Raw genomic sequence first — 288,358 nt, 5'->3', positions numbered from 1 at the left:
GGCATATAGGAACTACCACAAGGTCATCCAGATTGATTTCCACTCCACCCAGAGATGTTGTGTGAGTTCTCTCATCTAATTTGTTTAATGCTTGAATGAGGAAAATAAAATTATTTATTTATTTCTTTAGCAAATCAATCTGGTTTGCTCGCAGTTGCATCACAGGTCTCCACATGCCGAGATTAAGATAAGACAAAATAAATGTGTAATCAAACAAAATGATGATCAATGAGAGCGGGGGGGGTGGGTGGGGGGGCACGGAGAGATGAGACTGCTTATCAATACTCACGATTACCAACTGAATGACTGTCAATAAGGGAGAAATGTCAGAGCTCCTGCTCGACAACCGTGTGCAATTCACTTGACATCACTTTGTAATAATTGGATCCCAGCAAAGCTGCATTAACTGATTTACACGTATATAATGGCGTCATAATTGAAACGCTCTCATTTGCATAAGGAAACGGCCGCTTTTTATGAGGGCTTTCATCCACAAAATATTATAATAAGCCGCACATTTACAATTCTGTGTAGTGTTGTGTTGCACTGTTCATTTCCAGAGGACGGAATGATGAAGTCCTGTTTATACGCCTCTGCTCGCCTAAACTGTGGTGCCACTGAAACATTTATGGATCCCTGTTTTTAAACCTAATCTTGCCGACAAAAAGAAAACGGAAAATAAATGACTCACCTAAGTTCTCTGTCCTACTTCTGCTACCTTTTAATTTAACTTCAAAATGAACAATATTGTCCAAATATTACCACAATTATTATCTTAAATAAACAAAAACCCTCTTAAAAGCAACACATCTACTTACTAATCTTCACTCACTATGACTAATAACTACTTTCAACGATTTTTCAATGACACATCTTTCCATCTCTTCTTCCACCACTCATCATCACATCATTAGCTGCATTTATGATGTTTACATATTGTTGAACTGCAGTGTCCCATGAAGGACGGTAATAACCTCCCTCCCTTAGAATGTTATGAAGATGATTGAGACGATGATCAATGTGGTGAAATAATCTTTTTTGTCCTCACTGTGACTCTCCTGTTTGTGTTCAGTGGTGAACATTTATGAGCGAGGCCAACACGTGTAAACAAACAAACAAACACTTGTTTACTCTCCGCTGCCTTCAAGTGTCTTCCTTTCATTGACGATGAATGTGCAAAGTTTATTTAATCTAAAGCTAACTGATCATTATGGACATGATTTACGCCGTGAGCTTCTGTGCAACAACACTTAGATTAAAGAGAGGCAGGGACTTGAAGTTTGTTTGTCCGTTTGTTTCTTTGCATGCGTCTGCTTTAATTAATTCAACGTCCAGTGTGTAAGAATTAGCGGCATCTAATGATGAGACAAACAGGACTCCTTCACTCACCACTGTCTTTAAAGAATGCCATTCCCATCGTTTGGTATCGTCCCATCGTTTAATACAAATATCCAGTAGTTATGGTTTGCAGAGACAGTTTAATTCCAAAGCATTTATGTTTTAATTTGCTCATCACCTCATTATTCATACTCATTTATTTTTTAGTTTAAGTATTCATATACTGCCTCATATTAATTCATATCTGCCACTGAATTGCTGTCAACTCGTCATCTGTACTTGACCTAAGAAATGTTTCTTTCTTTGCGGACGGACACACTCCGTATCGTCCCCTTCATCTCAGTCTGAGTTGTTTTTGTTTTAATTTCCTTGTGTTTCCTCTCCCACAGGAACATGTAGCCAACGGCGTCCGAACTCCTGCTTCTACGACCTCGTCGTCCGCCCTGTTAGTCGGCTCTTACAGTCTAGACAGAGAAGTAGTGAAGAAGGTGGGAATCGGGCTCACACTGTTCGCAGCCGTCTTGGCCTTTATCGTGGAGAAACTCTTCTGAGGGAGCAGTTTTAGTTTGAAGAGGACAGACTGTGAACCCAGGGAAGGAGAGTGAAACCTTCCTTAGATCCTGTTTAACACGGGATTTCAGTCAGTTTTGAAATTATCCCAAAGAGAAAACCCGAGGGAGTGAATGACACGTATGAAGTCATGAATATTATACTTTTTTTCTTTCTCTCTCTGATATTTTGTCTCTTGTTTTTAATGCTGTTACTTTTTAATTAAAGGATACACAGTCGTTCACCACTTTGCAGTCATTTTATGGTTGTCTTTCTTTTCCTTGCACATTTACACTGCTCTGCTCTGCGGTGATGTCATTTCAGTCAAACACTTTTAAAATGACTGCATAATTTCACTGGAGTTTAATTGGAATCTTTTAATTAGAAGTACAGATTCTGTTTCATATGTTGAACATTTTTTTAAAGTGCAGTAATCAAGTGTCCACTGTGTGTCTCGTCCTCACTGTTAACTGCAGCCTGGTGTCGTCCACCTGCAGGCTGTTAAATGACTGCTCTGAAGCTCAACTCTTGGTACCAGAGTGTGAGGATGATTCAACTGTCTTTTATTAGTTTGTTCAACTTTTTTTTTTTTAAGTTCCATAAATATACTGTAGGTTTTTCCCAGTGTTTCAGAGAGGTGAATGGATTGGTTACACTCTGTGAACACGAGCAATAATCTGTACAGGACTGTGATTAATGAAGTACTACTGTCAGTATTTATTTTGAATATTCAAAGTATAGTTTCAGAGATGCATAATAGTGTATGTCCTTAAAGTTGGTTCAAATGTTGGACGTGGTTTGTTGAGGTCATTTTATTTTGGCCACAACTCAAATGTTGCTTTAAACACAGATGAATCGCAGCAATAAAAGTGTTTCAGATGTTACGACAGAGGATTGCATATCTGTCTCAGAAGGAGTTACATTTTGTTTTATTTATTTTGAAATTTCAATACTGTGACGTCAGGTCCGGACAAAGTCAGAGACACACTGGTCGGCCGCAACATGAAACCAGTCACCTGTTTCATGGCTGTGATGTCCTACTGGAAAGAGAAAAAAGGTTAAAAGTATGTGTAACTATTCTGATGATATATGTGGACTTACTATATTTGACACGTATAGTTTTATTTGTCACAATTCCTTGCAGCTTCTTTCTCCCCTCTGTCTTTCCTTTCCACTCATCTGTGCTTCATTTCAGTGATTGTGTCCCCGCGCTGTGAGTGGAGAGGGAGACGGCGTCATCGTGGGGAGGGAAGTTTAAAAGGACGAGGAAAGAGAGAGCGGACGGAGAATGGGAGGGCTCTTTGTTTGTTTTTCTCCCCCCTCTGGTAGTTTTTGTTCATTTAGAAATGGCGTTGATTTTTCTCCTCAGTTTACATCATTTCACTCTTCAGTTGGTTGGAGGTTACTTTTTTTTTTTTCTATTTTTCTTTTTGGGGACGCGCTGGGTCTTATCTTTTGCCGGGATCCCCAACCCTTTTCTTTTGTTCATTTTTGTTTTTGAAGTGATGAGTTTGCTAATAAAAAACAAATTAGTAATCGGCTAAACTTGTAGCGTCCTCCTATGTTCGGAGCCCGGAACGACAACCATCCAAAAACAGTAAATTAAACAGCAAAATCAGTTTGTGTTTGAACTAATGGGCCATTGTACCGGATTTACTGCCAAGATCCTTTCGGAGAATTACAGTATGATGGTGAAAGTGTTTCTCTCCAGCGTTCCCTTGTTGTCATGCATAGATTCTATCTGACTTTCTTTGGATGTACAACAGTCGCAGCGTGTTCTCTGAAATCCCAGACAGTAAATAATGCATGCCCCAATTTATGTGTCACATTGCTCTGGCACATGTGTCTGTGTCACCGAGTCGGCATTTGCATCTGGTGTGTGTGTGTGTGTGTGTGTATGTATATGAATCCAGGATGCATCCCAAGTCACAAGTGTCTCTTTAAGCTTGTCTGTGAGCTTGTTCCTGTGTCTGAAGGTGTGCATTGTATTGCAGGTTCATCTGATGCTTAATTTAGCAGAAAACCAGCGTGTGTGTGTGTGTGTGGCTCAGGAGTAACAGGACTCATCACTCTCCCATTCAGCAAGACCTCTTGTTAGAGATACCACTGTTTGTAGCCTACACACTCGCACACTGGCTTTGTATCATCTAAGTAAATGATGCATGTCACCCATTGTGTTGACACACAGATGCACATGGGTATACCCTGACTTTCTTACCTAGCCGATGCACACACACACACACACACTCTCTCCCTCTCTCCCTCGCAGCATCCTGCAACTTTGTAGTAGACGGGCAAATGATGCACGTCAAGCAAACTTGCACACAAACACCGGCGCCAAAGCTTTATATTACCAGATCAATTGATGCGTGTCTTACACATAGACACTCACACCAGCTTTGTGTTATGTGATCAAATGATGCGTGTCGCTATGAAGCTTGTTACATCCATCCAGCGGTGCCCTATATTATTCTGCAGCCATCCATACTGTGTGACAGTTCTTTTGATGCTTTGTAAGCACATTTCCTCCCCGTGTACGTCGGTTACACTGCAATGTTCTCCGATGAAATATGGATGCAACGACACCCTTTATGTTTGGGAGATCATCACTTATTATGAAATATTGAGGTGGGAGCCATAGGAACGAGATCATTATTCACTTCACATCATTCACTTCAGTTGTTTCCAATAAAAGCCAGAGTTTTCTGAAATTCTTGCCTCACTTGCAGCTGTTGTCAATTTGTCATCTGCATAGCGATGTCCTATTGATGTGAGACGGAGCGACTTTGGACGTAAGAGAAATGCACGGGAGGCTGAGCATTAACACGCCTGCCTGTGTCTCGTCCATGTGCCGTTACATGTCAGCGATTTAAGTATTTTAAACTTCGGCTCGCAGGAGAACATACACACGCCGCTGGTGTGTTTTATGTTGTGAGACAGTGAATATTTCAGGAGGCCGTATTCCTTAAGAGAGCAGCATCATAAAGTAGCTTCGGGATAAAAGGGTTGATCTCGCCTGAAGTTGGTAACAAGAAATCATTCCGACCGTAAATCGTTTCTAAACCTCCGTTCAAACCCAGAAATACAATCAAATCTCTTTGCAGCGGTACAGTCGAATAATAACACAATAGTAAACTGACGCGTCGGGTTCCTCACCACTGTTTAATGTCATCGCTGACACGCGTCATGGCAACTAACCTGAAAAGTAGACGGGTCGATGCCGGTTCACTGTCGTGAAAAAGGCCAAACTTGGTGTAGTTATAGCAGGAACATGCAGCTCAAGTGGATGCGTTACGAAGACATGCACGTGGATAAGGTTAACACTCTACAGCTGATGAAACAGGAGGACGATGTTGTTTCTCCCCGTACTGAAGGACACAACAGGAAACGATTTCTCTTTATTTTATTTTTATTGACACAACAAACAGCTAAAACATGTTTGGCTTTGACTTGGATATTTGTGACTCATGATCTTTGTGCGCAATCTATTTATCACTTTATTTAAGCGTGTTGTTTTGGCTGAAGCCGCATCATCATTATTTCCCGTCAGAACAGAGATTAGCGTGACGTGTGATTATTTATTTAGTGCGGTTTTGCTGCGCGTGATATAAAAACTGAAATGTTCAGACCGTAATCAGCTGCAATAAATATCTCTGCCATTTCAAAAGTAGAAGTGCTAACGTCAGGTGTGAGTTGTTTTCCTCCCGCAGTGAATTATTTATGAAAAACGGAAGCATCAGACTGGCCTCTGACCTCCATTAATGATATATTTACTCATAGTCACAGTTATTAATAATGCTGAAGCAGAAACAATAAACCAACCTATTTATTCAATACATAGCTGCATGAATCAAGTGATTCATTGAAAGTGCGTTGCCTTATTATGGATATTAATGTAATGCATTTGCTAATGACGGCCACGTAGTGAAAACCATGGTTCTCCACCTGTCTCCTCTGAGGTTGTGACAGTCAGGAGCTCCTATTCTCCAGCATGGACCACTCTCTCCTGTTCATATTCTCTGTTTCAGCTTCTTTCCTGACCAAACACATCTGCAGCTGCCTCTGTAAGCTTCTAACCTTCGTTCCTCCAACATCTCTTCCAGTTTTCGGGGAGAAACTTGGTCGCGGCACCATCTGTACCAAACGTGCGACAAAGCAATTTTGCAGCCTGTCAAGATGTGCTGTAGGCTGAAGTTTTCAACATCACATCCGCCGCACCAGAGATGTACAGTTATGTTCTGGGGACTTGGAAGGATGTCGTATGTGGACCTTATTAGGAAGCTCAGTCTTGCCTGGGGGATCCTTCCACATGTGGACCCAGGTCATGGTGTTATTCACAACTGCCTCCCAGTTTTTCCATCTTCCTTGTTGCCGTTGGCTCACAGCTCTGATCTTCAGGGATTCGTCCTCTCCATTCTGCCGACTTCTGAGACCCCCAGCTCTTTCCTCTCTTTCTTTGAAGCTTTTGATCACATCCTGGGAGTCGGACTCCGCTGCAGACACCCAACTACTTCCTGTTGCGATGTGTGCGTCGATTGCTGATGTACTGCTCAGTCCTGTTTGGACTCAAACCCTGGCTTGTTGGGTGATTGGGTCAGTTGATTCTCTCAGCTTCAAAGAGTCCATCCATCCATCCATCTTCTACCACTTTATCCTCCACAAGTGGAGAAGCTGTGCCAATCCCAGCTGACAAGGGCGATAGGCAGGGTACACCTGGACAGAGGGTCACTCACACACCTACGGTCAATTTAGAGTGTCCAATTTACCTAATCCCCAAATCTGCATGTTTTTGGACTGTGGGATGAACACCGGAGAACCCACAGAAAACCCACGCACACACGAGGAGAACATGCAAACTCCGTGTCTTCAGTGGTAATTGGAGTGCTTTTCTCGCGACGAGGAAGACCTAACCTTTTATGGTTGCAGTTGTTTGCCTTCAAATCCATCCTCTGTGCTGTTGTTGCATCAGGTCTGTAGTTTCCCAGGAAGGTGGCTTTGGTCTATCTTCACCAGGCCTCCTGACAGCTGCGTCGTCGCAGATTGAGCTACAGTATGAGAGCTCAGCGGTGTATTTTCTCCCAAGGTTTCACACGGGCTGCTCTGCCAACAACTGGATATTCTCTCCATCACCAGAGAAAGTAATGTTGTCATTCCTGGACTCTTTCCTTATTGACAGGCTTCGAAGCTTTGGTTGGTTTGAATTTCATCCTCTCCCAGCTGAGGAGCTCCTGCTGTGTCGTGTAAGCAGAACTGTTCAGAACTATAGCCTCACGTTTTTGTTATTAATGCTGAGTTTATCGAAGGAAAATCAGTAAACTTTGGAACAAGTTTTAGTCTTTTGAGGACGAGTCCTGGTCAGAATAAACTGAACGGGTGAAATGAATTCAAGCCACAGAACTTGATGCCAACCACTGGCAGAAGATGTTGACATTAGCCGCTGCTGACAGAGCTTCTCATTAGCCGCCATCTCAGATGGTGACCTTTTCCTTTCTGCCTAACGAAGTAAAGTTCCTCGCCGTGTTCTTCATGAAGCTCCCGCTTGTGTGTTTGCCTGGAAATCTTCATGGAGCAGAGAGTGAGTCGTGTTGAGTGTAAACAAAACATCTAAAAAAAAATTGTAAAATACAAAGATTTGTCTCATTGATCGACGTATACAGTATTGTCTCATCTATTGCATAAAATACTTCGTTTTATGTGTAACCCCAAGAAAAAGGAAGAGAAGTGCAGGCGTTTTACCCTCATGCTTTAGTTAAAACGTACCTTGTTTAGTTTTGTTGTTGGTTTTTCTGGCAAAAAAAAATCCAAAAAATCTGTAAATTATAGAGAGAAATCTGACATTCTGCTGTCAGTTATGTCAGTCAAAGCTGCAGCAGCTTCTCCTGAGTTTACAGATACAAAAATGTTGGAGATGCAACTGAAATATTTACAGGATCAGAGCGCCTTGTATCACCTTTGTTTTAACACCGAAGCATGCAGTAAGGCTGGCTGGTCCTTGCATCTTTAAATGCTTTTTGGTGGTTAAGACCTGGTTTAAGGGTTAAGAGAACGCCTTAGAGAACAAATTAGAGAATGCCTTAAGTCTAAGAGTGTGTGTTACTGCCCGATTTAGTAGCCACTACCTTTTTACTTAAATGAATACTGAGAAACAAGGACTGAAAATGTGTCTTTTCTTCCTCCTTCAGTCATGAACAGTCACTGTTTGCACACGAGTTGACTATAATTGACATTTATTTACAGTATTCCATGAATATATGTGCACAGCCTGTTTGGAGTGGACACAATATCATTTGCATACGTAGCTCTTCACACGCTGCCTCACTCTGAGATGGTAAACACGCCCGTTGTTCACTGTGCTCATTATTTATCAGGAGCAGAGGTTTGTGTTCTTCTCATCTTTAAAACATTTCATATCCCGAGGAATCTCAGGTAACTGTGTGTCGTGTAGCCACACATAATTCTCTGACTGTTCACAAACCTCCACTATTTTTTTTGTTGACTCTCTTCCAAGTCTCTTGTTAGAAAAAATAAATAAATCCTAATTTAGTGGTGTGCACCTCACGTGTCCTGTGACCCTCATGTGGACGATAAAGTGGTCTCTTGTGTCTTTTTTTTGGGGGGGGGGGGGGGGCGTAATGACAGTGGAAATTAGTGGCAATTTAATTACATTTGTGACATGCAAGTAACTGAGGTGGCTGGAAAAAAAAACATTGTGATTAAAAAAAATGTCACATTTGCATAAAAGTATTAACCTCAAATTTGTGAAAACAACGAGTTCTTCTTTCATGTCTTGTTTCCTGCAACTATAGACCCACGTGGATGCAAATGAAAGTCCACGCGGCTGTGACCAATTCATGTTTTTGTAATTCTGGTGACCAACACACTCTGTGTCCACTTCCCACCCACCCACCTATCTGTCTGTGTGTCTGTCTGTGTGTCTGTCTGTCATCGTCCATAGGCTGAGCTCTGTCTCTCTGGAACCGAGGTGAACATGACTTGGCAAGCAGATCCATTCCTAATCATACACGTGCACATGAGTCTCCGTGCATCCTTCCTCCACACATTTACTTTGGTGGCCCTTGAGCCTGCATTTACTGATTACTGAGTTTTCATCCATATACACAGAAACGCACACACACACACACACACTTAGACACACACATCCCGTTGTTGCTGCAAAGCAAATTGGGAATTCACAGCCTGCTGTGTGAGGGAGAGATTGGCTCTATTGAGTGTTTTGGTGACTTGCCAGTTCTGTTTTAGTGTGTGCGCCTTTGTGTCTGACTGTGTGTGCGTTTGATAGGCTTACACTTCTTTGACTTTGAGTGGGTAAGGGTGTTTGTATTCACCAGTGGGACGAAGGACCAAAGTCAACATTTTAACTCCGTGCTGCATTGTTCTTGAAAGCTCTTTAATAAACACACAGGGACATGGCAGCGCTGCTGTTTTCCTTGGTGTTAAAAAGCTGTTCACAGTTTGAAGAGTGTTTTAAAGGCAAGGCTTTTCCGGCTTTGAAGAAATACTTTTTTAGCACCTCATGACATGTCATTTGTCTTTTTTTTTGCGCATAACAGATAGATTAAGAATGTGTTCAGGATGTGTGTCTTGGAAAAAAGAAAATCCCGATGCTTTTGTTTGATAATCCTAAAAACGGCACACTTTTCTCCAAAAATGTAAACGCAAAAATAGATTTCACAACTGCTCGAAGTCATAGGAACTTTGGGGCGAAAAAACTTCAGCGACTCCACGACTTTATTTGCACCCGGTTTCTAAATGTGTCTCGTATCCAGATCTACATCTCATTTAAACCTGATCACATTTACACCTGGTGCAAATATGGCTCCAAAGCACACACTGAAATCCAATTAAGATGTGATTATTTTCTGCGGCTCATGTCACATCTTCCTTGTTTGCACGAGTCCAAATAAAGCAAAAAAAAAAAAAAAGAAAGAAAGAAAGAAGATAAACAAAGTTTGCAGCCATATGTGATGCTGTGTTCTCATAATTGAGTTCTCTCTCTCTCTTTTTTTTCTGTTCTTTTTTAGTTCATCGTCAAGTGTCTGAAATAATTGGGTGCACGTTCACGTCGCGCTGCCATACACTCCACAAAAAATGTATTTTAAAGCCAGAAATACTCGAGGTAAGAGTTCATTTTTTCCACATATGGAGAGAGACTTTTTATCATCAAAAATATCTTTACTATTGAAGCATAAAACGTGAAGTAAGGTTGCACGTTAATGGACAGTATGTGCTCGTCCAACGTTTTCTCTCATCAGACAGAAAGAATGGCCATTGTACCTATTTAACAAGATTATAAATAAAAAAAATAAAACAAAAAGTCACCTAAAGGTCACATGGCTGCTATTATTATTTATTTATTTTTTATAAATTCAGATGACAGCCGTGAAATATTTTAATGGTGTTGTCATGGAAATAACTGTACATTCTCCCGGAGACTCCATTGGGCTATAGTTTGTTGCCATGGTGAAGTGTTCCCATGGCGCTGTCCAGAAATGAAACAATTCTCATTTACATAGCTTACACTGTTAATGTTTAATGACTAATTTCTCACAGGGAGATTATGTTTACAGCTAAACCTGGTTCTGATTTTCCTAGATTCTGTGATTTAAAAAGCCAAAACTTTTCAAACAGAAATATTGAACTTAGCTCTATAGACTCGCTAATAATAATAATAATAATAATAATATGAATGATAATACAAGGATTGCAGCTCAAAGTGCTTCACAATAAAAGGAAAATAACATGACATCATGAGCAAATACAACAATAAAACACAACACAGGGTGGAATAAAACAGGAGATTTGGTTTAAGCTCAATTAATGAATGAAATTTCAAAATATCCTGACACAATTTCCTCCACATTTCCCAGAGTTCATGTCAGAAACTGCTTTTACTGAATCGACCGACAACAAACATCCATTCTTTTATAGTTGGGTATCTTATATATACCTTTGTGTGTTTTTTTTTACTTTTTAATGTCGTGCCTGCTAAATCTTATTATTATAAGCATTTTAGCTGATTATGCTGGTCATGATGCGTGGTTTTAACGCGTTGATACACTTCATAAAACACTTAGAGCACCCTAACACGATCGGCCTGTAAGGATTTGTTCTGTTGCCTCGTCGTCAGTTTGAACCTCCTGCGTGATCGTTTGATGACCTTGTCATAAAATCTTTAGAGTGAAGAAAGGAATCGATGGAGAGTCATGTTTGGATTTCAGAAGGAGGCTGTCAAATAAGGGGTGATGGAATTATGAAGACACGTGCACTCACTCACACTCTTCTCTCTTCACACACACACACACACATTCTCAGATTATGCAGATCCTGTAAGTGATGGCGTCAGTAATTTATTGGATGCTAATTAGAAAGAAATGTTATGGAGGGAAGAGCAGTATATGTGTATGTGTGTGAGGAGATAATTATGATGTGATAAAGGGCAATAAAATGACATTTAAGAGACAGAACAAGAGTCAAAGACTGAGACCACTGACGCTTTCCTGCCAGGAGTGAGGAATGGCAACCAGCACTAATTAAAGACATGTCACAATGTTTGAACCACATCACACTTAGACATTATGGACTTTTTTATTATTAAACAAAAGCAGCCAGTATATACATTAAGCACCTCATTCTCAATTATTCTAGTTCTAATTATTCTCAGTGGCTTCAAGTCAGACACAGAATAAACTACTGGCATGACTCAAAACGCAGGAGTGGAGTAATTAGTCATTTGCACTCATAGACTATTTATAAAAATGGATGTAATCTGAAAAGTGAAGCCCATTAAGTGGTTAGCCACCAGGGGGCGACTCCACTGGTGACAAAAAGAACTTCTTTGGAATAACACCGTGTAACGTCTGCTAAACATCAGTCAACATTTTCCTGAGGAGTAAATGGTCTCACTTGCAAGTTTCATGATGTCAGTTTTGTAAATTATTTTCCCATTCAGGAAAAAATCTCTGACCTCCGAGAGATTGTTGGGACGGAAGGTTTCACTTTGAGGAGCTGAGCGACGGAACCATCGATAAAACAGAAGTTACCTGGGTGTCACGGCACATTTTATTGACAATGAAGTTTGCGTTGACTGTCAGAAAAACAGATGCACGACTAATTGCTGCGACCTGCGCAGAGGAATTCCTTGACATCGCCAACGTGTGGAGAGTAAGTGGCAAACTAACCACTCTAGGCACCGATAGTGCCCGTAATATGCCTGACAGCTGCCCGGAGACTTCCATTTGGACACCTGTCATGTCTGAGTTTCTAAGGACGTTCTCAGGTGGATTTGTTGTTGTTGTGATGTCAACAGATGTTCTTGTTGCACACAGGATGGCAGTCATCCATGTTGGCCTTTGTTTTAAGATGACCTGGTTGGCACTTGAGTGGCCTGAGTCTCTTTGAAACCGCACAGTATTTAAAACCCTCGTTCAACTAAAAGCCTGTTTAAAAAGCCAGGGTTTTCAGCAAGTAAAGCGCTCCAAAGTCTAGGTGCTGCGGTCTCCACTGGTTTTAATACTTTGTTTGGGGAACCACTCGCAGCCTCTGATCAGCAGATCAGCAATGACCATTTAAAGCTCTAAAAGTAGTAACAACGACTTTAAAAAGTGTTCTAAAATGAACTGGTAAACCAGTGAAGCGATCCGTTCCGGCCCCCCACACCCTGCTGCGGAAACACAAGCCAGATCAGGGTTTTCTCAAAGTGTGGAACAAGCATTCAACTGATCAATGTGACTCCTCTCCTGATGTTGTGTTGCATGTACTGTCTGCTGAGTGTGACTTTTTCTTTTCTTGTTTCTCCAACAGCAGTGACATCATGACAGAAAAAAGCGTCTGTGACTGATGTGTCAGGACATCTGGAGCTTAATGAGAGTAACGTGTTGCACAACAGCGGTGCAGCAGCAGCAGCAGCAGCTCGTCACTCTTTCTTTTCCTCCCTCGTCCCTCTCTGCCTCTCATTTGTCACTTTGTCGCTCTCGTGTCTTCATTCTTAATTTATTGTCGGTCTATTCTATGCCACACACACACACACACACACACACACATGGAGAGACCTTATACCTTAAGTACTTCTACTGTAAAGCCCTGATATGAAGGAGCTGTTACTTAATGGATGACCTCATACTGTGCATGTACATCAGAGTGAGAGAGTGGACACTTTGACAGGTTAAAAGTGTCTTTATGTCAAAAGTAATTACACATACAGTAAAGGGAAACTTTTCATGGGCTTGGGAAGATTTTCTTTTTTGAATGAAGCCTTTTCTGAGAGGCAGGCAGGTGCTCTCGCTGCACGTTAATCATGTACATGGTTGAGAAGTCGCCTTCACAGCGAGAACAGTACCAACAATGTAGAAAGAGGAAGAAAAATATAATGAAGACATTCTCAACACTTTTTGTGTTTTTTTCATTTCACCTTCGCTTTTATTTGCTCTTATTCCCTATTTTCTTCCCTTTGCTCTTCGTCGCTCTGCCTCATCGCTGCGAGACAAACGGATCGGGAGAGTGTGAGAGAGGAAAAGGACACACACACACACACACAGGTATGAATATAAACCAAGTGAAAAGAAAAGATCGCAATGTAAAATGATGGTAAAGACAAAGAAAGAATGAAATACTTAGACTGGCAGAAATGATACAGGAGTGTTTGCACCCGGCCTTTGCCTCTTAGAGGAGAGGCAATTACAGTTTCACAGGTTGAAATTAAAATCCCCCATGGTGTGTGTGTGTGTGCATGTGTGTGTGTGTGTGTCATGAGATAGAGCAAGCTGTCAAAGTGATTTCAAGCTGTTTGTAGCCTCAGCTCACAAAATGGATCCCAGTAAAAGGGGGGAAGAGAATCTAAATCCCCTCCTCTGTATTTTTTCATTTTTTTAAAAAAGAGAAACTAATTCCTTGAATATTAATTACTTGGCTCGCTCTTCGCGATCGGCTTATTTGTTTGTGATGAGGCTACAAAAGAAAAGAAGCAAAGTACCCATAATCCCCGTCTCTCTGGCGTGTGCTCTCCTGCTCTCTCGTACCTTCTACTGTCTGCATTAATATCTCTTCCTGCCTCTTTTCTTTGCTCTTTAAGTCCTTTTCTTCTTTATCGTCCTCTTTCTCACAGGATGCTCCTTATTTAAAAAAACCAAAAAACAAACAAACAATGACATACGTCTTTAAGTTGTTGTAGCTCTGTCATCTAATACCAAAGTTGTAGTATCTAATTTCTGGTCCTGCTTTATTTACATCCCTGAAGATTTACGACCCACGTCAGGTTTCATTTTCAAGCCCCAGTGTGCGGCTTGATTTATTCCCATTATAATAGTATCTCCACTTTCCAGTTCCTCTCTCAGATTCCTTACGGCATACTGTGAAGGCTACAAGTGCTATATAATCTCTGTGAGTGTTCCTATCAGCCATCAGTGTTTACAGGGTATCAACCTTTATTCATCCAGGGGAAAGTCAACGGAGCACTTGCTTTTATTACAGCGACACAAGAAAGAAAGAAAGAAGGAAAGTGTGACTCCGTTCTCCTCTATCGTCCTCTCACATGTTCTCACCGCGGCTGCCGGCGGCTGATCACTTTGCTCAAGGGCATTTGGTCCGTGGCAACATGAAGGAGGAGAGATGTTTGTGACCGTTTGATTTACAGTATGTGATTCATTGACTTTGACGGACTCGTGCACCTGTGGACGTGCGTCGATGCCGCAGAGGGTTTTAGCATCTTCTCAATATGAGAAATAAATGCTTATTTGACACAATATAGACTATTAAGAAGTGAAATGATCTGCCAGGGCAGTGAGATTATAACACTTGGTAAGATTTCTTGAAATAAGACAAGTGAGAAATTCGTTAAATAAGTAGTGAAACGCTAACTGAGTCAAATAAACTCCAAATTAGCGTGCCATTCTACTTTCACTGTTAGTTTCTTTGCTCATTATTTTGCGTGGACAAAATAAGACATTTCAAAAACCTAATTTTAAAGTTTGGGAAACAATGATCGACATTTTTCAAACGAATCAACGGATGAACTGATTATGAAACTATAATCATTAGTTGCAGCCCTAATTAACAGAACTGGAAAACAGGACTGTGTCGATACTGCGATGATTCATTCTTGCACTCTGTTGTTCATACAAGTTTTGTTGTTGATATGATTCCAGTGTTTCTCTCTGAGTAAGTCCTCATGGCTAAAAAAAAACAGCTCATTGTGCGTGTACAATAACTAACTTTATAGATTTAATAACCAAGTAAGAAACAAAAGGGTTAACATCCTTAAAACGATATAAATAATCTCACACAATCTGCTCTTGCTAAGTATATTACTCCCAACACAAGATCACATGTCTTGTTTAGACTTCACATGCACTCCATGTGAATTCCTTACATCATATCACTAAACTTCAGTTCTGCTACACTTCACTTTTGGTCATGCTTGCCTCTGCGTTGAATTTCAAGATAATTCTCTCCAGGTTCCACGCTCAACGTTTTGTTCTGCCTTAGCTTGGATTGCAGCACTCATGCTTTGAATTGATTGTCATTAATGCCGTGAGTTGGAGTTCAGTTTCTCAGGAACGCCGTGCGTCCGTCTGCAGTTCAGAGCTGCTGAGGAGATAGTGGAGCAACAGGATTTTGCCCGGAGGCGTGGAAGCTGAAGCACATGTAGTTCTGTCTTGCTTTATTTTCTGTAAATTAGACGCTTGGTGTTTTTGCTGTGGGGTTGACTGTCTTTCGACGCATCTGCAGACATAAACAGCCCATGGATATGCCCATCACTGACAGTGCCGACATCTTCCATAACAACATGTTGGGCTTCATGTGTGTTAAGAGGCGTCTGTGTCTATTTGGAAGATCAGAGACACAGGGAGCTCAAGCTGATTCCCTGATTTTCCTGCTGGCCTCTTCCTTTTTTTTGCTCCTGTCCCTGCACATTACGGCACAAGAGCTGTGCAAACTGTGGCTAACAACACTTTGTGTGTGTGTGTGTGTGTGTGTGTGTAGTTGACACATTTCTCCAGCTCTGGCATGTGTGCCTCTGCTGCCTCAGGTAAATCTGCATTTCTCCTTGACTTTGTAAAACATTTATGCCACCTCTACATTTCACTTCACATTGCATCTAAACGCAGTAGAGCACATTGCAGCAGCCCATAGTGCAACTGTGGGCTGATAAGACAAGCTGAGGCTGCTCCAGAGTGAGCAGGTTTTTATTTCTCTGCATGGGCAGTGGGGGAACAGCCGATAGAAATCCCACAGCAGCTGCGAGCGGACTGATTACAGACCGCTTCGAGCAGAGAGTGGAAATTGTCGCCACTCCTCCCCACTCACATATGCTCTTCTCTGTACTCTGACGTGGGACTTGAACAAGGTTGACAAGGTCAGACCTTGGGCAGATCCCCACTCGCTCACTCACTCACTTACCTCTAACATTTTTTAAGAGATGTCCTCAGCACGTGAAACAGGTTAAGGTCTCTTCTATAACCTGTAGGGCTCTTTCCACCAAGTGGACGTCTGGAGTCAGGTTTGTCCTACTAAAGGACATCCTGTCTCTCTGTCGTGTTCCAATAACCTACAAAGAGAGGGATGTTGTTGTTTTTTTAAGGCCAGTTTTGCATTCGACTCCTCTGGCAGCCACGGAATGTTTTGGGGAATGTTAGGAGTTTGGCGATGACAACTCGTGTCAAGCTGTTTTGCTGGTGTTTTAGTGGATAAACTGGCACCTCCTGTCGAGCGCCTGTGGCCGTGTGCTTTTCCCGCTCTCACCGTAGGGTTTTTAACTCCACATCCTGATGTACATAAGTGAGCAGTGCTGCGGGAAATCATGCTCTCCTGTCTGATCATTTATTTTGAGTTTCACCATCTGCTCCTCTACACCCATTTCACCCATGGGACCTGTAATGTTGTAGTTGTTTCTAAAAGTACTACTAAGCAAATATGGGTTTTTTTTTCCGCACTTCTTAGTACAAAATCTCAGTTGCGGCGACAATTTTACAGTGATCCCTGCAGGAGAATCATTTAAACATGCCCTGGAGACTTAGTGGCTTCTGCAGCGAGCCCAAACCGTATCAAGTAAAATAATATCTGGGAAATACTGTTTTGTGTTAAGTGCTTATGTGGTAAATGAGTTTTTGCAGGGTGTTAATGTTTAAACCCTGCTGAGCTGAGTGCACACTTTATAGAAGGCAAGCTTATGGAAAACACATTTTTACGCAGCGTGCGATGGTGGTGATGTCTTCCATAGCCATAGTTGAATAATATTGTTAAATATTAATCTAATATTAGATGTTTTGCTATTAATAACGGTGCGTTTTTGCTGACCTGTGCTTTCCGCTTTTATGCTCCCTGCAGTGTGTGTGTGTGTGTGTGTGTGTGTAATCAGAAGTGTTAGGGGCATTAAATTGTGAAAGTGTTTCTAAATTGCTCTTAAATCGCTCTAGGGAGGGGTTAGGTGCATATATGCCCTGCAGGGCTAATACAGGGAGAATCTGGTACTAATGTTGGAACCTGCAGACACAACTAAGCACACAATATGTATATATATATATATATATATATACATATATACATACACAAAAGCATGAATCATTGCAGCTAGACTGATCATAATCCCCCCTCCTCCTCCTCTTGCTCACCTCTTTTTGTTGTCCATAACTTCATTCTTCTTCTTTTCTCATTCTCTCACTGCCATGAAAGAAGAGAACTTGATTTCTCCAACTTACTCTCTCTTTGAGCCGTCACCCCCCCCGCCCCCCACTTCTTTTTTTTTTATCTGCCTCCCTACCCACTCAGGTTTAATCCTGTTAGTCACAGTAGATATATGGGGTCCTGCTCACTCTGTTTAACTCTCTTCCACAGAGATGTTCCCCAGAGAGACCCTATGGATTCAGTTGCACACACACACGCGCACACACACACACACAGAGAGCAAGAGCACATAATATATGCACACACGTCTGCACAGAAACATGCATTTGCACAAACACTCGTATGGATACACGGATAAATCCACGGTCACCAGAGTGAATGTCTGGATCAAAATAAGTTTACGATGAGGATTTTATTAACTACAAAAAAAACCCCCATTAAAAATACATTATACAGGATATTATTATGCAGTATGCAGTGCATATACTTTCTTGAAACAACACATTTATACATGTGTACTTTGGCTGTTGACTGTGTCTTTGGTGTATGAAATGAAGCAGCCACAAACCATCAGTGGGCGCACACTTGTGTGGTTCCTATTTCTTTTTCTTTCCAGAGATATTATCTACAGTCTATAGTCTGTGAGGATTATTAATGATGCCTCTGAACACAGTTGAGGACGTTGGATTCGGGTACTTCATGGAAGTGCTGGACTAGAGCTGCAGCTAACGATTATGTTCATAATCGTTTCATCTGTCAGGTATTTTCTCGATTAATCGAGTAACTGTTTGGTCCATAAAATGTAAAACCTCGAAGTGATGATGTTCTCAAATGTCTTGTTTTTTCCACAATGACTGCAAATGACTCAGTTTTAATGATTTCTTTGTTATATGGAGCAAATAAACCAGATAATATTCACTTGATTTCATTTGAGAAGCCTAAACGATCAGAAATCTTGTTTTAATAATGAAAAAACCCTTAAACTGATAAATCGATTATCAGAATAGCTGACGATTCATTTAGTAATCGATTATTCGAGTGCTTGTTTAGCCCTATGCTGGACCCACTGTGCTGAATGTTGTTATTGTGATTTATATCTTACTATACTACAATGTTTACATTTCACTGCCTCTAAAAAGTGAAGTTTGTGAATTAGTGTGTTCTTACATTTGTCTGCATTCGTCTTGTTAATGCATCTTATTTGCTTCAGTTTCCAGTACAGATGCTCTAAAATGGACAGTATTAAGATGAGAACATTTATCATGACACAAAAATTCAAAAAATAAAGAAGATTGACGTGATTGTGACACCAACAAAAATATGAACTTGTTATTATCTGAAAATAGACCCAGAATGTCTGTATCTCCGTATTTCTCCTTTAATTTAGCCCTGTATTCACCTGTTTGTTATATTTCTGTATTTCCTTTCTCTAGTTTTGCAGTAGGAGTCAGTTCATGTTTCACTGACCACCAACAGAAATCTGTGTCAGTGTGTGTGTGTGTGTGTGCGTGCGTGTGCACACAGGCTCCATTCTGTTCCAGTCCTTGTCCGTGGGCCCCCCTCTCATTTTAATTAAAGAGCAGATGCTCTCCCCCTGCCCCGTCTGCCGTCCCCCTTTTGTGTGTTTGTGTGCGTGTGTGTGTGTGTGTGTGTGTGTGTGTGTGTGTGTGTTCACTCGTCTTGTCTGGACTCAGTGTGCCCCCGCCATGTGCCAGTTTTAAGCTGCATTGTATCCAGAACCGTTAGTGACATTTGTGTGGAAGACCAATTAGTCAGCAGGAGGGAGAGAAGAGAGAAGAGCCTCGACACAGCCAGTGGAACACAAACAGGTTAAAAAGTGGACAAACAGTGTTTGAAAGAGTCAAATCACTCCACACTGTAAGACAGTTCAAAGTGTTTGAACTCTGAAATGTAAAATATTGAATTCAAACATTGACCTGTAAAGACAACTTGACTCACTGTATATGATTTCAAAGCATAAGCTCAAGTCATTTAATTAATAATGTTTTCGCTGTTTAAACCTGCTCTGTCTTCTTGTCAAGGAAGCAAACATTTACAGATCTCTTTCACGTTAACAGATCCGTGCACCCTTGGTAAATTTGCCGTGGGAATAATACACAACTCCTTATATGGACATCCTGGGAGGGGGTGTGTTTATAGGTCACATAAATTCCGTCTGCTTATGTGTCATTGAGACAAAGTTATGACTTATGATAACTTATTTGTTCATAAATATAAAATGTTACACTTTGTTTTCTCTATTTCTCAGTCTTCTGTCGATTACTTGGCGCCACATCTTAGTACATTACTGTTTCATTGCAATGCTACTGGTTTCTGTTCCCACTAATTAACGTATTAAGATGAGTTAATAATTAGATTAACTTTAAAAAAAACCTAATAACTTGTGCTTAACGTTCCAAATAAATGTCACGATAAGTGGAACTAAAGATTAAAAAACTACAACACTGGGTATTGCTCTCTCTCCTACACAGAGACAAACGTATGTTTGTGCATTTAAATGTTGATGCAAACACATCAGTTTATTTTATTTTCTCAAAATAAAAGAAAAGGAAATAACATAAAATTATAAAAATGTTGTAAAACAAATGAAAAAGGTGAAAGAATTACGGATGATTGCAGTCAACTGCTGCTTTCAGGAAAGATTACAGGTCTACACTAAGCGCAAACACTAATCCCTGTGGTTATCACTATGCTCCGTGCGCGTGTGTGTGTGTGTGTGTGTGTGCTTGCAGTGAGAAATGTAAATTAAACATTGACAAAACTACAGATTTTTTCCAGTGCAACAGTTTTTCTAAATTTCTATTTAACATCTACATTATTGAGCTGGTAGTATTTAGTGCTAAGGGTCAGGCCATAGGTTTCTGGCCTGACCCTGAACAGAAGTAACGCTTGGTCAATAATGTGGATGTTAAACAGAAATTGTTAGTTAAATTCTGACCAAAATGTTGCTATCACCCACACAACAAAGACCTCCAGGTGTAAATCTCTCACAACTTGGCCTTACTAATCAATTCTCACAGATCTGAAATGGTCAATGATGTATTGCATCACCTTACCTATTTGATCTGTTTGTTTTCTCATGTTATTATTGAGTTGTTTGTCTTTGGCAGTCTGGCAATGTTATCATGCTTGGATGCCTGAACGCTGCAGTGAGAGGCCGACAGCTCAGGCTTTGTATAAATATAGACAAGGGAGCTGATTCTCAGCAGTTGCCTCCTGTTGCGTCAGTTGAAAATCAAGTGAAGTCCAGTTAATAACTGTGGTGTTGAACGTGGTGGAGACTGGACACAAACACACTAAACAAACTCATTACCGAGAGATAAAGAAAGGTTTTTTTAAGGAGATTTTGTATTACATTGTATTATCCTGGATATGTCAATTCCCTTAATTGCTTGTCCAGCCATAAAGGGAAGTGTTTGATCCTTTAGGTCAAGAGGGAGGGTCAAAAAAAAAAAAAAAAAGTAGTATTAATCAGCTTCTACAGATCAGGAACATCTGAGATTCCTGCTGTGGAATAAATGCACACGAGGTAGAGACGAACAGCAATTAAACATCTTCCTTCTATTTAAATAAACAAATGAGAGCACAAATTAAAAAGAATGACTGTTGCCTTGAAAGAGACTTTGCCATTTAGAGCACAAGGCAAACTGTGTGACCATGATCACCCCCCATGTTGGAGTAATTGAAAAGTCTTCTCGTCTTTTGTTGCTGCATTTTTGCTCCGGGCTTTTATTGTCCCTTAATAAATAAGGGACATTTGCAGTGCGAGCACACTGAGTTAAGGTTATTTCTATTCATCTATTCATCCTGTCTTTCAATGTGTCATTTATCTCTTGCCATGATCATAATGGTGAACATTTACTTGTGTGCTTTGCTCAAACAGAAATGTGTGTGTGTGTATATGTATATATAGGTGTGTGTGTGTGTGTGTCCATATGTACTGGTTGATGTACCACAACAGTAATTGATTGAAATTTTGTTTTTGTTACATTAAGCTCTTTTTCAAATGTGTTGGATTATGTTTGTAGTCTCTCTCTCTCTCGCTCTCTGACACACACACACACACAGACTTTTAGGCACAGTGCCAGTGTTGCTACCCAAGATCTCCCTCTCCCTCACTCTCTCTCTCTCTCTCTCCCACACACACACACACACACACACACACACTCTGAAAGTTGCCAGGGCATTACAACATCCCTAAATCCCTCATCCAACCCAATCGCAGTATTTTAGATGTTGCTCTAGTTTGTTTGTTTTGTTTTTCTTCCACAAAAGCTCACTGAGGATTTCCCTGAATAGTGACAAATGGTGACTTTTTGTAAACAATATATGTATATAAATATTTTTTTATATATAAGATAATAGAATCCTTGAAGCTGCGGGGAAGTATTTACTTCAAGTCTTGTATATTGCACACAGTTGTGCGCGCCTTTCCATATCTAATGTGAAAAATTCAAAAATTTGACTTAATTATAAATGTATGAAAGCTGTGATCTCTCCTCCTCGCACACACACACGCACACACACACACACACACACACACACACACACACAGTCAAATGTACATACCCTTAGCCTTCTCTGCTCCTCTCTGTTCTTTCGCCTATAGATCTTTTGATGTCTACCGTGCTGTGGATCAATGGACTGACTTTCTTCCCTGTTGAATTGTACACTGATCTGTTGTCGAAACAGGGCCGGTGGCAGGTCTGCTGGGAACGTGCACGCTCACACACACACACACACACACAGGACAGACACACACAGCAGATGCTGACTGGAAACTGCACTGTGATGTATTGACAGCCTCGGATTCTGCTGAATGAACCCTGACCCCCTGAAAACCAATATGGCTGGCAGATTGACCTGGGGGAAGTGATCTGATTGGCAGATTCAATTTGAATTTTGATTTATTGACATTTTGTCTTTGGGATCTTTGCATGTGTGCAATGTTGACAGAGAAGTATATGTCAAGTGTGTGTGTGTGTGTGTGTGTGTGTGTGTGTGTGTGCGCGTGCTCAGTCAAATCTGCTTTTGCACAGATTTATGTTATTATTGTCAGCTTTTGCTAAAATAAATGGGGGAAATTATTTCTATATATATATATATATATATATATATATATATATATATATATATATACATATATATATATAGTATATACAGTTTGTCAGTTTATGTTTATTAGCCTTGTATAAGCTTTTATTTATTCTGTTATTCTTTATTATTCTCAAAAGCACCTTTTTTCACTGTGGTCCAATCCAATCAAATCCAATCAAAACTTTATTTATAAAGCACTTTAAAAACAACAACAGCTGAAACAAAGTGCTGTACATCAGCGATAAATAAAACAAATACAACACATAAGACTAGGTTGATGCCCTAATACCAGGTTATATCCTATGTATGTATAATAAAAAAATAGCTTTAGCAAAACATTTTTGGATCTATGGTAGGCACATTTTTTGATGGAATTGATAGAAATATTTCCCAGAACACAGTGTTTTAATTTAAGTTTATTGCAGGGAATGTTTTTATCCTTGTAAATCTGCCGACTCACCCTTGAGCTCTTTTTTTTTATAAAATGGTTGTTGTGTTTGTTTCTGCTTTGGTGAACATGATGGATATGAAACTCCAGAGGCAGTGAATGATGCAGCCAAGAATTAAAGCATTAGTGCATTACTTTTAAATATATATATGAAAGTCTGCTACATTCAAACCATGAGATGTCGAATGAGTCACTGCGTGTCTCTCCTCTCAGTAGCTGTGTTTTGTTTCCTTGTCATACTTCGTAACTGTAATTGTATCTGTACTTTACTTTTGTTATTTATATTTCTAGCAAATTTTACTTTTACTCCACTACTTTACTCCTCTAACTATCTTTGTTACTCGTTACAACCAAATAAAACATCTAGTCTTGATGATCTCTCATACCCGTTCACATGAGGTTGAGTGTCTTGCTCAAGAACACGTACAGACTAGCAGGGCCAGGAATTGAACACATCCCACAAACCTACCACTGAGCTACCATGGTTCAATCCTAATGTCTCACCTTTTTTAATACTTTTACTTAAGTACATTTTATATCAGAAAAGGACTTTTGATACTTAAGTACAGTAAATGTCATAGACTTTAAGACTTTTACTTAAGTAATATTATAAAAAGTGACTTCAACTTATACCAAAGTCATTTTCTGGTAAGATACTTACTCAAGTATTACTTTAAGGTACAAGACTGCTAAAAGTAAACCTGTATTGTCAGTAGGGCACCTTTTATTCACAATGAGGATTTTGGCTTCTTGAAAATGTAACTGTCCTCACCAACAGAACGCAAACCAAATCAAGCGCTCCCTAAACCACTGCCTGTATGTGATAGTAGTGAAGCTACTGAAGCTTTAACAAACTCTGCACTCTATAATTCTTCTGAGGAAGCAGTTTAATTAAGTTTGAATCTACTGAAAACCAAAGAACGTTTTTTTTTTTCTTGTTTGTCCGGGATTGTGTGCATTAGATGAATCAATGGCAAATGAATCATGTTTGGTTCTGTAGATGCTCTGGTGTACAGTCGAGTGTTTACTCACTTATATCCCAAATCCACAACGATGCAACCATTTAAATTAGAAAGGTCTACGGGAATGTAAGTATCAGATAAGCCTCTTCATATTTGAGGATGCAGTTGTTTATCAGACAGCGCCTGCACAGTAGATTGCAGACACTCAGAGTTTGTGTGCTTGACAATCATTTGGCAAACGACATAACCACCTGCGTCCGGCACTTCTTTACACATTTCAGGAAGGTTTAAGTTTTTATATTCCCAACATCGTGAGGTCAATATTTCTAAGATATTATCATGTTTTCTTGTTATTTCCACATTTTCCAATACTTTTTTTTCCCCACGTGTTTTTAATGTAAACCCCTTAAACAGATAAGAAGACTATATCTTCCTCTTCCTCTTCAATGCAGTCAAAGATATTTATCGTGTTCACATATTTTAAAAAATGTCAAATCCTATCTGTCAGGTGCATCAAATATGGCACCTTTACCTTAAGCATAACAGCATTTCTGCCAATGTATTAAACCTTGATGTGAACTTAAATGTCAAGAGCTGAAATTATTCCGCTCCCAGCGATCAATATGTGATGTTTGTTCAAATGCATATTTCTGAAGGACAAGAGCAGCTCCACTTTATCCCTCTACTACTGTATAGAGCCGCCTTGGTGGACGTGGTGGAGATTTAATCCAGAAAATGTCTTATTTTCATCCTTTAATAATCCAATTTACCTCATCTAATAGTATATATATTTTTTTTTTTGCAATGCCATTTAACTGTTTCTGTAACAATATGACTTTTACCCACATATGAGATGTTTTCTTCCATCTTTTACACTATCCGTAGTTATTTTCCAAATGCAGTTTTAGTGAACCTCAAAAACATTGTTGCACTTGATCCAAGCAATAATAACCCAAGAGACAGAGCCGAGCAATTAGAAAAGGGGACCAGAGGCACAGGGCTCCATTTTACTAGTAAGATAAAAAAGGAGGAATCTGGGAGTCTTGTTTGGCTGCACAACTAATCTATGCTCTCTGACCAATTCTTGTCAAAGCCTCAAAAGGCATTTTGCTTGATTAAAGCAAGTTAACGAGAGAAATAAAATCACTTCAAAGTGTCTCGATGTCAGATTTGTTGCAGACTTAAAAGTCTCCGCATATGAAAGGCATTGTGTCCTGCTAATGCCAAGTAAGCTCGCATATTTACACAGGGGTAGGTGATCAAATTTGATCTCCCCCCCCATCCGCCTGAGAAACCTCAAAGCAGTTGTTTTGGCAAAATGATATTCATGAAAAGCAGTGAAAAACAGAGTTGCACTTGATCAGAGTAATAATGACCCTGCAGGCAGAGCAGAGCAATTAAAGGAGAGTCCAGGGGAGAGATGAGAACTATTAACAGCCACAGAGGACCTTCTCTTTCCTCGTTTCACTCTTTCTCTCCCTCTCAGCTGAGGCTCGGGAAGCTCTGCACTAATGAAAACATTGCTGGAAAAACTGGGGGGGAACACTAATTACAGAGCGAGGGGGGGTTATGGGGTAGAGAGAGAGAGAGAGAGAGATAGAGATGATGATCCCTTGTGCTTCAGAGACATTTCCTGTCCAATTTAATATGTTGCATCAGGTTTTTTTTTTGATCTGCTGTGTCTTGCATAAAATTGTAAATTTTTACATCAAGCCACGATTACGCAGAGTCTGAGATTGAATCCCGTCCAAATCATGTGAACTAAACAGGAAACTTGGCAGAGAACAACCCACTGTGTCGAATGTTCCCAGAATCCCTCATTGTCACTGAGATAATGACCTTTGTGTGCCGTGTCTATGAGAGCTAATGCCTCATTATTATTATTAATCATTCGTTTTCCTGCTGAATTATAATTGATAATTGATAGTTTTCTATGTTTCCTGTTTTTATGAGAACGGGGACACTGAGCCGAGTACTGTAAGAAATATGATGGTTATTATATTATCGCTGAGCTTGTTTTTGTGCAGTTAAAGCAGCCACTGGTGTGATGTAACATTTTACGTATAACTTTAAATCTAACTCCCGCAATGTTGTCATTTTCAAGATTCACATCTTGACATCTTCACATTCAAGCACTGGCTTTTCTTTTTCTCCTGAGGATAATGTAAGATAAGTGTTTATACATGCTCACGTTTTCCTGGTGTATAGTTGTACTGTCGTGAAGGTCGTTCGGTGGAGACACAAGTTTATAACCGAAACAAATGTATGTCATGTAGATGCATCACTCAATAATACAAAAAAAATTCTACTTTTTTGACTAATAATGGCTCCTTTAATAATGTGAGTTTGTCATGTTTCACTCCTGTAGGACTTGTAATATGACTATGGCTACACTAAAAGAAAGATTATACTAATTTTATTGGGGAGGTCCAGGAATACTGTCCTGGTTGTTGTTAATTTAGCAAAAAATAAAGAGTTCTGCTCATTGCTTAATATGAGTCCTGGAAACAGCTTTGAACTTCCAGAGTAATAAGTTTGTGGTTTAGTTTTGACGTTGCTCAGTCCAATAATATTCACTGCACTATATCTGACACTGTATGTTTTTAGTGGTCTGTGAAGTTAATGGACGCGGACAGGGCTGCATTTACTCAGCTGAACTCATAACTTGTGATTCCCTCGTATGTTAATTAACATAGAATTAATACTGACAAAGTGTGGGATCTGTGTCCTGAATTTTGACACGTTTACATAATGAGTAGTTACATAAATTGTTTTATTAATAAGAGATGAGAGAGAAACTCTACGGCATTAATTGGATTATGGATTTAATGGGAGGGACGACTTTTCAAATATGATTTTGTAAAAAAAGTAAAGTAGTAGTTTACGATATTTCATCAGCTGAGATGTTGTTTGATTTAGAAGCATTGACCAGGACAGGATTATCTCGTGGTGAGTGACTCTAACCTCTAACATACAAAGGTCCAACTTTGGTTCCACGGGTCAGAATGGTTAGTTCAGAGAGCTACAGAGACTAATTCTAAATTGCCTGTGTGAGAAAGGTTACCTCAACAGGGTCAAGTATCAGCGCTATTTAAAATGTCACGGATACAATAATGACACATTCCCTGTCTGTGTGTGTGTGTTGGAGTGGAAGACAGGAGCTATCATGACCTGGCCTTAAAGTCACATTTAATCGGTGTATTCCCCCAAGTAAATAAAAAAGGTGACATTTTCTCTTTGGTGCCTGGACTGGAATGTTAAAACCGGTGGGCCGAGGTCCCTGAAATGTCAAGGAGGAATAATTTTCTCCACATACTCTGCCAGCTTTTGTGCCTTGCTCCTGCTCTGCTCTGGGAGACTCACAAAGGTCATCTGTGTGTTTGACTTATTTTATGTCAACATTTGGCTGAGAATCAATGGCAGCTTCCCGTGATCAAAGATAAGTAGGCCACAGCTAAATTTTGGTCCCGGTGCTTGGTGCACGGCACTGCTGATACGGCGATACATTAAAGCCCACATGTCGCACTGCTGCCTTCTTTTTGCATCATCCACGGTTAGCTGCTTCACTCACAAACACTAGAACAGTGAAAGCCCCCTGGCACGGTAAACAACTTTAAGCACCCTGGAAAACAAACAGATAAAAGCGTGCCTTTACATGAAAAAAAAAAAAAAAAAAACACAATTTCCCTCTGAGAGGCTCTCAGAAAAAATAAAATCCTGAGAGAGAGAAAAGGCTTTACTGATGTGAACAGACATCATTGACAAAAATCTGTGCTATTCATTATCTGGCATAGCTCTGTGGCCGGCTTTAGGGCCATGAATTACCTGCTGCAACATCAAAACACTCTCATGTAACCGTCGAGCCATTGTAGACTTTAAAGCATCTCAACATATAATGCAATGATGATGAAGAATACTCCCTCATCCTCTCTCTATGTCTTTCCTTCTCTCTCTCTCTGTGTGTGTGTGTGTTTAATGGCATATCAGACAATGCTAATCAAATCCAGGCTGATCATGTTTGATGCATTTGTTGACAAGGATTTGTCAGCACTGCTTTCTCTCTGAATGCGACTTAAAAAAGCATAATAGACTAGAAACACCTCTCCTCTTAAACCCCTTCTTGTTTCAGGATTTATGATTTAACAGTTACGTAGGCTGAAGGCTTTCTAAACCTTTGATGTCAGCGTTGTGGAGGTTGATAATCTACAGAGGTTTCTGTGGTAATAGTGTACATGCGGTGCACTCTCCATCCTCAAATCCTCACCAAATACAAGAGGTTCTCCTTTCAAAGTCAAAGCTGAATGGCTGGTGAATGCCATTAAGTGATAGACTCATCAACTCAATTTTGACTCCACGTTTAATCCCCACCACACAATAAAACACAGCAAGTCGGATTAGAACGTACCTGTCGCTGGAAATAAACGCGAATGTGAGCCCGAAGAGCCGAAGGAAGCTGTTATACGATTTAATAGTGGAGCTGTCTCACTGTGAACACCTGCAGCAGGTTCAAATGTTCATTTTTCATCCTGAGCACCGAGCATTGCAAAAATCACAGAGAGCATTTATAGAGGACTTTAAGGAGACAGGCAAAACAAACACAGTAACAAAAAAACAGATCCTGACTGAACCAGACTCCATCTGTGCTACAGGGCACCGCAAACAAACCAATTAGAGACGCCTTTGCCACAGAGCCTGAAATTTTAAAGCAATAAAAAAAAGAAAAAAAATCAGGCGGATAGACTGCCTGCAAAATTAGACATCCACACTAGAGGTCTATTATCTCATCTCCCAGTTAACAAGCAAGTGCTTGATTAACAAACAAGGGGCTTAATAAGCTCTGATTGTTTAACGATGGTTTGCATTAGGGGGATGATTTTTAGACTGATGATTTATTCCAAACTGGAGGGGATGATCTGGATGCCATCAACAGATCACCATTACATTTGCAGTAATGACACTTCTAACAGGTGCATTTGATGTCGTTACCCTGATTTGAATAATTTCTGATCCTCAGTGCAGGTCTAAAGCCCAACACCCTGTTTTGGCCTGTCATCAATGTGAATTACAAACCCAAATGGGATCTTAAAGCTACAGTGTGTAACAAAAGTGATACAACAAAAAGTGATTAAGTAACATTATTTGAAAGCTCTGTCAAAGAATACTATCAGACCTGTCAGAGGGAGCATTTGTGTGTATGCAGCAGAGTCGCAGGGGCGGGTGGGAACTGTTTATCCTGTCAAACTGCTGAACGACCAGATGTTTTGAGCTGTAGAATTCACTTTTTCAGTCGTGTTTTCAGTCGCGCGCCAACCTGTTTGCAGTTGTTTTGCTTTACTAGGGCAATGTTGCTGTTGCCTTGACATAAATGAAATCACTTCCTGAGAGCAGCATGGGAATGTGGCCGGGCGACATGAGCTTTAAACACTGCTATACTGAGAAACACAGAGAGTCGTGTGGAGCTGATGGGCTGAAGTGTCATTGTGTGAAATCATGACATTTGTGTGTCAAAACTTTTTTAAGGAGGGCCAGACTTGATTATATGTAGATTCCATGGTCCCTTCAGACCTTTTTTAACGTCATGTGTTCCAAGTATTCTCTGTGATTTCTAACCCCCAACCACTACCATGGCTAATGTGAACCCAGTGAACTTCTATTCTCTAATGTTCACAAAAGGCAGTGGCTAATGATAGAGACATTTGCATATTATTTTTGTTCAGTAAGTTTGTCTATTTTTTGTTGGTTGCATACAAATGCACAGCTTTATAATCATTTTTAAATGGCAATGTAACCAAATCTGAGCCACGCAGGAGTGAACAAATGAAGAAACTTCTGCCTTTCTTTCACATCTGGAGTCAGATAACATAATAGGAGATAAATGCATGAATCTTTCTGTCAAAGCTGGGTTTTTGAAACCAGGACTCTGAATTCAAAGCACATCTCCTTACCAGCGGAGCTAATGGAGATGACACGTGATGAGGGCCATAAATAATACATTATAAAACTGAAGCTGCAGGCCGTACAAAATCTGACCGAGGGCCGTGATTGGCCCGTGGGCTAGACTTTGGTCATTCCTGCTCTAAATTCAAATCCACCATGTATGATCCAAATGCTAATATGTAATAGTAGAATTCAAAAAGCAGTATCCCATTTAGGGTATACTTTGAGTTGTCTTGTGTTTTGTGGTGTATACAGGGAAAGTAACATGGTGCACATTCACATGCACATTTGCCTTCTCTGATCATTACAGTCTGTTCTATTCACAAAGCAAAACATCCTGACTGACACAAACTGAGAGTAAAGGCACCCATCACTGCTGAGTGATGATGAAGTGCAGCTTCTGAAGCTCCTCTCTGTTTTCTTCTTTTGTTCTGCTGTTGACCGCCAAGCAGGCCGGTGTCCAGTGAGGAGATCACTGCAGTGAGGTAGACAGAGAAAGAGATGCCCTCAGGCATTTTGAGTCACTCTCATCTCCTCCATCAGTGTCAGCCATTTTGATATGTTTGTGATGAGTTAAGGAGTGCTAAGAACCTGGATTTGATCAGAAACATTGAAGCTAAATGGTGTTTTGTGAGGTTTTTCTATTAAAAAAAGAGATAAAAAACACAGCAACATTTACTTTAGGGTTAGTTTGTTGAAATGGGTCTTTGCTGGGAAGTGTAAATAATTGCGTTGACTTTTTTTGTGCCACTCACCATTTACATGAAAAGTCAAGTCAATATCTTTATGTCTTCATGTCATATCCTTCTGAATGTGCACATTTCCGCATGTAGCAGTTTTACACGTTTACACAGCTGCATCAACCCCAAATATTTGGAAAAAAATCTCTTAATTTCCTATCTTTATACCATAGAAAACATGTTAAACAACTTCTATGATGATATAATCTAAGCATCCACTTAGTGTTGTACCAGTTTGTTCTATCAGAGTTTCGTCCCCCGCTCTGTCAAGAAATCAACAAAAAACTGGGTGTAGAAACAGAAAAAACCCCACTAATTTCTGTGATGTTATCATGTCAAAGCAAAGCATCAGAAGAGCAGAGAGGGTAAAAAGTGACATATTGTGACATGACGGAGTTCTGCCTTACTGCTCTGGTGGTACAAATTCATCATGTTTGTGACAACTGGAGGATGATGTTTTTAATTGCTACAACCTTCAGTGGCATCGAAGCCCGGCCTTGAGGGACCAAGGCTGGGTGTGTGCGTGTGTGAGAACATGTACAGTATGTGTATCCAAAATGTGCGCACACACACACACACACGTACACACACACACACACGTACGTGTTTGAATGTGCCACGGCAATCAGCATCATTTCGAAAGAAGTGTTTTGTGCGTAATGTGAGTCCCCGTGCTTGTTCGCGTAGCAGGGTGAAGGAATATTACAGCGTTTTAATTAGTTGCAATCGATGAGAATCGTGTCGCGGGTCTGACATAGAGACTGCAACCGCGTCTTGCCTCAACCTCTTAACCCCGAAGTGATCCGTGGCCTCGCGTTACAAAGTGCATTACTGACTGATCTATTTCAAACCGGACCTTTTAATTTGTCTCACTGACATAACTGAAATAAATGTACAGAGAGAATGAACGAACACCTGCCAGTTACAGTATGTCTGTCATTTACTGCACAGCTTTCCTCTCCACACATATTAGGGCCTGGAGCTAATGACACTCTCCCCTCTCTGTCTCTCACACACACACACACACACACACACGTGCGCGTGCACAGGTGCCTCCTTTCCTAATGAACCCAACCTCAAACACATTTGCATCTTTCTAAATTAGCTTGATTATTTCTGGGCAATTAGCATAAGCGTATGGAAATTAAATTGGCTATAGTGGTGTGGTGACTTCAAGGTGTTTTTCCATGTGAGGTGTGGATAATGGGCTGCATTTGATGATTAGTTATAACATATATTCATCTTGTGCAGGCACTGAGGTGTTTTCAGATCCCTGAAGCTTAAAAGGGGCCTGGAAATCTGATAGAGACTTTATTGAATTACATTGAGATTCAATTAAAATACAAGCTATGGTCATGACAAAGTGATTAATAAGTAGCACACACACACACACACACACAATAAAAAATAAAATAAAAAGGAAAGGAAAAAGTTTGAGCATACTCAGCAGCAGCAGCAGTGTAGGACGCAGTGAGCAATTTTGCCTAATTCTTACCCATGATGCCCTCTGGTTCTACTCATCTTCAATAATACCCCCTTAAATCCCACACACACTAATAACCCAGCCATGGATTATTAATTCATGTGATCCAAGTATTCTCTCTGATTTCTAACCCCCGACCACCACCATGGCTAATGTGAACCCTGTGAACTTCTATTCTCTAATGTTCACAAAAGGCAGTGCATTTGTATATTCTTTTTTTAAGTCTGTCTATTTTCAAGTTTTTTGTTGAATAAGGAGTTTAGGGGGCGGTCACTGGCTATGTCAAATGGCCACATACCTGGACCCATTTCTGTGATATTATATTTTTGAGTGAGGACATTTAATTGCTTTATTGGTGCCAGCAGTCGGGCATTCGGAGTCTTACTGAGGGACACAAAAGAAAAGATCAGGGTTGAGGTTTCCGTAAGCAGTTCCTCTCCAAAGTCATGCCGAAGAGGTCCGGAACCTCTTCTGTGATTATTTGAACTACAAAATAATTGATAAAAAAACCTCAAAAAAAAATCACACTCTTTCCATAAGCTTAACCAAAGTCCTCACCACAAATCTAAATTGGTTGCACAGATCATTCGCTTGCCATCCCCTATCATTGCAGGGCATATGTAGTACTTTTTTACTTTTATGACATTTTTAAAAATAGTACTTTTTCATGTAGAAAATCAACATATTCTTTTACACTGGAAGTCACCCAAACCTCCAGCAGAAAATGCCTGGATAACTGATGTAATGTCGTTCATGAAACTGGAAAAGATTAAATTTTCACTTAGAGGGTGGACTAAGAAGTTTTATAGTACATGGCTGCCGTTCCTCTCTTATTTTGATAAAATATCAGAAGGAGGAAAGATGTAGGTTTATGATATGCTTTGTTCTTGGAGCACTATAGCGCTTTTACTTATGAGAGGTTTTTTTTCTGTCTTTTACCCTTTGATGTTAGTCTTTACTTGTTGTCTGTTGGTTTTTGCAGAAATGTAAAAACTGGACATGTTTATTTTTGAACTAAGAAAATACGTGTATTGAAATTATGTCCTAAGAAAATAAGAAAAAACAAGAAAATCAACATCAATGAAGTTACCACATATGCCTTTGCCCACCATTAACATAAAAACATTAAAAAGGTGTAAATATAAATTTAAAAGAATATAAGAAAAACACATGTATTTGTATGGTTGACCCTAATTTTCTATCCACTTTGTAATCTCAAACACATATACATACAACATACAACATAAAATCCATAAAAAATTCTGGCGTTCGCAAAAATCCAAACATCACATTTTAAACAGGAATATAAACCAAACCAAATATTTAAGTTGGAATAAACCTGTGGACATCATGAAACTTCCCAGTCATTAAGAAATCTACACATTCCCCAGATTCACCCGAGGTATTGTATATACTTACAACAAAGGTACAGATAAGAATCATTTGATTCATGGCTCATTGACACACACACACACACAAACAGATATCACTGATGTATGTTACCATCTAATGCTATACATTGGGGGTAATGATAACATTTATGAGCATGATGTATTTTCACAGTGCAGTGCTGTGGGTTATTGATGAGCCTCACTGTGTACCATTACTTATGAATGAAAGAAGGTGAAAGAAAAGAGAGAGAGAGAGAGATAGAGATGAGACGGAGGTATGGATGTTATGGCCTCTTCTCTTGAACCATATTTCATCAAAGCTCCCGACTGGAGACTCTGGTTGTCATACACAAGGCTTAAAGCTCTTCTTTAACTCAATGTATACTTCTTTTCTTTTTAAACTATACGTCATGGGCTTTTTGATTGATTTGATAGTGGGGAAAAAAGGCACATGGAAGAACTATGCCGAGCTGGCTTGACACAAACATATTTGTTTATGGAATATAGTGAAAATATGTAAAGCATTTATGATGCTGCAACCTAAACAGTTGATCTTACCTCTTAGGATTCCCAAGGGGGTGATACTCACATTTAAAATATGAATAAAACCATATATTAGCAAGAAAAAAAAAATACTTAACAGTCGTGCTGTTTCATCTCAAGGCTTCGTAAATCACAGCTGGATAGATAAGTGGAATATATATATCTGTGCTCTGAAGTCCTGTAGCTTCTATGTAGCTTTTGAACCAAGAGAAATGTAATTAACCACAGCAAAGTCCTGGCTAATTGGAAAAATAGTGGGAATTATTTTTATGTATTTCATGTCAGTGTGGCTGCATATTACATGTGAAGTTATTCAGACTGTCTACTGTTTAATTCACTTTGATGAAAGGAGGAGGGGGGGGGAGATAGATGAGGGATATACAGTAGAGTATATGGACAAGATAACCCAAGACCATGTGTGGAGAAGATGAGGAAGAAAATAAGGAAGAAAATAAGGAAAAAAGAAACGGGAAGACAAGAAAGAAGTATGAAATCAAATCAAATAATGTTGAATCAATTCCAAACAAAATACATATATGTGAACAATATGGACAAAAGAGATTAGTTCTTTCAAACATATTTCAACCTTTCGTTCACTTTATGTGGATCAGCTTTAACCCTTTAACACCGAGTGTATCACAGACAACACTCTTGTGCACTCTGCATTACTGTAATTATGCAACAGTTTGTGCTATTGGATATAGAAACAACGGTTTCTGAAAGCTGAGACGTTGCAAGTCAAAGCCACCATGTGGTTATTATGATAATGTCACTCACGCTGTTGCAGAAAGCTGGTGAATCAGCATCATTGTCACCAGAGACAGAGTTGGAAAAAAAAAACACCAGTTCATTGTCTTCATTTTTTGGCCTGTTTTTGGACATTGAGACAAAGACTCACACAAATGCCCTCCTAAATATGTTTTACACTGTTCAATTTCAAATTGAACAAGCAAAATCTAGTGTTCATGTACAACTGCAGTGTATTTTTCTAAATAAAACTGTCAAGCACTTACTCACAGGACATTTTCTGGCCTTTTTTATGTTTAAAATAAGGACATTTTGAGGCTTAGCTGTTAAAGAGTTAACATGCAAATGGCCTATGAATGTAAAACTGGGATGTTTTTTGGTCAAATTAATGTTGTTGTTTTTTTTTATTATTAAAATAAGATTGAAACTATAAATTGTGGGTCCATATAATAACTAATGCAAACATTCCAAAATAACCTGGAAAAGCATAAAACAAAAATGAGTTGTGCAGCGTTTAAGTGGAAACATAGAGCCTTAATTTCTCTCTGTGTGTAACAGACATAACAGGGTTGTGCTGAACAAGCAAAACAACTTCAAGGTGAATTAAATAAAATGTTTTTTTGTTTTTTTTTATGTGAAACACAAAGTAGTGTGCATGGAACAAAATTAGACTGGCATGCAGTAACTTACCGTATATTCTTAACAGCAGTTTAACATAAAAGAGAAGACAAAAAATACTTACATAATACAAACTTACATAACTTGCAAAATTAAGTACAAAGGTGTGTGTGTGTGTGTGTGGTGACTTGATAAGGTTGTATCGTAGTTGTTTGTTGTATTTCGAAGCATTAAGGAAACAAGTCATTCTTGCTTTCCTTTCATTTCATTTAAACACAGGGCGGTTATTCCTTCTGACACTCGAGCCATGTTGTTGTCTTGTGTTGTTTATGCGTCCGCGCTCACCGCCGAGTCTTCTCACTCAAAGTCTTTGCCAATCTCACTCATGCTGTTGCATCTAATGAAGACGGTTAAGAAATGCTCTGCTTTGAAAAGCCTCGGTATTTCATCACTTTTTTTTTCTCCTTCCATATTGATACGGACACATCTCAGCAATTCTTTGAGCCAGAGGCATGAAATGAATGAATGAAGCCTTTCACTTCTAACATCTGTTCATTTTTACATTCACATTTTTTTCCCTACCACTGTTTGATGAGAGAAAAGGAGCAACAATAAACAACAGAACAAATCACCTCTTCATGAACACTGAACATCTTCCATACTTGTCCCATTCCTAAATCTTTCATTGGTAAATCTATTTTCTGGTCCACCCATTGACTTCAAACTATGTGCCTGGTTTCAAAAGTTCACAAATATGAAAGGAGAAGAAACACAAGCCCTCTTAACCTAATTGCTCTCAGTGGGAAGTGAGCAGTTATTAACGTATGGCAAGCAGCAAGCAGGGATTTCAAACAGGGAGGGAGATGGGAGGAGAAAGTTGGAGAGAAAAAAAGAAGAACCTGTCAAGAGAGAATAAAAGACATAAAGGGCATTTTTTTATTTTTAAAAGAAAGGATGAATAGTATCGGGAGAAAAACACAGAGGTGGAATGCAGGAGAAAAGCAAGCATCACTCCTGAGTGACAAAGCCACTTGCATTTCAGGCTAAAACAATTCTTTCATGTTCTCCCTCTTCCCCTTATTATTCCTCCTCCTATTTATCTGTCTCTCCTGTCCAACGCACCTCCTCCCCTCACGGGCGTCGCTCATCCTCATTTCAAATCTCTCTCTTTTTTCTCTTTCCTTTAATTTTTTTTTTTCTCTTCTTTGAATAATTTACTGCAGCAGGGGAGAGTGGAAGTGCGTTTATTTTGAGTGTGTTTGCGCTTTAAACAGAATGCTTAATGATTGCCGATGGGAGAGAGACTGCATTAATCCCATTTATGTAGAGACCTTTTACATGTACTGACACCCTTGGCAGACATGCAGAGCCCAGGCACTGTGTGTGTGTGTGTGTGTGTGTGTTTTGGGGGGGATGTGGGCTCATTCACCACATGCACACACATCACATCTGTGGGAAGAAACCCCATATCAGTCCATTTGAATGTGTGTGTGTGTGTGTGTGTGTGTGTGTGCGTGCAGGGGATCAAAATGGTAGCTCTGTGCATATACCTCCGCCCTCGATCAAGGCGAGGCCTTTGGGGCATCCCCCCTCTACTCACTGCAGTTGATTTGAAAAAACCTCCTTATGAAATTCACATTTTTTTTAAGTATATGTATTTCATGTTATTTCTGCATTTCCTCAAATGTGGAAACTGCTTTGAAAGGTGTTGCATTTGTATTTTTGTCCGAAGGAGTCACATATCATTGACTATAACAGTGTATTTTTCTTTATTTATGTTTTTTTCTCTGTGAAGTGTTTTTGCTGTGGGCTCAGGGAAAAGAGAGAAGTCAAAGATGACTAAAAGGCATTGGCAGTTGGAAATAGCTGCCTTCAAAAGTACCTCATAAGTTTTCGGTTATGACGTGGAGGTCTTGTATTCGGCGCCTGGCATTCAGGTGTTTTAGTTGTCAGGCAACAGTAATATAAATGCTAATATAAATGTTATTGCCGGGGACCCAAAAGGTTACCTGTTTTTATACTGGCGGGCAGACAATGTCATTGGCAGAAAATGTAAAGACATAGGCATCTTGACAATTCATTGTTAATATGAAATTTATCAGTAATACAATGTTAACTCAATCAACTCAGGTAAATGGTTGTGCCCTCTGGGGCTGGCTACTCTAGTGCAGTGTTTCTCAAACCTGGTCCTGGGGGCACTGTCCTCCATGTTTTAGATGTTTCACCTGCTCCAACACAACTGATCCAAACTCAGCTCATCAACAAGCTCTGCAGAAGCCTGATGACAATTTATTTGAATCAGGTGTTTTGGTACGAGTATTATGGCCAAACAACAAAGAAAAAAACATATAATATTATAATATTATGAGAAAAAAGTCAATCATAAGGATCCATATGCCATAAAGCGTTGGGCTCTCTGTTATTGGCCGCAGTTCCACTCCTTCTTCAAAAAGCTAATAATAAATCTAATCATTTCTTGAGAAACGGCAAAACCTCTCTAAACAGCATGCAGATGAAACCAGCTATAGCCTTGCAGTCAACCACTACCAGCCATTTCCTCCTCAACAAAAGAGAGGATTTCCTCCAAGTGTGTGTGATTCTTTTTAAAAGTCCCGATGCTAAAGATAATTTGGTGCTGATGTGACAAAAGATTTCATTATTTGTGAAGCCCAAACAAAATATAACTTGGTGTTTCTCATCCAAACTGCAAAACACTACCTTTAACTTATTTGCATGCTATATAATCCACACAATACACACTGATTGACTAAAAAGTCATACTTTAGTATGTCGTCCAAAATTTGACAAAAAAAACATAGGTTAGTATGTCGTCCAAATTTTGACAAAAAAGTCATACTATAGCATGTCGTCCAAAATTTTACAATAAAGTCATACTATAGCATGTCGTCCAAAATTTTACAAAAAAATCATAGGTTAGCATGTCGTCCAAATTTTGACAAAAAAGTCATACTAGAGCATGTCGTCTTTATTTTGACAAAAAAGTCATACTATAGCATGTCGTCCACAATTTTACAAAAAAGTCATAGGTTAGTATGTCGTCCAAAATTTGACAAAAAAGTCATACTATAGCAAGTTGTCCAAAATTTGACAAAAAAGTCATACTATAGCATGTCGTCAACAATTTTACAAAAAAGTCATAGGTTAGTATGTCGTCCAAAATTTGACAAAAAAGTCATACTATAGCAAGTTGTCCAAAATTTGACAAAAAAGTCATAGGTTAGCATGTCGTCCAAAATTTGATAAAAAAGTCATACTTTAGTATGTCGTCCAAATTCTGACAACAAAGTCATACTATAGCATGTCGTCAACAATTTTACAAAAAAGTCATAGGTTAGTATGTCGTCCAAAATTTGACAAAAAAGTCATACTATAGCATGTTGTCCAAAATTTGACAAAAAAGTCATAGGTTAGCATGTCGTCCAAAATTTCACAAAAAAGTCATACTTTAGTATGTCGTCCAAATTTTGACAAAAAAGTCATACTATAGCATGTCGTCCATATTTTGACAAAAAAGTCATACTATAGCATGTCGTCCAAAATTTGACAAGAAAGTCGTCCAAATTTTGACAAAAAAGTCATACTATAGCATGTCGTCCAAAATTTGACAAAAAGTCATACTATAGCATGTCGTCCAAAATTTTACAAAAGGGTCATAGGTGAGTATGTCGTCCATATTTTGACAAAAAAGTCATACTATAGCATGTCGTCCATATTTTGATAAAAAATTCATACTTTAGTATGTCGTCCAAAATTTGAAAAAAAAGTCATACTATAGCATGTCGTCCAAAATTTGACAAAAAAGTCATACTATAGCATGTCGTCCATATTTTGACATAAAAGTCATACTATAGCATGTCGTCCAAAATTTTACAAAAGAGTCATAGTATTTCTTCCGAAATGAACCAAAGTGTTCATATTTTCTGATGTGAGTGGGTTTTGAACCTGATCTCCCTGAGGGTAGCTGGTTCAAAAACAAACACTTAGACAACCCTGCCAAACTGCATAAACCCTGCTTTAACATGATGTGAATTCTATATAATCCACACAATACACACTGATGTTAAACATCGTATCATTTGTTGTACAAAATGTGTCAAAACAGTCATAGGTTAGTATGTCGTCCAAAATTCAACAAAAAAGTCATTCTTTAGTATGTCGTCCAAATTTTGACAAAAAAGTCATACTATAGCATGTCGTCAACAATTTTACAAAAGGGTCATAGGTGAGTATGTCGTCCATATTTTGACAAAAAAGTCATACTATAGCATGTCGTCCATATTTTGATAAAAAAGTCATACTTTTGTATGTCGTCCAAAATTTGACAAAAAAGTCATACTATAGCATGTCGTCCAAAATTTTACAAAAGAGTCATAGTATTTCTTCCGAAATGAACCAAAGTGTTCATATTTTCTGATGTGAGTGGGTTTTGAACCTGATCTCCCTGAGGGTAGCTGGTTCAAAAACGAACACTTAGACAACCCTGCCAAACTGCATAAACCCTGCTTTAACATGATGTGAATGCTATATAATCCACACAATACACACTGATGTTAAACATCATATCATTTGTTGTACAAAATGTGTCAAAACAGTCATAGGTTAGTATGTCGTCCAAAATTCGACAAAAAAGTCATATTTAGTATGTTGTCCAAATTTTGACAAAAAAGTCATACTATAGCATGTCGTCAACAATTTTACAAAAAAGTCATAGGTTAGTATGTCGTCCATATTTTGACAAAAAAGTCATACTATAGCATGTCGTCCATATTTTGACAAAAAAGTCATACTATAGCATGTCGTCCATATTTTGACAAAAAAGTCATACATTAGTATGTCGTCCAAAATGTGACCAAAAAGTCATACTATAGCATGTCGTCCAAAATTTGACAAAAAAGTCATACTATAGCATGTCGTCCATATTTTGACATAAAAGTCATACTATAGCATGTCGTCCAAAATTTTACAAAAGAGTCATAGTATTTCTTCCGAAATGAACCAAAGTGTTCATATTTTCTGATGTGAGTGGGTTTTGAACCTGATCTCCCTGAGGGTAGCTGGTTCAAAAACAAACACGTAGACAACTCTGCCAAACTGCATAAACCCTGCTTTAACATGATGTGAATGCTATATAATTCACACAATACACACTGATGTTAAACATCGTATCATTTGTTGTACAAAATGTGTCAAAACAGTCATAGGTAAGTATGTTGTCCAAAATTTGACAAAAAAGTCATACTATAGCATGTTGTCCAAAATTTGACAAAAAAGTCATAGGTTAGCATGTCGTCCAAAATTTGACAAAAAAGTCATACTTTAGTATGTCGTCCAAATTTTGACAAAAAAGTCATACTATAGCATGTCGTCAACAATTTTACAAAAAAGTCATAGGTTAGTATGTCGTCCATATTTTGACAAAAAAGTCATACTATAGCATGTCGTCCATATTTTGACAAAAAAGTCATACAATAGCATGTCGTCAACAATTTTACAAAAAAGTCATAGGTTAGTATGTCGTCCATATTTTAACAAAAAAGTCATACTATAGCATGTCGTCCATATTTTGACAAAAAAGTCATACTATAGCATGTCGTCCAAAATTTGACAAGAAAGTCGTCCAAATTTTGACAAAAAAGTCATACTATAGCATGTCGTCCAAAATTTGACAAAAAGTCATACTATAGCATGTCGTCCAAAATTTTACAAAAGGGTCATACTATAGCATGTCGTCAAAAATTTGACAAAAAAGTCATACTATAGCATGTCGTCCAAAATTTGACAAAAAGTCATACTATAGCATGTCGTCCAAAATTTGACAAAAAAGTCATACTATAGCATGTCGTCCAAAATTTGACAAAAAGTCATACTATAGCATGTCGTCCAAAATTTTACAAAAGGGTCATAGGTGAGTATGTCGTCCATATTTTGACAAAAAAGTCATACTATAGCATGTCGTCCAAAATGTGACAAAAAAGTCATACTATAGCATGTCGTCCAAAATTTGACAAAAAAGTCATACTATAGCATGTCGTCCAAAATTTGACGGAAAAGTCATACTATAGCATGGCGTCCAAAATTTTGACAAAAGGTCATACTAAAGCATGTCGTCCAAATTTCGACAAAAAAGTCATACTATAGCATGTAATCCAAAATTTGACGGAAAAGTCATACTATAGCATGTCGTCCAAAATTTTACAAAAGGGTCATAGGTGAGTATGTCGTCCATATTTTGACAAAAAAGTCATACTATAGCATGTCGTCCAAATTTTAACAAAAAAGTCATACTATAGCATGTCGTCCAACATGTGACAAAAAAGTCATACTATAGCATGTCGTCCAAATTTTAACAAAAAAGTCATACTATAGCATGTCGTCCAAAATTTTGACAAAAAGTCATACTATAGCATGTCTTCCAAATTTCGACAAAAAAGTCATAGGTTAGCATGGCGTCCAAAATTTGATAAAAAAGTCATAGGTTAGCATGGCTTCCAAAATTTGACAAAAAAGTCATACTATAGCATGTCGCCCAAAATTTTACAAAAGTCATACTATAGCATGTCGTCCAAAATTTGACAAAAAAGTCATACTATAGCATGTCTTCCAAAATTTGACGGAAAAGTCATATTATAGCATGGTGTCCATATTTTGACAAAAAAGTCATACTATAGTATGTAGTCCATATTTTGACAAAAAAGTCATACTATAGCATGTCGTCCAAATTTTAACAAAAAAGTCATACTATAGCATGTTGTCCAAAATTTGACGGAAAAGTCATACTATAGCATGTCGTCCAAAATTTGACAAAAAAGTCATACTATAGCATGGTGTCATATTTTGACAAAAAAGTCATACTATAGCACATTGTCCATATTTTGACAAAAAAGTCATACTATAGCATGTCGTCCAAAATTTGAAAAAAAAGTCATACTATAGCATGTCGTGCATATTTTGACATAAAAGTCTTACTATAGCATGTTGTCCAAAATTTGACATAAAAGTCTTACTATAGCATGTTGTCCAAAATTTGACAAACAATTCATACTATAGCATGTCGTCCAAAATTTGACCAGAAAGTCATACTATAGCATGTCGTCCAAATTTTAACAAAAAAGTCATACTATAGCATGTCGTCTAAAATTTTACAAAAGTCATACTATAGCATGTCGTCCAAAATTTGACAAAAAAGTCATACTATAGCATGTCTTCCAAAATTTGACGGAAAAGTCATATTATAGCATGGTGTCCATATTTTGACAAAAAAGTCATACTATAGCACGTTGTCCATATTTTGACAAAAAAGTCATACTATAGCATGTCGTCCATATTTTGACAAAAAAGTCATACTATAGCATGTCGTCCAAAATTTGAAAAAAAAGTCATACTATAGCATGTCGTCCATATTTTGAAATAAAAGTCATGCTATAGCATGTCGTGCATATTTTGACATAAAAGTCTTACTATAGCATGTCGTCCACAATTTTACAAAAAAGTCATAGGTTAGTCTGTGTCCAAAATTTGACAAAAAAGTCATACTATAGCATGTCGTACAAAATGTGACCAAAAAGTCATACTTTAGCATGTCGTCCAAATTTCGACAAAAAAGTCATAGGTTAGCATGTCGTCCAAAATTTGACAAAAAAGTCATACTATAGCATGTCATCCAAAAGTTGACGGAAAAGTCATACTATAGCATGTCGTCCAAAATTTGACAAAAAAGTCATACTATAGCATGTCGTCCAAAATTTGACAAAAAAGTCATACTATAGCATGTCGTCCAAAATTTGACAGAAAAGTCATAGGTTAGTATACCGTCCAAAGTTTGACAAAAAAGTCATACTATAGCATGTTGTCCATATTTTTACTAAAAAGTCATACTATAGCATGTCGTCCAAAATTTGACAAAAAAGTCATACTATAGCATCTCGTCCAAAATTTGACAAAAAAGTCATACTATAGCATGTCGTCCAAAATTTGACAGAAAAGTCATAGGTTAGTATGCCGTCCAAAGTTTGACAAAAAAGTCATACTATAGCATGTCGTCCAAAATTTGACAAAAAAGTCATACTATAGCATGTTGTCCATATTTTTACAAAAAAGTCATACTATAGCATGTCGTCCAACATTTGACAAAAAAGTCATACTATAGCATGTCTTCCACAATTTTACAAAAAAGTCATAGGTTAGTATGTTGTCCAAAATGTGACAAAAAAGTCATACTATAGCATGTCGTCCACAATTTTACAAAAAAGTCATAGGTTAGTATGTCGTCCAAAATGTGACAAAAAAGTCATACTATAGCATGTCGTCCAAAATGTGACAAAAAAGTCATACTATAGCATGTCGTCCAAAATTTGACAAAAAAGTCATACTATAGCATGTCCAAATTTTACAAAAAGGTCATACTATAGCATGTCGTCCGAAATTTGACATAAAAGTCATACTATAGCATGTCATCCAAAATTTTACAACAGAGTCATAGAATGTCTTCCGAAATGAACCAAAGTGTTCATATTTTCTGATGTGAGTGGGATTTGAACCTGATCTCCCTGAGGGTAGCTGGTTCTAAAACAAACACTTAGACAACCCTGCCAAACTGCATAAACCCTGCTTTAAAATGATGTGAATGCTATATAATCCACACAATACACACTGATGTTAAACATCGTATCATTTGTTGTACAAAATGTGTCAAAACAGTCATAGGTTAGTATGTTGTCCAAAATTTGACAAAAAAGTCATACTATAGCATGTTGTCCATATTTTTACTAAAAAGTCATACTATAGCATCTCGTCCAAAATTTGACAAAAAAGTCATACTATAGCATCTCGTCCAAAATTTGACAAAAAAGTCATACTATAGCATGTCGTCCAAAATTTGACAGAAAAGTCATACTTTAGCATGTTGTCCATATTTTTACAAAAAGGTCATACTTTAGCATGTCGTCCAAAATTTGACGGAACAGTCATACTATAGCATGTCGTCCAAAATTTGACGGAACAGTCATACTATAGCATGTCGTACATACTTTGACATAAAAGTCATACTATAGCATGTTGTCCAAAATTGGACAAAAAAGTCATAGGTTAGTATGCCGTCCAACATTTGACAAAAAAGTCATACTATAGCATGTCTTCCGCAATTTTACAAAAAAGTCATACTATAGCATGTCTTCCGCAATTTTACAAAAAAGTCATAGGTTAGTATGTCGTCCAAAATGTGACAAAAAAGTCATACTATAGCATGTCGTCCACAATTTTACAAAAAAGTCATAGGTTAGTATGTCGTCCAAAATGTGACAAAAAAGTCATACTATAGCATGTCGTCCAAAATGTGACAAAAAAGTCATACTATAGCATGTCGTCCAAATTTTCGACAAAAAAGTCATAGGTTAGCATGTCGTCCACAATTTTACAAAAAAGTCATACTATAGCATGTCGTCCAAAATGTGACAGAAAAGTCAAAGGTTAGTATGCCGTCCAAAGTTTGACAAAAAAGTCATACTATAGCATGTCGTCCAAAATTTGACAGAAAAGTCATAGGTTAGTATGCCGTCCAAAGTTTGACAAAAAAGTCATACTATAGCATGTTGTCCATATTTTTACAAAAAAGTCATACTATAGCATGTCGTCCAACATTTGACAAAAAAGTCATACTATAGCATGTCTTCCACAATTTTACAAAAAAGTCATAGGTTAGTATGTCGTCCAAAATGTGACAAAAAAGTCATACTAAAGCATGTCGTCCACAATTTTACAAAAAAGTCATAGGTTAGTATGTCGTCCAAAATGTGACAAAAAAGTCATACTATAGCATGTCGTCCAAAATGTGACAAAAAAGTCATACTATAGCATGTCTTCCAAAATTTTACAAAAAAGTCATACTATAGCATGTCCTCCAAATTTCGACAAAAAAGTCATAGGTTAGCATGTCGTCCAAATTTTGACAAAAAGTCATAGGTTAGCATGTCGTCCAAAATTTGACAGAAAAGTCATAGGTTAGTATGCCGTCCAAAGTTTGACAAAAAAGTCATACTATAGCATGTCATCCAAAATTTGACGGAAAAGTCATACTATAGCATCTCGTCCAAAATTTGACAAAAAAGTCATACTATAGCATGGCGTCCAAAATTTGGCAAAAAAGTCATACTATAGCATGTCGTCCAAAATTTTACAACAGAGTATGTCTTCCGAAATGAACCAAAGTGTTCATATTTTCTGATGTGAGTGGGATTTGAACCTGATCTCCCTGAGGGTAGCTGGTTCTAAAACAAACACTTAGACAACCCTGCCAAACTGCATAAACCCTGCTTTAACATGATGTGAATGCTATATAATCCACACAATACACACTGATGTTAAACATCGTATCATTTGTTGTACAAAATGTGTCAAAACAGTCATAGGTTAGTATGTTGTCCAAAATTTGAAAAAAAAGTCATAGGTTAGTATGTTGACCAAAATTTGACAAAAAAATCGTACTTTAGTATGTCATCCAAAATTTGACGGAAAAGTCATACTATAGCATGTCGTCCAACATTTGACAAAAAAGTCATACTATAGCATGTCTTCCAAATTTTGACATAAAATTCATAGTATAGCATGTCGTCCAAAATGTGACAAAAAAGTCATACTATAGCATGTCGTCCAAATTTGAACAAAAAAGTCATACTATAGCATGTCGTCCAAATTTTGACAAAAAAGTCATAGGTTAGCATGTTGTCCAAAATTTGACAAAAAAGTCATACTATAGCATGTCGTTCAAAATTTGACGGAAAAGTCATACTATATCATGGCGTCCAATTTTACAAAAAAGTCATACTATAGCATGTCGTCCAAAATGTGACAGAAAAGTCAAAGGTTAGTATGCCGTCCAAAGTTTGACAAAAAAGTCATAGGTTAGTATGTTGACCAAAATTTGACAAAAAAATCGTACTTTAGTATGTCATCCAAAATTTGACAGAAAAGTCATACTATAGCATGTCGTCCAACATTTGACAAAAAAGTCATACTATAGCATGTCGTCCAAAATTTGACAGAAAAGTCATAGGTTAGTATGCCGTCCAAAGTTTGACAAAAAAGTCATACTATAGCATGTCGTCCAGATTTTGAAAAAAAGTCATACTATAGCATGTTGTCCAAAATTTGACAAAAAAGTCATACTATAGCATGTCATCCAAAATTTGACAAAAAACTCATACTATAGCATGTTGTCCATATTTTTACAAAAAAGTCATACTATAGCATGTCGTCCACAATTTTACAAAAAAGTCATAGGTTATTATGTCGTCCAAAATGTGACAAAAAAGTCATACTATAGCATGTCGTCCACAATTTTACAAAAAAGTCATAGGTTAGTATGTCGTCCAAAATGTGACAAAAAAGTCATACTATAGCATGTCGTCCAACATTTGACAAAAAAGTCGTACTATAGCATGTCGTCCAAAATTTGACAGAAAAGTCATAGGTTAGTATGCCGTCCAAAGTTTGACAAAAAAGTCATACTATAGCATGTCGTCCAGATTTTGAAAAAAAGTCATACTATAGCATGTTGTCCAAAATTTGACAAAAAAGTCATACTATAGCATGTCGTCCAAAATTTGACAAAAAACTCATACTATAGCATGTTGTCCATATTTTTACAAAAAAGTCATACTATAGCATGTCGTCCACAATTTTACAAAAAAGTCATAGGTTATTATGTCGTCCAAAATGTGACAAAAAATTCATACTATAGCATGTCGTCCACAATTTTACAAAAAAGTCATAGGTTAGTATGTCGTCCAAAATGTGACAAAAAAGTCATACTATAGCATGTCGTCCAAAATTTGACAAAAAAGTCATACTATAGCATGTCGTCCAAAATTTGACGGAAAAGTCATAGGTGAGTATGCCGTCCAAAGTTTGACAAAAAAATCATACTATAGCATGTCGTCCAGATTTTGAAAAAAAGTCATACTATAGCATGTTGTCCAAAATTTGACAAAAAAGTCATACTATAGCATGTTGTCCATATTTTTACAAAAAAGTCATACTATAGCATGTCGTCCAACATTTGACAAAAAAGTCATACTATAGCATGTTGTCCATATTTTTACAAAAAAGTCATACTATTTCATGTCGTCCAACATTTGACAAAAAAGTCATACTATAGCATGTCTTCCACAATTTTACAAAAAAGTCATAGGTTAGTATGTCGTCCAAAATGTGACCAAAAAGTCATACTATAGCATGTCGTCCAAATTTTGAAAAAAAGTCATACTATAGCATGTTGTCCAAAATTTGACCAAAAAGTCATACTATAGCATGTCGTCCACAATTTTACAAAAAAGTCATAGGTTAGTATGTCGTCCAAAATGTGACAAAAAAGTCATACTATAGCATGTCGTCCAAAATTTGACAAAAAAGTCATACTATAGCATGTCGTCCAAAATTTGACGGAAAAGTCATAGGTGAGTATGCCGTCCAAAGTTTGACAAAAAAATCATACTATAGCATGTCGTCCAGATTTTGAAAAAAAGTCATACTATAGCATGTTGTCCAAAATTTGACAAAAAAGTCATACTATAGCATGTTGTCCATATTTTTACAAAAAAGTCATACTATAGCATGTCGTCCAACATTTGACAAAAAAGTCATACTATAGCATGTTGTCCATATTTTTACAAAAAAGTCATACTATTTCATGTCGTCCAACATTTGACAAAAAAGTCATACTATAGCATGTCTTCCACAATTTTACAAAAAAGTCATAGGTTAGTATGTCGTCCAAAATGTGACCAAAAAGTCATACTATAGCATGTCGTCCAAATTTTGAAAAAAAGTCATACTATAGCATGTTGTCCAAAATTTGACCAAAAAGTCATACTATAGCATGTCGTCCAAAATTTGACAAAAAAGTCATACTATAGCATGTTGTCCATATTTTTACAAAAAAGTCATACTATAGCATGTCGTACATACTTTGACATAAAAGTCATACTATAGCATGTTGTCCAAAATTTGACAAAAAAGTCATAGGTTAGTATACTGTCCAAAGTTTGACAAAAAAGTCATACTATAGCATGTCGTCCAAAATTTGACAAAAAAGTCATACTATAGCATGTCGTCCAAAATTTGACAAAAAAGTCATACTATAGCACGTTGTCCATATTTTGACGGAAGTCATAACATGTTTTCCAAATTTTGACATAAAAGTCGTACTATAGCATGTCGTCCAAAATTTGACAAAAAAGTCATACTATAGCACGTTGTACATATTTTGACAAAAAAGTCATACTATAGCATGTCGTCCAAAATTTAAAAAAAAGAGTCATACTATAGCATGTCGTCCAAAATTTGACAAAAAAGTCATACTTTAGCATGTCGTCCAAAATGTGACAAAAAAGTCATACTATAGCATGTCGTCCAAAATTTGACAAAAAAGTCATACTATAGCATGTCGTCCAAATTTTATCAAAAAAGTCATACTATAGCATGTCATCCAAAATTTGACGGAAAAGTCATAGCATGTTTTCCAAATTTTGACATAAAAGTCATACTATAGCATGTCGTCCAAAATTTTAAAAAAAGAGTCATACTATAGCATGTCGTCCAAAATTTAAAAAAAAGAGTCATACTACAGCATGTCGTCCAACATTTGACAAAAAAGTCATACTATAGCATGTCGTCCAAAATTTGACAAAAAAGTCATACTATAGCATGTTGTCCAAAATTTGACAAAAAAGTCATACTATAGCATGTCGTCCAAAATTTGACAAAAAAATCATACTATAGCATGTCGTCCAAAATTTGACAAAAAAGTCATACTAAAGCACGTTGTCCATATTTTGACCAAAAAGTCATACTATAGCATGTCGTCCAAAATTTTAAAAAAAGAGTCATACTATAGCATGTCGTCCAAAATTTAAAAAAAAGAGTCATACTACAGCATGTCGTCCAACATTTGACAAAAAAGTCATACTATAGCATGTCGTCCAAAATTTGACAAAAAAGTCATACTATAGCATGTCGTCCAAAATTTGACAAAAAAGTCATACTATAGCACGTTGTCCATATTTTGACGGAAGTCATAGCATGTTTTCCAAATTTTGACATAAAAGTCGTACTATAGCATGTCGTCCAAAATTTGACAAAAAAGTCATACTATAGCACGTTGTACATATTTTGACAAAAAAGTCATACTATAGCATGTCGTCCAAAATTTAAAAAAAAGAGTCATACTATAGCATGTCGTCCAAAATTTGACAAAAAAGTCATACTATAGCATGTCGTCCAAAATTTGACAAAAAAGTCATACTATAGCATGTCGTCCAAAATTTGACAAAAAAATCATACTATAGCATGTCGTCCAAAATTTGACAAAAAAGTCATACTAAAGCACGTTGTCCATATTTTGACCAAAAAGTCATACTATAGCATGTCGTCCAAAATTTTAAAAAAAGAGTCATACTATAGCATGTCGTCCAAAATTTAAAAAAAAGAGTCATACTACAGCATGTTGTCCATATTTTTACAAAAAATCATAGGTTAGTATGTCGTCCAAAATTTGACCAAAAAGTCATACTATAGCATGTCGTCCAAAATTTGACAAAAAAGTCATACTATAGCATGTTGTCCATATTTTTACAAAAAAGTCATACTATGAAATGTCGTCCAAAATTTGACGGAACAGTCATACTATAGCATGTCGTACATACTTTGACATAAAAGTCATACTATAGCATGTTGTCCAAAATTTGACAAAAAAGTCATAGGTTAGTATACTGTCCAAAGTTTGACAAAAAAGTCATACTATAGCATGTCGTCCAAAATTTGACAAAAAAGTCATACTATAGCATGTCGTCCAAAATTTGACAAAAAAGTCATACTATAGCACGTTGTCCATATTTTGACGGAAGTCATAACATGTTTTCCAAATTTTGACATAAAAGTCGTACTATAGCATGTCGTCCAAAATTTGACAAAAAAGTCATACTATAGCACGTTGTACATATTTTGACAAAAAAGTCATACTATAGCATGTCGTCCAAAATTTAAAAAAAAGAGTCATACTATAGCATGTCGTCCAAAATTTGACAAAAAAGTCATACTTTAGCATGTCGTCCAAAATGTGACAAAAAAGTCATACTATAGCATGTCGTCCAAAATTTGACAAAAAAGTCATACTATAGCATGTCGTCCAAATTTTATCAAAAAAGTCATACTATAGCATGTCATCCAAAATTTGACGGAAAAGTCATAGCATGTTTTCCAAATTTTGACATAAAAGTCATACTATAGCATGTCGTCCAAAATTTTAAAAAAAGAGTCATACTATAGCATGTCGTCCAAAATTTAAAAAAAAGAGTCATACTACAGCATGTCGTCCAACATTTGACAAAAAAGTCATACTATAGCATGTCGTCCAAAATTTGACAAAAAAGTCATACTATAGCATGTTGTCCAAAATTTGACAAAAAAGTCATACTATAGCATGTCGTCCAAAATTTGACAAAAAAATCATACTATAGCATGTCGTCCAAAATTTGACAAAAAAGTCATACTAAAGCACGTTGTCCATATTTTGACCAAAAAGTCATACTATAGCATGTCGTCCAAAATTTTAAAAAAAGAGTCATACTATAGCATGTCGTCCAAAATTTAAAAAAAAGAGTCATACTACAGCATGTCGTCCAACATTTGACAAAAAAGTCATACTATAGCATGTCGTCCAAAATTTGACAAAAAAGTCATACTATAGCATGTCGTCCAAAATTTGACAAAAAAGTCATACTATAGCACGTTGTCCATATTTTGACGGAAGTCATAGCATGTTTTCCAAATTTTGACATAAAAGTCGTACTATAGCATGTCGTCCAAAATTTGACAAAAAAGTCATACTATAGCACGTTGTACATATTTTGACAAAAAAGTCATACTATAGCATGTCGTCCAAAATTTAAAAAAAAGAGTCATACTATAGCATGTCGTCCAAAATTTGACAAAAAAGTCATACTATAGCATGTCGTCCAAAATGTGACAAAAAAGTCATACTATAGCATGTCGTCCAAAATGTGACAAAAAAGTCATACTATAGCATGTCGTCCAAAATTTGACAAAAAAGTCATACTATAGCATGTCGTCCAAATTTTATCAAAAAAGTCATACTATAGCATGTCATCCAAAATTTGACGGAAAAGTCATAGCATGTTTTCCAAATTTTGACATAAAAGTCATACTATAGCATGTCGTCCAAAATTTTAAAAAAAGAGTCATACTATAGCATGTCGTCCAAAATTTAAAAAAAAGAGTCATACTATAGCATGTCGTCCAAAATGTGACAAAAAAGTCATACTATAGCATTTCGTCCAAAATGTGACAAAAAAGTCATACTATAGCATGTCGTCCAAAATTTGACAAAAAAGTCATACTATAGCATGTCGTCCAAATTTTATCAAAAAAGTCATACTATAGCATGTCATCCAAAATTTGACGGAAAAGTCATAGCATGTTTTCCAAATTTTGACATAAAAGTCATACTATAGCATGTCGTCCAAAATTTGACAAAAAAGTCATACTATAGCATGTCGTCCAAAATTTGACAAAAAAATCATACTATAGCATGTCGTCCAAAATTTGACAAAAAAGTCATACTAAAGCACGTTGTCCATATTTTGACCAAAAAGTCATACTATAGCATGTCGTCCAAAATTTTAAAAAAAGAGTCATACTATAGCATGTCGTCCAAAATTTAAAAAAAAGAGTCATACTACAGCATGTTGTCCATATTTTTACAAAAAATCATAGGTTAGTATGTCGTCCAAAATGTGACAAAAAAGTCATACTATAGCATGTCGTCCAAAATGTGACAAAAAAGTCATACTATAGCATGTCGTCCAAAATTTGACAAAAAAGTCATACTATAGCATGTCGTCCAAAATTTGACAAAAAAGTCATACTATAGCACGTTGTCCATATTTTGACAAAAAAATCATACTATAGCATGTCGTCCAAAATTTGACAAAAAAGTCATACTATAGCACGTTGTCCATATTTTGACAAAAAAATCATACTATAGCATGTCGTCCAAAATTTAAAAAAAAGAGTCATACTATAGCATGTCGTCCAAAATTTGACGGAAAAGTCATACTATAGCATGTCGTCCAAAATTTGACAAAAAAGTCATACTATAGCATGTCGTCCAAAATTTGACGGAAAAGTCATACTATAGCATGTCGTCCAAATTTTGAGAAAAAGTCATAGGTTAGCATGTCGTCCAAAATATTACAAAAAAGTCATACTATAGTATGTCGTCCAAAATTTGACAAAAAAGTCATACTATAGCATGTCGTCCAAAATGTGACAAAAAAGTCTTACTATAGCATGTCGTCCAAATTTTAACAAAAAAGTCATACTATAGCATGTTGTCCAAAATTTGACGGAAAAGTCATACTATAGCATGTCGTCCAAATTTTGAGAAAAAGTCATAGGTTAGCATGTCGTCCAAAATATTACAAAAAAGTCATACTATAGCATGTCGTCCAAATTTCGACAAAAAAGTCATAGGTTAGCATGTCGTCCAAAATTTTACAAAAAATTCATACTATAGTATGTCGTCCAAAATTTGACAAAAAAGTCATAGGTTAGCATGTCGTCCAAAATTTGACAAAAAAGTCTTACTATAGCATGTCGTCCAAATTTTAACAAAAAAGTCATACTATAGCATGTTGTCCAAAATTTGACGGAAAAGTCATACTATAGCATGTTGTACATATATTGAGAAAAAGTCATAGGTTAGCATGTCGTCCAAAATATTACAAAAAAGTCATACTATAGCATGTCATCCAAATTTCGACAAAAAAGTCATAGGTTAGCATGTCGTCCAAAATTTTACAAAAGAGTCATACTATAGCATGCCGTCCAAATTTCGACAAAAAAGTCATAGGTTAGCATGTCGTCCAAAATTTGATAAAAAAGTCATATTCATAGCATGTCAACCAAAATTTGACAAAAAAGTCATACTATAGCATGGCCTCCAAAATTTGACAAAAAAGTCATACTATAGCATGGCCTCCAAAATTTGACAAAAAAGTCATACTATAGCATGGCGTCCATATTTTGACAAAAAAGTCATACTATAGCATGTCGTCCATATTTTACAAAAAAGTCATACTCTAGCATGTCGTCCAAAATTTGACAAAAAAGTCATACTATAGCATGTTGTACATATTTTGACATAAAAGTCATATTATAGCATGTTGTCCAAAATTTGACAAAAAAGTCATAGGTTAGCATGTCGTCCAAAATTTGACAAAAAAGTCATACTATAGCACGTTGTCCATATTTTGAGAAAAAAGTCATACTATAGCATGTCGTCCAAAATTTTACAAAAAATTCATACTATAGCATGTCGTCCACAATTTTACAAAAAAGTCATCGGTTAGTATGTCGTCCAAAATTTGACAAAAATGTCATACTATAGCATGCCGTCCAAAGTTTGACAAAAAAGTCATACTCTAGCATGTCGTCCAAAATTTGACAAAAAAAGTCATACTATAGCACCTTGTCCATATTTTTACATAAAAGTCATACTATAGCATGTTGTCCAAAATTTGACAAAAAAGTCATAGGTTAGTATGCCGTCCAAAGTTTGACAAAAGAGTCATACTATAGCATGTCGTCCAAAATGTGACCAAAAAGTCATACTATAGCATGTCGTCCAAAATTTGTAAAAAAAGTCATACTATAGCATGTCGTCCAAAATTTGACAAAAAAGTCATACTATAGCATGCCATCCAAAATTTGACTAAAAAGTCCTACTATAGTATGTCATCCAATATTTTACAAAAAAGTTATAGGTTAGTATGTTGTCCAAAATGTGACAAAAAAGTCATAGGTTAGCATGTCGTCCAAAATTTGACAAAAAAGTCATAGGTTAGTATGTCGTCCAAAATGTGAAAAAAAAGTCATAGGTTAGTATGTCGTCTATAATGTGACAAAAAAAGTCATAGGTTAGTATGTTGTCCAAAATTTGACAAAAAAGTCATAATTTTAGTATGTCGTCCAAACTTGGACGAAAAAGTCATAGTTTAGTGTGTCGTCCAAAATTTTATAAAAATGTCACAGTCAGATGACTCCTTTTAATTAAGCAGTGGATTTGTATGTAAAAGTTACTTTTAAAAAGAAGGTGTGAAGTGACCATTGGCCCCCGAACATCTTCACATTAGCAAATCTGACCCTCATTAAAAAAAAAGTTTGGAATCTGCAAAAGTCGAAGCACTAAACACTAAATTATGAAAATCTTCTGTGAATAAAAGATCTCAAATCATGTTAGTGATGCTCACAACATCTATTTACTTAAATATTTAGTCTGTTAAAAGATAAGACTAGATTATCCTGGACATTTCCAACAATGATTTAAACTTCAAGCACACAGTCCATTTTATTTGGTGTCCTGTTATTATACTGTCCTCAAAACACAAAGAAGTCAGTGAATCTAACTTAACCAGGGGTGTTCCTGAAGCATTAACACCTTAAGGTGTTAAAAAAAAAAATGACATGTAAACACCTTATTCTCTCTTTAGTGGTCTCCACAGTGTATCATCTGCCTGATAGATATTGTTATTGATTAACAGTATAAATAAAAACTCTAGACACTAGAAAGAAATACTAGACTCTTGTGAGATTGGGTGAATGGGTCACATGACAAATGATTATTTTGGGACATAATAATGAATTGGACAGACAACCTAAACAGAGTATTCAAAAAATAAGAAGTGACTGTACTGCAGACAGTACCGGCCCACTTCAAGCACTGGTTTTACTCTTTTTAAAGTGACATCTGCAATATAGATTCCTGATATCTAAAAAAAATAGACAATGGATAAGTGGTGGACAGATGCTGCGCTTATTGCTAATTGCACTCGTTTTTCTCAAGAAATTTCAGGTTGCTCACAATACGTCATTCATTAAATGTAAAACAAAGGGAACAATTGGAGATCTTTATAACGTATGGTCCGGCCCACTTGAGATTGTTTCGTTGTATTTGACCCCTGAACCTAAATGAGTTTGTGTTCAGATATTTTCAGTAAAGTTGAAAAAAATCTAAATTGTATTAATATTTATGATGTAATTTCCATGACATCTAAATAACACTGCTTTCACTTGACTTCTTCAGTCTTTAACATCCATCCCAAAATTCACAAGAAAGACTGCGCGTCTCCAGTGACCACTTATGAGCAGACCCCATATCCAACTCTCTATGAAAATAAACATGTACATATTTTCCTCTCAAAAAGACAAAATTATATATTTTTTTTATCTATCAAGTCTGACCATGACAGATGGTGTGTGTGTGTGTGTGTGTGTGAGAGAGAGAGAGAGAAGGACTGAGAGAATCAGTGCAGTGTTTGAAGCTCATCAATGAAATATGATTTCAATAATTTGAAATAATAAAGTAGAACATAAAAACGTAAGGCCATGACTGTCAGTGTTGACGTTGTGGTTATGTGCACAGGAGACTGTTTTTTTGCGAGTGAGTTTGAGGTTAGCAAGCCATCAGTGATAGGATCTCAGATGTGTCCTCAGGGTGTCCTGGTGTGTGTACCTGCTGGTAAAAATACTACCTGGAATTTCACCTGATTGTGAATAATCTGGCGGCCTTGCTCTCACCTTGGCAGTTACAGTATATACTGTACAAGGCCATAGACCCAATAATTCTCTTCCATTTTACAGCTGTGCTCACCAGTCACTGCAGGTGCAGCACATACACAAGTCTCTTTGAATTGACCTCGTATGGAATCTCATTCAGTGTTTGCCTCTAGTCTTGTTTGGGGTGAATTCACAAATGCATATTGTGCATTCCTATGCAGGTCAGCATATGCACAGCACAGAATTTAGATTTAGTTTATTAAATTAAAAAAAAAAACACACAGAGACAGATATCTGAGGAAAGAAAATCCCCCCCCCCCACACACACACACAGACTCTCCCTTCCTCTCCATCCATCTGTCATTTCCCATAGATGCTCTGAATGTGAAAACAGAAGGAGAGAGAAAAAAAAAAAATAAGTGAAACATCTGATGAATCCCACGATGGTGTGTTGGAGCTGATAGCCCCTCAGTGTGGCCACTTTGTGTGTGTGTGAGTCTGCAATCATGCACACATGATTCTTTGTGTTTGTAAATAATGGCCTCCATTTCTTTTAGCGTTTAGTTGTCAACCCTTGTGTTGAGGCATTACTGATAATAATGAAGTGTACTAATATTAACAGCTCAATAATGTAATAAAATCCTTGATTATTTCTGGATGTAATTAGCTGTTTACTTCCATGTGCTGTTTTTTTCCACTGCACATTTTGTGAATGATTTCAGTAAACAATGTAATTATGCAACATATACGCCTCATGTCAAGGAAAAGAAAATATAGGAAGGAAGATGTTCATGTTATCATATCATATACAGTATGTGTGTGTATTAATATATGGTATAAGTAGTAATTAGTTTAGGTCGTGGTTTTCATCGAGTCCAATAAACACCTTAATTGAGACTGAAAGGACTGTTTGTGGAGTAAATAAGCATAATGTTTAAACTATGTATTGTAATAAGTATTTAATTAATCAAAGGGCCAGCAGTCATTGACAGGAAGCTGCGTAGAGCACGATGAATAAAGTTTACGTTCTTTTTATATATTAAACTCAAACACATTTCAGATGTTAATGTGAAATATGTTTGACTTAGACGAGCGTATATTTTACGATCACCACACTGCATTATTGGCTTGTTAGATATTTTTTATCGTCTATTTAGATGCTCCTAACATTCGACTAAATATGATTTTTCTGTCAGCTGAGGCTTGGCCTCAGATCTCTATTTTGAGGAGAATTCCAAATGACTGGAAAAGTGGCAGCTGTGCAGATCAGGTTAGGCTCAAAACGGAATGATTGCAGACAGAGCTTCCACATACGCACCACATGCTGTATGTTCTTTCTTTTACGCCCTAACACCCTACTCTTATTACTCATACAGTCTCAATAGTGATTATTTAAATAGTCCAGATGCGTGTGTGCGCGCGAGTGTGTATGCTTTGAAATCAACTTTATGCTAATCCTGTTCTACGCCTTGACAGTCTTAGTGAGGAGAGACATTTGCATAACTAGCTAGTGCCATGAACAACAGGGGGTCTGTGCGCTTCATATACAGTAGGTAGGTGTGTGTGTGTGTGTGTGTGAGTGGGTTGTTCTGTTTAGTGTGTATGTGAGAGAAAAGAGTTTTAAAGAGACAGACTGTCAGTCCTCTCCCTCGTTTGCTCTTTCGCTCTGTCGTAGTTAGGTGAAGTGTTCTGTCTGTGCTGCCTGTGTCTCATTTACACCTTCAGAGGTGATCTGGGACACACACACACACGCACGCACCCACACACACACACAAAGCATATGGCTTGAAAAAGGTGCTTGACTTGAGACTTTATCTGACATGAATTCAGCAAAAACGATCCTCCTTGATTATTTCACATCCTGTTATTTTGCTTATGGAGAGAGAGAGAGAGAGAGAGAGAGAGAGAGAGAGAGAGAGAGAGCGCTATTTCATACGTTCATACAGTCATTTTTAGTTATTTATTTCTCACTTTCTTTTTTCTCTCTGTCTCTTTGCTTTTGCATGTTTGTTTATAACATGGAGCCTAACTCCCAGCAGGACACTTGAGGGGGGCCAGTGACACACACGCACACGCACACACACACACACACACACACACACAAACACAAACAGACCTCGGAGCTGCTGCTGGCACCATGCCATCCTGTCTGAGCCTGTCTGTGTAGGGGGTGAGCTGTCTGCCCTCATCAGTGCCAACATGTCGCCTATATGTACACTGCTCCAGGGGGACCTGTGTGTGTATACATGTGTGTGTGCGTGCGTGCGTGTGTGTGTTCCTGTCTGTTCAACCCTCTACTGATAGGATACCCAGTGACCATGTGGGGACAACAACAAACCTCATTAAACCGGTGACCCCATACTATTTGATATGTGTAGCCACATTTTATGGGCGTCCATAGACACGTGCACACAAACGCACACAAACACAGCTGCAGGTGAATGGAGATGCATGGGCACAGTCGGAGATACACCACCATGAGTGCACGTGTAATACTGTATGAGCAAAATGCACATAATACTGTATATCACTCATAACGTCGCATAGCGCTGCATGAAAGTGCGTTACAAGAAACAGCAGACGATGCAAATGTTTTGTTATTCATGTTAAGAAAAAAAAAAGAAGCATTAATGAACAATAAACGGCACACCATAGAAAGCCTAAAAGCAAGTCATATGTTATTAATCTGCCGCATTTCAAACAGCATGATATATATTCCTGTTACGAGCCCAGAAGGAGCGCACAAGTTCATGAATTAGCTATACAAACAGAGCAGTTGAAAGGTAAACAAAAGGTCTAAACTTTGCAAAGAAGCTGCCATACATACATACATACATACATACATACAGACTTCCTGCATATACGGCACGGTCCCTCCTGGACGACACTTGTACATCAAAGAGCTAGTGCACTGCAAGTTTTATCCGTTTTATCACATTCCTGAGCCCTTCTAAGCTTAAACAGCATTCATGAACAAAAGCATCAACAGAATGTTTAGCTTTTTAAGATCAAACCCTTACATAAACCTGCCTCTGGAGACACAGTTGCATTGGATGAACTTAACCCTTTAAGACAGAGTGTATCGCAGACAACATGTTCGCAAGTGCACTTTGCATTACCATAATTACGTGACGGTTTGTGCTATCGGAAAATTTCCAGTGGTTTCTGAAAGCTGAGAAGTTGTGGTTATTACGGTAATTTCAGTCACGGCGAATCAGTGTTTTTGTCACCAGAGAGGAGAGAGTTGGAAAAACTCCTGCACATAGTTTCCGTTTTGTGGCCTATTTTTGGACATTGAGACAAATGTTTTTTTTTTAAATATAAATGGTCTATATTTATATAGCACATTTCTAGTCTTGATGGCCACTCAAAGCAGCTTTACACTACAGATTTGCCATTCACCCATTCACTCACACTTTCCTACAGCACATCTATGTGCAATGCATTTTCTATCACTCATCTTTCATACCCATTCAGATGCTGCCGGCACAGCCGTCAGGAGCAACGCGGGGTTAAGTGTCTTGCCCAAGGACACATCGGCATGTAGACTAGCGAAGCCGGGAATGTAACCCACAACCTTTGCGTTAAACGACGACTTGCTCTACCACTGAGCTACCGTCACCCCAAATATATGTTTTATGCCATTCAAATTTCAAATTTAACACCCAAAATCTGGTGTTCCTGTACAACTACAGTGTTTTTTTCTCAATAAAACGTTTATTCCCCTTCATAATCAATTGTTAATACAATATTTTAACAGGCAGTAAATTGTAAATAACTGCCAGATTTTCGTAAAATGGGCAAAGACATTTTCTGGCCCTTTTATAGTTAAAATAAGCAAAAAAAGTCCAGATGGACATTTTGAGTCGTAGGTGTTAAAGGGTTAAAGGTCCACTCACATTTTACACTGGGACATTACGATCTTAAATATTAGTTTGAGTAAATGTTTTATTCACACTGACACTCATATTTAAAGTCTGTCTCTAAAACGGTGTGGGACTAAAAAAAAAGTATCATCTTTTTACTGGGATTAAGAAAAACTTTTTTTTCCTTTTAATGTATTTTCCAAATCATTTTAAAAGCCACTGAGCTGTCTAGCTCCACAGCCCTTTAGTGCTAATTGCACTCCTCCCTTATCTTGACTGGCATTTGCACATAGAACTGACACACTGGTCCTCGGTGGCATTTGCTGATGAGGCAGAAGGGCAGTGTCATCCACACTCACCCATCCGAGCATAGACGAACTCACACGTGTGAGCTATAGTGAGAAGGTGTGCTTACACACACACACACACACACACACACACACAGACACACACAGGTGCATACAAAGTGGACTGTAGCACACATACTTGCAGAGAGAAATTGACTTTTTTTGTCATGCTCTTTGTGGTTTCTATGGCTGTGTGTGTGTGTGTGTGAGAGAGTAGGAGAGACAAGGTCTTTTTGTCCCTGAGGCAGTAGCATCGGGAAGTATCGGAGTCGACAGTGAGCGCACTCAGTAGGCCACACGGGCCATGAAACACTGATCTTTATGTCAACTCAAAGAAATGGAATCACCCTTTTCTCTGTCAGCCATTGTGTGTGTGCATGCGCGTGTGTGTGTGTGTGTGTGCGTGACAAAAGCAATGAAAAGACAAGAAGCCCCGGCCTTGCTTTGAACTCTGTCACTTTGTTATAAGTCACTGCTTTGCGCCGCCTGTACGCTCTCTCTGTTTGAGCTCATGCTCCTAATAACTATCATTTTTCCCCTTTATCCATCTCTCTGCTTTTCATCACGCCAGCCGTCATAATTCTCCACAGATACATTCCTGCTGAATACAATAGTACACCAAAAGGCACATACAATATTCTGTCATTAGAACAACAGGCAGCAGGTGCTTCTTCCAGGCATACATCTCTCCCTTAAGAACGACACATGTGGTCTTGTTATAACCTGACACTCTAATCACCATTAAAAGGCGTTTGATCTGGAAACACGTGGGAAGGATTCAAGTATCACTGCAGCTCACTTCACTTGTAAGGCATCAGCTCCTTTTGATTGTGACTCTGGGGGAATTTACCAAAACCATCCATCTATCCGTCCGTCCATCTGTCCGTCCATCCATCCATCCAATCTACTTACTCTCCACATAATGGGACTATTTTCCATGGCACACCCCATTACCCTTTGGGCATCTGGTGAGAAGAGTTTAGTTCTCCTCCAGTGATCATGGTGACAGTTCTCTTTCATTATTCAGCAAAGCGTGGGCTCCTGTCACTAAGGTGTGAACTCTGACTCAGTGGACCTGACCTTAAACCCACCGACTGCAACATGTGGCCGAATTATGGGATGTCAATATCCTGCCTTCACAGAGACGGGTCAATAATCAACGTAGCAACCATTAACAGAACAATTTAAAAGCAGAGAGGAAGGACTGCTGTGACGTTTAAATGTGCTGCCTGTGTGAAGATTAAAGTCGACATAATATCCGTAAACTTACTGTAATAACTTCCATTTTCATCATCGGCCAAAGAGTAAGTATCTGTAAAGACATTATGGGCTATATATTGTCACTATTTTACAGCTTTCTTTCTCTATTTATTGTCATTCTCTATGTTATATTCAGTTCCATTTTCTGCATGGTGAGGGGTCTGATTGGCTCACAGTGATCATAAGTGTTCCTCTTAGCTCAGGTTGCATTTTTAAGTGTTAAAGAAGTGTTAATAAGGACACACGTTGGCTTAGCATAAGGTGCAGTATGCCTGTGTTGCCCTGAAAGTTAAGATGAAATGTTTTAGACGCATTGGTGCGCTCTTGAAATGTGGAAAATGTGCTTTGCATATACATGACAATGTTTATAATTCAATACAATCAGGTGATTTATGACGACACACGGTCTGCATATGATGCATACGATAGAATCCTCTTTATCTTTAGTTTTTACTCTGAACCAGAACCTCTATCACAGCCAACATTGTTAACCATCCATAAAAAAATGGCTCGCAAACACATACGGAAATGTCAATTAACAGCACTGTCCTTCATTTGAATATTTCCGATTATTATGCAGCTCCTGCTCTTACATATCAAAAACGACGTTCTCAGTCCAATTAAACGGGCAATGTGCTGTAAAGGCGTGAGCAAACATGATCGAAGGCAGAGCTTAGGATGACAAACAAGAGCAATCTGAGGGAGATGGAAAACCACTTGCTGGGAAGTTAATGGAAGGCTGTGAGATGATCGCTATGGAGCAATGGGTGGAGGTTTGTTTGTGTGTGTGTGTGTGTGCTCATGTCTTTGTGTGTGAGAGAAATAAAGAGACTAAAAGGGAAGTGTGAGTAGGGAAAAGCAATATAGAATTCTGGCCTGAAGTTAAGCAGAGAAAATATGTCTGAGATCATGTTTATGAAAGTATTTGCTTGCAGAGACACGTTCATGTGCTTCTCTGTGTGTGTGTCAATCTGCCCTTTGCCCGTTAGAGCTTTCAATGCAACTGCTCGGTGAAAAAGACTCACACGGACCGCTTTCCAATTTGAAATTCAGACGCACACGCGATACAGAGAGGCAGGCATTAATTAAAGCGCAACACTTTATTTACGACACACTTCACAAACAATTTAAAGTTCGGGACAAAGAAGCAATTATGGTAACAGCAGAGGTACGCCATGTTGTGTTATCCAGAACAAAAGTTATTTGGAGAGGACGTTTAATTGGCTTGGTATTAAGAAAACCAAGAGTCAGAGGTGCCCTTTACTCTTGCACTCACTGTGTGACAAACAATGGCAAGATATACATATCCTAAAGACAAAAATAAAAGTAGGTGCAATAATGATCTTTTTTGTGTTAACAATGTTGCCCTTCACCTGACCTTAGAGCAAAACCAAATCAGCTTCTTTTAAGTCTGTGCTCAGGAGAGGCCTGATGCTTTTCTGACAGACTATCCATCTGATGCACGCCCTGGCGTCCCACCGCCTCGCTAAATATGCGCAGTGAAATGAGCTGAAACACGGGGCCTTAATTAAAAAGTGGAGACTCACGAAGATGTGATTAAAGCGACGATCAGCGGATTATAGTGACTAAAGCATCTCCAAAGGCACACAGCAAGAGAGAGCGAGGGGGGAAATGAGAAGTAATTGAAGTGTTTTTTTCCTCCTTTCATATTTTTCTGTATTTGTACACCATTGTGCCTCACTGACTTTCCCCATTATGGCTTTAGGGCTCATGTAAAGCATCTTTCTGTAATTTTATATATGTGACGCTGAACCGCTGTTGCTACGTATGTTTTTTTGGAACAATAGCCAATAAATATATCTCAGTGTTTACTTTCATAGATTTCTAGGGACAATAACATGGGGATTCTGTTCCATGGTGGACATACAGTTGCACACAAGCTGCCTGAGGAAGTAAATGCATCCCTGTGATACTATAAGCTGCACCGTGGGGTAATTAACAATGTACTGTGTTCTTTTCATAGGAGCCCGTGCTCAGACAGTCATGACTCAGACCCTTTTATGGACACTGCATTGTTAGGCAGCCATAATGATGCTGTTACTAATAATGTAAGGGTTATTATGGACACATTTCTCTTCTGTTCTGTTCTGTTCTGTTCTGATCTGTTCTCTTCGACAATCAAACACTAATGTCTGAAAGTATTAGTTATTTTTAAAAAAAAAGGTTCAAACTAAAAGGTTGCCGGTGTTCATCCCAGTTCTGGCCTTTCTGTGTGGAGTTTGCATGTCCTCCCTGTGTGTGTGTGGGTTTTCTCCGGGTTTTCCGGTTTCCTCCCGCTGTCCAAAAACATGCAGAGGTTAATTGGACGCTCTAACTGACCATAGGTGTGAATGCAAGAGTGAATGGTTGTTTGTCTCCATGTGTTTGCCCTGTGATGGACTGGCAACATGTACAGGGTGTGTGACCCTGCCTTACGCCCGGTGTTACGTGGGATTGGCTCTGGCACGGTGAAGGTGAAGGGGTGCAAAGAAGAGAATCTGTGCTAAGAATCAAGGAAGAAAGGAATGAGTGGGAAAAGGGGGAAATACATGAGAAGGAAAGAGTGGACAATGCCAGTAAGAAGGAATGACGAAAGGGTACATGAAAGTAAGAAGATGGTAGAGTGTGTGAATAAACAAGAGATAACAACAGGAAAAGGAACCTGGCAACCACAAAGGGCATTCAGATAAATGGGTGTCTGGATTAAAAGTTGGCTGAAAAGTTCATCTCATAATCCTCTTTAAGTAAAAGCCATTTAAAACATTCTGCACTTAGAAAAAAAAGAAAAAAAAAACATAATTGTGAAGGCTATATAAATGTAAGTCAATTTTGGTCAGGGGTTAAAGAAGACAGCGATGACACTCCCCCATCACATATAAGCACACGCAGTTCACTTATGTGCTGTCTCTTTTCATCAGCCTTTCTCCTCATCCACGCTCGCGACATTAATGCTATCTCACAAATGCGCTCATTACCTACCTCCCAACCCCCATATCTCCCGCTGACATTGAGTGATTAACAATCTCTGCAGGCCTCCCTCACCCCCTCTCAACACCTTCACCAGTCCCACACTTTGTTACTACATCCTCTTGATTCCATTTTTTACATATTTACACATGTAGTCTGTTGCTCACCTATGGATGTATCTGACTTAAAGGAACTCAATGATGACAGGTATAAGAAACAGGACGACATGTGACAAACTGACTACGTATTGTTTGCATGGCACGATGCCTTAATACCGGGGATGAACTGAAGTTGAGAGCAGGTTTGAACTGAGTGGCATTCACAGATTATCTTGGACTATGTGAAAGGGAAGGACTTAAATCTCTCAGCAGTGTAGAGGTTATGAAAAACAGCTCTTGACACCAAAGCCGAGAAAAGATCGGCAGGGAACAAAGTGCGAGCAACCTGGAAACAATATGAACATTTTTATCATTTACATAAGCACCATGTATGGTATATTAATGATTGTAATATTCTTAGCCATGTTTGTCTGTAAAAAACAAGGTGAACATATTGAACACAACCCCGTTCACATTTACAGTACATTGTTCCCTTTTAGTCTTGCTTTCACTACGACTGCTCGATTTCCTGCCCAAATGAACCGCATTACTCTACATGGAAATCAAAGATTAGTATGGCATTTACTGGGTTTTTACTGTATTTTTCACGCAGGGGTGCTTCTTATGACACAACAACAATAACATCAGCTCTGAGGGAAAAGCACCTGTGTTCTTACCAGCATTTACCACAGTGCTGCTGCAGGGTCTTTTCAACAGTGACCAAACAATAATACGAAACTGAAACTGCCATGGACACGGAAGCCAATTTATTAAATAATAATAGGCCTATGACTATGACTGCAAATGGGGAAAAATTGGCCCAGTTAATCAGCCTTACCAATTAGCTACTTGAATAACATGCAACATGGCACATGCAATTACTACTACTATATATATAATCTATATATGATATAATAATAATATAATAATGGGAGTACTGCACATCATAAATTGTATGTTTTTGGATATAATATGATTTTTTTTATTATAAGAAAAAAAGGAGTTCTCATACATCGTGATTTGTGATCTCTGTATGTCTCTTACATCATTAGTGTTTTCTTGAGTCTCTTCTTAGAGACTTTGACACACATTGGCACACAAACAGGGCAGCATCATTAATCCACCCTTCATGCAACAGTATGAAGTGCAACTGCGCGCATCTATTAACAGTGCACTGTAGTTGACCATCAAAGTGGAGAATTAATTAGAACTATCATTACTTTTTCTCAGCATGTGCCCGTTGTCCGTCTTTCCGCTCAGTGTCAGGACTGTAATGCCGTAGCTCGCCCCGATAAAGCATTAATTAATTCCTTCATTAGATCACTGCTGCTTGCCCGACTTGTCACCCGTCTTGCGCTGTCACCTGCGTAGCTGTGAGAACATCCAGCGCTGAAAAGGTCAAGGTGCCATCGCCTAAGTGAGAGTTTGCAGCTGTAATGCGCAGACATATCTGTCACGGCCTTTCATGGTCGCTGTCATCGTGACACACACACCTACTCTCGCCTCGTTTTCCGTGTGACTCTGCAGCTGGAAGTGGTGGCTTCACTGCAGAGCTGGTGTGGATAAATGATCACGCATCTCAGCACAACTGCAGTGTCTGCTGTAAACCCTGGCTGTAGGCCCAACATGTGCACGTCAGTGATCTTTCTCTGCCTTTTTATTCTTGTACGTGTGTATTTTGGTTAAGGGATAGCAACATCTATTCCTACGCAACAGATCTTAATAATAATAATAATAATAATAATAATGTTTTTCATGTCAGATGTTGCTTCTCTGTTCTTGATGCTGCTCTCAGACTCCTGATGTTTATCAGGTGTTCTCTCGCAGTCGGACATTCTTTCCTGGGGCATCACAACAATAATTTGTCACATTTTGTGTAAATCACATGTTGATTCCATAACAAATGCAATTACCGCCTTGACATGAAAGCTGGACATCTTAAAAACAGACTTGTCTGCTTTTCAGAAGTCCATAAAAAAAAAAAGGAAAACATCTGTATTTCATAAACCTGGTCCCACAGTCCCAGTTTAATAAATCTCTCTCTGAACTTAAAGAGGCATTATGAAATTTAAAACACAACTCACTGAGCTGGACAAGACGTGCGGTATAACTCACTCAAGGCATGCCATGCTGTCTTAAAATCAGCCTGAAGGGGAAAGAATAAGGATTATTTTCAAAAAAGAGAGGCAATTTTGGAAGAAGAGAAACAGCATTAGCACTGATGTACATGTAATGTTTAGTACACAAGTCTGTCACGTGTCTGTGCATGACTGAGACAGAGAAGAAATAAAATACCTCAGAGGCAGGAAGTTAACAGGGGCGTTGTAAGTGCATAGTGTGGTGAGAACAACACAGCTACATGAAACCACCTGATGAGGTGTCTCACTCCTACACACACACACACACACACACAGCTGTGTGACATGTAGTCAGTGACTTCTGTCATAATTGAAGCCCGTTTCCTCTCTCGCTGACACTGTGACCTTGTTAAAACAGGAGGGAGTAGAGAAGATGAGATGCTTGTTCTTCAGCTGTAAAAATCTAAATGTATGAGGAGAAATATGCACTGATAATAGGCCTATGACTATGACCGCAAATGGGGAAAAATGTAAAGATGTTGCTTATTTTATGCACATATGACTGAATAAAAACAATTCTGCAAGGACGAGTGGGCCAAAATTCCTCCACAGGGATGTGAAAGACAGTTTATAGCAAACACTTGATTGCAGTTGTTGCCTCTAAGGGCGGCACAACCAGTTATTAGGTTTAGGGGGCAATTACTTTTTCATATAGGATCAGGTTGGTTTGGATAGATTTTCTCCCTTAATAAAATAAAATCATCATTTTAAAACTGCATTTTGTTTTGATATTAAAATGAGGTTGATGATGTGAAACATGTAAGTGCGACAAAAAAAATAAGAGAACAGACAGAACAGAATAAATGTGTTCATACTTTTTCACAGCACTGTATATGATCATATACGGAAGAGATCTAGGATTTAAAAGTGTTTTTCTGCTGTCTGTTTCACTTCATTAATTATTAGTAGTTTGGTTGTTTGTTTGGTTAATGCTGAGCACTTATAAACAAGACATGATGTTTGTAATACTTCTCCAAAATGCTTCCCCTTTTTTAAAAAAAAAACAAAACAAAAAAACAGAAAAAACAATTGTGCAGTGAAGCCAGATGAGTTGAGAGGAATGAACATCTGCAAGACTCATGGCTCTTCATTAGTTTACACGGAGAGCAGGAAGAAAAAATAAAAATCAACTGCGCTACATGGTACATAACAATGAGGGAAAGTGTAGGTGTCAATGCTGCATATGCAAACCAAAATGAAAGAATAAATAAATAAAAACATTAACATGAAACCTTTTTTCTCTTCTGGTGTCTGCACACATGTTCAGAGGGTGGAGGTGTGAAATGAGGGGTTAAGGTCAAGGTTAAGCTATAGGACTGGAGGAGAGCTGAGAACTTTCATGACTCAAGCCACTCCTCCATTCTTACATCTCACTCTCCATCTCTCGCTCACTTATTTCACTCCAGCCGTCCCTCCTGCACTCCTTCATCCGCGCTCATTGCCCGACTGACTGGCTGGAGGTCCTATAAATAAATTGAGCTGGATGCATGGTCTGAGATGATTTTATCTGCCTGGCGCATTCTCTGTGACAATTTGCAGGGCAATATGTAACTGAAGGCCGAGGTGGTGTGAGGTGGTTTGTGGCGAGCGCAATCTTATCAAACCAGAGAGAACTGGCTGGAGAATCTTAGCAGGCCTCCGCCGTCTACTGGATATTACTCACTCTCATGGCTTCAAGATCTTCATCAGCATCCCAGAAATACGGAGTAACTGAGCTGCTCCTGTCTCTGCATGTGTACAGAAACGTTCTTTCACAGAAATACACACGGGCACACTAAGTGTATATTCTTTTGTATTCACTTGTCCATTAAGTCTTCTATCAGGCATGAGTAGAAGGAATTGAACCTGGACACACAATTATAGACACAGTGCCTGTCAACCTTGTGCAGCCACAGCTACACACACACACACACACACACACACACACTGGAGTGGTCCCAGCGTCTGCCATCTGCGTGTGTTTGTATGTTGGCCTATTGTACCAGAGAATGTGTTATATTAATGTGTGAAAGAGAATGAATGGGTGTTGAAACGAGTCTTTTGATATTTGGAAAGTACAGAAGGTCAGGCTGTTAGATGCTGTCAGGGCCAACGTTGTTACTTTGAAGAAAGTTCACACTGAAGTTTTTATTCCAAGTGCAACTTGGACTCAAATCACAGAAAGTTTTGAATGCCAAAAACGTTTTTATAAGTTTATTTTGATGTTGTGCATGGCTTGAATCAAACAGAAAAGACAGAGAATGCCCTTACGTGTACAATAAGACCCTTTTTGTTGGCTTGATGTTGTTGTTACTTCCTTGGAAATACTTGGATCAAAAGAATTGGCAAACTGAGGCTGACATTTTCCTGTTGCATTTTGAGGCTTTCGGTAGCACAGTAGCTGGCAGAAGTTAATTTTGAGAGCAGGAAAGTTTTGTTAAGACATTGATTTCTTTCATAGAAGTTGCTCATTGATTTACACCAACTGATGTCTACAATACAACGATACGCCAATTTAATCAACTTTAGAGTTTTTACCGAGAGCAAACAAACACACTTTTAAAAGCACTCACTTAAATGTAGGTTTACTTGCACTGACGTAAAAGCCTCTAGATGTTTTAGTGAAAGTGAAAGTAAGATGTTGTGGTCTGGTGATGACATTTAAAGAGCTAGTTTGCATCTTGAATATTCAGCACGTATATGTGAAACATCCTGTTTTGTATTTAACCACAGTACAGTTCATTTCCTGTGATTGGAAACATATTGGTGAGGTCAGTTGGAAATGAATCTCTTTAGCATGATGTTTTTTTGGGGGTTTTTTCACATCAGGACAGCTACGTGTGTTCCAAATCCAGACATTACATTTCCGAGTGTGTATGTAACGTGTTAAGTGTTCTGCTTTTGCAGAGTTGCATTTTGTGTCTTTACAGCAAATCTCTTTCAGCTGGGAGACTTTGTGCAGCAACCACAACAGGAAGTTGTCTGTACCTTAAATTAGATTTGATACCCTCCTCTGTGAAATGTTTGACATTCTGCACATGAGGTGTGTTCCTCCTGCCAGTAAACAGGAGGTAGGAGTATTTTCTGATCAAACGTCTTGAATATTACAAGACATTTTCAAACATTTAGAGTTGTAATTGTATCTGTTTGTGCTCAGATAAAGTCATTAATGGGGGTTTTACATCAGTTGAAATGTGAGCACAATGCAATGATCAATTTAACATGAATGTAACATTTAAATGTATTTACAAGAATGTAGGTGATGGGGAAAATGGATGACAGGCCGTGCAGCAAGCGTTTTCATTAACAGATAAATTGATGTCTCCTCACCTGATAAGACTTTTGAAAAACTTTGCCAGTGGAAGTGTTTTGAGGCAGCATTGGTGTTGCAAGAAATGAGTGAGGAAGACGTCTTATTTAAACGGACCGCCGCGGTGTGAGATTGGCTGTGGCTGGTGCATCAATTGATTACAGCTGGGGGGGCATGAGACTACTGTATCCTGCATGAGCTAACATACATAATTTATTCTAAGCACTAATATGACCAACAGGACCATCCCCTTTAAAGGTGACATAGACCGGAAGCTCCAATTAACGCTGCGTTTTTGTGTGTATCTGCGTCATTACCTCGTTTATGAAACCCTAAAGTTTCAGAACAAACAGTTCAGCCACTGCTGAGAAAATAGTGTTGTATTGTTTTCCTGGGCTCTGCGAAGCGGATCGACACTTCCTTAATTTGATGTCGTCATCAGAAATCCTCACCACCGTAGCGCCTCCCGGTGCGGGCACTAGTCCGGGCACATCCGGTTGCGTACATTCAACCGCAGAAGAAGAAGAAGAACTAGTCTCGTTGTAGCTGCTGAGATGCAGAGCATCCACCGTGCCAGAGGGGGAGCTGTGTATCTGAGCGCTGGCCTATCTATTACGTCACTTCCAGGTACCGGGCCAATCACAGGACAGTAGGAAAGCTCTCGTTGGCTGGCCAATCACAGCAACTGTTTGGTCTGAAACAGCGCGGCTGACGAGAGCGTCAGCGAGGAGATATTTTGATCGGCTCGTTTGCAGCGATTAGGAGGTTTTTAATCATGAAAACAAGTTAATATATGTAAGTAGACCTCCATAACTAACATATATGTGTGATACAAGCATTCTATGTCGCCTTTAAAGCTTTGTTACAGACTAAACACATCATTAACCTCCAGCCTCCTATCACAGACTAAATCACAGTACACTACATCACCTAAATTACTCCTTTGCATTTGCAATGATTACCACAACTGCTACAGGCTGCCTCACAAAAATATTAGCATGGGTCACGATACGCTGCTTTGCTGGCTCTTTATTAAATAAGTTTCCATACAGAATGTGAAAAGAATCTTATTTTACTCTTAAGGCCACTTGTTATTCAAAAAAAGGAAGAATAACTTGGCTGCAACCAACAAGGTTAAAAGATCGTTTTGTATCATTTCTTTCCAGCTGTGTCTTATTTTTTTTTTCTGTTCTCTTTATGTGACTGTGACCTTTCTTTGTAAAGTAATTTCCCATATTCACATCACATTGCAGACCTAAAAGGCATCTTTTAAAGATACTCTGTGCAACATGTGTGCACAAATATGCACTATACACTGTTGAGCTGTGATTTCATACATAAGAATCCACACATGTGGTCCACGCAGGACACTGTGTGTAAAGGAAATGCACACATTATGTTGCAGTGAAATGAACCGGATAGCTTACTGCTTTTTCCGGAGTACATTCAACTTTGAACTCCGGATGGTTGAAAGGTGAGGATGTTTCATTTCCTTTTTTCGGAGCCCTAATATCTCAGGTTCATCTCGCCACATGGACAAACCACAGCGCCAGCAATCATCCTGCAAATGGCACACATGCAACAACTTGTCACCTCACTCCACACTTTGATAAATCTCATTGAGGACACAGGGCTGCAGGCACCAATGGCCCACCCACACACTGCTGTGTCAAAGGGTTATTGTTGTCACTGACTGGTGTAGTTATCCCTGTCTTCACTCTTTTCCTCGCCACCACTGCAGAGGACATTACATCGACTTACATTTCATTTCCTGGAGACTTACTCTAACCTTATCCATAACTACGACTGGTGTAAACCTAACCACCGCCTTAACCTATCCCTAACCTCATCCTAACCATACAGCAGGTCTTCACCTTAAAATGTAGTCATTTACGTTCTGGGGACTTGATTTTTCTCTCCATAAAGAAGACAAGTCCCCATAATGTATAAACAGATTTAGGTCCCCACAACATGAGTAATACTGGAAAACACACTCACACACCCACACATAGAGGGCTTATTTAAGGTTATTATGGGATATTAGTTTGGCTTGGGAAATAGCAGGGCTTTGCACAGATGCTGCTGTTGCATGGCAACCGAGGCAATTTTCAGCTGGCTACCGATGCTTCATTTTAGGTGATAGAAATGTAAAAAAAAAAAAAAATAAAAAAGTGTAGATATTTTTGTCCACCAACTGTGAGGAAAAATAATGGGGGGAAGGAAAAGAAAGAATGTTAAGTAGGGTTTATTTGTTTTGTTGGAATATGCTATGGTTTGGCTTAAACCTATACAAATGATTTACTTGCATATCGCAATGATGCGTTCAAAACTAAAATACAATGCACTATAACTGCTGTCGTACATTATACTCACATCATGTATAATAGCATACATGACAAAACCACACTGAAAACAATTCAACTCATTTATTTTTCGTCCTTTAAGTATCTTTGAAAACTGACATAATTTACCTCATCTCACAACCATATGATTTACTATAAAATCATATTGGTTTAAAGGTAGATTTTAGGCCAATCTTAAAATACTGGTGAAATATATATATATATATATACATATACATATATAGTATATAATGTAACTAAGCACATAATGCAATTTATTATATATTTTGGTGACAAGAGGGTGACTTATATGATCAATACTGGGTACAATAATAGAGAGAAAGATAAATGAGAGAGAGAGAGAAAGGTAAGAGAGAGAGAGAGAGAGAGAGAGAGGACAACATGGTGCTGCAGTGGCAGATAAGTGTTTTTCTGGTGGGGCAGATTAAAAGACTACAATTTCCCGATGAATATATTAACATTTTATGAGGCGAATCGGGGACTGGCAATCTCTCCCCTTGCATAAATAATGAGCTGGTTTAATATGACTGCCTGGTCGGGAGTCTCCCTTGACATGTGTGAAATTGAATGGGACGTTATGTGCATGTGTGTGCCTTTGCATGATGTGTGTAAATTGCAGTAACAATGTGTGTATTCAGCAGAAGGGGCATGGTGTGTGTGTGTTGGGGTGTTGGCTGGTGGCGCATCTGTGTGTGTGTGACTGCATTTGTATGTGTGTTTGTTATCGGCTGTTTGTCTGTGTGTGTAGGCAGGACGCTAATGACTGAGTCACTGGCGATACACTAGGACATTACACACTCGTGCACCGGGGGACACACGAGCACCTTGCTGATATGCACAATTAAAAGCTTTGCAGCTTCAAATTAGACTGTGGAAAGCTTTCCAGGTTGAATTTGCATGAATGTTTAAAAGAGTGGATCAGAATTACACTGACATTCAGCATGTTTTCATATCCACTGGTGCAGTCTTACATACTTACTGTACACCAACTCCTTGAAAATGTCAACCAAGGATTTATGACGTGGTGTAATCTTATCTTTATGGTCTGTACTTTTAGTCTGTATAGAATACTGTGTGTATATATATATATGCACATTATTATTAGTTATATCTTCTTTATTTTTTTCAAACCCAAATCCTATCCTCATTGAGGTCTCCTTTTATTTGAAAATTCAAAATTGTTTGACGGATTAAAGGCGACATAGAATGCTTGTATCACACATATATGTTAGTTATGGAGGTCTACTTACATATATTAACTTGTTTTCATGGTTAAAAAAACCCTAATTGCTGCAAACGAGCCGATCAAAATATCTCCTCACTGACGCTCTCGTCAGCGCTGTTTTAGACCAAAACCACACCCCCAGAACGTGGTCTGTGTTGTGATTGGCCAGCCAACGTGAGCTTTTCTACTGTCCTGTGATTGGCCAAGTACCTGGAAGTGACGTAATAGATAGGCCAGCTCTCAGATACACAGCTCCCCCTCTGGCACGGTGGATGCTCTGCATCTCAGCAGCTACAACAAGAGTAGTTCTTCTTCTTCTGCGGTTGAATGTACGCAACCGGATGTGCCCGGACTAGTGCCCGCACCGGGAGGCGCTACGGTGGTGAGAGGAGTGGTGAGGATTTCTGATGACGACATCAAATTAAGGAAGTGCCGATCCGCTTCGCAGAGCCCAGGAAAACAATACAACACTATTTTCTCAGCAGTGGCTGAACTGTTGTTCTGAAACGTTAGGGTTTCATAAACGAGGTAATGACGCAGATACACACACACAAACGCAGCGTTAATTGGAGCTTCCGGTCTATGTGGGCTTTAAAATAATGCAATTGACAGCGGCTTAAAGTGAACAATCCTGTCTTTCAGCCAAATAAATCACGACCCCTTTTTTTATATTCATACCAAATTGTGACTAGAATTGTGAGTGTATCATTGAGAATCAGCGCTCACACATGTTATGCTATACTGCCATGATATGGAGCACATCATAAAAGTAATAACCTTGAACATATAGTGTCTAACTGTGCTTAATGCGAGTTTACTCTATTTCACTGTTCCTGCTGCAAGTTGTTACATTTTGCACAATACACGCACAAGACGTGATGAAAATGAACTTTAAGTGAAAAGTGAAAAGATGGCAACAAAAAAAGAGATACTGAAAAACTGAAAAATTATGTTTTTATCTGCCATTCATGAAAGATTGTCAGTTCAAGGATAGCAACATTGTGAGGGCGCTACATACTAGCTGCGCAAAACAACAACACGTTAAAGTGGATGAAAATGGAAAGAAATAGAATGAAAAGCTTAGCATCTTTCTTCAAAGACTGAAAAGAAGAAAGAGTTTCATGAGGGTTTTCACACATTTCACATGTGTACACCTCTCAAAGAGACATGAGTCTGTTTTCCTCAGTTCAATTTGCTGTAGATCAAAAGGTGAAACTAAACTAAATCAGATACAAACATTTTTCTCCGCAGTAAAAAAAAAGGAATGTTTTTTTTTTAACAGGCCATGAAGCAGAGACCTTTATAATTTGTTCCACTTCTTTTCTATTGACTATTTTTAAATACAATTTGAACTCAATAGAAGGCAGCTTCCCAGTCCTTGTGAAATTTAAACCTCCAGTTTAAGTTCCAGTGTTTATAATGAATTTGTTTCCACGATGAATATGTTGGCTGAAATATCCAAGGTATGCCAAAAGATGAGGTTAAAAGATACCCCTGAAATAAAATGACTTTTGCCAAATGTACCATCAGCTATTTATCACTCAAATGCAAAAAGTAGAGAGTTGAAATTGAGTTTTCACTGCATTTATGAAATTGTTTAACAGAAAAACTGGAAGCAGCAATACATTTATTTTATGTCCCTGCGAAGACCTTTGTTGGCCTCTGTCACTCCTATCTTGTCTCCTCTCTTTCAAGTCCATCTCAGTCATTCCTCCCTCTCACTCTCACTCTCTGGGGGTCAAATTCTAGAGAGAAGTGATGAAGATAAGGAAGCATAAGATGTTTATCTTCATGTAATTTGCCCTCTGAGGTGGGCAGATATCTTCAGTTAAGTTTGATTGGAACCCTGCTGATTATTTAAAACAGCGACTCCAAAAACCTGTAAAATGCGCTGGGCAAGCCATGTGTGAAATCACTGGGTTTAAACTGATTTTGATGCGTGAAAACACTGTACAAACATGTGAATTGCATTGCTTCCAGTCTTCTGGCTCTGTTTAGGAGGGACTTTACTGGCACACGTGTGACTGAGAATCCAATGACAAGCTGACCAACAATTCTCAGTAGAGTATGAACAATTTGCCATGGGAAATGTTACTTTTTAAAACGTTTTTTTTTTTTTCTCAGAAAATTTCTGAAAAAAACCCCAACATTATATATATTATTAAATAAAAATAATATTATATATAACCTATTAATACATATATTAAAACTATTTAATATCCTCACAAAACTGACTTAATTAAAGAGATGTGAGGAGGGGGAGAGACATGAGAAGAAAGAAAGGAGTCCTAGCTAAGGTCTGTAACAAATCAAAGTAATGGGTGGCGCTGACTTTAAACATTATAGCGCGCACACAGCTTTAACACAAAATAATGTAGGAGCAAAATCGATTAGTGCTGTGTGCTCTGTGCTTGTGGTAAAAATGATGTGGTCTCCTTGAGACAAGTTGATGAAAGGTGGCAGAGCTCTTCCGGAGCATTTCACGGAGCCTGGCATTAGCCATGCCATGAGCAACCATCTCTTATTCCCTTTACGCTCTGTGTTACTTTAGCCCTTAGCTCCCAGACTCTATTAAAGCTGTGCAATTTGACGCTGGCTTCTCCAGAGAATGAAAGATTAGCGGGATGGGGTCAAGCAAAGTTCACAGATAAAGGCCAGTTTGGGGGGGTAGGGGGTGGAGGGGAGAGAGGACGCGGATGCAGGGAGACAGAGAGAGAGCAAACGAGGGGAAGAAGTCAGAAACAAGAGAACGAGATCTTTCACCTCGCTTCAACATGATGAAATATCCCAAGACATCAGTAACTGATCCAGCATAAAGGTTAGGCTATTATTAGGTTGTGTGTGTGTGTGTGTGTGTGTGTGTGGGTGGGTGGGTGGGGGGTGAACACATAACAGTATGCCTACATGAATGGTTAAAGTTTTTACCTTGACAGGCTAAGGCAGCCATAGCAATACAGAGGGGAGCAGTGTGGCTGTGACCTACTGCAAATGAAGTATGAAGTCCTCCAGAGAAGTACGAAGACAAAGACAAGGAGCTCAAAGTGGAGCACGACCTTGACAAGTCATTAACAACGTGTAACTATGAGATCCCGCTGTGAGCAACTTTGTTGAAGGGTCACTCTCCTCTGCATGGACAAGTGTGTAGCATGGAATTAGATTTGTGTCAATATTTTTTAAACAACACTTTTTAAGGAGCAAATAAAATGTTGATTAAATCATTCAAAAATGTTGTATTTTATTGTTTGAAAATACACTTGTTCTTTGCTCTTGTTTGTTTTTTTTTGTTTGCGATTCTGACCATGGGTCGGTCTTAGGAAGCTGCCTGCTGATTGGCTACTGAGTTTTGGAGTGACAGCTCAATGTTCCGGAAGTAGTCATAGGCTTGGAGTAGCTTGGAGTAGCTTGGAGTAGCTGTCTGGAACTCGTTCGCTTAAGTTAATTTCGTTTAACTGTTGTAACTGTTATATCATTAATTGTATCACACTCAACATTAAATAACATGTACTATAGCGTTTTTTTGTTACTTTTACAGTTACTTTAGATTTATTTCTCTATTTTTGATATTCATTTGGCATGATAAATACATTTTTATTGTGAATTAAACATCCCTCCATATCAAAACAAGCACTTTTTTTTGCCACTGGACGGTCAGCAGGAGATATGATAGAGCTACACAGAACCAACCCCAACAGAAAAATCTCCCTGAGATGTGAGCGGCACAAAATGCACAAGCCACAATTTGCCTTGTCAATGATGGTAATAAACTACACGTGAGGGAGCTGGGGCGATGCGGGCTGAAATCAATCGACACAGCAGGCACGGCAGTGTGTCACAGGCAGGCGCAAAGCAGCAGTGACAATATGAGGGATAGTGAAAGAGGATGAACATGTTGCTGTCTACAAGTGAACATGTGTACTTGTCTTCTCTGCTTTAGAACAGTAACTATTCCTGAAAACAGTTCTGTACACTGTATGAGACACTGTATTGTTTTCCTCGTAAGCAGTAAAGTGCGTTGATACGAGTTGTCTCAGTATTTTGAGGTCAAGCTCCAGAGGTGGGTAACATCTGCTTCACAGACACAATCTATATATCTGTTAAAGTCTCTGTCTTTGGTTTGCTGACTGATGTTAACACACATCTGCACCAGTGGTTTGAAACATTTATTCCCACTGAAGACATACATCTGCCATGAGAAGATAAATACCCTTTCCACAGCAGCCGTTCTGATGTGAAACGTTAACAGCAGTTGCTAATCACGTTAAATAAGGCCCTGTAGCGACTTAGAACAGGATCTTTAATAAGTTTGCTCCATCATCTTAAGCGCAATGACTGACACACCCCAGTGTTTAAAGTCAAAAACATGTATGTGCAAGGATGATCACATTTCTAAATGACTGCCACTGACAAAAATAAATATTAACAAACTTCCAGATCCAAATTCAACACGGGCAATTTCCAGAGGGTCTGTTTGTCTGTCTGTCCTTTTGTTTAACGTAACTATCCGAGATCAACTGTCAGTTTCAACTCACACTATAACCTACATCTAATATACATGTGTGGCAAGTAATGTGCACCTAATCACCCCTGAAAATATATTTTAAAGCTGTGAGAACTGGATAAAAGGTCCTCGTAGTGATGGTGTTATGCAAATATTGGTCCTTAAAACCACAGAAAGACACACACAAGCTTGCAGGGACACACACACACACACACACACACATGCAGTTTCTGTTTGCACCGGCTCTTAAATTCGTTACCCATCTTGCTGCACATCATTCTCTATCACCTCTCTTTGCTGTCGCTCCGTTCTTTACCTTTTGTCGTCCCATTATCTGTCACCTCTCTTATGTTCTTTTGTCCTAACTTAAATGATATGACACAGTAACAGACAGAGATAGACAGGATTTTAATTATATGTACTTTTGTCTAAGGTCCAATTCGAAATTGGCATTCGCAGAAGGCTGTACAAAATAATTAAAAATGACATCAATAGAGTACATCAGTGATTAACGCTACCTAGACATTTACCTGATAAAATATAAAATTGTATGGTATTCATAATACTCGACGTCCGTCCATACAGCTACTGTTTTAGCAGCACCACGCGTCCTTTGAGCTTTCCAGCTGACACTGGGTGAGAGTGCGGATTAAACTCTGGACAGATCAACAGTTAATAACAGGGCTGACATTTGGGAACAAACAAAAATCCACTTTCTAAGACTTTGCTGTCTTAACAATATCATTACATCATTGCAAAGCGCCAGTGCATACAGTGTCCCTGCCTGCTTCCAACTGTGTGGGTGTGTGTATCTGTCCTGGAGTTGTGTACACACGCTTGTGTGTCCATGTGTGTGCATGACAACTTGTGCCTGTGAGTGAGTGTGTGTGTGTGTGTGTGTGTGTGTGTATTCCCTGCTCAGCTCCTGTCCATTGTCAATGTCAGAGCTGGTCCATTGGGTCTTTCAGTGCACAGGTGGCGATAGACTGGCCCCTAATGAGTCCATATGGGACTGTCTGGAGAGATGTGTACTTGTGTGTGTGTGTCTGTGTGTGTGTGTGGAGCCATGTGTACCATATATTGATGTGCTAATTGCGTGCATGTGTGTTTAGGAGGTAAATTTGTGCTGTATGTGAGAAAGAACAACCCAGCTTCTTTTGATTGTTGGGGGGAAATGTGCCGCAGAGGATGGACTCACTGAACCTGGCAGACACTTGTGTAAGTGATCCTGTTGTTCCAAGCTGTTTGTGTCGTATATTTATTTTTTTATTTTTTTTATTTTGTCCACCCTCTCTCTGTGCACAAGTGCAAGAACTGCAAATGCAGACATTGTTTGAAAATAGTGACAAAAGAATTGTAGAGCAAAGAATGTAAACAGTTTGTCGCCAGTATTTTGTTCAGGATTGTCTTAAAATATGATGCAATGACTCACTGTAGCCATAGTTAGCATTACTCCAGCTCATATAACATTAGGATATCTTTGTCCAGCAAATGTGTCTTCCCTAAATGCAACAAACACAGAAATGCTCTGCCAGTGAATTAAGAATTCAGTACAGAAGAAGAACAGTAAGGAAAGCAGACTCCTGCCGTGAGGCTACACGTGCCACTGATAAGGAAAGCGACAGAGGGAGAGAGAGAGAGAGAGGGGGAGAAAATGCTGCTCCTCTTCATGTTTGTTAGACAGGTGGTTTGACACCAGAGCATTTACTTTTAAATGATGTACAAACACTGGGACACTCCTTTGACTTTCATTCATTTGGGCTCCTTAAACAAAGCCATATTGCTATTCTTAACCATAACCAGTTAATGTGCAACTGTGTAATAATGTGTTAATGTTTAGCCCTAAACTTAGTTCTCAAGAAATGTAAGTCTACCTCATTAAGACCAGGTTCTGCATTCATTGTCATTGTCATTCTCCGGCGAGTGCAGCAGTAAGTATAAATACAGTCAATTATTAAATAAAACTAAAAACTAAAATAGCCAGTGTTTATGCCAGAACAGGTCCTATGGTGCGTGTTACTTTCAAAGCTATCCACAAACCTGCATTTCCATACCAATCAGATCTCCTGCACATTTCCACTGCCTGCCAGCACCCTCAGATCCTCCTCCTCCATGCACCTCACTGTCCCTCCTGCCCGTCTTGTCACCATGGGGAGCAGAGCATTCAGCTGCTCTGCCGCTCTGCCCCCAATGACGACACTGCACCACTGTCTTTTATTTTAAAACTTATTCTGTGTTTGTGTTGTAAGTAAGGTGACACACACACACACACACACACATACTCACTCACAGATTATATTTCAAGTTTAAAAGGTTCTGTACACACATATGCAGCAGTTACATCAGTTAAACTGAACTTCAGTCAACAAATGTTATGCTCTCAACACAGTTGACGCTGTGGAGACTCCATCACAACTAGTGTGTGTGTGCATGCGTGCGTGTGTGTGTGTGTGTGTGTGTGTGTGTGTGTGTGCCCTTTGAGTTCACCGGGGTTATCTCTTTATCTGTTGACACAACATAATATGTGTGAGTCACTGAGTTGAGTCAGTGTTTTAAAGCTGGTCTGACTTGTCTGTTACACGAAACCTGCTTCTCACCTCCTGCTGACAACAACAACAGAGGAATGTTTGAATCTTGCTTTTGCACCTTTGTGTGTGTGTGTGTGTGTGTGTGTGTGTGTGTGTAACAAAAGGCCACACTGACACAATTGGCATATTGTCAAATAATTCTTCAACTGATCACATTTTTAATAAATCTGGAGACACATAGTTGGTACGAGTCCGTACATAATTAGCAAAAAGAACAAAAACTTTACAACATAATTGGATAGGAACATTGTAAGTGAATATGCTTGAATGTCCGTAAAATAGAGCAAAGAACCACTTACCTGGTACAATATGATTCAGTGCTTTCACTTTTTTAAGTGTAGTAAACATTAACCAACCTGGGAATTTTATTTCATTTTTTTCCAATCTGAAGACATTGAACAACGATGAAGGAGCAAGAGAGCAATAACAAACATTGTTTTTCTTCTTATTAATCTTGTCTGCATGTCACTTTACTGCTAAATACCTCAAATTTAGCACAGTAGTAATACTCTATTACAACAATATAACAGGGCAGTGCTGCATTTAACACAGCAGATGCAGGTCTTTCACAAATGGAACCGAGATGAATGAAAAGACAGCAGAAGGAGATCTGTGAAAAAAAGTGACACAGATATTTTCCTCCCTCTTTTTCCTCTCTTTGGGTCTAAAATGTTCAAATACTTAAGTTCAATGCTTCCTCTTAGAGTGTGAAGAGCCTTACAGCTGTCTAACATAATGAAACAATCTCCTGTCACACGTCTGAGTAGGAAGAGTGAATTAAGAGGAACATTTGGTATATTACAAGTAGATGAGTGAGATGGAGAAAAATATAATGGGGATATGGCGCAGCACTTGACCACCTACTGAGAATAGAGCCATATCAACATGGGGGAAAATGCAGCTTAATGTGAAAGACGTGACTTATGGGAGGGAAGAAAATTGTTGCTTTATTAGTATAATGCTCAACAATCAGTTCAAAATAGATGTGATTCATGGACATCGCCGTGCCAAAGACATTTCCTGGGGAAGCAGTAATTCCAATAAATATGAGCCAGTGTGACATTATGAAAAACACATCAGAACGACAAGGCTCATGTCACCGACGGCAGAATTGAAATCAATTTAGCAACTTTTCAGCGTTTTTCTTTGACCTTTTGCATCTGAGAAGGGAAACGCTTCAAATCCGCAATGACACTATGTGAAACACACTTTGATCACGTTTAAATTTGGTCAGTATATTAAATGACACAACACAGATGTCTGTTTAATCAGCGCATCGTGAGAAAATGTCATAATCACAAACAGCCTGGAACAATAGGGTCACTTATACAAGTGTCTTCTACAACATGCTGCAGGGAAACTCAAACTTTGTATCACTGTTTGGACTTTGTAATCGATCACCCCGGGCCATGTGAATTAAACATCATCACAAAGTTCTTCTTTAGGTTTGCCAGGGACCTTCACGGGCTCAACGGGACACAAGATAACGCAAGTATTAAATATAAATACATACAATTGCAGGAAAGTTTGACACTCAAACACAAGGAAAGCATCACACACAAATGCATGTTATTCTCCGTAACTGCCATAAAGCATAGGAGCCACTGGGTAGTTGCCATTTACAAATAATAGACCTGCCATATGATGTGGGAAGATGGCACTGTGGAAAGCTACTGGTTCATTGGATGCATGTTTATGTAAAGGTCAACCTTATTATGTTGAAATAGAAAGAGCACAGTGTCCTAAACAAGCTTGTCAACCGAGGCAAGCAAGTATCTGTCAGTGTTACAGCAAGTGGGGGCAGAGTCAATGATGATTTCAGCTGCCTCCGTGCTATAAGACGGGGGGAAAGCACTCTATTTATGAATTCACCTCATTTCTTGTACAAAGATGGGAGATCAGAGATGTGGAGACGGGGCAAAGTGTGCGCTGCGTTGCCCACAGAGAGCCACAATGAATGCTGGTGGAACAGTAAAAGCGGTGCAGATGAATATACAACTACCCCTTAGAAATCAATCACAACAATGGGAAATCACTCAATTTCAGCCGGAGCTAATAACTATTACTATACTAATAATTTCATATCGGCCTCATGTGGAAAAGATAACAGTGTGTTTAATGTAGTCTCGGTTAAATACTTCCGTGTGCGCGTTGGTTTCACATGAATAGCAAAACCGTAATATGTGTTGTGCATAGATAAAACATAAATTCAGGGTATGTTGTGCCGTTTGACAAACTGTGAGATTCTGATCAAGCTTATTCAAGATGGTGAAAGCAATGTAATTCTGCCTCATGAATAATTCATTTCCTCCCCCTCTCCACCCTTGATTTTCCCTGACAGGTGCCTGTGTGTCCTTTTCCATTACCCATGTCATCTCCTCTCCTTCAACTGCAATCGCCTCTTGTGCCCTCAACACTGATCCCTGAGGACTGACATGCAAGTGTAGGGAAGGGATGGGAGTGGGAGGAGGCAGGGAGAGAGACGAGCAAATTGTGAGAAAGTGTGGTGAAATCTATAAAGAAAAAGACAAGGTAAGAGGGGGTAGGCATGGTTACAGTGGGCACTGGGCAATAATATTGTCACTACCTCAAGATAATAATATCCTCAAAATTGGCGTCTATGGACGAGGCTGGCAGGTAGATAAATGAGCCGTGCCTTAAACCTTGAGCTGGGACAATATGAAACAATACAGCCATGCAGGTAAATGCACTTAAACTGAGCACTTTACCAGCTCTAACTTCCGCTACAAAAAAAAACTGTGAGCGACAGCTTCCTGACAGCTTTTTGTCCATGAGGAATCTGCTCAATCTGAGGCATAAGTCACCATTCGCAGTCCCAGACAGACAGAGCCGCTGCCACTGTGGCACTGTTCTTCCCCTCCAGTGACGCTTGATAACGGCACACGGCTAGACAAACGATAGCACCGTAAAAAATACTGTTTAGAGCAACCCAGAGATACATAGATGCTGACAGAGGAGGAGAGAGGGCGACAAGGGAGTGAGGTAAGTGTGGGTAGGGAGGGGTTAGGGGGCTGGCTGGATGTGGAGGAAAGAGGGTTAAAGAGTGGGATGTGGAGAGAGAGAGAAAGGGAGGACAAGCGAAAAGAGAGAGGGAATAGTCAGAGATGAAGAGACAAAGAGCACAAGCAAAATCCTAGAAATGTGAGAAGCGATGATCCTGAATGATTCTGTTGTGTGCCACGAGCATGGGCAGCTGAATTCCACAAGATGATGGCTGAAATGGTAGGCGGTGGGAAAGAGAACAGCAGAACAGCAGGTAAAAAGATGAAGGGAATATGCATAATGAGAAACGCAACAAAAGGAGTGGAGCAAAAAAGAAGCAATTTGATTTCTTGTTCTGCCTGTATTCTTCTCTTTTTATTTTTATATCACCTTATCATCTTTCCTTCGTGCTCTCCCATCCACTTGCTTTCTGCTTCTGCGCTCTCTCTCTCTCTCTCTCTCTCTCTCTCTCCCCGCCCCCTCTCACTCTGACTCCAGACAGTGCTGAATGTAGGTCAGCCTGTCTGGAAGCTCCTCTCTCCCTCTCTTTCTTGCTATTCATCCATTCATTGCCCAGTTTTCTGCCTCTCCTTCTCCGCCACTTGGGCTGCGATTTCTCCGGGCTCGGTGCCGGCTCTCAGACATCTCACAGGGCTGAAAACCTTGAAACTGGATATGATCTATATTGCATATGGAGAATGCCGATTTGCACAATCATAAGGCCTGGCGGTATCTATGTCCTGGATTGAGAGTGGGAGATTTCCATCGCTTTATCAGCATTAGCTCACAGGTGGAGTCTGAGCATAGCTAGAAAAGCAGGGGCTCAACTGCTGCAAAATGGTTTCGAAGCACATCAAGGAGAACACTATGGCATCGCTCTACACACACACACACACAAAAGTGGAACAGTGCATGTTCGCTCGCTTCCAAAATTCGTCTCATACGTCCAGATTTCCTTTCCTTCTCTTCCCACTTTTTCACATTATGTTTGTCTCTTTTTTTTTTTTTGCCTGGACGGTCGACTCCATATTCCTTCTGTAATGATGATACTCCAAATCTCTTAGGAAAACTTTGAGCACAAGGCAAGAAAAAAACCCAACAATCCCTGAAACATTCTCCTCTTTTTACAGCAGCTCTCCGTTAAAAAATACGAAAAATGCCAAGCTGTCCAGCTTTTGCTTGCTCCTCGTCTCTTCCCTTCCCAAAAAAATGGGAGCGGAGCAGAGGAGGGAGCGTGTGAGTGTGTGTCTGCTTCCCCTGCCTGCCGCAGTGCAAAGCGACTGGCTTGGAGAAGTGAGGGAGGCGAAACGCAGACTGTTGCTAACTCTGTGGTGGCAGACTGGCAGAAAGTGTTTGTGTGTGTGTGTGTGTGTGTATGTGCATAGCTGGCTGGCTGCAGTGTGGTAGTGCAGCAATCAGCTGAGGCCATCAATCAACTGTCAATCAGTCGACCACAGTCTTTTGTCAGAGCAAATAGCAGTGTCTATCTGTGGGAGGGTGAGTGGGTGTTTAAATGGGTGTACACATGGATGACATGACCTCACAGCACACACACACACACACACACACACACACATAGTCGTGTACATGACCAAACTGTATCATAACTGAAGCCTAGCCTTGCCCTAACATGTCTTTGACTTCAAATTGAATGGTTTATGCACAGATGTGCACGCACCTGTGTGTTTACTCTAGGGTGTATATAGTACCTTAGCCATGCTTAAGAATATCTTACAAGCAGATGCTATGTTAGTCATTATGTATGTTATTTTAACACATGGTTCTTTATTTCTTTTCACTGGTATGCCAATTATTTATTCAACGGATGAACAAGTGACCAGATTTCTCCGGGTTCTCCATTTTCTCCATTTTCCTCCCACAGTTCAAAAACATGAACTGTGTCCAGGTACCTGGACACTCTAAAATGACCGAAGGTGTGAAGCTGAGAGTGAATGGTTGTTTCGTCTCCATGGTTTAGCCCTGCGATGGACTGGTGACCTGTCCAGGGTGGACCCCTCCTTTCGCCCTATGTCAGCTCGGATAGGCTCCAGCAGCCCCGCAACCTTCATGTGGAGGATAAAGCAGTTGACAATGAATGAATGAATGAATGTTGGGACAATTGTCTAGCATCTGCAATATTGTCCTTGGATCTGTTCTAAGATTCTATTTTTCAATTTAATTTTAATTTTGTTTTTTTTAAGTCTGTACATTTTTAACTTAAATTTTATCCACTGTTAAGTTATATATATACTTTTATTTCATTTTTTCTCTCTTTTTTTTGTGACCAGGGAGATGTGCAAAGTAAGAATTTCATTGTGCAGTGTGACGTCTGTCTTAACTGAACATATGACAATAAACCTCTTGAATCTTGAATCTTGAATTGTTGCCTCACAACAAGATCACCAGTTCCGATGCCGGATCAACCGAGGACATTTCTGGATGGAGTTTGCATGTCCTTTCACCCAATGTCAGCTGGCGATTGACTCTTGCCCCCCGGTGACCCTCAGGTGAGGATAAAGGATAAAGCAGCAGCACATTGTAGCTTTATTTTCTCAGGTGGACCATAGATGACAAGTTTGAATCACTAATGATCACTAATAGGAACATTTTTATGTTATGAATCCACCTGGTATCAGTTATCAGTGTGTGATTTTGGTATATCAAAAGGCCTGAAGAACTCTCTCTGAGGCACAGTTTCTCTGCTGCCTGCTTTTCGATGTGTGAAATTACAGGAAAGTGTTGGGCCCTTGATTCTAAAGTGTCCGGACAGCAAAGATGGACAGAAACAAAGGGGTCACACATCTGCCATAGAGTGCAGTCTCTTTATTTATCCTTCTATCACTCTGTACCTCAGGCTCCGAGCAATGACAGGATTCTGTTTCAACTTAGCTTTGCAGATGCTTGGTGCCATTTTGCTGGGCTGTGTTTGGACCATCCAGAGTACATCTGTATCTGTAATTTAATTCATTCAAATAAATAAATGAAATACATTTTATTCATAAATGTATAACATTTAATTATTGACAGAATAGTTTTTTTCATTTTTGAAGTGCAAAGAGTTCCAATTTGTTTGTATTTCACTTACTGCAAAAAACTAGCTACAGCAACACAACCTAAAGCTGATTTTACTGCATGGAGTTGGAGCTCATTCTCATCTTTGCTCAACCCCTGTATCCATTCCCTCTGTTTCTTGAGCCTTCATCTTCTTTTTCTTCCTCTTCCAGGCTGACTTCACTATACTCTCTCCTCAAACCATCACATGTGTTTTCCCCTTTGCTCTTGCTCTGATGCACCTCCTTTATACGCAGTAGTCCGAAGGTCCAAAAAAAAAACCTTTGTCCAAGCTTCCCGCTTTGAAGTGACCCTGGATGATCTCTATCTACCTTGCTTTCACTATCTCACCTTACTTCACTACCTGTTTTACACTTCCTGCAGCTTGGTGGCTGCCTCCACTTTGACCTGTTGGAGGTCTTTTTCAAAGGTTGCGCACATACTATCACTGTCCTTTTCTTCCAGGCAACACTGATCTTGTCATTTTTCCTCCATCAAACTATCCTCAGAAGACACGGTACGAGAGTAACAGCAGTGGGATATCACAAAATTGAAGATGTGTCATTCATTGAATGAAGACGAAAGACATGAAGACGAAAGACATGTAAACACAAGCGATGGCCATCTTTACAACTTCTCTACTTGACTCTATCTAACTGCCTCGCTGTCATTTCCCTATTTTCTTCCTTACCCTCTCTCTCTCTCTCTCTCTCTCGCTGTCACACTTACATGTCACTAGCCACATCTACTGCCTGCTAGGTGTAAAGAAGGAGATGACAGTCGGTAATTGGTGAGAAAGCACTTTGCCACATTGCTAGGTGAAGGAGAGACTACATCCAATATGTTTCTGATATGGAAACAACAGAAAATAGAAATTTTCTGTATTTATCTCCGTTAGAGAAATCCTATGGAACATCCAAAACTGAGGGATAAAATGTCTGACTGGCATTTTATAAAATATTATGCTCTAATGTCACAAATCCTTTTTTTTTTTTTTTTTTTTGAAAGATATTAATTTATAATTTGGCAAAATGATCTGGGATATACACGACTGATGGTGTTGTTCATACTTTGTATTATTTGTACGATAAACACAAGTACAGGTAGTGTAAATGAGTCAAAACACAGCAAAAGGAAAGATTGTCACACCCTGACAGCTTGCACACCCTGTAGATCTAAGCTCATCGTGTGTTATTGCACCGTCGGGAGTCTTAAATGGAACCAGAGGTTTCTTAGCAAAGGTTCCTGTTAAGACATTTTTCACAAAGCTACTGAGCGCAACATTAATTTACGCATTCACAGAACTCTTAAATGAACTATGAGACAATGAATGGATTTACTCACTGTGTCTGCAGAGACATGAATGGCTGACCAGACTTTCTTTCTTTCTTTCTTTCTTTGACCCTGACCCTGATATTGACTGAGTGCAATATTGAAGCAGAGCTCACCTTCCGTTAATGCTAAACTGTGTGCGTGTGTCATCCATGCTCTGCTGGAGGTACTGAATCTCAAGAGATGTGAACCACATACACACGCTGCCGCCTCATAACCTGAGGTTCACTCTTGGGACCCTTCCATGTGTGTCATCTATGCAGGCAGGGTTAGGAGGGGTCTCGTGAGGGAGACACACCCGCACCACCACAGCCAGACACACACACACACTTGGCCTCCCACGAGTAAAGGCTGGAAGTGACAAGGTGACACCATGTCTCTCTGATACCTGGTTTCAGTTAGAGCTCAATGACAACTGTCCACCTCTGACTGGATGGACACACACGCAAAGAGAGAGATAGTAAAACACATGCAAAAAAAAAAACCCAATGCAGATCCATTCAAATGATCCAATCGACAAATTATTTCATGCCCAGCCTGACTAGCTGCAATAAAAGAGAACATAATGTCTGCACTGGGTGAATGTCAGATGACAAATGGCTTGAGTTCTCTCCTGCTACAGCCTGCTCATTACCCAGTGCCCGTTTTTTACGGTAAGACCAAATGTGTTACCAAATGACTGAACATTGAATCAAAGTTGGACAGCAAAAATGAGCATTCAATTACAAACATGCAAGGGAAGCATAACGTTAAATATTGTGCACACTGTACGTATCTGCCTCTTCATTGCTTTGCCACTGGTTTAGTCATTTAGTTATGCACATTTCTGAAGTTAACTCTGGGATGATACACAACAAATAACTTTTCGGGGGAGGAAGGATGCTCTTAGACACTCTTGTGCATACATTATCTCATGGCACAACATTTTTTTAAAGCTGTTAGAATAATGTGGACATTAAATATTCTGCAGTGCCTTTGAGTGTACATTATACACACTATGGGCTGAAATTAAATAATGAGTCTGGAGAACACAGTTTTCCAATATAGTAATATCAGACATATTGATGTGTGTGTGTGTGTGTGTGTGTGTGTGTGTGTTCACTTAATCACTACCATGGTAGTTTAGCTGTGGCTGTGTTTGCTCTCCCCCACAGAAACAACCTTGAAATGCGACAGATGTTCAAATTCACCTTGCTGAACTTCACAAATCAAAGCTAGACCACTAATAATGAGCTCCTGTCAGTTGAGAAAGAGGAGGAATTGCACATTCATGTGCATACACACACACACATATGCACACACACACACACTTACTCCAAAACACATACCACAAATCATTAACAGCTATAAGGTAGGGTCATACTTTGCAGCTGCTCATTCTGGATAAGATAAGACTTTGACTGCTGAGATTATGTGTGTTTGTGTGTGTGTGCGCGCATCTTTGTCTGTATCTGTACCTGAAAACACCTGTTCAAACAAAGCTTTAGAAATAAGACTGAATAAATACATTTCATATATACAGTAACTGGCCATCTGCCTGTTGTAGGGTTGTAAAAGACTGACTATGGTGAACACAGACTTCGATGACAATAAAGATATAATAACTTAGTTTGCACTGAAGTATCACCTGTTGTGGGCCCTTTTGTCATATGTTTCAATCCCTTGCGTGTCTGCTTATTGTGAGCAAAGGGCAGCAGTGGGGGTAATCCAATGGTTTTGCACAGTTTGCTATCACAGAGCCCCTGATGAGTTTTTGATTTCATTCTTTTTGTCCACAACCCTTCAAAAATCACCTTTTGTTTTGCTGTCTTCAAACTCCATTTTGCATAGAAGCCGTTCTACGATTAAAGACATTTGATTCTCGCTAGGATATTATGTAGGATACCACAGTTCCTTCTCAGCCTGCCGATCAGATCCCTCTGATATATATATGTATATGTATATGTATATGTGTATATATATATATATATATATATATATATATATATGTATTATGACTAACTAACTGACTGACTAACAACACCACTCTGTATCTGGAATGCCAAATTGAGTTGATGTTTCTTAAGGCTGTCAATTATACTGCTGCACAGTTTCTCATCTTATTATCATAAACAGCGGAGTATCTTTTATTCGTAATATTATTTCTTTGTTTTTCATTTAGGTCCAGATAGGCATCTGTCTCTGGCGTCATCTTTTAAACGTTGACTTTTTTTTAGTTCAAGATCTTTTGTAACGCTCAATTATCATCCAAACTTTTAGCTGGCTAAACTCTAAGCAGGTTTTGTGACAGCCGGTCAATATACAGCTCCATAAATATTTAATATGGGAAGATTTTAAGTTTTCATGAACCTGACTAGATGCACTCTGAGTGGGTGGCTGACCATATGGTGTCAGTGTTCTGAATAACAGATGACCTCAGATCAGATTTATCTTGAGAGGGAGATGGGGAGAGAAAAGAAGAAAAAAAAGATGGGGGGGGGGTGCTTTGGCAACACTGTTCATCTCGCATTCATGCCAATAAAAGAAACTGAGCTAAACTGAACAGAGAGTGAGCGAGAGCTTCATGCGAGACAGATAGGGAGAGGCAGAGAGCAGAGATGGGGGGGGGGGGGATTAGAGATAAATGTGAGAAGTAACAAGACTTCCTTGTAACACTGCAGCCTACTAAATATAAATATAAAAAAGTTTTTACCAAAAATAAAACTCACATACTAACTCTGTCACAACGTGTGACAGCACATGTTGCAAAACAACACGTCAAATATGCATCATTTCTTTTAGATTGAAGGTTTGACAGTTTGTTGTCAAACTTCCTCGTTAAATTGCTAATTTGTTTGGAGCTAACTTTGTTTGTATATAATTTGGTAAGGTGGTCAACTTTTCTGATCGTAATTAAGCCCGAGGAGAAAAAGTAGTTTGTGAACTTAAGCACATGGGGGGAGGAGAAATGGTGGAGGGAGAGAGACAGAGAGAGAGGGAGGGCGTGAAAGAAAGAGAGTGTGGACATACAAAGAAAGGGAGGGGGAGGGGTGTGAACCCAAAAGAACACCTGTTGAGATTAGGGTTGGCACGCGACCCACTCCAACTCGCGTGGCAGCTGCACCTCACTGGAACAATGGCAGTAAAAGAGGGAGACAGAGAAAGCGAGAGGAAAGTTTGAATGCACTACTTATCCTTTCAGGTCATGTGTGAGAGAGTGTGTGTGCCTGTGTGTGTGTGTGTGTGTGTGTGTGTGGCATACTAATATGAGAGAGGGACAGGGAGGGGGAGACCAAGAGAGACAAGTGTGGGCAGCCATGAAAAAAGATGTGTGTTCAAGTGAACTCTGAAGTTTAAACTGGGTGAAAGGTCTTATTTATCTTCTATAGTTCTATAGAATAGAATAGAATAGCCCTGCTCATGGTACTGAAGACGGTGTTATCTTAAAAAGTTTGCCAGCTGTCACTCCAGGTGCACAAAGATTCTCGGAAGACGTAACCTACAACACCTGCTAATTTGCTAAAAGTGACACAGCAGGGATTTGATGTGTGTTTGCGGCCATTATGCCAATCTTAATTCATGTTGATGTTGCCAACTTTTGCTTTACATCTGCAACTGAACCATTTTCCTACATTAGTGTGATTTAACATAACTCTTTCCTGAAGTATATATGTCCTCCTTCAAGCCATATAGCAGAACCCGCATGCTTTGACACTTTCCTTATTAAAAAGGCATTGAGGAGCTGTGTGAGTTTATGAGTTAACATTCTTATTTCCGTTGCGGTTCTGCTCCATGAACACACAAATTGGAGCCCAATTACCCCGTGCTTTACTTGGATGCACTGCAGATATGAGGCCATATTGAATATAATTGCACCCAGTGAATTGCATCCAGTAATGTTGGTGACTGTACTTTCATACTAATTTCCCAGTGGTGATCCAAGTCACCTCTGACTCTCCCTTCAGTTAGATACAGAGCATCTGACCATCTCTCTCCCTCTTTTCTCTCACATTTCCATTTCAGTTCATATTTTAATGGCATTTTCATGTGCAAAACCGTGTTCTGTTGGAGGCTGAAATCATTACAGAGGTGAGTGATTTCAGACTGAGCTGAATCTTCAGTTCTGAAGTGATTTATTCTTCCTCCGTTTCACTGCCTTCTCTACCTTACCCCAGCTGCGGCATTCATATTTACTCTAACACACACACACAGATGTGTGCGCTTCATTCATAGTGAGGACCCTCATAGACATAATACAATCCCTAGCCCCTTACCATAACCTTAACCATCACAACTAAGTGCCTAACCCTAACCTTTACCTAAATCTAATTCTAACCTCAACCCTAGAACCAGGTCTTAACCCCCAAAAAGCCACGTAATGATGAGGACCAGTGGAAATGTCCTCTCTTTTCCAAAATGTCCACACTCCGTATGGTGCATATGGTTTTTGGTCCTCACAAAGCCACACATACAAGAACACACACACACACACAAAGGGGTATCTTTTTAAGGACATGCATTGGCGTCCATTCATTTGGACAGCCTTTAACTTTAACCATAACCAGTTAATACATAAAATATTGGCCCTAAACTTAACATTTCCTGGATCAATCAGGTTCTACCCCATTAACACCGGGTTTTGGGTCTCCATGGGGACTATTGGTCCTGACAAGGTCGGGGTTTATGTGAGAAAATGTCCTAAATAGATTACAAAAACAAGTACACACACACACACATATCTTTTTCAGGACATACATAGAAGTCCATTCATTTGGACAGCCTTTAACTTTTACCATAACCAGTTAATACCTAACCCTAACTTAAACAATTAAAAGCTTGGCCCTATCCTTAACCTCGGGAATCAGGTTCTACCTCATTAGGACCAGGTTTTGGGTTTTATATGAGAAAAGGTCCTAAATAGGTAATGAAAACAAGTACATACATACATATGGGAACTTGATTTAAGGAAGACATAAGGAAGACAAGTCCCCATAATGTGACTGCGTAAACAAATTTAGGTCCCCACAACATAAGAAATACCAGGTACACACACACACACACACACACATCCGCATCCCTTGCATGGCTCCCTGTCTTACAGAGACATTATGTAATTCACCCCTGGTAACTACTCTGGATGCTCGCTCTGATCTGTGTTACCCTTCCTAAATTCTCTGTATCACAGCCGAGCTGAGTCCTATCCGGCTCAGCGACGCCATCTAGCGACACTCCAATCACTGCAGGCTTCACATGCTGTTTCCACTTCTGTCACATCCCCCCCTCAGTTTTTCTTTTTTTTGTAACTCGTAAAAACGAAGTGTCAGATGTTATTTTTACAAAGGCCAGTTTTGTTTTGTTTTGCTCCAAAAAAGTAATAGTAACAAATTAGAAACCTGTATTTGGTTAAATTGAGGGGGGTGCAACTTTAAAAAAAAAAAAGATTATATTAGTGTTTTAAAAATTATCATAAAACTAGACAAAAAAAATATATCTAATTATATGGTCAATTGGGTGCACTCTGTTGTTGTTACCTTGTCGGAGGTGAGAGGACACGCTTCCCTCTTTCCTCAGTCTGGTGTGAGGGAGAAGGGTGCGCTCGATGTGTGTATGTGACAAAGACCGCCCAACCCCGCCTGTGTCTGTGTGTGTGTGTGTGTGAGAGAGAGAGAGATGAGGTGAGTTTATGCAGCCTTTTCTCACACCATCATCCCAACGATCATGATGTGTTCAAGGGACGTCTCTCTGTTCGTGACTCGCTCAACTATTGAACATGCTCTGAAATATAAACGTACGTGTATATGTGTATATATATAGATATATACACACACATATATATTCGTATATACATGTATATGTATATATGTACATATATATTTATATACATAGATATTGTAGTAAAAGGCAGACAAGAAATCACAGTGTAACATTGTTTATACATTTAGTATTAACAAGGTAAGGCAGTGCTACAAACTCTGTTAAAGTTTCTATATGGTAAAGTATACTTGGGTTCCCATATAGCTACTATATGTTAATAGTGTACACATGGGCTGGTGGTGCCAGAGGAAAAAAAAAGGGGGGGGGGGGGGTCCCATAACATAAGCCAGTGTCTCTTTAAAAAAAATTGAAGTTTCTTGTTGTATTCTGGAATGAGGTCAGACACGAGGCTCCTCATTGCACGCGCTGATTATTATTAGATTCCATTTTGGGCCAATCAGAACTACAGGGGGCGTGTGTTTGGCGCAGAGGCAGGGTAGCGACAGCGTCCCATTGGTTGATTTTTATCGCCGTTGTATCTCGGGAAGGGATAAATGCTAGCGAGGGGGGCCGAGTCTGGAGGGCTGCTTAAAACTCGACTGCAGGTTTTCAGATGGAGGGCAGACAGTAGAACTCGCTCTAGTTTTTCCCTTTTTTTGCTCGTCCTCCCCAGCATGCATGGCTTTTCTTTCTAGCAGAGGGGACAGAGTTGAAGCAGAGAAAAGCACTTACTTTACACACTGTACTTGGAGCCATTTGTAAGAGTGAGCGCACAGCGTGCCGCTCAGTCTGCACTCTGCAGCCAACACAGACTGTGTTCAGTCACCACACGGCTGAAGTGATTTTATAACCCAGACGGGAAGAGACTGATAACGGGGTTACACAGAGAAGAGTGGCCCGCACCTACAGAACCTGGAAATAAACTTTTTTTTATTACACATCCAGCCTTTTAAAGGCTACTCTGGACTGTTCGAGTGTACAGCACATCTCAGGAGTGAATTATTTCTGCGCCTTTTTTCATTCTCTCAGCTCAAACTGTGAAGAGAGAGAGCGAGAGAGAGGGACAAAATAGCTGAGTTTGCTTTAAAGTGAACCCGACGACCACGGGGAGAGAGAGGGAGAGAAGGAACAAGTTCACCCGCTCTCCCTCTGTGTAACTGGGCTGCGATGGTGCAGAAAATGAGCCACACAGAGAGCACCGCTGAGGCGCTGCACTTTTTCGCCGGGGACTCGAGCTCCGACTCCGGGGCGTGCATGGATCTGGACGCCGCCGCGTCTCCCCTCTCACCGGGCTCCACAGCCTCGTCCACCGGCGGGGACAAGCTGGGAGAAAACCCGGCGTGGTGTAAAACTCCGAGCGGCCACATCAAGAGACCCATGAACGCGTTTATGGTGTGGTCTCAAATCGAGAGGAGAAAGATCATGGAGCAGTCTCCAGACATGCACAACGCCGAGATCTCCAAGCGGCTGGGGAAGCGGTGGAAGCTGCTCAGAGACAGCGACAAGATCCCCTTCATCAGAGAGGCGGAGCGGCTCAGGCTCAAGCACATGGCGGACTATCCCGACTACAAGTACCGGCCAAGGAAGAAGGTGAAATCGAGCGCCTCTAAGCCGGGAAGCAACGGAGACAAGGGGGAGAAACTCAGCAGTAGCTCTAGCAACACCAGCACTAAAACATCCTCATCTTCAAGAAAGAATGGATCAAAATCACCCAGCAGCAGCAGCAGCAGCAAAACCCACAAATCACTTTTCGGGAGCAGCAGCAGCAGCAGTAGCACCAAAGCATCACCGTTTGCCTCTGAACAGCAGTCAGAGCACCACCACAACTCACTCTACAAGTCCAAATCTGTCTCCTCAGCCAAGCACATACCGGATGCCAAGAAGCCTAAGCGGGTGTATGTGTTCGGCAGCAGCGCGGCCAGCCTGAGCGTCAGCCCCCCGTCCTCCGTGGTGGTCCCCGCCAGTCCCACGCTCAGCAGCTCGGCGGAGTCCAGCGACCCGCTCAGCCTGTATGAGGACGCGGGCAGCGGCAGGGAGGAGGCGACAGACTCCCATGGCAGCAGCAGCAGCAGCAGCGGCCTGGGCGGTTCTTCGGAGCGCCGCGGCGGGCACACATACAACAGTCGGCGGGCTTCCTCACCGACTCCCTCCGGTTCTCACTCTTCCTGCGCCTCGTCCCACTCCTCCTCTTCTTCTTCCTCGGAGGATGAAGAGTTTGAAGACGACTTGCTCGACATCAACCCGAGCCCCAGCTTCGACAGCATGTCGCTGGGGAGCTTCGGCTCCTCGGTGCTGGACAGGGACTTGGATTTAAACTTTGAGTCTGGCTCCGGGGGCTCCCACTTCGAGTTCCCCGACTACTGCACGCCCGAAGTCAGCGAGATGATCTCCGGTGACTGGCTGGAGTCTACCATCTCTAACCTGGTGTTCACTTATTGAGTCAGACCTCATCGTGTCCTGTAAGCAAAAAATAAATACAAAAGATATGACCACAAACAGAAACACGGAGCCAGGTAACGTGGGTGTAATAGTTAAGTGTGTTAACTACACCAGACTAGTAAAAACCCCACTCAAACCAGCCACCGTCCCTTGTCAAGGCGCTACAAGTCCTGGGAAAGTTTAACTTTAATGTGAACAACGTGCTTTTGCGTGGACCGTGGGACTTCTGAGTACACGCGTCAAAGTGGAGGGACAGCAAAACAAGACTCACTCACTCACACACAACACACACACATAGAGCGAGAGAGAGAGGCTTTCCCCCCCGTCTGTGAGACGCTCTGTTCCGGACTGTTTATGACGAACTGAACTTTAACTGTGATTGATTTGCACGTAACGCGGTCCGCCGTTCACTTAATAATCAATGTTGTTTTAAAGGGACATTTCAAAAAAAAGTTTCTAACCAATCGCCAAGTGAACTTCACCACTAAAAAGGTACCGAAACAGGACTTTCGTGCAACAATTTCTTTTGTGATGTGTCAACAAAAGGACATTTTTTTTAGATGAAACCGAGGTGGGTTGATGTTTTCCTTCAAAGTCTGATATTTTCTCAAAAGCAAAAAACGTGTAAAGCATGATAGCCTACTTTGTTCCTATCTTGTGCTGAGATTTTCCGTAAGACTGTCGAGCTTTTTTTTATTCTAAAAAAAACAAACTAGTATTAGGGTTATTTAAGTGGATAGGTGGCGCTCGCTTCAGATCTTCTCTTTTTTTGGGGGAAGAGGACATTGAAATAATCACCAGCTGTTGTAATTTTTCAAACTTCAGGACTCAAACGCAACTTCAAATCTGTGCTGAACTTTATAAACGAGTTCTTTATGATTCAGGACCAAATTTCTTTGATGTTGATTTCAGATGATTTTACAGAGAAATCCTCACTGATTTTTTTTGTCATCCTCTGAGCTTTGTTTTGTACATGTATTCAGATGCCATTTTATATGGGATGTTGTATTTATATAATGGGCCAAGTGTTTTTGACTTGATCATTTTTTTATTTCTTGTATACATGATCTAATCTTGTTTTGTTTTGTTTTTTTCTTACACAGTTGTCTGTATGTCTGTCACATTTCCTTCTCAGGCGAAGGGCTAGAGTTTTAAAAACACAAGTTTTGATTTCTTTTTTATATTTAAATGTACACACTTTTGGACACTTAAAAAAAGAGAGGAAACAGTTTGATTATTTTCTCAGTGTATTTTTGTACAAATCTATATAGAAAAATGGGGGAGTCAACAATCGGTGTGTGTAGCCTATTAATACAGCTGTATTGGATTTCCTCATTTTTTATACCCCGGCAGGCTGGTTTTCATGCTGCCTTCAAGTTCTCATAACAAGCTTGTACATGTGAATTTCGTTGCCTGTCGTGATGCTTTTGCGAGCACAGCCAGCAAAAAAAAAAAACTTACATCACATTGTTGCCTTTTGTTTGACTTAAAAAAAAAAAAAAGTAAAGGCACCAACCAACTCAAGTGACCTATCACAGCAGATCATTAGAGATCAGGTATGCAATTGGTGTTTTAGGTCAGCAATTTGGCACTCAGTGAGATTGACTTTAACCAGCAAAAGCTGATGGGATGTCCATCCCTGAACGTCCCTGATTAGAATGCGCATGAAACGCAGCTATACAAAACGCTTTTCTGATTTCCAATAGCACTTGAAGGCAGCACCAGTCTTTGTCTCAGCCTACTTTCTACGTTTACAGTGCTGTTCTGCAGGATCCTTAAAGACACAGGAACACGTTATTTCTGGAGGCTATTCCTGTGGACCCTGTGGGTTTAACAGGTCACTTATCTTGAGCAGCCACTTGTTCATTCTTTTCTTTTCTTTTCATTTCCTGCGAGATATCTTGCCTATGACAACAGATGAGGAGATTGTAGCTTTACATTTGACTTATTTCTTGATGTTTTCATTAACTGATGTCAAATTTTGCCAATCAACCACTGGATTGAACAGGCTATCAATATAGCAAGCAAACAAGGATGATAACATCAAGCATATTCAAATTTCTGACTTGAGTTCCGCAAACACCTACTTGTACTGCGTTTCTCATTGTATTTGAATATATATAATCTTTTCTACTTGTCAGCTAACATTAGCTAATAATTGTTTTAGTATCTTTATGGCATGGTGAATAGCATTTGTATTTCAGATTCAGGTTATTAGCTGTTGTGTTTTTCAGAAAAAAAAATGAAAAATAGGGAAAAAAGTATGAAACGTGAACTCGATCTTTGTATATTTGACTGTATCATAAAGCAAAAAGATTGTGTGTTTATGTATGTTGTTGCTCTTGAGGACAGGCACTGTCTAGAACTGCTATCTTTTACACATCCTTACTTACATTTAAGGTGGTCAGTTCAGGACTCTTTTTTTATATATATATAAAAGCATTTTTAAATATATTAACTTTATTTTTCATCCATCCTGTGCAATATGCTGTGTAGAATTATCATTTATTGTCTCTAATCATGCCATAAACAAAGGACCCGCCCTTTTTTTGAGACTCAGAGAAAGGGGGGGTGACTCATGCCAGCTAAATTGTGTCCATTCACTGCCTGTCAGATTGTTGATATAAACTTGTGTACAGAACTTTTTCAAGGAAGGATAATAAATATCAGCTGGAACTGAAACTCTATGTTTTCAATCACTCTTTGACTCTCAGCAACAAAAAGGGATGTTTGTGTTGATGATAATCATGCAAGTTATCAATTGAAATTATTTGGATAAATCTACACAATTAGAGCAAAATAAAAAGGGAATCCATACAAATAATCACTTTCTGTGGAGGGAATTAAAATGTGGTCTGAAAGTATCGTCTTCTATAGTTACAAACAAATAATTAAAAAACATTTTCCAGACATTTCCATACTTCACACACACACAATGTTATGTTAATCAACAAAGAGTAAGAAGACCCACCAGGCTTTTAAAAAGCAAAGCTATGTCTCCAAAAAGCACAATTTGACCCAGTTGTAGTACAAAGGGCAGAGCTGACTATGTAAGAGGGAATCTTACATCACCACTGTGGTGCTAATAAATTGATGCATTTATGCACAGTATACACTCTATAAGATTTGAGAGATTCAATAAGATGGTTTCAACACAAAATGTACCGTACCCTGATGATTAAATTGCCTTATGACGTAACCTATAGCTCAGAAACATCCTAGACCTCAGAGCCAGAGCAGTCTGATTATTTAGTCTGAGTTGCTCCATGTATCTCATCAGGAGTGACACTGGTTGCAGTCCCACCAACATCCAAGCACACTAACGTCAGGTAGTGTGCTCAAAAATACCAACACATGATACATTCTCAGCATTTGAATCTGTAAAAGTATGAACCATAATACCAATTAACAATAAGGCTCTCAGTTATATCCACTTTTATGAAAGATGTGTACTGCATCTACTGTACATCCCATGTAATCACCCGGATAATCCATACTCATTAAACCCATGGACTATTATTCAAACACATTTAATCCCAGGTGTATATAGTCATACCGATGATTCCTACTTGTGATCAGATCACTCAGGATGGATGCTAATACCAGGTCTGAACCACCGTCATCAGGTCAGCAGTTACATAACTGTTACATCAGATGAGGATGATTTTTTTTTTCTTACATGTTCATACATTAATAACCTCTTCACTCACCCTATGAAGTCATGATGGTGAACAGTTTTACCACCAAACCATAATTTAGGCATGTTTTTACATTTTTGATACATGTTTTTTTTTATTCTCACTGCATTATTTAATTGTTCATTTTGGGACAAATAATAAACTTGACTTGACATACAACATACCAGGACCGTTGCACTACTATTGTGTTTTTTTATGTACTAATTATGTTGTCTACATAGGTTTAGGGAGTTGCCTTAAATTAATTCCTGCTGCAGAATCTAATGTTACCTCCCTTAACATCACTAATACAAGATGTGCATATGAGTGTAGTGCGAGTGATGCTATATTTAAACCAATGCTCTATTCTATTCAATTCTATTCTATCTAAAATATGATGCCATATGCGACTGTCTGGTGTTCAGACAGTCACCGTTTCCCCTCCCCCTCTCCCAGACAGACCCTTATTGTGGGGGAAGGGCTGGTTTAGCAGCAGTCAGCCAAGGGCTCTCCAGAATAGCTGTCAAGCATGTCTTTCTGTCTATATGTGCATGTCTCTATGTGTGTATTTGTCTTTTTTTTTTTTTTTTTTTTTTTTTACCTCTTCAGAACCCCTTTTCCCTATGGAGACCAAAACCTGGTCCTGATGAGGCAGAACGTAATTACTGAGGAACTGGTTAAGTTTAGGGCTAAGGTTTTAATTGTGGTTAGGGATAGACATTAACTGTTATGGCTATGGTTAGGCTGGTTAACAAATGGAAGACAATGGAGAATCCTTTAAGGGAAAGCTCACACAAACCAGTGTGTGTGTGTAGGAGTATCAAGACACCTGATATTTAAATAAAATAAAGTCAGGTGTGTGTTACATACAATGGTCTCTGCAGGAATAAGTCTTGGTGTAATGGATTTCAATGTGGAGATAAAACCAATTGAATGGCACCAAACCAACAACAAACATAATGTGTGTGTGTGTTATAGTTTATGGCCGCCAATTTGTTCTTTGTTATGTTTGCATGTCTAAAGGAAATCATATTCACTTGTGTTCTTTGAACGTGCGGCAGTGCATTAACCTATAAACTGTTTTATGAAGCCGTTTTATGGTAACTAAGCCCTCGCAGCATCACACATAAAATGCATATATACATTTTATCACAGCATCATTGACTGCGTGTGATATGAACACAGTCGGGTGGCTTGTGTGCATATCATAGCACCTATTTCCCAAGATTCATTTTAAACTTCACAGTGATTAATATATGCCACACAAGGAGGTAATATCACATGGTATCATTTTATATATAAGAATTTCCTAACAGCACCTGTACTTTATCTCTCTGTGTGATTGTGTTAAGCTCCTCTGAGCTGTATGTAGCCTGTTCAGTGTGCAGCCTCATGCATTGCTCAGCTGACTCCTCAGCTGGAGACACACAGGCAGTGGCCAGCAGTGGAGAGTGGAGCAGAACAGACTGACTGCTGGAGTCAGTGGCCCAGTAAAACCACAGCAGGGGTGTATGAGAGCTCTGCTGGAGGGGGGCGAGAGAGGTAAGACTCTCATCTGTGTGTGTGTGTGTGTGCAAGGGGGGATGCAGGGACAATTTCTCCCCTCTTATATATATGTATATAATCCAATTCAATATATCCCTTTGTCCTTACGTCAAATGTTTATCTTGTTTTCCTTTTCCCATGATTTATCTCTATCTGTCCAGACCATGAAAGGACGATGCATTGTCTGTTATCCGCAGGTTTCTAGTTTGTTAGATGCCTACTGTAGCTCTGATTATGTGCCAGGGACTGGGTGAGGTTGGCACTTCCTGTGTGTTTGTGTCTCGTCAACTACCTGGTGGAAGCGCACAACCAATATTTATCTAAATCTCCCAGTATGAAGGTGTGTGTGTCTAATAACTGTCATTGTGTGTTTGTCTATATTTGATATCTGTCTGTTTTACTTAGTCTGGATATAAAGGTACACTTAGATAATGGGGGAAGCATTTTTGTTTTGTTTGTGACAGGTAATATGTGGTGCTTTGTTAAAAAAACAAAACAACCCTAAAACAGCACAGTTTGACCAAAGTTTAAGGATTTTGTCGGGTTTAGGTTTGACTGATGATGAAAACAATCATAATGTACATGTAGATGTAATATAATTAAACTGATATAGATTTAAAGATGTGTTTTGTTTGCAAAAATCAGAACTTCAGGCTTTGTTCAACTTCAAACAATGATTTTCACTTCACAATAGATCACCTTTGAGAAGCAATGCTCCACAATGCCATTGTATATATTTATGATGATATTCTGTGCATTAAAAAAAATAAAAAAATAAATGAGACTCTTAATCTTTTGTCTCCTTTGTTCTTCTACTCCTGCTGCTGTCCAGACATAATGGTCGTCTGCAGACAGTGCATCCAGGAAAGTTTATATCAGCCAATTCATATTATGTGGGGGGGGGGGAGGATAAGAAATGATGTGTTGAGTTTGACAAGTGTCAACTAGTTGTAAAATAGATAGATGGACATCGAGATGTGTATTCGGACAACATCAACTCGGCCCGTCTATATTGTTGTACGCATACTTGTTTGACTTTGAGAGGGCGGGACTCTTTGGAGAGCGAAATGAACTAGGCGCGGCCAAAAGGAGCCCCATCCATCTATCACACGTGTAGACAAAGGGGGACTCCACAACACAAAGCTAGATGTGCCCTCTCAAACTTTTTCCACGACCCGCGGCGACGCGCACATAGCCAACCACCCCCAGGTGAGTTGTCTCCGAACGGGATACTACCTTTGCCTGCGCCCTTGGAGCGAATTTGGAGTGTATTTCCAGTTTGAAGTTGCTGCTGTAGTTGGTGCGTCAGCGCTCAAACTTGAGCACAAAGCAGGAGAGAAAGGGTGAGAGACTTAGAGAAACAGTCAGCGAGGGGAGAGAGAGAGAAAGAGAGAGAGAGAGAGAGAGGAGCGGTCCCCCTTTCCTTTGTCTGACGCGGGGCGCTTTGAGGAGAGAACTTGAGGGGATGCTCAAACACGCATCTTCATAACGCGCATTAATACGCAACATATGAGACTTACAGAACTGATTGAGAGTGAGCTGCAATGGAGGTGAGATGGAGTTTGTTGTACTGCTGCCGTGTTTTTGTCTCTTGGGGATGTTGCGACGCACCAGACAAAGCAAGCTGCCTGTCAGAAGTTTGCGGAGAAAACGACCTTTTTACGCACGCCGGATTAAAAAAAATCAACAACAGGCAATTATTAGTTCATACATAGTTTTAAAGTACTTTCTTTTCATTGTAGTGCAGTTTATTCACAGGGACGTCCGTTGTCCTGCGAAGTTACCAGTGCACTGTGGGTGTTCAGAACAATGCAATCAGGTGTAAAGTCTGTGAGAAAGAAAACACTCACAAAGAATTACAGTTGTTGCACGAATAAGCAGCAATGTCTGGAAACTAAAAGATGCCATGAGAGGAATAGGAATTGTTGTTTTGTTGTGAAAATCATAAAGAGACATCTCGTTAGTTTATTGGAAACAGAGCAACAGGTATAAGTCGCTGCAGCTTCTTTGTTACAGTAAAGGCTCCTTTGTTCTCAGTCCATACAAAGAAAAGTAGAAGGAGCGCAAATCCACAAGGAAATAACTTTTTGTGAACGCTTACAATTATTTGTACATGTTAAAAAAATGTTTTGGTCACATTTGTTTCCTCTTCAAAGTGGTGGTTTTACATTTGAATTCATTTTTAAAATTCAACAAAACCCCGCCGTTATATCCCCCCAGACAGTTATGCGGTTTGTTAGACAGTTTTTTGATTTTTAAACAAACTTAAAACAAAAGCATTTTGGTAAAAAAAAAAAAAAAAACACTTTCTTATCATATGAAGGTGTGTCCTAACAACTTGTTTGAATTTGCTGCATTCCATTGAACAGTGGCCCTGCCCTAAACTTTATTTTTTTTATATTTGTTTAATATAAAAAAACAAAAAAAAACTAAAATAGGTTGTCTTCTTTTAACATTTTAACGAATTTTACATTCACACTGTTGATGTTTCAACTTTTATGCAAATATTTCAATTTAGAGTTTTGTACTTTTTTTTTTTTTTTACCAGTTTTGTTCATTCAAAAAAGTTTTAACTGCACATATTTTTCTTGTTTTCTTTTGGATTTGTCCATAGGTGGATTTGACTTCAGATTTACCAGCAAAGCGGTTTCTCCTGTGGGAGTTTATGGAAGTAAAAAAAGAAAATGTGGAAATCAAATGAAGGATGCATGGAGTTTTCAAGACTGTGAGCAGGATTAAGAGACTGTGCTGTTTTCTTTTGGAGAAGGTGACAAGTCATCCCATGAGGAATTAAACTCCAGCAGCATCAGTGCCAGGAGGGATTCATTTTAGGCACACTTGGAAATCCAAATCTCATGGAGACATTTTGAGGATTATAATGAGAACGTGCGGCTTGTCCCTCTCCTAGACATGTCCCAGGCCAAAGTCACAGCAGAAGCAGAAGCAGGATACTTCATTTCTGATCCTCCTTGACTCAACTTGGGTAGGTTATATCACGTTTTTCTTGGGATGTGGCACTTGTTCAGCCACTTGTTTGTACACACATACTGTACACGCACCACATACGTTCAAGCTGAAGTCAAGAGAAACTTTACAAAAGTTTGTTTGAATGAAATAAAGAGCATCCATTTTGTTAAATTCTCTAAACCTTCAATTTAAGTCAACACAAGCAGACCGGAGAGTAACCTGGATTTCTTTATTCTCATAAACTCTATGCAATGTTGTCTTCTCACACTTGCTGTGTACTTCTGTGTAGTCTGTGCACTTGACCAGCAAATGTGCCAAAAGCGCCTCATAAGCATGCATTGTTAACGTTTGTGGCACTTCCCACTATTCACTGAACATAATGAGTTAATATTGACAATGAAAAGATCACATATTTCTTAATAAGCCAAACTGGTATGTAGACACAGTTATTTTAACTTTCTTTTCAATTAAAGACAACGTTGGATGCATTTTCCTGACTCATCAGAAATCCAACTTTTCATGTTGTAAATATAGTATTTCTGTTCCAGAATTTTCACAAATGCATCATGCGGGCCGAAATTGGACCCTCTGGCGGGCCGATTCTGGCCCTCGGGCCGTATGTTTGACACCCCCGTTGTATGCAAAGATGCAAAGAGAAATTAAGAACATATATTCAAATTCAAAGCATAATTATTAAGCTGAACCATATGATAAAGCAAATTTATCAAGAAGTCAGCGGCCTTCAGTTGCTCAGTTAAAAACAGGAATCCTTACCCTCACCCTCTAAGTTGGCAGATTTTTTTCAGAAGTTTTGTGAATTATGTGATTTAGGGGAAATTAAGAACAAGTCACATTTTCTACTGTATTGCCCTCATGATAATGAATTAAACACACATTTATTTATTTATTTAAAATCCAGAAATGGACACTGGTGCTGACTGGAATGGAGTGGATGTTTGAGTCAACTGTATATAAGTTGGCTACTTATGTGTGTAAAGCCCGGACAACAGTACGGTTTATTTGTTTAATGTTATTTGTAAATAATGGTGCCTTGTAAGCCCATTTTGGCAGGGAATATTCTCTATGCTTGGCACAATATCAACAAGTAATCGATCAATCATATTTACTTTGAGATGCTCTGTGATGTCAGTGCTTAATGGATAGATGGACTACAGTTGTGTGAATTGCCTTCTGAGCTGTGAAACCATTTCTAACTGCTTTGTGACCTTTGTGACTTTAATTCCTCAAACCTCTGTGTGCCCTGAGGAGAGAGGGCAGGTGGGAGTGGGACTTAGAATTAAGATGACTTTAGTATTTTGCCTATTATCATGCTGCCGCTAATTTAGACAAGCCTGCAAAACTTTGCAAGAAAATGTCATCGGAAATGTCAGTGGCCTCTTTCACTTGTGCTCTTTATTCTGTCTGTGAATGTGTGAGAGCGATCGAACGGTAGACTCACTCCTTTCACTCTCCTTGCAGTGATGTCATTGAGAGCCAATGAGCGCATGCAGTAGTAGACTTGTCAGCATCCGAGCTCCGCCTCCAGCCTCTTTGTGCATGGCATCGCACATGGTCCTGCAGCATCACATTTTCGCCATGCGGTACTCTGCTGCAGAGGAAGAGGCAGGAAGACAGAGATGTTGGTCTCGGCTGTGTGATGTGATGTTGATCCACCACGTCTAATCATTGTGTGCAGTGAAGATATACGTGTATATATACAGTATATATTGTCATAAATTATAGAATATAAATGATAAATATCACATGGTCAGTCACCATAACACACATCACACAGTAAGAAAGACAAATAAAGAAAAGTGTGATAGTATCCATGTTAATAAAAAAACATTTAAAAAAAACCTGCACTTCCTGTGGCCCAGTTCACAGCCTGGAAATCACTGGATTTCCAGAGTGGGAGTGGGCAGTGTGACATACAGGTGGAACAGATGTAGGTCAGTGGTAAAAGTGTGGATGCCAAATGAGTCATGTGAGTCATAAGCATGAGTCATAAGCATGCACAGAGGATGCAAGGATGAGAGGAAAAAGAGGAGCTGTTCTTGAAACATAGCCGGAGAGTGTCTTAAGTGTAGCGAATAGCATCCTGACCCACCGCGTGCACACAGAGGGACTGTAACCTTCATTTCGGCTGGAGCAACTGTTGATGTGTAAGAATTGGTGACATCTAATGGCGAGAGTGCAGAGTGTAACAAATATAGGACTCCTCTGCTCACCCCTCCCTTTTCCAAGCACGTCAGGGAACTAAGAATGTTGTTCTTCTCTATTTACATCGAAAGCTTCTGCTTCTAAACACCGAAAGCATGTGATGGCTGGTTTGTCCTTTGGCCTCCATGAAATGAGGAACTTGCATAATGTATACTGTTTTTATTTTAAAGCAATTATACACTTGACATACTTATATCATCCTAAATCTTACACAAAAAAACAGTTTACCTTACACTTTAGTTTACTTCAACAAGTTGTTTTCTTTACCTGTGGGACATGTGTTTAATCTGCATTCACTCCCAGGTAAAATGGCTCTGTACTGCACGTGGGCTTCTTCTTAATTTGCTCTAATTTTCTTTTATTTGTCGCGATACTTACTTTTGAAACTTGGGACAGTACTCAGTGTGATCTACTTCGTCAGTGGGATCATCTAAACATGAAAATGGTAACCGCTGTAATGTAATATCACCGAGCAGTTGTTTTCTGGCACGTCAGTGACATCACGTGGGGGTGAAAAAAACACCACAGGGCCAAACAGCCACTGAGAATGGTGTTAATCACCTTATTTTTAGCAGATTATAAATCACAGCTATTTGTGAAAGAGACTTTAGTGAGTTGTCACTGTTCCACAAGCAATCATATATACATGATACCTCGACATGAAGAAATCTGTAGACACCGTGTGGAGACGCCAGTGGAAGCAAATGTAACCAAACAACACCATCCAAGTTAATAGTTAACCTGATGAATTGATTGGATCATTGTGTGACTTTTGGGACATTGAACATGTCAGGCAACAAGTTTTTGTCAAAATGTCATAAGAAAAAGAAAAATTGTGTATTGTACGATGAATATATGTATTCTGTGGGTAATGGGGGCGGGACTAGATAAGCTTTTGCTTCTCCCGCTTTCCCTTTCGGTTATGTGTATTGTGTGCACTACACTAAGATGGTGTGTGATGATGAGTGATCTAACTGACATGACCGAAATAAACATATAAATAAAATAAATAAATAAATATAAATATAACATGTAATATGGAATTGAATGTCTAAAAAAAAGGTTTATAACACGTGGAGTGCTTTACCTGTTCTGCTCTATCCATCAATGATACTGTGGATTACAAGTGTGTAGATTCAACCCCCACACCCCGTTATTGAACTTATGAGTAAAACTGAAACATCAGGTTTAGCATAGCGAATCACTGTGACATTCGCAGCGCACGCCTGCTACGACACAGTATGCCTCGCTGTGTGCGGCCTTATTACAGCGGTTGTCTGTATTACCATTATCAAGTAGAGCAGTTTTCATAGCATTTGCCAATCGGTGGACGCTCTGTGAGGTACGTTTTGTCTAAATGCTCCAGTGGGAGTGGAGCTTTTAAAGTTAATCCACTGAGTTACAGGAGGACAACATTACCACAGCAATCCGTAGTATCTTCCAGCTCAGAAGTCTCAGTTTCCCTCAAAGCTGGAATACTCATTAAAATGGGCAACAGTCTCATGCCACGTCTTTCTCTGCAGCATATGTGCAACTAAATCTGTGTCGCCACAATCTTTCATTGATGTGAATCTGCTATTACACTAATACAACGGTACTTTATTCCGTTTCTGATGAAGACAGATGGGGCTCACAAAGCACGTTGGAGCAAAGTAATTTACCTTAGGCTCAATGAAACCAATTCTACAGACGTAACCGTATTTTATTACTGTTATGTACATGTCCGTGAGCTGGGCTGATGTTATGCAAACTGCTTTAGAGTAGAACACTGAACACTGAATAACTAATCACTCGCATGAGCTTAAATCTTTCTGACGTACCATGGTCAGCCTCAGGGAGTCTATCAGGTTTAGTTTTACTACTCATTTAATGTAGTTTGAGGGCAATGCAGCCTCCAGTTCATTGTTATACATTTAAATGTAGGCCTATACCAGTTATGGTCCAAATTGGTGTTGTAGTTTATATGTGGAAGTCTGTTGACCCATTATTAATGATGGCATATACAATATTATTGGGATTAAAAGCGCTTACAATAAGTTAATCGTGGTGAATTTCTGTGATCGTGTTAATCGTGAATGAAGAAAACCGATCAATATTTCACAGGAGTGACTCACCAGCATACAATGCTTGTGATCTGTTTCTTAATGTGCCTTAAAACAGGAACGACGGCATAGTTCCTGTTTTTCTGACCACTGTAAGTGCAGAAGGCTGTACCTGTTAAATAATCTAAAATAATATGGTACATTGCAATTATTTTGGTCAGGAGAATCGTAACACAAACTTTTACCCTCGTCCCGTGCTTGCCCACGACCATGCATGTTTATGCTTTGCCTTATTCTGAAATGCAATGTTTGTTGCACTGATAGAAACATTATTATTAGACAAATACATATTGAGTTGGTTCATCGTGGGCAAAAAGGTCACTCAAATGCTTTTGGGAAAACGGAAAAAAGGGAAAACTGCTGTAGATGAAAACAGTATTATAATAATGTTCCGTTTTCCCAGGCACAGCGAGTCGCACACAATACTGTATTGTGTGTACAGTATAGTAAATAAAATACAGTGCAGTAAAACATTAGGCCCACCATTACTAATCATGAAGACAGTCCTATTTCTCCAAGCTACAGGCATGGTGTGGTCATCCTGTTGCACACTTTCAGAGCTTAGTTTTAGCACTCAGCGCCTGCAGCCGTGAGATAAGTTAACATGTCCTACTGGCATGCTAATACATACCAGAAAAACCGGGGGAAAGGAATAAATTATTATCTTTATGACTGCGCATCAGGAAAAGTGTTCGGAAAGAGGGGAGGGATAGATAGAGAGGGAACGCAGGGAGATGAAGCAAGGAGAAGAGACAAATGATGGGCAGGAAAAAAAAGAAGGAAAAAAGAGAGAAACAGACTGAGAAAGATATGAAGAGCCAGAAACGTACAGGAATAATAATAGCATGACAAATCAATCAGAAAACACAGAACTATAAGCGTTGAATCAAAATTCATTGGATGAGAGCCTGCATGGGGTGCGCAGCAGGTCTAATTGTCCTTCGTCCTGGCTCTGGCATAGATATAGGGACACAATTTCCAATAACAGCTTTAGCCAGTTGTCCGTCTGTCTATTATAGGCCAACGTATTACCTCCATAAATGCACAGCTTGTTGTTGTCTGGGGACAGACTGATAATCCGTCTAAAGACTGAGGTTTTGTCAAAGCTAAATCTGCTCCTCACACAAACGCACACAGGCCCGCATCAGCAATACCCACATGGGAACACACATTCACACAGACCAACCACACATGGACAACAGGGACACACACGTATTAAGACACTTCCCCAGACAGACACATGTGTGAAGACTCGGACTTTATCACAGACAAATCTGTTATTGTCTGGTAGTTAGGAGATTATAAAGCTGTGAGATGTGTGATTTTACACACACACCCACACACACACACACACACACACACACACTCTCACAGATGCGTCATTAAAGGATCTACAATGGCTTCAGTATTGAAAGGAGAGTGCAGTTAAATGATATCAGGGCTGGCGAGCTTAAGCACTGTGACTGACGGTGGTTTAAAGACTCAGTCATTCATTTCAATGACAGCGTTCATTGTATGCACTGCTGTTTGTACGCTCAGACATAATTCTATCATGCATCTTTAATGTTAATGAGGTGTAAGCAGACATAGTGAACCTGGAGGCAGACTCACACATATGCACCAGAGGCGTCAAATGAAACACCTCTCATTCATTTTGAATGAGGCAACGTCAAGCATTGCTGAAGTGTATTGTGGCAGTGTAAATGCCCTGGTATACTAATTTCCGCCCCACCAGTAGGTGGAGAATTAAGCCCCGTTCACCAAGCAGAAAAAACATTTTGCCAACAGAAGAACTATAGTCGCCAAGGATAGTCACCCGTGCCTCGACCTGGCGACCCTCGAACCTCGAGGGGCCGACACCCTGACTCCCCTGCCCGACGTGTCCGAGGGAGCTGTAGCATTGTTCTCTCCTTCTTTGGTACGAACGCTTCCTATTCCCTGCGTCCAGACTTGTACCGCCACCCGATGGTGAAGTCAGATACTACAGGACCCTGATGAGCGAGGGTCTGCGATATATGTGCACGGAAGTATAGCAGCGCCTTTAGCCAATCATATCAGGTGTATGCATTTCACCAGAACAGTACACAGTCCAAACTAACACTTTTTTTGGTGCGACAGTGTGCACCCAACTACGGCGGATATCATGTCGCAATCAATTTAGCGTCATTCGTAACTCTCGGTACGAAGACGGCCGTGACAAACACTGCTCTTCCAATACCTGAAGCACTGTCAAGCATGACAGCGACTGTACGTTTAAGAGTATACCTTCATTTAGCTACTCTTATTCTAGAAAGTGCCTCAACGGTAATTTCCTTTACAGCAGTGTTTCCCAAACCTTCTATATGGGGATCTACTTTTAGTAGTAGACAATGAGTGAGTGAGTGAGTGAGAGAGTGCGTGAGTGAGTGAGTATTCAACCATCTATTTTCATGAATGATTCTGGCAAAATAACAGTTTGGTTAATGTGGGTAAATGTTTCATAACAGCAGTTAAGAAAATGATCATACTTACTGTATGTCTTTTGCTGACCCTGCAGATCCATGCAGTTTTCATGAGATTTACCACAAGTCTAAACGTATCCATTTGAGAATTGATTCAGCCAGTTCAGTATGTGCAAGGCCTGTTTTTCAGTGTGCAGTGAACAGTCTTGCAGCTTCTCCTGACTGGCCATATTCATATTTACCACTTTGACGGTTAAAAAGCAAACGGACAGTGACCCAGATAATGGAGCACTGATCCAGTTGTGTTTGAAAGGTTCACGTTGTGCCCGAGTGAAGGAGGGAACTCTGTCACAGGCTAATTGAGCTCGAGCAGTGTCAGACCAAAGTGAGCGAAGAGAAGCAAGTCATGTGCACTATTATTAACGACAATGTTGCCAGTAATGGAAGAGAGTCAAGGTTTTTACGTTGTCTTCACAAAACAGGAAAAACAGATTTGTAATTTTCAAACGATGGCGGCGTCACTGCTTCGTCAACTTCCGCGTGCCCTTTATACGTTGGCATGGTTTTTTTTGGCTTCTGTACATATGTATCTATCACAGAGCATACATGAACCTGATGATGCCCTCTTTTAGACCAGGAACAAACAGGGCTGAGCACACAATGCATCCCAAACCTGGAGGAAGTTTAGACTTCATAGATGATGCAATGTCCTCTGTCTCTCACCCAGCTACATATTGACACGTAGAGGGAATATCCCCACACATATGGAATATGTAGCTCCACTTCAGAGAACATCAGTTACAACATAGTTTTGTTTTAGAACTTCTCATTTTCAGAGAAACTGTGATGTTGTTGACAGTAATTGTTTTAAAATGTTTACTTTCCGAATATGAACATGTTATGACGTTCTAAAAGCACATGAGAATATCTAATGTCTCGCCCCAAACCCCAAAATGGGAATATAACTAATGAGCACAAGATACAAATCTTGCTGCCCTGGAAGTGTTTTCTTTTCATTTTTGACTTTACTTATTATTTGCCTTCATGGCTGAGTCAGGTAATTTCAGGTCTTGAGTGTTATTGAATATTAAAATATAACTGTCATTTGAAATGTAATGCCATTCATTCCAGCGTAACTGCTCACTAAATTCAGACTTTACAGATTCAGTTTTTTTTCTACAATATTATCTAACTGAGAAGGAAAGTCTTTTGTGTGTGCGAGACTGCAACTTTGAATTTGACGCGCACGTATTTGACTACAAACAGACAATTTTGTGGTGCAGTTTTGAATGAAGCGTTGGTTCTTTTGAAAGGGTCTGCTGCTTGAGCTTTCCATCTTTATTCAACACCATTCCTCTCTCCCCCCCCAGCACCACAGAGAAACCCTGTGTATCAGACACACAACTTTCAACAGTCATAACATTTCATTGTTTATCAATTCAACAGTTTCACAATACAGCTTCTGTTGTTCTTGGAGCCTTAAAATGTCAAATCTAAAATCTTGCCATAAAAGCTGTCATATCGTACAGAGCTGTAATCTTGCTTAGATTAACAGTAGCTGTCAGATTAGAGGTGGGTGGTACATTCAACAGTGAGGAACAACTGAAAAACAAGGACTACCTCAAATAATTTCAGGTGTTTAAATGATGTTGTGTGCTTTATGTGTTCGACACTTGTGGCTGTTATAGTCAGTATGACGTATCCAAAAAAACATATTTTGTATTGTATCTTTTCTTTGCTCTGAGACATGTTGTCTTGACTGGAACCAGATCTGTTGTGATGGAGATATCTCTGAGCTCAGCTCGATGTGTTCTGATAATATCCTCTAACGCTAGCTGAGATACAGTAACAAACTTTAAATTGCCCTCAGTCTGCCTTTGTGAATGGAGCGCACCTCTTTCTTTCTTCTTTTTTTTTTTTTTTTATCAAGATGACAATGTGAGATGAAGATTTCTGCACTAATCCCTTGGAGTGATAACAGATCGCTTGTTAACAAGTATAGCAGCAAAGCCTTACCCAGCAATATGGCAGCGGGACCAGACTTTATTTTGCAAATATTCATGTGTGTTGTTTAAAAACCGAAGTCATCAATATACTTTTTATGTGTCTGTTATTATTCTAGTAACAAAATAAGTACAAACTGTGGCATAGCTAATACGATAGGTTAGACCATTAGTTTTGTTGAAAATTAAGTCCGAGGAACCTTTAAGACATTGCTATAGAACTATTTTCTGGACGAGAACTCTGGACAATGTCCATACAAGTGGCTTTTGGACATATTCAGAACACTGGTAAGGACATTTCTTTGAAAAGGTACAGGAACATATCATATTTGCATTGTCATATTTTAGGAAAATGCCTGTCAGTGCATTCATAAAGCAGTTTTAGAAGCTAACTAAATGGCAGTTGCATTAAGAATTGCAAGACTTTTGTAAGAATATGCCCACATAGATCTACTCAATCTGTTCTATTTGTGTAATCTACTGTATCGCTCCAAATTCAAATTACTGATGCCCACATTGCTGACACAGTGCTGGAAGATGGTGTCATATAACATAATGCGAGATGACTCAAACCTTATCTGCGATTGAGCTCATCTTTATGATTCAAATCACAGATAATTTGTGTCCGGGAAACTGCCTGCATGGGAGTGGAGTGATGGTGACCGTAAAAAGTTGGGTTTCCTGGAGGCAGATTATGCCTTAGAGCATGATAGCCTTCCTGTAAGAGTATCTGCACTGACACCATTTTCCAGTCCAGTGCGAAGCATAATCTGAGTGCCAGGAAATGGGATGAATAAGCCCAACTAAATGCCCTGCTCTAAATTATGCAGTAGTGCCATGTAAAATGCAGCCTTTGCTGGATACATTTGGAGACGGACCCAGTTTCTTTTCTTTCTTTTTTTACTGCATGCAAGAGTTAAGCAGGAATTTACATTTAATATGAAGCCTCTTAAAATATTGGGCACACTTAAACATGTATACTATAGCCAACTGAATTTATTTCCACCTGCTGTAATTCTTGTAATGTGCTTTTTTTTATATATACAGATTGTAACTTAAATCTTGGGCTTTTATAGACAATATAAAAGCTGCAGTGAAGAATAAAGGCTGACATATTTCTTTTCAGGTGCTTTCACATGAGGTCAATGTGTAATCTCTGGAGGAAATGTGGCTGAATAAGGCCAAGTCATGCCCTACTCTTATTATTATGCATCTAATTACCATGCGTCAGCCGTTAGCTATTCTGTGCTGTGCTGTGTAGCCAGCACCAGTTCACAAGGTCAAATTCATGGTACTTGTTAATGTCCTCGCTGAATAAAATTAAAATGCGACTCAAACTGTGCGTCTACTGTATGTGTGTGTAAATTGCTGACAGAAATGATCACACACATGCATGTTCCCTCCCAAACACACACACACACACGTTTGGTGTGCAGCCTGTAGCGGTGTTCAAAAACACTTCATCGTTAAGCCACTGACTAACAATTCCGCACTGAATGAGAGTGGACGCACATTTATTTTCAGTCAAGGTCAAGGCTCCATCGGTGGTTGAGAAATGAGCTGAGTAAGAATGAGTCATGCTTTCAATTATGCATCAGCCTTTTAGCATGCACACGGACTGTTAGCTTTCAGATAGCTTGTCAGAGGCTAGGCTTAACGGTGACCCTGTAATCTGTTGCTCGGAAGCCAAACAGAGGATGAATCAGCTATTTCAAAATTGAACAGTCCCTTATGAATAAACAATAATAATGACGATAAATCATCTAAATGAATTATATCTAATCAAAAAACCCAGTATTTGTACATTTAATCGACTTTGTCTGTCTGTCTGCTGTGACTGCTGCACCAGTATAGGCTGCTTTCAGGCTAATATCTTGCTAACACGACTAATTAGCTCTCTTTCCAAATTAAAGTGGTCCCATGTAAACACCTTAATTGGCCTAAAGGGAATTAAGAATGTTCGCATGCAACTTAATTGTTCATTAATATGACTCATCCTCACTTTATATTCCAAATTACCTTACCTTCATATCACCACCTCAGGCAGCCTAGAGGAACCTGACTGGCCTCGTTTCTGCCTAAAATTAAATTCGGAGGAATTTGAATATGTTTGCACACATTAAGTTAATCCCTGTGCACCAATCAGGCTGCGTTTCAGTCGGGCTGGGGATAATCCACTTCCATCCTCGACAGTATGTGTGAGTGTTAAATGTGATTCTCGGTTGAGTTTTTAGACCCCTTTTCCCCCCACGGTTTGTGTTTGCATGTGCTGCTGGTGTTGTATACAGATAGACCGTGGATGCTTTAGCCCGAACCAGCGACTCACTAAGCTCTTTGGTGTTCTCTGCTGTGTGTGGTAATGAGAGCTACTGACACAGTGAACTGTGGCCACCCAGACATGCAAATATCCAGTATGCATTTGCCCTCTCCCTTTATTATTCTCATTCTATTTTTGCTCTTCCTTTCTAATTTATTCCATCTTTCTTTACCCTCCCCGTCTTCCCTTCCTCTATGTCGCTTTATCTCGTTCTCTGACTTAAAATTTCTCCCTCACATAGAGACGCTGCTGGGCCTCTATAGACCGCGAAAGCACCACGCCAGCCGCTGCTCCAGTTCACCACGAGTTCACTCAACACTGACATAAATCACGCTGGACAGAAATGCAAATTCGACAGTGACAGTGCGATGGCACCAGCCACAAATGTTACCTTTACTACTCAAAACTTCAGGTACCAATTTGCATTCACTTGAAAAAGGTATCTCCAGACTTTTAAACAAAGTCGTGTCACAGAGGCAGTCAGCATGTTCAGACTGATAATATGCTGTCATTCCGTGCCAATTCATGTACCCCAGGAGCTTCCAGGTGATCTAAAAATAATCTGTCATACCTTGTAAATGTATAAAACTCTGTATTTGATTCGACGTCAACACCAAACTAAAGTAGTTTTTTTTTCCAAAAACAAAAGTGCATCCGGGGACATCCTTTCTCAGCAGGTGCGAGAGCAATAATTATAATATTCTTGTATTGTAAGGTGTTCTGCAGTAATCTTGCACAAGGTGCATAACTGACAGACTGGTTTACAGCCCGATGCACAGTCTGAGAGGCCAAGCTAAAAAGAGGGTGGAAAGACAAGTTGTCCTTGTCATGTGGAGTATCTTTTTTTTTTTTTGGACTGTGCCCTTAGACAGAGATGTAAGATTCCCTGCTGAGCACTGTACTCTGTCTCTGTGTATGTCTGTCTCCTCATCTCAAGCTCCCACTCACACATATACCTTCTCTGCCACCTTTTCTTTGCCCTCTAGTTACACTTTGACGCTCCCCCCTTTTCCTTTGTATTCCTCCCTCTGTTTCATGTTTGTATGCATTTCTGTCTCTCAGTATTTACACTTGAAGTTTCCTTTCCCCAATGTGGTCTGCTGTCACAGTTGGGATTTCTGTCTGTCTTTTTCTCTCTTCCTCACTATTTCTCTTGATCCTTGGCGGCCTTTCTGGCTGCCCGCCTGTCCGATTCTATTTCTCTCCCTCTGTATGTGTCTGCCAGTATCTCTTTGTCTGCCTCTTCCTCCTACTCTCCACCTCTCTCTGACTACATTACTGCATTAATGTATCTTACCATTGATGGATTTTCTTTTTACTTTAACTTCACTAAATGATCCACTTTAGTTTTCCATAGTTGATCAGCTTGTTTTGCTTCTGTGTCATCCTCACTAAGTCACTGTCTTACACATAGTGGTTTGTTCATCTGATCTCTGTGAGAGCTTGCTACTTCAGAAGGTTTCACTCCTCAGATTACCTCTCACTTGCACAGGGAGGATGATAAATTATGACTTTTTGAGGAGGTTTTGGATTGCGTGGCTCATTCCTTGGGTCGCCACACTTGTTTAACTGCACCAGTAACGCCACAGGGTGATAAAACCAGGATTCCAGAGGTGGGATTGGTATGTAAATTGTAATGTAGTCCTAAGCGCATTGTAATTTTGAACACATCATTTGCACATACTCAGTTTGCAGGCCTTGCTCTGAGCAAAAGAAATGGTCCTGCCCCCTATTTCAACAATTTTTGAAACTAGATATGCTTACTAGTCATCGTGTAAATATATTTTCTAGCGTTGTCTAAACATCTTTTTTTTTTTATATGGTCAGCGTTTCAGACTGACTGCAAGTGATCAGTCACTATTATGGAAACAAACGGTGGACCTAATATTTTGGTTCTGGTAAATCACAGAAGAAGAAAAGACAGCTAGAAGTATGAGGTCATCACATAGTGTGTACACGTTCACTCATATGGTCTACTGTACTTCCTCGTGTGTCCGTGTTTGTATTTGTCAACCCCCTTAAAGGACATGTCCAGGCGCTCAAACTGCATTCATCCAACCGTCCTGACCACTGGCAGTGTTATTTTGAGCTGGGGAGCCATAAAACTCAATTTCCCATGGAGGGTGGCTGAGGGTGGGAGGACATTTTGAAGTCTAAATGTTCTTATCTCATGCACTATTAAGTGAGGCAGTGAGTTGTGTGGGTAACATAGTTTAGAATGCGTCTGTCACAGCCTCAGGGTAAGTTGCTTCCAGTGCGCACACACACACACGTACGTACAGATGTGCATGTGTATTTAAGTATGCCGACACATATAAAAAACACAAGCATGTCAACACACACACACACACACACACCTCTGTCTGTCATTCACACATTAACACACACACGCACACCCACAGTGCCTCAGGGCTCCATATCTCTACTCCTATATGGCCTTGGTGCAGGTCAGGGGGGGTCGGCCGAGACTCTCGCTTCATTAATCACAGCTGGGAATTGAGCAGCCTTTTATGTATATTTTCCATATGTGTTTACCCTTTATTCAACTTTGACTAGCTGTTATTTAATTAATTCATCTGATCACGTTGTAATCCAGTTGAGAGAGTGGTGCATTTGTCTGAAAATGCGACTTTCCCAGTAAGACATAGTGTTATATTTACATGATATTTCTCTCAGAATCAAGCATATTTGTAGATATATTGTTTATTTTATTTTTTTCCTTGCAAGCAATCAACCAACAAGCTTTCCTTAACCCTTAGTTAACCCCCACAGATCTGTGCCACAGGTGCACCCATGGTAATAATACACCACTCCTTATATGGACATCGTGGGGGGCTTGTGTGTTTATAGGTCACATTATTCAGGCTTTAAAAAATGTGTTTTTGCTTTTGTTTTCTTATGTGTTGTTGAGTCTAATTTATGATTCATTTTTATATCACATTTACTACTGACTACTTTGCTCAGGTGTGTTTATACAGTTGGTGAAAAGGAATCCTCAGATTGTCTCGGTTGTGCTGAAAAAAGCATATAAGACACTCTATTTTGCACATTCTTATGCCCTCTGTATATAGTGTACGTTTAAACATAGTAATGGAAAAAAAAAGCAGCCAAAATGCTCTGAGTTCTAAGGGTGAAGCCGCCCTTACAATTACTGATTCGTCACTGTCAATGTATGGGCGTTATCAAGAGTAATCATATGCAGCAGTAGCATAAACAGAGGCATGCCCTCTGAGAGTAAGCACACACAGAGTGTTTAAGCTTAAACTTGAACTCATAAACACACGTTCATCCCCAGAGCAGTTAAAAGCGATAGATGGCAAACGCTGCAGTCAATTGTAGATGTGACACTTATGATGAGAAGCGTTGGGTTCTTTTTGTCACAGTGTGTGTGAGACAGAGCTGGAGGCAGAAAGTGTCAGCAATCAGTCCATCTGTGTGTGTGTGTGTGTGTGTGTGATGCTCGTCGGTCGCTGAGTGAAAAAAAATAAAAACAGGACAGCAGATAGAGCTCGAGAGATACTCAAAAAAGCGATTCTTTTTGGTGGAATATTTTGACTTTTCAGCACGCACTTTTCCATGAAAGCTCATAAGTACTTAATCTCCACTCTAAGCTGCCCTCGCGAGGATTTGTGTTTCCAGTCACTTTTCACTGTTTGCTGAAAATTATATAGTGCTGTGAAAAAGTATCACGGCGCCACCTGCTTTGTTGTTGTTGTTTTTTTTGTTTTTACGCGTGTCAAATGCTGTGATCGTTGGCATTTCGATTGGAATGATGCGACTGAAAGTTGGTCTCTGTCAATGAGTTTGACTCATCATCACATACGGTACATGCATGTGTGAAGAGCTCAGGATAAGCAAGATAATAAAAAAAACTTTGAAAATATCGCATTACAGTGTTCCCATTTGAGGGAGGTGCAAAAGTTTGCAGGCCGATAGCAATGAAATGCAAATAAGTTCAGTGGAAACAGATTCAGCGTTCAGAAATCACGTGACCGACATTCCCCTGTCCCGCCTTTGCATTTCTCTGTGCTGGAAAAGAGGACGAGATGAGGGATGCAATGAACACGACCCTGCGTCAACAGCTACTGCCGCTTATCGAGTTGCGCCTTCTTATTAACGAACTCCTGATGTACATGCTTTTCCCAAATGTTTGGAAAATCCGGCCAAAGTTTAATACAACCCTAGATAGCGAGAGCGAGGAAGAAGTTCCTTTTGCGTTTCCCTCAAATATTTGCACACTCTCGCTCATACTTTTTCTGACTCTCATGCTCACTTGGGCGCATGATGTCAGTTGTACTGCAAGTGCCAAAGTAACATCTCTCGTGAGTCGACTCTAATTAGCTAACATCAGGTGTTTCTCCTATGGAAAGTTCTGTGTGTGTGTGTGTTTGGGGAAGGGAGGATGCAGGTGACTTGGAAGGAAGGAGTATTTGTGTCTTGTTGTGTGCTTGCCAGAAGAGGTGATGTTTGACGTGTGTGTGTGCATACGCGAGGGTGACGGTGGGTGAGGGGTGTGTTCGTGTCAGCACAATCTACACGGAGGCAGAGCAGAGAGGAAGTGAGCGATGCCTGAGCATATGTGAGCGTGTCTGCTGTCTTTTCCACATGGGCAATTAGGGAATAAAAACAAAAAAGCTAACCGCGTGGCAACAGTGCAGGTGATAAAAAGGTGCTCACATTGCACCAGTGGCCCCCCTTTGTGGTTTCACTTTTATCAGGTCGTAAATGTCACGTCAATGCGCGGGTCATTTGTAAGTGTTAAGCTATTTCTCTCTGGGTTCAGCTTGTGCTCGTTAAAAACTCTCAGCTCTCAACAAACAAATCCTCAAAACTTGTCTTCTGTTGATTTTCTGTTATAGTTCCCCCCCCCCCCCCCCCCGTTTCCCCAGGACTGATTTTGTTGGTGCATCTCAGAAAACACACGGCACTCGTTTAATGCTTTTGCTGAGTGTGTAACACAGTGCGACAGACTGTGTGTGAAGTGCTAAGTGAGCAGGAGACTCTGCGACAGTCTCTCTCTCTCTCTCTGTCCCACTGCAGCGCTCGCCAACAGCACGCTGCCTTGGCAGAGAAACTGTCCATTTTGCACAGCTAGTGGTACCACTGATCAAATGTGGTTTTTTTTGTGTCTCCGTCTGAGATCTGGTAGCAGCGTGCCGTCTAAACTCATCTGGCATTCTGCATACACGCACGACGTGAAACGCACCACGGCATGTATCGCTCAAATAGGGTGAAGAGGTTCAGCGAAAACTTCTGACGGACACCTTAAAGTGGGTTTATCAACAAAGCTCTTATGTGCCGGACAGGGAAAGAGCAGGAAGACAAAGTGATGAAAGTGGCAATGAGGGCCCTTTCTTGTTTCAAATTTACCTGAGAGAAAGACTGGAGTGTGAGAGAGAGAGAGACAGAGAAGGAAGTTGGGAGGAAATGTGAGTGAGCTGATGAGTTAAAAGAGACTTTTATCTCTTGAGCAGTGGTCATATTCTGTCAAACGTTTCCTTCATGAAAACCCGAAAGAACAACAAGACCTGGCTTGCGTTCACGGTTTGACCTCCTTGTCAGAAAGTGACACAAGGAACCGAGATCAGTGCCTGTAACGTGCGCTATGTGAGTTGCGCTCAGCGCTCACCGTGACTTTAATTAACCACCTTTTAGCCTCCTTGCAATTTTGTCCTGTGCTATTTTTGATAGGACCCAACAAGCCTGTCTGTTCAATTAATTATGCCCAAAAGTATAGGGACATCCCGAGGCTGCTTATATCATGGAAATTTTCTTTTACCACAGCCTTCTAAATTTGGATGGGCAGGGTTAATTAGAAGCTTGCATTTGGTTGCAGAGCTTTGGCAGCACCACTGAGTTTTTATCCAACCTTAAAGCACACCAGAGGGCTGTTTCGGTGTCTCAGCAGAATTAAGCACATTGCATCGCAAAGTGTTGATGCCGCTCACAGCCCTCAATGATTTTTTATTTTGTCCTGCTACTCTTCATCGCGCGCTTTGAACATTTGATCATGCACCTGCCTCCTGTAATTTCCGAGGCAAGATAGAAAATGAGAAGTTCCACCTGTGTGTAGTTTTATCAAAATGTGCTGTAGTCTTTATTTAACCGCAAGTACAGAGACAAGTCCTCAGTAATTAAACCCTAAGTGATGTCTACGTGCCTTTTTAACCTCCATTGCGTGAAACAACGGTCTCGTGCGACGTGACTTTGCGCATATGATATATCTGCATTGCCAAAAAGCGGAGTGCAAAGTGAAGTTCAGCCCATTAAATGGATCTAAGTTATCCTCGGGCCTCTTTTCAGGGTTTTATGAGGGTATATTTCACTGACTCACTGGTACAACTGAGCAGGGAAATCCTTCTCTTCACGGTCTAGTTGGGATGACTGATGCAAATATGCTGCTGCTGAGTCCAGACACTGACACCATCATCACACTGACCTAGTTAGAGAGAGAGAGGGAGAGAGGGAGAGAAAGAGAGAGAGAGCAACATAAGTCATTTCCGACATAAATTTATTTTTGTGACTCCACACATTTTAAATAGCGTCCGAGGCCATAAAGCTTTGATCCGTGCGAAGAAACACTGTGATGTGGGAAGGAAAGATATATTCCAGGTCATTAAGGACATATGTTCCGTGTGACTGGGACATTTTCTGGATATAAAAGAAAGAGAAGGAAAAAAAAAAAACCCAGCTTCAGATGATTTGTGATGTACATTCGTTATAAATCTACTTTCCCCTGTGCTTCACTTTCCCAGATGACACATACTGTAGTTGTCAGATCTGCAGGCAGATTTCTGTGCCCGCTGTCTTTTTTGACATCAAAGCAACTGTTGGCTTTTGGAAATGTGTGTGATTTCCATTATCTTATCAGATTGTTCCTATTATCAGGAGAAGAATGTCATTGTTTTCCAAAACAACCCTCTTAGAGAAAACATGCACGTCACGCACGTTTTGTTTTTTTTGTTGATTGTGGGGAAAGAAAACTACGGAATGAACTCTGCACAGTCTTTTGTGCCAAAGTGTGACGGCCTAGGTTTGCTCGGTTCTTGCGGCGTTTCAAAGAGAGTAACGTAACACCTCCTCAAAGTCTTGTCTTTGCTGACCTCCAGGAACCCGTGACATCACTGTAGGGTGTGGTCACCGAACCGACAAAGCACACACGCGGCCACATCCAGCCACAGCCATCAGTGACGCTGGGTGTGGTGAGTGAAGACACTGGCTCGAAACCTTAGACCTGAGAGTGGTGAGACGCATCGATTAAGAGTAAAAATCCCACGATAAGCTTTGCTCTGTAATGACATCACACTCTGTTTTGGATTCGCCACAAGAGGGAACATGTCATGAAAATGTGTAAACAAGTTTTTTCTATTTTATTTTATTTTATAGTCGACAGTTTTGAAAGAGACAGGGAATCAGAGCGCAGACATCCGTCAACCCATGTCACACAAAAACTCCGGTTCTGTGTGTGTATTGTGTGATGACTGTATTTACACGATATGATATGAAATGAATATAGCTTTCTGAGAGTCACATGACCACCTCTCTCACCTGTGACGGCGCGGGCTTCCACTGTTCTTGTTTGCATTCAGCGTGAGCAATGGTGGCCCTCCTGCTCGTTAACCTTTCCTAATACGACCTGCATGTATTAATAATGCTCCACGGGAAAGGTCAATCGATGTATGCGAGCATGAGTGTGTGTGTGTGTGTGTTTGTGTAATTGTTTGTCACAGGGAATACTTATACAACCTATAAGTGGTCCAGTATAGAGGGTATATGAGCGTGTCAGGGAACTAAATTGAATTTGCTCTTAATAATTAACCACGACTAATGGTTTGATGTTACAGTGCATTTGTTTGTCTCGGGCTGGCAGCACAGTTTATGACTTCATTTTATTTATTTATTTTATTTTTACCCTACAATTCATTTATGATTACAAGATTACAGCACCTTCATTTGCACAGAATCACCATGGTCATGGATATAATTGCTGTACAGAGATAAATTATGTAATTGAATTCAGCTTGACCTTAAGGGTTATTATAATGATTGTAAATGTATATACCTGACCTGAGTGACCAGGTTAGGGGGTCTGAATTGATTGTCTCATTGAGATGTTGACTGCTGAGTCCACACTGACCTTTTTAGTGGGCTCGTGCTCAGAGATGCAGCTGTTTAAAAAAACAAACACATTTTCGACGCGGCAAAAAAAAAAGAGCACAGCGAGATGATGGACACAACGTGTCAATTATGGTCTTTCCAGAGGCTTCGTGCTTCATAACGTTTAAGGATGATCGGATATACTTTTTACAAGTCCAAGTCTCAAGTCTCTGCTGGGCTCCGTCCCTCACACTGCATTGTTGTTGAATCGTATGAATTCAAAGCATGTACTGCAGTGGTATGATCCATACAGGACAGGATTGAAATGGATCATTTGTACGTTTACTTTGAAAGGTCTACCGCAGTGCAATTTGAAGAAACGCGCAATACAACCTTCAACTTCATAAATGTATTTTTTGCAAAAACATCTATTGAAAACAAACCAAAACGTGACACAACTACAAACAAGTGAGGATCAATATTTCTTGTTATTTAGCAAGAAAAACTCGACTCAGACTTGAGTGCCCATCTCTGCCTGATACTGTTGGTATTGGTATTGGTATCGGGGTCTGGCTAAAATCACAGGAACAAATATTGGAAAATGAGATACAATAAATTGTAAAAAAAAAAAAAAAAAAAAAGACAAAAATGTGTCTCTAATCAAAGGCAGCATGCAGGACATGTTCATTTTTGGTCCATGTTCCGTTCTCTTACGGACAAAACAAACGTGACAAAGACAAGCTGTGGCACATGTGGAGTGACATGCGTCATGTGTGTCGTGATGAACATTGGCTGAGTGCAGTGACCTACTCTGGGGCTAATACACATTCAGAGAGGTCGCCAGGATTAAACACACACAAAAAAAATAGCACATGCTCCTAAACCACAGAACGACCCCTTTCACATTTCTTTTTGTGCGAAGAAAAGTCACAACAGTGAGCTCACAAAGTATTTCTTTAAAACAGCACTCAATGGAATGTCAGAGCGATGTATATATGAGCATGTGTTGACCCTATCTTCACTGTTAAAGTTCTTTAACTTTAAGATGTAGAGCTTTAAGATGTAGAGCTGGGCGAGTAATCATGACGTAAACTCACATGTGGGTTGTTTTTGGTAACCTGTCCTCTCCGGGTGAGAGATTGGCAGCGCGAGGAGACGAAACACACCTGATGCCAGTCCTTGTAAAACCAGTGAAGCATGACTGTCTGCTGCGAAAAAACCCCCAGAGGGCATACAACAAAGAGCACAGTTAGTTGCGTGATAACAAATAGCATCATGCGTAAGTGTCAGTGAGAAATACAGCTCGCAGTATGAAATATTCACACCGCAATGAGTAAACCATGGAAAGGTCAAATGCAGTGCGAACACCTTTTGTGTTTTTGGGGGAACTGACGAAATGTAAGATCCCCGTGTGTGAGATGAAAAGAGTAAACAGAGGTTGTGTTAAAGAGACAAACGGTGTATTTGTGTCAGCCTGTCTGTGTTCGCTCGCCTGCCAGGTGAATGTGAATGATTCACTCAACCACTACCTCACCCTCAAGGCAACAGTTCCACCCTGAAACTGCCCAAAATATACTGTTTAACCAGGCGGCAGTTCGGCTCAGTGTCTTCTTGGCGTGTCCGAGCTTAGCAACACACTTGCAAATTTCAGCTTTCATTTAATTGCAAGCCGCCAGAGACACACTTTTTAGGTCCCAACCAGGAAAACAGCCGACACAACCCATTGCAGACGAACATTTCATGTTTTCTCGGTGTGTGATTTCCAATCTGACTCGGGCCCGATAAAGCCGACATTGCTGTTACTCATTCCCTCAGATCCCCTGCCTCCGTCTTTCCTAATCAGATTTCTCTGCTTGGGTTATTTATCATCGCCGGCTCTGACTGTGAGTGATACTTGACTAATGGGTTTAGCATTCAAATCTGCGGGCTTCATGCGACAGAATCCCAATAAGGGCTGTCATTCCTGCGGTGGTGGCGGCAGCTTCAGAGTGGTGTAAATAAGAGAAGAATGACATTGTTGAAATATGCATTCATGGCACGGCTGATTTTACATTTGGTTAGATTTGTATTGATTTTAAGGTGCACAAATGAAAAGGAGACAGGGAGGGAGAGAGTGAGCAGGAGCGGGAATGCTACAGGAGGAAGTAAAAAAAACAACTACTTTTACTCTTCGGTGTTTTTGTGTATTCATTTATTCCATTTAGAAACCGTTTGTTTTGTTTTTTTGCCTCCTCATTTCTTTTCCAGGGTGACAGGAGGAGGAGCGTGACTCACCAAATGTGCAGAGGAAATAAACAAATAAATTCAACAAAACAAAAGTACAAAACAGAGGAGTTCTCTGATGGTGTGGTGAGCCCATGCACACCAAGGAGACTATGTGGTGCTGACTGACAGTTATGGTTATGACAATAATTATAAGCCATAAACCAACAGCTGCTCCAAACCATGTCTTCCGTCTTTTTTCATGACTGCATCTGCACTGTGTGGTAACATCATGCGGTATCTGGCCGTCGCAGTTTCTTGTGTCTTTTTTGTTTTGTATAATCTGCAGTGATGACAGAACTGTAAATTACAAGACAGCTGTTAGTCAGTCCTCATCCATTTCGTTCTTTAGTTCTATGATATGTGGCGTGAGTGCAGGCTATATCATTGTGAAGTGTTTGATCTGCGACCATGAATTAACTGAAGCAGAGATAATGAGACAGCGTGCATATGTGTGTGTGTGTGTTTGTCAGACTCTACAGTCTTCACTGACCTGCCACCTGTGCCATGTAAATAGCTCCACGTGTGTGTGGGTGAAAAGCTTCATGAGGCTCAAGGGTGACATTGGGAACAACCTTATCCTCTCATAAGTCATCAGTATAACAAATGACATCACTTCTAGAAACAAAGGAGTTTTTTTTAAAAAAAAAGGTTCAGAGTGGAACCTCTATCACCCCCTGTTGATTTCTGAGTAATTACCAAAACATTCTGCAGCAAGACCTTGTGTATGACCTAGTTTTCACACACACATATACACATACGGAGAGAGGGAGAGAGAGAGAGAGAGAGAGAGAGAGAGAGAGAGAGAGAGAGAGAGAGTTCTGGTTTAAACTTCACTTCACTTTGGTATAGTGTTACTTGTCCAGACTGCATCCAGGAAATGTAATTGGAGCTGCATGTTGAAGGAAACAGCAGCATTTGTGATGTAGTCAGGCAGCTGTTCACTTGATTGCTTTTTGCAGAGCAAACATTTCAATATCGCACAATCGTGTTTGCAAGCAGACAAAATTGTGATTGTGACTACTTGTGCTTTTCCACTACACAGTTTCAGAATGACTCGGCACGGCATAACTCTTTTTTTTTTTTGCTTTTCCATTAGGGATAGTACCTGGTACCAGGCGAGCAGAGCCAATACTAAATGTGACGACAACATACCGCTGGCCACTGAAGTCATGAGCATGACAATCCTACACAGGAATCAAACTGAACAATGCCGAACTGTAGGTCAGTTAAAAAGACTTAAAATTTCCCGAAAACAAGCTTTAATCTCCTACATTTGACAAGGACAGTTCTAAAATGCCAATATTTAACAGAGGAGTCTGGACAAGTCACTAGTTTGTGTGTGGCAGTTTCACGCAGCCGTGCAGTGACGACTCGATATCAAATTGAGTAGAGTCGACTCATGCCGTGCTGGAACTGTATATTGGAAAAGTGCCACTAAATACAATTGTGAAATTCTACTGTCTAGTGTCAAGGTTTATTTTTTAGTAGTGGAATCAACTTCTGAAACTTCTCATTGCCTCTTCTTTCAGCCACAGTCTAACTGCATGAAGCCGTCCAGCTTTACTCGGGCTTTACTTCTTCTGCCTTGCATGCTCAGTCCTTGTGCAGGGTGGAAACGTTGCCACAGACAAGAAAACTAAACCCTGCTATTCTGAAAGACACGGACAGTGTCATGTGGAGCTGATTTTGCTGGCTGCTTTATGAGCATTGTGTGAACTCCATTTGGTTTGAATGCAACAGACATTCATTTGCATGTAAAAGTTACAAACCACAGCTGATCCAATGAGTTAGTCAGGACATGCACCCTGTATGCTTCGTCAGCGTTGTGCTCATGCGTGCAAACGTGCGTAACCGCGCACACATGTGACGCCAGTTGACACAGATTGTGCATCTTTAATAACGGATAAAACAGTGGTGTAACATTCTGTCGGTGCTCATCTGTGCGAGCTGACGCGACGGTGAAACTTGTGCAACCTGTTAATCAGGTGGATTTTGACAAGGTGTGAAACACTTTCACAACCGTGATAGTATCAATGGACAGTGTGTCTGTGTGTGTGTGTGTGTTGTTGCTGGTCTTGGCATGTGTCAGCTGATGTTTTGATGATATGTGTTGACAAACTAACAGGATGTGCGTGCCTAGTCCTGGTTAGGAAGTAAAAATCACTTGACTGCATTTCACAATTCATTACACCTTTCATTAGCCGTTTTACTCCCCTCACTTTACCTCCACAATCTCCACGAGCGATCCGATAAATAAGAAGTTTACTTTTTTAATCATCAAGATTATAAGCAGTCATGCTCCTTATATGACTCCGTTCACTGACTACCAAACAATATTTATAGAATTTGCAAGATTCAGGAGATGAAATGACTTTTAATTGTCACAGTGGGTCTTTAATTTGACCCCTCATATGGTTTGATGAATGACAGAGGCCTCGGTGTTCTTGTATCATTTTGAGTTAGTGTGTGTGTGTGTGTGTGTGTGTGCTACTTGCCTCAGCATGAGTTTAAGTCTCCCACTTAGCTTTGTAATTACCTTTTTCCAGCTATGATTAACTGAGTTAGTGGGGGGAAAAAAAAAGAAAATCACTGCAGCACACAAATGCATGCCTATATGTCACGTTCACTAATTTGGGATTATCATTTGGAGAATAACAGAGGAGGATTAAAAGAAAAAGAACAAGTCAAGATGGAAATGTTGCCATCTGCATAATTGTATTTAAAAGCTGTGAATGTGAATGCTAATGAGATACAACTTAAAATGTATTGTAGTGTAGATGTAGAGGACACGATGCAAAAACAAAGGGATTTAGTACAGAGAGAGAAAGAGAACCTACTGTGAATCTAAATCTTGTTTTTCCTCACTTTTCTCTTTGTGTTTACTTTCCTCTCTCGTCGTCATGTCCATGCACGTTCACAGAAGTTTATAATTTTAAATAAAAACCAAACACTCACAGAATTGAATGTACACACACACACACTCACAAACTCACGGAGGGGACGTACCAGCAATCCATCAGCGGCACAGCGACGTCTGCATGAGATTTATTTATCTCAAAAGTGTCACGAGCACTCACTTTCATATAAAACTTGACACTTAATGAACGTTCATCTGCTCGTGTCACATTGCAGACTGTGACAGAAGGACAGGAGAGTGTGTGAAGGCAGAAGGAGGAAAATCTACAGACAAAAGTCATCAAACTCAATTTGATTTCAATAAATGTCAGAAGATTTGATTTTACCACTTCTTTTTTTTTTTTTGACGGAACAAAACTCCCCTGAGCAGAGAGGAGAAAATAGAAACGCACAGACTATTAAAACAGACTTTTATTTATAGGAAGTTCCACAGATAATTGCTTGGAGCATGTGTTCTGGGTCGGTCAACCAGTTCCTATGGTGAACCCAACTGTTCTTTAATTTACATCTGTCGCTCTTTGCCACTCTGTCTACTTCTGTCTCCTTTGCCAGCGTCTAGTGTGTGTGTGTGTGTGTGTGTGTGTGTGTGTGTGAGCAGGGCTTAACAAATGTGCAATTGTAGCTATGGTTGAGTCTCATTTCTCATCTCTGTGTGTGTGTGTGTGTGTGTGTGTTTTGGTGACAAGAAAGCCACAGATTATTGCTCATGAAATGTTATTCATACAAAGCAGCTGTAGCGTGACTATCCCCCTGCCACAGCACTCAACAGCCTATTGGAGAAACACAACAGAACAAATCTCAGCGAAAAATAACAGTCTGCAAATCTCACATGGGATGTTTTCTCTCTCACCTCTCTTCATTTCTGCTTTTTACTGCTTTGTACCCAGAGGGAGGTGCTCGCTGTAGGTGACAGTGGAAGTGTTTTTATTTTAATTAACAGAAAAAAATTGCCACATGTCTGTGTGTGTGGGCATGAGTTACATGCAGTGCCGGCATGACGTGTTGCTCGAAAACCCTTAAATGGAGAGGAGAGGTGTGAAGAGAGGAGTGCAAAAGGTAGTTCTCGTCATCCCAGCCGCCTGGATAATATGTCGCCATTATGCTTCCTGCAAAGCACAGAAACACAATATGTTGCCGTTATGTTTCTGCAAACCACGGATAGGCTTGAGCTTCTGTTTCCAAAGCAATACGACATTACTTGTTTTCCAAGTAGACATGTGCAGTACGTGAGCGTGATCGTGTTTCAAACGCTTGTGGCGCTTTGGGTGGAAACGGTGGTGACGATAAACGTTTCCTTATGTTTCAGCACAGTTAGTAACCTGCCATAAAGTTTCCGCACAGATGGCACCTGATTGTGCAGAATATAAAAAATGCAATGTTTAGAGATTAAGAATTTATGATTTTTGCACACACACCAATTAGGTAGGCCGGTCCAGTCAAATAATAGCATAATAACCTATAAACAACAAGATCTCCAAATGTGTTCCCTTTGTTTTACATTTAATGAAGTATCTTTTGACAAAACTGGAATTTCAATATTACTTTACAATATTATGAAAAAGTTGACCATTTACACGTCTGCATAACAACTGTGGATCTACAAAGGAACTAAACATTTAGCCACAGGTATGTGAAACTGACAAATATAGTTGTTCACAGACTGTAATCATAATGTGAAATTTTAACAAATTCATCCTGCGGGCCGGATTGGACTCTTGGGTGGGCCGGTTCTGGCCCACGAGCCGTGCCTTTGACACCCCTGATTTACCTCATCCTTATTGCACACCATCGATTGAACCAGCAACCACCCAGTTACAAGCCCAATTCCTGTCCTCATGGCCATAGGTTTCCCAGACTTAACTGAAAGGTTATTCTCACAAATATGACTTAATACATAGATAATCTGCATATTAACCTGGCAATAATCTGCGTTAAATCTCACTGATTTAGCACTGATGTCCACATATTTTCTATACATCCATACAGCCCTTTAAAGATGTATGTCTTCAACCTGACTCGTGGGGTTCAACCATTCAGTTAACATATGCAAGTCACAATTGGCCGCCGCTGCTGCTGCTACCAGTAAGCATTCATCTGATATTGTTCGAGCCTCTGCTGCACAGGCGATTCTGTGCTCCACATGATGTCTTTTGATGTGCCACACAAACCTTCCCCATGCAACATTTGGAGCGGACACAGGTCGTTGCACGCCGCACAGTAGTCATAACACACTCATTTAATTTTAATCTTAACTGATTTAGTTTTTGTCTGTTTGTGTATCTCCACCTGTGTTCCCCCCCGAGCCTGTGATCACATCTTAATGACCACAGCGAGTGAAAATGACGCAGGTCCACAGGTCCACGAGCAGCTTCAACAACATACTTTGGTTCACTATGATGAAGATTTCTTGCCCTGCGTGGCAACGGGGGCTCATGGACTTGCAAACTAATTGTGTACAAGCATATTTTTGTTTGATTGACACTGGAAAAAAAGGGTTGTCTTGGCCGTACAGGACAGATCAGGGAGAGAAACAACTGTAATTTCACAGCAGCGAGGATGTGCACATGAAGAAGCAGTCCTCGTTCTCAGTTTGTCACACTTCATTTCCCTTGCTCTCCCCCTCACATGCGTTGTTTCTCTCATTTCTTTTCGACTCTCCATGTGTTGTTTGCGTCTTCCCTCCTTGTCACTTATCCTGACGCGTGTTTTTTTTTGCCTCCGCCCTCTTTGTCTGTTTTTAAACTGGATCTTGTTATTTTCCCCTTTACTTTGTTTTTCTCTGCATCTCCTCTTTTTTTTTTTTTTTCCATAGTTGGTTTCTGTGATTCCGTCCCTCAGCTGTTCTGGTGTTGTCTGTGAAATCTCTGTGATCTCATATGTGACTTGTTTATAACTATAAAAGTGCCACTTCTCTATCGTGACTCATTTTTCCAGAGTAACAGCACAAGGACAACTGTACTAATGTTCATGACATCGCCGAAAACTATTGTATTATTTTATTGGCAATTCATCTATTTTCTTACTTTGATTTGCAAGAAGATATTTCATATTCAAAGAAAAGAAAAATACTTTTTCGACTAAGTAAATTTAATTGGTATATGATCTTAGTTTAAGTAACCTATGCAAGCTCCCTGTGATAGCGCTTACCGTAAAAAAACAAAACATAAATCACCTTGCACAGCTCATTCCTTCAATTAAATTCTCATATTATATTTTATAAATAAGATTAAGATGTTATTTTCCTCTCTCCGCAAAGTCCTTGAATAGTAGCTAAATAAGCCTTAGTTGCTAAGCAACATGTGATTGGAGATGTTTGGGCGGGCATGTTCATTGTAAAACCACATTAATGTGGTTATATCTGTGCATGTGTACATTACAAACCTGCACATGTCAGGTGATAAGCTGATTCATAACCGTAATTATTTCCATAGTGGTGTCTATAGGAATAGGGGTAATATGGGGCAAGCGTAACAGCACAGGAACATGCATTGGAAGCCCCATTATTGCATGGATGAATATTAAAAGGATTTTTCACATTTGGATTTTTCACTTTGAAGAGACAAGACACGTTCCAGTTCAACCACGACAGGCCTGCATTTGTAGGAATAAACAGCTGAAGGGACGGCGGAAAGAATGGCCTCTATTGTTCCTGCCTTTGACACTTATGATGCCTTCGACTTTTTAACCCCAGCGGTCATTGGACGTCGGAGTCCTCCTTCTCTGTCCGTCTGCTTTTCTGATTTGTTCCCTTCTGTATCAGTCACACAGCAAAACCCTCCTCACCTCTCTTTCTCTGTCTCATTACCTTTCCTTCCCACCAGCCCCTCACACACACACACACACACACACACACACACACACACACACACACAGACACACACAATCTAGTGCCTGCGGTCATTCAGTTTGTGATTGAACTGGCTTTGTTGTGTGCACGGCTGTGTGCATGTGTGCGTTTGATGGGAACAACAGCGAGATCCAGTGGTGGGGACAAGGCCATAGAGAGTAACAGGATGAGAGAGTTGAATGAGAGACTCACAAAGAGTGAGAAAGATGTGATGGAGGCAAGAGAGGGAGGACTGTGGATACGGCAGATACAGCCTTGATCTCGATACAGCCCCACTGACCTTCCATCCACCTGGTATTTCTCTTCTTTTTTTTCTTTTTTTTTTACCCCCCATGTTCTCTCTTTTCTGTCTCACTCACTTCCTCTGTGAATGCTGTGAAATAACAAGGACCAATTAGTCTTTTACTGTGCTGTGCTTCATTTAATACCGTCGCTTAACGGCCCCTCGGGATGTCACAGAAGGCCACACATTTCGCAGCGAAACAGTGCACATTAAGTTCCGTAAATATGTAACTTTTTAAATCATCATTCCGTTGTAGTCTGTCAGTCTCTTTCTCTCGCAATAGATCAGCCTGACACGTTGAGCCCCTTCCGCTCCGTATAGCCCTCTCTTCTACCACGTAATTCGAGAGGGAACAAAAAAAAAAATAAAAAAAATCCCCCAGTAGTCTGACCCACAGTTGAACTTTTGCTTGCTTGACAGATCGCTGCAACACAAGGTTTTCATTTTATCTGCAAAAAGAAGGGTCCCCCCCCCCCATCCAACCCCTTTCTTTTTAATGCGTTGTGTCTTTCACCACAAATGGACGGCCGTAAAAAGATCAAATCCAATGCCATTAATGTGTGTGATATGGGTGCTTTGTGCGCACGTGTGTGTGTGTTTGTCCACCTTGGTGCCATTGATGTATATGATGATTGTGTGTCTGCATGAGACCAATTTTATGAGATAGGAACAGCTAGAGCGGAGATAAGGGCAGCACAGAAAGAGGCTTTGATATTGCCAGATGCCGTAAGAAGTGCCACAGACAGTTATAATGATTCATTAGGTCACACTTTATACACCTCTTATTGTGAGAGTACACCCTGAAACACACACTGAACTGAGACCAATTATCCACAGCACAAACAGGAAATGCCGTGGAGAATGTGATCACATCGCATTCGTAAAAATAATAATAAGAGGTTTTCTCACATTTGATGTGATGAATTACAGTTGTGCTTGTGTATTTATCCAGTGACACTTTGAGACGCTTCACTGCTCATGGATCTGGGCGTCCCTGCAAATCCCAAACCTTTTCATCTTGGATTGAGGAAGTACAGTGAAAGTTACATTTTAGTGAGCTGTTGTTTATAAGGTGGATTTGTAGTGTGCTAAATGAAAGCAAAAGTACACCCATCCTGAAATCCAAAATGAAATCTACCCTTTGTCTATCGCAAGTTATTTCGTTTAACAAAACAGTGAATAACCCGGCGTCATCAGAGATGTTTTTAATCATAATTATTATCACTTGGAGTAAAGTGCATTATAGGGACATGGTGGGGCAATTCTATTATTTGTAATGATAAGTCCCATTATAAATCCTTGTCAGGCCACTATGAACATAACAGTCCAAAATGAAAGGTTATGGCGGTGGCGAGAGAAAATAAAGGTTATAAATGAAATTGAGTATTTCCTGTATGAGGACATTTAGGAGATTGAGATTGTAATCATTAAGGTTGTGGCTGACAAAGAGTAAAATGGGCCATGGGGGGGGGGGGTCTATTGTTGGGCCTAAATGAAAAAGTAAGGACTTGACATTGCAAAGGTGAGAGTTATGGCATTAGTGAGGCAAGGAAAAAAAAAAGGGGGCTGTAGATAGAGATAGATGGATGGGGTACATGAAGGTGGAAAGGGATGAGATGTTGGGGAGCTGGAAAGGGAAATAGAGGGGAGGATGGGAAATAAGCTAGTGCTGGAGGTTTAGAGAGTAGACTCTCAAAATAAAGCTCTGCTAAGATGCCCTGCTCCATGGTCTTCTTCTAAAACCCTTCCTCAAGCATGTTCCCTTAACCTTTCTCCCGTTCTCTCCTCCCATCCTAGTCTCTCACCAAATCCTTCCCTTTGTTGGTCTCTTACATTGACTATATAGAAAAAGTGGACGTCGTCCCCCCGCCTCTCGTCTGTCCCCCATTTATCTGTCACCTCGACCAGCTGAGGCAGATGGCTGCACATCTTTGAGTCTGGTTCTGCCAGAGATTTCTTGCCATTCAAAGGGAGTTTTTTTCTCTCTCCACTGATGCCAAGTGCTTGCTCATGGTGCAAACTGTCGGGTTTCTCTTCTCTGCTCTCGTCCGTACTATGCAAAGTGCCTTGTGATAATACATGTTGTGACTTGGCGCTATGCAGATACAATTTGATTTGATTCTAGTTGCAACACACACTACTGATTTTAAGCCTTGAGGTTTGCAATTTGGCCAGCGCCACGTCGCTTTTGCAAACAGACTTCACCTTTAAACCAGGCGCCTATTGGACGATACAAGCCGTCAGTCACACCAGTGTCTGCTCATATATGCTGTATTTTATGGATCATAATCTTCCATTCAAACTGATACCTTTTTGCTATCTGGTATCGCCCCCTGGTGACTAGTCACAAAATTGCGGCCTCCTACTTTAAAGGCCCTGGTATACTTCTGCGCACATGTCGCATATCGCGGACCGCGGTGTACTCGCATGTCAGGGTCCCACTTCACCATCGGGTGGCGGTAAAAGTCTGGACGCAGGCGATAGGACATATTCCTACCAAAGAAGAAGAGAACAATACTACAGCTCCCTTGGACATGTGTGGCTCAAACAGCTCACAGCTGAAAGGGCTGGGGAGTCGGGGGGCGTCAGCCGGTTCAAGGGTCACCAAATTGAGGCTCGGGTGACTATCCTTGGCGACTACTTCTTGTTTTTTCTGCTTGGTGAGCGGGGCTTAATACTACACCTACCGGTGGGGCGGAGATTCAGCACGGTGCACATTGGGTCTGTGGAGGGCCTTTAGAGTCAATATGCAAACTGGAAGTTTACATTCAGTTTTTATATGCGGCATATGGTCTCTTCCACTGTTGCAGTGAGCAAACTACAACCAGTGAAGAAGAACTTGTCTATTGGAGAAAAGGCTCTTACATATGGACTCAAAAAAAACCAAGAAAAAGTGAGGGAAATAGCACATGGATATTGGTATATTACACGATAGTTCAATGAAATACTGAAAGGTCAGTGTCACATGGTGGATAGTAGAATAATCTGACATTTACAAACAGTGTTTTTAAATGTGCTTGATGGAAATAAGGACAAATGTCAGAGCGAACAAGTTTACAACATGTAAGGCTTTTATTTGTTACTTATTTAGGACCTTTTTTTTGGCATAAACCTTGTCAGGACCAGTAGTCATCATGGAGACCAAAACCTGCACCATAATGAGCAAAACCTCCTTTCAGAGGAACTGGTTAGGTTTAGGGCTGAGATGTGAATTGTGGTTAGGTTAAGGTTAGGGTGAGGCATTAACTGGTTATGGTTAAGGTTAGGGATAATGCTTTGTTTTGTCTGTCCAAATGAATGGAAATCAATAAAATGTCCTAGGAAGAATCACTATACTTACGTGTGTGTGCGCGTGTGTGTGCGCGTGCATAAATGTATCAGATCTAACACACACTGAACCCTTAACCCCTCGCCGTGCAAATCCTTGGCTCTGGATCTGCGTTTGCTTGGCAGGCTACTCAGGAAAAATCAAGTGTGTGTCTCTCTGTGTGTAATTGCTAGGCGTGTGGGAGAGGTGTGTGTGTGTGTGTGTGTTTGGTCTGAGTTGAATTTTTGCCTTTTTTTTTTAAATTTAAAAATCCTGCAGCCCAAGTCGAGCAAGGCCCTGCACATTGAAATATTAATATCAAATCATGAAAAGATCACCACTTAATCTATTCAGTATCTTATTCTGAATGTTTTTACAGCGAGGAAAGAGACGGTGTCATTGATTGAATGCTCTATTGTTTTTGAGCATCTAATAAAAAGAAAAAAACTGATGCAATCACTGCACCGCGTGCACATCACTTCTGTTTCCCCCGCTCTGCCCTTAGGCTCATTTAAACATGTCAGTATCTTTCATGTGGAGAATCATTCAAGCCAATGAGTGGGTTCATTTCTTCTTCTTTTTTTTGGTCCACTCGCAGTTTAAAAACTCTCAGTTTATCATCTCAGAGGTGCTTTTAAAGAAATCCCTACTCGTGAGGCTTTTCAGCAGGTAATCTGTTACCTGTAATAAATTCAATCTCAAAAGTAATGTCCAAATCTCGTTCACACTGTAAATGCATTTATGGGCCCCAGACATTGTTCAGTATAAGTCTTTCATCTATAAGGCTTTAAGCTGTGTTAGCGCTGCCAGTGAGACACGCTGTTTAAGACTTGGCAGCTAGTCTGCAACCTCCACAGTAAATAGTTTGCAGCTGACTTTTATGCACAGTGGCTTTCAAATCTTTCAAAAATGATTTTTTTTGTTGCAGCCAAAAGTCATTTTGTGGCGAAAGGTCAGCGACCTGTAATCCCACAGTGGGTGAGTCAGCCTGCCCTGTGTCTGTCATTTGGAGGTCAGGCAAGGTTTACTAGTGACACTGCATGTAACTTTGGAAGGATGAAGGTTTTCTAAAACGAATATTGTATCCATGTTTAAACCTGGAGCAGGGGTCTATGGAGTAGTAGTGGCTTCTGAAAGTTGTCATGGGAATACACCTTTACTTTCAAATGACTGTGTTTACTGTAAAAACTGTACTGTTTGTATGTGCGTGTGTTTACCAGTAGTGGTGGAACCTGCTGTGGGAGAAAAATCCTCTCTACTTGACAGTTTACTAACCGCACACACACACACACACACACACACACCTAGTGTTTTTAACAAGATAGACCTGCTGCGCTAGTTCTCTGTAAAATCAACTAATAATATATATCAGGAAGGAAGTTACAATGAAGATAATAGAGGTCACTGTGTGTGTGTGTGTGTGTTCAGAGAGAGACAGAGAAGGGGAGGGCTCAAGTTTAATTATTTACAGCTGAGCAACCCCCACTCTCTCAGTCTACCCTATAATCCAGAGTTAGGTTATAAACACAGTTAAAGTTTCCATCTCTCTCTCTCTCTCTCTCTCACCCGTCTTGGGTGGCCAAACTGTGTGCATATGTGCGTGTCTGTCTGCATGTGTGTGTGTTTGCCTGTGTGATGGTTCTTGTTTGTCTATTTGCGTCTCTGTGGATGACGGTGCAGTTTTGCGGCTTCGCTGTGACCCATCCCGACCAAGACTGTGCTCGTTTTTTTTAGCTCATGGGAGTTCGGGATTTGAGCATGTTTGTCGGAAGAGAAATAAATGACATCACTGCTCGGTATATATTTGCCGTAATGTCGCTGGCCGGTCCCTCAGCGCTGCCAAGTGGTTTCGGTGTCTTTGGCAGACGTAGTGTATACAGCGCTGACGCAGCAGGTTTTCGTCAACATTGTTCCCGTGAGAGTAAAGTAACATGAGAGGAACCTACACCGACAACTCTAATGCAGGAAGGAAAACGACGCAGAATAAAACATGAGCGGCGAATGTGTCTGTGTGATCCAAAAAACAGTAACAGTCAACATGTTTCGAGGACATCCTCAAAGAGGAGGACACAATATAACCTGTCATTGCCTTTCTGCTGTTGAACATTATCTGTGCACGGCTAATAAAGAATTAGGATTGAGTTTTGATTTCGCTGACCACAAGTATGGTGTTATTTATTCAAGCCTGGGATTAAATCCAACACGCGATAATTGAGATTCTGCATCCCGGCCCCATTTCCAGGAGTCAGGCAAAGTTGTTTAGTTCTAAGTATTTTTATTTCTGTGTCCTGCCCTGTGGTCATCCAAGGTACTGCAGCTCTGTCGGTTGTGAAACACACACTTTGTTTTTGCTATTGAATGACAGTTACTCTACTTAGCCGTCTCCCGTGCAGCTACTGCATGCAAAGATGTTCAGTTGTTGAGTAAGAAGCTTTGATAATTGTGCAAATCGGAGCTCAGTAAACCGGTGGGACTGTGGAGTCGTAACAGTGTCTCCGGGGTTGTCAATTCGGCTCAGTTTGAATATAAACAGTTCACCGAGTTTGGGTGTTTGTGTGTGCATGCGGTTTTGTGCACGCAAATAGCGGGAGTGCCCAGTCCCCTCACTTCTCTCATTTTGTTTTATGCCATGCCCACAATTCAAGGTCGAAATTGGTCTCTTTGTAAAATGAAGTCAGGACGCAAAGGACAACTTCAATAGAAATATTTGTAAACAGCTGGTTTCCACTGTCTTCAATAATAAATGTACTATATACTCTATTTTATAATTTCCTTAACGGGGCACACAGACAAGTATATCATTTAGTGTTTAATCCGAGGCCCATACATGCACGAGTGAGTTCATGTGAAGAGAAAGACAGGAGCAGGATGGTACGAGTATGAGAAGCCGCTGACACCACTCTTTAGCTGCAGAGAATATAGAGAGCCTCTATATGATCTGTGGGTGGCCTACAACACTTTTTGAAAGAGACGGGAGGGTAGTTTGCGGTTGATCTGTGGAAAGTTAAATCAGCCAATCCTCTCAAGTCTTAAATCAATGTCAGAATGTTATTGATGTGCTCTATTTTTAAGGTGAGATGCAGACTCTTAATGTATCTACTTCTACTCTTACACTCTCTCTGTATGCTTTGAGCATTCCTCTCTCTGCACAACTGTGTGAAAAAATAAGCTGGCTTGGCGAACTCTCCCAAAAGTTAATGATTTAGAGGAGGTGTTGGCAGACTAAATTGTCACCCTCTGAAAGGACCCATTGAGATTGCGCATGTGAAACCGCACATATCTGCAACAACGCTGAACAGCCAAGAATGACTGAGCCTCCTCCACCCAGATCGAAACCAAAGTCTATTCAAAACGGTAATGAACCCCCGGTTATTTAGCTCTTTGTCAGTTCAAAGGCACAAATTGGAATAAAATAAAAACCCTGAATAAAATATGGGTCATGGCCCTTTTCAAGCTGTCGAACCCTGCAATCAGCAGTGTTTTGCCAAGACTAACAGATTATATTAGATCAAATATGAATGAATGATAAAAGCTGGGGTAATAAAAAAAAAAAAGAAAGACATATTTATATCGCTGGAAGACTCTCTTTCAAGATGTTACTTCCTGAAGCTCTTTATTTCTGTCTGCAAGGATGGATGCAGGTGTTTGCAGGTTCAACATGGAAACCTTAAATCACTTAACTGATAAATCAGATGGATTGACTGCTGGGGTTTTTCCCCATGTGGTGTGCAACTCTTTGCTAATTCTCCTGCAGAAAAATGAAGAGATGAAAAAAAAATCCCTCAGATGAAGGAGCAGAAACTGAGCCGGTGTAATATGACAACTAAATTGACGGCATTGGGCAGACTAAGCCGACTCCCCCGAAGGCCTTATGAAAGGTTTCTTTGAGAGGCTGTGTCAGCAGGTGAATGGAGGTGAAATATGTCGGCTCCCTCCTCCTCTCTCTCTCCCCTCTCCACCTGTCTTATGTTTTCCTGTCTCCTGCTTTGATAACTAGTTGTTCCAGGCTCCAATGGTGATATGAAGCCTGGCCTGCCCACAGATGAATCCATCCATCCATCCATCCATCCATCACAAGGTTCAATTTAAAATATTGCAAATTTTAACCAAACTTTCAAAAACTCTGTGAAAGAAGGATAAGAGAGCATAACTTTGATGAAGCCTCACTTTAGTTCATGCAGTCATGGACACAGTGGTCATAAGAGGTCAAAAGTTTGAAATGCTCTTGCTTGGGCTCACGACGACGGGGGGGTTTCGTGCGTTGCGCTCAATGGTTGGCTTAGCACGTTGCTTGCCCAATCCTGGGAGCATCTAAAGAGCGGAGCCAGCAGCTTATAGTCTAATTGCATTTCCATTTGTTGCAATAAATGGTTTAATTATGATGAGAGTGTTCCTGGCTGAAATGATGTAAATAACGAGCCCCAGCTGCTGATAAATGGTGGCATTATGTAGCTGTTTGCGTCTATTATTGTAGTAAAATTTGCTTCTTGCACTAAGTGGAGGAATGTTATGGTTTCCTTATCAGGCCACACATTCCTCCTCTCTCCCGTTGTATCAGCTGTTTTACCAGTTCAGTTAAACAGTTCTGGATCTTTTTGTATTCGCAGAATCCATTTCCCTTGCACGTTTATGCATTTACCATTTATCGATACGACGACTCTTCCACCTCAAGTTTAGAAATGTGAAAGTGATATGTCAAGTCTTTTTCGAATTGTCTCTTTCCATTCAGGGTATGTTTATGCGCAAATCAAAAATATGAAATGTGCATCAAGACAGACAATCAATCAATCAATCAATCATCTATCTATCTATCTATCTATGTATCTATGTATCTATGTATCTATCTATCTATCTATCTATCTATCTATCTATCTATCTATCTATCTATCTATCTATCTATCTATCCATCCATCCATCCATCCATCCATCCATCCATCCATCCTGCCTTTTATGTGTGTGTGTGGTAACAGAGGGAGTTATTCCACCGCAGCTAACAGCTACCTTTGATGGTCCTTCTTGATTTATGGCAACATTAAAAGGCTGTTGCCGGCGTTTGCATTTTTATTTTATGTTTCCTCTTCCATGCATGAAGAGACTCTGTGACTTATTAGTGCGACAGATTCTGCAGAGGACAGTGTTTTGATGTGCGTGGAGGGGCAGGTGGGTGTGTAGGGGCGGATCAGTGAGACTGCAATCTGTGCGACATGCATTTTAATGATTCCACTTAAATCTTACTTTTCCTGGAAAGTTCTCTGCTCTTTGGAGTGTGAAGGCACTTTGTTTATTCAGTGTTTCCTCAAAAGAACATCTGCAGTGCATCACCAACCTGCATGACAATTCTATTTGCCATCTTGTAAAAACAAACAGCACATCATGGACACATGTTTTTGTTTTTTTTACACTCTATATGCCTTCTTTTATTTTTATTTCATTATGCCTGAATCAACAGTCGTCTTGACAAAAATGGATCCTGACACCACCCTGCATCAGGCCCTGAGCTAGTGAGAGACAATATGTTGTTCTAATATGCTAATTCCGTATTAAAGATTCAGTGAAAATGAGTGTGTGAGATGATCACACCATTAAAAGTTAGCATTAGCAATGTAGTATGCTAATCAGGCCAGATGGGACCATTCTGTTTGTGTAAATCAACTCCCTCTCTTTCTTTGCAGTGAGACCTGCAAAGATAATCCTTGACGGGATGCGAATATGCTTGCATTAGAATTGCACCAGATTAAAACGCTTACATTGAAGTACGTCACTTTGACAAAAAAAACACCCCCCTTTAGATTATGCTTGTGCTTTGAGCAGTGGTCTGTGATGTGCAGCACATTGCAGGGGTTATTACATGATTAAGTGCCGTAATTAATTTTTCAGTGGATTCACTTCCCTGAACCTTGCTTGCTTGTGCGTGGCCTCAAGAATGCACTGTTTACTGCCAGTCCCCATAGTGGCCATTACTGTAATGAAATCTTATAACCCTAATGCCCAAAAGCTCGCCTGATATTTCCTGCCATCCCCTGTTAAACATATTACCTTAAGCAAAACTGTGTGTAAAAGTTATACCTTTATAATTATAAAGACTGCCTCGTTATGGGGGTTAAATATTTAAACAATAGCAATAAAATGGGTATAAAAAAAACGAAAACAGCTGTTTGCACCATAAAATAAGTAGCAGTCCTTCCTCTGAAAATCCATTATTTGTATCCCCTGACTGCTGTCATTATCCTAACACCAAATAATCGGTCTCTCAAAAAAAAAAAAAACAGTATCCCTCTTTAGCCAAAATCAGTATTAGTTTTCCACCACTGTCCCCGGGCATGTTCTGGCTCCCTGGTTCTATAATCCGGGGCATATTCAAAGATCCTTAACCCAGCAACAAGCTTTGTTTTTGGGCTTTAGTCCAGCTCTGCTCTTGGGAGGTCCAACAGCTCCTCCAATCCCCCTCTAGTCATTTTTTTGCTATAGAGGGTTTTTATTTTCAATCATGCTGTCCCAATCCCCAGGACAATTAGAGGTCATCACAGAACAGTTTATAGAAAGTGCACAGCAACAGAATGCTGTTTTGGAAAGTTGTAATGGTCCCTTGTGTGGGTAAATACGGGTAGAGAGACGATTTGTACAATGCAGAAACAGAAGTGGGCAGCTTATCTTTTAATAATTTTACTTAGTAGAAAAAACGTGTTTATTCAAAACCCCCGGGAGTTGAGATGGAACAAAAAAAAGGAATGGTTTGCATAGGCATTCATTGCAAGTCCTCACCAGATTTAATTGTCAAACTTTGAAATGTGAATAGAAACTATGCTCTATCCATATTTCCATTGCTCACGTTCATTATGACAAGTCAATCCGCAAGTAAGATTAGAGATCTTAGGGTCTGACACATTGAAGATGGTGTAAAACTTTATCAAAAACTGATTTATGCCTGCAGTGTAGACACTGTTTTTTTCTTGTGTTATAAAACAGATTCTAACAAGGAAACCACAGTAAAGACACTGGTGCAGAATATTCTCACATTCTTCCTGTGTGACCGACATTATTGCATTGAATATTTGCCCATAAATTAAGAGCATTAGGACCATTACTGCAACACACACACACACACAAAACTCTGTCAATATTGCTCAGCAGCCATTTACGAAATCTATTAAGCCTTGGACTTTGAAGTTTAAAATAACCACAGCGTAATTGTTCACCTTTTATCTTCACCTCCTGACTCCAGCAGCAGAAGCCGAACAGTGCTCTCCCTGTTTCCCTCTCTCTTTCTCACTCTGCCATTATCTTGTCAGCATGAGCTCATTGTCTGATCCAAGGCCAGTGATGTCATTTCCTTCATAAACAAGTCAGACTTCCTCTCCGGGGTCTATATCAGCTGAGCTTATCCAGGGAGTATTCCAGAGGGAATTCAGTTCATTTGCCCCACCTCAAACTATTATTTTTAACTCACTTCTCATACCTGAATAAGACTATATTCACTATCTACTTTGCTTTTGATCATGATTCGTTTAAACATTAATAGGAACAGGTTAATGGCGAACAACACGGACACGTGTGGCGCTTGTCATCCCAAAAACATCCCTGCATTGTCTACTTGACTCTGACTCACAGCACAGGTCAACAAAGTCTTTGACTTCTCATCTGGATTTTTAGCGAAGTGTTCAGAAGTGGATCGGGTTTAGGTTATGAAAAAAAAAAAAAGGAAAGAAAATCTCAGTCGCCGCAGCATGTGGAATTTAACTGCTTCTCTGTCTGACCATTCAAAGGACCCTGCACATGTATTCAAGTGGAGCTTGTAGTCCTGCTAAATCAGTGCGGTGAAGGGAATATGGACATTTATGGAGGGAATTTTACAGAGTGAAGCACAAGTGTATCAGCCTCTACATCAACACAGGCTGGGTCACTATATCCAGCCAAGGTAATCACAATCTAAATGAGCTTTAAAGCTGCTGGTTGCTGCATGCTGGGGGGAAAGAGGGCCCTATTTTCTTTGCCAAGCCCCCTTCTCACTCAGTTTCTCAGTGATGGCTGATATGGGTTAGGGGTTGAAACTCCTACACACCCATGTGTTTTAACAGTTCACCACATGTGTTATCAGCTGAGCCATGAATGTGGGAAAGCCCCACAGGCGGAATGACATCATGCCCAGTGTAAAAGTAGATGCAGTTCTCAGCCAGAGGGGTGTAACTGGGAAAACTGTAGGAAATGGGAGAGATTGATGAAAAACAACTGACTGAAACCAGTGGAAACAAACACACGATAAAGGAAGGCCTCGCATGAACTGTTAAAGTGTGAGCAAAAGCTGTGGCCTTTCAGAAAAGGGTCAAACATGTATGACATTTGAGCTGTTCTATACCAAAGGTGGGGTGATAACTCTAAGATCGGAACCAGAGTGAGGGTGTAGATGTGAAGTCTTGTACTCTTTGAACTTCTCACACTGGCAACAGTAGCAGCCTTTGCCGTATGAAAGCAATGTTGACATTCTGGCCTTTATTGATGTGTTTTACTGCAGCATGGCTAAAGATATTGATTTTTTCGCTTCAAATTGATTTTTACATGTACTAGCCCTTTAAAATCTCTGGTATAGTCAGCAGTTTATTGCTGATATGTTTTAACAGCTAAAGCTCCTCTGCATGTGTTATCAGTTTAGTCATAATGAGCAAGGAGCCCAGTGGCAGAGTGACATAATTTATGGTTAACAGCGAGAACATACTGTAGGGGCGGGACTGGAAAAATAAACGGGAATCTGTAGAAATGAGGGTGAATTGAGAAAGATTGAAAACAATGGACATAATGATGGACGATGATATACTCTAATCGGCTCACATTAGGAATTTAAGCACGTTGAAGTGATTGCCTCTGACAAGAACACAAACAGCATTGCTGAGTAGGGCAAGAGAGGATCTTCAGAAGTGAAGCCCGTACACTTGAGACTGTGCATGAAGATGGTCTCTAATCAGAAAAAAAAAAAAAAAAAAACTCCTAATAATGATCTTAACACCCTGTAGTGAGAGGCGTGTTTCAGCTAATGGCGTACAAACTGCCATGAAAAAAACAACAACTTTCCAAAATGTAGTTTGACGTCCATCTTAAACTGGGTTTTCGAATGTTTAAGTTAATACTTAAATATGGTTGACTTTCTGGTGAACTTTGCAAAAACCATGACATTATGTTATAAAACAAAGTTAACTACATTTGCAAATTAATTTTTTGCACATTAGTGGTTTTAATATTAATGGCTTCATTAATGATGAGCATTAGGCCAAGCCCGAAGATGCCGAGATTGTTTGCTGTCAGGATTAGAAATGAGCGTATTCGAGGGATTGAAGGACAACACGGGTGGTGTAGTGGTTAGCACTCTGGCCTTGAACCCATGCCGGTTGGAACAAGGGTCTTTCTGCATGGAGTTTGCAAGTTCTCCCCATGTGTGTGTGTGTGTGTGTGTGTTTCCTTTGGGTTCTCTAGTTTCCTATCACAGTCCAAAAACATGCAGATTTGGGGATCGGGCAAATTGGACACTCTAAATTGACCGCAAGTGTGAGAATGGATATTTATCTCTATAAGTGGCCCTGTGATGGACTGGCGATCTGTACCCTGCCTTTCACCCTGTGTCAGCTGAGATTGGCACCAGTGACCCCCACGGCACTCATGTGGAGGATAAGTGAGTGAGTGAGTGAGTGAGCTTGGAGATGAAGCAAGGTTGAGATGTTTTGGTCAGTGGGAGGGACAGTTATTTCATCGGATGGTGAAGACAGAACTGGAAGACCACAGAGAAGGATCAGGAATGTTGTGAAGGAGGACATTTGGTGTCGCAGAAGAGGACACAAGAGGACAGGGCAAGATGGAGGCAGATGATCCGCTCAAGGGTCGACACAAGAAGAAGAGTTAAGGGCTGTAGTGCCTTTGCCAGGTCGTTTAATTTTTGGATTAAAAGAGGAAAATCAGCCAAAGTCATCGCTGTCAGTCAGCACTGGTTTCCCCTCAGCCACTAACAAGAGAGAAGCGGTAAACCATCCCTGTTGTTAAGCTTAAAGGGAAACTGCTTAAGGGGAGATAACACCATTAATACCATCATCACTATGACCAAAGCGCTGACCAGCACTATCATCATCATCATCTCCCACAGCTCAGTGCAGTGCCATAAAAATCTTTTAAGCCCAGTAGTAAACATGACATCATCTTTTTTTCCCCCCTTTCTATAACTCTCCAGTGTACGACTGACAGAGCTGAAGAGCAGAGAAGTAGTTTTTGCAAATGATGTGATGTGTTGGCATCTTTACTGGAATTGTCAGCTGCTTTGCTTTCTACATCTAAGAGAAAATGCCCTGTAGGAAAGTTGACATCACTCCCATCCTGCAGAACAATAATTGGCATTCCTAATCCAATGACATAAAATTGACATATGTGTGGAAGGGGGAGAATATATATATATATACGGCAGCGATGGAAATCACTGGCCGTTCTGCAGGAATTGTCAGCTGTTTGGCATTCTGGAAAATGAGGGGTGGGGGGTGGGGGGGGGGCCTGACTGAAGTGTTTCAGCAGAGCAGCACACTTGCCAGAGACAGGGTCCATGAACTGTGAATATAAGGGTTCAAAACTCCTCACAGGATGCTGTCACATGTCTGTGCAATGTTCCAAGTCTATCTACACTGTAACGTCTAAAATTGTTTAATAACCCTCTGTGTGTGTGTGTGTGTGTGTGTGTAAGAGAGATAGACCAGTCTGCTCTCTGGCTAAATGACATAATTCCAAGATGCTGGCAGCACAGTGTAGAACTTAAAAACTGATATAAAAGTGAGGAAACGAGACAGTGGAAACATTTTGGAAATCATGACCACATTGGAGAGAGCTCATGTTTAAACCTATACCGTGTCACATTTGGATCTAACCTCAGTGAAGCTGGGGACTGTGGGTTCATCTGCTGTAGCTATGGGCCTGAAAGGAGTGACTAAAACCAAACACGCGCTACTAAATAAACCAAATCCTAAAGCAGCATCCTGAAAAGTGACAGCGAGGTGGCAAGTGATGACCTCACTGTTTGCTGTCGTCTGTTTTCTCAGGAGAAAAGGGAGAACGTGCGTGCGAGTGTGTATTTGTGCTCGATGATTCACCACAGGGAAAATGCCAAACACCATAAATACCAGAGACACACTTTTACACGCTCTTACCCATAAGCACAGCAGCATCGGCGTGTGTGTGTGTGTGTGTGTGTGTGTGTGTGTTCACAGAGAGCTGACAGCTAGGTAATGTCATCGTGTCCAAATTGAGCTTTTGCAATATGCATTAATGTGTCAGTGTGCAGGCTGTGTGTGATGACACATGCATACCGAGACTTCAGTAGTCGTAGAAAAACACCAATGCACCAGTGTAGCTGTGTGAGTGGACTAAATAGCTCAACACATGATTGGATTTTCTTCAAACATAGTGGGAAAATGACATGGGATTGTACCTCCACTTGGTTATTTATTTACAATTTATTTCAAGAGATAATATTAATTCCCCATTTATTATTAGAAGTTATAAAGATGTTTTAACAGATGGTTTTGATTTCTGCAACCTGTAGGACAAGAGAAAGGACCTTAAGTCCATACAGAATGGAAAATAATTCATGACCAAATGACCAAATAATGATGTCATCACTAGCTTTGTTTATATGGACACAAGTAGTTGAAAAAAAATAATATGGCACTTAAACAAGAAAACTGCGATCTGATAAAGCCCATTCGGAAACAAATTGATCAGTGTTCCTATCAACGGTCGATCCATGTTCTGTTTTGTTACTGCTGTATTTCCACTCCAAAAAAAGAGTCACAAACCAAACTTTTCAGAATGAAGACATTTTGCACATGTGAACATAATGAACGTGACACTATGAAGTCAGAAATAGCTATATAGTCTAATAATGTATGAACGTCTGCCACTGGTAACATAAGAGGCACAATCTTCAGTTGATGTAGATGACACACAAAAAAACCAACTCATCATATGGTATCCAGTAAATGATGTCATGATGATGTCATTGGCAATAAAGCCAATGATCAAGCCATATGTCGCCCATCTGATGCTTATCTTTATAATCTGCAAATGTAAAACTATATACTGTGCAGTATACAGCACATCATAGTGTCAGCGTGTGAACGACTTTTCTTTTTTTTTTTTCACACATCCCTGTTTGAGACGTTTTTACTCACCCACACAGTATCAGGCTAATTGGTCATTTCACTCTTCTGCAGTTTCTCTAATGACCATAAGACACTGAAGATTCACATGGTGAGCCTTAAAGAGAGAAAAAGAGAGATACTTATAGTTAGAAGCTTGATTTACAAGACGTTTCAGCATGTGTGTTGTTCATAATTTGGGATTACCACAGTTCAAACACATTTTTTTTCCTGGCAAGTATTAGATAAAAAACTCAGTTTGAGTGTGTCTAAGTCACACACACACACACACACACACACACACAGAGAGTCAGGGCTGGCCACATTTACAGTCTTAATCATTCTAAACAACATGCCATAAACATACAGTATGTGTCAGTGTGGAGGCCATGTGGGGCTCTCACACCGTCAGGAAGAGGGGTGACTAACTTATTGTCAAGATGTCAGGATTTAGGTAACTCCATATAAGGGCCCGAGACAAAGCCCCATATAAGGGCCTGTGGGCATTACCAGCCTGAATCACTGATATAAAATTAATTACTGAGCTTTGAACCTGAGCAATGACAGCAGAGAATGGCATTCATGCACCAATAGGATAAAGCAGACTCAGTGGTTGAGTCAGTCCTCTGAGGGGTGATGGCATCATTGTCTGACAAATGAAAATCTGAAGCCTCAAGTGCTTTGTATACCATGCACAGCCTTTAGATGTGTCCCACAGGCACAATGCAGCCTGGTCTGACTCACATGAGTCACGCTGATGTCTTACATTGTGTATTGTGCTCACATCAGTGAGGAAAGCAGTTTTGCCATATGAATCATGACGTTTATACTCATCACGTGACTCAAATCCCATAAAGAAATGTCTGTCTGTCTGTCTGTTTGATCCTTTCATTTTAAAAGTTTACAAGCGAGTCTTGGCTTAGTTATAATAGGCTGTATTAGGAAATGTAGATGTAGATGTGAAGGGGTGAGAGTGGCAGGGGGCGACTCCACTGGTTGCAAAAAGAACTGCATTTGAACAGAAGTTTTTGGGAAAATGAGCTGACTCAGCTGAGGAGTTGATTTACAATATCCCGAAACATTTCAAAAGGAAAATAGATGATAAACCAGAGCTCATATGAGTGGACAACAATATGTCAATATTCATTTTCAAAAACTGACAGCACTGGTCACAAATCTTGAGGCTTCATAGTGGGAGAAAAGCTGAAAGCAGATTTTTTTTTTTTTTTTACACACAGTTAATGAATAGTCTGTGAATAATAAGTAAAGGATCTATCTGAGTGCAGGCAGTATACAGTATGTTGTAGTAGGCCTGGCTCTCTGAGCCCCTCCTCTGTCATAGGTATGACATTACATACAGTACATACATACTACTACTGTAATATTACACATTACGTTACAAAATATTAGTGGACTGCTGCTAAGATGTTGTTGAGTGTTGACAACATTCATCCAAGGAGCGACATGGTTGCAAATCAAACATTTTAGCCTGCATGTATTTGGATACCTGAGTATTTCTATGTTGTTGCACACACACACACAGACACACACAAACACACACACACTCCTTTCACCTGTCAGTCTTCGTCTTTCTTCCTGTAGTGTGATAGTGCATCTTTGTTTATCTCGTTACCATAAAAAAACACAATCAGCCACCAGTCAACGCTGAGTGACTCCAAACAAGCGGGATTATTGCTCTAATTAAGCTTTAATAAGCCCTTATTAAACGGCTGCAGGCCTCGTTAGGCGGTTCATTAAGTCATTTCATCCTTTTATTCCTTCATTAAGTCTCTGTTCTTCTCTCCTTTCTTCTCAGGGAGTGTGGGAGCGATGAGGTCTGGGAGATCATGACCTTAATTCTCTCCAAGACAGACAGTTTAATTAACACTGGAGGAATCCTCACTGGCTCCAGACTGCTACAATGGAATGTTCAGGGGAATTGGATTGCCAAGGTAAGACACTAAGCTAAGGTGTTTTTTTTACTGGCAATATACACTAATAACCTGTTAAATTACACCCTCAGAGCCCCCCCCTGTATTTATGATGTAATCAGACTGTAATATTGGATGCATAAAAACATACAGAAAGTATGAATACATGTGTAATTTAGCAGTGTTATGGAAAAAAACTGGTTTGATTAAATGTTAGTGTATTCGATATCTTTATTTTTCTTGTCTTTATATACCAGACCTGAGCAGGAGTGAAGGAAAACACATGTATTTCAAGTTGGAGGAATAAATGTAAATAAAAAAATATGCATCCAACTATGTGTCGTTTGCAGTTCACGCCCACATTTTAGACGCAAGACAGTTTGTTTGACATGGTTTTTGTTGAAACAGTTTAAAATGGAAATCTTGATGTATTGAGTTCACAAACCTACAAAAGTTTCAATGAAAGTAAAGAGGAGTACATATTTGAGATCACTCTCATGCGGCTAGCGAGCAAAAACTAGTATCTAGCATAGGTTTTTGACATTTTGACTGTTGAAGCGCCGCGCTGATTTCGTGTCACTTCATTAGATCACACCAACCTTCACTTATTCAAAGAGAGTATGTCAGCATGAAGATGTGACGTGGTTTAAAAATATATCTCAGGGGTTTGGGGAACGTGTCACACATGTTATTTTTCAAATTATGCAAACACACGCACACACGCACAAACACACAAATTAAAAACAGGAAAAGCCTCCATCCTTCCGCAGAGCATATTTACCCCAAAGCTCAAAAGCCAAAGCGCTCTCTCTTTCTTTCTTTGTGTGTGTGTGTGTGTGTTTTTTCGCCAACTGTGCATGAATAATGGAAAGGTGAACCCTGCTCTCTCACACCTGAACTGAGCAACACGTTATTCCCAGAGAAGGATAAGTGTGACTTAAGTGTACTTGAGTCATTTGAACACAAATGTGTAGAAAAGCAAATGAATACAAGAACCATGGGAAGGTGTTTAGGCAGAGATGCTGTTTGCCTGCGAGTTCAGGTATTTGAAGACAGACGGGGACGAGCTACTGAAACAGTAACATGCGGAAACAAAGCCAAATTTAGCCGTCTACTTTGAGTGAAGGGTTTGTGTGTGTGTGTGTGTGTGTGTGTGTGTGTGTGTTTATCAGCAGCTTGGAACCTGCTGAGGTGACAGATGTTCACGGCAGAAATAGGCACAATGTCCAAATTAATCCACTGGTGCGTGTGTGTGTGTGTGTGTGTTTGAATGCTGACATGATTTACTGCAGGCAGCTAAGACTCCACCACCATCATCCTTGAAGTGATGTGACTTTGACTAGACGTCCAAACCCCAGGATTCACCCATCGTCTTGCCTTTCCCGTCGCTGTTGTGCTGCATGTGAAGGAGCTGCTAGTTCACTGTTCTATTCTCCCCCGTTCCTCTTGTCTCACGTATTTCTCACCGCTGACGTGGTTCATTAATATCATCTAGCTTTGTGCCAATGTGCCAATTTCCTGCCACTTGAGTCATGGGGGGAGCTGAAGCCCATCCTAACTGACATTGGGTAGGAGGCAGTGTTCACCATGGACATGTTGTCAGCCTATCGCAGGGCCAACAGGCAATTTACTGTCTCTAATTAACCTATCCCCAATCAGCATGTAGTTCCCTTTTTCTTGTTCTTGTTCTTTTTTTCCAACTTTTCCAAGGAAAAAGTCGTTAAAATTGAAATTAAGAGTGTCTTTTTCAAGACACCTGGAGTTAAGGTTAGAGACCTGGCCAAGACAGACAGTAGCACAAAGAAAACAACACATCACAAACATAAAATAACTATTGTCACTAAGAACAGCTACATAGAGAGAATCCTCCCCCCCACCACCCAAAAATAACCTTCTCACAAGAGAAAATAACAATAATGAAAATAATAATACATACTATATTCGTAGAGCAATGTTTGGTGTCTAAATTGTGTATAGGAAGCTACGCCACACACACATACATTGATGAAAGGCATGCACACGCACGCCGCATATTATTTTTACGAGGCGTTACATGTCAAGGGATTAATTACACAATTATAAATAACCATTAAAAAGCAGAAGCTCCAACTGTGTGTAGCTTTGTTTAGGGAGAAGCGAAACTTCCACAGTTGAAGCCACATGGTCGCTGGATATGTTTTTCGGTGTGTTTACAAAGCAGAGCTGCTGTAAATGAGTCGACGTCGTCCAGTTGGAGTCTAAATCTAGATCTGAAATGCTGAACCCACTGGACCATGGCATGCGCGGAGCAAGTCAAGCCCGGGCTCCGTGTTTTAATTAGCTGTAATTGTGTCTGTGGTCGGCTCAATAAAAGCAATCAAAAGGCAAGCAATTATAAGATCTTGGTCACCAGCCCAGGGGGGGGCGATGTATTGAGACTGGGAAGCGCGCGCTCATGTGCGCAGACACATGTACACGCTGAAGCACACGGTCACGTTTACATACAGGCAGTCACCCACACATTTCCTGTGTGTTTCATGTAGACAGCCTCTTCTTCTGTGGAGAGGAAGTGTGGGTCTAATGATTTTTTTTTTTTTTTTTCCTATGCGTCACCCTAACAGCAGCACTGCACGTGTGTACATGTGAGAACCTTTATGCATACATGCATGAGCTTGTGAAGGACTTGACACACGCGGGTTTTTGAGAAACCCCTCGTCGCATTTGTTTTTTTTTGGTGTTTTAGCGTCCTCACAGGAAATGTTTCTACTCACAAATGCACTGTTGCGCATTTCCACTTTGTCTCGGGGACAAAAAAAAAAAGAAAAATAAGTTTGTCTCCGAGGAGCTTCACACATATGCTTGTTGTTTGCATTTGATGTGACCATCTGTGCTCGTGAGACACTTCTGTATGTTTGTGCAGTTTGTTTTTCGGGAGTGCTTCGTGCCCGCTTCTTGTAAACACCACTACCACCGAGAGCTTACGCACTTTGTAAACTCACTTTTTTTTTTTCAATGTGTGTTTGTACCACACTCTTCCATGTTGATTGTGATCAATATTTTATTTCGTAGGAGAATTTGTGTGCAGCGAGCCAAAATTTCAGTTATAATATGTTTTAGTAATGTATCATGAATTCGTGATACTGGGCTTCAGTTATGTCCTGTTTATCATCCTTATCCTTAAAGCTGAGTATGTTGTTTTCTTCTGTAAAATAAAGTTTTATGAACAGGGTAAGAATACGTCTCACGAGGAAACAAGTGATAGGAAGGAAGAAACGTGCTGTTTCCACCCCTCCATAATACATAACTCTGGAGAACACTAATGGCACATGTTGTGTATCTATTTCACTCACACACGCACTCATTCACAATGTATTACATGATTTGAAAGGTCATCTTAAATGTATGGCATAAGAATACTGGCACTACAATCTATTAAATGATTAGAATTGATCCATCATCAATGTATAGCGTGATTATTTCATACATTGAACCAGAACTGGGGTTAAATCAGGTAACTCATCAGGTTTTCTGCTCTAAGCTACATCTGGAAAAGACTGAATAATTCTTCACGGCTTGCAAGAGTGAAACAAGGTTATAACTAATCCCAGAGTACTTGGTTCCCAAAACTACAGCTGTGAGTTTTAGCGGTTCGTCTGAGGACACGTAGAAGGGTTTCACTCAAGGAAGAGGACACATTCAAAGACCAAGGTTGGAGCATATATGAGGATAACCCACTAACCCTCTAACCTCGAACCCAACCCTCTAACCCCAACCCTTTAACAGCATTTCTTTTTTAAATTTTGGGAGAATTTTGGGAAGAAAAACAGTCTTTTGATTGGATTCAAGGCCTTTGCTGAACTCTTCCTCCAAACCCATCACTCCTGTTTTCTACCTTTGCTCCCTGGTGCCAGCTCCATCACTTTCCTCTCTACATCTTTGACTTGTGAACACCCACTCTCCTTTCTTATCATTTCACCTCACGTCTTTCCTCCTGTTCCACAATCACTCTCTCCACACTCTCCATCACTCTGTCTTTCCCCCTTTCATTTCCTACTCCATCACTGCCACGGCAGATCTTTGTCTCTTTCAAATTAAGACTTTTACTTCTTAGAACAAATTATGTTTTCCTATTTTTGTCATCAAGCTTTTTTTTTTCTGTAACTAAGATAACATGACATTTAACCGGTGGCCAAAGTGCTATACATTAACATTATAATCCATATACAGTAAGACAATGAAGACAAATAAAAAGCATGAAAAGCAATGACACAAATGAGATAAGCAAGCAAAAACTCAGATTGTGTTCAAATACAAAGAAAATAGTTACATTAAAAGAAGTGATTTAAACACAGGCAGGTAAGAGGTAACTCATTCCATATTTTGGGAGCCACAACTGCACAGGCCCGATCCCCTGTGAGCTGCAACCAACCTTGTTTCAACCTTGGACAACTTGGAACATCATATTAGCAGAAGTGAGGGATGACCTACAGTATATCAACATGCAGCATAGCAAATGGAATCATCTAAAGCGAATGGAATATCCCCGCTGTATATTTTCATTCCCGATCACTCAAATCATCAGTGCTGGAGTAGAAAAAAGACATGACGACAGAAGAACGTCTGCTGCTGAGCTGCTTAAGTCTCATCAGGAGAGAAGCCATGCAGGAGCATAATCAGTGGGGGGGGGAAAGCCACAAACCATGCACCACATGGACATAACGCAACATTAAAATGCTATGTTATATATATATATATGCCATGTTACACGTCACAATGACACGGCGTTATTACATTGCTTGCCCCCGAGCTCGATCAGCTATGTTTTTTATGAACATTTTTGTTCAGAGCATAGGCTTTAGTCGGGTTTGTCTAATTTGTGCTACTGCTGTACTTTAGAAATTGACTTGAATATTTGAATCCTTTTTAAGCAGCGTAGTTACATTTTGAGCGGTGTTGATATTCTCATCTAACTCTCAACAGGAAGGCAAATAATCAGATTCCCATAATGTCAATTACTCCCATTACGACGAACATTTTTCCTTTTATTGCATTCCAGTGAGCAGGTGATTGCTGTGTTACAGTTTAAGAGTTACCAAAAACAATAATGTGTTTGCTTCATGTGGTGTCTGGTAATGTAACAATAACATGCTTTTTTTATTTAAGAGAGCAGCAGTTTAATGGAGGGGATTTGTTGTTTTGCTTCTTAGAAAAATGTAAAGACAGTTCCCTCTCTCTCTCTCTGGTCCCTTTCTCCTCCTTCTGCTCTCTTCAGCTTTCCCAAAGCCCTATGTTTCTCCCAGCTCCACATCAGCAGCAGTGAGACTACTGTTGCAACAGCTGAGTTGAGTTCAGTTGAGGTCAGACAGAGAGTGTGTGCTGCCCAGGGGAGATACACGCCGACTCTCAACCAGATAAGCTGGAAGAAGATGTTCTGTCTCCCTCTCATTTTTCAAGGATTGCTGCTCCCACTGAGTGTCAAGAGGAACGCGCTTCAGAAACTAAATCTGGTCATTACAGCAAATGACAGTAATAATACATGAAATATTCCCTCGCTTTCATTTCACTATCACTCCTTCTTGGCGTGCCTCGCCTCCTGCCTCTCATCCCCCATGTGGACACATGCACACACACACACACAGGTTTGAATGATTATTTATGCGAGCAATAATCTGTGCTGAGAATAACACACACACATTCGTTTGGTGATGTTGATGGATGCGTGTCTGTGCGTGTGTGTGTGTGTGGTTTTAAATTCGCGTCGCTTTCCCCGACAAGCTTGATCTGGGTAAACAAGGATCCAGGCAAATAACTGTGAAGTCAGAGATGGGAGAGGTGAGGGGTGTCAAGTGTATGAAGCAGCAGTGAGAGAGGCAGAAGCAAACACTTTGCAAAACCCTGAAGTCATCGACAGGAAGCTGATATTTTCCCAGACTTACTTCACTTTTTTTTTTTTTTTTAAGGGGGAGGGGTCTGATCCTACAATCTAAGCTTCCTCTGAGGGCCTAATAATACAACACGGCCATTGTGCAATATGGCGTTTCCCGTCGCTTGATTTAGCAGACGTTGCATGCAATCTTTCCACTCCCAGTGTGGTTGGGTGAAGTTTTTACTGCCATCAGATTAGACTGTAACGCCACTTTGTAATAAAGAACTATTGTTGTCTGTCTCAGAGGAACATGAATTCACAGATAACACAACAGTAGCCAATCTACTGTTCTCCATGGCCTGAATCTGTTGGTGGTGTAGTTGTTTTCTTTCATTCTTTACTTTTTAAGGTGGAGCAGCGTTAAATATGAGAAATGCGGGGAAAAACATTTCATCAGGGCAACGTCTGTTGGATTACAACTAACTCCAGTTAAGATGCAGAATAAGAGACCTTGAGGGTTGATAAACAACAAGTACTCTGACAGCTAATGTCCGCATTTAGTGCAAATACAAACTAGTAAACATGTACAAAGCATTTTATTTTTGTTGCATTTACAGATGCAGAGCCATAAATAAACAAGGTGATGGATTAAGACACTTATTCAAGAGCAGCTAAAGTGAAGTGTTTTGAATAGATAATTTGTACATACGTAGTTATACAGAATAATGTAAAAAAAATAGCAGTTGTTGTTGGAGCTTGTTTTTTTCCCCACACACAAAGCAAACTGGAATTTGTGTCCACTGTCTACAAAGACATTAGCTGCTGACTGTAAGTATTGATCTTACAAGGTGTGTGTTACATGCAGCATGACTGTCATTTATTTAAAGGTCATTTTCCTATGCGACTACAATTGTATAGGTGGTGAAATTGTGGTAACATTACAACAACTATGCTCTGAAATCTCATATTCTAACATCTGGTTTGATTTCATTGCCAGTGCAAAAACACACAATATTGGATTGATAAGGAAATTATGTATCATCCAAATGGCTCCAGCTATAGTATTTCTTTAACTTTTAAAGGCACATGATAGTGGCTCCAAACATTGGTAAGTAAACAGCTGAGAAACTTGTAATTGCATTTTTTTTTTTTTAGATTAAAAAGATCCATAAGGGCAATATGTGTCTTATTTGTCCTTTGGGATGCTGCTGAATTTTATTAGATACTGACTTGCAGGCAGGCAGGCTCAGCAGTGGAAAGAGTCCCACACAGACCTCTCACAAACGCAGAATGTGAGATGAAATTACTTGTTAAGATGGATGGTTTTTGCAGTGTATTTGACACAGCCTTATAAAAAATATAAATGATCTCGCAAATGAAATATTAACCCAACCATTGCCTCCGCGTTCACATTATACCTATGCTTGCCCTATATTACATCAAACACCTAGACTTTTATACAGTGTGTGTTTTCCTGAATGTTAAAACCCACAAACCTTCACTTATTATTCATCCTTCCCAGACACACGAAAGATCAATGGGCGGCGAGGAGATAATATAAAATTGCAAGGAAACCATTATTCTTACATGAGTTGTGGAAAAAACACAGTTGGTTCTATGAGCCAGACAGCACAACATTAATGAGACAGATCACTGTGTATCTCAGCTTATCCTTGGTCATCCCTACAGGCCAAGCTAACTCAGCTTGTCTTGCCAGGTTTACTAGTTTGTGTGTATGCGCGCGCCTGTGTGTGTGTGTGTGTGTGTGAATCCGTGTATATATCCCTTATCTGTTCATCTGGCTTCTGGACTGTCTCAGTGTTTGTTTCCATGTTTGGCTAACCATGCATCTATCCCTTTATCAGTAAATTTATCAGTTGGTGTGTGTGTCCATGGGTGAAATGACCAGTGGGCTTCCCACTGTGTTGACCGCATGCTCTGCTTCATTCTCTTTTCCTCGGGTCCTCCTTTTAACCCCACCTGGCTGCTCTACCTTGACCACCCATGTTGTTATGTCTGGCCTGGCCTTTTGTATCTGAATGCTCACATTATTTATGCTCCTCCATGGGCTTTGGAGCGCCATAAGGGGTCCTTGCAGGTGAGAGCAGTACTTTATGAGATGTAATCCTACTTGTAAAACAAAACAAATGTAAAGTGGCTTTCGGGGTAGCTTATCTTCCGCACCAGTGATTCGTTCAATGTTCAAGACATAGATGTTTTCGAATTATATCTTAGGCAATAACTGTAAACTAAATACTATCACTGAGTTGTGCTGTGTACTAGTAAACGTGAACGTTTGACAACAAGCATGACAATTAAATCCAACGTGTTCGCAGACATTTGGACCACTTGCATCCCCATTCCTAGCAGAAAGTACTACAGAGCTCCTCCTCCCCCTCCTCCTGTTTTCAACTTTGTTTTCCCTCGTTTCATGGTCACGTTCTCCAGTAGTCAAAGACAATAAACATCTGATTTGTTTTGGCTGCAGCTTGTGAGTGCAAATACCTGACCTGTTGGCCATATGCCTGCTGAGAGTCTGGGGGAAGTGTCTGTCTCTGTGTATAACCTTACCTGTCTGACAATATGACATTGTTTGTGTTTGTGAACATGTGCGGTTTGTGTGATTGAGTGTGCACTTATATCCATTTGTCTTGGAGCATGTGTGTGTATTTCTCTCCAGGTCCTTTTGCCAAAAGGTCTTCTCATCCAAAGGCGCACTAATTACCTGTGTGTGGACTTAAAAGGATGGGAGTTTTTGAGTCCAGAGACAGGAGGTGAACTGACGTGTCCAGGTCTAGACTGATGTGGATGATTAGAAGGTGTGCCAGAGTGACATGGAGTGAAAAAACAGACTATTTGGGACTGAGTTTTTTTTTAAACTCGCTTCCTTCCTGTTGTAACAGATTACAATGGGTGCCAGAAAAAGAAGGCTACACTTGTGGCAAAATGTCTAAGTAACTAAGACTGTCATTTATTATCTGAGAATTTGGATATCCGTTTGAACCCTAAGAAATAAATCAATTGAGTTCAAAATATACAGCCTCGAAGTGCATCAGGCCATCAGATCTGAAGTAATTGCCATGTGGTGCAGCAGAGAGGGTGCTGTGATCACAGCTTGGCTTCAAATCCACTTTGATTCATCAGGAAAATAAGATTGTTATATTTAGTTGTTTTGCTGTGCAAATGTGTGGACACGAGCAAGACAAACCTTCCTGCTGAGCTAATTATGACATCAGAGAACGTGAAAAGTGGTGTATGGAAGCATTTCATGTTCAACACCATAGGTGGCAGTGTAACAAACAAATCTTCAGACTCAGCTCAGCTGTTAGCTCCACCTGAGAGAGGTGGCGGAGGCATCCGCATAGAGGAATCACAAGGAAAGTTCAAGCTCAAGTGACTCATACAGATATTAAATAGTGTCATCCCATTGTGTGTGTGTTTGCTGGCAGGGGAAATATCCGAATAGCGTGGCAATGTATTATTCCTCAGAAATGTCTTTTTTGGATAAAGTGACAGTGCTGCCAGTTAAAATAATGACATCTTAATAACAGCTTCCTTCGCATGACTGAATTCTTTTTATTCCCCTGAAAGTGCGCCAGTGGATTCTTGGGAGCATGATGCGGATTATGCTCATTAGGAACCATATACTGATGAGGTTCATTTCTAGAACAATTGAAATAAGTGCTTGCACCTCTTTGCCCTGTAGTAAACAGTCACTTGTGCCCTCAGTAAACTTTCTTCCAGTCTCTATTTAAAGGGCAGACACTAGTAAAACTACCCAGCTGTCTGCTCTCCCTCTTTCTCTCTGTAAACTTAGCCAGCTGTCTGCCCTCTACTTTTGACCTTGTTTTGATGAATACCGTTGTATGTGTGTGTGTGTGTGTGCGTGCATACATGTCGGGGGGGCTTTCAGTGTGACCCTTGACCCTTTGTGACTGACAAGCTAAATCTAGCCACCCTCTCTCTCTCTCTCTCTCTCCCTCTCTCACTCGTCTCCTTTTCTCCCCTCTGTTTCCTGACTGATAGCCTGTCATTGGGACACATTTTCAGGCAGGCAATGTGTGTGTGCATGCGTGTGTGTGTGTGTGAGAGAGAGAGAGAGAAGTGTGTACAACTGAGACAGGCAGGGAATGGGAGTGTGTCTAAGTGTGTATTTGTAAAGGTGTGTGCACAAGCTTAAGGGGGTCACAGAGGAAGACAGAGTCCAGACATCTCAAAAATAACAACCCATATAGTCGCGAAGCAGTGTGTTCGTTTTTCTGTGTGTGTGTGTGTCATCTGAAAGGGTATCTGGTAATTATTTAGTCAGGCTTTGACCTCTGACCCCCTCCCCTGACCTCCCACATCCTGTCCAACCTGGGAGAAGATGAACCCACATTCATACATATGCACACACACACCCACCCACTCTCTTGCATAGACACATTCACCGGGTTTGGGGATTTTGCATTTGTGTGGTCTGGTAATAAATATGGAGGTTTAGTGATTTTCACTCACAAGAGGAGTTTAGGGCAGCACTACATGAGTGGACTATAAAAATATAGTCCTATACACCTCCCATATTCCTGCTTGTGTCTAATGTATACATTTTTACCTATAACAAATGATTTACCCTAAAGGTGATACAGACAAAGTAGGAAAAACATACATATTTTACAGGGAAGAAAGTGGTGATTAGAATAAAACAAGCAATATTAGTATTTATCAATTTCTCCATCTTAACTCCATGAAATGACTCCAAACCCTGGAACCCACTGTTTCTTTCCTGCCAGTAAAATAAAGCAACAGAAAAGCAGCACAAGAAGTAGCCATGGGCTTTTTTCCTGCTGGATAACATTACTTTGTTCTTGTGATAAAATCTCCTAAAAACCTTGCATTAGCCTTCATTATGTCTGTCTAGCCTTTGTGCATTCATGTGTGCGTTTGTTTGTTTTTGTGTAGTCATTAATATGAGGTGTATACAGTTTGCCGTGTACTGCCATGTCCGCAAATACATTTTAGAGTAAAAGGAGAGCTACTGTCAGTTTACGTTTTTTTATAGCACATTAATGACTGTGTATTACCTCTAATCTCATCTCTTAGTTACATTCTTTCCAAAGTGATTACCCACTCCATGACCCTCAGCTGTGCAGCTAAAGCCACTGATGATGGTTTAGTTTGTGGAACACAATGTATGGCACCTTATCATCTTTAAAGCTCTGAACAAATATAAACAGTTCAGGTTTATGCCGCGGTTTTGTCATTGCATTGCCGTATAGTGCCAGCAGGGATAGTAGCAAATGTCATCAAAAGAAGCTTCAAATTATGAAAGTATTGGCACATGGTGACATTTATTTCCCTCGATTTTCAGAAGTTATCGAATATTAAAACACACACAATAGGACGAGAATGCAGCAGCACAGAAAACAAAATAAAAAACAATGCAGCAGTGAAGTGGAATTCAATAAAATCACTTGAAAGAGCAGACTCAATTATGGGCAGGCCTGAGTTTAGCTGCAGGGGAAAACTTTGTTTTTTACTGCTGGGGCTGGGTGAATGGGTTGACTTGAAGCTTTGGTTCGACGTTTGTTTGGGTGTAGTGTGTATGCAAGTGTGGGTAAGTGTGAAGCTGTGTTCGTATGTGGATGTTAAACGGATGTCTGTGTTCACAAACTCCTATCCTTTATCCCAGGAGGAACTTAGACTTCCTCCTTTTTCAAGTATTTTTTTACTGCCCCGACTGATACAAGCTAGTTAAATTAGTCACCTCTTACGCAGTTCCCTCCAGCTGAGATGTTTATTGGTCTTAAAACATGTGTCTATATTAAGCAGCTTAGTTGGAGAATACAGCGATGTTTGATAAAAGCATCTTTCCAACTGTTCTGATGGAAATAGAAACAAAATAAATCATGAATTTAATCTGTAGCTTTTATATTACTCTCTTTTACTGAGTAAGCACTCCCTCGAAACAGTTTACCATGTCAGTTTACTCTGTTTAAAAGCTTTGTAATGAATACACTGCCCACACGAGATGTTTTCCAAGTTCCCAAAGGTGTTAGTTGTCCAGGTTTGTGCTCTTGTTCAATGTCACCTCACAGCAAACCTGACCCGGCTGACTTTTCACCTTTGGGAGAATGAACTTTGACCCTTGGAGTAATGACCCTTGATCTTAACAGGTCTTAATGGTGCAGGGAGCACTGGTGGTGACAGGTGACAGATGAAAACGCACATACATGTAAAGGCTGACACACATGCGTGTGCTGGTGCACAGACATCGAGACACACTAATAGAGTGGAAAGTGTTGTTCTGCAGGCCTGAGGAGTGACAGGAGGTCCATGGAAACTTACACACACACACACACACACACACACACAGAGACAGAGAGAGAAGGGGCTCAGCTTACACAGGAAACTGCTGAGACATGCAGGTCATGTCTGTTTCCGTGTTTTATGGACCCAGCAGACTTACAAAGGCAAAGAAGCAGACACACTCGCGATGTGTAACCAATTTTCTCTTTGTATACTCTGTTTGGACAAAGTTTTGGCTATGACAACATCTTCTGTTTGACAAAGTGGTGGCTGGTTTCATCGGCCCAGAAATACAGGTCAACGTGACTTTGTTTTATTACTCCAGTTTGAAAACACGTATGCAAGTCGGCACAAATGTCCTGATGAGCATGCATGAGTACTGCATATTGCATACACCCTGCATGCCGTAATTGAGATTTCTGAAGGTTAAACTGGACACAAACTAATTGGTTTTGGCCTCTTATGGCTTACTTCTCTTAAAATAATGAGGCTCGTAGTTTACCCTTTCCTAAACCGCCCCAGTAGACCACAGATGGCCTTTCAATTACCAAGCTAAAACATGCCGAATGGCAATGCATGGCATTATCAATGAACATGCAAGTGGGACCACCGCATTCTCAGCTCTTCAGCATGCAGGCAAGTAAAACACACACAAACACACGGCTTTGTGCAGCTATTCCTCCGGTCCATCGGGACCAGGTTTTGGTCTCCATGAGGACTACCAACGAGGTCCTAAAGAGGTAACAAAGTACACACATACACATTTGCAGACATGCCCACAAACACACAGACATGCGGCATGAGTGCACACTCTTGCACACAGGTATGGGTACACATATGTGTGCACATACACACGGAGGCTGATTACTTTGCTTATTTGCTTAGCAAGCAATCTTTGTTGGGGTCACCACTGCTCACCCCTGCACTGCACCAATCTATAAAGCCAGTCCTCTGGGACTGAGTCAAGCCAAGGTATTTGTAGAGCAATCTGAAGTTTGTTTCTCTGCGGCTGCTGAGTCGCTCACACTCGACTGGACATTTCAGATTTGAGATGGATACAGTGTCAGGTTTTAGATTCTGAAAGTCATACATGGGGCCGTTTCTTTGATGATTCGGTCGTAACACCTTAAACACAGGGAGGGGAAAAGCAAACAAGCTAATGTAAGAAGACTTTAATATTTATTCATTTTTAAATAAATGGAAAAAAGGAAAAGGATTTCCGTTATATGCTAAATGTTTTTTTTTTATTATATAATGCAAACGAACATCACTTTGTCACTGCAACCATCAAAATAAATAAATAAACCACCACAGTTACAACATCAACTGATCAACAGCGTATCCAGAATCCTAAACTATCAGTTTCACGCAAAGTGGTTTCATTTCCACTTTGTGTGTGTCACTTTGTAAACACAACAAGCTACTTTGGGTGCTGGAGAGGCAATCAGCTCAGTGTGTGCATTGTTTAGCACACTTTAGGACACTGAGACTCATGAACAAAAATCAAACCAGTGGTGTAGTCTGCTTGATACATAAGTATATACCCAGAACAAAAGGGCCGGGATTTCCATTTAACCACTTAAAAATGTACGTTGATACATGTCAACACAGTTCTTTAACAGGAATTGCACTTAAGCCATTTGTTTTTGTAAATAAAAAGTGGGGACGTTGGTCATTTTCATTAGAAAACGAGTTCAATATGATAAAATTAGTGTGTGATGTGTTTTTTGTGATATTTGACACACTTGAAAGTAGTACTTTACTAGCACTGGGATTACAGCGCACTCACGACACCACTGAAACAAACTGACTTTGGCAAACTTGTAGTGTTAATCTAGAATATATGATGACATTTTGAGACACCGTGAATGAATGATGGGAACCATTTATAATAATTATATCAGTGTGACTGACAAATGTTGTTTTTGGAGGCTTTTAGTGTGCAATGTTCGCCTAAACTTGTCTCCTTTCAAGCAGGGTCGTCCTGTAACATGATGAGACGGGGAAGTTGTGAAAAGCTGTATGCAAGTCCTACTGTTTAGGAATATATAATTCTCTATTGATATGCTAAGAAGACATTTGGGATTGAGGTTTTAAAGGCAGATATCCACCAGGGAGTTGTGGGCTCGCTGAGGGTAGCTGCATAATCAGCTCCACCATCAGCTAACTGATGTTCTGCATAATAGAGATGGGATTTCTGGGTCATTGTATGTGTGTGTGCGTGCATGTGTGTGTGTGTGTGTGTGTGCGCGCATGGAGGTGGGTGGTTGGCTGTAGAAGTGGGGGTTGATCCTTTTATCTGCATGCATGTGTGGAGTCTATGTCTGTATGTATATATCCATGTGCGAGTGTGTGTTTGTGTGTGTGCATGAGCTTCAGGGGTACTGACCTCTTTCCCCACCGGGAGGACAGTCCCTGTCTCATTAGGTAAGAGAGATTGAGAGTAAGACAGACAGACAGGAAGGGAGAGAAAGAACACACACACACACACACACACACACAAACAGAAGATAGGGAGAAAGAAAGGCAGAGAGCAGCTGAGGAAGGGAGGCATAGAATGAATTAAGGGGTCAAAGTTCACTCATCCATTACCACAATGAGCAGGAAGGGCCATGCCAAAGGAGGTCATGAAGTTTCTGATTCACACCCACAAATGACAGATGCTCTCTCTCTCTCTTCCTCTCTCTCTCTCTCTCTTCCCTCCATTCCCTTCCATGTGGTCTATGTCACAATCCAGACTTGACTGTGGATTAATTGAATCAAGACGCAGTGTGTGGGTGTTTGAGCTTTAGGAACCCAGGGAAGAAGACGCATGGGTGGATGGGGAGGCGTGTTTTTTTTGAGTGAATGTGTGTGTGTGTGAGCATGTGTGTAGCATGCATGTGTGGGTGTAATACACTTTTGAGTTTGAGATTACTAAGACCTCTATATCTTCATCCAGACTGTGACTGCTAAAACAGATGGCCAATTCTACCTTATTCCAAAAGAAACGCGAGATATAACTCCTTTGATATACCCCCCCCCCCCCAGACAAAGTAAGGCTGATATAAGACCAGGAAAATAATCTACAAAAGCAAAAAAAAAGTAAGTGAGGAGAAAAATCAAAGGATAAAAAGCAGCGCCAGTTAATGTACATATTGTATTATGGTCATGAAAGGATATTGATTTTACACTCCGTAGGAAAAAAAAGGGTTTGGGGTGAGAGAGAGAGACATGGGAGACTGATGGAGAAATGCTGAGTGAATGTCATGATAATCCTGGTGGAAAAAAGGCGAGCACTGAAGTACAAAGCAACCACAACAGAAACTCTAAACCTCAACAAAGCCCACCACCGTATGATCACAGAACGGTGCGGTTTATCTGACAGAAGGCTCCTATGCTTATTACAATCATAATCTAAACTCCTCCTGTCTTCATGTTACAGCACTTAGGTCTGCACATGCCTCAAAGATCAGGTCCTGCAACCACTTGTGGGAACGAACTGAATGTTTTCCCGAACACACCTCGTCTCCCTGTGGCTCGGTTTGCAAACTGACACGGTGCTTTCCATCACCCTCTCATATTACCTGCTTCCTTGTCTGAAGTTATAGAGACATTTGCACTGCCTGTTTGAATAGTTCCATGCAGATGTGTGGTTGTTTCCCCCCTGCAAATGTTATTCATGGCTGTGTATTGCCTGTTGTGAAAAGTGAGAAGATGACGGGTTAAGCAGGAGAGCGAGATCGATGGACTCTATGGAGTAGAGGGAAGAGAATGCAGAGAAACAGCTGAAGGGAACCACAGCATTGGACTGAGGAACAGACAGACCTACAGACAGCGGGGAAAGAGATAGAGTTCGAGTCATACAGGGAAGGAAAAGAGAGGGAGAGAATTAAAGAAAACCACAACAGAAGCCCAAAGCCCACTAAGTCCCATTCTCCATGATGGTGGGGTGCAGTGTGGTGGGGATTTGGCACAACTTTGTACAGAACAGCCTCTCTCTAAACATCCCTTCTATACACCCAGTCAGGGACAAAGCCACAGCTAACCACATCACAGTTTATGTGCATATGTGTGTGTGTTTGTGTGTGTCTTGCTCTCAGGCTCACATAAGGCATATGCTGCCTGAGCGTGTCGGGGCTATCTCTTGATCTCATCACTCTTTTCATTGCCTAATCCCTGTCTCTCCTCTCACTCGTCCCTTCCATCTTACGAACCGGTGTTTCCTTCATCTTCTACCTTTTCGCTATAGATATAACTCACCATGTGGGTCATTCATGCACCACCCTGATGAACGTTTCATTCAGGTTTACATAACAGAAGCGCGGCTCTTTGGTAGCACACACTGAACGTGTGACTCCAAAATGCTGTCTGTTCCACTCCACCCCTTTCTCGCTGTGTCTGTGTTAGTCTTTCTTAGTCTCTCTTACATCTTCTGTCCCTTCAAATTTGCCTCAACTTCATGTCTTCTGTCTCATTTCATGAAAATAACATCGCGCAGTCCACACGTATCTGAGTCGATCTGAAGCGTCTGCATTTTCCCCAATCTCAATTTCATAGCTAGATAAAAGACTAGACAGTATAGGCAAATTAAAATGATTATAATTATTACGGGTCCATAATTCGTTTTTTGAGTCATCTAACTTGATGAAATCCCCTTAATCCTGATTGCCATCGATAAATTGTGCTCTCACAGCACATGACCAAAGTCTTCCCAAGTCAGAGAGGCTAAACCGTTATGTTTCATGGGAAGAAAAATGGCAGAGGAAGAAATAAATTCCCATTTCCGCTACAGAAAAGGACTTCTAGTGTTTTGAGGCTGTGGCTTTGACAGTAGAGCTGATAGGAGAGGGGTAAGATCTATCGGTCACATTTTTCAAAAGTAAAAGTGTAGCCTGCTGGCTGCGATTTCCGGACTTATGTTGTACAACTTTAACTGCACACATGCAGTAAAACAAAAATACAGAGCTCTACTCATTTCACCACTCTGAAAGGGAAGCACTATCTTATGGTATCCTAACAATGGAACAGCATCAGTACAAACATATACTGAACGACTGCTTAAATCACTACAAAAGAAATACCGTCTAAATCACCGTAGTATCAATCTATAACACATACAGCAGTGAGACAGCTAAGTGCAAGTGCACAGATATTTTGTCTTCTACCTGTCTTGCCCGAAGGCAGTGGGAGACAAACTGCCGTGTCATACTTCTGTGTTCCCTGAAAACAAACAAAAAAAGGGAACATTTCTATTTTCTGGCAAGGTCGTGGGGCCAGGAGTAACTTTTTCAGAACTTTTTGTCATATTTTATTTCTATTGTTTTGGTATGCAGACACTGTAGGAGATAGAGTGTACACTTGTTATAGACAGAGTTTGCAGACTTATGTCAACAGTTGTAATCCTGCTGTTGCACTGTAGGGTTACAGTAGACACAGTGAGATTTTATCAGTTTATCATCAGTCCTTCATGTTTTTCTCTACAATTACCAAACCAGAAATTCATTTTGTTCTCCCCCGGGGGGCAGCTGCAGTAGCTCTCTGGTGTCAGCTTGTCTGACATTTAATTAACATCTCGATCCAAGTCTCAACTCTCTCGTCTCTAACAAGTCATTGCGTTACAGATGTAACATCTATGTTTTAAGATATCTAAAACAACAAGACTGTGATACATTTCTTTTGTGTAATGCACTTACATTAGCCCAAAAAAAATATTTAAATCCATAGATATACCCATTTCTATTTAAAGTAACCGACCACTTCACATTAATTGCATTTTAATGACATCATCCGTTTTACCCGTGTCTCCAACTTCCTGGGCAAACTTCACCAGTGTGCTGTCTTTTGTTTTTTTTCCCTGTACTGTGTGTATTTCTTACTAATTCATCATAACTACTCACTGCCTCTCCATATAAAGCACAAAATATGCACGGGAGAACCAAATGAGACAACAAGACAACTATTCGCATGATGCCACGCTGCTTCCTGCTGTCATCAAACAATCTCTTATGCTTTTGTTTTGATCGAGAGACGCCTAGCAGGAGAAGAAAATGACATGCTTTGCATATAATGAAATAAACTACCGTTGTCTTTTGACTTTTCACCAGATTTACATAAAAATACACAGCCCAAATTCCAGTCAATTTGCTCACACAATATTCCGGTAATTAGGGTCTGATTTACTGGAGCAACAGATAACTAGACAATCAGTGACGGGAACTGGTGCATTTCCTCAGTGAAGGAGTATCTGGTCATCTCCAACTAAAGAACAAATAAAGACACAACCTGTCACAAAGCTGCTCTCAGTGATGTCATCTTTTGGTTGACTTCCTGTCTGTGCCATGACTGCTCCCCTCCCCTGAGGAGAGAGGCCCACTTTTTTCTGGACATCTTGCTCCTGATTGGATAAAGTGTTGTGCAATGGTTGAATGGTTCATTGAAGATTTACTGACAAATCGTTGCAACTGATATATATGTGTATATATATATATATATATATATACATATATATATACATATATATGTATATGTATATATATATATATATATATATATACATATACATATATAGCCTTACTTAATGTAAGTATATCACTGATAGCAGCTGTAATGGCTGTATCTGCATGTATGCCAATACATTGTAGCCGCAATGCTAGCTAAAGGCACCACTCTGAATAATACAAGTCCTTCTCCTCAGTGATGATGTGAAAATAGTTCATGTGTTTCCACAAAGTGCCTATTTCTGCAGCACTTGTGGTCCTAACCTCAGCCCCATGGTCTTCACAGTGTATGAGTCAGGTTCTTTAATAATCATGGTGCCGAGCAGACAGTCACCCACAAATGTCTGCTCATGTCTCCACGCATTGGCAAATATCTTACAGCGGGGGTTCCAAACCTCTCTTTGACCCGCACTGCTCATTACACCATGCCATTAAAAGTTATTAGGAGCTATATGAGAATTGTAATGATAACCCTTTCCCTTGTATTACCTCTTGATAATGCCATTCCACATCTGACTCTTTGTCTCCTCATTGCTCTTATTTGGTAAGTGCGTCTGATTTACTGTCTGTTGCATTTTAAACGGTAAAACCATGCATGAGTCAGGCCTCCTTGTATGTTAAGTTGAGATTTTTTTTCTCTCTCTCTCTCTCTCTCCCTCCCTCTCTTACTCTCTGTCAGGGCCTCTCGGCCATTTAGTAGACTGTGAAGTTGACAGACGGTGCCCATGAATGTTGGATGATGACTGGAGGTCTGTCTGGTGCCAAGAGAATGCATAATACAGCATGGATACAGTGATTCCACTTCTGCCCATCAGAAACACAGCACGGTTGCTGCATCATCGGCAGATCTGCTGTCAGAAGAAAAGTGCTCCTACTTAAAGTGGAAATCCATGGAACACTGCTTTCAGGTATGTTGTTCCAGCCTAGAATCCTAAACCATGCATCACTCCAGGTATCACAGCATGTGTCAAGTCTTCCAGCGAGGCAGCTTTAGAAAGACTGGGCTGGTGGGGCTTTGATTACACTGTAAAGGGAAGAATCAGGTCAAAGTAACTCCCCCAAAAAACAGGAACTAATGTTATGGTGGGGAGCAGACTTAAGATTTTCTTGTCATTAATATTCTATTAAGAATAGCAAAAGTGAATGTCATATCTAAATGGATATATTACGGCTTACCTGTAAAGTTTTAAACAAGTTTAAATGAGTGTCCATGTTGTTGGTTTTCACCATAAAACCAATCAACATAAACCTATCTTCGGCCTCTGACCACAATTTTTTAAATATTATAGGTTCCTTTTTCTGTAAGTAGTATTAAGTTAGTTTGTGTTATGTTTCTGGAGTGGGTGGAAACAGACTTGCATACAGCATTTACTGTACTGTAGAAATGATGTGTACACGCCTGCAATGGTGGCGTCACTCCTGGGATTCTGCTCCTGATTGTGTGGGCAGAGTTACAACCAGGTGGTGTACAGGCATGTTTTTTTGTGTCTGTGTCTGTGTGGTACAGACGTGTATTGCTGATGCCTGTGAGCAGTATAGATGTGTGTGCCCGTGCCAAAGCATGTGTACTTGTGCTGGTGTGCATGTGGGTGTGTTCCTAGTATGTAGGTCACCAATATATTCCTGATGAGGACGAGTCCTCTGGAGAACTCTACAGATATGAGGGTCTAAATTAGACACTATTATCTCTCTCTCCCTCCCTCTCTCTCTCTGTGTGTGTGTGTAGTCGGCGAGAGACAGAAAATAGGCATGCACACTCAATATCTGTGCTCAAGCATTCTTTCATATGTAAAGCGCAGTATCATGAGTGTTTGGTCTCGCTGTGTGTGCATAGGTGTAAAATTGCATGCTATTTCCAGCACAATGTGTATTGTGTACGTGCGTGTATAAAAAAAAAAGTGACACACCAGCATCACCTGACAGGTTTGCTGCCTGTTACCACTGACCTCGGCCCGTAAACCTCAAAACCTCCGTTTTAACGACTGCTGGCTCAGAAAGCCTGTCCATATTGCTGTTCCCAAGCCAAACTGCTAATAAGCCTCAAGCACCACTCCAAGAAAACTAAGTGGCCAATTGCGCTGCAGTAGCCGCGTGTTAAGGTGTTGCAATATGTACAAAACACATGTAATCGCCATAAGAGGTGTTTATAGAATGTAGGAATGGGGGATATTGTGTGTAGAAGTTTTGTCTTAAATGTTTTTCCTGCTCAAAATTGAGTTAAGATGGACTCGGCATGGGCAGGCAAAAGTTTAACAGCGATGTTTTTGGATGAGTCAATAAAACACAAACAACTGATTTCATAGCTATTATGATATCCAGCACTTTTATAGCTACCAATAAAGAGATGAGGGCAAAGATAAGAGGGATCATTTTAGGCAAAGGTTGCTCTCTTGATAAAAAAAAGTGTCTCTCTACGTAGCTGCTTATCCAGGACATTTACTTAAAAAAAAAAAAAAAAAAAAAAGTGCATGTAATCCCCCTTCATTTCAGGTTGTCTACATTTCCAGCCTTCCCACTGTCTGTAAGTCACAGGGACAGTACCACATGCAGCCGATCTGTCAAAGCAATCCAGAATTTTGCTAGAGCTCAGCCCAAAAGTTATACTCAACCCGGGAGAGATGAATGGGAGTGAGAATGTCTACCTTTGAAACGCTTCATGCTTTGACCAAATCATATGCTGTCACTTCTAAGCTTTAGAAGGCCTGCACTTTTCATCAAAGCTCTTGATGGCTACCTTTCACAGTATGTCGAATACACCCTCAAAAGCTTCCCTCCCTCCTTTCCTCCCTTCCCCACCCAAATCTCTTTCTTCTCCCCTCCGATGTCTTCCCCTGCGCCTTTCCTTCCCCCTCCCTCAATCCTTCCATTCCCCTTGTCCTTAATCCCTCTCTCTCGCTCTCCTTTTCCTCCTCAATCAAACCCTCAAATCCCTTCGCATTTTTTTTTCTTTCTTTCTCTGTGCATGTGTGACTTCAGTACTGTCAAGATGAAACAAGAGGAATTCAGATTCATCACAGTCATAACCTGCCATGATAATAATCCACTTCTTCCCATGTGGCAGTAGGCCAATGTTACTGGCCTTTCTGAGGTTTATTTGCATATTTGTTTCCCCTTTGTTTCTTTTGATGCATTATTTACTACAAGTGAAATGACAGCGGAGATCACTGATGATTGCTGTGGCAGGTGGATGGTTGCCATTCTTGTCTTAGTAATTATTCCCAGTTTTCATGATTTTCAATCAAGTTTTTTTTTTTTTTTACTCATGTTCTCCAGTGACAAGCGATGAGAAAAGAAAAAGAAAAAAAAAACACACACACACGCACACACACTCATTTTAGCTCATTGCTTGTGGAACCTTTGCACTGTCTGGCGGGAATGCAGCTTCCTTTGTTGTTGATGATTTGAGATTGGAAAACGCAGGGAAAGTGAGCAGAGACAAGGGAGAGGAGAGACCAAATGGAAAACGTGTGTAAAAACAAATGTGCTGGGAGGGCACACCTCCTGCACACACACAACACAGGAGAGTGACAACACTCACACGTCCCGCTTTTCATCATTAGACCAATCACAAGACTTGATAAGCTAATAACAGTAATCGACCGGTGCCATTCTTGTTCCCTTTATGCTCGCTTTGAACAGAGACTCGGAATGAAGTTCCAGGTGCTTTCAGTTTGGACCACAGCTGTATCTGCACACAAAACAATGAATTAGGAGTTGTCATCACACTGAGCTGTGGCCACATGAGGGCCTTGATTGCAGCCTCCAAAGCTGTATCCAGTGTGTATCAGGGATCTAGTGCGCATACACACACTCGTGCACACACGCACACACGCAACACACTGCCACTCTGTCCCTGCGTTGCCCTATCCAGGAATAACAATGCATAATTCATGTTCTGAAGTCTCGTCTACAGACAAAAGTCAGCGTTTGCATTTATTATTTACTGAAAACAGTTCACATGATGAATCCTTTAACAAACAGAGCTTCCAGTAAGCACTGCACCTATTCCCTTTTTCTCTTGCTGCTTGTGTTTTGGCATAGATGTAAGTGGGCTCATTAGTAGAGATGAGATATAAGAAGAGGAGAGGAATGACAGGGGGGAGAGAGAGAGGAAGACAGACACAAGGGAACGAGAGGGAGAGCGAGAAGGAGGAAATGAGGCCAAAGGATAAAGGAAGCATTTTTGTGTAAAGGTATGAATTAAGGAGGGGCTTGTACGTCACCAGCTAATTAATTTAACAATGATTGAATGCTTCAGGAACAAGTTGTAACTTTTAGGACTTCTTCACAATGATACAGTAAAAGTTTACTATCACAGCCCAATGGGTATTTAAAATTGCTTAATTGCATTTCAAATCCTGGAGGTAATGGGTTTATGTCAATGTATATTATTCAATTATTTTTTTTATGTGTGTTACTGCTACAGTGCTTCATGTCTCTCTCCAACACACACACACACACACACACAGTTGTCACAGTTGCACTTGTTGTGTGGACAGCTTGCTGTGCGAATGGGAGGCAATTTATTGTCAAGGGAAGGGAGCATTTTCTTTTTTGTCCTATGCTAATGCAGTTATCATTTATTCTGGAGTAGATGCTTTTTCTCCCCCTTCCCCATCTACACCACCCCTTTCAACATTCATCACTCATCTAAAGGCTTGAGGTACAGTATTAGCTTTGTGGAACATTTCATATTCAGCCTCCCCCTTTAAATGGGTGGACACACACATGCACATACTTATTTTTGTTAAATTAAAAAATCAAATTTAGTCTAGCAGAGGTTGAATAATTGATGATTTATGTTAAAAAGAGGAATGAAATAATCATATTCTTGTGGATGTTGGAGGAACATCAAAAAACCAGAGCTGGAGCTTGGCAGACTGGGCTGCGCGGGGTTAGGCCCTGTATTTGGGACAGCTGCCCTGTGAAATAATAATGAGTATAGCAAAGAGTTAGGGGATTAGGAGATTTTTGTTCTACACTGTACTTGACACGTTGGGTGTGCTTGCCCACATGTCTTTTTTTTTTTTTACATAACACCCAAAGCAGTCTATCCTGCATTAATACAACAGTACTGACAATACAAGAAAATCACTGGTATGTGGTCTGGAGAAATGGCTGCAGTAGAAAATGACACCAGTACAACATGGGTGCTGATATAACATAATATAATATAATATAATAACCAGAGGTGGAAAGTAATGATTTACATTTACTTGTGTTACTGTAATTGAGTAGAGTTGAGTACAATTTGTGTAGTTGTACTTTTTAAAGTCATTTCTTAAATTTGTAATTTTAGTTTTTTAGAAGAACTGTACTTTGCTATGTTTTAAATCACATCCGTTACCAAGTAAAAAAAATATTGGTCTCCATATAAAAAACCTTTGACCCGTTTTGATACATTATGTGTTGACATATTTAATTTGGCAAAGGTTTGCATTTAATTCAAAACAATGAGAGATTTGTGTCCCTTGTCCTTTTTGCACGACACAAGAAAGAACCCTAACCCTTGTCAAGAAAGCAACTGAGTAACTTTTACTCTCAGTGCTCTTTCCACTGCTGATAATAATATAAGATGAAGTAGGAGCCATTCCACAAGCAATGCATCTTAGACATGCAGAGACAACTTCATAAGCAAATGACACTTTAATAACAGTATATTGTTAAACATAATTTAATGTCGCCCTTCTTAAATCAAGTGTAGGACTTCATTTGTTTCTCAGAGCACTTCACAGACAGACAGTAGCTTTGCTCATTTATGACGTATCAACACAAAACACCCCCTCATCAGAATGCTTCTACGAATTAAGATGTAAAAAAAACAGTAAAACACACACTTGAGTTGGCACATTATTTAGCATTTTACTATACTGTATGTTCATGGTGATGCTAAAATGTAATAAAATCTGCTTGGGTGCCACTGTAGACCAGTGGGCCTTGTTTTCATGGCTATAAAAGTCAGGCATGAATATATACATGCTGTATATCTCTTTATAGATGCATGCCTACACACAATGCCTCTCTCCCTCTGCATCTTTCTCTCTCTCTCTCTCTCTCTCTCCCTCCCTCACACACACACACAAACAATCCAACCACCATGCATCATTGCTTCAAATGAAGATAAACTGTTTTTATGTTTAGGACCACCTTTTAAGATTGTCCCCATTTGAGATGCAACAACAGTGCGTGATGAATACATTCATTCCGAGCTCCAGTGAGAGCTGTGCAGCCGTGCATCTCTCTGACCAATATCGTTTCATGATTGTAGACTATACAGTATAGATTTTCCCATACAGTTGCAGAGGGATAAAAAAAAACAACAAAAAAAACCCATATATATTTATTATAGCTGTTTCAATTTCCCATTTACCATCTGCATTTCTGCCCACAAGTTCCAATTTTGCATTGAGCAAATGAGATACAGTCGGGTCAAGACGGTGCATTTCATTCTCTTTCACAACAAGGTTAGGAATTAGGATTTTGTAAGTGCTTAGAAATAATGCACATTCAAATAAGGGACGCAGTATGAGCAACACTGCGTTGCTGAGGAGATGGTAAGGAGGGATGGGCATTTACGACAAATATCCTGAAACTGAATTCCTTTCAAAGCAAAAGGGTGATGAGAATTGGATTTGAATGGGGGGGGCGGGGGACAGCATGTTGTGAAGAAGTTTATTTAGGTTACCGAATCCAAATCTTGGACAAGAGATCATTGGACTCAGGAGACTGATTTTTTTTAATTCACTGTTTCCTGTTACTGGCCCCCTTCTTTGTAGTCTACATTGCAAGAGGACCACCTCACAGGGATTTTCCCCTTCACCAGGTAACCACAAAGGGAGAAAAGAAGCACATTATCCACATGTACAGCATATCCCCGAACACACACACACACACGCATGCACACACACGTGCGTATACAATGCTGACCACCAGCACAGCAGGAAACACACACACACACACACACACAGCATATTATCTTTATGAGGTGTTATACACCAGTGACCACCAACACAGGGTCTCACTGTTCTCTAATCCACACTCAAGCTGAAAGGACTGCTCCATGCAATGAAGGGATTACACTGTTGGATTAATAGGAGTTTTAATTTGAGTCATTGTATGAGTTGTGATAATAAGAATAGGTGCAGGAAAGAATACCACAGCTTCTATACGATAGTGTTAAACGGGATTCGACTGCATTGTGACGTATAGGTACCATTTTTGCGTGACTGAAGATGAATGTACGTTACAAGTAAATTACTGCAGTGCATTATCACGACGCAGTATTCCTTTCAAAAGGGTCAGTTCGACATTTGTAAAGTTCGGTTGTATGGGTTATTGGCTCATTGTCAAAACTGACTTTGCAGAGTGAAATAATAGTGCACAGCTATGTCCTTGAACCAACTTTAGACATTCACACTCATGACTGCCAGCAGAGACAGAAGGAAAATCAGATTTAACACCAAAATGTCTCGCTAAATAAAATCTATGATATCTTAAGACTATGCCTGCCTCCTTATTTCACTGTTAGACAGCTTCTTTTTTTTGTTTTTTTGGGGGGGGGAGACTGAAATTTGTTCCACACCAAAGTCCCAAGAGATAATCAGCGTTTTTATTTCACGGGGACAACTGGGCTGCATGTCTATTGCTGCCTTGTTTGGTAAGTTTGTCACTTGTCACGCAAGTGAATCCAAACAAAGGATTTCAAACGCCAAAGTCATAAAATAACTCATTTGAATTCACTGACTGAGACAGCAGTGGATTAACAACTCCTTTGTGTCATGATGTAAAAAAAAAATCATTGATTATTTTATATACGTGGTCAGCATATTCTCCACATATCACAGATTTAAACAGGAGTAGGTTTATTAGGGCTTTTGATTATTGGTTAAAATCGGTTTATGTCCCTGCTGGCAGTGTAAAAGGTGGCATGCTTGTCAAAGTCACTGCTGATAAAGTGTTAATATCTTAACGGTTCGTTTGGGGAGGTGTGAATGTGCAACCGAACTCTGATGCGCATCAAAGAGGCAAACTCTGCTAGGTCTCGGTTCGCTTCAAGTGAACCAAAGGCAGGAATCGGACTACAACGCAGGGCATTGTGGGTAAACACAACCAAAACATGCACGCGTGTAGAACGATGGAGAAATGGGTTAGGGTTATTGTTGCAGCATTATTGGGACAGCCCGTGGCCAAGTGGAAAGGGAACTTGGCTTGTAACCGGAGGGTCGCCGGTTCAAATCCCCCCCCGGCCAAAAAGGGCTGGGTTACCCCTGAGCAAGGTACCCAACCCCCAAAGCCCCGGGCGCTACTCTGTGTGGCAGCCCTCTGCTCCTAATTCTAGGATGGGTCAAATGCAGAGGAATACTTTCCCTAAGGGGATTAATAAAATTAAATTCTACATGTGTAGTATGTTTGCATAACACGAAATAAAAAAAAAAACAAGACCGCTCATATGTGGAGGAAACAGAAGTTGCCCTGCATTAACCAACGGATGGAGAAGGGTCTAGCTGCAGACCCGCAGACCACTCAACGAAACGCCCCTTTACTCAACGAAACACCCCTTTACTCAACGAAACACCCCTTTACTCAACGAAACACCCCCTCACACTCAACGAAACACCCCCTCACACTACACGACACTCTGATTGGGTCTCAAGAGACTGCGTCTGGAACGTGATGAAGTTTACGTTGACCGAGTATGAAGAGAGAACCCGAAAAAGTAACACGGTTAAAACACGGGAAAATAACGGAGGAAAAGGTAAGAATGGATAAAAAACACATTTAGATATTGAACACTGGATGAATAGTCATTATTTGTATCCATTATATCAATTAAGTGCGGTTTATTAACCAGTTATGTCTGCATGCTGTAACGATAGCGAGCAAGACGCAGCGATTTTCTCCCTTTTATTCTTTTTTTTCCTTTTTTTCTTTTATTTATATGTACAGGTTATAACATTGACAATATAACATTGTCTCATTTTCAACCAAGAAACGTATAAGATAAACTATATGATCTCTATATATTAGTATTTATCTGTTTTTTAATCTTTAAATGACTCTGAGAAGTTGCACACAGCTTTGCTCATTTGAAAACGTGTGACCTCAGTTCTACAATTGTTAAGATAAAAGATTTGATGATGAATAATATTTTTCATGTTTAGAAATTAGAAGTTCTGTTGAATCACAGTCAACAGTGTCATTTGATTTGATTTATTTCAGTTAGCCTGCATATATTTTAGGACAGGGAAAGTCTTAAAGGCAAATGCAGTCCAGTTCATTACTACTTGATTCTGGATTAAAAATGTTTCCATGTTAAAAATACAAAATACAATATTAATTTACATTTTCTCTTATAGAGCAACACTACGTTCAGTGAAGGAGCAGACCCTGAGCTGAGGAGATGCGACTTGGACACTGATCTGCACAAAAAAGGGGAGCTATGCAAAGCTTGTGTCCCATCTGCAGGGACACCAAAGGTCAATGGTGGAGTACGGTGGTAAGTCCTAAATTATCAAATATTTTTTCATTTCAACGCTGAAAGGCTTTAATTTCCCCATGAGCCTTATGTATTATTAAATGTGATGTTATTTCTGTTTGTCCTGACCATGGATAACTGTGACCATCAAACTATTCAACTCATCCATTTGAGTATCAGAAACTCAAAATAAGTAAAGTAAAGTAAACTAATGCTGGAGCCATTTCATCTATGTGTACTGTACTTCATGTGTGTAGAATCTTAAGTCAATGTGTATTTTATTTTCACTCTTGTTGAGAATTTAGATATTGAGAAAAAGTTTCAAGATTCCTGCATTTTTATAGATGCCCCTGATAATAATGATTGTTCTCAGAAGTAATGTAACAATTTGCCTCTCAGACAGGCTTATCTGTATATCCATTTAGGGCAGTGATGTTACTGTGGCCAAACAAGTTGCCAGCCAGGATGACACCTCTTATCAGAGGAAGTGCAAATAATCAGGGAAAGAAAATGTCTTATTCAAAGTTCTTAATCACATGTATTCAGTGTTGCATATTATGTGTAATTTAATTTTAGGAAAGGGCCCAACAAGCCCAACAGAAGCGACGCGAGGCATGTTGTCTGTTAACCAGTGTAATCACAGAGGATCAGGGCATGCTGCAACACCTTAAAGTGAGTGACAATGGCATTTAGTGTGGTGTTTGTGTATTTGTATATGAATACCCAAAATAAAATCCTATACAATTTTTATAGAACATCATCACAGGCAACACGGTGTCTCCTTGGGCCAAGAAACAGGACAGGGTCATCCTTCTTTTTGAAGATGATTAACAAGTGGACAAAGTCATGCACTACTCGAACGTACTGAGACAGACAAGAAGTCTGCAGATCCAGTGGCATTCGTAATGGATGTACTTTTGCCAGAGGTGAGATCTCAGACACTGACACTGATTTGTAGACTACATGTTTTATGTGACTGCATATGTCTGTCTCCTTTTAACACATGGTCACTGTCTAACACAATCTTAAATCTTAATCTTCATGCCACAGGCAACAGTATACGCCCTCGGAGCTGTTCACTCCATCTCCCTGGACAAAGCCAAGGAGATGTACATGCGTGGCACAGAGTTTGACTCAAGGTAAGCAGGATAGTTTAGGAAACTGTTAATCCAATTTTCAGTTTATATCTTATTATGTATTTGAGTGTCTTTAACGACTTAATTATTTTGCTATATCATTTTGTCTTGTCAGCGAGATAACCCAGCTTGGGGAACAGCTTCAGAGCCACATTTCCTCAAAAGCGAGACAGAACCTGGATAGCTTCCTGAGCAATTACAAGAAAGCCTTGGAGTGTGAGGAATTCCTCAGGCGCCTGTAATCCCTGGGTAGTGAATGTGTCTGCTGGATAGTCTGTTGTGTATAAAATAAAGAAAATATATCATTCATCACTTGTATTCATTACATGGATTTGAAAGTTATACAACTTTCTGTGCAGAATCAAGGGTTTCAGTGCATTTGTTTTACTTTCATCAAAAGACCTACTGATGTCCAACTGGCTGGGTTTGATTCAGATACCAATGTTTCACATATCTTCCTGGAAATAGGTAACATCTCCTTAATGACATACTCAGCAGATCTTGTCTACTTAACTTCTGTCTACCACCACCTGGACCACACCAGCACAGGATTTTAGGAGGGTTTCTTTCAGGTTAAAAACCTGATCAAGTAGACTTTTATTAGTTCTAATCGTTGTTCTGTCCAGTTGAACAACATGTCAAACTACAGACTAATAAGACATTCAATAAATGTAGGCCTATATTAAACACACCTTTTTGTAACATACAGGTTGCCATGATGTTGGAAGTTTGCAAAAACAAATGAAATTATTCAAAGTGTGTGTTCAAAGTGGAATTTGTGATATTATATTGTATAAACGTGATATTATATTGTATAAACGTGATATTATATTGTATAAACATTGTATAAACGTGATATTATATTGTATAAACGTGATAATTATATTGTATAAACGTGATATTATATTGTATAAACGTGATAATTATATTGTATAAACGTGATAATTATATCACATAAACGTGATATTATATTGTATAAACGTGATAATTATATCACATAAACGTGATACTATATTGTATAAACGTGATAATTATATCACAAAAACGTGATACTATATTGTGTAAACGTGATGTTCAAAGAACTTTTCCAATCGGCATTTATATATTTTAGCAGTTTGGCTATAACATTTCATACTTTACAAAGTGACATTAATTATTCACAAATTTCACAGAAAGTACATTTCTGTGTTCATAAAAGTCAACACGAGTATTTATTCTTCTCTTTTCCTGTCGCACACCGGGATAAAAGTCTCTTGTCAACAAGTGTCTATGAGATACGCGTGTGTAAATAAAGTTTCAATAAAAGAAGACGTTATCACGTTAGTAAACGTCATCACGTTAGTAAACGTCATCACGTTTCAGACGCAGTCTCTTGAGAGCCAATCAGAGTGTCGTGTAGTTTGAAGGGGCGTTTCGTTGAGTAAAGGGGCGTTTCGTTGAGTGAAGGGGCGTTTCGTTGAGTAAAGGGGCGTTTCGTTGAGTGGTCTGCGGGTCTGCAGCTGGACCTACTTGAACGGATGAGTGAGTTTTCTTGTTCATTCTTTTGTTTGTCTCGTCTTCTCCTTCAGTAATTCTTGATGCAGCACCACCCTCAGGCGAGGAGGGGAATGCGTTATTTAAAAGGTTTGGTTTGTTTCACTAAAGTTCAGTGTGAAGGCAAAGTCGGACCGGCTGAATGTTGCAACCTGAGTCTAGCTGAGTCTAGCAGACTATTAGGTGTGAAAACGAGCCGATGAACCCGGAGAAAACCCACACACATATGTGGAGGACATGCAAGCTCCACGCAGAAAGGCCCCTGTTCACCTATTTAGAGAACCATATTTGAACTATCCCTTTAAAGTAATATTGTACTGTGATAATGCTATTACATGGTGCACTGTAGTAGGTTAACGGTAATTGAGCTTCAGTGTCACAAAGTCACTGATCAGCCTATCGCTGGTTGCCAGTTAACTGTTTTGTACTTTACAGGAAACACATGTCAGTTATTACCAAGCCTCAGATGTAATATATTACAGAGGATCAATCAACATTCTGTTTTCAAGTAAACAAATATGGCAGATGAGCCCCCAAACACCAATCATCAAGTACGTCACCATGTTCATTCCCACACCCTGTTCGGAAAATATTACTGCTGCTACTGCTATAATTCTTTCCACCATAATCACCCCATTTATTTTCTAAGTTGTCATCAAAACGAGGACTTAAGTTAAACCCATCACACATGGAACCAAAATGGCAAACAATGTCGTTTGACTGTAAACAGGGCAAAAAGAGAAGATTGAAATGGGAAGAGGCCAAAAGACAAGCACAGTTAACCATCCACAAGTGCATAGGGCAAGCTTACGTTATTTGTCTTTGAGTCGTCTCTTATTCTTCTCATGGTACCATCGATCCAGAATACCGTCAGCTGATTTCTTTGCATGTGCTTCTTTGTGTTAGAGAGTAAAGCCGGAGCTGTGAAAAATAAAGAAGAACATAAAAGAAAAATGTTAATTAAATCAAGTTGGGATAATCACATTTTGCCAGACTCTTGTGTTATGATTTCATCTCACTGGGAAAGAGAAGACAACAAAGGAACTGTAAAATCTAAGCGGTTGTTGATCTACTTTACCCAATAAAATCTTATTAAATCTTCCCCTTCAAATCTGGAATGGCATTCTGAAACTGCTGGTTGGAATGTTAATCAATCCCTTGCAACAAAAATACAATACAGAAAACCAATGAAGCATGTAAATGGCATGTAAAGCTTCTATTCATTCTCTGGATCCTAATCAAACACAGCCAGATTATGAAAAGGCGTAGTCGATTTGTCCCGACTTATACCACACATTACTTCAGATCAGATCAGATTAGAGTTATAGAGAAAGCAAGAAAGAAATAAAGACGGGAACATCTGATTCCAGATAGCAGTTCAGCACCTCAAACAAACAAAGAAACAACAAAGTTTGCTTATTAACAAGTCACTAAGTTGCAAAGGTCCAGACGTCAGTAACACCTTCTGTAATTCTGCAAATGCAATTACTGGGCAACACAATCACAATCACAGGGAACAAAAGGTAAATCTAACTTTGAGAGATTTTAATGGTAATTTAACATTTTCTTTTAATGACATCTTGCCGACTTGGATGGCCTCGATTATTTATTTTGCCATTGTGTTTTTATAATATGCTTGCAGTTGTTCTCGCTGACAGCTACCATCACCTTCACAGAAAGCAATTAGCACCACCAGTGAAAGAACTGTTACCGAGTTTTTGTTTATATTTAAGCCAAACTTTCTGTGCTACGATGATGTTGTGCAAAGTCTTACAGCATGACTGAGGCAGGGAGGATAACAGAAATGACCCGGCAAGAGAGAAAAGTCTCGTTATATGATAGGGAATGGGTTTCAATAACTAGTCATTAGTCAAATCAAGTGACAGAAAATTCTTCCTGGCCATTTTCTTGCAAACAGTATATATTGTTATACATGCAAAAAAAATAAAAAGCACCGGAAAAGAAAAAGCGGCCATAAACCACATGGAGATGTTCATTTGAATAAAGCTCTTTAAGCACTAAATTGGGATGTGCGGTGTCAAGATTGGCAAATTGGGACATCCTTGTTGTTATGGAGATGGTTTTGGCAAGGAAAATGGCATGGCTCATGTATTATGCTAAAAAAAAAAAAAAAAAAGTGAAAGTGAAGTCTGATGCTATAAGCAGGAAATTGGAGTAAATTGGCACATTCTCCCAGCTTTACATGAATTGTGCTCGCGCTATTGTCAGGGCGTAGCAGGGTGACAGACAGATGGGAGAGGGCTGACACATGTTTTTGGATGAGTTTAAAATTCAAATGTTCCTCATGTGTGAATACAGACACCTGGGGTAATCAACTGGCTGTGTGTGTGTGTGTACGAGGTGTGAGTGGCATCCAAGGCTGTGTTTACCCATAAGCCTCTCTGTCCCTGCTTGTCTGGTTGTCAGGGTGTCTCCCTTGCTATCCAGTGTCAGGTACACTGTCATGTTTGCTGACTTATTAGGAAGCATGCTGGTAGAAAAAAAAAAATAAATAAACCACAGAGGTTTAAATTATGGAGGCGATGCATTTATTTCTTTTTGTGCTCCTGGTCTGCCTGATCTCAGAGCTATTAAAAATGCATTCATTGGTAATACCCTCCCACTCGTCCTTCTCCATCTTTCTTACCCTTTCTCCCTTAGTAGCACACTCATTTTCTCAATGGTATCTGTGTCTCTTTGTGTCAGTTCACTTCATTTCATTGGCATGGGGTGTGATTCACTGTCTCTCTCTCTCTTTGTTCAGTTTGTCTCTCCTTTCATTGTGTGCCTCCTTCCCTCTCTCCCTCTCTCTCTCTGTCTCTCTTCAAAAAAAAAAAAGTCTGGCATGAAATCGAGACAGGAGAGCGCCTGCTGTTTTTATTCTGACACACTCTTCCTTTCTTAAATCCAAACCAACTGAGGCGAAATCAGGTTATTACCTTAGCTGGGTTTCTTTTTTGTGTGTGTGTGCCTCTCACCCATTCTTTCATTCAAGGTCTATGAAATTCAACTCTTTGAAAAGAAACAGAGGGCAGCTGGTCAGTCGGAAGAACAGGTGTGTGTTTGTTGTGAAAGCGGAAAACGAGGAAAAAAATAAATTCTGCAATGTGTGAGATCGACATCTGACAGGGTTTGTGTGCATATGCTTTGTCTCTCATACGATGGGTGGTGTGTAGTTTGGTTTATTTTGCCGTTTGTATTTATTTTTTTTAAAACCACCTTCCATCTGAGGAGAGAAATAAGCACTGACCACAACATTTGTCTGCATGTGATCTTGGAAACATATCTGCAAAAGAAAAACAACTTCTGTACCATGGGGGCAAAGAGGGGAGATCTGAAATGTTTCATAATCAAACCTCAAACAACTTCAAATAACTTCTAAAAGTGAGAGACAGGGAGAGCGGAGGGGGATGAAAGAGGTACAAAATAAAGAGCCAACTTGTGTTGAAGGTGACAGGGGTGGACGGAGGGATGGAAAGAAAAGAGAAACTGGTGATTTTAGAGCAAGCTTCAAAACGTCCGTTCTGAAGTGATCGATGATGGACGGCTGAAAAAAAAAAAAAAAGATGAATGAAATCATAATACATAGGAAGGGCTAAAGAGTTGAAGGAGAATTGTCCCAAAAAAACAAAGGGCGGTCAGGAAATAGCACGCCACCGAAGTCAAGCGCAGATAAACAACCGCTGCTCAAGATGGATGATGGAGATGGACGAATGGCTGTATAAGTGATGGATGATGAACACTGATGACGGATGAGTGAGTGATTGGAGGAGAAGAGAGGGAGGGAGAGAGTTGTAAACACGTCGGAATAACCTCAGAAGAGTGGTCGAAAGCTGCGGGCGGTGAGGATGGATGATTGTTATGCAAACGATAAAAAAGAAAGTCAGAAACACTAACCTACTTTAGTAACCTTCACAAGGGACAGAGGGGGAGTCCAAATCTGAATGACTGAGGGAGGAATGAGTTAACGATCCTCCTTAAGATAAGATAATGAAAATCCAGACAATGGGAAGAGCGATGGAGGTCACAGACGCGAAATAAAATCAGTGATAATGAAGAAATCTTGTACAGTGATGGTTCAGAAGGAATGACAGTATGTTTGCTGATTTGTGTGTTTGTCACTACAGCGATCATGTGATGGGGTCACATGAGCCTTGTATTGACACTTTTGTGTGTTTGTGTGTGTGTGTGTGTGTCCGCCAGTGACAGCTCCATCACATTATCACAAGACTTGCTCACAACAGACCTATGAACACAGTTGACCACTTGTCCAGAGAGGAAAGCCGAGTGCAGATGTAAGCGGCCTCACTTAGATTGCTTCATTTAAAACCATAGCCCAACAGAAAAAGAAAAAAAAAAGAAAGAAAGAAAAGAAAATATTTGCAAAAGCAGCGTGTTTTTCACTCAAACCGGACTGATTTATTCGCTTGAATATATCTGGAGTCCATCACTGCCTGCTATGTGGAAGTTCCTTTCTGGTGTAATTCACCTGATATGTTTTCAAACTAGAGGGACAAGGCCCCGGTATAGAGCTACACAAACATAAGGAAAAGGCATGGCAATGAAAATATATATACGGTGTAAAAAAAAAATGTCATGACGGTGCGAACCTCAAACATTTCCCTCACAGAAGAAGGCGATGTTAAGTTTGCTACAGGTGTGGCTCAAGCTTGTTATCGTTAAGTCATTTTTAGCTGCTCACATCCCCACAGCATGTTATGTTAAATTCTGTTTTTTCATACAACACGTGTTCAGTAATTCAGGTTTCACACTCTTCCGTTGCTGTGAAATTTTAACCCTTTTCTCCTAATGTCGCAGTAATACACCCACTTTGGAAATTACAGTATTTAACAGTTTCTAGAACGATTTGAAAATATTTGCCTGACACGTGTGATTTAATGCCTCGGCAAATCTTACTCCGGGGATTGATGAATGAAACGAATTCATGGCTTTTTCCAAATGACCTTCAGTCCCTCGCGGTGAGAGCGAAACAGGGATGTGCTGTGTTCATCCCGGCGGCCCATCCTCTCACCTGTGCAAATGACGGTGTGTGTGTAAACAGCCCGGGTCACTCATTTCATGTGGTAAGCCACTTCCCTGCCCGGGACAGGGTCTACTCAGGAGAAATAAGCCGTTTCCTGTTCACTGAAGGAACGATATGCTCCACTGTAACCTCCTGTAATACATTCCAGGTGGTGGGTGGATAGGAACGGCATATTTATGAAGTTAGAGTTAAACACTTGAGTTTGTTGGCTTAATGAATTTAAAACACAAACTCTTTAATAGATGTTTCCAAATGGCTCAGGATGAAATAGGGGATTACATGTAAAACCTTCATGAACATAATTCCCACTAAGGGGTCGAGGTGATTACAGACAGGTGACACTCGGCTTGACTCGATCCTTTTCATTTTCTTTCTTTCTTTACGTTCCCGTCCCGACGATCTGCGCCTGCAAAAACGTGACAGCTGAATACAGACACGCTGATCATATAGATACAATCCTCGCTATAGCTGCACTCATCCAGTGACGTCTTCAGATCATCAAGACCAGAAAGCAGGCTGAATCGTTCCTCAACGGTTAGATGTAAGTGAATACTTGCTCATCAGACAGATCATCTTGGAGATCGTGCGAGAAAAGACACTATTCCTAATTGGTTTATATCATATCTCTGAGAAACATATAGTCTCCTGTCACTTTGTCACATGATTTGATGTATATTTAATGAACCGTATTTCCAAACTCAGGCAAAGTTGGATGCGATCTAATCTCGGTGACGGCTTCTTCTTTGCCGGCTGTCTCCTCCTTATCTTCCGCAGTGATGTGCATGTTACACAGCACAAATGTTCCGTCGAGTTAAAAATACACAGCGCTGTAAACTATATCAAATATGAACGCTGACATTTTATTTGACAAGTACGCACTACATATTGCTTTAATTATAAACAAATAATGAATCATTTATCGTAGGTTTAAATATTAAAACAAGTTTTAAAGTGTATTTAAAGTGTACGAGTGAGCAAAATCATAAATATGCAATGTGTTATAGGTTATGTGATATGTGTTAGCGCTTTAGATGGATCATTATACATAATACTATCAATGTTTTAACTGTTTTGTCAATTCAAACAAAATTTGCACTGCTCTTCTTCCCAAGCTTGACCTTATGTGTGCATGTATGTGTGATATGTGTGTGTGTGTGTTCACTGACTCAGTGTGTGTTTGTGTGATAAAGACACATTCCTGCCAGAGTGAAGGCATGTCCGAGCTAATCCTCAGGCCAAAGCAGACACGCGGTTAAGTTTCCATGACCTAAACTCCATGCTGTTTAAACACACACACACACACACGTATGCACACGCACAATCATTTCTCCTCCCGCTCTCTCAGCTGCAGCATTTTGTCAATTACCATGTGCTTCATTGTCAACCCACAGAGGAAAAGCCTACCGTGTTTCTGTAATGCCACAGGAGTTCTGTAGTCTTCCGAGCAATTACATCAATTAGCTCACATTTAAATGGTTTCCAGAGAGAACCACCTTGGCTAATAACAGTCCAACGAAGGGACAACCAACCAATTAATCTCACTCTTAATTGCTCAGCAGGTACAGTCAATCACTCATAACCTCATTCTGTGTGGTTTTTTTTTTTCCTCTTCTTTTCTTGCTCTCCGCTCACATTCAGCATTCAGCGGGCCTGACTCACCACCTGTCAATCAAATATGAACTCACCATTCCACCCCTGGAGAGGTGCAGGTGCATACCAGTGTGTTGACATCATGTCCACGCTGCGAGTCAGCACATTTGGCTCCTAACATATCACTGAGAAAAAGAAAAAAAACCCTTGTTGAGACGAAACGGACAGAGCAAGAGAGATAGACAGAGAAGCACAGAGGGAGTGGTGAAGTAAATGAAACCCACAAGTTAGTGAGAATCTTTTCCCCTTTTCTCGTCTTTTCAATAAAAAAAAAGTATGTACAGTATGGATTGTTGGATCCATGTGCTACACATTATCATTATGTGTAATGTTATTATAATATGGAGATTACTTTATGTGCAACTTTCTGCTCCTTGTTCGTATGTAGTGAAAACACACGTAGGAGTGAGGTAGTAAAATAAATATTTTTTTCAGATTATATCAATCTAGTGTTAATCCCAAAAAAATAAAAAATAAAATCATGTTGTATGATCTGATAAAGCAGTGATGGAATCTGTTTCCCTTACTTAAAAGTTCTTCATAGATGACATGTGCTGCATTTCCTGTGCCCAGTGTCATGAGCTCCCGAGTGTCCTTTGTCATACAGATGCAGCCTACAATTTACTGTACGGAGACTTTCAACAAGCACCATAGATCAGAATAACCGGCAAAGAAATATGTGAGGCCTGGGTTGTGTCTGAAAGTAGCAGAAGCTTCTCAGCACTCGGAGAAAGCAGGGTATTATAGATGGAACACAGACAAAATGTCACAAGGGTTTCCCAAATTATAGTCTTTGAGGTTGGGAAGTCCAGACTATTAAGTGCAGCCAGCAGAATGTGTTCCTTATTTTTTGGCTTTCATTTTTCAAGATGTTTTGTTGCAGGTGGTTTAGGTCACACCAGTCCACAAAAATGTCCACCACCCTCTGGTGCTCTGTCTGCCTTGCCTCTGTAGTCAACACATTGCAGTGTTGTACCTCCGGGGCAGATTTTGCAGGATAAAACTGAAAGGCCCATCTTTCAAAAGCTTGTGTGCTAAACTTAAAAGTGCGGTGGAGTGACTTCCTTTGGTACAGGAAGAAAACAGGATGCATCTATTCTCCTTAATGTTGTCATTTATAAGTCTGACTGCTGGGCTCATAACCATTTTCACGATGCCTCTTAGCAAAAGTCTGACACAGAATGACACCATATTATTATTTCATTCTCATTCTCTGCGGCAGCCCGTGGCCAAGCGGAAAGGGAACTGTGCTCGTAATCAGAGGGTTGCCGGTTCGAGTTCCTGCCAGATCAAGGGCTGGGGTACCCTTGAGCAAGGTACCCAACCCCCACGGCTCACTGTTAATTGGATAATTTAAATTGACCCCAGCAATGGGGGTGGGGTGGGGCACAGCCGGTGCCGGTCCCGAGCCCGGATAAATGGGAGGGTTGCTTCTGGAAGAGCATCTGCTGTAAAAATCTCTGCCAAATCAAATATGCGGATCATCCGCTGTGGTGACCCCGAGAGAGGGAGAAGCCGAAAAGGAAAAAAAAAAAAAAAATGTTTTTAGCACATTGACTTTAAGATTTCTTACATAGCAATGCTCACCACATACATGTGTTAGCAATCTATCCCCAGTTGTTACAGTAATTCAGATAAATATCTTTATTTACTCATTAAACAATGTGTTTTGAACGGTCCACTCTGTATAAAGTGGTCCACCGCAGTCAGTTCCTCTGACAAAGCAATGCAATAAAAAAAAAAGAAAGAAAAAAATCCAGTTCCTAATGAAAATGAGCCCATAGTTTACAAATCCCCACACATTTGTTTGTCTTCCAAAGCAACTGTATGTTACATTTACTCTGGCAAACCCCACCAATGAGATTACCTTTAAACAGGTAATCTCATTGAGACCAAGGGTCTCATTCACATGAGATTTGTTTAGAACATAAATAACAACATTTACTTACAGACGTTCTTAACAATACAATTCATTCGAGTTAAAGTGGCAAGTAATTACTACTCTTGCATTGCTCTTGAAGTCGCTGGGCCTGATTGTAGCAGTTTGAGTCAGTGACTACGAGTAAAAGACCTATAGGCAATACGTGAGTGCCACTCGTCATTGCAGTTGAGCAAGCATGTCAGACCAAAACCAAGGCGATTGTGATATAATGTCAGTAAGCTATCAGGCCTATTATAGCCGCTCAGTGATGCATGCATGAAATAATGCATTATGTCCAAGAGGAGAAAGACTTTCTCCAAGTTAGTTGTTCTTAACTCTCTTATTTCTAAAAAGAAAAAGCTTTGAAAGTACATACGGAGAGAGTCACCTTGCTGTGCCTATTGCTGCAATCCAGGCAGACGTCATAATTGTCTCGGCATGAGAGTTGCCTCTAAAATGACCGTAGGTGTGAGTGTGAGAGACGATGGTTGTTTGTCTCTATGTGGCCCTGTGGGCGTACCCCGCCTTTCGCCCTTTGCCAGCTGAGATTGACACAGCGCCCCCCCGTGACCCTCATGTGGAGGATGGATGTTCAAATGCATTTGTTCAGATGAACAGGCAAAGGACATACATTGTCTTCTCAAAAGAAACTGTTGGACCAGCTTCCAAAACAGGCCTGGGAAGCCTATGACTAAGTAGAAGGGAACTGGGCTTGCAACCGGAGGGTGGCCGGTTCAAATCCCAGGCCAGAGTGTCCCTGAGCGAGGTACCCAACCTCCAATTGCTCCACCAGTAGACAGGACTGTCAGTGAATATAGTGTTTTCACTTCTGGTGTGTAAAAAAGGATGGGTTGAATTTAAATTTACTATTACTAATTGGTGTGTGTGTGTGTGTGTGTGTGTGTGTGTGCGTGCGTGTGTGTGTGTGTGCAAATAAAAGTAAGTCTAATAACAACACACATCGGCCTCTCTGAAGAGTATTAGACATTAGTACTTAACTATACAGTATATTTACTGCACACAGAACATATTCCTGTGGCAGAACATTGCATATTGGTCCTTTAAGCTACACACTTCTCACATTTCGGGCCAATTATCAGGTGTGGAGTGGGACTACAAAAAAAGTACTAAAATGTATTATTTACTGAATCTGTTATTTAAAGTTTTAAAAAAAAGGTTGTGCAGTGTTGCTTTAAATCCTCCTTCAAAGACATCCATTTAGCTTCTTCAAAGTGTGTCAGAATGTTGTTGAGTCAGTCACCGCGCACACAGCTGTTCCTCTGTCAGCCATATGTATGTGTGTGAGACATATTGTCAGTCATTAGTTGAGATCCACAGCATCATGATTACACGTTATATGCCTTATGTGGCATCCGAAAACACCCCCGTGATGCGAAATATTGTTTGAAAATATTGTTTTCCCTTAGTGATGTTTAATTGTTCCCCAACCAATCTGTTTGTTCCACTTTTCATTCTGGTTCCCACCACTAATTAGGAATGGGGATTTAACTGCAGATGACTTAAGTGCGGGACCCGAACACACCCAGCCATTATAAAAAACCCAGGGACACATAATGTGGTGTGGGTTTGGCCACCAGAGCCATGGGGCGGAGAGACGGGAGGGGCGGAGTGGGGGGGGGGGGACTGTGAACTGTTCCTCTCAGTTGCTCTTTGAATTGTTGTTTGTGGCCTTTCTCCCCTTCAGCCTGTCATGAGATGTTTCTCTCTCTCCCTGTTTTGAAATAGTTTATTCTTTGTTTTTCTTCGGCTCTTTGGCTCTTTTCCACTTGTCCCCTAGTCTCACGTTGTTCTTTACCCTCTACCCACATCCCATCTCGTTCTCGCTCACCCTCCCATACTCTTAGTGAGACCTAATATGAACTTTTGACAGGAGCTGGGATCTTTGTTTTATTGCCACTGTTACTGCGAATGTCCTCATAAATCTAATGCTGTAATGCCTTTGAATCCCCTTCTAGGCCTTGCAACCCAAAATACACACAGGCACACACACACACACACATGGTTGCGCAGCAATTTTTAAAAAATCCTCATAACCAGTTAATCCCTAAACCTAAATTTAAACACCATTGTAAGAAATTAGGTTCTGCTTCATTAGGACCAGGTTTTGGTCTACTACTGGTCCAGACGAGGCCAGTGTTTGTGCCAGAAAAGGTAACACATACTGACACACTTTCTCTCACGTACACCAAACACATGCACTGTTGCTCACGCAGATGTGATATGTGAGAACGAGGGCTTTGAGGTTGTTTGTGCTCGCATCAGACACAGCAGCTCCAGTGTTTGTTTGCAATTTCCACTGGCTCCAGTCCACTCCACCAAACCCATGGGAATTTGTGGATCAGCATCTTCTCAAAAAGCTCTTGGGCGTCAAAGTGTATGACTGAGCACAGAGAGAGAGTGAGAGCGAGTGCAGAGGGTGCAGTTATAGGTCATTATTTCTTCTTGGCATTTCTGATGTGTTCCGTATTATCCAGTTCATTGTGCATGGTGACATCATCGGAGAGGCAGTCTGAATAACCAGATGAGATTGTCCTCAGCTTTCCTCTGTGGAATCTATCCTGTGTCAATTTACGAATCTCTATGTTGTGATTTTGACCATATGTTCATAATTTACCTTCCTACCATACTCGTAACATTATAGAATGGGTCGATACTGGAGCTACTTTTACAAAACTCTTCACACAGTCTGCAGTCTCAGACTGCATCTCACATCTCTACAGTTAGTCTCACCTCCAACACACATCATACACATGGCTTAAAATAAGCGACAACACTGGCAACCCGTCTCACTCAGGAAGTAAACACTGTCACTTTGAGCACACTGAACTATGAAATACTAGCAGCGGAGAGCATTATATAAAAAAAGTTTGAATACTGTTTTCATGATGAATCTGTATTTTACTATAATATATACTGTATACACACACACACACACATATATATGTATATATACATATATATATTCAGTGGCTGTACTTGATTATTGCAACAAGAATGAATCAGCAATGCAGCAATTCAGTTACATTTGTAGTGAATTTCCAGTACTTAGACAAAATAAACAGTTTACTGTAAACAAAAAATGCTGAGTCACAAAAAAAATGTAGGGCTAGAATACAAATTAAAAGAAGACACAATTTCATATTCACTCCACCTCCTCTGAAAATGATTATTATTATTTACTTTTATTGTCAACAGACAGAAGAAGAAGGAGGCGATTTTTTAAAAAGATTTTCTATAGATTTCAATGTGGCTGCAGCACAAACGCACACGGTTGGTTTCCCATCGTTCTTTTGGGAACAAAGTGAGTAAGCGTTCGTGTAATGTGCCACACAAAAGTGCATTGTTTTGCAGGTGGTGGACTCTGTGACTGAGAGAGGAGTTCATGAATTTCGGTAACTGTGGTCACTGAATACATTTTGTGTGAAAGCAATGGAAAAAAAAATGATTCACAGTTTGCTCCACATGCACTTCTGTTTTGCTGACTGAGTTTTGAACAATGCTTGTTAGCAATTGAAAACAAAAAAAAAAAAAAACAGTAAAAAAAATAAATAAAACACAAGTACTTCATAGGGATGAGCTCCCCTCATATGTGATTGCTTGCTGTTGAGTTTTGCATTGTGTTTGAATGCAGGTCTTGGTGTTAATATTCAGAATATTGCCTGCAGGGGTGTTTGTAATCATCATATAAAGCTACAGTATATACAGTCAATTATTTAATGCATTTCCCTTTACTTCCTCTTCACACTGTGCACTGCAGCGGGATTTATAGCAGAAGTCATTAAGTTCAGTTATCATTCATAAGCTGGAAGCGGCTGAAACGGTGCATGTAAGGAAAGATTAAAGCACACAATCTCAACACAGTTACTCTATCTTCCAGGTGTGGCAGAGGGAAAGATCTAGTCTCGTCTAGACAGGACTGTCAGGGTAAGTGTTACATTTTCTCTTTGTACTCTAATACAGTACACAATACCTGTCTGTATTTGCACTTCTCTCTCTTTCCATCTCTCTTACTTCTGTAGCCCAGTTTTCTCTCTCTCTCTCTCTTGTTGTCTGTGTCTCCATCTCTCTTGTCTCTTTGGTCCTACAGCTGATTACATGAATAATTTACAGGATGTAAATCCTCAGCAGCTGCTCTCTGTTTGCTGGGTTGCTCTCGGTGCTGCTCACTTTTTTTCCCTCTATCAGGTTAACATGAGATGATTTTCTCCACCTTGTCCCCCCCCCCCCCCCCTTGCCTCTTGTTTCGGTGCCTGAGGTCAAGCGCTCCCATGCTCTCTTTCTCTCTAATTACACGGGTCTCACTTGCAACCACATAGGTTTGTCTTTCTTTACGCAAGAACTGGCCGAATCACATTTTTTTTTTCTGTCATGACGGGGGAATTTAACTCAAGTCCACAGACATGTGTTTGTCTCGGCGTACAAAGTGGCAATACAGTTACAAGACGCTTTCACATTCTCACAATAAAGTCACTTACGTTAACTGGGATTTCATGTATTGTATACTCAACTGGGAATGTTTCATTTTACTGTCAGTCCAAGGCTCACTGATTTAAAAAGCATCTCAAACTGTGCTGTCAAATTCGTTTTTTCCCCCCTTCTCTCTTTTCTTCTTTCAATCAAGTCCCTAGGTCAGACTCCAAGCATATTTTTTCATGTACACGTCAAGTAATTTCATGTTCAAAAGAAAGAAAAAAAAAATGTGAAGAACATCTATCAAGAAATAGCACAAGGCTAATTCAAAAGAGAGAGAGAGAGAAATACATTACCTTTGGCGCTGTTAAATCATTTCTTTTTTCCCCATTCAGGGATTTTTTTTGTTCGAAGCCAGAGTTGATCTCTCCAATATTAGTACTAATCTAACTTCAAGGGGTTGCAGTCATGTTAAAGCTCTTTTTAATTGTGATAAGGGATATGCTTCCATGCTTAAACCTGGCTCCTCTGTTCATCTGGACAGAATCCATAAATATGGAGGCCCCTTTTTCATTGGCAATTAAAATTAGAATTGGTCACATTTTTCACTGTCAGCCATTTCCTTTGCACACAAAGACACGTGTGGCCACACCGATACAAACACACACACACACATACACGTAGAGTCAGGCACTGCCTTGAACACATACACTACCCAGATATCATAAATACAGTATAGATATGCACGGCGGTGTTTTTGCCAGTTAGTTACACTTAACACAATTGCTCTGCGTGATGCCCTTCAGACAACACAACCCCTGCACAACTAAAACAGTTAAAAGGCTTTTCCAGCTCTGCTCGTCTGGCAGGGCTGATGATTCACCACAGGCTTCCCCTGTTGTTCCAGTGACACACAAGATGCAGGCAGTGATGTATTGTCCTCCGATAACACAATAAGATGAGTCGAGAGTGAATCACTCGTACCCTTGCTTGCTTTCGACATGGAGCATCTCTGGGACTTTGATAAGCACACGCAGTATTTTGTAGGCAGTGAAGCAGAAATGTGTAATTTTGCCGCGACAAAAATCAATTTGGTTATCGGTAACGTAACGAGAGTGGCATGGAAATGCACTATTATTTGCAATTGTTGTGTATGTTGGCCCACCTTATTTGCCTGAGTGATTCTCTTAAACCTACGACTCTCAGGCACCTCAAGAGTTAGTGTATTTCAAATTAAATAAAGAATACATATATATATATAAAGAGATTTATGAGAGACTCTGTTGTGCACTGTTACAACGTACTGGTGGTATCCGTTTTATCTTTTATCTGCGTCCAGTGCATTTGTTAAATTGGTAAAGGTCCTCTTGCCTTGATGACCGCACAAACTACTATTAACAGTCTTCATGCCCATAGATACAAATTCATGCACTGTTCTATATGCAGTGCTTCTTTTTTTTTTTTTTTGCTACCACACACCATTCAGACCCATTTCCATGCTGCTGGCACAGCTGCCAGCAGCAATTTGCAATTTGCAAGTATTTTGCCCAGGGACACACAGAAGCTGGAGAATGAAACCCTGACCTTCTGCTGTACCTACAGTTTGCACCAGCTCGTTCAGAAGTAGTCACATATCATTTCGAATATTTTCTTACCTGCATATTTAAAAAAAAAAAATAAAAAAAATAATAATAATGATGTTTCAACAACCTTGAGCCAATGCCTTCATGGTTGCCAAGTCTGAAAACTTTACTTCCAAACAGCTCAGAACAAATGTCTGAATATTGTGTAAAATGTGTTTGACGAGATCATTACACCCATGACTCACAGATTATTTCATGTCATGGGAAACGTGCATGATGTTCAGAAACGGGCGTTTCAATGACCTGAGACGCCCGTGTAATGGGTCATCAGTTTGCCTGAGAAAAACCTCTTGGAGTGACATGTAGTGTATAAGTACCACCGCAGCCAGAGTTACAACTCTACACTCGACAGCGTGCAGCAGCTCTCACACTACACACCATAGCACAACTTTGCAGTGCAGTCAGTCGGGATCTTTAGAAACAAGCGGCAAATCGCTCAAACCTTGGGGTATGGGACTTGTTTCTAAGTTTGAGAGAATAAACTATTAGTGACGGTGAAGGAACAGAAGACGCTCCACTTCAGTTCGTTCCCCCCCTCACCTCAACCCATTACAGCGTGCCTTTAACACTGCAGTCAGTCTGGGTATTGAGTCTTGGCTGACACACTGTAGCTGGGTTGGTTCACCACTTGTTTGGGACTCTGAGCCAAGCACACACTTCTCATGTGTGGCTGTGTGTGTTTATGTGCAGGCATGTCTGTACATGTCTTTCCCCAGGCTTGTGTGCATGTGTATGGAAGACACGACTGCATGTGCCTCTATGTGATGGCATGACCTGGTTGTGAGTCAATAGTAGACACCTGCATGTGCAGAGAGTGAGGCTGTGAACCTTGGAGGGAAGTTTTCTTTCTTTCTTTTTTTTTTTTTTTTTTTTTTGGTGGTTGTTGTGCACTGTGGCCTCATTACCCAGGTGTTTACCCCCAACCACAGGAAGCACTTGTCAGTGACGACTGTCTGCCGACAAAAGTCGCCTGAGGGGAAGAGAGACAGGAGCGAGGACGAGAGAGAGGAGTGAGACAGAGGAAGGGAAAGTCACAGATATACATATGTGAATCAGTGAATCAATCAATCAATCAATCATTCATTCATTAATGAACTGTATGTCTGTCTATCTGTGTCCATCTGCTTTCACGGTGTGTTTATGTCTGTAACTGTGTGGCTATGCCAATCAAACACTCACTGGTAGGTCAATGGGTTCCTCCACTCTTTCACCACTGGAGGGAGGGAGTGAGGGATACAGACGAGAGGAGAGGAGAGGAGAGGAAAGGAGAGGAGACATACAAGCTGTTGACACGGATTTATGAGCTGATAGTGTCAAACTGCAAGCACAACAACAGCCTCCCTGTCTCTGCCTGTCTGCTTATGGGGAGGGAGAGACAGACAGGGACTGACAGAAAGGGTGGTGGTGGGGTGTTGAAGCAGCAAAACGAGTTGAAAAGAATGAGCAGAACCATAGAGTGGAAAAATAGGAGGAGGTAGAGGAAGACAGGAGTGTGGGGAGAGGCAGGAAAGGGATGTGATTTAATTTGTTTAGGGTTTCTTTTCTTTTTTTTTTTTCCTTTCTTTTCTCCTGTTACAATATATTCTTTTCCATTCACACCCCTACTTCTTTTCTTCTCTCCTTCAACACCATATTTGTATGAGCTGAACTTGATGTTGTCTTGACTGGGTGCTTTTGTTTTTGCTTATATGAATTATGTGGGTACGGAAGCCACATGTTCACATATGCAACATAAAGAAAAGGCTATTTCTGGTCTCGTGTGACCAGGGAGTTGGTGTCGAGGACTTTACAGGGACGATCGCGCACGCATACACTGGACAATAGAATTTCCTCCACCATATTGTTGTGTCACATTAACATCTCGCTGTGTTTTATAAGATGAGGCTATTACAAAGAACTGTGGACTATTGTATTCACTTCTAACTGTAGGGAGAATAAACAGAGTATTGATACATTTGAGCAGATGAGACAATTGTTCTTTGTGTGTTTGTGTGTCTTCCTCTGTGTGTGCGTGTGTGTCTGTGTGCATGCTCAGATTTGTCATAGTGAGTCATGACTGCAATGTTGACAGATGACACACACTGATAGAGTTGAACTGTCTGAGTGTTTGACGTACAGTACGGGATACACAGTCTGGTGGGTAATTTTATCTAACTGCTGCTCTAAGCATAATCGCTCACCATTATAATCTCTCTGTGTTTTTGTTAGTTTGATTTCCACACAAACATCCTCTTTTCGTGAGCTCATGTCGGATTTGTCGCAGGCTAAGTTGCAGTTGTGTTTTTACGACTCAAATTTCTTCTCAGTCAGACGTGTACACGTGTGTGTGTGTGTGTGCGCCTGCGTCTAAAAAGACATCTTTAAATAAGGTATCCGACTTTCAATTTTGGATATTGTATAATTGTGCCTGAAATATTATACTCCGTTAAATGTTATGTTTTTCGTAATAATAGTGATCCGGATGTGCAGGGTGCCAGACTGACATGATGGGAGACAGACAGCCAGACGGTGCAAAAGACATATACCCTCTGGGCATAATATAGACTTCAAGTGATTTATGTGTCAGTTTCCTGTTTAATAATATAGTATTAAAAAGTGGTGATTTGTGAGGCCCTTTTTGTTTTGCATAGAGGAGTAACTCGTCAGACTGCACTCTCCAAAAGGCTGAGTGGAGATCACATCATGGCTATGTCGTGCAGATTTTCTGTCTCTTCTGAGATAACTTGTTTTAGGTTCTGGCGCAAGGTAAATAAAAGCGAGGCGACTTGAGATAACAGGTCAACGTTTTTGTTTGGCACTATGCACGTCAGTGTGACATGCGGGACCCTCAGACAGATGCTCTGTATGCACGTCCCCCGCAGGCCACATCGTTCTCTTGTTTAGGTTTCAAAACTGCTGACGGTTTTTTTTAAGGTCTACTTTTGGCAAGACCTGTTCCAGTTACATAATAGTGACTGCAAATGAAAAGTAACTTCGATAACGGGCAATACATTTTAGCCAAGAGCTTAAAGTGTCCATTAGTCCCCTTTGATGTCACCCAGTGTGACCATCTCCTCCATTTCATATCTTTGTACTAAGTGCATTATCTGTTTTATTGATATGTTTAGACATGTGTTTTCTTTCTTTCTGTGCAGGTGTGGAAAGTGACCTACAAAACACAGGAAGATGAAGACAAGGAGGAGGAGAACAGATTGGTAAAACAAATAAATAAAGTAAAAAGGAATGTTCTGTGAGTACATGTCAAACAGTTGTTTGTCACTTAAAACATTTAATTGTTGGCATCCCCACTGTCACATCCATCAACTGCATTTCAAGGGTTTTAATTTCAGTTTAGTAACATCTGGTGGTTCATATGTATTATATGGTGAAAATGATGTTAATTGTTGTTTGAAAAAGTTGTTTGAAAGTTCTTTCTTTTTTGTTTGGAAGAAATATATACTATGAATGCTATTCTGTGCAAGATGCTCTAATGTTCTAATATTTCTCATCTATTTTATGTAGATTTGAAAAAAAAAAAACAATGTGTGCATCTGAGGACAATTCCGGTACAAATGTATGTATATGACATCCGCTATGAAATAATATTCACAATTTGGTCACAGGGGAGCAAAGACAACATTAAGGACATGTACTCATACAATATGCAAAGCTCTGCTGAGAAACATGCCCAGAATGTGGTGCCCTTAATGTGAACGAATATGTACAGCATTTCACTTTCAACATTAAAACATAGATTATTCACGAATACTTAACATAACATAACATGACAACAGTTATGTAATGCTGAACATTAGACATTCTATTAAAGGCAATGTGTAATAATGTGGATATTTACTTGATGTTTGCATGTTTGCTTAGTTATGCTAAAGTTATATTATAAAGAGGTTTTAAAAGTGTATGTACTTTATGTACTTATGTATGTATAAACATATTTATATGATTTATACTGAAAGACCACGGTGTAACACACGTTTTCTGCGAGGGTCAGAAATACCACAGCAAGGTAAGTCCTATCACAGCCATGCTGGGATCAGTTTGAGGTCTCCCTATCTGCCTCCTTCCATATTCGTCTGTGGTTACTAACCCCAGTTAAAGTGGGCAGATAGAGGCCCCCACTAGGTTTTCCATTGACATTTTATCACACTTCCTTTTCCTCTTCTCTGGGCCTCCACTCAGTCTACCAGACAGTCAAATCAAAGACATTGGGATATACCATTATGGTGCATAATGGATGGCTGCATTGCACCCGCTGATGATATATAACCGAAGGTCTCCCAAGGAACTATAAGCTGAGCTGAGCTCTCCTTTAACGGCCACCGCAACTGAACATAAACGTTTGCCTCATACACTGATTGATTGAAGTGTGTCACAATGACTTATACTGAATGGTATGGAATGGAATGGAAGGCAAATTGAATTTACTTAAGTGTATGTGAGTGTTTTTTTTTGGTTGTTTTTTTTTACTTGAACTTAATGGAGATAAATAAAATCATTTACTGAAATTGTATGGGACTGAAGTGTCATTAAAATCATTTCTTAACCAGTTTGTCAAACTTTGTGTCACACAAGCACAGTGTATGCTCTGCTTTCAAAGGAGGTCACTCTTAATCATGTGTAATGTCATTTAAAACTTATCGTGAACAGTCTGTTCTTTTCTATGGCTTCAAGGTATAGGGCGGATCAATTCATCGTGTGATACAATATTTGTTAAAGCTAAAATGTGTGTGAAAATATAATTTAATATAAATATAATATTGACTTGTACACGTCTTATTCTACATGCTGAAGAGAACATATTCAGTGCTACCCAACAACAGGCCATATTTCTGAAAACCTAACAACATATTTACCAAACAAGCTGTAATATGAATGTAGACTTTAATGAAGTAAGAAATCCCCTTGTTTCCCCTTATTTTCAGTGTCACATTCAGAATACTTCACTTAAAAGTAGGGCAAACTGTAAGTTACACGATTGTGAACTCAATCATATGTTCCCTACAAACCAAAAAGGCTTCACATAAGGTTTTTTTTTACTAAATGTATGACCCAATTGTTTTTTTGAAGGAGTCATGAAGAACCTCCACTCGTGCATTCTTTTCATTCTTCACTAAAACATCATCCTTACGCTCTTCAGTGTCAATTTCTCCTCTGCTTTCCCACTTCAGCTACTTCAGCACTACAGGCTCTCTGCTGCAAACAACACACGAAAATAGTCGTACTTGACACATGCATGCTGGGAAGATAGGCTGGGCCATCTCAAGCCATTAGCAAAATAAGGATTGGTAGGCCCTAGTTTGTCATAATAACCTAATTTCATGACTTATAATTTACCTTTAGCAATTTTAAGTCAACTTAATGAGATATGTTTGACTGCGTGGTTAAATAACAACTTAAATATCAATTTTAAAAGACCCACATAAAACCTCTTTTTCTCTTTTGCATCCATCATTAGCACTAGACACCTATCACTTACTAGATATTTGAAACAAATACATGGCAAAAATGACAGTGGGCCCATATCATATTCTTCTTGTCAAGTTCAATGACAGCACTGGTTCTTATTTGTTTGCCTCAGCCAGAGTGTGTGTGTGTGCCTGCCAGCCGTTAACCCCATAGAGGAAGTGTGCAGGAAATGAGATCAGTCTTAAAGAGAGGTAACGCCTGAGCCTCAGCCACTGACACCAGACCAATAACTGCCACTCACTGCACCTGATATCGAGGTACTAAAAATGCAGGCGACAGCATGAAGGTCACGACGCAACAGACAAATGCGGTGCAACAGACACACAAACGAGAGAAGCTTTGAAAATCCGCACGGAATCGAATCCGAAAAGAAAAGGAACAGGCTAAAAATAGGCAACGCAGGGCCTCTAACACAGTCGATGAGAGAAGTGACACAAGAAAAAAGACAAGAATCACAGCCTGAACTTCGCATCACTCCATTTGAAACACAGTTGTAAAATATGTTTAAAAAACTGGGGTAGAATAGAATAGAATAAGGACCAAAGGCCACTAGAGCTGTTTCTCAACACAAGCCATCTCCATGGCTGATGAAGCGGCTGGCTCTCATTAAGAGCCTGAACTAAAATGTGGTCTGGTGAATGATGGATTTTGCTATGCATCACTGTTGCCGCCTTGCAAAAGAGCAGCAGCGAGTGGTGGCACAGATCACGAAGGGCACAAGACGCCAATAGTTTTGATGCAATATGTTTTTCGACATGTGTACGGTACAATTACCGATTTCAGCCGCGTTGGAACGTCTCAGAACATTCAAAGTGCACGGGGAACGATCCACCCGTCAGATCCTTCCCTGCTTGGGGATGGAAGAACACATTTTGTCAGCAGCATTTGGAGGAGTCCCTCAAAATAGTACAGCCAAGTTGCGGTGAAGTGTCGCAATCCGCCGCAAAGTGCAACCTTATGAAGGAAGCAGCCCTTGAACTGAAACATGGTTTCCAACCAAACCTGCCAAGGAGGAGCACTCAGAACAACATGCAATGTAAAACACGATTAGAAACAAACCATTAAAACAGCATTATCCAAACTCTGAAAAGTCTCTTTCAGTGGCTGTGTGTGTGTGTGTGTGTGTGTGTGAAACTGTCACTATGCCCTGCACACACACCTATTTTTACCATTATTAAAGACAAAGTCAAAACTTCACTCAAGGAAACCATACCAGTCTTGAATAGACACGTGTGTTTATATGTACAGTGCAGGTTCTGTACGTCTCAGCATGCACAAGAGTCTCAGCTTTTGCTTTTTGGATATTTGAAAAATAGGAGATATTTCTTTTCATATAATGAGACGGGGCACAGGAGGAGGAGGAGTGATGAAACATTTACAGGACCAGCTATAACCCATACCCAAGAAAAGGAATGTGTTAAAACACATGAATGCAACATATAATACACCATGCAGTAGGCAGGCGTCCTTAATGTTGGGTATATTTGCTATGCCTTCTTAGACTTTAGAGATTCAAATCAACTTGCACTGAGTGCTGCAGTGCACTGACACTGCTCCAGAAAGTATATATCATGAATATTGCAGTTGTCACTCACATTCTCATTTATTCTGCTGCATTGACTCTGCTGCTGGATCACTCAGCGAACAGCTCAATCATGATGTGGCTGTTTGACACGCACGTGGAGCGACTTCGATGCCTTTACACACGTGAATAAAGGACGGCGACGGACGCATTTACTGCTCACCACCATTAAAGTCACAAAGTCAAATGTATAATGTTTCTTTTCTGTCTGTTGGATGTGGCCTTTTTTTTTAACAGGAAATACAGAGACGCATAATGTTGGATGAACTGTCAGTTCAAGACTGACAAACAAATCCATGGAGACGTGTAAAGACAAATAATATAGCAAAAAAAAAGGTTGAGTTATTAGGCCTGGGAAATATAACTAATGTATAGTGGTGTTAAAGTGTTTGTATCACATTATGTGATTCAGTGAATGACTGATGAAATGAGTGCATTTTTGAAGAATTAAATGAATAAGTAATGATGTGATTAATCACCTAATTACTTAAATAAACCAAGCGGATGTCAGAGACTGACAAGTGCTCGGCAGCCTCATCACCATATCTGTATAATCAGAGGTTTCTGACAATGTCACTCTACTTGTACACGTTGTACATGTGTATATCTCATCATCAAGTCCTCACTTAACTAACAAAAGAGATTAAATTGGGTTGAAAAGCACATTTTGAGAGCATTTATAAAAGATAATCATATACAATACATCTGCCAATGGTTCCATTCAAATAGTTGGAGTACTAATATTGTGCTAATATTGAATTTCAATATTTTACTCAATCAACAAACCAAGACCAAGATGACCACTTCGATTGACTTATATACACATAAATGACATTAACGGTCCTATTTTACTCTCAAGTACTACCAAAATGATGTATTCCTCATATTTTACCACAAAGGGTTTGTACGCATGTATCTCAAATATACCATAGCAAATGTCACGATAAGACAAACACAAAGGAAAGGAATAAAACCGCCCAGAACATATAGAGTATCTATACCGTCAATACTGCACAGCTACGTTTCATTTAAATGTATGATCTGAGTGTGATTTATAGTGCATACTCTGGCATTTTATTTGTTCTAAGAAACAAGGGCAACTAATTTAGCACAAACACAGTGGGCTGGCTGATGCAACACAGTGAAATTTGAGGAGCATTCATGCACAAGAAACCACTTCTGTCAGACCACCTATTGAGCTGTGTGTGTGTGTGTGTGTGTGTGAGAGTGTGTGCGTGCCTGCATGTGAATCTGAGTATGTGTACAAATCAATGTCAGGTTTTTTTTGTGTACTGTACATGTGTGGGTGCCTGTGTACCTGCCACTGACGTACATACAAAAAGATTCTTCGTCTGTTGTTTACTCCTACAGCGCAGCCTGAAGGCAATTTTCATCACTACCTCTGTGTTGTTGCACCAATCCATTGTGCCTCGCTCTCGTCGTGAGGCTGACATTTTGGCTCGGAGAGTTAAGATCCTTTAAATCACTCCACTTAGCTGAGGTGAAATTCAAAAGGTAAGCCTAAAAATCACCCAATGCCTGTGTTTTTTTTTTTTTTTTTACTGCTAAGAGAGAGAAAAGGGATGATTGCACTGCTTCTTGAGAATTCTTGGCCAACTGGTGACCCAGTGTGTTTCATGAAGATTGGCATCAAAATTGTCCCTCTGTCTCCAGGAGTGGTCTTTGTCCTCTGAGCACAATAATAAGAACAATGGATGAAATGGCAATTTTACCAGCAGTGTTCAAATGCCCGTTTGGGTGCTTTCTCTGTATTCATTAGGCTCAATGTCTTGGCTGAAGGTGCACGGCCAGTAAAAGGTTGTTACCCCCCCGTCTAGGGGAGGCCGAGGCATAACATAAAAGTACTTAGCTTCACCCAAGACTCAAGGAATAGCCACAGAACTGCTGAACCAATTAAGTGTTGTGGTAACGAGGGTAAAATAGGTCAACACTGGCACATGATTAATATTACCAGAACAAGAGGTATACTGTATATAAGTCATCAACATATTGACCTTGGATTCTGCTAACTGCCAAGCCTCCTAAAAGTTAGAAGTTTCAATCTTGCACACATGCAGTAAACAACTGCCTGCAAAAAGGCTGATGCAGAGTGGACATTGGTGCTGCTTTTGAACAGTGGTGACGACTGAAAGCTTTGTTGTCGTCATCCAAAAGGTTTACGTCACAGAAAAGTAGAGAAAGTCACCGCACGCGTGGATAAGCATTGTGCGTTCCTGTGCTCTGGAGGCGGAGTTTTGGAGGGAACTCTGAAGAAATGGGCTTGGACTTTTTAGTCAAAATGTAGTTTGCTCGAAAGTTTTTTTTGCAGGATCTCCAACCCTACCTTTAAGTCAATAAACAGCCACGTTCAACCAGTCAAGTAATAAAATACAGTGATCTTTCTTTTGGTTCAATAGAGTTAGAATGTCCTGAAGAAAAAAAGAAAAAAAGTTGTAAAGACCTGCTGCAGTTAGAGCTCTACTGAACTCTAACTGTAGAGCGAGCCGCTCCTGGACATCACTGAGCTGTTTCTCCACAGCGTGGCGATTGGCTCCGTTCAATTCCTATCTCCTCCTGTCCTATTCTTATACCGCAGAGTTCAGCATGCTCTGCATGGAGTCAAGCACCCGCTGGCAATTCTTCTCGATTTGTTCCATCTCCCTATCCTTCTCTGCCAACTTCCTGTCAGCCTCACGTTGACCACCAATGTTCAGTTTGAGCTAAAGCAACATTTTGGGACTCCTCATCCTCACGGGTATCAACGCTCGAAAAAAAAAAATATCACTGTCTAATTTAATAAATCAATGTGATGACATGCTTTAGGGAGACGCTGTTGTTTAAATGTAGTTCAAATGGTTTATACATTTTAATATAAACAATTCTTATAGTTGTGTGTTTACAGTGCAACTTTCGTGACACTTTTGACTTCTTGGAACACTTTTGCTCTTTTAGCCTCTTGAGCTTCGCACTTATCTCACCATTTTAACCAGTATGTGTAGTCAGAGATTTTCACTTGAGAAAAAAGACCAAAAAAAAACAAAAAACATTCAAGCTTATAACAGCAACACTTGAAGTATAACTCAAAAGATGTTGCTGTATTTTTGATGAAGTGTTTCCCCCTGACAATGTGTTTGGCTCTAACACATAAACTGAACTATCAGATTGTAAATTTTATTTTGTAAAAAGGATCCCTTTTATTTGTATTCACTCATGGACGGTTGCTATCCAAATAATAGATCGAAAACTTTAATATTTTGGTTACCCATTTGTTAGATGACCCTTTTTTTCCATGCAGTCCTGCAATATTACAGCTGCCAAACTCAAACAAATGTGAATATTTGATTTTTTTTTCGTCTCAAATATGAACCCATAATTCTATATAGCTTATATTCCCTTTTGCTGTATGCTGATCTCATGGTTGATGGGTTTTTACAACTTCTTATGTCATGTGCGCTTGGAGTGTAATTTGAGTTTAAGTGTGTTGTAAGTGCAAAAATATGTACATTTCAGGCTTCAGTCTCTAGACAAGAGTTTCTCACTTTGGAGAGCTCATTGCTCACAGATCCAGCCTCCGTCTGGGCTGCCTCTCACTCAGCTTGGCCCTCTTCATACGTGTGCTTCCCATCTGCTAGAACGTGGTGTTATAAATACACCAGCGAAAAGTGAGTAATGACAGGATAGCTCTTGCAAAGAGTGGAGAAGAAGCTCGGGGCCAAGATTGAAGCAGTTGAATAGTGTGTTTAGTTTGCTCCGCGACCAGCTGGTACTCGCTACAGTATTGCAGTGATGATTGTTGCACGGAGTTTTAATGATTGACTCACATTCGTATTAGAAAATCTGCTTAAATGCAGCAATCGTTTTTAATCTATTTCTAAAAGCGGAGTTGTTGTTTGGTTCCTGTCGCCAACCTGACATTGAAAGAGTAAACCTTGGTTTTACAAAAAAGTGTTGCAGTAGAAACTGATGAAAGCAGTCATTCTTCATTCAAAATAGACACTTGCGTCTTGAAAGCTCTATGATCACGATAATGTCAGTCTGAATTTCACAGAAACATACGTTTGACTTCTTTGTGCACTTGCGGCAGCGCACTTTACAAATGCATCCCAGTCAATGTGTGCATACTCTGATTCTTTGTATTCCAAGTATTGGAACATGGGCGCATTGTTCTGTGTTTTAATTGCCCTGGGTATGAAATGACTAGTAGTTATTTAACCGAGTACTCCATATGGCTGAATATAACCTTTAATTAAAGCTGCCAGTCTCTCACCTCATAATTACTGTGTCATTTCATATTGAGTAAAAGTAATAACAGTTGGGAGTCAAAATATCAAACATTGTGTCAGAGCCTAAAACAGTCTGGAGCACTTGCAAATTACTTTCCATTGACTTACATCTGTGGTAATGAACTCTTCAGTTTCATTAATGTGCTTGACAGTTATTTCACTCCAGGTGATCATTGGATATTTATAAAGGCGAGCGCTTCTTTTAGAAGTTTGGGAAAAACTTTGCGTCAGCAGAAATAGGAAACCATTTGGGAGTAAGTAAAATGAGAGACTGACAGAATACGGCCACTATATATATTTATATATATATATATATATATATATATATATATGTGTACATATATAGGCACCAATTGTCAAACATGGTATTAAAGAACGTTCATATTTAAAGCTGTGTTTTGCATTACTAAAATGATGAATGATGATGTTCAAAACAGAGATATTTTGTGTGTAGAGGATGTAGTTTTTTTTTTTCAATAAATAGATCTGGTTTAGAGTCATCTTTAGCTCGATGCAACGATCTCAAGGGCTTACGCGTAGCCATGAGCAATGGGAATCAGCTCATTATTTTTATTAGCTCCACTTCACCACTACCTCACAGTCAACAGCCAAATTGCACACAGCCTTTAACAAAACTGTTACAAGAGGCTGGGCTGTGAATACCTTGTCAGCATGGTGATGCGCTAGAATATGGTGCCAAATAATAGGCAATCTAATTTTGTATACAGTTGCACATTGTACTGTATTATATTATACTGTATGAATCCATCCAGTCTGGTGGTTTAAAGAATTGTCTTGTGACTGTGTGGTCATTGCTGAGCTTGTTATAGTTAGAATAAAATCATCAAGTGTTTTTGTAGCCTCCTGTCACTGGACGTGACAAAACTGAGGCCATCATCATCAACAACAACAACAACAACAACAACAACCGAGTGTACTGAAATATCCCTAAAACTTTCCGAAGCAAAACTCTGAACAGATGTGCAAAGAACCTCTTCCTACATTTACTCAATAAACTCTCAGACAACTCAGTAAATCCTGCTTCTTGGAACGTGTCTCTGATGGCAGCCAATAAAAAATTATCCACTGACCAGACCAGCTGGACCTGAAAGGACCTGGTTGATCCACAGCCAACAGGCAATCTGGCTAGAATTTCCTCCCCAATTGAAGTTAAAGGTCAATTTGAAAATCAAAAAATATGCTTCAATGAAACTGCTCCTTCTATTTAAGAGCAAACAAACATTCTGGGCTTCACGTCAGTGTTGGGTCATTATAGTCCATTAGCTGAAATCAAGTGAAATCAAGAGGTCATGATTTCTATGGCCCTATATACAACTGCCATGAGGGACTGAAGATCACTACTCTTTACTTCTTTCACGGTCGGTCCAATAAAACTACAGGTGTCTGCACATGAATGCTGTGTGTTACACTGCATATAGTAGTAGCAGCAAACTATTAACCACCATAACGTTAAAACGAATGTCACAGTAGGAAAATCACAAATGACGAATAAATTAGATGAGTTACATCAACTGAAAGCCAGTCACATGCTTTTCCTGCTACAACATGTGCAAATGGCTGCTGTGCAAAGGGCCCATTAAGTCATATATCTGATTATTGAAGGAATCAGTAAAGTCATCATCATCATCATCATCCTCAAAGTCATGACCATCATCATCATAGTTGTCAGGAAGAGGTAAAGAGGTGGTATACGACGGATGAATTTAATACAATATGGATAACATACGGACAAAATGGAACTGTAGCCCATCTAATTGTTATTGCATGTGCTGCCTCTCTGTCACAGGTTATCTTAGGGAAACAAGAGGAATACTGCATGTGACAAGACACAAGACAAATCTCACCACAGACACCTGCATGTATGTTGCCACGAACATACAAAAAAAGGGGCCAGGAAATAATTGAACCCTAAATAATACTGTAATCGTCGCCGCTGCCTCAGATAGTCTCTCCTTCTCTGTTTCTCATAATAAAAGCCTGTTTGACAGGCCCGGCACAGTATATGTGCGGCACAGGAGGGAGTCTTCTATTGCTGCTGAATAGAAAATTGTATTACTGAGGGCTGCACCCAGCACAGTGCCTTCTTATTCCTCCCCCTGTGTCTGTCCTTATATTAGAAATGTTTTCAGTTGCCAATAAAGGCATAATGTGTTCTTATACATGCTGCATTTGCAAGTGAATTGCGGTGCCCCATATCGCCTCTGATGGTAATCAGAAAAACATCACACTGTGAGAGGAAGAATAGCCAGTCCAATATCGAGTGTGATTGTGCCGAATGCTATCTGATGGAGATGTCGGAAGCATATATGTAAACTGAATGCCACAATACTTTGCCATATGGGTACCAATAAGATACAGGCATATGAAACAGCAGGAACAAATTATTCTTAAATTATAGTCACGGCACTGCTTGCGTGTGAAACCGTAGTAAATGGGACAAGCATATGGTGTGGAATAACTGAGGAGCATATATGGGAAATACAGTTAAATTGTTTATGAAGGAATGTGTGTGGAGTCCTTTGTGTTGTCAGTGAACGGCATATCAATTCTCCTCTTGTCTGTCTCATTTGTGTCATCTCATTTTTATCCCAATCAAGCCCCGCATTTCACATTTCATTCTTATCTCTCTCCGCTGCCTCAACCTATTATTATTTCCCCTGTTTGTTTTTCTCAGCGTCTCCCACTGTCTTTATATTTCACTCTTGATCTCCCTCTGTGTGATTTCTTTCCTCACCTCTGCAGAATTTCTGAATCATCCACTGCTGTTTTCTCCCTTTACCCCTTCGGTATATTATGGTTTTGTCATGCACAAACCACATAGAAAAAAAAAAGGAAGCCGGATCTCAGGTAATGCGCGTCTGAAATGACTCGCGTGTGTGAAAAGTCTTTTAACAAACAAGAATAAAAAATAAAAAATGACTTCTTCTCCGATATACTGGGATCTTGTTTAGCACATCTCAAACACTGACAGTCACGTGTTGCACATGTTGCTGTCTGTCCAGAATAAAAGCAAACGCTAAAAGAGTAACTTGAACTGCACACAAAACAATTGTCTGCAGGGAAAACTAATCTGAGAAATGTTCTCTGTGTTCATGTTCTGCATATAACAGAATTATTGTTATTAATAGTAGTAGAAGTAAGAACAGGAGTAGTACTAGTGACATTGTTGGAGCCAACTGATCCTGCCACTTCATGGACACATCTATTCACTGCTACAGGACATTACCTTCAGTTTTGGGATACAGCAGCTCAACTCCTCTCCTCTTTCCCACAGTGCAGCTGATGCCTTTCCTTTCCTTTTCTTTTTGATTCTTTATTTCTTTCTTCCTTGCACCATCCACCTCCCCCTCCTGCTCTTTTCCCATGCCGTCACGTCCGCAGCTGCAGCAGACCTGGGAACTCTTATCCTCTCTCTGAGGGAGTCTGAATTTACTTTCCATTGTGTGGAGTTTTCTCTTGTGTCACATAGCATGCACAGTAAAGGTAACTTCTTTCTAAATGTCTGCTTTTTTCGTTCCACTTCACAACAACAACAATATCTCGGAACAATATCTTCAAATGTAGCTGGTGTATCTTTGACTTCATTATCTCCATTCATGCTGCACATCACCTCCTTGTTATCTATTCTTACTTTACATTAAACTCCTTTAAAAAAAAGGCAGTTTTTATCTCAGAAAAATACATTGCTAGCAACTTTATGACCTTGCAATAATAGTTAATTCTTAAAACCCCTGGCATTGTTTCAAAGCCTTATACAACACAGTAATAGCCTCTGCTAGAGGACACTTTTACGGGTTTGTTTTTGGTTCAGATGTTATCTTTCTTTATTTTCCTGTACTTTTCAGCAGTTAAACTGTGGCGCAACATAACTGATCTGAATCTGGTAAATGAGGCTTGCAGCTCCAGCTGCTGACGGGGCCCAGACACGTACAGTGAGGTCTTGTGCTGAGCACCAGGAAAACAAGAACTGGACATCATATCATCACTGAAGCGCAGATCCAGGTCCATGACACACAGCGCGACATCGATAAACGGATGTTAAATAATGATTCCTCCAGATTATTAGACCTTTTGCAGAGACGCAAAGTAGCGGTGATGTCATGGATGGCACATGTTGAGAAATCATTGGAGTCACAAGAGATTAGGTTTTTCCTAACGTTCCATGACAATCTCTTCTCTCGCAGCTGCAGCGCAATGTCGTCTTTCTACTTTTAAAACAAGTTGTGTGACGCACATGTGCGGAGCCACGTCGCGTTAAGTCGCATTTATTTATTGAACAGCATCACCCCTAGCTCTGATGGCATTATCAAAACCTTGAGCGCATGAGCCAAATGACAGGAGGGATGTTCGGTAGGAATTCCTCGTGCAATCACAAGCCCGCAGAATATAGCAGAATCTAGACGATGAGGGATAACACTCGTAATCTGACATTAGCACTGTCCCCCTCTGTAATAAACAAACCCAGGAGCAAAAAATTCCTCAACACAATGAAATTCACCTGGAAAACAGGATCTGGTGAAGAGATGTTTGGAGACACATTAACATACAAGATTATCTAAGTTGTTCAACTTGGACATTGGGCATTTTTTTTGCATACTGCAAGTAAAGGCACCATGTGGCACTTTTCCACTTCACAAGTTCAAGCTCTACTCGGCTCGGCACAGCTCGACTCTACATGATTTGATACCCGGCACGTCATTTCCATTACTCCGGGGCCGGCTTTTGTCAGTGCTGTCGCTAAATACACCATCCTCTGTTCAATATTGAGATTTTATAAATTTCCTGACTTAATGTTGGAGATTAACGCATGTATTCAGGATTTGTAAGTCTTTTTAACTGACCATTGTTCGGTTTGATTCCTGTGTCAGATGTCGCGCTCATGACTCTTACAATGCTGACACTCACACACCAGTGGACGGCAGTCTGTCAACGTCACATATCGGCCCAGCTCTCTTAGAACCTCGCCAGAGCAGGTACCTAAAGGTATCGGGTACCTGGTACTCTCCCTAATGGAAAAGCAAGCCGCGTCGATCCGAGCCCGGGCTAGAACTGTGCCAATAGTTGACCTCTGAGGAGATGACGATGTCACCTTACTGAAAGACAAGGGGAAAAAAAGAGGATAAGAAAGATAAAGGGGGAGCACCGTGGCAAAGACATTTGATAGATGGGCTTTTGAACGGGAGGACAGATGCTCACATGCAAATAGGTTCTTTCTAAATATGATTACAGAGAATATTCAGTTTATATGATGAAGCACATGTCCACCCTGCTCACGCCTCTGTGTGATTTTCTGATATGAGAGATGACTGGTGGTGTTAATTGCATTTTAACACAGCAGGGTTCATCGTGTTGTTAATTATACATATGCTGTCTGGGGCTGCGTCGCACACACGGACACACGTGCACGCGCACGCGCACGCAAACGAAAGACGAGAGATCTCTTCGTCGTTGCCCTTGTTCCTGACCTGATCTGACCTAGGCTAAACGTGTTGAGGTTAAACGAGTTTGTGTAAAAATCAAGCTAGAACATGATGAAAAGGACAAAACTAGACTGAAGTAACCGAGCGCACACACGCATGCACACACACACACGCACACACACACACACACACACTCACACGCCGCCTTTTCCGAACGTATACCACATGAAAGGGCAGTTGGGTGTGTGTGTCTTGTTTTGTATCACACAGCTCAATTTTGCTATATGATGTCTGTCTTGCCCAAAGTCTCAAATTTAGACGTCCTGCCTTTTATTATATTGGCATTAATTATGAAAATGATAGGGATCTGATCTCTTCTGTGTGTGTGTGTGTGTGTGTGTATGTCTGCATATGTACTTCCCTAATCTTGCTTAGTCAGAAGTCTGCAATGCTAATTATACAGTGACTCTGCAGTCATCCTGGGATTAGCTTTATACGTTTATCAGCCTGCGTGCTGTGTGAGATCTTCTGGCAGGGCCCTTCCTGCGTTCACAAGCTTGGGTTATATGAGGAAAAAGAGAGTGAGGAGGACAGATCTTCGTAAAAAAGATGATATTGCTTAATCCTAGTGATGGTTGTTATCCAGCATTTCAGGAAAACTGAATATAATGTTAAAATCAGAAAACAAAGGGGGGGGCGATTGACTTTGTCACCGCTGATATAATCCAATACTTTTACTCACCTTGTACTTTTTGGTTGTGGCCGTGTCATCTCTGGAAGAACGGGAGCAGATCAGGTGAGCGGATGAGGATCTGATATCTCACATGTGCAGTGACATTTTTTAATCTTCACATCTTATTGTCCTCTTTGTCACAATCCAATATAAGATTAACACGAGGTGTCTGGAATATGGCATGTTGATTAGTGTGTGCCTATTATAATTTCTTTAATCATGTTCACGCAGCATTGACTAATATCTTTCACCTCTCACTGCTGGTGTTCACGGCTCTCACCGAATGTCTCTCACTTTTTTCCCCCCTCACAGCTGGTCTCTTTTTTTTCCACGTTCCTTGCTCCCTCCCTTTAAACGTCCGCCGCCGCCAATCGCTGTCACTCATACATTAAGGAGTGCAGGGGCAGAACTCATTGCGGGTAAGGCCATAGTCCTACACACACACACACACAGGGGTTTTTTTTTCTCCACAGACTAGAGGGGGTTCTGCGAGCGAAATAATGAGCTCATCAGCGTGCACACGCACACACGTTGGGGTGGGGTTGGGGGTTTCTTCCTATGCTGTACACAGACACAGAGGCAATTACCATGACCCAGGCTTGGCTGGATATTCCATCTCTCACCAGCAGTCTCCATGATTCACTGCAAAAACCCTGGGCTGTTCAAGAGATTGCTCCTATGCCCCCCCTACCCCCCACACACACCCACACACACACACACACACACACATTTGTGCATCTTAGCACATACGACACATGGGCACTCCTCTTTTGAAAGTCCATGAAAGGCAAAAGTGTGTGTGTGTGTGGGTATGGAGATTTGCAGTCGCACGTGTGTCGAGTAAATTAAATTTCTGGGTGGCAGCAGGGATACTGTATACGTGCATGTCTGAATGAATACACATTGTTATGAGAGTTTATGTCATAATAAGGAGAAAGGAGATGCTGGTGAAGGGATGTTTTTCAAGACACCATGGCTTGTTTGTTTGAAGTGAGTATTATCATTTCAATGAACTGCCTGAACCCGGAGTGAAAGTGTGCCAGTTTTGAAAACAGAGGTCATGAACCAGTACAATGGCTTTTTTTTTTCTCTCTCTCTCTCTCTCCCTCTGCTCACTGCAAATACAAATGAGTTTTTGAGTGGGTGTCTAAATACTTACAAATCGGAATAACAATTAGACAAATTAAAGCGTGATTCAAAATGTAATGACTCTTAATGAAACGTGACAGTGTGCAGAGGAAAACAAGTATTTTCATGGAAAACGTGCAACTGGCCAAAAAAGTGCATATACTGTAGCTGAGGGCCCCGCAGTGCAGAAACGTGCATACCTCGCCATATGCATTTCCATCGATACCTCTCTAAAATCAGCAATGTGCACTAAGGATACTGAGCTTTCAGTTTTTTTTCTCGATCGTTTAGTGGAGATTTCTTAGTTGTAGGGAAATACAAAGATCTCTCGTGAAATATTGATTCCATTGTCTTGTCTGTTCTTTCAAGTGTTTCAGCTAATCACCAACTAGTCCTGCTTCCTCTTCATGTACAGACTCTGTGTGCATTCTCTTCTCTTCTCTTCTCTTCTCTTCTCTTCTCTTCTCTTCTCTTCTCTTCTCTTCTCTTCTCTTCTCTTCTCTTCCTCAGTTGCCAGGTGTTTTTTTTTTTTTTTTATGGTGTGCTGATATCCTGCTGTGTGGTCTCACAGCTCTGGGTTATTAGATCCAATATCATTTCTAAAGCAATAAACGGGGAGACAGTACTTGTGTGTATTTTATTCTTCGTCTTTATTTTTTTCATTACTCCCAGAACGTATTAACAAGCTTACTTTTTATCCTTACAGGCTCAGGCTTAATTACATTCAGGGAAACATCACTGGCAGCCATGGAGCAGAATAAGTAAAGAAGGCTTTTTTGATTAAGACCAAAGTTTCTGTTTTGGGTTCCAATTTTTTATTAGCTAATATCTGGATTCTCTGCGATATCCTCAATGACTGCGAGCTGAAACGTATTTCTCAATAACCTCATATTCATATGCAAGGTTAAGCTCTCCAAATCCAGGATGGTGAATATTTGGCAAGCAAAATGTCACATACGAATATGGCATTAACCTATTCATATTGAAGTACTCATTATGCAAGTTATCAACATCATCTCAACTTTTTTTTTTTTCTTTTTTCTCGTCTGTATGTGCATTCTCCTGAGGAGGGTCAGTATGTCTAATCATCACCTTTCTCAATACATGCAAGCCCACGCGGCAAAATAACACCACTCAGATCTCTGGGATTGACATGATAAATCAAAGCTTGAGTCCAAAACAAAATAGATATGGGCTGATGTAAAGTTTGCACCTGTCATCTGGATTATTTGTCACTTTTAATTAATCGAGATACAAACCGAGATGAGCAATCCAATGTAGAACTCAATCAGTTACGCATGACAACTAATAACTCCCAGCAAGCCTTCAGTCCATAATTAAACAGTGCTTATATGTTAGGGTAGTTATGGTTGCAGTTTCCAAGGACAGCAGGGTTTTTATTCGGCAATACATACTTTAATATCGTCACAGCATTTCTACAGATCTCAGAGTGGTAAAATGTAAGATGTCATTCCTCAGGCACGTCTCGCTCTCCAAGATTGTGTTTTAAACAATCTGGTCAAAAAGTTCACTGCTTTCTCTCCAAGACATCTCCATACCTTCACAGGTACAGTATGTCAACTGGAACCACAGCCTTCCCACTCTTCGTCCTCTTCATAGCTGCAGTCACTAATCCTCTCTGCACTTCCTGAGGCACTATCTCCCCTCCATCTCTCCTCTTCTATCTCTCATTTTCCTCATTCATCAGCTCCTCAAAGTACTCCTTCCGTCTTCTCAACACACTCTGTTCACTTGTTAGGTCATTTCTATCTCTGTCCTCAATCACTCTGACCCGCCGCGCATCCTTTCCAGCTCTCTCGCCAATCGATACGAGTCCTTCTCTCCTTCCTTAATGTCCATCATTGCAACTCATTATAAGTCTTTTCCTTTGCCACCTCTCTCTTTACCACAGGCCTAGACTCCCAGTACTCCTGCACTACTTTCCTCACTACACTTCCCAAATCGGTGTGCAAATAAAACAAAACTGACGATCAGTCTGTCACTTTTGTGCAAGTGTTGTCATAAACAGTACTTTCAGTTACAGCAAGGGTGGAACGTGGACTCACTTTCAATGGCGCGCTCTCACCAACTGCGGACTTAGTGTATGAAAACATTTCATCGCAGTTAATTAGTTCATCAAATAGTTCATTTTCCACTGATTGTTTGCTACAATATGGGTTTTATGGACATCAAGTCAAAGACAGGAGTATATTACTGTACAATTGTTTTGCCACAAGAACAATGCCGTTGGGTGATCATAGCCTCAATGTTTTGCATATTGTAACATTTAAAGCCTTCGTCTTATAGGGACTCTGATGAATACATCTCCCCTCATGGTAAAATTGCCATATGGATTCAAAATGAAATGAAAATCCATATAACATCAACCCTTACTATTTTACAATGGTAAAACAGTGGTCATAAAACTTGATTAATCGAAGTATTGGTTAAAAAAAAAAAAGATTAATGGAAAAAAATTGAGATGTTGAGTTTTTACATATAAAACTGACAATGAAAAAAAAAAAAGAAAAATACCACAACCCACTCTGAAGCTTACTTTTCCTTTCATGAATACTGATTTGAACTGAAATCCATTTGCAGCCGCACGTTCACTCAGTCTGCAATTTATGATTCAAGCTGTAACTACCTCATTTGATCCGATCATTGTTATGCTAATTTCCCCTCACAATGGTAGCAAATCAGTTTGATTTAACTGTGCAAACTGGGAGAGCAGAGGACCGTGAGTGTGTGTGTGTGTGTGTGTGTGTAGCATTTGTAAGGAGTGTGGGCTAACACAGTAGTGGTTGTGTTTCTCTATGAGTGAGCTCACATGCATGTGTGCTGTTATGTGTGCGTGCATGAGTGCGTATGTCATACAGCATGCAGTTTGTTAGAGAGAAGTGAGAGGTGTTTTTGTGTCAAAGCCAAAGCTCCCAATCTGCATTTTGATGTCATTAGCCTGCCACATCAAGCTGCTTCAGTGGCACTTTAAATCCAGATTTTGTTTTCAAGAGTACTATGCAGAATATGTGATGAAAGGCTCGAAAAGCACCTCCATAATGAAATCATAAATTATTTGAGATACCAGTTGTTTAGTATTCTAAATTTTGGGGAGAGCTGCTTTTCTACAATGAGCACAGCATGGAAATGAAAAATCAAATACTGAGTCATTCCCTGCTAAGGATACACATGCTGTGAGAGTGAAGAGGATAAAACCTTTCCAGCTGCAGATTTAAGACCAAAAGCTGTTTGTCAAAGGTGATGTTGATCCGTCACTCTTTTAGACATTTGGCTCATTTGAATTAGTCTTAGATGCTATAGAAAATAATCAGCTAGAGGAATATCAGGCCCTTGCACTTTGTTGTCAAGGTTCAATCCCTTCTTTCAAGGTGATATGTATTATAACAGTAGCCTTTACTGAATTCAAAACATTGCAAAAGCATGATTTAAGTAGGTTGATGCTGTACTTAAATATAAGTGGCCTAAAACGGTGTCCATTAACATACTGTACATATCCATATAGATATATATTTAACTGTTGCACCATCTGTTTTATTTTTTAACACTGAACGTATTTGGTTAATTTTTGTGTAAAAATGAAAGTGTGCCTGCTTTTGAGCATCTGTGGCGCATTATCACATGATGAGAGGAGACAACAAGGCGACAAGAACAGATGGTAAACAACATCAAATAGACAAGTAACAACACCGACATGTCTGTCGTGGTCCCTCAACAACTCCCTCTCCTTTTTCAGCTGTCTACTGCAGACTATCGTTTTGTTTTACTCTGGTCCCAATGTTTTTGAGAGGGGGACTGAGGCTTTTTAAGCATGGTATCGGTATTCAAAATTCCCAACACTTCTCACATATAAATGGTCTCTGCTTGCTCTTCTGGCATCCCGAGTGTTAATTATTGGGTGGGCAGCTGTGGTTGGCACAACTGACCAAAATACTAAACCAGAACATAACAGAGCTTGTGGGCCCACAAATGAAATCAAACAAACTTTTTCTACCCCCAGCTACGCGAGGGGACCACATCCATTGCCCTGTCCCAAGCCAAGATAAATGGATGGGTTGGGTGAGGAAGAGCACGTGGTGTAAACACCTGTGCCAATTTAAATATGCAGATCATCTGCTGTAGCACCCCCTAGAGAGAGAACAGCCGAAAGAACATATATTGGCTTCACTGATGACAATGGTGCAATGGTTTAACAGCGGTATTTGTTACAATATTAGAGATGTGACGTTTTTAAAGGGGACAACTCAATACCTGTGTTTTCATGTGACCTAAAGTCTTTACATGCTTAGAAATGGTGGGGTGAGATCAGTTTGTGATGATTCACCTGTACAGTAGACGCCACTAAATCTTACAAATGTGTCCTTCAGAGCTGTGAGAGACTTGTCCTTGCTTCTGTTCTGAGAAATGTGGACTGGGTGAGGTGCGGAGAGCGAGCGGGAGAGAGAGAGAGAAAAGTACAGGTAAATCTATCTTAGGTGTCTGAAGTCCTTTTTTTTTTTTTATTCCAGCTGGAATCTCACGAGCATTAGGCTGGGGGAAAAACAGAGAGACAGACAATGATTGAGTTACCAGGAAAGTGATAGTGTCTCTGTGTCAGTCTGAGAGCTGGAGGCATGCAGCTGAGTCAGTGTACAGTTCATCACTGTGATTTGTTTTTGCCCAGTATTGTGTTGTGTTTTGAGACAATATGGACTGACAGTTTTGATGAAGCAGACATTTAATCCCTGGCGCTCAAAAATTGCTTTGATGCAACACATAAATTAACTGTACCGTTCGACTTCACATCAGAATGAGTTCAAGTTCAAGTTAGACTTTGTTTGCATAGCATAGCGCAAGACAGGGACACAAAGAAATAAGAAACTTAACAGCTCAACAGCAAAACTTAAAATTACCCTTAACACATCGACAAAGCCTTACAGCATATATAACTGACACCAGAGGGTTAGGGACTGGAAGAAGAGGTTGATGAAGAGGGTGTGTGTCGTCTGACCAAATGGAATTTGCCCTTTTCACCACCTGACCGTTATACAGAAGAGACAGGTTACTGTCCGAGCCTATAAGACAAAGGTCGGTCATAGAAGCAGCAACTCTGCTCTTCATTGCCAGCACTTATTCATTATCAGAGATTGCTTTAGAGTACAGTATACACACAATACAATACTTGTCTCAATATTTGTCTCATCACCAAACCAGAGGCAGTTCTCCAACACCATGGACTTTGTTTACTGGACCGAGAGATCAAAGTGACTTGCTCATGCTCAAACTCTGTTTTTACAGCTCAGATAATAAATAAAACAGAAAAAAACAGCCCTGTGTCTTTATCTAACTCACCTCTGCAAGAAACTCAACTATACCATCTCTGACCTGACAACACTTCACAACAGCTGAACACAGGAACGGAACAAGACACACAACAAGAGGATAAAACAGGTACACACATTGTAAATTAACCTAAATGTTACTGTACACAGACCCATGGCTAAATTTTGACCTCAGCAGTAGTTGAACTGCCTCAGCTGTCAGCTTGTTTATGATTGTTTGATTGTGTCTTGCCCCACTGGACCGATTTTTTTTTAAAGGCGACATAGATCGGAAGCTCCAATTAACGCTTTGTTCGTGTGTGTATCTGCGTCATTACCTCGTTTATGAAACCCTAAAGTTTCAGAACAAACAGTTCAGCCACTGCTGAGAAAATAGGGTTTTATTGTTTTCCTGGGCTCTGCGAAGCGGATCGGCACTTCCCTATGCTGATGATGTCATCAGAAAACCTCACCACTCCTCTCACCACCGTAGCGCCTCCTGGTGCGGGCACTAGACCGGGCACATCCGGTTGCGTACATTCAACCGCAGAAGAAGAAGAACTACTCTCGTTGTAGCTGCTGAGATGCAGAGCATCCACCGTGCCAGAGGGGGAGCTGTGTATCTGAGAGCTGGCCTATCTATTACGTCACTTCCAGGTACCTGACCAATCACAGGACAGTGGGAAAGCTCTCGTTGGCTGGCCAATCACAACACAGTCCACGTTCTGGGGGGGTGGTTTTGGTCTGAAACAGCGCGGCTGACGAGAGCGTCAGTGAGGAGATATTTTGATCTGCAGCTATTAGTAGGTTTTTAACCATGAAAACAAGTTAATATATGCAAGTAGACCTCCATAACTAACATATATGTGCGATACAAGCATTCGATGTCACCTTTAAGAATTGTTTCTCTCAGGCGAGATTTTAGACCGGCACACATAATACATAACGCCATAATAATCATTGCTTTCCTTGAAGCCAATATCAATCTACCTATCTGCCTAGTACCTACCTACCTACCTACCTACCCCCAACTACCTATGTACCAAGCTAACAAACTACTTATCTGTCTAAAGTCTGTAAAAGAGTAGCTGGTAGTCAAGGAAAAAGTATATCTTGACACACTGAAGTACCTCCGTGCAGCACTTATTTAAGCTCTAAATCAGGGTGGCTAAGCCAGGTCACTTCACTCTGAACACTTTACACTCACTCAGGCAAGAAATGTGTTCTCTCGCCCTGAAGCTCAGGTTTTAAAGTTTTTGCCTGCAGAGAACCTTCCAGATCTGTATCGGTTGTTCAAAAATACACGTATATGTCATTTTGAATTCATTTGGACCTCTGCTGTCTTGTTGTGGTGATTTGCCACAAATCAATAAAGACACAAACACAGTATAATAATGTTGTCAGGCAGTAAAGCTGCAGAAATAAGTTTCGCAACTTAAGGATGAAAGTGAGACACGTGAAGCATTGCGATGACGTTACACAACAGATCAGTTTAACAGTTGAATGATTAAACCCTAAAAAGAAGATTTTTATTTTTTTTTTTACAAGCTTTCAGTTTAACCAGTTTTACATGCATTATCCTCAAATCTATTGAGCTCTCCTAGTATCTTTTTCTCCTTCTCTATCCTATCCCTTCCCCTACTTCCTCTGCCTCTCCCACAATATAAATCAATTTTGGGCTTGAGGCTGCTGTGCCTTGCAGGCATCTTTTTCTTTGATAGTGTTCCCACCACATCTCTGAGTGTATGTGTGCATGATAGCACCCACCACAGCTGAAACAGAGGAGCCAAGCCAGATTTCAAACTTCTTTGTAGGATTTCGGTTCAACTTCACCCTGCTGTAGCCAAAACGGCAACTTAAAGACTCGGATAGACGCGCACACACGCACACACACGCACGCGCACACACACTTTATCTCCATGTGTACGGTGCTTTGAACAAAGGGGATGTGAAATTAGGAGTTTTGTTCTCCTGCTACACAAGTGTAGGCTTAGCATTAAAGCGATATACAGAAGTCAGAAGAAGAGAAGAAGAGAGGCAGCGCTTTGAAGGCAGATGTACCTAAAGGCAATGTCCTTCAAAGAGTTTGTTGCTCAAAGAATTTTTGATGAGAAAGTGTTTGCAGACATGAGGGAAGGGAGAAAATATGCATAAACATGATAATGAGCTGATTCCCACGTGCAGGTTCTCATACACACACACGCATACATACAGTGCATGCACACATGACCTTTCCCATGTGCCATTGTCAGAGACGAACACTTGGGACGAGTCCAAGCTTAAACAGCATCTGTGAATTCAAATAAAATGTGGCTTTGAAAGGACACATTTGACATTTGCCACGTATTCTTTTTAAATTTAGGGGGGAACTTTTGTCATGTTGTCATACCTTACTCTTTTAATGTAGAGTTAATATGAAAGGGGCATTTGTGTGTTGTTAACCTGCTCACACCTATACCTTTCCACATGTCTATTGATTACTGATAGCTTTTTGTTCTTGATGGTATGTTTACACTATATTTGAGTGCCTACACAAGTAAAAATGTTTCTTGTTGTTACTGTTTCTCTTTTTTTTTTTCCGACTGCCTGTCTGCCGAACAGTATGAGACTGCAAGCTTCTGTCTTCCCATCGAACTCGAGCATAATTCATGCCCTCAGCCTAAATCCCTCCACAGACTTGTCACTCAAATCATGGTCTTCAAAAAGAACTGGCTCCACCAGGTTGCGCATTCACTGCAAAAGTGATATGGCACCTCTCAAAGCTGTGTACTAAACCCTCCCTGCTATTCTAAACTGCAGCTGTAAACAAATGTATGGAAAACTGTGCAATACCCAAGCATGGCATGCAACGCATAAGCCACAGCGTCTTGGCCACCTGTCTTGTAAGTGATCCCAGACTCACATTAACAGACTGCAGTCAAGACCTCACAGTAGGTCATGCTTGGTTAACTGCCTATGGTCTATCATGAGTGGAATAGCTCCACCTGTTGACGGATGACAGCATAGCTACAACAGTTTCTTGTTAGACATACACTGCAAGACTGTGTAAAGTGTAAAGTGTGAAAAAAATATATAATTTAAACTGTAGATTATCAATCATTAAGGACCTGATTTCTTAGTATGAATATGTAATGGCGCACACATATCAGAACATTAGAAGGATACAGTTTGCCTAATCCTTCTTAAACTGCTATGGATTTGTTAAATGTATTGTTAATCATAAGTTTCAGAATTTTTCAGAAATGCAGTTTGTTTACATTGTTTTTGTAAATCAGTCTGTATTAATGATGAGGGATCATCACATTGTATACTTTCCGTCGTAATATCCCAGAACCAGAACCTTGTGTTTAAATGATTATAAGGAGAGCCAATGGTCTAACAAAATAAAAAATAAATAAATAAATAAATACAAAATAAAACCTCAGCTCAAGTGCTCTAATTGTCTTCTCAACCTTCACTCTTTCTCGCAACTGGTTCCCCTGAAGTGAGACAATATGATGATTTAGAGCTGACACAAAAGAGAAAGAACCATATGTGCCCTGTGACAGTTTTCTATCGAGATTATGAGAGATGAACTTTGAAGCCGTTACAATAACTCAGCGCATGACATCATGACACGCTCTGGCAGGTGTTGATGTCAGATTTTCTGCTACAGTGTTCTAAGGCTGTGAGCCCCACTGGCTGAAAATAATGAGGTGATACATCCTTGAGTAGACATGATCTTTTTCTCAGCATATCATCAGTGATATTGTTTTTCTTTTTCTCCATTTTGATGCACTATACAGGTACAGGGAGGAGAGAAAAAAAAACGGAACGTAATGCTGGTGATCTATGTCTAAATGGCTTGGTGAGAACACCTTGCTACCGAGAATCAACCTTGAAAACCTGCGTAATGTCACCAATAAACCTTATGATCTTTGAGAGCACTCTTTATAACAAGGACCTCCCAGACAAGTGGGTATGTACTGAAATCCAGCATGTGCAAAGAGCTCAGCTGTTTTACTGTCTCATTAGACGTGCCGCTTTGTTAACGTTAAATACTCACAGATGAGTCTAATAAAATGCTTTTTCGCTACTTGCACTGCAGATATCATGGCACTACTTCACATTTTTTTTTAACACTAATTATCAAAGGTTTGTTTATTGATTATTATATATTTCATGGTGTAACGGTAAACAGAGATGGATGCTTAATCTTTGCATATGTTCACGACATGCATAGATATACTGTATTTCCATGATTGACCACTATCCCAAAGAAGTAAAAAGCAGTCACTTCCACAACTCCCATTTTGCCCTGCTGACTAATTAGGTCCCTATTATATGTTGAACATAAATAGTCACAGTGGAGGGCACAGACTTTTAAACGGAGCCATAAACCTTTAGCTGTTTTGTGTTCGACGTGTGGGACGATGTGGGAAATGTTGCTATATGTTAAGAAGGAAGCGCGAACAGCAACGCGATGACTGACAGTCTTGTAAAGATTTAAAAGCTCCAACCGTATATATATCCATTATCTGTGCTGCCCATCACAGGGATGATGTACAGAAACTAAACCACAACAACCCTTGTGGGTCACACTTGTGGCCAATGTAGAGTACATGGCTTGCGAGTGTGGGAAGAAGGTGGAGAAACACCAACATGACATAACACAGACATGGGGAGAACATTCAAACAAACACAGGTCTGAACCTTCCTGCTGTCAGGCAACAATACTTCACTGCTCCACCATGCTGCTTATGTTTTTAAGGCTGTTCAACGAACACAAATATAAAACATGTTTTGTCAATAGGACAATTATCATTGCCACTTGGCATAGCGGCACACCTTTGTCCTTTTAGTTTTTTTTTTATTATTTCCTTTCTCAAAAATCGTTGCCTTAATAATCTTGCAATTATTATAATAAATAATAAATAAACTTGGGTAGCTTATAGCCAGCTACCCAGTGTAGCTGCTGCAATTCTGGTTTAACATGTGTGTGTTTACAGCATTTGCTTTGAAAGACACCATTAACGCAGGGACTGAAAGTAACATGTCCACCGTGGATTTAAGTTAAAAATCGCTGATGGGTGGAGCTGAAGAATTTCCCTTTAAAAGTCAGGAGAATCATCAGCTGCAGATGCACTACTATGATCACACCCCTGGATCGTTAACTGAAACAAACAACAGACAATAGTGCAGCGGCAGTTGGAAGCTCTCCCTTCACTTAATAGCTGCTATTAATGTTTAAAATGGCGATGGTAAAGTTGCCTGATAAAAGTGGTGGACTTACCACAGAGTTCAATACACTTGTAAAAGCTGTGTCTTCCACTCCACTAAGTCCTGGATAGTCTGTACTTCACTTGTCCTAAGGTAAAGTCAGTCAGCTAAGTCCAGTACTTTTTTTTTTTTTTCAGTCCACTGCAGGGTTTCATAACCTTGTATTCAAAGTCTTAAAGGCTCCAGCAAAACTCTTTCGAATTCAGCTCCAAGCCCGCAGCTCTCAGCAAGACACGGCAGGGTCAGCGGCCTGCTGTAACTCATTCAATTGTATAGATCACTCTGCATGTCTGTGTCTCACGCTCACTCGCCCAGACTTTTCTTTATTGCTTGCTCGGTAACTTTCGTCTTTATCTGACTTGACAAATTAAAAAAAAAAAAAAGGCTCTTATTGTTCTAAGCTGTAGTATTTCAAACTTCATCTCAAAGATAATTAGCTTTTACAAATGTCAATGTCACACACTACACATGCCTGAGAGGCATTCGTATGGATCTGTAACATTTTCACCGATATTGCAAATATTAAATAGAGTTTGAAAAGACGGAAAGGATATTGCTCAAATTTGACACGTAGAGAGATCAGTCAAATCACAGGCAAGTGAATTTGAGAGCCAAAGAGAAAGTCTAAGGAGTTTATAGAGAATTGCGAACCCGGACCTCTCTTCCTTCATATAACGTCGCTGACATTTTGAAGAAAACATCAGTATTAAAAGTGTAAATATCCTCTCACACAAACCTTCTATATATAGACGGAGGTATGTTCAAGGGAGTTTCACTTATCCAGATGTGGTGCTGTGTGCAAAAGAAGGTCTAATGGGACAGAAAGGAATGTACAGTTGGCTTTGGACATACAGTGGGGCCTCTGTGCTGCTCAACTCTGTGATGTGTGGATGGAACTGTCTATGTCCAAGTGTGTGTGTGTGTGTAAGTGTATGGGATTGCACACATGCACACACACACACACACACACACAAACACACACACACACACCCTCCCTTTCATGTATGCACAAATGCAGACATGACCCTTAGTGCCCTGTGAAAGGATTAGACCACAGCAGGCTTCTGTGGCTGTCAACCTGTCCTCAGTTCTCAGCCCCTAATATGTATATGTGCTTACTAGTGCATATGCACACACACACACACACACACACACACACACACACACACACACACACACACACACACAGGCACAGGCACAGTGGTTGCCATCCTGTCCTCCATCATTGTAACCTCTTCCACAGCCTTGCAGATGTTTCCTGAGGTCAGAGTCTGTGGGAACTAAAGACCTGAGAGTAAACCATCGAAAGATTTGCACCTTGTTGTCAGAATGTGAATGTCCTTCTCCCTGTCTCGTATACTGCGTCTCTCTTTTATATTTTATTTTAATGAAGTCGTCCAGTGTCCTCCTCTCGTGAAAATGTATAAAACAGCAAGTCGGACTTTTGATTTGAAACAAGAGGCATTTGGTTGCGTGTCATCCTCTTTACATTGTGCTCAAATGACTGCTGCTGCAACTGTGTATCACAGTCAGTCAACTTCACACAAGATGAGGGTGCCACCTAGAGGAGCATATGCATGCTCTTGATCAATGAGCCTGTGCTGGTTACAGCACAGTTTCTACATTGCAATATGACTGGACACTCATTACATCATGTGGAATCGAGGTAACCAAAAAACAGCGGCATTATTGTTGTTTTTAAAACCTAATTTTTCTATTTTTATTGAATGGATAAAATCCACTCTTGCCAGCAATTCTAAACCCCCTCCTCCCCCCCTCCCTCCCTCCCTCTCTCTCTCTTCTCTTTTTTCCACCATGTCTCTGAGCTCCAGAGGATGACCATCCTAGTGTGCAACAATGAATGATGCCACTAACAGCCCCTCCGGGGTAATGGAGAGGTAGCTGCTGTGTTTGTGTGTGTGTGTGTGTGTGTCTTTTCATGCATCTCTTGGGGTACCCCAGCTGAAGCCAGCTGTATATCACAGCAGTCTCCCATGTGTAACTTCAAAGTCGCAGCTTGCTCAGTTCAGGCTATTTATGACTCCGTCACAGGAAGGACATACATGTTTATGCTGGGCTTTGTGTAACAAAACCTGGACATATATATAAAAAGAAAATACTGCTCACCCTCTCACTGTCTCCATGTTGTCTCCCTTCAAGGATATCATGTCAGTGAGTTTTCTCATCTACTGTAAGTGGACTGCTGAGAAATCTCTCCGGCCCTGCACGGCAGAAGCATACCTGCGTGCGTGTGTCCTTCACACAACTTGAAACTAAAATAAACACGTGCTGAAAACTGCCTCGCCACAGAGAGTTCACAGAGTGTTCTGTTTTTTGCAGCTCGGTCTGAAAAGCTCTGGACTGCCGTGACTTGGGAAAAGATGAGGTAAACAAAAGGCAGGACAATGAAAACCAAATAAAAAACATATGGGCTGAAAAAGAGAAGGAGAAATTCTGTAAATAAACATAAAGCCAAGTGTTTTTGCCTCTCTACAGACTAGATTTCCACAAGTGCATGGCAACGGTTCAGTCCCCGACACAGGACCTCTTCGGCTCATTCTGTCACTTTGTGTGTGTTATTTCCATACTCCATACTCCTGTGTGTTGGTTCTTTCTGCCAGTCTTTTCTCTTCCAAATAGAGTTGTGGCAGCCGATCACGAGCGCTGAGGCGTGGCCTCCAGATATGTATCAATAAAAATACATTACCGTGTTAGTTTAGACATACGCCTGACATTCTTTTGAACATGCAGTAATTAACGTCAGATATACTGGAAAGACGCCTGCCAGAGCTAAACATGTATCGACCAGGGATCCATCTGAAACACGTTGGTGTTCTGTGGCCATGAGGAAAGCAAGAGGCAGCTCAGTGCAGGAAAAGCAAATACATGTTCAGCAAAATACAAAGCCTCAACATCGTGATTTTACAAAAATAAAGAGACATTTCAGATCGCTGAAGATCAATCCTTTCAACATTTCCAACTGGTGAACAACCTCAACCGCATGTTTATTATCAAAACCATGGCACTTAACAAAGGCATTGCTTAAAACCCAAACCTTAAATCTAACCTAAATGTGACCAAAACTACAAATTCAGCTTGGAAAAGTCGGTGGTTTTGCTAAAACACGGACAAAAAAAAAAGAAATCTAAGCAAAAAAGGGTGTTTACTTATTCAATGGTTAATAAAAATCTAGTTTCACTAAAGTTCCAAATACCTAAACCTTAACACATGCAGAACTGCCTGAGAGGTCCAGTGTGATGTGGAACTGGAGGAATTTGGGGAAACTGAAAATAAACTTAAGTGCTTTTGATGCCTTGAGAGGGTTTTACGGAATGTTTAAAGTTGGGCCACTCCCTTATTTAAAGCAAATTAAAGAAATTATTTGTAACATAGGGACTCTCCTCAATCAAAAGCAGACACAGGGTCACATTCTTCGTTAAATATTTACGTCTACGGTCTTCTTTTTTTTTTTAACCATCAAAGACATGTTTCTCATAAAGTGCAGCACATTATTATAACATGTGCAAACTCTAAAATCTTACACACTACTGTCAGGCTCGCACATTCTCCCCCCCCCCCCCCTCCCGCCTCCCGCCCCGCCTCTCCTTCTGTCTGTTCTTTTGTGACAGAGTCAGTAACACCACAGCAGGAGGTGAAAGAAGAACTGGAAGCAGGAGGAGGGAGGTGAAGGGAGGGAGAAGGTGCAAAAGTGCAGCACGGAATCGCACTTGACAATAGAACAGAGCGACGCAGAAGCGCGTGACGCCGCAGAAAGGAGACAATGACCAAAAAGGAAAAAAAAAAAATTGTCAGCATGTCCATACGTATGACAGGGTGTCACATCCATGTGTTTGAGTCATTATATCTGTGTGTGTGTGTGTGTGTGTGTGTACATACTGAGTGGGGTGCCAGGCAGCAGCTGGGAAGGCCTTTCTCTGTTCTCCTGTCATCAATAAATGATCAGAGTGGGCCATCTGGAGAGAGGGAACCACCAAGAACTGGCAATAATCTAAAGACAGCGAGTAAGGGCAAGAGAGTGTGTGTGTGTGTGTGTGTGTGTGTGTGTGTGTGTGTGTGAGAGAGAGAGAGTTGAAGAAAGTGGAAGATTGACAGTAAGGCAACTTGATAACGATAAGAGAGATTATTCCTTAGGTTTTGTAGGTTTAAAATATGCTCATAAACGAGTTTGGGCCCCTAAACTAATGAATAACCATACAAAGGGTCACAAGAACATCTGGTGTACGAGAAAACACATGAATCTTTCTTTCTAAGACAGTAACGAAGACAGTGAGGGGTAGAGGAAATAAAAGAGCTCCAGCAAGACCAACAAGTAAATACAGCAACAGCCACAAGATCCCAGACAAGAGTTTTCAGCGCTCAACTGATGCTGAGCCAGAAGCTTTCCTTTTTTTTTTTCAAAGACTCGCCTCAACTTCCATTCATTTGGACAGCCCAGCCAAAGCCTTATCCCTCATCTTAACCATAAACCAGTTAATGCCTAACCCTAACCTTAACCTATAACCACAATTGAAATCGTAGCTTTAATCTTAACCAGTTTCTCAGACATTAAGTCCTGTCTTGTCAGAACAGGGCTTTGGTCTCCATGAGGACTACTGGTCCTGACAAGGTCAGTGTTTATGGCAGAAAATGTCCTTAAGAGGTAACAAATACAAGTACACACATTTTGATAATGCAAACTACAAAAATAATGCAGTCTGCATTTAATAAACTGTATTATATTTGTCCATGTATTTAGTCTTTACTTTAACTTGTAATATTTAACCGTTCATGTACAAACCCCATTACGTTGCATTTGCTGCTGTGCTATTAACTTCTTTGGAGTTTTCCGGGCGTACGACAGGAACATGGAACCTGTAACACTGACTAATGTGAGGTGAAACTATTTGAGGCAATTATTATTCTGAAATGAGGGAAAGGCGTCATCGTAACAACTGAGCTGCATGTTTCAGTTATCATTGTTCGTTGCATTCATTGCCACCAGGAGATTTAAGAGAGAATTGTGTCATTTTCATCACACAATACTAATTTCTACAGTAACTCGGACGTTTTAATACTTTGTTAAGTATTGAAATGTTAAAGGAGGAAACTAGAAAGAGATTTATTTTCCCCAGAGTAACATAATAAGGCAAACAATGATATTGCTGAGTTCAATTATGAATTAGCAAGTCAAATTCTTGTTATTTTATCATTAGCTGGGCAATTGGGGTAAAAAAAATGTGTGCACCCACTAATACGAAAAAGTATTAAACGATGGTTTAGCTTTTTACAGATTTCCAATAACAACATACAATCAGATTTGTTGATTACAAATGTGTTAAATGTCGTCATGAATCAATATTTACTTTTACATGAATACCACGTTTTACATGTTGGAATATTTGTACACCCATAAATGTGTTATTCCATCGCTCTCATATGTACAGTACATTTTTAATTAGCAAATCATTACGCTTTAATTGTGAGATGTGGATATTTGTTCCCTAGATCATCCTTTTAACATAATTTTTACAGTAAGGCAACCTCTTACCCTGGAGTTAAAACACTAAATTAGGAATTCCAATTAAATATCCCCAAGCTATAACAAACACGCTCTCTAAATGTGTCTCTATGTGCTTGTGCATGGACATGTAAGCCTAAATGCAGCCATAATTTGAATATGCATGGTCATTTCAGAATTAATTTGCCTCACTGTGTGACTAATTTGTGCTCCAATAGCTAACATATGCCCCAGGATATACAACCTAGCCATATTCTCTAAATAAATGTTTATTATTCACAGACGCTACGAATGTGTGCGCAACGATTAGCTGTTAATTTAATGAATCAATTGAAGGTCAGAGGGGAAAGTTCCAGTGTAGGTGTATGTATAGTGTGTATTAAGCAATTGCTGCAAGCTCATGTTATATAATGAGTCTGGGATTTATAATTTACAATTCTTACTCTACAGTAAGTGAAGAATATATAGCCGTATGGGTATAGGTATTATTTTATTGGCTTCAACTTCATTATGAATCTATTTTTTTTTTTTTAAATGCAGGCTGCTGAAAAGCAGTAAGCCTTCAGTGCCTTCAGTCCATGCTGCATTATCAACACTTGCATGGAAGCTGCTAACCTTTCCCACTTTTTTATAAAGGTAATAGAATCAGATGTGGAACCTTCCCAAGTCACCAGAGCAAACTGAATTAGCACGATCCCCCCAACGCTGCATCACTCGATTAAAGGATCTAAAACGAGGACAAATTGCTTTTTAATTTCACTGTCTCTGAGTGAGAAGGATTTCAATACAAGTATCTATTCAGATATGACTACTTTTAATTCATGGCAAAATGCACAAAGTTAAGTCTAAATGGGAAGAAGAGCTGAGGCTTGACTTGAATGATGGCTGGTAAAAGGACATTATGAATAGCTTCAGCTCATCTTCATGTGCTCACTTGGGTTTAATCCAGTTAAAAGTGGAGCACAGGGCCCACTTTGGTGAAACCAGATTAGCTGATCATACACGCGCACGCTACATTTGTCACTTATCCTATGTATCACCAACAACATGATGAATTGTCTTCTTGTCTACATCCCTTAGTCTCCAGATTGGGTAATACAAAGACAGACGTCGATCCACTGGGGATGAGCTTCATATAATTTAATCCTCTGTGGCTACTTAACCTGTCACTGCTGCTCTGTACCATGTGGGTGGAACATTGTGAAGCCATCTAACCTTGTGCTCAGGTATGAGAGCCCCCGAACAGCGAGGCAGGCAGTGACATGGTGTCTTGTAAAATACGATGTTATGATAACGGTGAGCCCTGAGGACAAAGAATATACAAGAGAGGAAGCCCAAACATTCACGGGGACCACGCTCACCAAAACAACAACAACACTAAAAATAACAGTGATATAATAAAACATACAGGACGACACTCCAAAACTAGAAATGCATCAGCAGTGGAGCCCGAAACACCACAGATGCAGGTCAGTTAAAGCTTACATCAAAAAGATAGATTGCATGGGAAAATGTGATCCTGTTATCTTTGACCATAACATGATTGCTGATGGCAGATGAGCTGGTTTAAAATTTCTGAAACTGCTGAACTCCTGGGAAAGAGTAAAAAAAAAAAATCCAGCGAGCAGACACAAACATCTCCTTGATGAGAAAGGGCCAGAGAAGGATGAGGAGATGACCTTTCTTCTGCAGTGAGCAGAAAACAATTTCAGACAATAAATAACCACATGTAGTGGAAGCATATTTGGTTTAAGATGAAAGCGGTGGAAAACCTAAATAGTGTCGCGGCTTGTCGCGGTAATGTAACGTTTACGGTGTGTCTCCACCTGGTGTCATTGTTTGATGTGTTTAAAAAAAAAAGAAAAAAGAAAAAAGAAAAAGAGCACTGTTGGTCTTGTTCTCACTATTAATCTTCCTCATCATCCAGACCTCTCCTCATCCATCTCCCTCTGCATTCACATTCCCATCCTCCTCCTCTGTCTTCCTCCCGTAAACACACTTCAGAAACACACCATATGCACCAGCAGAAGCGCCCGCCATAGTGTATGTGGTAATAACTCTCCTCACAGCAGGAGGGCCAACTGTACTATGTGTTTTATAGTGAGTACGGATCACCTCAATAATAAATGTGTTATTTACGTAGACCCAGCGCCTCCCAAACTCTTGCAGTTTTGAGAAACTTTGAATAGTGTTTTTTTTTTTTTCTTGCTGGTTGTGATCATTGACAGAAAGTGTCAACATTGTGGGCATTCATGAGTAATCGAGACCACCTGCAGAGAGAGAGAGCTGCTGCCAGCAGCTACGCACACACCTTAGAATATCTCGAATGTAACCTCTATCCCTCCTTGTCAAGGAAATGTATTTTATATAAATGTTAATGCAGGACAGATAGGTTGCAGCCGCCTCCTGCTTTTCACGTCTCTTTCAAAAAGAAAGCAAAATCCAGGACATTTTGAGAAAATCAAAACGGCTTCAGATGTTTATTTCAGTCCTCTGTGCTCTCATGGGTATTTGGAAGACTTTACAAGTTCAGTCTTTGATTAAATTTGTTTGAAACATCACTTACTAAAATTATGAGGGGGGGAAAAAAGTGTAACCTACTTCATGATTTCGAAATTTCACTTGTGTTCAGTTAAGTATATACAGCGTTCATTGCCACTAGATGTCACAAGCTCCAGCAACTCGGACAAAAACAAATGCTTTGTCAGTGTATTAGTGGTGTCTCATCTATCAGTGTCTGAGTCAGTGTGTGTGGTTGGCATGCATGGCTGCTGGATAGCATTTCGAGGCATAATGAGCACCGTCATTCTGTTCTGTGTGGAGCCTGTATATAAAAAAAAATAAAAAAATCAGGCTTAGCAGTGGTGTTTCTGTTGTGGGCCAGTGACAGACGTGGTCAGAGAGTTGCCAAAGCACGTCCAAAACAACGGTGTCGTCGCCGTTGCTGGTTGGAAATGGACTCATCAGGCTTCATACAAAGAAAACACTCCGGGTAGTGTTGTTACATAATTCAAAACACTTTCAAGTCCACAGAAATCCTTTTTTTTTTTTTTTTAATCAAGATCGCGGACAGTTTGATTTTTGTCACCTTTTAATGACGCCACCTGCTTTATAACGTCCAGGGCAAACCCCACGAGTCACGTTGATAGAATTTCACCGGCAATGGTGGTCAACAATTCCCATGATTCCAGACTGCTCCCCACTGACCCCCAGAGGCAGATATTACATACTGTGCCTTTAACTCCGTCATTTCACAATGGACGATGTAGAAATCATCGAATAGAGGAAGATACTGTTGCAGGACATACTCTGTATGCAGTTGTGGAGCTCACGCTGTATATAACTTTATCAAGGCCAAACCTATACTTGACTTTCTGGCTCTTCAAAAATAGAAATACATAATAAAGTCAAGATCAATTTCCCGAGAAACTGACAAAACTGTAGAAAAATCTATCTTTCAGGGAGATCCACACCAAGTTCAACCACACATCCACTACTTTTGATGCCAATCAATACTTCCATCAGCATATTTCCATAATACTGTGAAAAGAAATAAACAAACAAAATAACACATGTGCAACATAACCCTTCTGCCAGAGGGTATCTTGGGGTTTTCACTGCACTAGCTTGTGTCATACGTCCATCAAGTTCCATCTTAACCTGACACAGTGAAGCAAGCTGACAGCTGACAGTTGCCTACATTGCAGTTCTCTCAACCCAATAACCAGAGAGGTACCTGCAGGCTACATGGGGAGCTCATCTTGACAACTTTACATGGCTATGAGACGCATTAGATCCCTGTTGTTCTGCCTGTTGGCAGAACTCTATGGTCATGTCCATCTACCCCTGTCTGAATGCAAAGCAACTGGAGGTAAGTGATGGAGTCTTCAACCTCGAGTGCACGGCGAAATAGGCCGTTGCTGTTTTTCTTTTTTTTCTATAATTATTATTATTTCTTTTAAAATCGTTACGTAATGTTAGAAATGATTGACGGCAGAGCACTTTCACATAAACCCCCCCCTCTGGGAGGTAGACACAGCCACGCTATGTCACAAAGACTGGAGCACAGCGTGCAACTTTGGAGCGGTTATCATTTGCATTGGGGACATTGAACATGGGAGGTGGCCGTCTCTCCAGAGGGAATCTGGTTTACCCAGAATAAAAATGTGAACACGTCGTCAGCCAGACTGTCATCATGTTGGGATTCTTTCGATCCTTTCTTTGCATAATTATGCTGACACCGTGGGCGGGGTTGAGGGGAAAATGCAAACTTAGAGTTTTCATTTTGATATAAAAAAAATGGACTTCTCTTGTACAACACATCATTTTCAAATAAAAATCATATCATTTGAAACAAATTTTGAATTTTAAATGCATCCTTGCAACAGAACGCAGAGTAGCTAATGTTTTGAAGGTATTTCATTCTTCATCACATATTAACATGTTAAATATATCACACAGGGACTGAACCATGCCTTCAAAAAAACGATATCACAAAGCCATTTCACTCGTTTCAGCTTACATTCACAAATTATTTGTTGGATTTCCTTGGAAGAATAATTACTACGCTCACTAAAAAGATGAGGGAATCACTTGGTGCTCAGGCTATAATTATGTGACATCGTCAAGAAAATGATTAATACTGACTGATCTGATTTATTTTGTTCATATTGTTAAGTACAGCTTCTATTCTATTGTAACCTAACGCACAATAACTGTTAAATGTGTGTTCCTGTTGGCTTTGCTGTGGGCATATTTTAATAACCAATCCTTAATTGTGTACAATGTGTGTCTTTCATTTTCTTGACATTTAGACAACCATCTCAAGCTTGATGGGGCATGAAGACAGCGAAACAAGCCCAATCATTTTGCTGTTTTTCCTCCCCATCTTCCCTCTCTCCCTCCTTCTTCTTCTTTGCTCCTTGTTCTTTATTTCCTGAGTACATTTTCACTGTTAAATGGAATTATGATCAAAGTGTTTTGTGGCTGCGTATTGTGTGTCCCGACGTTAGTCACACATCAGTGAGTTAAATTTTGATCTGCCTGGAGCGGCACAGACTAAAAAGCAAGGCAGACGAAGGGAAGAGGGAGGAAGTCGGGAGAGAGGAGGAGGAGGGGGTAAGGGAAGCAAAAATAGGAAACATGGCAAAGAGTGAAAACAATGTACTCTGGTGCCAGATTCTTTTCTTTTTCTTTTTTATATAACACTGCCTCTCTCTACCCCCTTCTCTCTCTCATGCCATCTCTTTATCTCTCTGTCTCCCTTGAAGCTTCTTAGTTCGAGCCTCGGCTGCCACCAAGGGAATTGAGGGATAGAGAGAGTGTGTTGAGGAGTGGAGGAAGGGTAACAGACACAGAAAGTGAGATGAAGAGGAAGGGAGCGCAAGATGGAGAGAGAGTCACGGGTGGGTTGAATAATGAGGTAATGTAATAATGTTTGTCTTCTCTTTGTGATGACACGACTGAAACATAAAGCTAAAATGTGCAAATTCCTCCCCATCATAAGTTAAAGAATAACTGCCATTTTGCCAATCCTGAAGAAATCCACTGTTAATACACCATATTAGTGTATTAAAGAAAGAAAGTACTTTTTTTCTTTTCATTTTATATTTAGGATAAAGCGGTAGAAGATGGATGGATGGATCAATAGGGATGCAACAATACCACCTTTTCCACATCAAGTACGTTTTGGTACCCTCTAATACCACATAACTGCCATTGATGTACTTAAAATGTCTTTGAAAACAGTAATGTTTGTTACTGTCTACAAATCATTGTTTTCCAGAACAAACATCTCCCAAAAAAATAACCTTGATCCAACACAGACACAGGTATTTTTGACATCTTAGATTTTTACTATTTAACAATGTTTTCAAATAAAAATAAAAGCTGTAGAGGAAGGAAGAAAAGGGGGATAAAAAGAAACCTTTGTTTTTTTTTTCCATATATATATATATATATATATATATATATATATATATCTATGTGCCAAATCAATGACACGCTCTCCACAGAGACAAACTGTCAATTCTGAACAATTTCCCTTTGTCCCGAGTTCACCACAAAAAGTGCCAGAATAACATTGTCCCTGTCAGATTGTGGCCTCGTAAAAAGGCTGGAATTCATGAGATTTTGTCAAGTGCACTTATTTGAAGGCCCAAGTTACACTTTTACTTGAGTCACAAATTACCCTGTCACTGGCCCTTTGGCCCATCAGTCTCATTATTAATAGCCTTCCCTACTGGTTTTGAAGCATCACTGCCCTTGCTCAGGCTGCAGGACAAAGTGAGTAGGTGTCTGATATACTGTGCTTCACCCAACTGCCCTGAGTTCACATGACAACTGTATTGAATATGTATTTGTCTCCGTATAGGAAGCGTTATTTGATAAATTGCCTGCCAGTAGTTGTTGTTTCTCTTGTTTTTACCCTCAACGGCTTGACAACTTTCCTTATTTACTGACACGGCAGATAATCTCACATTTCAGTTCAGCTCAAGCTCGAGCCTTTTGATATGTTCTATCCGCAAACCGGAGCTGTCGGAGAGCGACTGTTTGTACAAAACAGGTTTGCTTAAGATGCGCTTTATGCAATACCTGTGATGAAAAACACTTTGCATATCACACTTGTTTAACCAATGCATGTACCCTCCTAAACTACACTGTCCAAAAATGTATGCGCAAAAACACACAGATGCCCGTACACACACACACAATTTCACCTCAGCATACCTGCAATGATCTCTTGAGGTTTGAATTTGAACCCCTTGTGAACTCATTAGTTTGCAAATGCCTGTATAGTATTCCTGTGTCTGTGCATGCATTTGTGTGTGTGTGTGTGTGTGTGTGTGTGTGTGAACTTACAACTACCTATGGGCTTTCCACATGCAGACATAACTCTGCCAAATGATGAGGAGATACCATATTTGAGGAATGGGAATGACGTTTTGTATGTGTGTGTATGTGTTGCTCTGTGAGTACATTTATTTTTGCCATTTCTCGTAGATCTTGCAGAGACCATGACCCTCCCCAGGACCACTCCTCCATATCTCTTCTGCAGAGGGTCTGGGGATCCCTGACGGAGGAGGATAATTGGGAGCCATAACACAGGCAGGCAAAGACAGAAATGCCATGGGAGTAGTTGTTCATCATTGCTCACAAGGGTAAAATCACACACACCTGGCACCATATAAAACCTTAAAACCAAAGTTAGAACCATGGATGCATTTAATCCTCTGTTAATTCATTTCAGACCATAAAGAAAATGCCAATATTTCAAATATGGAAGTGATGATCCTGTTTTAGGGGTCCATGATTTTGTCATTTTTGCCGATATCTGATATATCAGCAGATAACCGATACAAATACCAATTTATATATGTAAATATAAGATGCAAATATATATATATATATATATATATATATATATATATATATATACATATATACATATATATACAATTTTTCCACGTGCCCAAGTGCAGAGGTCATCATAGCATATAGAAGTCAAGGAGGTAGCAGCCTATTTAGCCTAATGTTGTAGTCATTACTCATATCGGCAGACCTTAGTGTGTTTGTTGATGTCTGATAAAAATTTTTAAAGCCAATATCATGCCAATAATATTGTGCATCCCTAAGCTGTTTGCAATTTTAAGACGGTCTGTAGCAGAAAACAGTGAACGAGACCAAATTGCACAAAACACTGTGACTCTCTTCTGTTGCTGATCATACAGATAAATTAGGCATTTAGTGAGTCCAGCACTGACCAGGCCAACCAGTGTTGTTGACTTGTTTTCACACCCAAAACACACGAGGAGATATACAGCATCTGCTGTAAACAGAGATTTATATTTATGTTCGCCACTTAAACTAATTTATACCAACATGTGCCCACATTGTTTAAGACACGGTCCAGAATAAAGACACCACTCACTAACATGGAAATAAATGCATATAGCATAGGCAAATAGCAAGAAAAAAGTAGAAAAAATAATGCTCTGCTAAGGCAGCAATAATTTATTTCCTGCGCTGTGCACTAAAATATCTTTTACTGCTGTTTTAGCAAAAAAGGAGAAATATACGGTGTGTTAAAGTACTGAACAAGTACTGAACAACACTGAAAAAGTCAGTGACCTAGAGGATTAATGAAAGTCATTAAGTACATCTTTATTTAGATTATGTGGCCCAAAGCCACTGAGCAAACATCCTGGCTAAAGCAACACTAACTGACCAAGCCAGCTTGCCAGATGACATACCCTCACCGTGCCTTCATATCCACAACACACTGGTTGCTCCATTGGGACAGCTGGGGCAGACAGGGTAGGAACCTCTGTGCCTAGTGCTCAAAAAGAGACACAGTAATTGGCCGACAGGCAGAGACAGACGGCAGAACCGGCCCAACATAGTTTCAACCCGAGTAGCCTACTGCTATTGTTGAAGAAGTCTCTCATCATACAGCATTTCTGTGAACCGCGGTCAACTTTGAAGATACACTGAATCTTCGGAATAGGAGCTGAAGTGAGCAGTTTATAGGATGAATAGCCAATACAATGTTTGAAGTGTTATTGGTCTAATGCTGGTCAAATTACTGGATTAATTATAGGGGAAAAAAAAAACTTAAATAATAACGGACTTATTCTTAATTAACCACAGGCTGTAAAGAGAGACGTTCCACCGAAGATGTGCGACATGAATGTGAGTGAGAAATATCGGTCACGCTGCACGGGGTCAGTGATTTATGTATACATATTAGACAGCTATAGCAAATAAATTAAACAAATGTAAATTATACAAATACAAATACAAGAGAGAAATGAATTGAAAAGTTGGCTTGTGCAATTTATTATGTGACGGTGGCGCGAGGTGAGGCAATGCTATACAGTCAGTCAATCTACCAATTTAGTCCAAACTGAACAATCTCAACAGGTGCTTCATGGTTTTCCATAAAACTACCTTCTATCTCTATATACTGTATATAAAGCTACATCTGCTCGTTTGCTCTGTTGTTATTAATTTAGAGTAATGAGCCTAACAGTAATGTATAGGAGATTTTAGCCTGATTGGAGACAGAACATGAGCATGTGAGTTCATACATGAGTGTGTGTTGGTCCAGCGCATATGTGTTATTGGCTCCAGGGAGCCAGCTCAGACCAAATTACCTGTCAGGGGTTGACATCACCTACCCCCAAGCCAACCTTACACAGAGGACAACTGGGCCCTGCTCCAAGGCTCCTGTGATCTGTCAACTCAACTAGCCTCTTCTTTCTTTCTTTCTTTCTTTCTTTCTTTCTTTCTTTCTTTCTTTCTTTCTTTCTTTCTTTCAACAGGCTGATGGAAGTCTGATGGAAAAGGTGCCCAATGTCTCCCTCTGGTGCTAGTTACTATTGCAGTCTACTAACCTGACATCATGAGTATGTGTGTGTGTGTGTGTGCACTAGCTGGTGTCTCTCTGGCACATTCACCTGGAGGCAGATGTGTCAGGAGTCTTTGTATCCTCGGGTCCTCAGGCCCTTGGGCTGTCTCTCATCCTGCCACTCTCATCAGTTGTGAATGGGGTGTCCTCAACCAACAGTAACTCATTCAGAGACAGAGACGCACCGACAGAGTGTCTGCAAACAAGTCCACAGACATCAAGATGAAAATGAATCGCATCCACTATATAAGCATATAACCATAATACACACACTTTCCCACCCCCATCTCCCCCCCCTTTTTTTTTTTAGTTCTCACTCTCACACATACACACAAACACAGACACACAGAAGCACAAACCCTCTGACCCCCTCACAGTCACAAGAGAGTAAGAAAACGGAGCCTGAACCAACATGTCTGATTGGGCTGTACTTGTCAAAACAGCAGGAGGAGGCATGGAATGAAGCTGAATGTTCTCAAGACTGTTCTCTCAAGGTCACTGATTTTTGTAACCAGATTTCCAACAGGGAGAAGACTTAAGTATACTTGCATACAAAACACTGTAAATAATGTGTATAATGTTTTTTTTAACACCACTGGCCAAAACCAGGGGAGTTTGTGGATGCAATCCTGTGACATAGATGGCAAAGAGTTGCATGTTTTGACAGAGACCTTTAAAAATAATGAACAAATCCGACAAACGCCTGTTTAAAGTAACTAAAAAAAAGAATGCAGGTATTGACTTGACATTGGCTGCTGACTTTTGCTTACTTCTAATGGCCCAGTGTTCAAAACTAAAATCAATAAGGCTAGGTCACATTACTATTTACTACAGTACAATACTATTTACTACAGTACAATAAAAGTAAAACCTCATTAAAAGGGGGGAAAAAAAATTGTCATTGCATGTTATATATGAGCAGTGGGGTATACATGGTGATCACATTTTAAATAAAAACATGACTGTACTGCAAACAATGCAGGGATCTTGATGGCATATTTGTTGAATTGAATATACATACATAACACTTTTAAAACATTGTTTTGTATGAAATCTGCATAAAGTTCCAACATATGAAATGTTTTAGAAGAATATACACAAACTGAGAGTTTTTTTTTTTTTTTTCTAAGCAGCAGACGAAAGGATAACCGACACCTAAGCTTAATAGGGGATTTTTTGCAACACCACTGATATTGCCTGATAAATCAACTCCTGCATGCACACAGAAATACATCATCTGATTTATCCAAGCACCGTGAAAGACTGAAATTGCTTTTTTTTTTTTTTTTTTTCCTGTGTGACAACACTCCTGTTACATGCCGAAGGGCTTCTTTTAAGACCTATAAGCTTCAGCCAGATTTTCGATGTGTCAGGATTTCTATTCATTTGGAGTCCAGGCATGTAAAAACACCACAGACTCACCCACATGTAAATGCTCTCAGTACAAGTCCACATAAACCCATATTCAGCCAGGGACAGCTGGACTTAAAGTTATTTAGTGCTGCTGTCAGGCGATTTATTCCTACTTGGTTCAATTTACATGGAGCTTTCGCCGACTTGAGCCACGCAGCTTCCTTGTTGAGATTGAATTTGTATGGAGACGATCTGTCCTTTTAAGCAGACTGGAGTTTCAGGATTGAGTCTGAGATTGACTTGCTGTCACCAGATATTGATTTCCTCTTGCCTACTTAGTTCATAGCAATAAGCCAAGGGTAAATCCCAGGGTACTACACAGACAGAAGTCCACACTTCACTGTTGCAGGACTTCCAACATTTTTTATTTTTTTTTTCTCATCCCAGAATTTCAAATCTTTGTTTCAGTGACTTTGAAACGTCTCAGGTGTCCTGACGACAGCATCGTTCAGTTTTATTCTGTTGGCCGTTATCAGGATAAAACTAAGTTAGAAAGCGCAGTGTGTGTGTGTGTGTGTGTGTGTGAACATTAGCCTGAGAAATAAACAAGTTTTATTACCCAAAGCAAGTAGTACATGAGCTATTAAAGTTTTATCATCAAAATGCCATCAAGACAAACAAGGCTTACAAGTTCCTGAATTATGATGTTGTGGAATTCATTGGCTGATTAGTGATCATGACTGTTACGATCTCAGTAGTTAATTGGCTCTCCAAAAGAATAATGAGGGGATGCTTGTTAGCAAGCCAAGCACCTGCAAAGGGCAGACACTCCGTCTGTGCGAGCGTGTGTGTAGGTGCGATGTGTGTGTGTGTGTGGGGCTGGACATGGTCCAAGTGGAGTACTAATATCTGTACTTGTTGCCGATCTAATAAGAGAATCTGGCACGGCGCCGTTCATCACCTCCAGCATGCAGTTTAATATTTAATGTGTGTTGGATTAGTTGCATCTTTTAAACATAACATTGCATTTGCCGTGTGTTCTTTTTGTCAGATTTATTTGTTTCCGTTCGTCAAAGAGGTGCTGACTTGGTCGGAATGAATACAAGTTTGACGAACAGATGTGCATGGAATTTGTAATGTCTTATATTTAAAGGTGATTCTAGAATCAAATTGTTTCATATTAACGTAAACGAGGCCGCTACAAATGAAATGCTGATCGAGAATAGAATAGAATAGAATAGAATATACTTTATTAATCCCTTGCGGGAAATTCTTTCGTCACAGCGCTCCAGTGTACAAAGGTAACGAATATTATTATTATTACAAAGTTAAAAACTATAAGAATAAGTAAGAATAAACCTAAGAATAAAATTACAAAGTTAAAAGAATACGAATAAAATAAGAATAAATTTACAAAGTTAAAAATTTCAAGAATATACCTCAAAACTTGCACCTCCCCCTCCCCCCATATTAACAATATATACAGAGGAAATATAAGCCTATTTATCATACAGAATATAGATATCCTATAGTAGATAGAGGGACATACTGTACTGCAAACAGTGTTTGCGCTGTTGTGGCAGCTCAGCAGGAGAGCAGTATTTCTCCTGCTGGTGTGAGCCCAGATAGCTAATAAACGTTACGTAAAGTGCACGAGTGCGTGTGTGCGATTGTCTGCGGTGGGGGGTGATTTGTGTGCTTGTGTGGTGGAGAGATGGTAATGTATGCAGGACCACTAAGTCAGATCAAATAGATGTCTAGCATCCTCCAGACCTTCTCGGCATCTAAGGCACCTCAATCTAAACAGACCAGCCGTAGCCCATATGCATTGCCCGAGGAGAGACATGAAAGTCCCTCATCACTTGCAATTACGTCTCGCCACCCTGGTTTTCCCCCAGATTTGCTACGACACACAGTCCATCCATCCAAGCTAACCTCTCATGTTACCATGTATCCTCAGATCTGGCAAGGTAAGCAATCTTGTCTTTATGTTATGATAAGTGATGATGCTCTTTTTTTGATCTGAATATTACATCTTCCCTAGATGATTATTTAAAATGCCAGAATATGAATCTAAAAATAGACACACATTAAACTAATTTGGTCAGAGCATTCCAATTTTACTATAAATGCCTCCGACTTTCCCACTTGCCATGCTCTCCAATGCCGGTCATTGGATGGGAACATTGTTGGCACATTGTTTCCTAAGGAAAGCTCCTTTTCTGCATTGTTTCCCAGCGAATGTCATGCGAGATTAGGGGCAATGCAGAGGTACAGCGGAGGGTGAAGGGGTGCGTTTGACGTGTATCACGGGTTCGAGGCAGGCAGACCCCCTGCTGGGTGGCCTTGGCTGTCGTAACCTTTAATTACAGCCACGTTGACACTGTTGCAGATGGTCCAGCTGAAGGGAAATTACAGAAACAGGATAGCACACGCCATGTGACTCTACTGCTATCTTTTCCCTCTGTGTGTCTCATTCTGTCTGAGTTTGTTTGTTTCTTTTGTTTTGACACTTCAACCTCTAGGAAGTCTTGGTTATCTGATATAGTGTGTTGTAAGTGTGGCTGATATTCTGGGTTATTCAATGAATTGTACAGGTTAGGCAAAAATAAACCTCGAGCTTCAGCCCATTCCTTTTTAAGTCATTGATTTTGAGAAATGTATGTTGATAAAATGTATTATTTAATTTGCTCATTTTAAATTATTAGACAATCTTCCTTTTATTGTACATTATATCATACAATTCCCCCACTGTAGATTATATAAGGCTTGACCCTACTTACTGCATTAGCAATTATGAGATGAAGGGTGTGATTTTATAATGGGTCAAACATATGTGTGAGTGTACGGTCAGTGTGTTTAACAGTGTATCTGGAAGCTTTTGTGTGACTGCTGAGACATGAGACGTGTAATATGCTAATCAGCATATCTATGATGTCATCCGGTCATATTTTACCTTCTGCCCACTCAGCTAGTTTTCAAGTCTTGAGCCTTTATGTTTGCTTCTCTCCTCGTCCCTTGAATGCATCTTAATACAGTTGCATTCCAAAATAAAGTTGCTCTCATTTACAATGTTTGATGTTTCTATTGACAGAAAAAAAGCACAAAAAATAGCACTAACAGTTCTTAGAAATTGAGTTTGAACGAGTTTGAAAATCTGTCATAAGTGAGCACAAGGCAACAAGATGTACTGCATTTTCCCTCTTCTTGTGTCAATACAATAGCAATTAACGCTCCTGAAAACCCCTTATTCATACAAACATCCGTGCTTTTACTTCTTGTTGTGCTTTTAAGGTGTTCTATGGGAAAAAAAGCTTTCAGTAATTGATGTCATTACCGTGCCTCACCTGTCATAGCCTTGCTAAATGCACAGGGACAGAGATTTACCTAAATGGAAGGGAGGATGAGTCATGCTCAGAGGTGGAACTAGACAATGGAGTGCACTTGGATAATTGTATGCATTTTGTGCCTTTGCACAGTTGCATGTGAATACAGACAGCGAGAGTGAAGTAACGAAAGAATAAAGAGAGGACAGAAATGAAGAAATAGAGAGGAAACACTAATGAGAGAGAAGAGAGCAATCATTTCTTCAAGTGATTGCATAGATGAGGGATAATTTATTATGAATGTGGGCCTAGCTTCCTTTGACTTAGATGCATTAGCTTTGCCCCACAACTGTTTCTCAAGAGATCACTGGAATCGCAATTTAGTCCCCCAGTATTATGCAAATGGAACTGCTGGCCAGCTCCTAATTCATAGATTGCACTTAGTGGCCCCTCGCCAAACCATTGTCCCATAATTGATGACTCTTCCTAGGGTTGTTCTTCTGCTAACATTATTGGTATTTACAGCATGAAAATCTAAGGGGAAAATTAGTGAGTACAACCGTAAATTGGATTTCCAAGATCAATAATGCGTTCTGGAAGGAATTCAAACTTTGAAACGTAAATATTTATGAAATGGACACGATGAAAGATGTACCACACAATTTACAGATCGTCACAGCAATTACCCTTGTCATAATGTCGCATATCAACTGCAAATGACAATCCAGTGTAATCAACCCTGCTTTAAATCAACACAAATGAATTGAAACTGTTCCTGAAATGATGTGTCCAAGCAGACAAAATTATACCATCTGTGGTTTCTGTGGTTTACAGGCTCTGGGGACAGCTTCCACTGCTATTGACATGTCGCCATTACAGTGGCAGTATATTTGTATCACTTTGTATTCGTCCATTCAAACACATGTATGACTCTTTAAATGATGAATGCATCAAGCGTTTAGGATTTTCCTTTTTTTTTTTTTTTTTTTATTATTGTGATACAACTTGACCAGTGTGCCAGCACAGACTTTTCCGTTCACACCCACAGATTGGTTGACATATTGGTAAAATCATTTGAATCCGACACTAAAATGGCGACATGCTGTTACAGACTCACCATATTTGACACAAGCTTTCATATTGTATTTCCCCTCCTCAAATATGCAGTTGCACACACAGTACCAACTGGCCGGGGCCAAAGGCCACTGCTGTCTCGCATATTTGCAGAATGCAGTGGACCAACATGGAGCCTACAGGTAGGAAATGGTAGTAGAAGGAAAAAAAATAAAAATAAATCACATCTGCCCCACTGAATAAATTTCATCTTGCTGTCTGAGGCACATCCCTCCAAGATAACCTGTCCGCTAAACACAGCTGCTTGACACACATACACACAAGCGCACACATAAAAACAAAAGTTGTTGCCTATATATATTCATGCAGACTTGCATACACACACACACACACACACACACAGATCCAGGGTGAAAAAAATCAGCCTTGGACATGACAGGAATGCAGACAGACAGCCATGTGTAAAAATGCCTATCCATCCATCCATTCACCCATCCACTTATCCAACCATCCATTTGTTCATCCGTCCATCTGTCTGCCAATTCGTTTATCGGTCCATCAATCCCCCCCCCATCCATCTGTCTGCTCATCCATCCATCAAACTTTTGAATTAGGGTCTGAGATAGCAGCTTCAACCTGGAGGCCGGCGTAATACAGAGGGTTCATGAAAGAATCCAGCACATGTGAAAAGGGTAAAAAAATATTGACCATTTTCCTTTGCTCCACTTTTTTTTTTAATACAGGACATAAGAATAATATTACTGTAAGTACTTGATTAACCCATTAGTGAAGGTTGTGTATCACCATATGAGCGTCCCACTGAGTAAACTGTGTTCATTGTGAAGTAAATGTCTGGCTCATTGGAGTTACTTCTGCAATCTGTATTTTTTGGCCACAAACGCTCAATGGATGAGTTCTCCAAGTGAGGGTTAAACATAATAATAAGAAGAAGTAAGTACATCTCGGACGGACAGATTTCAAATGTTTCTTGCATTTCCCCTTAATCCAGACTCATTTATGTTGTCATAAAACTTAACACTATCAAAGCAAGTTTGACTTACTTTTTTTCTCTCGGGCAGACATCTGCTTTTTCTGACACGTAGATCAGAAAAAGATGAACCTCTTCATTTAACATCTTGTTTAACAGAACCCAATATATTTCAGTCAGTCCCCATGACAACCAATGTGCTCTTGTGTTGTTCTTAATGTTCTTCTTTGAACATGTGACAGTGTGTTGACAGTCTGAAACACTTAACTTTAATCTAAGCACAATTCAAATCATAAATTTAACCTTAACCAGTTCCTTAGAAATGAAATTCTACCTTATTGAGGACCAGGTTGGGGGGCTGGGAGTACAACAACTGGTCCTGACAAGGTCAGTGTTACAAAACCACAATCAAGTGTACACAAAGGCACAGGTACCTATTTTATGATTTTTAACACACTGCCCATGTGTTGTAGGTGGATGTGTATTTAAACATATAATGGCACTACACTCACTGGCCACTTCTCTTGGTATTATGAACAAGTCAGTAGTCAGTGTGTGACTTAAGGTTTGATGCATCGGTGCATCTTCAGAAATTCTGCATACTATGGTTGTAATGAGTGGTTATTAAAGTTAATGTTGTCATTCTATCATCTCAAACCACTCTGGCCATTCTACTCTGGTGTCTAGTATTTATTAATTTGGTTGGTTGTGCATGAAAATCCCAGTAGATCAGCAGTGTTCGGAAACACTCAGACGAGCCTGTCTGGCAACCAACAACCATGCCATTTCAAAGTCAATAAATCACCTTTTCGTTTGCCCCATTCTGATGCACCGTTTGAACTTCAGCAGGTCATCATGGCCATGTCTATTTACAAGCATTGGGTTACTGCCATGATAGATATTTACAGATATATATATGTGTGTATATGCATATACACAAGAACTAACCTGCCCACATCCAAGGTCAGGGGGCTGCAATATAGATGAGCATATTAGATCAAACTAGAGAGGTTATGCAAATAGGATTCCTGCAATTAAACCAAATTCATGCATAATACATCAAGCCTCTGGCCTGCTCTGCCCATGTGTGTGTGTGTGTGTGTGTGTAATATCTGCCTGTCTGCAGCTTTATATCCTTGAGACAAAAGGTGGTATGTCTATTTTACAATTCTCCAAGAGGAACATCAACAGATAAATTATTTGGAAACAAATTTCAAGCCAAGTCAATGTACCCAGAGACAAACCTCTGACATGCATCAACAACAATGTGTAAATGGGGCATGCTAAAAATGTACTGTAGTCACTGTCAAGATCTTCTGATCAAGATCAGTCACAGACATATTCAAGTATGGTTTACTTTCCATGCACAAAGGAAACCAGGCAAAAAAGGAGCCAGGATTGTCATCATAAATGAATGTTTGCTTTTTTTTTTCCATCCGCTGAAGTCAAAGTAAAATAAATTAATTAACTAAAAAAAAGTTTTTGTCGTCAGGAGTATTTAAGAGAGAAAAAATGTGAGGAAATATAAATAGATGTCAGTTTCCTAAGTGTCCATTGTGTGTGTGTGGACTTTGTGCCTTAGCTTAGCTGATAGAATAAAAAAAAAAAAATTCTAATGACATATTTTTAATTAACAGCAATGTTACATAACCTGCTAAGCTTGAGTTTAAAGTGAATTAAAAAGTGGGTTAAGGTGCTTTTAGCCACGGGTGTAGCATGTCTGCAGTGTGTCTCTGTGCTCTCTACTGTAAATTTCATATGGAACTGTTGACACTGGCTCAGCCAGACGTGTCTTCAAATGAATGAATAATTGTTTAATATGCATATATTTATAAAAAAAAAGATTATCTGGGTGCTCACAACAAGCCATATGCTCTGTTTAATCGGTAATAAAAAAATTATTATATATATATATAACCATCTCTTCCAACTCTTGTTTGTGGTTTGGATTGAGAAGATACATCATATGCATTCATGTAGTTAACTATCAAACTGATTCTCACGTGATCTGCAAAAATATTCCTTTAAAAGAAAAAAAAGGATTTTTGTTTGGCGGTATAAAGCATATAAATATATATATATATAGAGAGAGAGTGAGAGAGAGAGATAGTACATTAATATCATACCACAGCATAGTAAGGTTTTCACAAGGTACCAAAAAATTCAAAGCACACAGTCAGCTTTCTGACTGGGACAGTTGCTTACAGACCCCACCCTCTTAGCCCCCTTTACCCCTGAAATCTTTATGGCTCCTGATCTAGTTGTCATGGAAACAAGTAGTACGCCAGACACATGGACCCCCCTCCCTGAATACAATTAATATGCGGCCTGATTTATCCCTCTTTCTTAGGATGGGATGTGGGGAGGGTAGATTGGAGGGCTGTTGGTGGTGCGGGGAGGGGTCTGGTAATTAGGCGAGGAAAAAAAGGAGAACTAGGGGAAATGAAATTAGCAGTTGTGTTAATGCATCTAAATTTTGGGGTGTGATCGTGTCAGGATGTGAGGCTGATGTTCCATGGATTGATGGGTTGGGATAAAATAGGATAAGGGAGTGGAATGAGATGGCTGTGAATCAATCCTTAGCTCCTCGCAACACGTTTTTTTTTCCCCCTTTCATTTTGGAATTGTGACAGCTGTGACAATGCAAGGGAGGGTGGGTCGATGGATGGGTGTAAGGATGGTGAAACGACTGCAACTGACAGAGGAGGGATGTGTTGTCATCCATCCTGTTAGCTTTCTATGAAATGTGACTTTTTAATCACATGTTAAAATAGTACACGTGGAGCCACGGAAATGGTTGGACTCAAATGGACAAAACACTTCAGTCAAAAATGGGTTGATCAGGAGAGAAAATCAGAACGCACCTCTCAATATATGACCCACGACATTTTGTCAGTAATTAAACCTTGAAACAAGTCGCTGTTTGTGTGCAGACTACAAAACACACGCTTACCTCGTTTTTTTGTCATTCTTTTTCTTCGATTTTCTGTCCATCTATACTGTCTCTTATCCATCACTGACAACAGCACACATTATCTTTCCTCTTTCCTCATTAGACACAACGTGAGAGTCCTCCAGCTGCAGCACAGGGCTTGATCTTACAAGGGGGCCATGGCACGGGGGGGGGGGGGGGGACATAAAGAGGGACAGGGAGAGAGAGAGAGAGAGAGAGAGAGAGAGAGAGGCAAGAGCCAGGTGACAGCCACACAAAAGCAGTCAGATGGAAAGAGCCAAATGCTGGAGCCAATTAATTCCCTCTACATGTTTTGAGACAAAAGCCTGTGCACTTGACCCTCCTGTGAGCAGAGGGAAGGGAGGGATGGGTGTAAGCATCAAGAGGAGTGAAGGTGACAAACTGTAGACTGCAGGAGGACTAAAAGGATCAAGGGGCCTGAAGAGAGGGATGAAGAGGGAGACAAACACATAGAGGAGAAAGAGTGTGTGTGTGGGGGGGGTGCTGGAGGCGAGCTGATGGTGAGAAAAGGTGAGGGATAAAGGGGTAAAACAGAACTGGCAGTGGATAGACAGAAAGAAAACAGGAAATAGAGCAAAAGATCAGGGACGGACAGCTTGTGTAGATCAGATTGTACTTGTGCACGGATTAAGGAAAGGTCATTGTTCCGAGTTTGTTTTTGTTTTTTTGTGGTGAGATGATTGCCTGCCGCAATATTTAGTATGTGATGTCCAATTAACACAGTGAGCATGCACGCACCAGCTGCAGAAAATACGGTTGTTGCAAGTCAGTCAAAACCGTTTAATTATTTTGTCCCTGGTAGATGCTCGACACCTCCAGATAGAGAATGGACACATTGGGATGTATTCATGGTGTTTGTTTGTTTGTTTGTTTGTTTGCATTATTTATTGTCCCGTGTCATTGGAACAACACAGTAACACAGAGGGATTCATGGCAGCGAATCCTATACGACTGATTGCTGCCACCAGGCTAGTGTAGGTGGAACAGCAGCTGGGATGATGGAGCGACACACCAAGTGGAAATGAAGGAAATGAATCCTGACATACAGAATCAACTGGGACTCTTTACCGACCAAGGTGCGCAAGCTTTATTTGAAAACTACACAGGAAATAAAATAAAACACATACATAAATACATTGATAAATAATGTTACAGCTGGAGCGTTGAGTTCACCACACTCTCCTATCCTCTCCCGTCCTTTAAATCTGTTCACATATTCTAAAGAAAGCATTGCAGACAGGAAATTAAACTCCATTCAGTGTTTCTTGAGTCCAGCTGCGTCGCCTGAAACAGCAACTCATAATTAATGATATATTAATACACACTGCTACATTTTTTTTGCAGCAACATCAATTTTACTGTGTCCTTAGAAACAAGGGGGAAGAAACTATGCTCAGGAGTGGTAAACATACATTATTTTTGAAAAAAAGTCTCTTTTAAGTTGCACACGATTACATTTTTTGGGTAACTCGCCCGGCCAATAATTGTGTGCCACTGCATTTGGTGAGGTGAGCATGTAATTAAGGAGTTAATTAAGGTGTGTGACATTTGAACTACCACCTATCAGTAAAAGACGGGTGGTGTTCAACCCTGCTGTTGTAACAAGTGAACGTTCTCAGTGTGGGATCAATAAAGTCAAATCTAATCTGATCTCTAATCTAATCTGAAGGACTTCAGTCAGCGAGTCACAGATGAAAGGAAACAAAAATCAGTTGTATGTAGATTTGGGGAAAAGAGAAAAGGAAGACAAAAACGACTTGGAAATTACTTTTCAAAAAGACAACAAATGATCAGATCTTCATGGACATGATGGAGAAAATTCAGAATTGAATGTTTTTTTTTTTTTTAATCTCTATCTTTTTGATTCTTGTAGTCACACGGAAAGCCAGCTGAGAGGAAAGAGACATGCTATCAAAAATGATTGGAAGAGAAAATCCTATCATTTGATTGTCTGACAGACGACCACCCCCCACCTACACATGCTCAGCACCCCATTTAAGGAACATCTCACTGGGACAATAGACTGAAACAAGTACTCTAGCGGGGGACGCAATATGATGCTGGAGATGTCATTAGACGGCACCTAAGAGCAAGCGATTGAGCAGAGAGTGCTTCCCTGGAGAGACGGAGGACTCTGTTCTTTCACTGTGATTCTCTCGAACACCTCTCTTTATCCTTTTTTTCTTTCTTGTTTGCTTATTTCTGTTAGACATGTGACGTCTTCCCATATTTAATAAATACATTTTAGCGGCAATATGGTTTTAATAGGCGGAGACTGTATCTTATCTGACAATAAAAGTTCTGTGAAGTAAACTCGGTGAATAAACACAACAAATTAAATCATTACATTTGCCTTGTGTGTGTGTGTGTGTGTGTGTGTGTGTGTGTGTACAACGCTGAGCAGCTGAGTCAGAGTTGAAACTTGGTGAAAGAGTGAGAACCTCGCCTCTCTGCTTTACACATGAATGGTAATGTGGAACAGAGTGAATGAAAAAGATGACCTCAGCTCTTTGTGTCACAATTTATTGCTATTAACTATGTCATAAGAATCCTGTTTAGTCAACTGATCTGTTCTGTAACTCGCCATGAAACTTTGCATTTTGCGTACGTTTTGCCTTACTCAACATTCGATAAACTGAAAAGATTCTACCTCAACAATCATTATCCATCCATCCATCCATCCATCCATCCATCCATCTTCTATTGCTTTATCCTCCACATGAGGGTCACAGGGGGCTGCTGGAGCCGATCCCAGCTGACCTAGGGCGAAAGGCGGGGTACACCCCGGCCAGGTCGCCAGTCCATCACAGGACCACAGGACAAACAACTATTCACTCACACCTATGGTCAATTTAGAGTGTCCAAATTGCAAGTCAAGTCAAGTCAAGTCAGTTTTATTTGTCAAATATACTACATATGCACGGCATACAGCACACATGAAATTGCAGTCCTCTCAGACCCACGGTGCAAAACAGGCAGTAAAAAATAAACTTCTATAAAATCTGCATGTTTTTGGACTGTGGGAGGAAACCGGAGAACCCAAAGAAAACCCACGCACTCACACACAGGGAGAACATGAAACTCCATGCAGAAAGGCCTTTTGTTCCGGACGGGTCAACAATCATTATCCTTTAATAAATGCGTATTTCCAATGCCATGTAATACTTTCTAACTTTTCCAAATGATGCTATGACCAGGAACCAGTTGGTGTATACATTAAGCATATCACACAGCTTTTTTTGCTGATTACCATCCCCTCCTCTAACAAGAGGTTAACTATTAGAGAGAGAGGTGGTCTGGTGTGTGTGTGTGTGTCCCTTATGGCATATGTCGGGCTGATGTGACTGCTCTCCAGCAAGGTAAGCGTCATTAAAGTAATGGGGTTATTATTATTATTATTATTCTCATGATATGAACAGGAATGCGTGTGGCCTATACTGTATGCAAAGGATGGGATTCACAAAGATATTCAATGGCAGGAAAGTACAATTAGACACAAAAAGACCAGCACAAGCATGAACACATACTCATCAGACAGACAGGCAAGCCAGGTCAGCAGACCATCGCATTAGTAGAAATGCCTGTCTGACCTACTTTGAATTCCAGTTATAGTGAGGATGTGTCTGTCACATGCAAACATACCAGTAGACACACACACACACAAGAAAACACAGATTATTGACAATGTAAAACCAGGAGGAGGGTTATTATCAGATGCTTATTTCCCCCGATCCGGGCTGCAGACACAAATCCAAACTAAATGTCCACATGCAATCATCAATCATACATGACCAGCAATTGTTTTGCATTTTCGCCGACCACATGTGCTGTTAAAGTCCAGGTGCAATCAGGCTCAGCTGGGTGCAGTGTGAAAGAGTGGCCAAATACATTATTATTAGGAGGAATAGAGAATGAGCAGGTGGACTTGGGGCCAGCTTCAGTAATGACTAATCACATGAGCCCCTCTCATCGTCTTTAAAAGCAACAAGAGAGAGAGAGAGGAAGACTAATGTCTCTAAAGGGGGGGGGGGGGGATAGAAAAAAAACAGCATCCCAAATATTCAGTGAACAGGCAGCTAATACTGGTTGAGCAGCAGCTGTTGGAATATAGCATGGCTGGTTCCAGTGCAAACAGTTTATAGGCCAATTTATATAGACTGGGGCTGTATCCATAGGTGGTAGTGGTTTAAAACAGTCTTAACTGTTATACATGTCACAAAATAAAATGATTTCTGTTCAGACGGGAACTTAAGCTCCTCATCTGAGGCAATTTCGGTCCATACAGGCGCAATCTGAAAATGCATGTCACGTGACCAAGCACTGGGCATGCACATGGCAAATGCGCTTTTTTTTTTAAAGTGCTTCCCCAGTCTTGATGACCACTCAAACACTACAGTTTTGCCATTCACACACACTTTTGTACAGCATTTTCGGGAGATGCAGCACTTTCGCTATCACACACTATCCACAAGCTGCCAACTCAGCCGCCAGGAGCAATTTGGTGTGAGGGACACATCAGCATGTAGAGTCAAGGAGCTGGAGGACCGAACCCCCGACCGTGTGGTTAGACGACAACCTGCTTTGTGTCTATTTGCAGGGGGCGTTTTAAGTTACAGAAGGTAGTATATATCTGGAATAGTGACGGTGAAAGCTAGCGGGGATTTTATTTTATTTTATGAAAGAACTGTTCTTTTCATACAGCTAGTATTTGAGTTGTGGCTAATAAAAACCATATATAATGTTCTCTCTGTACACATACAGATCACAGATTCTCTCAGGGTATATGAAATCTTCTATGTGTATATATAAAAATAAATAAGACTAATATAGTCTTATTTATCAGAGGTCCATAAATGTCTGTAGCAAATTTTATGGTAATGTATGTAGCCAAGGAAAAGACAATTTGAAAACTGGCCCGATGGGGGCACTATAGACTTATTATTATTAAGCTTACATGTTCGAGCTGCTTGACCATCTATGTTGATAAGAATAATTGATTGATTGATAAATTGCGATATTTGCCGTAATTTGAGATATTTCATTATCGAACAGACTTTTGTTTTGAAAGAAATTCAAGCACTCTTCATGCCGAGACATGCCAGACTTCGGTGGTGAGAAGGACAATCGGCAATTTTGGCAGTATTTTGGCTCTAAAGCTGGTGAAACTTGAGAGCCAAAATATTTAAACAAGTTTTTCAGTGACCGTAAGCGGCCACATATTCAGCACCCACGTCTTTAATGTAATGTTTCGCTTTAAAATATTTCGACAAACAGTGGTGCTGATTGTCTCATAGCCAAACATTTATCTTGTTGATACAGTTTTACAACATTGTCCCACGCGTTGGGGCTCGAAAACAAAAGATGATTGATCGGATTATTGAGCAAGTTCCAGCAATGGAGCGCCTTCTGACGGAGGTTGACATGCTTGTCTTCCTGGCCAAGAACGCAGCAAGTTCCTACTTTATAGTCATATTTAATAGGTGTTGTTCTTGTACTGTATTTATAAACTTAGAACTCTTGACTTTACATTTTACATTCATATGTAACATAAACTTATTTTTTGATTTTATTAACAACACAACAACAACAAATATTGGCCAGTCAGGTTGTAACACCTTCCCTAAAGCTATGATGCTGTCATAGCAAATAAGATAGGCAGTTTCTTTCTTTCTTGTTGTCACTTGTTTTTTCCCTCCGAGCCTTTACGTGTGGACAAATCATTTATTGAAAATGTAATCGATACAAAGTCATTTAGGCCTTGCATTTTGTTTCCCTGCACACAGCATAAAAACACATCACCTTTCCTTTACCTCGTCCGTAACATAAGACTGATCACAACAATTTGCAGAACTCTTTACTGGGAGAGTAGCTGTCAAAAACTGCTTGGCAAAGCCCCTCATTTCCCCGTCTCCTGACTTCAGCAGACCTTAACCCACAATGGACCTACTGTCAAAAAAAATCTTGTAACTCACTTGCCTCATAGAGACTTTTGTCCCAATTTTTGTTCTCATAATATCAATCAACCATCAAGGTTCACTTTTTTTTTTTTTCCCCCACATGAGTTTTTCTAGATGTGCTGTCTTTTGTCTGTCACTGCCTCTCAGTGCCCAATTTAACCGCTATATTGCTGTAGCACATCTATTTTTCTGATCTATTCTCTGGGTATTTCTACCATCAAACGTAGCACTTCATCCATCAGTTGCACAGGCAGCAATACCTTACAGATGGACCCTCTATCACTAGGACACAGGCGGAGGGGGGTCAGTAGAGTGTGCGTCTCCAACCCCATTTCTTGCACACACGCCCACATGCAAGAACTTAAACACACACACACACACACAACCCATGTTTTTCTCTGTGGAAATACTTCTTAATAAAAAGTTACAGGGAAGTGTGCTTTAAAAAAAAAAAAAAGAAAAAAAAAGGATACATATCAACTCTACCTGGAGGCTGTTTTTTTTTATTATTATTATTATTATTATTATTTTGTTCTAATGAGGAATGATAGATCATTTCGAAAAGTTCAATGATGACCTAAGGCATTGATCAACGCTGATACATTTATTTCCTATGATCCTCATCTTTAAAAATGTTATTTGTCAACAGTGTGTAAATGGGCCAATGTAGTAATTTATATTACGTATGCGCCCCCTTCCCCATCCTCTTTGTTGCATTTTTTTTTTCCATTTTCCTCAAGATATTGATCACATGTTCAATATGGTTGTCAGAATTCAATTATAAAGAAAATGGCAGTCATATCCTCATTAAAGTGTCAGTGCTGAACTGGATTTGAATTTCCGAGCGCGTGTATGTGTCATGAACTGAAATGACAATGAACTTCAATCACACGGCGACTTAACATCTACATACATATGTAAAATAAACCTATTTTATTAATTACAACTCAACAACAACAATAAAGCTATGATGCTCTCACAGTGAATAAGATAGGCAGTTCTTTAAGTTCTTGTTTTCACTCATGAGCTTAAGCATGTGGACAAATCATTTACCATATTGTAAATGTAATCAATAAAAAGTCATTTATACCATGTTACTTCCCTGCACACAGCATAAACACACATCACAACAATTTGCAGAACTCTTTACTGGGAGAGTAGTGCAGTAAATGCCGACTGAGCCATTCATTAAAGCACAGAAAACTATGCAAAAAAAACCCACAGCATTCACACCTACAGGTGTTCGTGGACTGTGGGACTCCAGATAGAAAGAACACGGAAACTCCAAGAAAATCGCTTGCCTCCAATATTATTTTTTTTTCCCTGTGAACATCAAAGCCAATCACTGAACTACTGTGCCTCCCTTAACGTCTTCAATGTTAAAAATCACCACAATTGCAGCTTGCATACACGGCGTCCACCTAGGACATTAAGTCATTACAAGTCCATTAAGTAATTACAGCCATCCTTACTTACCAGTTACACCAGCTCTCGTGTCCTCTGCTGCCAATGCTTGTTTTCTTGATGCTGCTTCTCTTTTCCAAATTCAACCTGTCCTACGCTGCCAATCTAGTTAACCAGGAGCAAGCGCGGGCTTACCTGAACCCTCACTGACACTACAGTGCAAATGAGTATGCCAAAATACACAAACATGAATTTTAATTCAACGTAAAAAACGTTCTATTAAGGCATTTCTTTGTCATTGCAACGAGGCTCTCCGAGACATCTTTTTCACTTTCTATACACATGCCGTCAGCTGCTTTCTTTCGTTTATTGTATTTGAGGACCTTCAACATGTTTTTACCGTATTTTAATTAAACTGTATTTTAATTAAATCCCTTTCAAGATGGAAAAAACTTTCATGTAATTTTTCGGGGAACAAGTCCACATAAAAGCTGTGTCTCCTGCTGCAATGTGGTGCATAGGTGGTGGGCTGACTTTTACTGTATTCAGGACATGTTACACAGCATTGGGGCTGATGTAACGTTCCATCACGTGTCTCTTTTTTGATCCATTGCGTGAGAGGATGGGGTACCAGGGGAAATCTCCCGTCTAACCATTACTGCTTTGTGCTCCATCTAGCATTCAATCACTCTTTGGTAGATTGGACACCAACAAAGTACATGTTCATTTTGTACGTATCTCTGGCTGTGCATGCTGATGAATGGCCGTCTGCGACATTTAAAATGATACTTCACTGTATATATTTTGTTTGTTTGTGTTTACATAATTATATCCAACATTGCACATTCCCCGCTGGATATCAGTTGCTTTATATCCACATTAGACGTCTTCAGTGGGCCGTGAACGCGTGTGTTTGTGCGTATGTCGGACTACACTACACCACTGATACACACCTGTGCTCAAACACACGTCTAAGATTACGATTCTGACTCAAAAGCATGTATTGTATGTTTTGGACACAATGTCATCTTTCCAGAGTGTGACCCCAACTTTTTGCCTCATGTCAGCTGCGATTGGCTCTAGTTTCTGACCCTCATGTGGAGGATAAAGTGGTAGACAATGAATGAATAATGAACACAAATTATCATTATTATTATTATTATTATCATTATTATTATTATAGATGGATTCAGGATAGTCTAACGTCATGGCAGTGCTTCCACTGAACAATGAACTGACCTATGCAAGACAATGTGGAATACATTTTTAGGGCATGTATTCAGTATTTTGTAGTGGAATACATTTGAAAAGTATTCCTTCAAACACAGTCAGTGGTCCACCTGAACTTTAAGAACCAAGAACCAAACCTGGGACCCATAAAGTAGTAAATTTGGCTTGGTTTAGCTTGGTTTGGTCTGGCTTGGTTTGGTGGGGACACTGTACCCCCCTTTATTTCTGCTCGGCTGTGGTGCGTTCACTGATACGCAAGCCTATGACCATACAGCATACAGGGTCAGATACAATAGGTCCACTTTGGGTTGAATTGTCTTCTTGTTATGTCTTTTAATGTGTTTGAAATGATGTGCAATAACCAAGCAGACCCGAGAAGACCCGGAACCGAACACTGAGACTCGCCAATTAGCACTAGTAGCAGCAGAGCACATAGTGTGTAATTGTACAGGTGGAAACAGTCAAAAACTTCTATATAATACTACAACAGAACTGCAAAATTGATTGTGATGCATTCATCACGTCTGATTAAGCGAGCCATGCTGCTATTTCAATCAGCGAGAAAGGGACGAGAAGAAAAAAAGACGTGCTTCACGAACGTGCATCACAACCAGACACGGGGGAGGACGCCGCAACATTACTTTATAAGACACAGAATTACTACCAACTTGTTAAAGCACTCAGATGTGAAATTAATGCTGATCAGGTTTGAACATAAGACTCTTGTTTACCTCATGCAAGACAGCAAATATGGAATCAGACTTTGTGTACTATGTGTGTTTGTGGTTCATTAACTATTGAGGCCATTATTTGAAAAAGCAAAACCAACCGAGAGTCAAAAAAACACGTTTGGTTAGAGAAAGGTAGAGAAAAAAGAAATGCAGGGATAAAGCAGAGATAAATGGCCTCTAAAGCTTAAATTTAGACATTGCACATATTCATCCCCCCGAGCACATTCAGTCTCCATCCTTTCTGTGTAAATACACAGACTTTTGTTCAAGCTGACGTGCATTCAAACTTCCAAATGCATTTTCTCTCCAAACAAAATGCACTTTCTCCCTTGAACATACACACGGAAATGCACACACATACATCCACAAAGCCATCAGAGCAAGGTCAAGCCTGACAGCAAGCAGATGAAGAGCCACTTAGGAGACCTGCCTCTTGTCTTTATCCCGTGTCCCCCCCTTTGAGAGCTCTATGCTCAAAGAGCCTATTTATAAGGGAATAAACGATGAAGTCATACTTACTCACAATGTCAGATGGAAGAGAAATGAATGGAATAAGTGTTAAGGTAGCATAGAAAAGTAGAACATAATGGTGTAAAGTAACAATTAATCAAAGAACTAGTGGAGATGAATCACAGTAGGTGTCTTTCAAAGTGCTATATAAACTGGCCATTAAGAGTAATGCAAAAATGAAGACATATTTAGTAAAGAAAGCATAAAAAAATTAGAACATGTGTCTGCCCAATAGAGAATCCAATAAGCTATTAAGCAATACGATTGTATGGAGGTACAACCACCACTAGGTACAACTGAGTACAAAGTTAAAGAATAAACCTGAGAGGATAAAACATCAACATTCAACCCTAAACCAACCGTCCACCGCACCAATGTCAGAACAAACCAGAGTTTGGAAATGAATCCTTTTTTATCATCAGAGCTTAGAGGAGGGATTGGAGATTCAGTGTGTGTTCAATAGTGTTGATTCTGCTCCACGGAGTAGGCCCATCACCTTCTGAAAACACCGGAGACCTAGCGGTTCAGTGCGGATTATAAATATGCGTGGGAATCAATACACATTTGGCAGTGGGGGAAAGAAAAATTGAGAAAAACACAGGAAGAGAGCAGAGGTACTGCAATGTTCATCTTCATTTATTACGCTCATTTATTCTTTCTCTTTTCTCCCCTCTGCTGCACATGTGCACATATTCACTTCCAGACCAGAGTATATACTCTCTCTCTCTCTTACACGCACACACACATGCACATACAGACTTAGGCACAGACACACACAGCAAGAGAGAAGGAGAGAAAGAATATGTCCAGATCAGCAAATTATCAATTCTTTTCTCTGCGATCGTCCCTGTGGGGCTGTGCAGTGTGTAATGGCAAGTGCACTCTTCTGACGATTAGCCAGAGTGTATATTTGTCATTTCAGGTCCACAAGGGACGCCAGGGACTACGGAGGGACATAGGTTCATTCATCCATTGACTTCCATCATGAAATGTTAAACGCAAAATGCACAAGTCAACAAAATGAAAATAATGAATGATTAAATTGTGGAAAATTTTAATATATCTATATATATCTATATATATATATATATAGATATATATACATATATATATCTATATATATATATTTATTGGTTTAATATTCATTTTCTTATCATGAATTGTGTGCACATCTTGCACATACAGTCCTCTCTGAGCTGTGTTTTGTAACAGAGCACACTTTAAGGTGAAATATTGCCGTGTGGTTGCCGTGGCCCAAAAGGATTCATCTCAGCTTCTTACTTCTCTTTTATGACTAATAATGATGGTCCCACTTGTCTTGCTTCAGCACCTCTCTGCCATTCATTCAGCGCGCAATTTGCTGTATTTCCGTCCATCACGTGCTGTAATACAGACCGGGAGTGTGCCCAAATGACCTCTATGCAACATTAACATTTGACAACAGACAGTATAAATGCACATTTGTGATATTACAACTTATCTTTGTTTAGTAATTGGTGACACTGGGTGGTTTTAATATAGCCCAGGGGGTCATTTGATACTGTAATGATAGCAGGTTGTCACAGTGGCTGGATCAGTGTCACTCCTTCCTATCAGTCATGTCCTAATAGTGTGGGAGTAAATCTGTTTTTTTTGTGTGTGTGGTTTTTTTTTCATGGAGGAGGTAGGAGAACTTCAATCTGTATTATTTGATATTGAATATTCTTCTTTTTTTTTTTTAAATAAACAAATACATAATAATTAATTAATTGTGGCTAAAGGTGAGGAGTAAACGACTGGTGATTAAATGGGCAAATTCTATTTACTTCCAGCATAATTGAATTTTTTTCAACTGTTGCATTTCAAAGGGTATGTGTTGCACATTTTAAACTAGCTCCTAATTCCAAAGGCTGCAAAGAAGCGCCGTGTTTCTCTCACCTTGTATCCTCTTATGTAATATAAATATGGCAGCTTGTTAAAAGGGAACATTTTACTTGTTTTGCTCTATGGCTGTAATGTCCTTTTGTCATTATGGGAGATGAATGTGTCCCCTGGTTATGCTTCTTTATTGTCTTTATAGTGAACTCTGCACAGTAATGGATTTTAATTTATAGTAAAGCCAACACAATGGTCTTTGTGATAATAACAGTACTGTTCATGTATCTGATCATGTAAGTGTGCTTCCTGGGAGCACCTTGGTGTATTCCCCTGTCCTTTCCTTTTAATGTCTTCCATCTATTTCTTCCTCCCCATACTGCCTTCTTACCTTACTTGCCTGTACTTTCTTTTTTTTTTGTATACTTTCTCATTGTCTCTCCTTTCTCATAATTTATACTCTCTTTTTAGTTCTATTTCCCACTAACCACCTTTCCGTCTCACCATCTCTTGTGTTTTAATAAGCTCTAATTCATGCAAGCAATTGGCTTTTAGCATGTACTCCATATAGACCAAACAGGTGCATCATTAATCTCAGCCCTTTATGGTGCTCGCTGTGTGTAATGGTAACTGAATAACACATTGTTTCCGGTGTGAACCCGTACATCCATATTATCTACCATCACTCTCTAATAAATTACACCTGGAGATGTGGCATTTTGTCTCTATGTGCCGGGGCATTGTGTTGCTGGACTTCCCCAGTGGATGAGTGAATATAATACAAGTGTGTTTTCTAATTACCTTTTCATCCCTCTTGGTAACACCCACACACTCTTAGTCCCTCTCCTAGGTTTTCTCCTGGTTACCCATGTGAAACAGACTTGTTGAAATGACCTAAATATTACAGGAAATAATAATTAAAGTGTTAAAAAGGTACAGTTAAGCAAAACTAGTGAACGTCTCATACGGTAGATGTAAGATATATAGATATATATTTATAATATAATGTAATGTAATATAACATATATACAACTGGAAAAACTAAAACCATCAAATATCACTCAAAGGAGTAGTAGATGAATAGCGCGTATGAATATATATTAACATGGTAACCAAAGCGGCGCTTGACATTTTTGATTAATATTAAGCTTAAAGGTTAAGGGTTAAATGGTTTGTATTTAAATATCACTTTTCTCGTCTTGACGACCACTCAAAGCTGCTTTACACTACAGTTTTTACCATTCACTCACACTTTCATAGAGCACATCTATGTACAGCACAGTTTCTGTCCTACCCATGTACACGCTGCCGGCACAGCTGTCAGGAGCAACATGGGGTTAAGTGTCTTGCCCAAGGACACGTTGGCAAGTAGCATGCAGCAGAGCCGGGAATCGAATCCACAACCTTCAAGTTGAAAGACGACCCGCTCACTTATTTATTCTCTTTTGGGACATAGAACATATACAATGGAGTTGTTGTTATTTGTTCAGTTGCAATAAAGTTCTCTTTATTCAATTTTTACTTTATATTTATATAACAGGTAACATTGTCTATTGTTTAAAACACTTTAACCAAGTTCAAAATGTAAACTATTGCCTTTTACAAGCAAAGAAAACTTTCCAGAACCAGTTTTTGTATTGCTCCACTGGCACTAGTCAGTGTTGGCGAGTATACAGTGATTGTTAAGGTTGTTGAAAGGCACCTTTGGTGGATGATAAAACGGTTTGACACTATTTGCAGTCTTTACAATAAGCTGGCTAAACCCGCCTTAGAGGACCTGACTCTCAACTGAACACAGTGAAGATAGAAATTGATATTGATCTCATCTAACTCTCGGTAAGACAGCGACTCTATTTCCCAAAATGAGAATCCCTTTAACAGGCACAGAGGAGGGCATTATGTTAAAACCCACAGTACTAACCGTGATCTAAACAGATTGCGTAATAGGCTCTTTAACCTTGCAGTCTTTACAGCATTTCATTTGTCCCAGGGCGCATCACAGAAATATTCTCATCAGCCGTGTCATCTAACCACATCGCTCCCTAGAAATAAATAAAAAATCCTCAAACACCATCTGGAAGATTTTGGTTCTCAAAGTGACCCCAGTGCAATGAGGAAAAACAACTTCTCTTTCTTTCCAAAAAAAATATATATATCCCTCTTTCATTCTTTCAAAAAAAATCTCTCTCCTTCTTACTTTCTTTCTTTCTCTCTCTCTTTCTTTCTTCATAAATTCTGATTGGTGATTACTGTCACCCAGTGGCACCATGTGGCTTTATTTATGTGAGACTTAGCAAAATATAGGGTCTACATTCCCCCGGTAGCACCAACATGGGGTTACCACCTATTAATCACTGTCAAATGCACAGTTAGACATCTGAAGCGTGCACACACGCGCACACACACACACACACACCTGTGTAGCACAGTGTATTGTTGGGCTTCAGTTCTTCAGAACAAAGAGCATACAAGAAGCGTTTATGTATCATCTTTAATTCAAACTCCTCGGTCAGATACAATTTCTTATTGCGTCCGTGTTGTACTGACAAGGCGACAAAGAAGTTTGCAGAGCCATAAATTCATATCTGATGCAAACCTGACTAACGACCAAATGCGATTTGAACTGATAAAAGAAAGTGTTTTGCTATATCGAATGACATATTAGACCCTATAGGCCTGCAGGAAACATTCATGCTTTATCTTCCACACGAGGGTTGCGGCGCTGCTGGAGCCAACCCCGGCTGACACGGGGGGGGGGACTGGGTACACCGCAACAAGACCACATTCACACCTACGGTCAATTTAAAGTTGCAGAAAACATGTGTCTATAAAATGTAAAATAGGGGTGTCAAACATACGGCCCGGGGGCCAGAACCGGCCCGCCAGAGGGTCCAATCCGGCCCGCAGGATGAATTTGTTAAAATTTCACACTACGACTACAATCTAAACGTAATGTCAAATACCATATTTTTCTCTTCCAGACACCTGTGACTAAATGTTTGTGCCTTTTTAGATCCAGTGTGATGTGTAAATAGTACATTTAGGAAATTGCACTTATATTTCTCAAGAAAAGTCATGTTTTGTAAAAAAATAGCCTTCATTAAATGTAAAACAAAGGAGAAAAAAAGCAAGGAGTTCTTGTTGTTCATAGGTTATTATGCTATTATTTGACTATTTTTACTGGTCCGGCCCACTTGAGATCAAACTGTGCTGTATGTGGCCCCTGAACAAAAATGAGTTTGACACCCCTGATGTAAAACCTGATGAAAAGTCTCTTTGACAATTTGCGGCAAAATGTGCTGGATACATTGATCCAGGAAACCACAGATGTAAACCCATAAAGTGAGAAGGAACCTTACTTGCACAACCTCAAGTCAGCAGTATTACTCTATACTCTTCCATGCTGTCTTTTCTGCAGCCCCGTCCACAATATACACACAGGAAGCTGGCGCGCACGCACACACACACACACACACACACACACACACATTACAATGATACAATTTGCTGTACTAAAGCCAAGTCCACAGATAGCCTGAGGACAGAGAACAGTTGGCTGCTACATTTGGCTGGTTCCAGACTGTTAGTCAGATATGGGCTCAAGTGTACAGTGGGAATAGTCTTTTAAATGATACCTACCTCATTGCCTGTGTCTGTGGGCTCACGCGTTTGTCCGGTGGATGTTTAATGTGTAAGAGCTCTTACAGTATAGACGCTGTACATATTCAGAAATAAGCACATGTATGTAAAGGATTGTATGTTTGTGTGATTGTTTGTGTGTGTGTGTGTGGACATGTGTTTGCGTGCATATACTTGCGTTTGCCTGTGTCATTATGTGACAAGTTTTTCCTGAACATAAGCAAGCTGTCCTGTCCAACTGGTCCATTACGCCTGCTAGTGAGAACGCGTGTGTGTACTCATGCAGACTTAATTTCCTGAATTTCGCATCCTCTTTCTCAACATCTTTTTTTTTTTGGTAATAGATCTGTTCGGCATTTCGGGGGAAAATGAAAATGTGTGTTAATGTTCACTGCTTTGCAACTACCACTATCATTAGTGAATTCTCTAATGTGTTGTTAAAACATTCTTGGGCCCACAGCCTGTTCACATCACCACATTATTACCTTGCTTCATTTGAATATTTTGCTACTATGCACAGAGCATCTTTTGTGTTGGCACACGCCACAGTCTTTTCTATGTTCTTGCATTAGCCATTCTTTGAACTTCTCACCCCTATTCATCCCTGGTCACTGTCAACAAAGAATAGAACGTTATTGTGATAACATGAATTAATAATGCATTTTTATTTGACAACTCACCTAAGCTATCACTTTGGATTTGGCTCACTAAATATTTTGTTCTCTCTACAGCGTAGTACATGTTATAATGCACAATTACAGGTATTTGTATTGTACTTAAAATATTAAAACTTTTTGTCTCTGGGATGTGTAGACATCTATCCAGTTCCTTTGTCAGGCTTTGTTAGGCTCTTCTGTGCAATACTGTATGAGGAAGTCACTTAATTGTCCCATTTAGAAAGCTTGACCTTGCTGGAATCTAATTAATTAGTGTGGTATGAAGGTTAATTAGTAACGGAGGATGTCCATGCATCATAAAGCCCCTTGTCTTAACCCACGGTGGCAGTCGGGCAGAAAAAACAGTCATCAGTCATCTCCTTAGTGAGGAAAATATGTGAAGCGATACTCGTACACTCACACCACAGTTCATTTCTGTCCGGCTCCAACCCCTTCTGCCACAAAAGGCAAAGGATCGGCCAGGTGGGATTCTGTGTTTGAATAATCAATGATATAATGGGATGTCCCATTGTATTTGATGGATGAGGTTTGTGATGCACAAGGTGAAAGTTGCAGCCGTCTTCCCCGCATAAACCAACACAGCCAAGGCGGAGAAAGACATTTCAGCAACACATGGGGAAACACATAATTTGACCTAAAACTGCATTTGTTGACAAATAAGAGTCGTGTAAAGAAGGACGACAACGTTCCTTTAAAGAATCATCGTACCCCCTTTACATTCATTTACATGTTCTCAAACTGGGCCCAATGGCTCTTTTGATATCCATAACCCCAACCAACCAGAGCGGTGCATTACAAGCACTCATAATGTGTAAATAAGCTGCTAAACTGAATTGTCGTTATGACCAAAGTGGAGATTTCATGGTTAGCTACGCATGGATTTTAAATCAGAAGTGAATTTCATGGGATTGCGGCAGAGGTTGGTGGTTAACAAGGATTGTGCTGATGGATGCCCACCACACAGGTCTATTCATAAAGCTGTAATTGATTGTCAAATACAGAGGGAATTCTGAGACTGCATTGTGGGACTGGCTCCAACCTCTTTCAAATCCGTGTCATTTCGTTTTAAATATCTAGACGCAGTACAAGAAAAAAGCAAAGTCATTCATTAATACTCAGATTAAGTTAGACCTAACAGTCATTGTAACAATGCTGCATTGTTATCCATTGTTATGTTTTCAATGAAATTGTGGTTCCTTACAATAATATACAGTAGAGCACAGTGAACTCTGTTGAGGGAAAATGGCCAATATATATATTATTATGTCAGATACAGGTGTAAAACCATATTCCATCTCTCTCCTCTGGTGCAAAAGACGCTGATTCACCCACTCCCTGCAACAGCACGAGTGAAATTACCGTAATAACCACGTTATGCAGCCTCTTAGCTGAAATTTTCCCGATAGCACAAACCGTCGCACGATTACGGTACTGCAAAGTGCGTTTGCGCAAACATGTCGTCATGATGCGCTCGGTGTTAAAGGGTTAGAAGCACTTAATGTTTATTAAGTGCTAGTTAATAGTGTGAAGTTATGCATTTCAGACTTAAAGAACATGATAAAATAGTGCAATGTTGTGCAGCAAAAATACATTTTTCTCTTTGCTGGTAAAAACAAAACAGATTTCATTGGGCACAGTTATTGTGAAATACTCTTTTTATTAAAAAAAAAACTGTGCTGGTGAAATACAATTTTTAGTCCTTGTTTTTTCCCCCCCAATATAAATGTGTTTCCTTCCTTCCTTTTCTTGTCTCTGGCTCTCCCAGGGCTTTTCTAACTTCAGGGCCTTGTTATGTTCAGTTAGGACTTAAAGGCACGCGTTTGTATGCCCTTACATCCCACAGGGAACCATCCTCAAAAGCCGCTACCTCAAGCTTTTCCTATGATTTTGCAATCAAAACCTTGGGAAGCGCTCGAGTCGCGTTGGCTCTGGAGCTGCTGAGATGTGCAGTTTTACATCTATCTGTGGAGCAGTAATTGACAGAAAAGGTAGGTGAGAGGAAAGTGGAAGGGAGGGAGCCTTTTATTACTGTCACAGGTGTGGGATTGCGCGCCTGTTGCTGAGTCTGCATAGTGGGTCTGTGATTGGAGCAATTCAGTTCCAGGAATTGGTGATTTAAGGCCATGTGGACGGATTGCCTGTCTGTCACGGCATCTCTACTGTATATAGTGGAGCTTTGAGTCGAGCGGCTCAGAAAACACAAAAGGATTTAAACTGGTTTAACAAGGACAATATATCAAGTGACACAGAAGCGGCTTCACGTGCGTTGCTTTTTGTGTGGAGTATACATTTTTTTTCTCTTCTGTATCACTGCACTGACACTACAGCACGCAGCGTTTCAACAGATGGAAAAAGCTTCTGCATGTGACTGTGAAGACCAAACTTTAGCTTCACAATGTTTTAATACTTGACCTTCCTTTAACAAGGATCAATGCAGCCGTAAGAATTTAATTGTGCAGCCAAATTACCCAACAGAACAACATTTTAATGCACAGACACAGCAATTAATGCTCTTATTGAATTATTTAGGCAGATAACCCAGGAGAATTTGTTAGAGATTTAGCTTTGTAGTGAGTGCACACCAACCCCTGATTATACTAAACTATACTTGTTGACACTGCATATTTAGTTTCCAGAAACAGTCTTCTCCTGCTCCTCCTTTCATTTCTGTGAAATAGCAGCCGAGGGAAAATGAATGTAATAAAATGGATAAGGCTACCAACTTATCAATTCATATAAGAACAATAACGCGGAGATTTAAATCTACTCTGCTGTAGACTTATTGGACAAGGTCCAAGAATAAGTGAGATCCACTTATTTTCACACAACTGAAACAAGATAAAGCAGGTGTCTTAATTATTAGGAATTAAAGACACACAAAAATACAATGGAATACCATTATTTGTTGTTTTAATGTCAAACTAACCTTTGTTGAACCTGGAAGAGACGATGTCATGTCCATATGGAGCTTTCACCAAATTGCAGGTCAGCTAGTGAACTCTAAATAATGTCGTTTGAGTAATACACACTGTGCAGTTAAGGTTTTTTCATCAAAATCATTTCTTAAAGACTATAAGGAATACACAATAATTGCATGCGAGGTGAAGACTTTTTCTGTGAGGGGAGGGGAAGGGGAAGGGGGGGGGGGGGGTAGAGGGGAGTGTAGGTAGATGGAAAGCATAGGTAAGCTGAGAAATTGCAGAGGACTTGCAAATCTTGCATGGCAATGATAAAAGGGACACTAATTCTTTCATTTGATGTTCCGTAATGATGGTGTCCATGGCCTAGTCTGGCACACCAGCCAGATTTATGTTCTCCTTTGCTACGTGTGTGTGTGTGTGTGTGTGTGTGTGTGTGTGTGTGTGTGGTGGTAAAGCAAGACAGAGAGCAGAGAATGGAGAGGAAGGAGTGGGGCACTGAGTGAGCAAGAGCAAGAAATTTAAAGAGTGTTATAAAACAGTCTCCTGTCTTAAATCACAGCTCTTGCCCCAGTGGAGTTAGGCTGTGATTACTATGATATAAGGCCTTGGCTGAATTCATTTGCATGTTCTCAATGACAAATTCACCTTGTTGAGGCTAAAGCCGCCGCAGTTCAAGTATTACGAGGAAATGTACACACTACATCTGTTTTCATTGTTGTCATTTTGTCCTCCCCTGAAACAAAAGCTTTTGGCTTTTACTGTGGAGAACGTTGGCTGTAATGACACGTCTATATTACGACTTACAGACCTTAACAAGTTATATCAGACTGTTCATCTTAGTCCTTTTATGAACACCTTCAAGTATAGGAAAAATTACCACTTTTTTTTTTCCCCACCCCTCTAACTTCGAATCCCATCAGCAATCGTTTGAAAACCACATGGGATCTCAGGTCTGTAATGTCACTTTGCTAATGGCATTTAGCTGTATTGATTTTCTATATAAATATGATAGATTAGTTGAACAGCGGCCTTGACTGTATATATGTTCCTTATTGAAGAAAAATCTGCGGGTTCACAATTGTGTTATTGGCTTATTTCTATTGAAGGTAATAGTTATGAAAAGATAATTATGGGTAGAAAAAAAAAAAAGGGATAGCACATGCACGACAGTGAAAACATGGCACTCTCTCTCGGTCGTAGCCTACACTAATGCAGCTGAACTCCCTATATGATGTCACGTGACTTGAGTTTCAGGGTCAGACTCATTCAGTGACCTGTGAAGGTGTCTCTTCACTCACCCTTGCCCTAACACCAGGAGCAGCAGTTTCCAGGTCTCCGCTGAGCTACAGCTAACATGCTCCATCTCCAGCTATGTGGCATGGAAAGCGGGCACACTGTCTCTTGTTCTCTTCATGCTGGGCGACGATCTGAGGGAATGACAAACATCCTCCCGACTCTATGTCCATACAGTACGTATTCCTTGGAACGGTCTGGATTGTTTATGGCTCTGCATCTGACGTTTTTTTTTTTTTTTCTTCAGTGGTGCCATTATTTATAAGAGTATAGAGTTAAACTGCAGGTGTTTTCCACAGAACAAATGTGTAATAAATTAGAAAAGAAATGCTTTGCATCAATACCGCCCACTTTCATTAACTAAAATGTTATCTCCTCAACCTTTGGTCACTTGCTTTATGCACTGAATTAATTACTAAATCTCAAAAAAAAAAAAATATATATATTATGTTTCTATTGTGTGATGATTCCATTTCATTCTTTGTATGACTTGACATCCTGTAAGCTCACATGGTATTTACTATATGATAAACAAAAATAACAATCATAAAAGCCGTCCTTTTGGTGTCCTCGTTGCAGTCTGTTTGCTGATATTGTAACCTCCCTCCCTGATGATCCGAAGGGACTTTTAACCCTTTTAAAGATGATTTATTGCAAATAGGCATTCTTTTTAATTATTTCTGCAGCTAGGTGTCCGACAGATTTTTAAAGCCATTACTGAAAATCAATACTTGGCTCTTAGGTGATGAATTCATTAATGAAGTGAGAAGTTTACCCTGAGTGAGAGCCCGCTGATGAAGAGAGAATGACACAGAAGAGGGGGGGAAAAGAAATAAAGAGACATGGCTGAGGTGACTCCTAATGATTCCATATCAGTAAATTTGGAGCATTTTAAATAACACTTAATTTGTGTTTTGATTTAAATACCTATTTGCTTCAAATTGACCTTTTATTATTTTCCAATGCACCTGACATCATTTCACATTGATGCAATTGAATCTATATTAGAATAACAAGTTGTTTTTGCAACAAAACGATTAGTTTGAGGCATTTTCCATAAAAAAAAAAAAATAAATAAATAAATATTAAAACATGTAAACATTTTGCTTAAAAGTTAAAAGTTAAGACTTCTGAACTCAATTCACTGCAGCTCCTCTCTTTGCTCCTCGTCTTTATCTACATCTCTCCCAGGACCACAAAGTATAACATATTAAAGATAAATATAATAGCAAGCTCACAATTATTCTGTAGTTATATTGTGCTTTTAGTGTTGTTTTTGTTAAGTTTTGCCATTCGCCCATTAATGCACACTTTCATACAGTGCATCGGTGTGCAGCGCACTATTCCGTCACACATCTCACATTCACACGCTGCCAGCAGTAGACTAACAGAGCAAGGAGTCAAACCCACAACCTTCCAGCTGAAAGACAACTCGCTCTACCACTGAGCTACTGTCACGGCCCCCCTAAGACAAAGTTTGCCGTTCTTTAACAACCTGGCATAAGTACCTGTTTTATGCACAGTAAAAACAACGCAGTCACAGTTTAATTTCACTGCTGCTTTTCCTGTACATCCGCATCTTTGAATATTGAATATTTGAAAATGACCTCATGAAGTCAACAATGGATCACAACTGTTATTCATCCAGTCACAGCTATAGCCACTGTAAAGTCGCATCATTCATCTTTGCAACCAGTTACGGATTTTGCCATCATGTTTACTTGTAAAATGTTACTACTTTATGTTCCTTATTTTTTTTCCAGGTCTGAATTAAACAGCCCTGCAGCTAAAATGACTACTTCTCTGAAAATGCACTAGTAACTAATAGTCCCCATTATTCATGGCCCCTACAGCAGAGGTCACTGCCATGGGGTTTACCTTTTTTTTTTTTACCTCTCTAAATTGGAAGTCGAGAGAAAATGGATCTAGACACACACACACATGGAATGAACTATAGGTTTGACTTTGAGTTGTCCTCAAACAGCAAAGTGAAAAAATAGTTTGGCATACGTCATGTGGACTGCTGGAGATTGTGCTGGAGGTCAGTATGGGTGTTGATGTCACAAGGTGTTAGGGTTGAAATATTGAGACGTCGTAATATCTTCCTATGCTGTATCCACTAAATGAGAGTAGAATCCTGTTTTTGTTTTTGTTTTGTTTTCAAAGTGCCACCATAAATGTGACAGGTTTCAGTGGAATCAAATAAAGATTTCTGTACTATTAATCTCGTCTTTTTTTTCTTAATTTGTTACATTTAATCAATGTTTTGTCCCTCACAAATACAGTGGATTAGTATTAGAGCTGAAACAATGAATCGATTAATTGATTATTAATCGATTACTAACTTAATCGACAACTATTTTGATAATCGATTAATCGATTTCATGATTAAAACAAAGATTTCCGATTGTTTAAGCTTCTTAAATGTGAGTATTGTCTTCATTTATTTGCTCTGGAGAACAAAGAAATCATTAAAAGTCAATCATTTTGGTTTGTGGACAAAACAAGACGACATTTGAGAACATCATCATTTCCAGGTTTGACGAACACAGATGAACATGTTTTGGGGGTATTCTGATATTTTATGGAGCAAACGATTAATCGATTAATCGAGAACATAATCGACAGGTTAATCAATTATGAAAACAATCGTAAGTTGCAGCGCTAATAAATATGCACAATACCTTCATCATAAAATTGTCACTGTTGTATGTGTCAAAGTGTAAGTGAATGGCGACAATTATTACCAAATAAAAGTCATTAGATCAGGGGATAAGAAGTGCTTCTGCACCAGCTTCCACTTCTTCTCAACATCTGATATTTCTGGTGTCCCCCAGGAAGTCTTTATTAAGAAATTATTCACCCGAAGCAATAAACTGACCACCCAATTTTGAGGAAGTCTTCAATTTTCCACAACAGTTGCCAAGAGCAAGTTATTTCTGATAACACATACATCTGATAAATTGCCGAATTTAACACAGCAGTCGAATTAAGGTGATGGGTTGAAGCCTGGAACGGTTTGTCACCTTGCAAGTTCAAGGTCTGGCCTTTTGAAAATTGAGACATTTTGCAATAAGATTGAAAAATCCTCTTTAGCTGATATACACGTTGTTGAGCTTGACCTTTTCATCTCCCAGGCAGGAAAATTATGCGATTACAGAGAAGGACAGACTCAGTTATCTTGTACACAAACAAAATAATATAGTTTTACAGGAGTATGTGCAGTTGCATTTGTATCATATGTACACATATATGATAAAACTGCATCTATATTATATTAGGCAATTTAGTCTGGTTGAATGCACACTTTTTTTATATTAAAAACATTTGCTTGCTTTTTTCGTTGCTCTTGCCAAAGTGAAAACAATTCATTTCTAGTTGCAAAGATCCAGCTCATTGTATTACTATTTTCTTAAACATATACCTTTTCAATGTCAAATGCATTGAACTCACATCAATTAGATCCCCATCCACATTTCCTGCCCTCAATATTATGCACATTGGCCTCTTACATTATTTTTTTCTAATTACAGGCGAATGGTGGAGGCTGATAGGATTTTATGTCTTCCAGCGGCTCTATTGTCTGTCAGGCAAGATGAATTTCCCACTGGGTTGAACAATATATCAGCTTTGCATGTCCATATAGTGTCCTGAGCATGAGGTAATGTAGCACTGATCCATCCCAGATACTCTGTAATATCACTTTGTTCATTTATAGGCCATTCAGGAATTTCAACAAGGCATTTCTTGTTTATAGGCCTCATAGTGCACTCAGCATTTTTATGTTGTTTTCTTGTAAATGAAGGTTCAGGGTTAAAAAAAAAAAATAAGCTGACTTTTACTTTAATGAGATATATTACATAGCACAGTATAATTTTATGTTATTGATACGACCACCTTCAATTCAGACAGCAGGATTCTTTTCTTTTTTTTTTTACAGAGATAACACGTGATGTAAACAACCGTTTAATTGGGCAGGATTAGACAACAGAGCGTAAAGTAGAAGATATAGGCAGGAAATGCATTTTTTTTCCAATTTCAGTGTTGCAAGCCTGTTCCACCACATGTGCATTTCATGCTTACATACTTCTTTTCACAGCGTCGTGGTTTGACAATATCCTGGCGCTGCTTAGCAGAGGGATTTAAAGACCCGAATGAATGAGTTAAGGAAGCAAATGTGCGCTCAAATAAAATCTGTCACAAATCAAATAAGAGAGATTAATGCTGAGAGGTGTGAAGTGTACCATAAAATGTCAGAGAGTGAAAGACCATTTAAGTGGGATGTCTTTCACCGGAATACATCTTTTGAAATGAGGAGAGATATACTGTAATTTCAAGGTACTGTAAGCCAGGAGAGGAAAGGGAGCCATTAAAGTTCATGAAGCACAGGTTCACTGACAATGACTTAGTTTCAAAACATTAAAAGTCTTTCCTGAAATGACTACTGAATGCAATTTAGTGGCATTTTTGAAAACCCGCACAATACATTACACAGCGTCACTGTAGAGTTACTTCCTTCGACTTCACTGCTCATCTCCGTGCGACTAAAATGCAGCACAAAATAGACATGGGGGTGTGCGCTTCAGTAAGCTTTTCATACCCTGATCTACATTTAAGTTAACTCTCTATCCTGGATCACATTGTGTTCAAACACCCGTACACTTTTCTTCCTTCAGCATGATGAAGGGAGGGGAGAAAGGAGAAAGACAGGAACGAAGAAAGGAGACAGATGACGGACAGATGGAGGGACTCATAAGCAGATGAGAGCAAAAAGACGAGGAGAGGGGAAAGGGAAGAAAAGTAAGGGGGGATGACAGTCGAAAGCAGATCAAACTGACCAAGTGAGATCATTCCCTGGCTTATTTCCTGGTTTAATATCAGCTCTGATTCTAATATATATTTATGAAGCTCTCCTCAGCACACCGACATCCTAGTTACCACAGCAGCAGGTGTTCGGTCAATGTAGTATGCAGCCTTGGTCGCAGACACACACACACACACACACACACAATGGAACATGGGGATAAAGCCGAGCATATTACCTCAGGACACACACACACACACAAACACACTTGTCTCTCAAGCAAGAATTTCCTGGAGGTTGACGAGCTGCACTTTCGGTGCTTCCAAGGTCAAAGAGAACTCAGTATCTCATTACAATCTACAGGTGCTTGTCAAATTCTAGTGCTAGTGTGTGTGTGTGTGTGTGTGTGTGCATGCATTGTTTGTTGCTGCATGCAGCGAGACGTGAGTATGTTTTGAGTGTTTGTGTTTATGTGTGCTGGAATGGAAATATGCCCTCGGAGTATGGCTAAAGGGCTCTCACTCGCTCTCAAAAGACAGATAGGATCTTAACAAGCATGAGAGCAGAATGGAAGAGAGTGAGTGAGTGTGTGTGTGTGTGTGTGTGTGTGTGTGTGTGTGTGTGTGTGTGTGTGTCCTCTGGCTACAACATTTTTCTGACTTTTGTTTTTGATCAAACCACATGGGCGATTCCCTTGATTTTCTGACTTGTGGCATAGCTGGTGGTGTGCTGAGGAAGCTCTTCGATCAAATATTTACCAGGCGAGATTTTTGGCGCACATCACAGAGGCTCATTTTCATGTTTGTGGCAAAAGTACAGAGCATGCACAAAAGCACAGCCCGTGTGACTTTAACCCCCCCCCCTTAAATTACAAAATAAATAAATAATGTGTATGATGTCGAATGCACTCTGTTTGTCTGTGCCAAGCATCATATAGCTTCAATGACTATGCCCTCAGCCTCCACCTTATTTAGACATCATTGAAATCATATTGTAGGAAAAAGTAATCCACTTTGTTATCTCCTTCCACTCAGCACTCTAGCATCAGCTGTGCAGTGTCTCTCAACTATGACACTGAACACCTAAGTATCCAAGTATATACTACAAAAGAGGGACAACACCATGGAGACATGTCTCAAACTGTGACCTGTTTATACTAGATAAATGTTTTGGGTTTTTTTAGGACAGTCATTTGAGTAATTTGAGTTCAGGCAAACGTGGTGAGTCACAAACAGGCAATAATATCAATAATATCAAAATATCAATAATATCAATAAGTCAATCAAGAAGACCTGGGTTGGTGACAGACTTGTGTTTTTTGGCAAATAAAGGGACAACCCTGACCCTGTTGACATAATGATTTATCTGTCCTAAAACATGTGATAAGCTAACATATATTCAGAGTTCACAATTGCACACCAATTAAAGAAAACCAGCAGTTTATCTAGTGTTTTCAAAACAGAACTGCACAGCGCGATAACACTTCCACATGAAGTTTGGCCAATTTTGTCTTCTGCGGTGAATTTGCATGAGGGTCGGAGCACACATACAACTCAGTGATGTTCACTGAAGCAACAAAATACAATGTGGATGGATGAAATGTTGTAGGGGGAGGGAAGGGAAGCAGTGGGACAGTAGAGAACCAGTGCCCAGGTTGTATTCACCCTTCATTTGACAGGCAAACTCTCACCACCTTTGCAGGAAAGTATAAACATACTGTATCATTTGACTTGCATGAAGTGATTTCTACATTCACAGAAAAAGAGGACGGCATTTTTTGGTATTCTGTCTGCTCCACAAATGTCTTGCTACAGTGCTTGTTGAGATTGTGTTATATTTCCCTTGTGTATCGGCTCCATTTCACATTTTTGTTTGAGAATTCTACTTGGTGTGTGTATGAAGGAAAATCCTCGCTGGTGGTGAAGTGTGGTGTGATGGCCTGATGGCATAGCGTCGGTGGTTCATTGCACAGTGAAATAGCAGAGCCAAATGATCGCCTGGATGCAAGTTGTTGGGTGAGAATGTGCATCTGCTGACGCACTCTCACCATCTATTGCGGGTGTGTGTGTGATGCTGTACTTTCAATGATCAATTCCTTGGATCTGAGATATTGTTTTGATCTTTTTTATATATTATGAATGAGTGGGGTTTTTTTTTAAATGTTTTTGGCGGCAGTTTGTGTCTCTGTTTGACACAGGTAGGAAATATAGATAGAGAGCATGGGCAAACTGACATTTGCTGTAGTTTGTACCCAAAATATGCAGCTGTTGGACCTCCTATTAAAGGCCAACTGGCATGCATCACATCACATTATGCAAATATTCCAACAAAAGCCACTATAGCCAATCCCATCCCATCAGCGTTTTTAAATTCAATCACTGCATAATCCAAACTGACCTCTCAGAAAAGACTGTTCTTCCCTTAGCCAGTGTATGCTGGAGGCCCACCACCAAGTATTAAAGCTAGTGGGTCCCTGTTAAGAGATAATATCCACAAAGGTGTGCAGGTGTGCAACAAATACACACAACGCAACCAAATTCAATTCAGTAAGGCCCGAGAAGTACACAGGCGACCAATTTAAATAACTTCCACATACCCTTCACCCTACCATTCTCCTGCAGTGGATGAAAACACACTGATCTCTTTGTACTTCCTTTAACCAGTCACAACAGTCTTGAATGGTCTTGACGGGGGACTTGTTTAGTTGATCACTGTCTTACCATGGCAAATTCCCCAGGAACACCGTAAAAGCAGCACAAGATATAAGGCTGTGGCCTTATTTGTTGTGCTTGGTTTCTTCCCGGCTTGAGGTTGTTTGTGTGTTGCCTCGACCCCACTTTGTGTTTCACTGCCGTTTAATGAGTGCCGCTGGACGGACGTGACCTCAACTTCCTCTCCTCCCACCAGTTTGCTTCTGCACCTGTGTCTCATCCTTTTGTTGATTCTAATGACGTTACCCAATTAGCACAAATTGTCAACTATCACTTGCTTTTGTGTCAGTGTGAGAAACAAATTGCTCTTTTTTCTTCCTTGTTTTCCTTTAGCCCACTGATCTTCTGTGAATAGCGGTCGATATTCCAAAAATATAAATAGATCTCCACAGGCTCCCTGCCTCACTGTCCAACTCTATCTCACTGTTTTGTTGTGTGTGTTTGTGTATAATAATATAAATAAAAAAAAAACATTCATCAGGAATTACAGTATTTATTCCTACTTTCAATTATTCTGGCTGGGGGCAATATGTTTTAATGATGAGCTGATTTTCTGAGCACAGTCTTCAGCTTTGCCAGCTCAAGCAGTGATGCCTTTTGCACATGTCAGGGTCGGGGCCTAGTTGTAATCTGAAGCTCATTACAGCTGGTGAGGCCAAGAGCAGAAACGGAAACCAAGTTCTCCCTGCAGCACTGAATTACATTTCCACCACCGGGTTCCCCTCTCCCCCGTTCAATGTTTCTCTCCTTGTCTCAGCTGCTTCGCTGTTTGTCTTTGATCTCTCTCTCTCTCTTGTCTTACTCTCTCCCTCCCTGTCTCGCTCAATCTCAATATCTTGTTATACCCCCATCTGATTCGCCATTTGTTTCTCAGTGCCTGTGTCTTGCTCTTTCCCTCCATCTCTGCCTTTCACCACTTTTTCCTGTCTCGGCACTCCTCAGGGACCTCAGTGCAGTGGGTTTGGAGTTGAAGTCGAGTTTTATTGAGTTTGCTCATGGTCCTGGAAGGGCCTATTTACCAATAAGGTCATGATGAGGTGCATCAGGTCTAAGAGCAGCTCCTCAAATCCCTTGCAAACCAGCCTGCGTGGTTTATTTTTTTATATATGTGTGTGTTTGTCTCTTGTATGTTCTCATATTTTTCCAGCACTGTATATTAGATTTCTAGATCCTTCATAGAGGAGGGCTTATCGTGCGTATTGAAAGAGCAGTATTGACAGAACTGTGGATCACCTTGTTAAATCAACCAGACTCTGCATCCAAAGTGCCGCACTTCACTTTGCCAGATATCACTTGAAGATATAGCTAATTTACTCTGTAATCCCTGCAGATTCCCAACATGAAGTTGCGTTTTCCAGAAAATGTTGCAGGATCTATCTTAAAGTCTCAAATTACACTAACAGTGCAGTTATGCTAAAGGTAAAAGGAATAGAATAAACGGATTATCAGTGTTGTTGTGTATGTCTCTCATCAGAATATATACACGTACAATTTTTACAGATTATAGTCCCTGCTACAAACCAGGTCTGAGACAATGGTAGTATACACTACCAGACACTGAATTGTGTCAAGTTGGTACTTTGTTTATCTTAATTTTCATCAGAGGTTTACACAAATAATAATAAAAAAATGTATATGACAACCACATTTCACTTGATGAATCAAATGATCCTTCTGCACAAAAGCGTTGGTGCATTCATTGTGGTTACTGCTTTCATTTGCACGTATAAAAATACGTCAGCTATGTTAAATCGATGCTAAACCTCCCAACGGAGATAATTGCTATGCAAATAGACAGAGTGTTATTGACCGGCCACAACAGATCATAAAAAAGATAAGCTGTGCGCCTCCACACTGCGGCGTGACACAGTGTCCAAAGTCTGCACAAAACAGCTGTCCCAGATTTGCAAAGTAAAGACATGTGAAACACAGAATATCCACTGTGAGCCTTGAGCACACAGCGACAGTGTGAGCCGTCTTACCTTAAAACTGGCATTAGGTCCTGCAGTTTCAGTCAATCCGGTGCCGTGCATTGAAGAGACGTTCCTCCTGAAATAGATGACATTTCCCACCTGTTATTCTTGCAAATCAAGCAGTGTCATAAAATGTTAGCGTGGAAGATGAATACATGAAAACCCGTTCTCCTCTAACCAGTTAGATAAACAGCCATGTGACGAAGACTAAGAAGGAATTAAACGAAGCATATATTTTTTCTTGACTTTTAAAAATAACGTTTTGTGAGGTGAATGTTGACCAAAACTTTTGCGCATTGTTGAAAGACACTTCATGATGGTGACCATGCCTGAGCTTACGATGCCCTTTAACTTGAACACGCAAGTAGTTATGCTCATAAAATCAAACAAAAAGCTGATTTCAATGCACAACAAAATGTGTTTCTGACGTGAGGTTTGGTTCTGAAGAGGTCCTCTCCTTTATTTTCCTTGACAAATAATTTAGGAAAACTTTCCTTTGTGTCTGACACAAAGAAATGAAGGATTATGTTAAAGAGAGGAAACTTTTTGACTCTTTAGGGTATATATGGATTATTTATCCTTGACAGGGATTTGTGTCCATCAGCCAAGAGTAAAATGTTACATAAGAAAAGTATATCTTGGTGGAATTTATTCAGCTGTAACTGATCCGTTCCCTTTCTCAGTCACTTTTGACGCTTTTGATATAATGAAAGAGCTGAAGAACTGACTAGTGTGGACAGCTTCTGAATGTTCAAATGCATGAATCACCATGTCGGAATAAAAATAGCACACCTTGTTCAATATTCATGGATTGGAGAAATTATGGATTATTTGATAAATAAAAATCTGGGTGTATAATGAACAAAAATCTGGACAGAGTTACTAGAATTGTTGTTATGGTCACACTATGTCATGCACGCAGCCTGGAGTTCATCAAGGTTATGGACACTTTTAGGGCTGTTACTATTATTTTCATAATCGATTAATCTATGGATTATTTTCTAGATTAATCAAGTAATCGCTTGGTCCATAAAATGTCAGAAAAATGTTGATCAGTGTTTCTCAAATGCATAGTTTTGACCACAAAAGATGAAGTTTCAGAAACCAGAAAGTATTCACATTTAGGAAGCTGAAAAATAGTTGACGATTAATTGAGTAATCAATTAATAAACGATTAATCCAGTAACTGTTTCGGCCCAATATTCACTTCATGGGCAGCAAATCTGAGCCAGAGCAGAAAATGGAAAAATGTCAACACAAATGGAACACTAACGGAACACAAGCCCAGAGGATACATGTAAGAGGGTTTTTGTATGGCTGATGCCAATAACGATTTTTTAAAAATCTGGGAAGCCAATGGTCCATAATTGATGCATAATTTTTTTTTTTTGGTCAATATGTTTAGCACATTTCCTTTTTTTTCTCTTCATCTCAAAAAATATAACTGTTTAATTACAACAAATAATACAAAAAAAATCTTAACTTTAGTAACCAGTTACTGAACAGCTCAATTGTCTGCCTCTCCAATCTGCATTTTATGTCTGCACTGCAGTGCAATTATAGATAGCATTATAAAGATATGAACCATTGTGACATTTACCAAGTGGACCTGGTGTGGTCCTCAGCTTGGATACAGAAATTATTTTGGCCCCCTCTGAAACAGAGTTTGACACCCCTGATCCCACCTGTACACACTCACTGGCACCATGATGCTGATGTCACATTAACACACCGGGAGGTTTATACGGATGTATCCTGCTTCTTCCCCTCGTCCTGCCCTGACAACCAGTCATAGCTTAATTCAAATGTTATTTCTGGAAAAAAAATGTCTTTGCAGTATATTTTGTAATGCCTGGATCACACTGTGACTGCTGCTGGCGCTCATGTGTTCACACATCTGTGTGTGTGTGAGTGAGAGTAAATCTGCCTTGAACCAAGCATAACAGTGCAGGTTGATAGCACTGGGAATGTTAACTGTAGTATCACACTGCTTCACAGGCCACTGTATATCAGCACTCCTGTAAAGCCTCTTGTACATTATGTGCATTATGCAACTGACTGTTGCATAATCTGTACTGAAACGTTTGTGTTTTTTGGGAGTGTATATATCATATACATGTTTCTGACACTAGAACTTGCTTATATTAATGAGTGTGAGTATCTGTATGTGCCAGAGATTTGTTTTTATTCCTCGCACACCCTTCACCTTTAACCGCGATCTGTCCAGCTCTCTATCTTTAATGCTGAGTCGATGGTTTTTTTTCCCAGAATTTGTCCTAATCTGACACTCAAGTTGACATCCTCATAGCTCTGATGGTACATAGGATTCATGGAGGCATTGCAGGGCTATATGTCAACTCAGCCATAATGGTTTTATTATACAACGCTGTCCAAGTCCAACAGCCAATCCAAGCTATATATATATCACGAGGAATATAGCAGAGATGAGAATCCTGGCTGTATGATATATTTTGTGGTTTTGTGGTGAAGGTATGGGGTTCAGGTTTAGTGTGTATCAATTACACAATGCTGTTGTGACAAGATACAACATGAGGACAGGAGACATGGAAAACGTGGATCCTCAAAGACTTGAAGAAGTACTGACTCTTAAAGCAGGGATTAGCACAAAACTCTAAATAGAGACAAATCCAACAAGGAATGGTATAACTTCTGTGTATTTGAGCACGAGTCTCAGAAAATATTATATTATATATTATATTATGTATTTTTTTTTTTCAATTCAAACCATCAGGCTAATAATACAGTTTAGGCATGGCAAGTTTTTTTTTTTTAAATTAAGTGCAAATTTCCATTGGCCATAGTAGCAAGTACCCAGTATTATTATATTGTTATTATATAGTATTATTTATGTAAAAGGAGGTTTTACCAGATACTATATCTAGTGGATAATATCTTCTCTAAACATCCTGAATGTTTAAAGGGGCAGTGCGTAACTTTCGGTGGTTTTGTTGTTGTTGTTGTTGATGTTGGGTCTTTCAAATGGGTTCTGCCAAGAATAACTATCAGACCTGACAGAGGGAGAAATGTGTGCAAACAGCTGCAGCACAGGGGCAGATGGGAGCAAGAAGCATTCATCCTGTCAAACTGCTGAAAATCTGGGTTTTTTTGAGCAGTATAATTCACTTTTGAAAGTTTTTTACTCCAGCATGTTTGCAGCCACCTCACTGTACTAGCACAATGTTGCTGTTGAGTCTTTCTGTCTTGACATTTAAACACACTGTGAGATGGAAACACAGCTATGCTGAGACATACACAGAGAGTGGATGTGATGAATCAGCATTGTGTGACCTCATATGACAATGGTTTGAATGTAAGAGAATTTAAATTATTTAACGGGCAATCAAGTACTTAAACAATACACACAGCAGTTTTAAATGTGTCAAATACTAAAGTTGTTTTAGCTTAAGCTCATTGTGTTTGTCTCTACATGTGAGGCAGATGCAAGTCACGATCTCCAAACGATGACTACAGAAAAGTGCAGTGTAACATCAGTACTGAATAATGTATAGACTTCCACGTCTTTCTTGTTTATGTTATTTTCCACTTTTCTCTCTCGTTCCCTCGTTCCCTCCAGCTCTCAGTCCCTGTTGCTTCAAGAACAAATCAAATTACATGTTCTTCCATGCTGTTAATGTCATTATCTTTGGAAGGACGATCATATAATACATCACGGTTATAACTGTACCTCCAAAAATAATAGACATTGGTGTAATTGTTTCTATAATGTAGGTTTGTAGCTACATTGGTAGGTCCATCTTTATATAGCTACATGATTAAAAATAAGAAACTTTGCTGCAGGCTTTTTTTTTTCCTCCCACCCTGTTTCTCTATTCATTAAACTGTTAGATGAAAACATGGAGTCAATTTGTTTCAATTTTTTTTGTAGCCCTTGTGAAAATATCCATGTAATAATCTGTGGCCATCTCCAAAAACACACCTACATGAGGTGTATATATTGAAAGTTGCATTTATGGGTGTATTGCTCGAGGGCCCAGCAGAGTGATGTCAAATGGGCGTCACCGCTGGACCCGAACACGGGGCATATTCCACTTAGGTTTTTTTTTTTCAGTCATTCGTCTCAAGGATCAGATATGCTTCACATACAACAACACAATCCTTTACCATGACTGAATAACACTTGACTGGGTGCATTTTTATGCTTCAAATGTATTTTCTTTCAAATATGCCTGTAAGTGTATTGGGCTCCGAGCAGTCCAACAAACAGGAAAATTAAATGAGAGTAGCATCCATGCATTGGATGTTTTCAAAACGAACATGAAATTATGAATCTCTTGACTTAGTGCTGCCTTAAGCATTATTATTATCATTATTATTATTATTATTATTATTATTATTATTATTATTCATTTATTTATGTCCCGGACAAAGCAGGTGGTAGGTTTGGCTCAACTAGCAAAACCATGAAACTAGATGTTTTCACCGGAAATTGGTTAAAGTTAAAATGCATTTGCTTATGTTTGCCAAATTTATTTAAGTATTTATTCAATGTCGTATTTAGAGCTTGTTTTGCTGCCAGCATTCACGGTATAGTTCTGTATATTAATTTAATAAGTATGTTTTTTGGGTGTTTTCTTGTTCTTTTTTTTGAGGAGAACACTTACTGTTACATTATTATTATCTTTATTATTATTAGTATTATCTGTTACACCAATCTTTGTCTTACATTTCATTTGTGCCTCATTTTTCATCATTTTGACATTTATCATGTGTATTTACTGAACTGCCTCACTGTTATATAAATGAACTGTGATACAATAATAATTAACAATAGTTAATTTAAAAATAACACAGTCTAAATGTAATCAATTAAAATCATTTTATAAGTACCGCATGCAGCCCCAGAAATCATAATTCAAAATGAGGTTGTTGTTGTTGTTATCATCGTCACACCTCTACTATGAGAAATGCCACTTTATGCTCCATTTCAGGTGGGCCACTCCCTCTGTGGCAAAGAATGGACCAGAACAAAACAGTTGTCTGGTGCTTTGAGCTCCCACCCTGATCCCCCCACAAGCCCATATTCCACACAGCGGGCTGTGAAATCATTTTTGGTCTTCCTCGGAAGACAGCCCCCCATGCAGAAATCCATAAATTCATGAGTATCCACCATCTACACATGAAAAGAAAGGATGTGGTGAGTAGAGCAGAGTGTGATAGAGAGCAGAGGGAGATAGACACATGCACACATACAGAGAGAGAGACAGAGAGAGAGAGAGAGAGAGAGAGAGAGAGGCAGGGTTTGTTAACAGACAGGCAGACATAGCATAAGAGGGTTGATAGTAAGAGAGACAGGACTGGCAATAGAGAGGAGAGGAGAGGAGAGGCAAATGAATGCTTAAGAGCCTTGGAGGAACCCTGTCCGAGACTGGTCTGAACCCCCAACTGATTTAACGCCAGAAGACACAGACAGGAATATCAAAATGCATTTGTTGCTTGCACACAAACAAACACACACATACACACATTACCTAAACACACAAATGTATGCACTTCAATCTACATTTGACGCTCATATATGTCCTGTTCCTCACACGCACTCGTGCGTAAACATGCGAGTGCACAACAGCTGCTCCATTTCTTCATTCTGCTCATCTCAGCCTCTCACTCAGTCTCTTCTCCCTGGGAGCTTCCAACCTGCCTGGCCTTGTTACTTGCAACTCTTCCATTTTATTTTCTTTCCTTCTCCCGACTATGACGTCTCTGCTCATCTTCTCCACACTCCGCACACCTACGACGTAGCAATGCCTGACCCAACTACTGTATGTGTAGCTTAAGTGCAGTTGGAAAGACAGCGTACCATCAGCAATGTAAAGGTGTCAGAAAAAAACCCAAATTGCCTGAAGCTTTATCTCTGATGACAGCTCTTGATACTGAAAGTGTGTCATTACATCAGAAGGGGACTTTAAAAGCATAATGTAAGTATCCGTTAACACAATATGTGGTAGCCTTAAAAATGCCCATACACTTGTTACAGGCATGGATAGTGTCTTGTTATGTGTTAAGGATGTAGTAGTGGCACATTATTGGCACATAGCAGCTCCTAAAGTTTACGAAGTGGCCCATTAAACCTGTTAAACCTGGTGCCCAAGTATTTAGACTTAATGCCAAGCTGTGCTCACATATACTGCTCATAATCTGCTTACAGTCACCTGCGAGCAAATCATGGTAAAGGGAGTACAACGTAGAACCAAGGACAGAGAGGTTGGTCAATGATGGAGTGGATGATGAATAAAGCCAACACTATTATCATCTTCAGGGAGCTTCTCCAGAAAAAAAACAAATAACAACAACAAAGGGAAAGGACAGGGCTCAGGCAATGCCATAGTGACTCAAGCACAATACTCTGTCATTAAATCCTGAGAGTGCCTGAATTTGTAGCCGGGCGATGTCGACAAAAGAGACTTTAAGATAACAGTCGACAAATTCTCAACATATGATCTGACACGGCTCGAGAGGGAAATCTTTGAAAAAAATGGAAGAATCTGTCCAGAACGCAGGCGTGTAATTCTGCTACAGCCATAGACAGGAATATGCAAAGCTGTGATTCATGCCATTCTCATCAGGCATGAATGTCCTGCATTATGAACATCAATCATCATCTAAATGATTTCCTAAAAGCACAATTTCCGGTTTTGTCAGTGCAAGACATCCCTATTTGTAGAGTAATTATAGAATATGCCATGATTAACACGCACAGTGCATGTAAAGTACATGAATCCCACATGCCATATTTATATACAGTATTTTAGCATTTAATGTCTAGACAGAAATCAGAGTTTAACTTTACTTTATCAGCATATTCTGTGCATAACACAGTTACATCACCGTAGGGCCTGAAGTTGTTCTCATGCTGGTCCCCCTGTATGTTGTGTCATACGGATAACTTTAATTAAGGCTGAGGCTCTGCAACTCAGTAGGAGGGTGCTCTATAGATGCCATGTGACACACACACACACACACACAAGCATGTCATTGCCCCCAGTGTGACCAAGTACATGCATACACATCCACAGCTTCTGTGTACATTTTGTATATGATCCAACGTGGCACAAACACTGAATCACAAAAGACCGCAGAGAAATACTGTACTACAAAAAAAAATGTGTGTTTGTGTGGCGATGAATGAGGTCATCGGGACACAATGGCTGACAAAGTGGAGACAGCTTCCATTTTAAATAATAGAAGAGAAAAATAATGTATACTGTACTACAGGGCATTAGTGAGAGCCGTTAGTGTGTGCTGACAGACAAATGAGCACAAATCCCACATTGAGCCAGAGTGATGTGTGTGTGTGTGAGAGTGTGAGAGAGAGAGAGAGAGATCAATAAGCTATGCCATGCCAATGAAAATATTCTTTTAAACATCTAATATTTGCATGTACTATAAAATGACACATTATGAGAGTGTGGTGTAAATTCAACTTCTGATATTGAATTGATTCTTTTATACTATGCTTGCTTCCACAGGTCTTGTCTGCCCCCCTCAGGCGGTCAGACAAATAACACACATGTGGAGTTATGAGTCGGTCCATTGTCTGGCCTCATTGCCACCATGATGTCATGGCCAATGACTAGAGATAGATGCTGTTATTAAATAATTTGTCTGTTAGGATGCTATGGTAATTCTCCCTGGGGCAATTATAGTAAGTTACTGCAGACAGAATTACAGGAGAGATAAAACAAAAAAAAAGAGAAGAACCTGTGTTTCATGCTCCAGGGAATCAACTCCCTCACCCCCCCTTTGACGCTGCATAACAATAGCTGCAAAGTTCGAACCTACTGAAGGCAGACTTGGCAGAGTGTAGTTGTGTCATAGCTGTTGGTGCTCAAAAGGTACTTTCTTTTTTTTTTTTGTATCTTCATCAGCAGGTTTTGAAACTATATCCGCCTTACGGAATTTCACTTCACAGCAGCTGTGAAATGCAATATATTATTATAAATCAGGATATCTGGGGGTTTAAAAGAGATTATCGCACACGTTTAATATCTAACGCAGCCATATTAAGCCGTCTCTTGAAGAACACAGGCTTTGTTTCTGTGTTTTCTTACTCTCGAAGTATTGACTCAGCACATTTCCAACAAGTTTTGCACGCAGCATTCTAGCACTTGCATATAGTGTCATCTGGGGTGATTCTTTGACGAATGACTGTATGTGACCAGATGTATGTATTAATCGGTAGATCAAACCGCAGGACAGTGCTGCGTGTGTATTCAAATTAGTAGCAAAGTAATTATGTAAATAATCAAATAGAATCTGCAGCCAGCATTAAAGTAAAAAAAAAAAAAAATGTATTGCCGATTAGTTTTCATTGTGAGAAAGCGGCTAAATTGCTGTTTGGTTTTTCATCAGATGCTACGTTTCCTTGTAGCTGAGGGATGAGAAACTGTCCGTGATGTTGTAAACAAGGGGAGTCAAACAGTGGAAACAATCACACAATGTTATTGATCCACGTTACTTTTCAGAAGAACCACTCTCCTCTCGTTTGGCCTTTGGGGTGGTTTTCATATGCTTCTTTAACTCATAAATGGATATAATGCAAACAAACATGATGAATAACAAAGTGGATAGACGCAACGGTTTCTGCTGCCAAGCTAAAAGTCCTTTTGCTATTAAGTGTCTGTAAAGTGATGTCAAAGTTATCATAGATGTATAAAGTTTGCCCTGATTAAAACCCAGAGGGGTAAAGAAATCCTGGGAAAATAATGCTCGCTAATAGGAAAGGAGTATTCAATTATGCAAATCAGTCTCTGAGCCATTAATGGACATAGTATTTTTAAATACATTGGTTGATGACGCTTCCCTTTTTTTTCATTTGGCATGGGGCCTCAAAACTAAAGGGCAATTGTGTATTTCAGTTAATTGTTTCTGTTATTCTTGCCT

At 40.1% G+C, this 288,358-nt stretch overlaps 2 protein-coding genes and 2 long non-coding RNA genes across 6 annotated transcripts in view; all 4 read left to right on the top strand.

Moving 5' to 3' along the window:
* The window catches only part of cdkal1 (CDK5 regulatory subunit associated protein 1-like 1), a 211,355-nt gene extending 209,221 nt beyond the window's left edge, over positions 1-2,134 (top strand). Inside the window, exon 15 of the mRNA XM_058648452.1 lies at positions 1,728-2,134. Within this exon, the coding sequence (XP_058504435.1) occupies positions 1,728-1,889 (162 nt within the window). The 3' untranslated portion in view covers positions 1,890-2,134. The remainder of the gene's footprint in view (positions 1-1,727) is intronic.
* A 92,339-nt stretch (positions 2,135-94,473) lies between these two features.
* sox4b (SRY-box transcription factor 4b) lies at positions 94,474-99,041 on the top strand. The gene has a single exon (XM_058648082.1). It carries the CDS (start codon positions 95,088-95,090, stop codon positions 96,357-96,359), a length of 1,272 nt encoding a protein of 423 aa, XP_058504065.1. The 5' UTR covers positions 94,474-95,087; the 3' UTR covers positions 96,360-99,041.
* A 5,158-nt stretch (positions 99,042-104,199) lies between these two features.
* On the top strand, positions 104,200-200,390 carry LOC131471810 (uncharacterized). Of its 3 annotated transcripts, none has more exons than XR_009242030.1 (6): positions 104,200-104,564; positions 127,093-127,213; positions 150,324-150,459; positions 169,730-169,958; positions 193,708-193,754; positions 199,018-200,390. It is a non-coding gene; the product is annotated as an uncharacterized LOC131471810 (long non-coding RNA). The 3 variants fall into 3 exon arrangements; XR_009242029.1 differs by having other exon boundaries at positions 127,093-127,217; XR_009242028.1 differs by lacking the exon at positions 127,093-127,213.
* LOC131471809 (uncharacterized) lies at positions 177,698-179,970 on the top strand. Its single transcript, XR_009242027.1, has 6 exons — positions 177,698-177,805; positions 178,407-178,546; positions 179,102-179,197; positions 179,279-179,451; positions 179,576-179,664; positions 179,777-179,970. It is a non-coding gene; the product is annotated as an uncharacterized LOC131471809 (long non-coding RNA).
* Positions 200,391-288,358: the final 87,968 nt, after the last annotated feature.

The sequence above is a fragment of the Solea solea genome, chromosome 13 (genome assembly GCF_958295425.1).
Source record: "Solea solea chromosome 13, fSolSol10.1, whole genome shotgun sequence".
Lineage (NCBI taxonomy): Eukaryota > Metazoa > Chordata > Actinopteri > Pleuronectiformes > Soleidae > Solea > Solea solea.
The sequence above is the reverse complement of the archived record's forward strand: the minus strand, read 5'-3'. Positions and strand labels throughout refer to the sequence as shown.

Excerpts from the sequence above, each read along its gene's own strand:
- sox4b (XM_058648082.1), top strand. The coding sequence starts at position 95,088 with ATGGTGCAGAAAATGAGCCACACAGAGAGCACCGCTGAGGCGCTGCAC.